Source organism: Periplaneta americana, chromosome 6 (genome assembly GCF_040183065.1).
Source record: "Periplaneta americana isolate PAMFEO1 chromosome 6, P.americana_PAMFEO1_priV1, whole genome shotgun sequence".
Lineage (NCBI taxonomy): Eukaryota > Metazoa > Arthropoda > Insecta > Blattodea > Blattidae > Periplaneta > Periplaneta americana.
The window spans coordinates 19,831,306-20,045,310 of record NC_091122.1 but is presented as its reverse complement, the minus strand read 5'-3'; the positions used below and the strand labels follow the sequence as shown (position 1 = coordinate 20,045,310).

At 34.6% G+C, this 214,005-nt stretch overlaps 1 protein-coding gene across 2 annotated transcripts; it reads right to left on the bottom strand.

Moving 5' to 3' along the window:
• Positions 1-11,863: 11,863 nt before the first annotated feature.
• DCX-EMAP (Doublecortin-domain-containing echinoderm-microtubule-associated protein) lies at positions 11,864-149,186 on the bottom strand. 2 transcript variants are annotated; one of them, XM_069827721.1, is made up of 18 exons: positions 147,933-149,186; positions 77,637-77,825; positions 66,865-66,981; positions 64,726-64,966; positions 60,332-60,470; positions 57,668-57,817; positions 56,210-56,381; positions 51,402-51,497; positions 37,443-37,580; positions 36,946-37,077; positions 35,884-36,012; positions 35,418-35,546; positions 33,765-33,914; positions 24,604-24,766; positions 23,810-23,992; positions 19,407-19,502; positions 17,285-17,399; positions 11,864-16,829 (listed from the first exon to the last, which is right to left on the bottom strand). In XM_069827721.1, the coding sequence occupies exons 1-18, from the start codon at positions 148,728-148,730 to the stop codon at positions 16,676-16,678; spliced, it is 3,291 nt and encodes a 1,096-aa protein (XP_069683822.1). In that variant the 5' UTR covers positions 148,731-149,186; the 3' UTR covers positions 11,864-16,675. The 2 variants fall into 2 exon arrangements, with proteins under 2 accessions (XP_069683822.1, XP_069683823.1); XM_069827722.1 differs by having other exon boundaries at positions 33,786-33,914; positions 147,933-149,184.
• Between the last annotated feature and the right edge of the window lie 64,819 nt (positions 149,187-214,005).

The following is a 214,005-nucleotide window of genomic DNA, read 5'->3' as shown; positions in this document are numbered from 1 at the left end:
AAAATACAGTGCATCATCATGCTTTGTTACTTTATTTTGTAAGACTTTCCCTCACAGCATGTTAATGTATATTTTATGCACAGTGTTAACTTGTACCATAGTAAAATATAAGAGAAAAGTGATAATGTATTATTTGTTCTCATTAATTCATTTAGATGGGTTTCCTAAAATTCATATTATTTTAAAGTGATATAGTCCAACTCTGAAATGGTGTCATCCACTCAGAAACCTATTTTGGTCTTCCTTAGGAACAATCTTTTTTGGAATAGAATGGGGATGTATGGGTTAGTATAAAGTTGGCTGTCGTGCTGTCAAGTTGTCTCTTGTGCTGTGTTACTACCCGGCAGCAGTATATCAGTTACTCACCTTTTTAGTATTACACTAATATGATTTTATGATTCTGAATTGGAATATATCAGTCCCCTAACTGCCCATTGTGCAACTCAAACCAAGAAATGGATTCAGAACACCTCAAAATCTGTGCTTCAGTGGCTGACCATGATAATATCTTTGAAAAATATTGGAGTGCAAGAGGTCAAATGACTTTATTGTCAAACGCTTGGCATTAGAAAACAACAACAACATGATTCTGAATTATTACTGCTTAATATTTATTTCATTTCATTAAGTCTGCACGCGTGAAATATAATAAATCTTAGAACTTGAAACTATACGTTAGTTTTAGGGAATTATGTTTTCTGTCATAGCTTTACAAAATTTCCACCCAACCTCACTTCCTTCTGACTGCCTTCTGCTAGGAAAAGAGGACCCCCACTCCTAACCGTCCCATCCTGCCAGTTTACTTGTTTTGCGCAGGAAACTATAATGAGTTTTGAGTTGGTTTATACATGTTTCCTAAGTGTAAAATTGTTGGTTTGTTTCTAATGGATATTACTCCACTCACCATCTTGCTTCCCAATATAAAGTAGTAATGCTCTCTCTCATCTTGATTTAGCTCTTTGCATTGAATGAGATGTGTTCTATCCAATTTTGAATCCATTTCACTGCAAATGGATATATGATTTACAGAGTATGTTTATAGATTAATATACATTGCTAATAGCAACAGTTTTCACATGATATTCAGTCTTCATGGGCACCAGTGGGTCCTGTGACCATCTCTCCCTGCCTGATGTTACACAGTATCAAGATCCACTGTCTGGTCCACACCTGTGGAGTAACGGTCAGCGCGTCTGGCCGCGAAACCAAGTGGCCCGGATTCGATTCCCGGTCGGGGCAAGTTACCTGATTGAGGTTTTTTCCAGGGTTTTCCCTTAACCCAATATGAGCAAATGCTGGGTAACTTTCGGTGCTGGAGCCCGGACTCATTTCACCGGCATTATCACCTTCATCTCATTCAGATGCTAAATAACCTAAGCTGTTGATAAAGAGTCGTAAAATAACCTACTAAAATAAAAAAAAAATCCACTGTCTGAGCTGATGCAGACAGCTAAGGTGACATGTCTTGCTTTTCCAGTGTTGCCAGGTGTAGGGTAAAATCTCTGTTGTAGAAATATTTTGATGCTAGTAGGGATGGAGGGATTTTTGTGTAAAATTGGCCAAATTGTAGAGTTTTTTTTTCATCATCCTGTTAATGTTTATAAAAATTGCCATATATTTTAATTCATATTTTATAGATCTAGGAATCCAAAATCTATGTTTAGCTATACTTACACAAAGCATTTATGATTACGTTACATATCAACACTTGCTCTCTTATATCAGAAAGGAACATACTCGTTGTTTCCCCATTAGGGACTACATAATTCCTGATTACATTTTTTTTTTCACTGAAGTTTCTGTCATTGCTTCATTGCAGTACATGTATCATGGGGTTGTTTGTGTAAGTTCAACTTTCCTTGTGAAGTGTGTGTGGGATTAAAGTGTAAAGTTCTATAATCATGGTAAATTTACTCGAATTTCCCTGGTGACTAATCAGGTCTATCTATTCCCAAGAAGAAAAGGGAATTGCATGATAAATTAGCTAAAAGTGAAAAAAAGTGTTGTGTCCAGACATTTCGAGGTTCCTAGATAATGGGACCAGATTTTAAAGGTTGGTTATGCAAGACTGAAAATGTTAATAATGCTAAATGTAAAGCATGCAAAAATTAATTTGTAATTGAAAGAAGTTAACTCTCAAGACATGGTTTATCAAACATTCACAAAAAGAATGCAGTGCAAATTAAAAATGTATAAAGCATAAGTAGTGCCGGTACACTATTTTCAAATGTACCTGAGCATGACTAACAGGTTAAAAAGTAAGAACTAAGATATGTTTTTGAACATAATTTTAATTTAATGGACCACTTTGTACAAATCAATAAGATTGCTCTTCCACATAGCAAAATTGTGAAGGATCTAACAAGATCTTGAAGCGATCTAGTTGGACCTGAAGGGGATCTTGAATACACAAGATAAAACATATTCTATTATTATTTGTTAATTGAAACACGGTTCATAATATTGTTTATGTTATATAAAATAATTTTTGTAGCGATTTCTTGCGTGAAGTAGGGGTATTTTATAAGAGCAGTAGGGATTTTTGATTATAGCTACTTGGCAACATTGTGCTTTTCTACAGCCATGGAGTTCATGGAGCTCGCCTGTACTACAACTTTCTTGCACACTCTCTGCCATCTCTTGTACTCCACAGCAGTGATCTTAGGCTTATTTGATTCGTCTTGGAATGCCCTTTCTCCTATTGTGCTTGTCTCCAATTTTGCATTTTCTCAGTGTTTGAATTTTGAGAAATTTTGAAAGTTCACAAATTTTTACGTCTACTTTTTTAAAGTTAATGTTTCAGTTCTGTGGTTCATTGCAAGAATCCTGTAACCCACAAAAAGTTGGACAGTGTTATTAATACGGATACAAACCTTTTATTTATCATACCTCTTATTGTGATTATTATGTAGGCATAAATATCCAAGGTGCGAATTAAGATTTCTGATGAGGGAGGGATAGAATCCTACATAGAGATATCATACACAAAATTATTATTATTATTATTATTATTATTATTATTATTATTATTATTATCATCATCATCATCATTTGATATGGCTCAATGCTTGGTTGTACTGAGTTGCTTGTCTTGCATCTTGATCATAATAATAATAATAATAATAATAATTATATCAATCAGCAGGCTTAAGATAAGATGTGTAATTCCTAAGTTATTGATTGTTGTCAGCTTGCCGGTGATAATACATCAGTATTATTTTCTTTGCTTACTTTATGCTTTTTAAAGTATATTCGTATTAAAACAATAAAATTATATTTTGTGAGGGGGAGATAGAAGTTATCCCTGGCAGGGATGTTAATATGAATTTATAAGAGGGGGATAACTTTCCAACAGGGGGGAAATTCTCCCCAAACCCCCATTAATTCACACCCTGTAAGTATCCACTTTAAAGGTAGAAGAGAGGTGACAACATACAGCATTACCATTATGTATGCTTACAATTTTCTTTAATATCGATTTTCTCAGAACTAGTTATGTGAGGGTTGCAGAGTTCTTGCGCTGATCCACAGAATTTATACCAGATTATTCATCTTAATTATGCATTTCTAATAATTAATATTACTTAAGATTTGTTATAAAAACTACTTTCTTGTGTTAAATTGAAACTTGGTTGGTAATTTACGTTAGTTGATGTTAAATTGAAACTAAACTCGTAATTTCCCTTAGTTGATGTTAAATTAAAAGTAAGTTGATCATTTACCTTAGTTTACTAGTTCTGAAGATGACTAACAGTGAAGCCGAAACTAGTCAACTGAAATAAATTACCAACTTAGTTTCAATTTAACACAAAGTTTTTATAACAAAACTTAAATAACTAGATTATTTTTTTTCGCGTTCATTTAGTTAATCTCATCATGCTCGATTGATAGACACAGCAACAGCTGGATTGGTTCAGATACCATGGAGTTGTGCCCAAAAAAATGTCTGCCAGAACTCTGTTTTCAAGGCACACTTTGCCCCACTCGTCTTGAGGATCTGACTGATTTTGTGTAGATGATTACCATTACAGGATACTTATGTCGACACAATGGTACATCTATAGTTTTGCTATGTTTATATGTTTAAAAGTTGTAAGCGATTCTATTGTAACACGTTTTTTGTACAACGTTACTGAGCTGTTGGCGACCTACATTGCTGAATACAAAGACTTAGTTCTACGTCAAAAGTCAACCAGCTTATCAGCCTAATTAGAAATCGAACTCATGCCCGAGTGCAACCCCAGATCAACAGATACTGAATGATTTTCAGAGTGTGCTCAATAATGTTTGACTAACTATATTATATTCAGTGTAAGATGTAGTATTAGTAATAGCAATATTCTTTTATTTAAGAATTCTTTCAACTGCAGAATTTATTCACCTTTGAAAGTAAAAAACTCCTGCGGGACAAAATTCTGGCACACCGGTGATGCTGATATAACCTCTGCAATTGCGAGTTTCGTTAAATAATAATTTTTTTTGTTCCGCAGGAATTTTTTTTTACATGCCAGTAAATCTATTGACATGAGCCTGTCGCATTTAAGCACACTTAAATGCCATTGACCTGGGCCAGGATCGAACCCGCAACCTCGAGCACAGCACTATACCAACTGCGCTACCAAGACCGACTTTTATTTCAACATCTTTCTCTTCGTTAGGTATGGTGGGGGGAGCTAACTTGGGAATTGAACATCATATAAAAATGTAACTACCTCCCTTCTCTTTGGATTTTCCTTATCCTCGTGTTCCCCTTGTTCTCCTTCCATTCCCCTTGTCCTCATTGTCTTCCTCTTGTTCTCGTCTTGTCCTTCTATTCTCCTTGTTCTTCTTGTATTCCCTTGTTCTCCTTGTATTCCCCTTATTCGTCTTGTATTCCCATTGTTCTCCTTATGTGCCCCTTCATCTCCTATTTCGTTTGTTATCCTTGCCTTCCCTTTAATCTCCTTGTTTTACCCTTGTCCTCCTTGCATTCCCATTCTCCTTCTATTCCTCATGTTCTTCTTGTATTTCCCTTATTTTCCTTGTGTTCCCCTTGTATTCGCGTCATTCTCTTTTATTCCTCTTCTCCTTGGCCTTCCTTATTTTCCTTGCATTCCCATTGTCTTTGTATTCCCAATGTTCTCCTTGTATTCCCTTTGTTCTTTTTGTATTCCCCTCATTCGTCTTGTATTCCCCTTGTTCTCCTGGCCTTCCCTTTAATTTCCTTGTTTTACTCTTGTCCTCCTTGCATTCCCATTATTCTCCTTCTATTTCCATTGTTCTTGTATTCCCCTTGTTTTCCTTGTGTTCCCCTTGTATTCGCTTTGTTCTCCTTATATTTATCTTTTCCCCCTTGTTCTCCTTGTCTTCCCGTTATTCTTATATTCTCAGTCATATTTCTTCCATTTTTCCATATCTGAGACTTGAATTTGTGCATGAGGACTTGGGCATCCGCCTGTATATATTATTTGTCTATTCACACCATGTGCCCCACATTGCATATGCTGAGCTCGAGGGGAGAACCAGAGGAAAATTCTTACTGATTTTACCTCATGCCGTCATACTCTTGTTTCGAGTTCTAGGAACTGTCTTTGGAGGTCACCGTCAAAGTAAAAAACAATAGTGATACCACAGTCTAGTAAGCTTTATACAGTCACGAAGCTCAATACGTAGTAAATATGCATCCGTAGATAGTTGCTAACCACTAGGATCGCTAATATCGCCTCATTACAGACAATGCGAAATAGTACTGGCACAGTCTTTTGTTCCTAGCACCCTCACAACTCAAGCTTCGTGACTGTATATACTAGACTCGTGATATGGTATTCTTGGTACGTATAGCGGTAGTTCAAAGTGTTTAAATTTGGCCGCGAATTAATAAGTGTGAATATAGGCTGCTCAGAAACTAATCTTTCAAGGATAATGTCCATTTCTGTTAGGTTATAAGTACTATCAAAATTTAATTTTTACAGCTGTGATTTACAGTAAGTTGTATTCATTTGGTGAAGTGTGTAAAATGGGGAACCTATATGGTACTAGCACAGGTACTAGTGCTATTTCCTGTATTCAGCATGGAAGAAAGAAGAAATACAACACACTAATTTCTCCCGAGGTAAGGCTTAAGTCTTTTAATTGCCTTAGAGCAATAATATTGTACGGTATGTAATTATTAAACGAACACTGATTTTTGCTACTTTGTATGGAAAGCTTGTATTGATACGATAATATAATTAAATGAAAGTGTAAAATGCAAGTTACCGATTAGTTTGAGTTTTGCTTATGTAACAATACATAGGCCTATATTGTTTTATGACGTGCGTGATATTTTCGTTAAGTATTATTTTTAGGTCGGTTATTTAACGACGCTATATCAACTATTAGGTTACTTAGCGTCGATGGAATTGGTGATAGCGAGATGAGGTCGAGGATTCGCAATGTGATTACCTGGCATTCGCCTTACAGTTGGGGAAGACGTCTGTAAAACCCAATCAGGTAATCAGCCCAAACGGGGATCGAACCCACGTCCGAGAGCAACTCCGGATCAGTAGGCAAACGCGCTACCGCCGGTGGTCATTATTAATTAATGTGAGCCTATGTTGCGAGTATCTGTACTACTTTAAATGGTTAAAACATCAAGTAGAACTTCAGATAATCTCCAGCGAACTTCAACTGATCGCGACACTTTGAACATGAATTGAGAAAATAAACACGACGACATTAAGAAATAAATAACCTGTCCGAATTAATTTTACCTGCGCCTTTGTAAAGGTTATCTCATAAATGCCTAATATTTCGCGAAGGGGCAAAGGTTATTTCTCGTAATGGAAAACACTTTAGTACAGGACTTATCTTTATCAGTAGGCCTACCACCAAATAACCACTTGCTCCTCTTCACTCTTCAAAAATAGTCTTCATTACATTTACGAGTAAACTTCAAGCAATACGAAAAATTAAGATTTCTGGATATCTTTTTGCCAAATAACTACTGTATATTCATGCTACGATACTACCTGAAAAACAATTCATTGCATCATTCATAGGCAAGAAACCGTTCGCAACATACATTCTATGTAATATAACGTAGAGTGCCTGATAGATAACGGAAAAAACAGGCCTACCAGCATACGTTAAATATTTACAATATAGGCAAGTAATTGATGTCACACATCCGTCATCAGTCTCCCCATCCTAGATCTCCACCATAATTGAGCGATACATTCCACGAAATAGCTACTAACCAAAATGTTATCTCTAAAAGGAACATTTCTTTAGATACTGGTATCTATTTTATTAGAACTATCTACCATTACTGCATATAAAGCCTGGATCATCAAGTTGCAAGTTTTATACATACATGCCAATAACTCTGCATCAGAACTGTGGAGCAACTCCAGTGTATAAAATTAATGAAGGACCTTCATCCAGAGAGAAAAGTTTTTCAGGCTATCAGGCGCTGGTCCATTGGTTGTGTGACCAAACGTTTCGTTCACTGCTGCAGTGAACATCTTCAGTGGTGTAGAGTATTGGTGCGGCTGGTTCTGCTGCATGTGTCACCACAGCAGTGAACGAAACGTTTGGTCACACACCCAACAGACCACAGACTGATAGTCCGAAAAACTTTTCTCCTATTGACGCCAGCCGTGAAAGCCTACACTCGAATATATGACCTTCGTCCGGCTTTTACTCGAAAAAAATAAGTGGTAGGCCAACTCTGTTAAATTCCGTTTTAGGAGTGGAAAAATAAAAAAATGATTGGAAATTAAACTGTATGTCTATGATTTGATGGGTGGTCAAATGTTCACATTGAGCCAGTTGTGTAAAAATAACAACCAAAAAAGATTATGTGTACTTGGTAGACATATTTGACAACTTTTCTGGTTACCATATTCAGATGAAATGACAAGCAACAGCATTGAAAATTGTGAGGCAAAAGTAAAGTGTAATGTAGCTTAAAATCTTTTGTCACAAATAATGCAAAAAATCTATCCAAAATACGTCAAATCGTAGAACATAAAAAGAATTTTGGTCCTATTTATGATATATTATATAGGTTGTTTTGCCCACATTTTAAAACTTTTGTGTAATGATTTTCAGTTGGCATACATTACAAAACATGTGGCGAGTGATAGGATAAAGTGATAATATTTTTTCTGGATGCTTTCCGGATAGAGAGCAAAATGCTTTGTTAAAATGAATGAATTAACATGCAGGGATACATACACATACACTTTCTCACAAGAAAGAGGAGGAGGTCTATGTTAGTCTAACCTATGGTAATAAGCACCATTGTACTCATTTGGTTCTGCATAGAGATTAATAATTATTAGTAAGGAAATGTACCTGTACCAGTAGATGAGGGATTTTTTTGTTTTGTTTTCAGTAATAGTGTGCTACAAAAAGACTGCATCACATTTTTTCGGTCTTGGTTGTAATTACAGAAAACTTAAAAATTGCACGGTACTAATTCTTCAGTAAGTTGAGGATTGGAAGGTATAGCAATAATATGGTTACTCACCAGTTTATAACAATTCTTGACGAATTCTAGTGTTACATGGAATGAGTATTTTATTTCCGAAACATGTAGGAATGAAAATGTTTAGACATATCTTATTTACATATGAATGATAAAATTGCATATGCCTGAAAATCTTACTTGATACATAACATCTTTACAATGACTTAATGAAATTAGACTATTGCAATTTTGCTGTCATTTTGAAAAGGTTAATTATAAGGGTAAGCGAAGATGAAATATCTCTCATTTCCAAACATTTCCTCTCTTTTCTTAAATTATATTATCTCACCATGTATTTTGTTGTTATATAACAGCTTACTAGAGATACTGTGAGATAAAATTTAAAATCTTTTATACTCATCACCAGTAACTCTTGCAAGTTAAGAAATCTCCTATATAAATTTATTTCTGGTCCACAGTAAAAACCTTACATTTAAGCATATTTTCATAGAAATTTACTTGAGTACCTTCAGGAACAAAGGATTAAAAATGTATGTGACTTTTGTTGTGTTTACCTTCTGGCATATTTTTATGTGCTGAAAAAACACCACACTCATTTTTACCAACTATTATCAGAGATAACAGTTCAGTAAGAGCGTTTCATTTCATAGACGTAGAGTTAAAGCTTTTTATTTGTGAATCTATAAATTAAAGTACGTACTTTTTTTTTGTAGACATTTATTGTTGTTAACCTTCTAACCACGAACATCTGAATAAATACTAGAACGTCATTATGTATGTACAGCAATTATGACAGTCGATTATTTGCATACTTTTTTGTTATAATATTAACCCAGTGGCATAATAATGAATTTATTAGTAGCTAATTTGGAACATAAAATATTGCAATGGAATTAATAAAAGCTTTAATTTATTTATTTTATTCCAACAGTTTACATTTTTCTACAAGTTTTTGTTTCACTGATCCTCTCTTTTAGGCTCTCAGGCTTTCCTCTTTTAGAATCTCCTCTGATACTGAATCTTCACGGGACCATTGTTGACATCATTTATTCAGCCCAGTTTAAATAAAAATTTGGAATCGCATTCGTAATATCACAAAATGAACTAAATTGCATTTATATCCCAAGTCTGAAATTATTAATAATATATTCCCTTGCTGACACAATTTTTTATAACATTGAAAAATTATGTAGAGGCTACTGCAGTTTTTTTTGCTAAGTTTTGTTTTCTTTTGTAGGCGAATTTATTTTGTAAATGTTATATTAGCTCAAGTTATTCTATGGAGCACGTCATTAGATCAGTTAGTAACATAAATGACTTAAATGTCTATTTAATATAATTCTAAAATTGTCATATATATGAAATATTCAGTTTTCTAACGTAAAAAAAAGACGTAACATAAATATCTATTCTACAACATGATTATCTTTTCCGAAGGTTTTCTCAAACTTTTCAATATAAAACACAGGTCTACCATTAAATTCTATTTTGTAAATAATACATAATACGACCTTCTTGAAACGATACATTTGGAAAATTAGTTTGTATGAATAAAATATTTTCGAGTACATGCCGTAATAAATGTCCGCGTATTATTATTATTATTATTATTATTATTATTATTATTATTAATAATAATATTATTATTATTATCATCATCATTATTGCACTGTGTTTAGACAGTCTTTTTTCATGACTATTAATGATACGTGTAATGAAAAAATGTGTGTGGTGCATTTTCATTGCTTTAAACTTATTTGTTGTATTGGATGCTAAAAATCAGTACGGTATATGGTTTCTCATCAATTATTCTTACAGCAGTTCATTACTAACTGTTTACTGAAGAAACACAACTGCAAAGCACCACGTTCCTTTGAAGTTTAGTGATCCCCCAACAGTCAGTCTGTTATAAGCTATTGTTTTTTTTTTTAATAATTTTAACGACAAAGACTTCTTTTTCGGAACTCGATTCTTCAGTTACATTCAATATACATACCAGAAAAAGTTTTATATTCAATAGAATGTAAATAGAATAAAAAACTATACTAAAATTCTTTCACTAGTTATGACAAGGAATTGTGAAATAGCATAGGTTCTTTTTAAGAAAATTTGCAATATTGAGTGCACACAATGCACCAGTATTATTGTGACCTACATGATTGTATGTACAGATACAGAAATAAAATTTGGAGCTCTCTTATTGTATATTTCGCTTACAACACACTACATGTGCAGTAAACAAGAGCCCCTTATATGCTACTTGTGGACAGTCGTGCAAAATTGTTGCCTACATACAGGTAGACTCCCATCAAGACTCATTCCAAATTTTAATTCCATATCTGTACAAAATATTTCAATCTATTAGAAATGGAAACCTGTAATCTACATTCAATCGATTGATTGGCGAATTTTGTACATCCCAACCCTTTCATGCTATTTTAAAAGATATATACAGGGTGTTTTAGTGACTTCGATACAAATTTTAGGGTTGATAGAGGTGATCAGTATGTCCGGAAATGTTCCGTTTGGTAGTTACAAGTCTTGGCTTGTGTAGTCAGTATGGCCAACCAGCTTCTAAAGTTTGGTTTGTAGCTCCCTTTTCTGCAAACTGTGAGTTCTCAAGAATATGGTACAAGCTAGCTGGAATTGTAAATGATTCTTTGCATGATAACGCCTTGCAGCTTTTCTTCCCTTTCCACTTGCTCTTCCACAATTGAAATGTATTTCAGCAAGTTACCTTAATGTGAGTCTTTCCATGATAAGAAGAAACTAAAGAGACCTAAATTATTGTATGTACATACCCAAATAAGCCTAAGATCATACAAAAAGGACAGCTACATTTAAACTGAGATGAGGTTTCAGTGCACTGTCCACGAGTTCGATGTCAGATGGCTATTTTAATGTACACTGTAAACAAGGTTCTATACCTGTTCTGCATGAACTTTATCTTTACAAACATCACCATTGCAATATCATGGTATACATAAAAGAAAATAAAAGTATTTACTTTACCATGGCCCTCCAATGTTACTTAGACTGGTTAGCACACACATAAGCTTACATTTACCAAACGGAATGATTGTGGACATAGGTTCATACATGAAAATTTTATTGTTCATATTGATTAACTCTATTACCCCTAAAGGTTTGTAACAAAGTCACTGAAAAACACTGTATTTCACATTGTCATTTGATTAAATATTACTTAAGAGGAAGGGTGTGAAGAATAAATAATCAGTGGAACATAATACGTTATAGTTCTAGCATATGAAAAGTATATGGAAATTTCAGAATATTCTCAGTTTTTGTCTAATACATCGATAGACAAAAATAATTTGGGTATCTTCGAGATAAAAAAATGAAGCAAAATTAAGATAAATTTTCAAACTGCTAGATGTCCGTGGCCTCATATGGGTAAACTTTAGATTGTTCACATTAGATTAAAAAAAATGTGACAACTGATGAAATTAAATATTGTAAAGTTGTTGTATTGTTATTGTCTAATGGCATGAGGAGCAGGTGATCTGCAATATTTTCTTTTTAGTAGAGTTCAGCAATGTTGTCACTTCCAAATCCTTTGCACATTATTCTCCACTTTAACTGAGTCTTTGCATAACATACATTTATCAGTTGGAGTATATTTTTTCTGCAGCCATGATCCACTTTCAAACTGAAGCGACCGACTTCTTCTTTCTACTTTGTGTGGAGGTTTCAATGTTACTGAAGCATCCTTCTATGCTAGTTGATCTTCAATTTGTAAATTATTATAAAGTTCACATTCTTATTTATAACTGTTGTTATATCTCTATTTTTAGTAATGTAAAATTGGTGGCATCTAATTAACCATGCATGCCATAGGTCTGTGTAAAAATGAACGCATTTATGTTAAGTTGTTCACTGCTCTCCAGATATACTGTGGGTTGTGATCTACGTTATATAAGATAACTATGCTATAACTTATGTCTACAAATTTTCTTCAGTTCATTGATTCTCACTGCAAATGGACTCTGAAAATATATGTGAGTGAAATCCAACCATATTTGCGACGTTTTTTGCTCTACTTCATGTATTACTTGTTAAGGGGTTACATGCACCTTCCACCTTTAAAAATGTATGGTACCGGTATATGTTTTATGAATTTTATTCCTCCATGCCCTTAAGCCCTATTTTGATTAAGTTTTATATGCCGAATATCTGGAAATTTCTCTTCGATCTAAAAGAAAAAAAAATATTTGCCTACATTGTGAATTTTAATTTTGCAATTTAAACCAAACTGCTATTAAAAAAATTACACTCATGGTTTTTAATATTATTTAGTAATTCATTTTTTTGTCTTAAAGGTAACATTCATATTAACAACCTTGGCTGAACAGTTAGAATATCTTCATTGCAAGAGGAAAAAAAATTCTGCATATATTAAACTTTTAATAAAATTTTCATTATTATTATTATTATTATTATTATTATTATTATTATTATTATTATTATTATTATTATTATTATTATTATTATTATTATTATTCAACTTCTGTTAAAGATAAGTTAAAGACAGCTACAGTTTGTTGATCTTACTAAGAAAAGGGGCCATGCAAAATTTCACGCAGTTATCTAAAAAATTGTGGAAGATATTATTTAAACAGTTTTTAAAAATAGAGTTTTGAGAAAATGAGCAATACAATTACATTCCTGGCTGGTATTGTGTTTACATGGCAGAACATTTTAATGTATAACTTGGTTAATTTTATTGATATTTTTAAATTTCTTTCTCAGATATAAAGCGAAAAGTTCATATTAAAGTAGGCCTACTATAAGAAAAATGAAAAATCAATTTTTTTGTCCTCGAAGGTATATGTATGAGAAAATGAGCGATACAGATTGCGTCTGGTATTCTGTTGGTATGGGAGGACATTTTATGCATAACTTGGTCAATTTTATAGATACCGTATATTAACATTTTTATCACAGATATGAAACTAAGAGGTTATATTAAATTAATTTAAGAAAAATGAAAAATCAATATTTTTTACCCTCGAAGGTGTACATGTAAGCCCTTTAATCCCACCTGCAAACCAAGCAGCCCAAAAGAATCCATTTAGAAAGGTTTTTTTTTTCTATTGGCAGTAACACTGGTTCAATGTCCAAATCCGCAGTATGAATGATACGTTAGATCTGTGGAGCGGTATATAGTCCACAACAAATATCTTCCTTATGCAAATCTGGCTTTCAGGCAGAAGCTCCCTGTGAAGCAGGCTTGAATAATTTCAAGGGAAAAATTGTTCCGGGGCCGGGTATTGATCCCGGAACCCTTCACTTAGCACACGAATGCTCTACCAACTGAGCTATCCCAGGGGTCGGTAGAGCATTCGCGCGCTAAGTGAAGGGTCCCGGGATCGATACCTAGCCCCGGAACAATTTTTCCCTTGAAATTATTTAAATATCTTCCTTGTTTATAATAATTCCATAATGATTAATCATTAAAAACTTTTAAGTGTCCGCTGTTTATCTTGAAGAAAACTTCTGTTTCTCGTGGTAGGCTATAAAGACACTATATATTGAAGGTGGGTTCTTGAAAGCCAATAGAACATTCTGTGTTAGATTTTGATATAGATTACTTTTGGAGTGATGGTTTATCCTCGTTGTATGATAGCCTATTGATTTCTTGTAAGCACAAATATCTTTGTTGCCCAATATCAACTATACGGTTTTCTTTTTAGCTTCACTTCCCTTCCGAAATGAGTAATGGTAATTTTATTGCCTTAAAAATCCATTGTCCTTGACTGGCTTTCGATCCGCGGACCTCAGGTTCAGTGACAAGCACATTAACTACTACACCATCGAAAACGGCACGAAATAATTTCACTTTATGAACGGAAATTAATGGTTACTGCGACAATTTCACAATTTCTTGTCTAGTTTTCCACAATCCAATACAATCTCTATCAAATGTGGATCTTAGCAATTCCCATTTATGATATGTTAGTGTGAAAACATAATAGTGCCTTACTACGAAGACTAATTATAATTAAACTATGTACAATATTACAATTACTGCTTAGAACTGTGTATTGTACTAACTACAAATAGAAGAAAAATTATATTAAATATATTATCATTAACTCCTAATGGTAATACATTACCATTACGTTATCGTAGAATAATCATGCCCCCATTCTGACTCAAAAATAATTGGGCATATTATGTGACAACGAATGTTCTCTTCAATATTTTATTAACTTTGATGTTTATGTAAAATGCATTGTCTAACTATCCACTACATTCCTATTAAGAAAGTTCACCACTGGTTTCCAGATGGATATGTTTATACAGTTTATACACATACACGCACATATATACACACAACTATCAAATGGCAGTTTGGTTCTTTACCGTAGATATGCAGCATATTACATACTTTTGGAAAGTGTGTTGCTTTTTAATAACATAACTGATTGTGTTTTATCTAATTTATTTATAAATCATTTTAAATATCACTCTTCGTTTCTGCAAATAATACAATCTTGACAATGAAATGCGAACATGAACTTGATAACTTTTCATATGCTGATTATATTTTATATAATTACAACTACAACTGAAGCACTTATTAAAAATCTATCTCATCTGCCAAATCGTCCTTATTTACACTTATCACAACTCATATGACAGATTGTCATAATATGTGTGTAATAATTTAAGAAACATTTAAGTTAATTTTTTTAGAGTTGATTCAACATTGTATTTTAACGTTTCTCCTGGATATAGCCTGTTAACACAGGTACTGGTATGAGCAATTACCGGTATATAACAACAGAAAATGTGACTAAACTGCAGAACTTAAAATAAGATGAACTGGTACCAAATATTTTACTTCTGCTGTACGACTACATTTTGTCCCATATGTGTACTTTTTAAAAAATATATGTTCAGTGGTACTTTTGCATCAGGTGTGGGACAAAGACATTTTAAGATGTTTTACTTTTCTCTTGACCCTTGATAACATTAATTTAACTTAATTATTGAATGTCGACCTCTGCAAGGCATGTAAATCAACTGATTCTATTAATTACAATTATTGATGAATAGCAATTTATAAATAAAACCAAAATAATTCTTTTAAAGAAAACAATTTCATTCTTAATACATACGAAGGATACTCACATTTTGAGAAGTATATTGTGATAATGGAATGAAATTAACCAATCAGAAATAGAATTAGTAATTGATGCGAACATAGTATTGCAACCAAATTTAGTTAACTAACCTTTCACATCTGTAATAACATATATTACCAGTACTGAATGTTTATATTTGCAGCTTTTAAAATGTATATCATAATGAACAAAAGGAAAACAAAAATATATATCACTGATATATAAAAAGGATACAACATAATATGATATGGATACAGAAAATGCATTTTTAATCCCAATGCAGGATGCAAGCAGCTAGTTAGTATCAAGTCGCTATCATTCTTTGGTCACTTATTCGTGAGAAGAATAACCACTGAGCTTATCTTTTTTAATATGAACGTATTTCATCCTGTAATTTCATTTGCAAGCAGTACTGGTATCTTGTAATTTTCATTTAATGCATTTAAAGTACCAGTACCCATTGTTCATTCAAATTTGGAAATATGTCATCAGCTAGAAACATAGGTTTAGGAAATCTATGTGTATAAATTTCTGAATTTTTCTATAAAAATAACAATTTAAATTTTATTTAAACTCCTCTTCTGTAATTTTAGAAGTAATATATTTAAAACAGATTATGTTGTCAAGCATTATAAATATCTGAAACATGATTACAGAATTGTAAATATTTAATAATTTAATTTCATTACATTGATGTAATCCGAAATTGTCTACCGAGATGAAATTAATTCAATTTCCACCATTAAATCATTTATTTATATTTCATCACGATTATTACTAAAACATGTTTCCATGGAAGATATCTCCATTCCTGATGCCATAAATGACGTATGGTACAAATTAGATTGGTTACAGGCAGATAAAAAAATAACTAAACCAAAAGACACTGGATTTAGTTTGAAGTTGAGTTTTAACACTACAACTTAGAATGTCTTTTTCTCATCTCACTCTACGAAAAATGATCTAAAATAAGCAACACATAACACTGTAATAAACATGTTTGTGTAGTATTCTTTGTGTGATTTTCACTTATTTTAAAACAGTTGTCTTAGAATGTTCAATCATTTTCTTAATCATCAATAACATCCCACAGAATTAATGTAGCATCAGTACCACCTACAGTGACGACATTCTTATCGTTGTACATGAAGCGAGCTGTGGCTATTTGCATGCTGTACACTTTCTCTTCATTGTACTCTGCTTTGGCGCTCAGGCATGGATACCTATATGAACAGAAATGTCAAGCATTAAGTATCTTTATATGAGTGTTGTAAGTTTCTAAACGTCATTCTTAAACATACAGTGCGCCCGTTTTATTTCCTTACTACTAAACAAGATACTTTCACTGTGTGCAGCTATGCTATAAGCTTCCGTCAGATGACCCACAAAATAGTTACAAAATAATCTGTTAGACAGTCGTTCGTCATTTCCAGTAATTGCTATATCATTAAAAACAAAAATAAAATACCAGAAGGCCTCAACTTTATTCAAAATCATTCTACACTAAGTATACTATAGTTGAGTTTCCTGGTTTAAAACATGTTGTCTCTTAGGGGTTTTTTCCCCACTTCCAGCTCATAGTCCACTACAAGTTAACGGTTTTGTTATCACTATCAATTGGGCATTATTGCAAGACAAGTTCTATTAAAATACCAGTACCATTCAAGTTCAGACTTACCGGAAAAGCCTTAAATACCCATCAGCATCTCCAATCACTAAGAGATCGTGTGCAGCTGAGCGATTTGCTGATACAATTAATGAAGCCATAGGATAGAACCTATTATTCCAGATTCCTGCACAGAAATTAATGAATTATTATGATTACTACATTATGTGAAGTATATTTTTGTTTAGACAATCATTTACCTCCAACAGTAGTAAGTTATTATTAATATAATACTGTTCACATACTAAAGAGTATTTATATTAATTAGCCCTGGACCTTCGTTATGAACAAAAACTAAAGCAGTTACCATGAAAAAGAGTAAGTTACTGATATTTGTTAAATAGTTACTCCATGTTTGTGACCAAATGATTAGCTGATTCTATTTTGTGAACTTTAAAAAGAATATATCGGACAAAAAAAATTCAATTTATAAATTTGAGTATCCGTCAATGATAAAGTACCTATTTTTGATAGGGTTGTCTGACAAAGAAATTTATGTTGATATAGTGGATACATTGAAGGATCATTGTTCTTCATATGTCACCATAAAAATTGGATTGCAGAATTTAATAGGGGAAGAACGGAGTTCAGAGATGAATACCATCTTGGAAGATCTGTTTCTGTGATCACTCTAGAAAGAATCGATGCCATGCATGACGTGATTTTGAAGTATCAATCAATTGGGATCAAACGTATGTCAGAGACTTTGAAAATTTATGAACGCATCTTTCACATTGTATATCATGATTTGGATATGAGAAATGAATCCCTAAATGTCTGAACTTTGATCGTAAATGACTCAGAGTGACAATTTCAAAGTCCCATTGTCACTATTTTGAAGAGGGTTCTTCTAACTTTTTGGATCATGTTGTAACTATGGACGAAACATGGATCCATTATTATGATACAGAAGTAAAAGAACAGTAAAAAGATTGGAAAAACTCTGGTTCTCCCCGCTGAAAGAAAAGGCAGATGAGAATGGAATCATAAAAAAAAATTGGGCAGCAGAACTTGCATCCCTATCTCCCTGGCAAAAGTCAACAGAATGTTGTCAGGCATTACAGACAAATTTATCTAATGTCGGGTAAATATGAGCTGTCGACAAGGAGGGGCTGTTATAACAGTCCCCTTACCAAAGAATAAATTTTTGTACCGTATATATTTACATGCTTGTTTTAATTTGTTTTGTCTACATATCCGAGCTTTTCTCAAGATCATAATATTCTTTTCTCTTGTCTCATCGGTTCAGACTGATGAGGTAGCAAAAAATTAATGTAGATTTCTTCCAACCAAGCATATTGTCATAAAATTAGATTTAATGATTCATTACATGGACTTTCCATTGTTAATTTGTAACATAAACAATATTGGCTAATTTTACAATACCAGTACTTATGATTACTTCCACATTACATAGGTAGATACAAGCTCATTAAGTGTTTGCAATTGAATTACTTCTGGAAGATAGTTGGTCTAGTATATAACTATTCACCACCAATGAATTTATAAGGGAATCGTTAATGAGCTTGTGTCAAAATCTCCCCTCAAATTAAGCATATTCTTAAATCTACATAGCAAATAGACAGCAATATAAAAAGGAAATAGTTGCCCGTACTAGGCCCAACTGTAAGGGCGTGAAAACTTATATGGAATGTTGCTTTAAGAAAGAACTGTGTACACTTGGAGAGAGTAGTTGAGTTACCCTCTCCCACATAATTATGCCTTGTCTGTCACGTGTTATGAGTAAAGCTCGTGCACTCAACGAACTTGTCAGCTAGTGAACACTATGTACTGAAAGTCGGGGGCTACTCAATTGTTTTAAAATATTTTATTCAAATTTCAGTTTTGCGACCTTACAGTTAATATGAGCAATAAATTTTGTTGCACGCCTATTTGTCTATCTGCTATGAAGATCAAACAATGGGTGCAGTTTAAGGGGAGATTTCAATGCGAGCTCATTAGTAATTTTCTTCTCAGAAATTAAATTAACTAATAGTCATACTTGAGCAACATTTTTTTTAAGTGTGGTCTAGTGTTATTAATTATAATACAAACTAGGTGAATAATTATGAAAATATAGAGTAGAAAAGTATAATTGTTATATGCTATTTTTATCTTTGAATAGATACAGTACCTGCTACTAGGAAACCAACAGTGGCATTGTGAGTATACCACTTAACATCTTTCATCCCAATAGGACTTTTCTCGGTCACCACATTCTTTATATCCCCTGAAAATAATGAGGTCACAGTTTAATACTAGAGTCATAATTGGTTCATTCATAATTCTGTATTTATTGAAGGCCTATTCCAAGATTATAAAATAGCTGAAGTTGTACAATGTAACTGTGTCCTGGAGCAGTATCATATAAACACTCCAGAATCAGTTAAAACATACCTACGGTACCATAGTAGTGGTATTAAAATACAGATCGTATAATTTCACAATCTCTATATTAATAATTGAGAGAGACAAATATATTTTATTATATAATTCTAAGACATTACATAATTCGTGAACTTTTTCCTAGCTTTTCCAATGCCCTCACTTCTGGTTATCATTTATAACCTTCTGGAACTGCAGTGTGAAGAATTCCATTTTTGGAACCTACAAGACGAAATTCATTGCCATTGATGGTAGATTGAAAGGCGAGGATTGAGTAAGGGGATGATTTTTGTTGTGATCGAGTAATTATTAGTGAAGTTTGCCATGAAACCCTTATATTTAGGCACAAAGTTCGTTTACGTACAGTAAATGCCTAACACGGACATAGGTTTTGCTTTATTATCCTAAAAATTATTTGTCTTTGGTTGGTTTTGAACCTATGATCACCGAGGATGACAGAAACCTGCTTTTAGAGATGTTGCTAGAATATTTTAGTGAGAAGTAGAGGAACATGCCTCACTAGAATTAGCTGCTGTTCACTTTATTTATGACCCTTACAAGATGTTGAATGGGTAGGCCTACTAAGATATTGTATTCTTGTTTCTGTATTATTATTGTTATAATTTTAATTAGTGCCTTATTAAAATGGTAGGTTGACTACTTTGCTAGATCTTTCAGGAAAGGGGGGCTTATCTATATTTCAGTCTTAGAGAATTGGTATGAAATTAATGATTAAAATGTAATTGTTCAGAATTATGAAGTCTGAAGTAAGATTTAACTATTTCTTAACATGTCAATCTCATTATCCAGTTCTGTATAGTTTTTCAAACTGAATACCTAAGTTTGTTTAAAGCATGCAGTGCAATGTGTAATTTCAGCTTACTACCGGTATATGACTGTTTGAAGCTGTAGATTTTATTATAACAAAGCCACTACCATAATATCTCAAACAGTGAAGACACGATAATCTCGATTTACTGGTAATTGAACTATTTTGTTGAAAGGAATTCAAGAAAATATCCATTCGAAATGAAATATTTATCAGTAATTTTTATTTTCAAATAAAGAGATTTACGGAATTATTGTTGGGAACTTATTAAAATTATTAATGTTTAAGATACATTTAAACTGAAAAAACAGAGTATGGTAATGCATTTTTTTTGGGCACGAGATATTTACAGCAACAAACAATTTTATTTATTTATCATATTTTGTACTACAAGTTTGATGTGTACTTGAATATAATTCTAATAGTACCGGTACTTGAAAGCAGAAAGAGAGGACTAGATTTAATTGCTTACAGTAAATAAAGATTTAAATATATTTTTTTATTAAATAAACGTTTATTTTCTGTTTTTAATTCTCAGATAATATTTAGTATTATACAGTATAATATCAATTTAGGGTTGAATAAACTGAATTCCATTACTGTTACATAATTATAATTTATTCCAGATAATAAAAATAGAAAAGGTTAATAGTAATAATTTTGTGTCAGATGTAAATGTGAAATTATTTTTGACAAAATTATAAATTAATAAAACTCATAATGAATAGTTCTATTTAAAAAAAAAAAACTTCAAAATCTCGTGTGTGTGTGCAGAAAAAGAGTTTTCCCCAATAGATCACGAATCGTTAAATAAACATTCAAACTATTTCTAAATTATTTTGTATATCACAGTAAGAAGTACACATCAATCCAAGCTGTACTTGATAGTACTAAGTTTACGATTGCTATAGCTAGTGACATCACAGGACAGTTACTATTAATATTGTTAAATTAATGATCAGCATGATTTTGAAAAATATGTCAAGTGAATTTTAAGATGAAGTTTATGTTAATTACTTATTAATTTTTATTTAACAACTCTAATAAAATTAAAAGCAAATTTTATACAAGTGTTCCCTAAATTGTGAGAGTGAGTTTATTTATTAAGAAACTTATTATAACACAAAACATACGTAAATTAAAGGCTAGATGGAACTATATCGTGTGAATCCCGCACCTGTTTCTAAGACTGATCCTAAGACTTTGTTTCTGCGGTGTGCTAAAGGAATGGAAAATAAAATGTAAATTAATGTTGAAAATATATAACAATTATAACATTTATTATAATTTTTTTGGAAATCAAATGTAGCACTGGGAAAGGGAGCTGTGTGTAATAAAACTTAGAAATATAAAAGAAGAAATGTTTGATTTGCTCATTAGAAAATTAAACATGACATAATATACATATAATTTATTTATTCTGGAATACTTTATGCACTAATTGAAATATTTTTCTTAATCATGTGACATAAGTGTTATGGTTGAAAATATTGCATCACACACAATTATTGTATGTTATCATACTTCGTGATAGCATATAAAGTCCTATACCTCTATCTGTGCTAAGATGTCAGATACAGATTTATGATATATTAAATTTGTTCAAACGCTTCTATTTAAAATCCAGAAATTTTTTCCAAAAAAATATTATTGAAGAAAATCAGAAAAATACCTAATTTAATATAGCCACAAGGAATTTGGAAAGTGATAGAAATACATACAGTATATAAAAGTAGAAAAAATAAGTGGTATTTTTTTTTATTCTTAATGGAATGATAAAGTTTCCTTTTTCTTTAAAAAATATTATATTACTATAATAGTAAATGCAAAATTAAACTTTAGGTTATTGTAAAAAAAATTGTACAGCGAATATTAATCAAATAAATTATTGAACATTAAATATTAGCCTACTGTAAATGAGATCATATTTGGGATTTGAACAATTATGTAACAGAAGAATATAACAAGTTGTTATAAGAAATCAGTACAGAGATGTATAAAATAACAAAAATGAGACGTAATTTTAAAAAAATGTTTGTCACTACCACTTCAGTTTATAAACATTATACGGATATAGAGAAGTATAAAAATTTGATATACAAAAATTATAGTATATCATTCTTTGTTCCTTATTATCACTTTGGTTTGTATGAAGCAGGTATAGAAATGTTGTGATGAATTGTGATGAAAAATTATTTTAAAATGTTTTTTATTACCATTTTAATTTATATAGAGCAGCGTCACAAAATTTAAAGTACAAAAATGATGACTGAACTGATATACACTGTCTTCTTTTCAAAAGATAATTTGTTGATAAAGTTATGTTTAAAATTAATTTGGAATATTCAATAAATTAAATTGTTTCGTATTTGTGGTTCCATGTAAAAGATCCATATTTCTTGAACTAGAAAATTTATGTATATTGTATATTTAGGTGTAAATTTAATATATTTTGTTGGATTGAATATTCGAAATGTGTTTCTGCTTCTGCCATTGTTGATGTAACTGTAGGTAACATAGAAATTAGAGAATGAAATTAAAAAGAAGATAAGAAAATATAGTGTGACAGTAATAATGGTAGAAACGTTGCTGTCATATGAACAAATTGAGTTAAACATTACGTCTTATAGCATTAATTTGTTCAATAACTGGTCATAACATTATGAAATATTTATTGGACATGCAATTCTTTCCAACTTTTGTTAAATGAGTAATAGTGTGTATGTAAATATGTGAAGGTATTTGTTCGCGATGTTCCTATGTTTGCTGATCTTCTTATTCTAATTAGATTCGCAATTAGATCTTTACTTTCAGTATGATACTTTAATATCTGCAAAAAAATTATGTGACTGATAATTAAACATTTCTGATTATATCACTTGTCTGAAAAAATATTAATATTTATGTTTTTTTTAAATGTAGATTTCAGTATCTACATAATTATAAGGTGAATATAATCATATATGTTCATAAAAGAATGTAATTAGCTCCTTAATAAGTAATCCGTTAAATTATGTTGGCTCAGAGTAAAAATTATTTTTCTATTTATTAGGATTAAGTTAACAGCAATGAGTATTTTATGAAAATTGTGTGTGTGATTTTTTTAAGTTCATTGCCAAGCCCTGTTGATGGACCCTGTATAAGCTCTGTAATGTTGGGGATATTAAGTTCTAGGACACGGTGAAATACCGGTACCCAAAAGTCTACTTCAGGAAATTAGCTTATTGTTCAAGAAATGACAAATATCTTGAGTCAGATTTAATATTTAATTGACATTACGTAAGATGGAATACTTTTCGGTGACAAAGTGTAGGCAAACTCACAAAATACTAGGTCATAATCAGCTGTAACAGTCTGCAGGTAACATCCATCTGTACTCCAGTCCAATTGGGTGAGTGGCTGTGAACCTCTGATTTTATTCCACTTTTTGTATGAGAATCCATCACGACTCACGCGAAACAGGTACACGCTGCCATTCTGAGAGCCAATTGCAATCATGTCTCCAGCTAAAAATAAAAGAAAAAGACGTTATTTGTCAATTGTCTCATCTCATCTCATCTCATCTCATCTCATCTCATCTCATCTCATCTCATCTCATCTCATCTCATCTCATCTCATCTCATCTCATCTCATCTCATCTCATCTCATCTCATCTCATCTCATCTCATCTCATCTCATCTCATCTCATCTCATCTCATCTCATCTCATCTCATCTCATCTCATCTCATCTCATCTCATCTCATCTCATCTCCTCACCTTACCCCATCCCATTCCATGGAGAACTCTGATCTTCCTCTCGTTGGGTTGCCATATGCTCAAAAATATCCAGAATGTTTCGGTTGTAAGTGCAAAAAATTGTCCTGACTAGATAGTTACAAATGCTCTAAAATAGATAGGTACCCAAGTAATTCAAATATATCTTGAAAAGTACATAAAATTTTCTTAAAAGTGTAATTTAAAAAGCATCACGCAGTAGTGAATTGAAAAATTTCCACAAATGATTACTACAGCTGTACTGCATTTAGAATGTATTGCAGGATCTTTGATTTTATTTGAAATACAGATTTTGTTGAAATCGTAAAACGATGCCATTTTCTGATCTACGAAACAACCTTACCAGGATTGTATCCCAGGCAGTTAAGTGGCGAACCACAAACTCTAATTGTGACTACAGGTGCTCCATTCTCCGCATTCAGAACCACAAGATGGCCTTCTGTACTACCAGCAGCTAACACCACTCCAAATGGATGGAAGCACAAAGAAACATTTTCGTACAGACCCTGAAACATAATACATATTCCCAAGATATAGATTTGTAATCTGCAAAGGAAACAAACTTAATAGCTATTTGATTTCTTCTAGATAATTATTAAAAAAATACAGCAGTGACATAAATGCACGTGGTGCCTTACACATTGATGAAGAATGTCATAAGCATTGTGTTGCCTCTAAAGACTTGACATAATATCGTTAGTATTTCTTTCTATGCAAGATATAGGAGGACCAAATTTGCAGAATATTGTATGAAGCAATGCAAGAAAGATGCTAATTTTCAATAGATGGGTAGAAAGCTTACTTATTAAGAATTAAAAAAATATTAGTGGAATAAAAACCGATCCATACATACATGTATACATAGATATCCATACAGATTAAAGATGCCCACATAAGCATAAATAGATGGTAATAGCTTTTCTGTACAACATATAAACCTAATTCATTTGTAGAATGAATTACTGATATACAAAATGTAACAGCAACTTTCTTATAAGCTTTGAGGAGTCGTATGACATCACCATGGCAACACAAAGAATTACATTAATGAAAACAAGATTATTTACTATGGCCTCTTAATCTAAGGAAAAGCTGTGATTTACCAATATGTGACTACATACATCAAGACTTGCAACTACCAAAGGAAACGTTTCCGGACATGGGTTCCAATATGAAAACTGTTCATATTGATCACGTTTGTAAAAATTACCTACAAGTTCATGTGACTATTGTACAGACCTTGTTTACAGATTAAATTACAATAGCCAACAGGCATCGAACTCAAGACCAGTGCACTGAAACCTCCTCTCTTTTTAAACGTAGAAAAACAGAATATCTTTAGGCATATGCGAGTTATCAATTTCCCTACATACATTATAATATGATACAGTAATTTTTATTTTTTTTAGTTTGTTGTTACCAATAGGTCTACTATGAAAGATTCACATTAAGAGAACTTATTGATATTATGGAGGAGAAAATGGTAATGGAGAAAAAGTTGCAAGGCTTTATCAGTTAAAATATCATTTATAACACCAAAGAGCTCGTCACATTTATGATAATTCATTAACATTTGCAGGAAAGAAAGGAATCTGCGATGAAATTGAGTGAAAACAACAATGAAGGCTTCAGTGTTGCTCAAACTGGTTAGCATACACATCAAAGCTTGTGACTAGACATTGGTTCTTATATTAAAATTGTTTACAATGATCATCTCTACCACCCCTTAACTTTTATAACAAACTCACTGTTACATCCTGTATATGCAGTGATTATGCTTTATATTATGCCAGTATCTGTTTACATAACTTCTACAGAAACTTATAAGACTTCAGATGAATATTGCATGAATTCCATTGAAACTCTTTACTTTGGCTATTGTTTATATTTGCTTCGAAAATTGATGAATGGAGAAATATTTTAATTTCTGAATAACGTGTTAAAATAGTTATGAAAATGTAGACTTATGGTCATGCATTTTTTTATTCAAAATGTCGGGTGAAATACTCTTCGTGATTAACGTTTGTAATATATTGCTTTATTTGTTACTGTACTCTGATGCATCTTATCTAGAATATGTCGAGATAAGAGTGCCCTGATATGTTTACTTACATATTTACAAGGACGTTGCCCATTTGTGACACAACTTATATCCACTTGATTTGTGACCAAAGATTACTGGTTTCCTTATCTATTTTATTGCCCGTAAAATTAATGTAAGAGAAGTTATTTATAACTCGAGTATCTGTTTATTTAGGAACAGAAGCATGACATTAACTATTTCGCAAATATTTATTTTTACAATTAGTACTGTACGAAGTTATTGGTCGAAATGCAAAATAAATTTTTGTTAACATTGTTGGAAAGAATGAACGAAGTTTAGTTAAACAATAATGCCTGACTGTCCAACACACCTAAATAAGCAAGAAAAACAATACCTGACTGTCCTATACACCTCCACAAGCAATAACAACAATAGCTCTGTCATACATACATAAATAAGAAAAAAACACAATATCTGACTATCCTACATATTGATGGGCTAGATCTAATACCACGTATGTGATTTATCCAAAATTTTCAGGATAGACATAAAACATATAATTTATAAATTCTATTTGAACCACTGAAAAGCACAATAATCGGTAAGAATGTATAAATAATAAACAGTTTTATGTCTGTCCTGAAAATTTTGGTAAAATCACGTACGTGTATTAAGATCTAGGCCATCAATATTATATAAATAAGCAAAAACAATACCTGACTGTCATACACAAACAAAAACAACAATACCTGACTGTTCTACACACATAAACAAACAAAAACAATAAACAATACCTGACTGTCTACACAACTAAATAAGCAAAAACAACAATATCTGACTGTCCTACACACAAACAAAAACAACAATATCTGACTGTCCTACACACATAGTCAAACAAAAACAACAATATCTGATTGTCTTATATACCTAAATAAGAAAAAACAATACCTGACTACATACCTAAATAAGCAAAACAACAATACCTGACTGTTCTACACGCTAAATACGCAAAAACGATAATATCTGTTAACCAGTTGACTCAAATTTGCACCTGTAGAATTGCATGAGAGGATAATAGGAGGAAGGATGGCTGAGGCAGGGTCATTGTAGAGTTTCTCTCTTATCTGTACAAGTAGTACATGTAAAAAGTGTACTGAAAATGGTTTACAAAGAGTGCAACATCTCATGCAAGTCTTTATCTATATCAGCAGTCAACGTTATGATATTTTGTGTAAAGTAACTATTTGTAAGATACATTTTATAGATCTTTCTACGATCTAAACATTTGTTTGATCAAATTTCGATTTGAGTTATAGTTTATAATTCAGCACTCAGTAATATCTGCTAATAAATGCGCGCATTGTATGGATTTATTTGACATCGTTTATGTAATGATAGTAGGCCTACCGGCATAAAGATGAAAATATTTTTAGTCAATTTCGCATTGATTACTATCATCGATCATTGTTGTATAAGTTTCTTAAATGTACAAAATTTTGATGGGTAAACGTGTCATTATTTTATAGGGATATTCTCCATAGAAGTTGGTTTGCAAATTTTAGCAAAATCTGTCCAATAGTACAGGAGGAAGATATATGAATGGATGTACACACAGAAGGACAGACACACATGCAGACAGAAACAGACAGACCAGTACACAGACAGAGTCAAAGACATAAGCAGACAGATATAAACTTAATATACCGGTACCTGTATACATAATAGGAAGAAAGAAATACACAGAAAAGAGCAGATAGGCAGAACCAAACATAGGAGTACACAGAAACATACAAACAGACAGGAATACATATAACGAAAGTAACATATAGATGGATACACAGGCATAAAAAAGACAGAGATATATTGAAAAACAGAAAGAGACAAAGACATATACAAACAAACAGAAACAAAGAGAGATACAAACTGAAAGAGACAAAGAGACATGTAGATAAAAATAGATGGAGAAGCATACACAAACAGATAAATGATTTAGTCAGAAACACAAACAGAAAGACATAACCAAATGAAGAAAGAGACAAATAAAAACGCACACATAGACAGACAGAAAGGTAGATAACTTAAAAAAAAAAGAAACAAAAAAAAACAAACAAACAGACAGAGACAAAGAAACAGGATGATAGCTGAAATTAGAGGAGCTGAGAGAAACAAACATATAAACTTAGAAATGTGTATGTGGGTCTAATGCCTACCCACTTCACTTCCGTGATTCGATTTCCGCGTACTGCGGATAGATGGCAGGACTGTGACCCATTTTTCAAATTCCTCACCACTTCGGCGGGACACATTATGCATGATGTGTATCTATGAAGAGTTATCTCGTGTACTATGGTGAGTTTATGTTAAGTGTTTGTGTAAGTGTAGTATAGGGAATGGGTGAGGATGATGATGAAGGTGAGGAAGGGAGAAGGGGAAAACCAGTGCTGGCAAAATAGGAAGATTGAAAGTGATACATAGAAAACAACAAACAGAAACAGACGTATGATATATGGAAGACCATTGCAAGTCCGGTACGAGGGTTAGTACTAGGACGTGTGTTTTCGTTAAAATCATTAAACAATTTTTATCTTTACCTCAGGACCTAACTTACTTTTTCTGTACCGTACTTCGTATAATGAGGAAGTAAAATAAATTTAAATTAAATTTTCATAGAAGCGAGATTTCTGACATTTGCATTCCACTGTGGCACAACATTTCATGCAGTTTATGAGAGAAGAGAGTTTCTTGGAGAAGAAAAGCTTTATCAACTGTCTTATTAGAAGTTATTTCAATGCGTGAACACAACAAAAATTAGTTATTGTAACCAGTGTGGTTGCTTCAATAGGACTGCAACAATTATCCTTATCTAAGAAACTCCCTGATTACATCTATTACACCGAATAAATGAGTCAGCTGTATTAAAATAATAGTGTTTAAGCTTTTCTGTGGCAAATCGTGAGAAGTTAAAGCAGAAGAGAATATTTCTTTCCTTTTAACTCATTGGCAGTTTGAAAAAGGAGAAATATTGTTAAATTAACTTCTTTTAACTTTGAGTGTTTACATAAAATAGTTAAATTTGGAAGAGAATTTGAAATAAGATACCTTAATTTCAAGTTATACCGTATTATACTAGGAATAATTTATAAAATGGAACTTAAGTAATTGTTAAACTACAAAATTTCACACGCAAGGGAAGATAAATAACATTTCATTCTTGGACTTGATGTTTATATTTTGATTAACCTGGAACTGCTAATGAACTCATGTGAAACCTTCCCTCAAATTGCACAGATTGTTAGATCTCCATAGCAGATAGATAAATAAAAAAAAAATAGCTATCTATACTAACTGGAAGTGTGCGAAATTAAAGCTTCAGTAAAATATTATCGAAAATTGAGTAGCGTCCGCCATTGAGTAAATAGTGCTCACTCACCTATGCTTAGATGGCGAAGCACGTTAGGTACACGAGCTTGCATTGCATGTTACGTGACTTGGTGGATTTTCACGGGGATGACAACTCAACTACTCCCTTTTAGTACGCGTCATTGTTTTTTAATGTAACATTCTTACAATTAGTACAAGTAGCTGATTATGTATATTTACCTATTTGCAGTGGAGATCAAATTGTGTGTCCAGTTTGAGGTGAAATTTCGACACGATTTCATAAACAGTTCCCTTGTATGACAATTTAACGTGCATTATTTAATTTGACAGAATATGTTATTACGTCATGAATCAAATATCATATGCCAGTGAGTTAAACTAATATTAGTCAGTTCATTCAAATGTTATAGCTTGCTTCATTACAAAGCAATAGTGATACTGAATTGAAAAGTCTGAAGATGAAAAAGAAGAAGAAGAACAAGAAAAAGTGGAAAGTGCACAGATTTTATGTACATTTTCTGGTTCCATTGTTCTAAAAATGTTATTATTAAAAAAATAATGTTATCATGACTGTTGTAATAAATTATTTCGTATTGTTGTGCTCAACATATAACAATCTCTAGTTATGTAATAAATAAGATTATTGCTTTGTTTTGTTTGAAATAAACATGGATTAAAATCTTCAGTTCTGCTGAATTGTTTCTTTTAGAACACATCATATAGTTTGGTGTAAATGGCAATTTTGCTCAGCATAAGTAGGTTTTTGGTGTAGGTAAATATTACGGATATTTGCCTGAATTAAATCGCTGTGAATAATATAGGATTCGTTTCTGTTAACCTTTTATATCTATATATTCACCTGCATACGTGATGCAACGAGAAATTAATACAGTTTATAAAGACTGAACGTAGAATATTAGAAAAAAGTCTAATCGTCTCAATTTTAGTTTATATGAGTTAATTATATGGCATTCAAATATTTTATATAGAAGGCAATACATATTACTCATTTGACATATTTGTGCCGACAGAAGTTTTTGGAACTAACCCACCTCTCTGCATGACGGAATTCGGTCGCCATAGAAACACATTGCTGGTGCCATCAGAAAATCGCACACGTATGTCAAATGTCTAGTAATTACGATATTCTATGTTGTTATTAATTACAGATCTGAACCTCCGTCTAACATTTTATTGAAAGTGATAGCATTATACCATCCAGTTGTTTGTATGCATTCTAACAAACATCTACTTCGTTTTCTTTGTAAGGGAATGTACTCTTAGTTATTTTACCTTACTGTTAAAAAGTCATTCTTTCTCACACACTATTTATTTTAGTTAGGAATGTCAATTTTCTCCTTCTCTTGTCATCAGCATTTTCTTAGAAAATCATTTACGAATGTATATGACTTTATATACATGTATTAAGATATGATTATACAGGTCACCTGATTTGTAATTTTTGTTCTACCAGATATTTTATTGTCTGCTGTTGTATTATGAGTTTCCCTTAAGCGCTTCTCTCTGTGTATGCTGGCTAAAATCGAGGCTTGTGATACTGTAACAATAAGATAAAATGGTCAAACACAATATAATTGGACTCACCCAGTCCTTATGAAAGGAGTTCATTTTCCTGTTGGGTTTGAGAGTAATTGCGAACGAGAATTTCTTTCGCTGCGATCTTGTAGTTGAAATGAATATTTCATAGGCATATTTACTACAATCGCGAATGTTTATGAATGATAGTACATATTGATTCCTCCAAGTTCTGAGAAGGTTTGTAGAGAATTTTATAGATGTCAAATGTTCTTAGTTGCCCTACTGGCCGCTGGTGTAGTTCAGACGTAAGGAGCTGCACTCTTGATCAAAGCCTTTGCTTGGACGTGAGTTCGAATCCCGTTTTAAATGATTACCTGGTCGAGTTTTTACGATGTTTCCCCAACTGTAAGGCGAATGTCAGGTAATGTCATGGCGAATCCTCGGTCTTACATTGCTAAAATGTCGTCTGTCTGTCATAATTCCACCGACGCTAGATAACCTTGAAGTTGATACGGCGTCATGAAATATCTGATCTCGTCCTACAGCGTATATATGATCCTGTTAGACTGGAAGTGGATAATAAGTACGGAAAGGTACCATGTTTCGCTCCTGGAAACCCTGTACAGTACTATGTAACATATTGTATAGAACGTTTTTAAGTAAAACTATGCACTTTATTTTTATTTTTAAGGGGACTGAATTGTGGTGCAAATTGATGAAACATTTTATTTTCTTTTATTTATATTTTAAACAAATCTCCAGTCTATCCTCTTTCGAAAAAAAAATAAAGTTTCGCAATTTGGAAGGCTCCCTGACGTCACAGCAGCCATTTTAAACGTCGCAGAATTTAAATACCTGGATTCGGTACGTCCACTTCTTCGCTATTTTCTCGCATTTAATTTTTAAAAATTCTTTGCGTACAAAATGCTTCTTGTGAAACAATAATTATTCTCAACCTATTGATTTGAAATTTGATACAGAAGTGAAAAAATGTGTACTGAATATAAATTATGACGCTTTTCTGCATAATATTATACATATGTTGTTTATTGAACTATCCGAAGGCAGGTTTGAACCTCACCAGTGACACCAATAAGGCATCACTCATGAGGCAACTAAGCCAGGAGATAATGGGATAGGGTGGCTAGTTTCTTTCCCCCAAATAAGTATAAGAACATAATTATTACTTTTTGAATTTCAGAAATAATTTCTGCAGACAAATTTCGATTTAATGAAATTAAAAGAAATCCTCAACATTAACTACCCATCTGATATTAAACGCCAGCATACATTTGGAAACTGTATCTGTGATAAACCTTAACAAAAGTATGGACTTAAAAAAATATATATTGTTTTTCAGGACATATTTTTATCGGATAACAAAAAATTAACAGAAATTATAACTCCAAAATTATTGGACCAAATTAAAAATATTTTACACGCTATTACATAAAAACAATGAATGTATGTAAGTATACATTTCAAGAAAATTGAATGAGTAATTAAGAAGTTCTAAAATTCAGTCATCCTTCCCCTTAATATAGCAATTGGTAACAATGAACAGTGATTGTCAAAGAGATCCTTTCTTGTGGCTGAAGCTGCGGGAAGTAAAGGTTCTGCTTAGCGGTAATATTCTTAATCTGGAGGTTTATTATTATAATTATTTTTATCATTATTTGTTAACTATTTTTGAAAACTATAGATTTTTGGTCTTTACATACATGTTTTGTGTTAAGTACAGGGAGTCAGTTTTATATACTGGCGAAATAAGTTTTGCGCTTTAATGAATATTTTAAATAAAAAACTCATATATGCAGCTTTTGAAAATCATTTCACCTTTATTGCGGTATTCTATGTTGAACAGGAAGAAAGGGTCAGAACTCAAGAAAGGTAGAGACAGACAGAACGTTACCTCTTACGTCTTCCGAAAAAAAAAATCTCACTCTGCCTGCAAATATGTGAATAATGCGAATGTTTTCTGATGAATGAGTTCTCCTGAATATGTCATTTAATTTATAGTATAAAATAACAGATCAGACTTTTCACTGTTCATTTGAAAGTTCGAGGTGTGTCGGTAACCAAAATAGATTTTTGTTAAGTCAGAATTATCATATTGCACTAAAATAATAGGATAATGTCATCGTATAATTAATACAATAAATTAATAACACTTTCAAAACTTATTTTATATTGTTTAAAACTATTTTATATCATGACACACGAATTCTCTATTATTTTTGCTACTTTGAAAGACTTATAGTTTGCCAGTGGTTGAGACTAAAAAAAAACTGTTTTATTTGAAGTAAAATAGTTAGGCTATATATTTTTTCTGTGAGTTATAGGTTAAAACGACTATACACTGGTTTGAGTTACAAAATGTATTTTGGAAATTGAAAAAAGTGATTAACAAAATGACCTAAGTCCCCTTCAAAAGTGTTTCAAAATTGACAAAAAGAAGATAGAAAAGGAAGTGAGAAAAGTGCCAAATGTTGGCAAAAAATTACAAAAATCGTAGCAAAAATACTCCAGGGGACTCTCACGGTTTGGTACTCGTTGCGCACCTGCACACTCCATAGGAGCTTGTTTCTTCTCCACATTGCAATATTCTTGTCATGTCCTCCCGTTGCAAATAAATCATCATCTGGATGGACAGCCAAACCCCACAAATGTCTGCTGTGCCCAAACACAACCTGCAACAAAGTATAAATAGTTAAAATAATTTTTAACATGTGTGTCGTACACTATTTTGTAGGTAGTCGCTCGTCCCATACTGGTATTAAAACAGGCGGTGGTATAGCTCAGTGGTAGAACATTCGACTGCAGTTCGAGAAGTCCCTGGTTCAAAATCGAGTGTCTCATAATTTTTATAACTACATTTAATTCTTAATTATTTTCATATAGTTATCAATAAAATAGCAATTGAAGCAATTTATTTAATTTATGTACAGCATTAGTAAAAAGTTTTGTCGCACAGATACTTCAAAAGCCCCAGAAAGGAGGCAGTGCGCATGATCAGACATACAACGAAATAAACCTAATTTTATTACTCAACTAGTCCTTCTCTTGTGAACCAGTCGCTCGTCCTCTAATCACGCGCACTGCTTCATTTCTGGGACTTATAAAGTATCTATGCGACAAAACGTTTTTCTATAAGGTATTCTACAAGCAAAACTCAGCTCGAACTCCTCGCGGCGCGCATGCTGTACCCCTCTTAGCCACCTGCAGCAGACGTGAGAGCATGCTGGGAACGGGAGAATACGTCATCTTTGCGCTAGACAGTCACGCCCGCTGGTTTCTACGCACTGAGTTTTCCTTGTTGGATGCCTATAAGACTGTACATTTCTTAATCGTAACAGTTATTTTTTAAAGTATGCCTGACATTGTTTGAACCGCTTTATTGATTGGTTGCGATTGATGCTGTGTGATATTTGTTGGGAAACAATTGACAATAGCCACGTAAACAGTTGAAAGTCAGTTTTAAAATAATTTTCGCATTAGTGTTAAAAATAGTTCGCAAGCTACAATATAATAATAGTCAATTTTTAACACGTTTACCTAGCGTTAAAAGATCTAATTTTTAGGAATGTTGTCTAAATAAAATAATGAATCCTATCTACCTCTTAGGTGCAATCTTTCTAAACGGTTACCAATTGTGTACGAAGAAGTAGGTCTATTTTCAGTCTCATCAAGTGACCTCTGAATACGTAAGAAAAATAATGTACAATATTAGCCCGTATGAACTAAATAACCGGAAAACATAAATTATAGAGGACATAAAGACAAAAAGTCAGGATATAAATTTATAACCCAATTAAATTAATTAAAAAATGAAAAGGAGCACGTCTTATTTCTGCTGGTTAGCGCGGTCTTAATGAAATTTTGATCTAAATAAAATATCAATTACAATGAACGGAGTTTCCCGCGCTTTCTGAAATCCATTGCGTGATGTCAGAAGTTCGTACGTTATAAATTCGGGGTGGATCGACCAGTATTTGAACCCGGACTCTCTGGCTTATCTAGCATTAAGCCATCATGGCGGTCGAGAACAGTTCATAAATTAAAATTATAGATTTTTAGGAAATAAATACGTCCCCGTAATTATCTGTTCACTTCTACAAGGATAATTATCCTTTATAATTTATGTCACGTGTAACGAAACATGATATGTTGATTGTTTTTTAAGTGAAACTTACTTGATTAAATCTTCTTTGCAAGGAACCTTCCATGATATTGTTTCGTGTTGTGCCGACATAAATATTGCCATCATTTCTTCCAGGTCTTTGTGGGTAAATACTTCGAACTCCACCAGCCGACTCGGGCAACTGCAAGAGCAACGCATCATAACATGTAAGTTATAAAAATATAATTTATACACTTATACCACCAAATTATATGTCCATGCTGAGGTATATTTTTAGCATCTTTTATCTTCTTTATTATTGTCTAATCACATTAATTAAAAACAATGATTAACATGTGGAATCACATCATTATTCCCTTGTCTTAATTATTTATTTACATTATTTTGTCACTATTTTGTGTAGAATTACCACGTAAGAAGTTAAACTTATCAGATTAGTTAAAAAGATGAAGAAGTGAGTTACAGAATTATCATTTACATTGTGAAACATTTTTTAGGAAATGTTGACTATAGCCAACCTTTGTTTCAGTGATCTTCTTGTAGTTCTGCAATGTATCCCAGGCAATTATCTTGCGATCCTTTTCACCTCCAGATAGCAATGTTCCCTCTGATAACATGACAAGCGCACTGATGCCCTTTGTATGAGCCTGGAATAGAGTTACATCTATTGAGGTTAATTTTGAAAGTTAAACCTGACAATGTTAAGCATTTTTAAAATGCAGTGGAATATGTTTTTCTTGAATTAATAAAAATAGTAACAAGCCTAATAATAATAATAATAATAATAATAATAATAATAATAATAATAATAATAATAGTATAATCGTAATAATAATGTGCTACTATAATTACCAATACAACTCTAATAATAATAATAATAATAATAATAATAATAATAATAATAATAATAATAATAATAATTATTATTATTATTATTATTATTATTATTATTATTATTATTATTATTATTATTATTATTATTATTATATAAACCATTCGGCATCCCATGAAACCTGCCTGCTCATCAGGGTAAGGAGAAAGTGGACTGAAGAGCTTCTGTCCCTCGCTACGCTTCTACTTGTAGCAAGCGAGCTCGCTTGCCCTCACCATGTTATTAAATACTACGGCGCACGCAAGCATTGGTTTCACGAGATAACGAATGATCTATAATAATAATAATAATAATAATAATAATAATAATAATAATAATAATAATAATAATGACAAATATACAAAAGTACAGCATTCTTATATATATATATATATATATATATATACAGTGCGTTCGTAGCTCGGTCGGACCGTTGTAACATAACCTAAATAATATAAACATGTGTTAGAAAAGTTTTAATTAGGGATGATGAAATAAACAAGAAAACTTTTAATTAAGAATGATGAAATAAAAAATAAAAATGAATAATTTTAAAAGGAACAATTATTGGAAGTACAATTTTCAAATTAGAATGTTTTGGTGGTCCGGTCGAGCTACGAACGCACTGTATATAAATCAATGGTTCTTGTTACAGTGTTGCAATACTTAATGTGTCTAAGCCATATGTGCTTCAGAAGTGATGTTTTACCTCAAACTCCATGCGTACAAAATAAGCACCATCACTGTCAACTGAATAAATAGTAATGAATCCATCGCCATCAGCTGTTACCACGTCGCCATCTTGTTCGAACTGAAGCGTCGTTACATTCGTTCTCGAAGGCTGAAATTGAAGTACGTAAAGTCAGATAGTAATAACAATGACGGTGATACCACTAGTAATAATACCAGGAATGATGTCATAGATAATGAAGTCAAGTTCTCAAAAGAAGTAGCTGATTTTGTTTTCACGTAAAAGTGACAAACCAAAATCTACACAATTTTCTGTAATAAGTATCAAAGGGAGTTAACTATACGCATTATTGTGTAAACAACACTTATGTGTAGTCAGAAAATGAGTTAAAAAATTGTTATTAAGATAGTCACACACATAAGTGTTCACTCTTTCATTGAAATTGTGGTGAATCTTTAAGAATATGCAAGAATCGGGAAAGTTTTGCAAAAATTCTATATTCATATTGTATTTACCGGCTTTATGATGTCTGTCCTCTCGAAGAAGCCGTCTTTGCGACGCGTCCAGAATGTAAGGTGCCCCTTTCCGTGTGTGATAAGCAGGTTATCATCCAAAGGATGGAACGCCGCTCCTGTGAGATCATCCTGCAGTGTCTGTAACAACAAATCATGCGTACTTTTATAATTGTTTCCCCCGTTTGGTAGCTCAATAATACGTGTCGGCTGTTAAGTCCAAACACGATTTCAAGTTGCGGAACTAGCCATGGTAAGATGGTTCATAGCCTTAAAATTGGAGAAAATCTCGGAAAAATATTTTCTTTTTAATATACCCAACAGAAGTTCGAACCCAGTCCAAGCTAAGATAGGAGCATGCGTTGCGTTAGCTTCCCCTAGATCACACTGATGACTTCCCATTACCTCTATTTTTAAATCTTAGTATCTCCTTCCCTAACATTATATGAGACTTATGGTGACACCGATATATTTAGAATAATTGAAACCTCAAGGGTTAGGTGGCTGGACACCTTTACAGAAGAAAGGAGATGGATCCAGTCCGTAAAGTTACTTTAACAAAAATAGTTGACGAAAGAAGAACTGGACGATCTAACAGATGGAAGGATAGTGTTGAATAAGTACAAGTATTTGGAGTATAAGGATGGAGAAAGAAGGCAGAAGATAAGAACGAATGGAGGCGCATTTTAAAGGCCATCGAGGTCTGCAACAGGCAGTAGCACTAATGATGATGATGAAATGACGTATTAACACCTTATGCAGTGGGTTCGTTTTAATTTTCTTTACCCGTTAAGTGAATCTTTAACTGTCCACAACTACGCCTTCGGCTTCCGTCATGCGGCCCGCAAGATAGTATCAAAAGAATCTTGGACAGTCACTCGTCATGAATTGTTGTAGGCCTATCAGAAATAAAAGTAAAATGCATTACATAACTTTATTTTAAAAAGTTCTGAACGAAATGTTGCTTCGTGTAGGATTTCCTGGATCAAAACATGTATATTCTACATTGTAACTGTGTAGATGAGATTTCAAACTAAACCGTTTCAGTTATAGAGCTGAATTTTCAAGTAGTACGTCCATGACTTTTTGTGAGGTTTATTTACGTTTGTATAAATACAGATTCTCGCATCTGGATCGATATTTTACAAAGATATTATTAAATATACAGAAAGCAGCATTATTAAAACATGTACAGTAATTCGAACATATAATCAGATAAACTATTAGCTGTCTGTAGGTAACATGAAGTAAGAGGAAAAATTACATAATAACAAATGTATAGAACAAGTTATCTGTAGTGGCCCATTATTAATCATTTTAATTATAATCTAGAAATGAAAATATTACTGTTTCAAAGTGTGTGCGGTACAAAAATAGAATCATTTAAGACGAAGACGTAAAAAAAAAAAAAAAAAAACGCAGTTTAAGTTTTATAGAGTTACGGCAGTGACGGCTTTGCTGTTTGGGTCTGAGACGAGATGAAGCTTAGGGAGACCAAGAGCAAAATGAATGAAAGAAATGTATGAATTAAGGCGTCCGAGAGACAGAAATGTCCAAAACTTGTTCGAAGAAAGAGAGAAGTGTGATAATGACGATAATGATTTTTTAATTTGTTTTATTAAATGTTTGTGGCGTTTCAAGTAGAAGTCAAGTTTCCTATGACCAGATGCGAAATAAATAGATAGATAGATAGATAGATAGATAGATAGATAGATAGATAGATAGATAGATAGATAGATAGATGGATGGATGGATGGATGGATGGATGGATGGATGGATGGATGGATGGATGGATGGATGGATGGATGGATGGATGGATGGATGGATGGATGGATGGATGGATGGATGGATGGATGGATGGATGGATGGATGGATGGGTGGGTGGGTGGGTGGGTGGGTGGGTGGATGGATGGATGGAATGTACTTAATTATCAGAAGTAAATATTTCTTACTGATTAAAATGCTGTTATATTTTTTTTGAGAGGAGAAATGGGTGTGGTATGTATTTGATAAGAATGCTTCAGTTTCATCGTCTTACACTTTATTCTCTCATTGATACATTTTTTGCTACATTTTGTCTATGTATAAACTGCTCGTATCTACTTTGATTAGTTTATCGTCTTTGTAACTGCCTTAATTATCTACATTAAAATGATATCACGTTTCGTCATTTTCGTTTTTACCAGAACAATATAAAATTTAAAAAATATTTTTTGGCTAAGTTGCCAGAATTAAATGCGAACACCTATGATAAGAAGTTTCCTGGAAAGGCACATCTTTCTTTATTCCCTACATAATTTCGTTGCTGGCGTGATGCTGTTAGAAGGTCATGACCTTGCTCAACTGTACGTATGCACGCTCTAATATGTGAATGTAAGCCTCTTTATCAATGACCGCAGCGTTAATTTGCATAATTGCTGTAGCAGATTGACGGAACTTTGAGGAAACAGGAACGCTGGTTGTTATCAGGATCTGTGTGTGGAGTTGGCGCTCCATGGCCTTCATCAATTTATCGACCCTGTAATTGACTTACCCGCTCTCGTTGAGAAGCATTTGTTCAATCCATTCTCCTTTGCTTTTAAGTCTTGAACTGTATGTAGATAATTCCTCATTAAACTACCTTATCTTATCCGATATTTCATAATTACAGTTTCATTTTATTAACTCTAGTAAATTGAAGCGGCAACTAAGGAGAAAGACGTAACTGTTGATAAAATGAATGAGGTATCGCAATGGAGACTCTTTATTAGCATAACTTTATGAAGCAACACGAGAAGGGAAGTCGAAAACACGTGCTGTGCATGTGGCCTTGAGGTGGATAAATTTCGTTGTGAACCGCAGATCAATTTGAAAAAAAAAGCATAGGAAAGCATATGAAACAGTAATATTACAGAAAACCGGAGAATCTGTGTCAGCTCTGGAAACGAGTAAGGCTAATGAATAAGAAAGAAAAGAGAAGGGCGAAAAATTGGGTATCACGAAAATGATACTTTGTCATTATGCATACATTTACGAGTTTCTGATCAATTCAGTTTTTAGGCTTTCATGGTGAATGTGATCGGAAATAGACTTTTGTGTATTCCATCTTGTCCTGAAATTTAATATTCCCACATAAGTTCTAAGACATAGTGGACTACTCGAAAGTTTATTTCTGAGGTATTTCTTACATATTCATCAAAATGGTTATCGTGGATACAATTCCTTATTAAAACATTGTTAAATTAATATATATATATATATATATATATATATATATATATATATATAGTGTGAATACCGGTATTCGCAATACTCGGTAAGTTTGAATAACTGGGTTTTTGTTATCTGGCACACTGCACCGTCGCGTCGGGAAAAAGTCCGTTAGTCTTGGAAATGCAGCAGTGTCGCTTGCTTATCTTGTTTACTATCCTACTCTGGCATCCGGTCAAAGCTCTTTATCACGTGCCTCTCGCCGTGTTAATGGGGCAACATCTCCGGCTCTTCTGTGAGGCGGGAAGTTCAATTTCTTCGCAGGCGCCAAAGCCATGTCATTGTCCTCCTCATGCTGCTGCTGCTGTATTGTATTGCATTTATTTATTTCCTGTACAATCTATTACAGATTATAGGTTTCGTCATGACTGATGATAATGATTAAAGTCCGGATTTCTAAGCAAAATGCATATTCTTTTCCACACTTTTGAAGGTAAGCAGAAAGGATATACTTCGTAAGACACACCTAGATAAGCAGTTTTAACTATGTTTGTTAGTGCTTATAAATGCTTATTTCGCAGGAAAATGTTTTCGCTTACTATTTTTAAATAAAACAGTATATTTTACCCAAAACTGTAATTTTAAAAGTACATATTTCACTTCTAGCCGTCATTTATCACTGATTTCCTTTTATTTTATTGGCTAATAAAAAATTAACTTCAGTCGAATGTGTAAGTAAGCAATGATGGAGTATGACCCAGGATGTTGTGAAATACTGCGTAGTTCTAATTAGGAGAGAACCTTGGGATTCCCCGCCAAGCTTCTGCGACTAGGCAGTATAAAGAAGTGGATCTTCTTGTTTTCAACGTGAAGAAAGTGCTTATAAAGTCACCGATTAGAATTTAAAAATTTCGTGAACTTCTTCCAAATTTGTCTTAACTCCTCAGCCAGTTTTAACTCGATGGGGTACATGGTTACAGGCTGTGTCATACTACTCGGAACAATTCAGTGAAGTGAAAGATGTTTTGAATTCCCTAAATGGAGAAGATGCAGCCAACATTGCCACAGCATTGCTAAAAACGGCATCCAAGAAAAGATTCAGTACATCCATAACCTTTTCTCCAAAATATCCGAAAATTTAAAGCAGTTGGAAGCTTGAAATAATTCCTTGGAACATTCACTTTCCCTGATAGACGAAATTTCGGTAACATTATCTTCAGAAACACATGGGGTTGAAAACATTGCGTTCGACAGACTCAGGTATTACAGAAAAATTCCGCTTACAAAACACCGTGTCAAATTTCTAAAAAGCTTTCTGGTGAAGAAACAGGTATTGAAGCGGAATTCACCGAAGAACTGTGGTGTTTTTCATATGCGCCTGTGACGTCATGTGACGTCGAAAGAACATTTTTATTGTACAAATCATTATTTCCTGACAGACGCAGAAGCTTCACACAGGAAAATCTCAGGATGACCTTCCTTGTATGATACAACAGCCTTCAATAAGATGAGAGTTCTACGAAACAAATAATTTATCATATTTCCGTGTATTCGTTTTTGCTTATTTTGGTACTTATTTTACCATTTTTCGTGCGTATTTTACTGTTTCCGTGTATTCGTTTTTGCTTATTTTCACCATTTTTCGTGCTTCTCATTTGACTGTTTGATTGTGCTTAGAAATCCGGGCTTTAATAATGATCTAACTGCCACTTTAAAAGGCTAGAATAGCCATAAAATGGCTAAGTTGGCACCAAATTAAATGGAAGTGTAGCTGGTGTCGCCTATCTTGTTTACTACTCTCTGGTATCCGGTCAAAGCTCTTTATCGCCTACCTCTCGCCGTGTTGATTCGGCAACATCTCCGGCTGTTCTGTGAGGCGGGAAGTTTCAATTTCTTCGCAGGCGCCAAAGCTGTGTTATTGTCCTTATGCTGCTGCTGCTGCTGCTGCTGCTGATGATGATGATGATGATGATGATGATGATATGTTACTGCCACTTTAAAAAGGCTAGATATAGCCATAAAATGGCTAAGTTGGCGTTACTGTTAAATAGTAATTCAGCAGTGTCATCTTGTTTACTATACTATGGCATCCGATCAAAGCTCCTTATAGCGTGCCTCTCGCCGTGTTGATGCGGCAACATCTCCGACTCTTTTGTGAAGGAGGAAGTTTCAACAACTTCGCAGGCGCCAAAGCTATGTCATTGTCTTTCTGATGACTTCTCCTGATTCATCATCATCATCATCATCATCATCATCATCATCATCATCATCATCATCATCATCATTATCATCATCATCATCATAATCATCATCATCATCATCATCATAATCATCATCATCATCATATTTTTCTTTTCCCTCCTTCTGTCTTCCTCTTCCTCCCATATTAGATCTGGTTTCCTGTTACAATTCCCTGTCAGCTTTTTACGGGAATACCTTTCTTGATTTATTTTATAGATTCTCGAGAGTTAAGAGCTCCTTCAGTGGAGCAGCGAAACCTGGAGTGAAACACGTGACCAATAGACTTGGAGCTCACATATTCAGTTTCTCCTACCCCCAATTCTCTTTGCAGGACGCGTTTTCGCTTATCTTTCAAATTTCTCCTCCTATTTCCGCTCTCTTTCAATTCGATTCAAAGTGAACATGCTCTATGTACGTACAGAGAGTTTTTTTTTACCAAAATCGAATTTTAAATATAATTTCATATAGAGCAATAATATTACTTCTCTTTATTCCATTTGCGGTTCTGGGTAAGCAATGCCCGTTCTGCGACTATAGAAATTGATCTGTCCGTCGGCGAAATGGTCTTCCTATATTTCGGGTTCCTTTCGCTTTGTAGTTTAACAATTTCCTAGGTAAGCGGTTAACTGGCATTCTCTGAACATGATCATTCTATTTAGACTGTTATTTTTTATTGTTACCATTTCTTCGATATATTACGTAAATGTATTAATTCACTCCACTCGCCGTATTTTTTTTCTGTTGCATATTCGTATTGTCCAGTTTTCGATTTCGTACGACAGCATTGACCTTGCGGAAGTCAAGAGGTTTTGATTTTGTATGTTTCCACATCGTACTGGATTTGAATGTTTATAAAGGGAGTATATAGAGTTTCGGATACCGATATTGTTGAGCTTACATGATGTCAGTCTACAGAGATGGGAAGGCAATACCCATCCGAAAATGCTATGGAATGGGCCTTATTGTAAATATTTATTACCTTTTGAATTTTGTTACAGTTCTTATAATACGTATGGTAAGGAGATGTCTCAGGGATACACCGGCGAGTAGAATACGTCATCCAGTTTCGCGAATGAAACTACAGTTGTGTTGGTTTTAGTATTTTATTTTTATTTCAGTTTACAAATGAAAGGTATGTATCTGTCAAAGAGAAGTAATTAATAAAGGGCATGAAGTACTCTTCGTAGGAAACGATATTCCGAAATTTTTCCCAACTCTGAACACATTTTGCACTATGGTTGACTCAAAGTGTATCGTACTGTCTATTATTACTTTAATATTGTAGAACTTGGTATTAGAAATCAAACGAGTGATAGCACAGGTATGTACCTGCATACTAATTTTCATTATTGTACAAGATACAGTAATGGAGGAAAAAAATGTTGAATATTTCCAAAATTTTATTGCGGTAAGCTATGCCTAACCCCTTAACTTATGTGTTATAATATGAATAGTCTTATTAGTAGTCTACTGCAATTTGTATAATTGAACTAAATAATTGGCCACAAACAAAATACAATCCTCAATCCATAATAGACTGTATTTTGCTTTTTTTTTTAGCATTTTTGATGATCTTTGCAATCAATCGAGGTATGGTTTTATGAAATTAATATGAATGCTGAAATTTACTGTTTTAATTTATGTAGTCCCGCTGCAGATTAGACGTTCCGAAGGGTGAATCCCATTAATGTATTCAGATCGCAGCTGCGTGATCGCATGTCTCGTATTGCCTTGGCCTCCTGAACGGAAACTCTCGGCTCGAGTCCGAAGACGGTTATGCGGAAAGGAAGCGATCGTTGACCTTGACGCATCGGCGGCGTCACGTGATATTCATTTCTTTTTGTTTACATAACAACAAAATTAAGCCCAATAACAGGAAGGCAATATAAATGCTAATTAGGTAGTAAAAATGCTAAATATCAATCACATATTATATTCTTTTTTCGTGGAAGGATTTGACCGCTTCTCGTATTTGAGACTGTGATGCAGATGTAGCGGTTATTATGCTAGGTCCCATTAGAGAAGGAGTAGTGACGTCATATTCCTCCGAAATGAAGGGTTTCAGAGACCGGACGATGACTCAGCTTTGATTAACTGGGCGGAATAATGCAACTGCATGGAACCTGCTGATTTGCCAACAGTTATAGTAAAGTAATGGGCTTGGAAGATGCGCCAAGCAATGCAGTCGAATTCAAGGCAATGCTAGCAGCATTTCTGCCATTTCCGCATCTTCGACGCCTTGAGGGACATGACGTCAAGAACTTATTGTAATCTCGAATGTGATATGCAATTGTCTAGGCAGCAGCTTAATCTCTTTTTCTTTAGGAGGACCCAAAATGGTCTGAAGCATTTTTTTTTTTGCTCATTATGTGCCCTATCAAGAAGGAGTTTAGCTTGAATTGAGTTCCCTGGAATAACAACTTAACGTATGTTACGTCATTTTTCCGTTTCTAGTATATCGATGATGTTGAACATCGACCTCGTATGTAAAAAAATGGAGAAAATAAATTTCACTTGATTCCTATCATAAAAGTCTTCTCGAATCTTCTGCAAACCTCTTATGTCAAGGCAGGGATACAAACTTTACAAGAAAAGATTGAAATATTTTCGTATGCCAGTTAATTTGTTCGTTATCAAGATATTAAAATGTTTTTCCGCTCTCCTGTAAAATTGAATATTTTTACATACGAGACTGCTGTTTAACACAATCGATATAATGAATCCTTAATGACACATCTGTCCCGCGCCGTGGCGTCGCGGTCTAAGGCATCCTGCCTAGGACTCGCGTTACGGAATGCGCGCTGGTTCGAGTCCTCATGGGGGAAGAAATTTTCTCATGAAATTTCGGCCAGTGTATGGGACTGGTGCCCACCCAGCATCGTGATGCACTTGGGGAGCTACGATAGGTAGCGAAATCCGGTTGCGAATGCCAGCTATAACGGCTGGGGGGATCATCGTGCTAACCATACGATACCGCCATTCTGGTTGGATGATCTTCCACCTCTGCTTCGACATGTGGGCGTGACGCCAGCAGCCAGCTGGTCGGTCTAGGCCCTTCATGGGCTGTAGCGCCACGGATTATTATTATTAATGACACATCTTCTGACAAAATATTATTGCTTTCCAACAAACACAGCGCTTTCTAGAAACATTGAATCATTCTGGGCAATGCTGTTACTATGAGATCTAAAATGTTTGATGCTCTGTATAGAAAATTCAAGATTTTGTAGTTAACGCGCCACATGGAGAACAGACTACTCAATGATTCTGTATTTTCATTAGTAAGACCATGTGTGTTTGCACACTGCCAAGCAGGCTTGCACAGTTCATTATGCAGCAGAGGGGTGGGCAAATTAGAGGTTTGTACCCTCGCGTAGTAAGAGAGCAACGCCATTGTTATTATGGAGATGGCGGCCCGGATGATGATAGATAAGAGTTTCTTTTACCGTTTACGACTTGTTCTCAGTATCCATAGCATGTTTATCTCTCCGCAGAGGAAGGCAATGCTAATACAGAACCTGGCATGCGAGACCACTATTACATAGCCAGGATACACAAGTCGGGACCTATGCATATTATTTTTTTCTGTTCGTTTTCTCGTGAGATTGTGAGGTACATTTTTGGGTCATGGAAAAAGTTATAATTGTAATTATTGAAATCGATATGCTGAACATGTCTATGGTACAGGGGGTTGGACAAGTATGGAAAGAAATTAATATAGGACAAAGGTTGGTAATACTGTACTTTGATACTAGTAATATTACGATAGTTCGTTTTGAGAATTTATTACAATTTTACTGAGCGAGAGGAAGATCGCTTTTTTTGCGTCAACTTATTAATGTGATCGTGGACAAGTTGCTGCACAAAACCGGCCCTTCTCTCGTTCAGTAAAATTGTAATAAATTCTCAAAAAGAACTATCATAATATTACTCGTATCACAGTATTAGCAAGCTTTACCCTATATGTATATTTATGTTTGTTACACACTAGTTTTGTTGTTAAAATGCTTTAAGACGGAAGATAAAAATCGTGTCGGTTTAATTTAACAGTCGTCTTTTCAGAGTAATTGGCAGAGAAACGGCTTATGATGACTGCGGACCCGGGTTCGAATCTCTACGATAGGGAATAGTATTTGTGGTGGAAGAAGTCAACGTTCCTGAGGGACTTTTTCCTTGGGTTTCTCCCGTTTCACGCCGTTATTTCATCGTCAATCTAATGTTCCTTCAAATGGTAGGTCTGTGCCGAAAATCTGAGTATGACAAGTGGTCAAAAGGCTTGGAGCTCTCATAGACAGTTCCTCTCAGCTTCATCAATTAATTAATTATTAATTCAGTCATCCACACCTGTGGAGTAACGGTTAGCGCATCTATCCGCGAAACCAGGTGGCCCGGGTTCGATTCCCGATCGGGGCAAGTAACCTGGTTGAGGTTTTTTTCCAGGGTTTTCTCTCAACCCAATATGAGCAAATGCTGGATAACTTTCAGTGTTGGACCCCGGACTCATTTCACCGGCATTATCACCTTCATCTCATTCAGATGCTAAATAACTTAAGATGTTGATAAAGCGTCGTAAAATAACCTGCTAAAATAAAATAAAAAATTCATTCAGTCTTTCATCCCTCCATCTATCCATTCATTATTCAATTTGTTAATTACTTATAGCGGATTTCACGTTAAAAAAGCATTGGTTTTATGGGCTTTACCTAATACATTGTACAAGCTATGTCTAGGTATGCGTTTCTATAGCAACTGGTCATTTGATGGAATAACCCCATATGCTCAATGCTTTTTTCTTAACGTGAAACCCTCTATAGCAAATTATTGTCGTTAATTCATACTCCAGTATTTGTAAATTCCACAGGGAAAACTCAGATGTAATGTTTAATCAAATTACTTGGCAGTGAAAAAATCGTGGATACAGCAAAATAAAGCGAGTCATTACTGCACTTATGAGCTTTTTTTCATCTCGCCTGACGGCGTGTTTAAAAATCTCTTATGCGTCCAAAAATGAGTCGCTTTGTATGCTTCTTGTATAAATAACTTTTGTATCATTCCTGATATAATTTTTATAGCGATTTTATTTTATGTCTTCGAAACGGACCAGACTGTATACTTCAAATACAGACAAGTCTGCTTTAGTTGATTTCAGTATCCTCTGTTTTCTTGTGATTAAAGAGTATAAGGTGTTAAAAGTAGGTTACAGTTGCTCTACATTTGTTCGAAGATAGTGACGTCCCTGTGTACAGACATGGACTTAATTGCTTCACGAACGTCTACGAATAATGTGGTACTTCCTCATCGCAAATGTTTTTAACATCACCTTAACGCGTTGACGATAAGCGTGTTATAAATGACTATTCACTACGAGTCCCATAGGGGCGGTCTCAGAAAAATGCACGCGATATACAGGTATACCCTTGTTAGAGAAGTGTCTTGCAACATGAGTAAAGTAAGCCGAGAAAACACACAGACTTGACGTCCCGATAAGGATTCTTGTAGCCTACTGGAATTTAACTTCAACAGAGTATGCAAATTTGTAGGTAGTAATCTTGTCTGAATGAGAATGAATCTTACAACGAGCAACAAGGCCGAAAAGCGTGATAAATTATGTTACCCAAGAGGCAACAAAAATCAGAAGATCATGTTTAGAGATTTTTGCAATCACGATAAATGCGAAATTTTCCCAAATGCTGTCAAGATAAGTAATTTTATGTTTAAAAGCATGTTAAGTATAACTGTAGTTTTTTAATACGAGATAAAATGCAAAATTGAGTACAAAATGTATGTGTTTATGCGAAGTTACATTTTAGGAAACATTTTTGTGTTTTTGTAAAAAAAAAAAAGTCAAAATCTATCTTAAGGTCCCGTCACATATAGATTCTTACATTTTTTTTCAAATAGTTTGGTCATTCCTTGTTAGCTTTTACAGAATGAATAGTAGACGAATGTGATCTGTATCATTATCTCGAATTTTCAACTAATCTGTCTGGTGCTGGTGGTAGAATAATGGCTACCTATGCGATCTCTTTATCCGTTGGCGAGAAACCATATAAAATTAAAAAACTGTGGACAGTAACCCAGCAACAACCTATTTGGAAACAGATTTAAGTTCGTAAATGGAAATGGATTGGGCATACTCTTCGTAAACCTGAAGGAACTGTGGAGAGAGAGAGGCTTTAGACTAGAACCCAAAGAACAGTGCGACCAAAAAACTCATGGCGAAGGACTGCCATAAAGGAAGCAGAGTCCATGGGGAAATTCTGGGGAGAAATAAAACATCTGGCCAAAAACCGGTTCCGATGGAAAGTGTTCTCTTCCGCCCCTTGCTCCAGTAGAAGATATAGCAATTGATTGCATGAATGAATGCGATATCTTTAGATCCAATGTTCACAATTTCACTGTAATTTAGTATTGTTCTTTTACTTATTATTTTCAAGATTTTAAACTGGAAAATCTATAAAGAGCACTATTGACACATTGACAACATTGAATTTCTACCACCAAACTTTCTGTAAAATGAGTTTCATCCCAAAATGCTACAAGATGCTAAATTCTAACATTAAAAATGCTATAAAATGCTAAATGTCATTTTAAAATTGCGAAACTGTTAATTTTAATTTGCTAAAATCAACCAACATTATCATTCAAACTAACAAATCTTTCGAGAAACTGAGCAGTAAAATTACGGAACTGGCAATTTTAAAGATTTGTAACTAGTTAGGCTAGTCGTTCTCAACTTTGAAGAAGCGGACCATAAGTTATTTGTCTCTCCAGGAATGGATCTTGTCTGTATCATTAATGTGCGTCCACGTATTTCACTCCCAAATTAAGATACAATAACCATTTTTATTAACAGACTAATCTCACTAGAGGTTTTGTTTTATCTAGAGAAAATCAAAACTCGAGTGGGATTTAATTGACTGTTACACGATTAGAAGAAATAAAGTACTCTAATACAATAAAACATTAATTGACTTACTAAAATTCTATTTCACTAATTTTAGCTTCACCAAAACGTTTGAACGGAGCCGCCATTTTCAGTTGACTGTCTATGCGGTCGCAGAGCATGTTTTATAGTACCATAAAGAATTTTCAATTTGAAATATTGTCAAACAAAGAAACAAATGGTAGGGAGATGATAAAAACAGAAGAAAGTATATAAAGATTAGAAGAAATAAAGTACTCTAATACATTAAAGTAGGTATTAATTGACTTACTAAAGTTCTATTTCACTAATGATAGCTTCACCAAAGCGTTTGAACGGAGCCGCCATTTTCAGTTTTCTATCGATACGGGAAACAAATGACAACCGCAAAGCATGTTTTATAGTACCATAAAGAATTTGCAGTTTGAAATGTTGGCAAACAAAGAAACAAGTGCTAGGGAAGTGATAAAACCAAACAAATCAAACAAATGCTAGGGAAGTGATGCAATTTTAGCGATAATCAGCTATGATTGGTTGAAACATGTTCTTTCTTACGGGTCAAAAATAGTATGACGTAGTAAAAGTGTAATAGTCATCCTTAAAATTTGTCGAGAACACCGAAGACTACTGTGAGATCACTAAAATATATCACGAGCTAAGTTTACTATCTCATGTTTTAAAATATGGAACGCTTATTTTAATTTCATCATTGTAAGCATTAAAAATTGAGTCAACAGCAATGAAATGGTGCCAAGGTGGTGGTGGAGATTTTTTGACTAGCATTATAAACATAGATTAGTGATGCAGATTAATTTTGGCCGTTGCACGGGGGGGAGATGACCAAGTCCGTGTATGAAAAATATTGCTGTGTCGTGTTCAGCATGACCCCGTTACTATGCAGGACACTGCAACACGCTTCGAGCTTCCTGTCTGCAAACAATGCGGCACGTGCTCCAGACGTCAGCCTTGACTCTCCGGCAGGTTCGCGAAATCCGATCAGTGTCTTCATTTTGTGTTTGATGAAGAATATATTAACACAGTTTTCTTGACCCTGATAATGCCTGCTCTACTATGATATTTACACAGATGATTGATTGGCTCAAGGCCAGTTAAAAATACTCTTATCGAATTTAATGTATTTAGACCAATGAAGCTACAAGAGCAACGCCAGGAGGACGACTTCTGGGTTTGTACCCATCAGAGTTAATCCACTTCTACCCGTCAGTTATATACTGTAAGTTCTCAGGGCTAACGGCTTCGAAGCTGGGTACCTGGTTCGAATGAAGTGCACTGGTAGCAATTTAAAACATGGGGGCATGAGATAGTTACTCTGCCTGCCATAAAAAATTCACTTCAATTAAACCCCCAAGGTAAAAAAAATCTACCCGTCAGTCCACACACACAAGTAAATATACAACTAAAACTTGTTTCAAGACAATTTAAAACTCAAATTATTGATTTTTAATTATTGTACAGGATTTTTTTTATGAGTAAGAGGTAGAAGATATATAGAAGATTTAAGTTGTTAAGAAATTATAATAATATGGTCACCCACTATACATGCGAAAAAGAAAAAGCACAATAGTTGAATGTATTTTTGTACTCACCGCCACTTTGCCTAGAAGGTGTCCCCACTGCCACTGCCAGACTGAAAGTATTCGCTCCCTCCCAGCATCCACAGCCAAAACATAGCTCCCACCATTCTGTGGAATAAAGAATAAATCTTGCCTTATAAATAAAAAAAAAAAAAAAAAGAGAATTGAAATCCATCATAAGGTCCCAGTGGGTAATAAAGCCCATCGAGAAATAAGGCCCAACTTTGAAATTCGCGGATCAAGGCTAAGAGGAAGAGTGACCACTCTGTAGTCATGTTGGGAAACTACAATTACATCTGCCTAATAATTTGCGCGCAGCTTATGTTAATAGTAATGGAGTAACAAGAAGAAAACCGCCGAAACATTTTTGAGGAGACAAAACTATAATACTGGAAGTAAAGTGAAATGTAATAATATATTTCAATGCTCAGATTATTGCAAAAGTTATTGCATGTTATGCTTGAGAGATATTTCATCGTTCCAAATACTGGTTCAAAACAATTTTTCCAAATCTCCATGACACAGACATACCCTCCAAATCATACTAGCTCTGTGATCGTGCAATAAGGCCCAAGCAACAAAAGGTAATTAAGGCCCGGGCCTTATTTCCCGACAACTATTAAAATTTACAAGACGATTAAATAAGTTAATTATATTGTTGAGTATGAACTTCCACATCAGATTGCAAATGTTTTAATAATAATAATAATAATAATAATAATAATAATAATAATAATAATAATAATATTTAGGGATAAAATTAAAATAGGCTATATAAATAACTTAAGTACAGATTACTAATTTCTTCGCACACATTACATTTACTCTTATGTGTTTGTGAACTGCAACCACTTGATAAAACAGTCTATAGAGCTTTCGAACACTATTGGGATGAAACATTGCTCAGATACTGGAATCTTCATCCTGAAAGGCGACTATATAAAGAGAGATTCTCAGCAATATTTACACCTGTCTGGAATAAATGCATGACCGTACAAAATGTCACCAATGGTTTCCGAGCCACTGGTATCTATCTTTTTGCGCCAGATGTTATACCAGAAACAGTCCTTGCTCCAAGTTTGGTCACTGAACGTCCACTGGATCAACAGGAGTCAGAAATACCAGCAGCAACTCATTCACAAATTACAACTGAATCATCTTTATTTGGTATATAAAATAAGGCATTTGGCACCCAGCCTTCAACACCTCAATCAACTACAATAGAAGGTAGCCAGATTGATGACAATTAGGGTGCCAGCACAAGTGGAGTACAAATAAAAAATACTGGTAAGATAACAAGCCAATTCGAAACTATTCTGAGCACACCGAAGAAAGTAGCATGCGAGAAACATGTAATCCGTCAAAAAGTATTAAATTATAAAGCAGTCACACTTACAAAGGAATTCTTTGTGAAAGTAACCAAAGAGAGCGAAGAAGACAGATATATGAAAGACAATAATAAAGGAATGGGAAATAAGAATCCAACCCCTAAAAGGGAAAACACTAAGGAGTAAAGCATTGAGAAAACGAAAACAGTTGGCTTGAAAAAGAGCAATATCTCCCAATCGAGACATGACGTTAATAAGGATTAATACTGTTTTGTCTGTGAATCAGCTGAACCATTGGATGAGACAGTGTACATCATATTCATTATGGGTCCATGAAGTTTGTGTGGGCCTCACTGTCTCTGATAAAGCTGTTCTTGTATACCATAAATGTTTGGAATAGTCAGATTTTGTCTGTGACACACTGTTTCAGATTTTCAGAAGTTTATTTTCACTATTGTTTACACATACGATTGTTCAGGTATTCCAGTTCATGTAAATGTTGCTTCTATTCATTTCACTTTATGTTATTGTGATGTTAACTCTGTTTCCTAATTTGATGAGTTAATTGAAATGTATTCTCTTTGGGCTCTATTACCCTACGGCATGGGCCATATAAACAGACTACTCGGGAAATAAGGCCCAATTGTAAAGATTTGCTAAATTTGGAATAACAGGGAAACATTTTGATATATCAGTCTGTTCTTTTTGTATTTTGTTACATAAATAAACATCTTCAGACATTACCTCATTAGTGTATTGCTAAACCAACTTCAGTAGCGGCCATAATAAAAGATCCGTTAGGTGGGCCTTAATACCCACAGGGACCTTACTATAAACTTATTGTAAGATGTGAAATATTTGTTTGGCCTAAATTATTTGGAAAATTTCGCAATTATTCTGTATTAATTGCATCAAATGTACACAGACGGGATGTTACCTGAAATATAGAGTAAAGGCTGGTTCACAATAAAACGGGAACGGAAACGACAACGAGAACGGAACTAATGTTAAAATAAATGTATTTAAATGTGAGCATTCAGAATAGTTAATTGGGAATGCTCACATTTAAATACATTTATTTTAACAGTATTTCCGTTCTCGTTCTCGTTTCCGTTCCCAGTTTATTGTGAACTAGCCTTTACACGCTATGCTTTAATTGTAAGTACTCATTCAAAGTATGTTGAAAAATTGGCGATTATCTCACAGGATAAGCTTTCTCAGTGCAAATGTAGAGCGCCATCCTTCTAGAAGATGAAGCTACTCTTGTCACTGGTTGGTTCAATAAAAAAAAAAAGATCCATAAACCTTTTCGTATGACATTGCGCAGAAACACATTACGGTTTGGTGAATTACTCTACTGCTCAGCATAAACATTTGAATTTGAATTTATTGAAATTGCAAATTACATATACATATTTAAAATGTATAATTTGCACCCAAAAGAGCAAATGTTTTTACTTCGGGCAGTTACAGTTACAGTTAGTCTATTATAACACTAAAAGGTAAGTAATATAATTTAAATTTTAAGTAAACATTAAAAAAACTATCTATACGAAGAAAGGTAAATAATGGACAATTTAAATTCAAAAAATGTTTTTATTAAGGGTACTTAATTCTGGATTTCATTTAATGGTCTGATTGTATAATCTTGATTCATAATATATGTATTATGAAGAAAGGATTTGCCCAGATTTAGTATTCCATTTCGGTTCAAGTGTTGTTGTCTAATGTGCTGCAGCTAACAATGAAGTCATTAACATTCTTGCTCTCCAATACTTTGATGTCTTAGAATCTTCCTGTCTGACAGCGAAGCAGGTGGTGTTCATATATTTCTTCATCCGGATGGTTGTATAAAATGAACTTCGGTTGAAATGAAAGAAACACATTTCGCCTAGGATTATGAAGTGTTTCTGTGTCATTTTTATACTTACGACGATTTTTATAAACAAAATTCAACAGAGTTAAATTATAAATTTATTCAATATTATGAACACAAAATTCTGAAAAAAGAAGTTAAATGTGTTGGATAATCAAGAGGTTTTGACAGAAAGATTTTAATTATTCTTTTTGAAGCAAAGACAACGAAACATTATGTGATTTGGCACTTCCTCCCGAACCAATTTTACCATGAATATAGACTCGAGTATTGCTAAATAATATTATTCTTTAAATATGAATTGGTACACAATTTCGGAGAGTGACAAATTTATAAATAATTTTACGCAGCCTGTTACATAAGTAAGCTATATGTTTATGGTATGTGTATGTGTGAATTACAGACTGTCCATCTGTTTGGGAAGCCGAAATAAGCGCGAAATGTTAGGCCTTTGGGATTTGTTAAATGACAAGAAAACTGGGAAATGTCAGGAAATTGAGGAAAATATTCGTCTGCCAAATAAAATGGACATATTTGTATTTGCCTATAACTGATACAAATGTAATTTTATGGAATTTTTAATGATTAAATCTTGGGTTGACTATAAATACTCTGTCCTGTTGGCAAGCCAGATCAGTCATATTGCGTTCACAGCTTTCCTATTCGTCCTTTATTCATGTAGTGGACATTATTTTTTTAGACTGGAGTAACGATAAAAGGCTGTGATCTCACGCACTTGGAATATTGTGAATAGAGAACAGAATTTAAATAAAGTGTCGTTACATTCTAAGAAGAAAGTTTTTTTTTGGGGGGGGGGGGATTGAAGTTTGAAAAATTATGAACTATGTTTTACATGTTGAAATTGGTGTAGAAGTTGTAATGTCGGTTATAAGAGCTCAAGTAATAAATGTACTCAATTTGTTTTATCTTAAAATTAATTTAATTGCATTAAACTTACGTTTTGAATTTTTTTTTAATATTAAATTTTTAAAGTGTATTTCGGAATTATTGTCATATCTAGAAACTTCATTTTCTATGTCATCTTTAGTCGTGTATCAGGAGAAAAATGGTTTTTGTGTTGGAAAACAGGGAAATTATAAGAAGTTTCAAAATTTGATTTTGGTGTACACCCTGGATCATCATGGTCCCAAATGCACACATTGCGTTGTGGTAATTGTTCTTGCCAATCAAATGAAATGTCGTCTTACCACTGAATATTGTATTTTCAGCAAAACCGTCCTACTCTGTCAGTCTTTCGAATTCAGTGGAGAAATTGAGTTGACATGTGCGGTCACCATCCGTCAGGTGTTGTAGTAACTGTAGTCGATACGGTTTTTTTGCGTAAACGTTTAAGCAGGGCACTCCACTGCGTCATTTGCGGATAACAAAGCTCCCTGCCGCTGCGAATCGCTGCACAGCTTCACATTCATAGTGCGACGCGGAAGTAAAAGTAATACAAAATAATTGCGAAATTGTCTAAATTATTTTGGCTAACTCTGTATATAAGATTTTTGTATAACGCTATAATTTTCTCCTTAAACATTTTCCAAGTTGATTCAGTTGAAAAGTGAGACAAGTGGCCAACCAGCTTGGAGCTCACATTTAGACCGACTCACCAGCTGCGAGAAGGCAACGGCCGACACGCCGACCTCGAACTCGCCCATGCCGAACACGTACAGTGTGAGCAGCGTCTCGGTGCTCCAGATGCGGATGTGCGCCTGCGTCTTCCGGTTCCGGCCGGCACGCTGCCCCGACGCCACCATCTCCCTCGACGGATGTAGGTCCATGCTGCGCGACAGAACAACCTCCTCACTCACACAACGGGTAAAGAGACTGTGCATGGAAGTCATGTACGTGAGTTCGAGTCCTGCCCAGACCATGGCTGTTTGTATGTTGTCAATATGAAGGGAGCTATGCCTCAGACTGACTCCAAGTGACAAAAATAGGTCAAAAACTAATATGGGGTTTCCAAAACTTTAAAATTTTATATTTGTTTTCCATGAAAATGAAAAAAAAAAAAAAAAAAGATTTTGAGCCATTTTAATGAAAGTTTGTATTTTTGTGTGTTTGTGCACTCTTAACATAAACTAAAATATTAGCTATAGCTTTACATTAATTTTTAAATATAGTGCCGGTATGGACAATGAAAATGTTAAACAATAACACGTTATAAAAAAATGTAAGAAATATCCGTAGGAGACATTTAAGCCCAAAATATATTAATTTATTCCGTTCACGTAATTATTGCAAATGTTTTAAAGTAAAAATACCGGTAATCTAAATATTCATAGATTTATGGAAAATATCAGGAAAGTGTATGATGATTACAAAATTTTCATCCAAAATTTTTGAACCTAACATTGCTCTTAACCCTTAAATTGCCAAAACTTCATTTCTCACACTAGTTTATTAAACCGTGTCGGACTGTAAAGAAAACAACTATCGTAATGTCCATATTTTATATGTTGTGAACTTTTAATATTCCTACCAATTTTTTTCTATTGTACTATTAAAATTATAGCATATAGCCTATTAACCTGTTGTATCCTTTAGGATACTTTGCGAATTTAAGGGTTAAATAGAAACAATTATTCGAAAGTATATTAAAATACAGAATAATGAGAAGAAATGTGTTATAAATATGCCAAATTACATTTAACCAGAACTGAGAGGTACTGAGATATAAAATGTTAATTTACATTTAATTTATACATCTCCCCCTTAAAATATTTTTTTTCAAGTGTTACGGTATTCCCTGCACTGCCATTCTACTGTCTGTCATTGTTTGTGCTGCGTCTTATCATTGAATTCGTAGTATAAAACATCTATCAACTGAAATATACGTAAATCAACTGCTAATACACAGCTTTCACGCTGCTTGGACGCGTGTTTTTGAGTTCAGATCCAGTCTAGGACATGCATGTTTGTCATTGTTAATTATATGGGTATTATATGTCTCAGATGTCGTTGTGAACTTTGCATAGACCAAGGAAAACTCACATTATTAATAATTTATTTAAGTTACGTTCCGAGACGGAATGACGTTTAAGAGTGAAGTAAAATACAGAACTCACCACTGGATGTCCTCCGTGTGACCGATGTAGTGCCGTTGCGCGTCTTCGTCCCTGTCGTACAGCACCGCCACCGCCCCCACGAAGTAGAGCATTTCCCCCGTCGGCAGGACCCACAGGTTCCGCTTGGAGTCCGTGCCTCTATACCCGTAACTGTAGGCCGGTCAAGGACAAAACAAACCGCATTGCGAAAAAGGGAAGTGCCTTGGAACTCTGAGTGGTGCATCGCCTAATTTGTATACAATTTATAGCACTAAAGTACAGCGAGGTAGCCAGGTTTTTATTATGGACTTTTTCTAAGAATTTCATTTTCCATTTACTGGCTGCTACAGTGACAATTTTACAATTTTAGAGCTGTAGAGGCGGTTATAAGAGAAAGTTTGAGAAAGGTGCGCAGTCTGAAAACGCTTCATCTGTGACATACAGAGTCCGAACGGGAGATTATAAACAGTAGTTATTGTGTGAAGAATTTTTTTTTCAAAATGGTGTAAGTGAGATCATAAAGTACATAGCCTACCATTTATTTCTTGAAAAGAACGTCCTTTAAGTGACTACTTAATGTGCTTCGTCATACATCCACAAAGTGTCAATAAAGTCTTCATCTTCATCCATGCGATTTAAAACTTCTTTACAAAACTCCCTGTGATTGAGAATATGACAGTATTTTAATTTATGTATCATCTGAATTTTGTACGGATGAAAAGGTAAGTTGTATAAGCAGATGGGACAGGATCATGGCACCATAAATTAAAATGGCGAAATTCACGCTTAATAGCCTCAAAACTGTCGTTATTGTGAAAGCTCTTAAATTGCAAAAGCACGTTGTGCACCGCTTCACCTTTTCATGATGACTAAATGGCATTATATCGACAATTTGTCGCCCCTCAACTGTGCTGTGAGAGATACGCATCTTAAAATCGCCCATTCCTCTGCCGGATCCTACATAACCCGTAAAATAATCTGTAGGGGTGCTGTTCATAAACATTTCGCTAGCCCGCGCTACGAGCGTGCTAAACTAGCCCCGGCTGTCGACTGGTTACTTGTACAGGATTCGTATCATATATCGCTAACACTGGTTTATGAATACGGAAAACGGTAGTTCGCTGATCATCCACCAGAAGCCCGCGCTGAGAATGTCTATGAATACGGCTCTTAGATATTAGGAAGCCAGGCAAACCCTCGTGCACATAGACATATTGGAATGCTTACGCACAAGGGAACGTTACCAGTATAGCCTATCGTTAGTAAATCCTACGATACCCGCATGGTTATATTGATGGTAAAGTAACATCTGTCGCCATCAGTATGTATATGGTTTTTCTAAATTTTTATACATTTGAGCTCTTCTCGGTAACTAATCACTGCCTTATATGATCAAAAGAGCTCTGTTTAGAACTTGTTCTTGTTTGTGTGATATGGATATCTAACAATCTATGCAATTTGAAGGGAAGTTTCGACATAAACTCATTAACACTTCCCTTGTTAGAATGATCCGTAAGTACTGAAGAAGAAACGTATTTTTAATAGTAAAATAACACGTACAGTAAGTCTAAGTCAGGATTTTGACCTCTATGTTGCTGGGAATGTGATTATTATGATTAAGATAACGTTCTTTTTAATCATTTTTATTCACCCAAAAAGTGTTGAAGGATATCGCCCTGTCGCTTCAAATTTTATTTGACCACCTTCAGTTATGGATTTCAGAGAAAAACTCATTTACTTTTTCTAGTTCCCGTTTTGGAACGTTAACTAACGAAACTTAATTAATTTATGGATGTTATAATGTATCCTCCTAGAAACACAAGTACACCTTATATTGAAACGAAGTTATTAAAAAATTCAGGAAAGATTTGAAAGTCCTCTAACTCTGTTGAGAATAAGTTTATAGAAAAAAAGTAATACAGTTTTGTTCAGTAAAGAATGGGGTTTATTCAGGCATAAACGGATTTAAAAACATTTAGATACGGTCGCCAATTTCCTGCTCTAATATTAGTAGCCTCTCTTCTACAGAACGAACAGCATTCAGAAGGAAATCTTGAAGAATATCTTCAACCTTTTCAGAAGATTCCATAATGACGACAAATTTCAGAATCCATGCCTCAATCCATTTAGAGTTCTGAATATTTCCAATGTACTGGAACAGTCTTTAGCCTACCGCTGTGGAGTAACGGTTAGCACGTCTGACCGTGAAAAGAGCAGGCCCATGTTCATGTTCTAGTTGGGATAAGTTACCTAATTGAGATTTTTCGATGGTTTCCCCCAACCCATCAAGAACAAATGCTTGGTAATTTTCAGTGCTGGACTCTGGACTCATGTCATTGACATATTTAACTTATCTTATTTAGACGCTAGATAACCATAGCAGTTGATAAAACGTCATAAAATAACAAATTAAAAAAGTCTGTACTACATTAGTAGTACCACTGAATAAGATCAGTTCTCAATTGTAGGGGCGGAGTATTATTTTCCGTAATGAATTTAAGTAAAGCACATATAAACTCACTCAAGAATAGCTTGAATTGCTGTTTATTTATTTCACTTGCCATAGCAACAATAGTGAAACAGTTGAAACATAAGTTTCTGTGAAAATAAAATAATTATAATTTTTGCTGACTTTTATATAGACCTGTATTTTTTTTCGAAGTGTTTAATTTAGTGAAAGGATACACCCAACTGATTTGTAGACGTTTCTCTGGCGGAGTGTTGTCGTGTGGTGGGTGGTGGAGAGGAGGGTAGAATGTTCTTCTCAGTCCTCGGATCGTTACCCGTATTGGCTCCTCTTTCATGACATCCATTAATGAATAATCTGAAATATAGTGAGAAAAATTGCACAATTGATCAGAAGTGCTTAGAATAGTAGAATAATAGTTGCCGTTGTCCGTGCGTAGATTGTGACCCTATATGATATGTGAAACCGTAAACACAAAGTACATGAAAGTAAGTGAAATTACGTGAAACATTGAAAAAATGAAAACCATAACAAGAAATATAAAGAAAAAAGTTTTTTTTTTGTTACGGAGGAGGGACACGAAGCCCTGCACTGCAGCATCTCATGAACGTATTATGCCTTACCACCCATATCGCAGGAATGATGTTTGAAGTCAGAACGTTCCACTCTTGTAGATATGATTAAACTTTGTGATGTCAACATTACGTCATCACTACATCACGCCGGCACCGTTTTGGGTAATGCTATTGAATGATGATGATTATTATTATTGAAATGGAGAATGATAGTGAATGTTGAAGTGAAGTGGAAAAACGCCGACAAGCTCTCAGAAAATTTGGATTCAACGGCTAGGATAGTAACCGCAAGAACATCGAGGACAACTCTACGACTCAGTATATCGGGTGCTTCGAAATTCCTAATACAAACTCCTAGGGAATTTAGAGGAACCATGTCTTGAAACGTACCATTTCCATGCTACAAGTAAAAGAAATTCAAATCAAATGTTTAAATCTCCCATTTCGGCTGGGCAAAATGAATTACTGACGTAATTCCAATTTCAACCAAAACGTGTCAAGGAAACAATAAATAAAATGTCAATTTCTTTCGCTATACTGGAGAATTACCACGGTCACTTTGAACCGTGCCGTTACGTTTACCACCAAATTTAAGTAAATACACAATGTCACCAACATAAGAACATGACGTTGGTGTGTGGCGTAGTTGGCGGGAGAAATGTTTTTTTTCTCTCTCTCTCTCTCTCTGCCTCTTTCGTTCTGAACATTACTGAGAGATAGCACCAGTGTTAGCTACAAAGTGTATTTGCGCAAATATATTACAAGTAGATTACGTGACTTATTACGTGTCTTAGATGAGAGTCTCGAGACAAAACAGTTTTGTGCTATATTTCTTTTTTTTTCTCTCTCTGTCTACCTCCTTCGTTCTGAACATTATTGACAGATAGCACCACTGTTAGCGACAATGTGTATTTGCGTAAATATTGCGAGTAAATTATGACGAGTGCCTTAGATGAGAGGCTCGGGACAGAAACAGTTTTGCTGTAGCGCATGCGCGGACCTCTCATGTAGTGGGAGCGAGATCCTTACTTGAATTTATTTTTGCGTGTACATTGCAGATTAAATGATTGAGATCTCTTCTTGCTCCGGTTACAGACCTTGCATTTACGAAGGTTAGATTAGGTTAGCTTTGGTTAGGTTAGCTTAGCTTAAACGCCATTTCATACAAGTTGAGAGGATTTGAAAGCATTTCTTTCCCCTTCTACTTTCTCTGAGTTCGTCAGCGACATTTCATACAAGTTGAGAGGATGCGAAAGCATTTATTTCACTTTACGCTGACGAACTCAGAGAAAGTAGAAGGGGAAAGAAATGCTTTCAAATCCTCTCAACATGTATGAAATGGCGTTTAGCTTAGCTTTGGTTAGGTTAGGTTAGTTTTGGTTAAGTTAGGTTAGCTTTGGTTAGGAGGTTAGGTTAGCTTTGGTTAGGTTAGCTTGATTTCATTCGTCCATGTAATAGTTAAAATTATATAATATGACAGTTTTTGATTCGTAATATTCATAAAAAATAATAGGCCTATAATGAAAGCGGTGAATAATTTCATGGTCCCTAAATTTTTTTTTTTGTAAGAGGCTAGGTATTTTTCTATAGGCCAGAAATAAAACAGCAACGCCGTCATAATTACGTACTTTACGCTTTGGCGAACATTAACCGGAAATTTACTTTCCGTCATTTTAATGGTATTCCGTGAAACACACCTTTTCTCCTGTTAATTTCCTTGTAATAACCTAGTTTATGATCTTATTACATCTTCATTTTCTTTTAATGCATTCAAAAAACCGCCGTTGTACTACATAAAACCTTGAACTTGACTAATGGAGTGAATTATTTGAGAATATAGTCGCGAATTTGACTACCACCATTTCGATTATATTTTGTTTGATACGGCTCGGTACGGACCGGTGACTAGTGGCCAGCGAGTAGAATCGACTATCGATATTGGTCTGCCGTGGCTATCATCCAGTTGTTCCATTTCTTTTTATTAATAATTTTTCTACGTAAACTTAAAAATCAGTTTTTCTCTTCTTCAAATGATTGTTAGCCCGTTTTTGCGAGTATCCACTGAGTTGTTTGTTGCATTGCATCTTGGTCCGCTATAAAAGCGACTAGATGTAGCGACCACCTACTGCGTTGCAAAAATTGTATCTACGAATCATGTTCTGATAAACTCGCTTACAAAGACTTGATGTATGTCGAATCTCTTGTACAGCAACAACTCGTGGAGGCATAATCATCCAATCACTGTGCAGGGGTCTCGTAAATACGATTCTTCATGCGATCCCATAAGAAAAATCGAGTGACTTAGGAACGGTACGTTTCCGGATTTGGATTCCTATTCAAAACGTTATCTATTGAGTCCCCTATACAAGACCCAGGAGTTGATAATAGGATTTTCGAAACAGCGTGTAGATTTTTCTTCTTTTCCTTCCAGATTAACCAGTCATTTTTATTTATTTATTTATATCATTTCAAAATTTCAAATTTCAAATGCATCGGAAAATGCTATAACATGGTCAAGTACAAATTTATATAATAATACAGAACAGAACATATAGTACAGAATAATACATCAGACTACAGAATATAATTACAACAATAGAAATAGAAATAAAATAATACAGTCAATATAAAAATAGGATACAATAATATTAACAAACAAATTTGAGGACCGAATGAGCAGCGCTCGTGTTCGGTTGTAGTTAAGATATTATATTATTAATATAAGAGGAATATAGAAAATAACACAGGAACTAAAATTAAAATTACAGCTACAATGAAATTATATAATATAAAATATTATTAATATAAGAGTAATATAGAAAATAAAATAAAATACAGTAGCAACTAAAATTAAAATTACAGCTACAATGAAATTATATAATATAATATTAACATAAAGAAGAAGATTATCATATGTGAATAAAGTCGGACAATTTATGAAAAATATATATTCCGTAATTATAGAATACAAATATTATATAGGCTGATTAATTCATACACATAGGCTATAAATTTATTTAATCAAATTGAAGATATTAACACGTTTCTAATTTTCTTGTTATATGTTAGTGGGTTACATGTTAGAAGTTCTGGGTGTAATCTAGCTAAAGAATTATACAAGCGAGGGCCAAAATTAATGCTATGTTTTAGACCGTAGATGTAAAACATTAAGGGTGCTATGCATAGACATTTCGCTAGCCCGCGCTACGAGCGTGCTAAACTAGCCCTGGCTATCGACTGATTACTTGTACAGGATTCATATCATATCATATCGCTAACACTGGTTTATGGATACAAAAAGCGTTAGTTCGCTGATCATCCACCGGAAGCCCTCGCTAAGAATGTCTATGAATATGACCCTTACGGTGCTATGCATAAACATTTCGCTAGCCGCGGTACGAGCGTGCTAAAGTAGTCCCGGCTATCGAGTGATTACTTGTACAGGATTCATATCATATCATATCATATCATATCATATCATATCATATCATATCATATCATATCATATCATATCATATCATATCATATCATATCATATCATATCGCTAACAATGGTTTATGAATACGAAAAACATTAGTTCGCTGATCATCCACCGGAAGCCCGCTCTAAGAATGTCTATGAATATGGCCCTTAGGTTCTACTAATGTTGAATTATTATTTCGTCTTGTGTCATGATTATGTGCCTGTAATATAAACTTATTATGATTTTTATGATAAATTTTAACATATATTTATAAATTTGTTCAATATTAAACACATTAAATTCAGAATAAATTAATTTAGTTGGATAATCAAAAAGTTTCTTCAAACAAATTTTAATTATTCATTTTTGTAGTAAATTTAACGGACTAAGATTAATTTTTGTACTTCCACCTCAAATAATAATTGAATAATAGACTGAAAAATGGCCAAATAAAAGTCATGCGAAGAACTTTCATAAAGACCTAATTTGAATCCATGAATCTCAAATGTAATGAATACTGCGACCAAGAAACGCGAAATTAATAACCAATAACAGATAATGATGATTGCTCACCGTTGCCGGCGCGGATGATGTCTGGCTCGCCGGCGTAGAGCACACGCGCCCGGCTCTTGGAGCGCGCGCGTCTGGACCTCGTGCCGACCTCCCGCGCGTCTTCCACCAGCTGCGTGGGGTTGTGCGTGGCGGCCCGCGACCGCGATCTTCTCACGGGCGAGCTCAGCGCACCCACGCTCGTCGCGAGGTAGAAGGTGTCCACGTCCGCGAACTCGTTCCGTAGCTGAGAGAAACTCCGCACCTGCAACACAGCGGGCCTTCGTTGGTAGTGTTTCCACTTATTAATACAATAATACTACTGAAAAAGCTTCGATATTGGCAGCAAAATGGAAGTTCATCACCGTTAGATTTCAAGTAGAAAAGTGGATATCTATTACTATTCGATTTCTGGTAGGAAAGTGTAAATCTACCACAATTCGGTTTCTACTAGGTAAGTGGATATCTATCACTATTCGATTTCTGGTAGTAAAGTGTATATCTACCACAATTCGGTTTCTACTAGGAAAGTGAATATCTTTCATATTTGATTTTTGGTAGGAATGTGGTTATCTATGACCATTCGGTTTCTACTAGGGAAGTGGATCTCTACCACAATTCGGTTTCTACTAGGAAAGTAGTTAGTAGGTTATTTTACGACGCTATATCAACATCTTAGTTTATTTAGCATCTGAATGAGATGAAGGTGATAATGTCGGTGAAATGAGTCCGGGGTCCAGCACCGATAGTTACCCAGTTGTTCATATTGGGTTGAGGGAAACTCCCGGAAAGACCTCAACCAGGTAACTAGCCCCGACCGGGATTCGAACCCGGGCCACCTGGTTTCGTGGCCAGACTCGCTAACCGTTACTCCACAGGTGCGGACGGAAAGTGGATATCTATCACATTCGATTTCTGGTAGGAAAGTGTATATCTATCACAAAGGGTCACCTTTTAGGTGAACTTACTGTACTTTTACAAGAAGGCGCACGCAATAATAATCTTAGCAGGAGCTGTGACGCTTGCGAGAACGCCTTGCATGTTGACGAGGACTTGAGGACGGCTGTTCGTGCGTCTCCTTCACGACGTCTCAGTTGCGTGCACGTTATGAGAGGTGATACAGTGTGTTCGACATGAGAAAATACGCTTTTATCGCTCGACCTTCCGCGGCGATCGATTCTTCTCCTTAACGTCATTGCCAGTTATTCCGAAAATACTTTTCAGTTATGAATTTTGGTATAATGTCCTTTTCCCTGTCCCTCAAAGTCCGAGTATTTAGAGTTCGCTTACTTGACAGTAAGACAGGAGTGTGATTTTTAGCCTTTTCCTCGACATTTGTGACCTATGCAGAGGTGTTACTTGAGTCCTTTGGTTTTTCCTGATATTGATTTCATTATCTCATACACGCAGCGTTGTCTGGCAAGACAGTTTTTCGTGAAATGAGTAGTTAATTATTGCTGAATTATTTTTATTATTATTATTATTATTATTATTATTATTATTATCATCATCATCATCATCATTCTCATCCTCATCAGCTTAGGGAAAGCAAATTACCAGAGTTTGGAGAGTTATAGAAAAAATGAGAATCATAGTTATTGGTTGTAGTAATTATTTACTGTTTACGAGTACATTTAACGCAAAAATATTTGACAGTCGAAAATAAAGAAGTAAAGTTAAAATTTACAAAATAGCAGTTAGATCAATTCTGGGATATGCAGCAGAAATCATAGCCGATACAGTGAAAACCAGATAACAACTGAGCACTTGTGAAATGAAAATTTTGAGGATATTTAAGGAAAAACATAGTTTGACAGAATATCCAATACAGAAATTACAGCGCATAGTAAAATTCATGATATCACTAAATTTATTAAAGACAGACGAAATTATTGGAATCAACATGTAGTTAGAATGGATACAGATTGGATGGTGAGAAGATCCAAAGGAGCAGACCTTTAGATGAGAAGAGAGGAAGAGGAAGACCTCCTAAAAATTGGCGGATAGTGGATGCAAATCTTGAGAGGAAGAAGCTTCGTAGGAGAAACAGAGGATGAATTTCTACATTAAAAATAAGAAGATTTACTCTTTATACTGTTTGAGATTTTCTTGAATGGACACGAATTTAAATTAATTTTTTGAACACAGTAGGCCTACACTCACCTCTTGGCCCGCCACAGTGTACATTCTCTTAGCACCATTCATCTTGAGGACCTGCCCCAAGTCTTCTAACACTTCTTCGAAAGGTTGAGATGTGCGGAGGTTGAGCAAGACCCGACACTGAAAATAATAGATAAAATATAGTATTAGCCTCAATTTAAATTACGAGCAGTTAAAGTTGCTTATGATCTCGTACCATTTTTGTCGCTATTTTAGTTCCTACATTAATTCAGATGTATCCCTAGTGGATTGAGTCCTATCTTAGATTTGGTTTCGTTTTAAATTGTGAAAGTCAAAGAACGTACCCCGAAGTGAGACAAATTACCAACAGCCTTTGTGCTCACAAAGTTAACCCATATATCAAGAAAACCGCATGCAAGACTGCATATGTTTTTTTACGTAAAAGTCTATGTTCGAGGTACAAGAGAGAAAAATTGTAACATTTTGACATGAAAAGTTTATTCTGACGTCACTCGTGGTATCATGGAAACAAGAGTAAGATGAACTAAGTGCCTCGTGGTTTCCCACGCGGTCCGTCTTACTCTATTCTCTATTTAATTTGCCTTGAGGTTTTCCACACAATAATCGTGGAAATATTGGGTATATACACATGAATATAAAATAGGACACACTACAGTGTTAAAGAAAATACTTATTGTATTTTATTACCTGAATTCGAGTTTAGACGTTTCGGGAAATCATTGGAAATTTCTGAAAGCCCCTGCTAGTTTTTTTTCCACATTTTTCTCTTCCTACCATTTTTATTTTCAATTCAGGTAACAGCTGTAATCTAACATAAGATCTAGACGTCTTTATTCGTTAGATTTCTCGGAATTGTTCTGGTAGATGGAGTTAATTTTGTTTTTTCACTTCGTAGACAAATGAGTGGATTATAATTGGAGGGTTCGTAGTACTGCCTACAGAATTGAATTTTGACTTGAACGAAAAATAGCCGGTAAATTTTGCCTGGAGTCCTGTTATTGAGGGACAAGGTTCTTTTATGTGCCATAAATCTATCACCCGGGCTTTCCAAATTTACTTTTTATTTTGAGCAGGAAGCCATGTTAACGTCTGTTGATTATGAAAAGAAAAAAAATGTCGTTAAGATATCAATAACTTTTGGCATTTAATCACTTTTACATACAGATTTTTATAGATACAAAGATATGTTAGAGGGAGCATATAACAAAAAATAATGTCTTAAATAACGTACGTCCATGTATTGTGAGTTCCTGTCACCACGGCATGGCGCGTCCTCAGATTGCGGATAGAGGAGACGGGCTCCAGATATGGAGGGTAGCTGTGAATATATTGAATAAGCAGTCGTGGACAGCCCATAAGGAGTGGTCGTCCAACTTGGGGGGTTGGGCGAAGGACTATCAACCCATCACCGTAAAAAAACAGCTTGTTACGAAACCACACAATAAGCCTCGGAATGGGACTGATTCTCTGGCACGACCACAGCAAAGGAATACTGGATTAATCTTGCACAAAATAGGGGCCGATGGCGGGCTTATGTGAGGGCGGCAATGAATCTTCGGGTTCCTTAAAAGCCATAATTAAGTAATTAAAATAACGTATGAGCCTATAGATAAAAATGCTTATTAAACCTCTCTTGGATGTGGATTAAGCAATAATTTTTTTAATGATATTCAAAATCTCCGATATTATGCATTTAGAATTAATATCAATCCATTCCATCCCGAGAATCAAATCCGAATTCGTGAATTGTTAAGCCCGAGCTCTAGCACTGGGTCAGCAGAGAGGCGTATGAAATGCTCCAATAGGAAACTTCTGGTTCATTTTGCGCTAAACCGAAAGGATTCGGCAGTGCCATTGATTTTAACATCAGTTCTGCTGTCCGGTCTCAAGGCCAGATGAGAGTCGAGATTAATGCACAGATGAAATTACAAAGTGGATATTCTGCGGCATTCTTATACATAATTCAGACGGGACTGAGAAACAATGGACTGAGGTGTAAATCTCACTGACAGCAGCGCATTTGAATACTCACGAACCCGGAGTCGTGGCTTACAGCACTCCGCTCATTTGCATTTTTAGTGATCTTGATTCTAATCGTGCTGGAAAATGTTTGTTTTACCAAAGCAGAGCTGCCGAAATTTTAACTGCCGCGGTTTCAATGCCGGAAACTTGCTGACTTAATTGGAAACCAGACTTTGACAGTAATCTTATAGTTGCATAAAAACTTAAAAAAATTAGCCTACTATCGAAATCTTATTTTCGGGGAGTTACTGACGGAATCTTGCTACCGAAGTATTAGGAGTATTATTGTAATTTCATGACCACAATCATACTTTGAAAATGTTATAGTCAGAAATAGTTATTTATGCTAGAAGGGAGATAAGTAGTAGTTACCAGTCGAGGACGAGAAAGCTCGGTCGGCAATTAAGTCCGGGAATGGTCAAATTTACTTACGTCCCGAATTGCATATAATATTTTTTCCACTTCTATTTGAATAATATTATATTTTCAAAAATTAGCTTGGATTTACATCATCTGTTAATGTCAGTGAACGCGTTTGAGTATTCTTTTGTTTTATGTAAAAAATGGTTTGTCTTTACATCTGTTAGTGAACGCGTTTCAGTATTTTTTTGTTTTATTACATTGTTTGTTGCTATAGAAGTTGTAAAACTGTTTACGCATAGAGAAGTGTGGCAGGAATTTTGAAAATTGTATTGTCAGCAGTGACAAACAAATTCAGTTGATATTGAAGAAGCATCAAGGGTCGCTTGTGAGTTTTTACTGCCGCAGAAATTAAAAAAAAAACGATATGAACATTCATACAAGATGTTTAAGGAATGGTGCAGTGTTAAGGAGACAATTATTTGTGAAACCTCTTTGTTAACATATTTCTTTGAAATGTCGAAAATAGTAAACTCACCGGCTAGTTTGTGGTGTAAATATTCTATGTTAAAGGCAATCTGTTTTATTGAGGATAATATTGATATATCAAATAATAATATTCATGTAAATGTAACCAATATTAATAGATGTGATAATATTTATTGTTTATTGTTTCTATAAATTTCAGTTGTCTGCAGAAGAATGAATGAATGTATCTTGGCATTTTTTTACTTGCCTCCCGTTGCTTATAGAAACCAAAGAAGTGACGGTAAATAGACTTCCTTCAATGTAATAAGTCTATCGCACAGTATGTTCTTGTTAACGGTAAACAGAACCAATGTTTACAGTATGTTTATATTTATGTTAAAGATAACAGAAATATAAGATACAGTCTTTCAAAGTATTATTGTGTACTAATGTTTTTAAACTTTGTTAAATATTTTATAAAAATAAGAGTGTGATAAAACATATTTTAGACAAAAGTTGTTTCTTTTTCTTGTACTCGCTAAAAATTGTGCAACCAACTGAGGTAACTACTCCAAAATTTTTAAATTAATTATTCGTATTTTTATTCATTCGAATAATGGAGAAGTTACTCTTGTCGGAGCAACTACTTTGACTGTAAGAAACTACTCGTGATTGAGCAGATGGTAAGAAATGTTTATTCATATGGAACTAAGTATTTTCTTCAATATCGCGACAAAAGAGTACTCCAGATCACATTTAACAGATTGATAATTATAATTATAATCCTAATGCACTTTCAAGACAACTTTTATCAATTTCACTGTGCTCCCATTTAGCGACTGCAAAAGAAGTCACGGTATAACAATGAGTAATAGCTTGCAACGATACTTCCATCTAGCCGTCGTCAACAAAAAAAATTATTTACGTGGAGATCCTGGTGGTTTTTCTCTTTTATATATTGCCATTTCATAACATGGGAATGGCCAATCTGATATATATGTGGTCAGGAAGACTACTTATTTACCCTAATGCATTTTATTCATTGGGCTCGGTTTTTATAAAAATCGTTTTGTGCTTCTTTTTCGCAATATGTATAATATGTATATTCCACTAATTATTTGTGAGATGTTAAATTAACTCTCCATGCATTTATTTCATGAACTAGGTAGGTACATGAATAGAATTATGCTAATTTTAAGCGCGTGACAGTGGTAATGGCTACGCAGTTGTTGATGTTACACGATTACAATTGGAGAGTCTCAGTTCTCAAGTGCAAGTCTTGGCACAGACGTTGCGTGGAAGAATTCAGAAGTACAGGAATTTCTGTTGTGGATAATTGTTGTTGGAGAAGTTCTGACTGCAACTTGGAAACTAATTAAAGAACTTCAAGTAGGAAGAGGAAATGATTCGGAGACAGTTTGGCATGGGGTTGACATTACGCAGAATGACTCAGTTATGAAATTTATAATTAAATGACACTGCTATCCACTTTATTGGCAAAGTTACAGAGTTAACGCAGCAAATGACTATCTCGCATAACTACAGAGAAAGTGTAAGTTATGTGGTGAAACAATGTCCATGTAGAGGTTATGTAAATGTGTGTTTTAGAAACTTCGAAGTTCAAATGTTTTTTTTTTTTTGCATTTATTCTTTCTGGGTGTGTTTATGTATACTTGTGAAGTTGTGAAACACAGTCACACAAAGTTTTGTGGCTTCAGTCCAAAACTAACCAGGCCACAAAGCTCTCCAGCAAATATTTCTCATACTTAAAAAAATGTTCCTTACACGATACAACTTTTGGTATTAATGTACTTAATAGAATGGGATTGACTAATCCAAGTATAATCAATTTTTTGACGTAAATATGTCTATATCGTGGGGTTACTAGAGAAATCCGGTTAACGAAATCAGGAAACGAAAATTTCAAGTTTTATGTGTAACATGTCAGGTGTCTCGTGGTTTTCTATGCGGTCCGTTTTACTCCATTCTGCATGTGCCTCCTAATCTTTTCTAATTTTTTCTCCTTACTGTTCTTAGCATATTCTTTCTAAATTATTGTGTTTCACGTCCTTTGTTGCGCTCGGAGTTATTCGGGAATTGATTTTGCGCTCTACCCTGATATCTGACGAGCGACCTACCTTCTAGGCTTCTGCGTGTAAAATCAAATTGCATTCAAAATTATAAACACTATAACGATCCATTTACTAATAACTACTCTTCTACATTCAGAATGCCGATTTCTTCGCACACGCTTAACATAATTAAGCCACACCACTTAAAAATTATTTATCTTAATAAAACGTCATATTAAGTACAGCGTGAATAAATAAACTGCAAGTTCACAAGGCAAACGACTTCAGCAACTGGGTACATGGTTGTAATGAGTGCATTTATTCTAAAAATTTACATGAAGTCATGTTAATATTAAATCTGTGGTATGACAGCCTATGTTCAACCTTCCAACTACGAATAAATAAATAAATAAATAAATAACTAAATAAATAAATAAATAAATTTTTTTATATTTAATTAATTACGTATCAGTTTTAAGCATTATCCAGGATGATTCACGAGGATTTACCGTTCCTTACGGAGCTTATTTCCGAAGACATTCTCAGTAAAAAAAGTCATATAAACATTTGTCCTAATCTCAATATTTTCAGAGCTACACTAATTTGAAGTTGCTTGTAAAATACTATTATTCTTGAGTTTTAAGGTTAAAAGAATATTACAGATAAAGAATGAACTATTCAGGAGTATTATTTCTTTAATTAGCTAGTGTTCTGAATACGATGAAAGAGTAATGGAACGAAGAAAAATTCTCTCCGGCGCCGGGATTTGAACCCGGGTTTTCAGCTCTACGTGCTGATGCTTTATCCACTAAGCCACACCGGATACAACCCCGACGCCGGTTAGAATCGTCTCAGATTAAGCTCCAACTCTTGGGTTCCCTCTAGTGGCCGCCCTCTGCACTACGTCATAGATGTCTATGAACGCAGGACCGAAGTCCACACATGTGCTGAGGTGCACTCGATATGAGTGACTAGTTGGCCGGGATCCGACGGAATAAGCGCCGTCTTAAATCACGAAGTGATTTACGCATATCATATATATTATTTTCCCGGCCAACTAGTCACTCATATCGAGTGCACCTCAGCACATGTGTGGACTTCGGTCCTGCGTTCATAGACATCTATGACGTAGTGCAGAGGGCGGCCACTAGAGGGAACTTAATCTGAGACGATTCTAACCGGCGTCGGGGTTGTATCCGGTGTGGCTTAGTGGATAAAGCATCAGCACGTAGAGCTGAAAACCCGGGTTCAAATCCCGGCGCCGGAGAGAATTTTTCTCCGTTCCATTACTCTTTCATCGTATGATGACGCAGAATATCTGCATGGAAATATCATGTGTACTTCGGTACATTAAAATAATATAGTGTTCTGAAGCTAAAAATGTGTTGTAAATTCCATAGTTTCTTCGTACAGAATTTTTTTTTTTTCCCGATTTTAACTACAAAATTACGTTTTCTTACCTATTTCTCACAACAATTGTTACAAATCACGCCGCTCTTGTAAATTCTTTAAGACTGTACATTAGGATGCATAATTAAAGTGTAAAGAATCAAGTTCCTAAAGCCGTATGATTTGTAACAATTTTTGTGATAAGTGCATAAGAATGATGTAATTTTTAGTCAAAAATTGGAAAACAAAATCTATGTGTAATATTTTTTTACCCTTAAAACTAAAGAAAAAAAAGGTATTTTACTAACAACTTCAAATTAGAGTAACTGTGAAAATATTGTGATTACGACACATGTTTATATGACAATTTTGGCTCAGAATGTCTTCGGAAATAAACTCCGTAAGTGACGGTAAATCCTCGTGAATCACCCTGTATTTGTGATATTTTGTTTGTTATTACAGAACCTATTTCAATCGTGTACATATTCACAGTGGAGCGTAAGAAACCGTTGAATGTATCGAGTCTGAGCCGTCTATCACTGCAATATTATTGTTTTAAATTGTCGATTTTGCTTTGTCGCTACTTCTTGGCAATTATTTCCCCTCTTACAAAATTCATAAGGCCATGGTTGATAAAATGAACATTTTTACAATTCCGGAAGGTTGAAAAGACTAGGTCATATTTCCAAGTACGACATTGACGAAATGATTAAAAATTCAAGATCAAATAACACAAACAAAAGCCGAGTAATTCTGTCTAATCGATTTGTACAGTTTTGCAAATAATGAGAGATAAGTTTTACTCAAGAAAATAGCAAACGATGTCAACCAATAAATATGGCAACGCATAGTAAATATGGTGGCGAATAATATTGTGTTTTTATAATAAATGGGCAATGCTGGAAATGTACAGCTTGATTCAGGGATTTTGACCCCTGAAAAATTAAGTAGATAGACTAAGAGCGAGTTACTCATCATTACTGGCGGGCTGGGTCACACAGGTCAGGCCGTGCAGTCATAACACCTAACACTTCCTTCTTATCATGTCGCGGTACACTCCGTCTTAAAACACAATATTCTTCCACACGTCCCGTACGTCTGTTGACTAAACAATATCATGACGACTTATATTTTCTTGACATGAGTGTCCCTCAGCTACGAGCATATATTATTTTCAGTCTTCCTCTTCCCCTCCTATGCACATTTGTGATTAAATAATTAAATATGTTTCTTATGACAGTTATGAAGCACACACAGCTCGCTTACTAGCCAAACAACCAAAGACAGGGGCCAACAACGTTGAATCGAGCTGTACTAATAGCTGAAATATTTTGTCTGAATTTCCTGGTTTTTATTTTGAACATATTCAAAACTAATGTCTTAAAGAGTATTTATTGATTTGCTCAAAGCACGTTAAAATCATTGTATTCCACAAAATTGAAACGTCTGTAACATCTCACCTGTAGACTGGAACTAGACACGAAGCTAAGTGTAACTGCTAACATGTTTCTATTTTTGCTTGAAAGATCGATTTTTTTACCGGCATGCACCTATGTCATTGACTGCATAACATTTAACTGACGTGAGATAATGCTAACCTTCGGTTAATCTTCGTTTGGCTTATTGCGGTTTTAATTTATTTAACATAAAACTTAAATGTCTTGTACCTAGATTTCTTTGTTTCACTCGTTCTGATAAATGGTAGTTCAAGTACTGAGTTCGTGACATGATTCCAAGGCCGCAGAGGTTTAATTTTGTTTCAATTACGAACTAAATCTTATCACGCATTATGAGTAACACCGAGACACTGTTCAGAAGGGAATTACCGTCTGTAACTCTGCAGATATAAATCTGCGTAATGTAGGGACTGTAAGATGACAAAGTCTAGATTAAAGGCAATAAAGCGTTTATGTCATTACTACGCTAGTTTGTTATTGGTGATCTTTAATTTTTCTTCCACTGTCAGGACGACACCATACCTTTTTTTTAGCTTTTTATCCAGTAAAAGGACCGTTACTTAAGATATAATCACAGCTGGGAATAGACGAAACATTTAGGGAGCACTCTACTTAGTTTCCTTTTCATAAACATGTGTCATTGAAAGTGAGTTTTTATTTCCTCCACAACTACTAGCGATATATTTTGCGGAAATAAGAATTTCTTCATCACAAATGTAGTTCAACAAAATGAAAAGAGAAAAAAAATATGCAAGCTATACAGTTATAAATAGTTATTAAGAATAACATTGATGTTTTCTTTTGATAAATTTTCTATCTGAACATTTATATATCCTGTATAATGGACACATTATCGTTCTCTAGATCACTTCTGTTCTTGAAACTCAATCTCTTCAATTATTATGAAATATTACATCTTAGAAGAGTGTATTTTTGTGTACACTGTATATACAGAGTAAACCGTAAGTAATGCTATTACTTTCAGACGGTTATTCTTTGAAATGGAAAAAGACCTTTGGGGAGGCCGAGACTTCATCATAAAAATTTATGCCAAAATAAAACTCAATCCCTTTAATTATTATGAAATATTACATCTTGGAAGAGTGTATTTTTGTATACACTATATATATATATATATATATATATATATATATATATATATACAGAGTAAGCCGTAAGTAATGCTATTACTTTCAGACGGTTATTCTTTGAAATGGAAAAAGACCTTTGGGGAGGCCGAGACTTCATCATAAAAATGTATGCCAAAATAAAACTCAATCCCTTCAATTATTATGAAATATTACATTTTGGAAGAGTGTATTTTTGTATACACTATATATATATATATATATATATATATATACAGAGTAAGCCGTAAGTAATGCTATTACTTTCAGGCGGTTATTCTTTGAAATGGAAAAAGACCTTTGGGAAGGCCGAGACTTCGTCATACAAAATTTATGTCAAAATAAAACTCAATCCCTTCAATTATTATGAAATAGTACATCTTGGAAGAGTGTATTTTTGTATACACTATATATATACAGATTAAGCCGTAAGTAATGCTATTACTTTCAGGCGGTTATTCTTTGAAATGGAAAAAGACCTTTGGGAAGGCCGAGACTTCGTCATACAAAATTTATGCCAAAATAAAACTCAATCCCTTCAATTATTATGAAATATTACATCTTGGAAGAGTGTATTTTTGTATACACTGTATATACAGAGTAAGCCGTAAGTAATGCTATTACTTTCAGACGGTTATTCTTTGAAATGGAAAAAGACCTTTGGATAGGCCGAGACTTCATCATACAAAATTTATGCCAAAATAAAACTCAATCCCTTCAATTATTATGAAATATTACATCTTGGAAGAGTGTATTTTTGTATACACTATATATACAGAGTAAACCGTAAGTAATGCTATTACTTTCAGGCGGTTATTCTTTGAAATGGAAAAAGACCTTTGGGAAGGCCGAGACTTCGTCATACAAAATTTATGTCAAAATAAAACTCAATCCCTTCAATTATTATGAAATAGTACATCTTGGAAGAGTGTATTTTTGTATACACTATATATATACAGATTAAGCCGTAAGTAATGCTATTACTTTCAGGCGGTTATTCTTTGAAATGGAAAAAGACCTTTGGGAAGGCCGAGACTTCGTCATACAAAATTTATGCCAAAATAAAACTCAATCCCTTCAATTATTATGAAATATTACATCTTGGAAGAGTGTATTTTTGTATACACTGTATATACAGAGTAAGCCGTAAGTAATGCTATTACTTTCAGACGGTTATTCTTTGAAATGGAAAAAGACCTTTGGATAGGCCGAGACTTCATCATACAAAATTTATGCCAAAATAAAACTCAATCCCTTCAATTATTATGAAATATTACATCTTGGAAGAGTGTATTTTTGTATACACTATATATACAGAGTAAACCGTAAGTAATGCTATTACTTTCAGGCGGTTATTCTTTGAAATGGAAAAGGACCATTGGGGAGGCCGAGACTTATATGGGAGGATAATATTAAAATGGATTTGAGGAAGGTGGGATATAATGATAGACACTGGATTAATCTTGCACAGGATAGGGACCGATGGCGGGCTTATGTGAGGAGTGCATTGAATCTACGGGTTCCTTAAAAGCCATTTGTAAGTAAGTAAGTAAGTTAGTAAGTTATTTTTTCAAAATATTGAATTTTTTTAACACTCTGTGTATTGTTTTGAGGAACTTAAGCATAGGCCTACAACTCGATAGCATAGTTTATAAGAACTTAAATTTATAACTAGTGATTACTTCATGTGTTCGTGGAAAATGTCCCTGAAAGTAGGTCTGGTGACCAGTGCTGTTGGTCCGGCATCACTAGAATTCCCCCGTGCGTGGGTGTGTTCTGTGATCGACATATTGCATGACATCACTCACTTACATTATTCCAAGAAATACTTTATGAGTAATCTCTTGAGAAGTCTGTTATTTGTGCCGGGTGTAAAACTGTGTAAGGGTATCACCTACCTGTACTGTGTGGTCTTGATTGTTGATGATCCTGATGACCCTCCCGGAGCTGGGTTTGCTCCCACCTCCGGGGGGCGGCGCGTCTGCGGCCTCCACTATTGAAGATTTTCTGCTCAGGGGAGGCTTCCAGCCCTGGCTTGGCATAGCAGGCCCGTACCACACGCCGTTTTTCTTGCCGTAGCTCGCTTGCTGCACAGAAACTTTGTGTTACTCCACAACAAGAAAATAATACAATTCTAAAGTACGTGACGCTCACAAACCAAACACACATGCTACGGAAATTAGTCCTGACACTCCTCGGCATGTATGGAATTAAATTTTGTTTCGTGCCATCACACTGTTTTTGTGTATAGGTACGTTTGTATCTGGAATATACCACAGTGCTGTATTTTAGCTGAGTGCTGTTTTCTTATATTTGACATAAAGGATTGCAATTAAAATAACTTGAGCGTCTAATGGAACATTTAAGTTTGTTTTTCTACAAACGTGTAGAAGGATAGCACTTCCGACAGGAGAACTGGCACTGAAATTACGTTTTCCTGCATTATGTACGGATATTTTTCGCAATCGCTTTCTCCTCACTTCCTAATAAATGCATCTACACAAGAACATTTTTATAATTAACTCTTTATTAGTAATAATATTCGAATGAAACGATTTTTACAGTTATTTACAAATTATTATTGATGGTTAATACTATAAGCAGTAACATGAGATGATGTCAGGAAGTCAAAAGGAGGATACCAATGGTCAAGGAAGTTTTTAATAGAAAAAGGAGCATCTTCTGCGGACCTCTGGAGAAAGAACTAAGGAAGAGACTAGTGAAGTGCTGTGTATGGAGTGTGGCATTGTAAGGGGCAGAAACATGGACATTACGACGAAGTGAAGAGAAAAGAATAGAAGCATTTGAAATGTGAGTATGGAGAAGAATGAAACGTGTGAAGTGGACAGACGGAATAAGAAATGAAGTTGTATTGGAAAGAGTGGGTGAAGAAAGAATGATGCTGAAACTGATGAGGAAGAGGAAAAGGAATTGGTTGTATTAGTATTAGTATTTATTTATTTAACCTGGTAGAGATAAGGCCATCAAGCCTTCTCTGTCCCTCTACCAGGGGATTACAACTATAATATGAACAATAAAATTACAATTAAAATTACAAGTGGTTGGGTCACTGGCTGAGAAGAAACTACTTACTGAAGGATGCACTGGAAAGAATGGTGAACGGGAAAAAAGTTCGGGGTAGAAGAAGATATGCGATGATAGACGACATTAAAATGTATGGATCATATGAGGAAACGAAGAGGAAGACAGAAAATAAGAACGACTGTAGAAAGTTGGGTTTGCAGTGGAAGACCTGCCCTTGAGCAGAACACTAAATGTATAAATGTTAAAGAAATAATGAGGGATGAAATCAGAAAAATACTAAAGTGCGGAGTCGAAGAAAGTCAACATAGCGATGGCTAAGAAGTGATACCTCGCATATGTAAATTTGCAGGTGAATAAAAAACTGTTTAAAAAATTAATTTTTCTCAAAAGAGAGAAACTTTTTATAAATTATGTTTCTACTCTCCGTGGCGTCGTGGTCTAAGGCAGCCTGCCTAGGACTCGCGTTACGGAATACGCGCTGGTTCGAGTCCTCATGGAGGAAGAAATTTTCTCATGAAATTTCGGCCAGTGTAAGCGACCGGCGCCCACCCAGCATCGTGATGCACTTGGGGAGCTACGATAGGTAGCGAAAATCCGGTTTCGCAAACCAGCTATAACGGCAGGGGGGATCATCGTGCTAACCACACGATACCTCCATTCTGGTTGGATGATCGTCCACCTCTGCTTCGGCATGTGGACGTGAGGTCGGTCTTGGCCCTTCAGGGCTGTAGCGCCATGGATTTGCTTTACTGTTTTACTTACTCTCCAATGTCTTTAAAAAAAAAATAAGCATTATTTAACTGTGCAGTTTTGTGAATATAATAATAATGTAGTTAAACTAAAGGACCATTTTTGTAGGTAAAAAGTATCTATTCTTTTTGAGAGTTTCGAAATGAATCACATCCAATGTGTGAATTTCTGAGAATGTTTATGTTGAAGCTTGTGCTGCACGTTTCTGCTGTGTTATTTATGTCTTCTGTGTTGTATTTAAACAATCTTGATATGAGGACCTAGCATTGCATGAGATAATAAAAGTAATAGAAGCACATGAAGGTGCATAAATAGCAATGCACAAGCGTGACTGCAGGAAACACCTCCAACATCATTTGACTAAGATCTGGTCAGCTGGTGCCAAGTTCTGATTGCACTGAAAAAATTATTCGGCACGGAAATATCGTGATCACAGAACGCCTGAAAAATGTACCATTTCATTTAGCTCAAGGACTTGGCCACGCCAAAAGATTTGATTGAATGGGTCCTATCCATTTAATAATTGCCAAACCGCAATGCAGATGTGTTCGTACAAGGATAATGACGTATAATGTGATGGTCACGTGAGAGTCTGCATTTTTCAAGAGACCTAATGATGGATGAGGTATACTTGACTTGATTATCCTTTAGTAATTTTTCTGAACGTAGTAAATGACCATAACTTTGTCTTTGTCCTCTCCATCTGAATTCATTAAAAGTGGCTAGGTTAATAACCCGGGTAAATCCACAAGATTAATTTTAAGGCGAAGGGTACATTCGTGACTGTTTATTATTTCGAATGGATACCTGGCTGGAGCAATCTTGTAGTTAGCAATTCGTAGGAAACTGCATGATAAACTATCTGGAGACATGCTCTCAGAAACAAAGCTGTAGAGAATTATGGATAAATTTCCACATTTATGTTCGACATTAATTGTTAACAATTTTATTACCATACCTTACTGGGATTATAATACTCAATGATGACACATCTTGTATTGGACTTCGAAGTAATGCAATTAGTAGAATTGACAGTTACATTCTTTCATAATTTTCTGCTCAAGAGTTCACAGTAAACCGAGCATTCTCCAAGTTTTCCTATTTTCCGCCTTCCTGTGTCTCTGCATACAATTCAGATCGTATATCTTAATGTGTAATTACTACTAAGATTTATTTAAAATCATCCGTCCTCAAGTGAGGTTGACCACTGGGATCCGGGATTACAAGCATGAAAATATAAACAATAATCATGCGAGTAATAGTAATATGCGTTACAAGAGCGGTATGTTGAAGTTTTCATGTTCGAGGAAAAGTTTGAAAAAGCGAAACGTAGTTGAGATTTTTTAATTTCCGAGAATTGAAAGAAAACATACCGCTCGTGTATCGTACATTATTTTGTGCGAAGATCGTTTATTACATACCTGAAAGAGGAATTTCTAATTAGTTGCAATGAAATCTCCATCTTGGTTTCTGTTCAATGACGGCAAACTTGCAAAACAAAAATATCTATCTTCAACATTGTTTCTTTAAAATATTTTCTGTGTTTACCATACTCCAGCAGGCCGTGATATAGGTCTGTCTTTTTTTTCCCCCAATCTATAAATGCGAACTTAAAACAAACGGTAAGGTTATGTAATGATTTATTTTTCATTTTAATATTTTAACAATATTATTTATATAACATATTGCAGTAATAACATCGGCAAGTTTAACTTGTTGATTTTTTCACGGCTTCCTTAATGTTACTTGCATCACGAATGCAGTAACTTTAGTGGACTTGTAGAGTTTACTTAATTTTTGCAAATATTTAAAAACAATAATTAACAGTGCAATTTAGGTGAAATTGCAGTGGTAAGTTTCCAATTTATAATTATTACTATATTGAACGTCTCTAAAAATATGTTAAAAGCCTAAAGCAGTAAAATCAATATGTCACTTAAGCGGTAAGAAGAGGGAAATTGTTGTGTGTGTTAGGTTGGGAATACTGAATGCGGAATTTTAGACTTTCCGCGGATTGGTTTTGTGCGGAAAGCAAGCAAATACGCACGATCTCGCACAAAATAATTATTCGCTTTGTACATTCCAACAAAAAATTTGTGTTGATATATAAATGATATAGCGTAGAATTTGAAGAGAGGTCTTCAGAATTTCCGCCACAACCTTCTGAATCTCATAAAGGAGAGTATTAAAAGATTTAAGAATTAAGATTGAAGATATTTAATTTAATCTGTACCAAATTTTTACAAGGTCAGGCAGTTGGTTGTGACGAATTTCAGCATGCTGTTCTAAAGTAAATATAGGGTTTAGAAATATCAAAATAACACAGGATAAGGCTTGAATAAAGAAAATTATTGGCATGTTATTATTTTTTTAAAGTTACACATTTCAAGCGATCCCCTCGGTATCTTACAGCTTGTTGCAATCTTATCCGGAAATTGTTCATGGTACGTTGGTTCTGACGAGTTTGGCCGCAGTGTTGCCAACTCGATTCTTACAAATCCGCTATGAAACCGTGCAGAAACCGCTAAATTGCTATATTGTCAATGTAAAATGAGACTATTTTGCCGCTGTAATTGCCAAAAATACCCGCTAAATCTCTATATTAGCAATAAAAATTTCATAAATTTTATCCGCTAAACTAACACTGAAAAACGCTAGATCTAGCGGGAAAACCGCTAAATTGGCAACACTTGGCAGAACTGTAAAATGAAATGAGAGCAGCAACAATTAAACGTGTAGGCACTGCATGAATTACCAATATACAGTGAAAAGGTGACCGTATGTGCTGGGGTCATCATTGGTCCCTACTCTTTTCAAGATGAAAATGAATTATTGCAATGAATGATGAAAAATATCGACAAATATTACAGACATTATTAAGAGACGCACTAAACAGAGATGGCATTTGATTTCAACAAGACGGAGCTGCGGCCCATACTGCCAGAGATACACTATGGTTGTTTGAGAAATCTTTTCTCCGGTCGCTTTTATCTTTCGGTTTGGCGATATCAACTAGTTGTCTCGAACCGTAGCCCTTACAGCTGCTGATTTTTTCTGTGGGATACCTCAAAGAAAGGGCTTTTGAAAACAGACCACACTGTATTAGAATCTGAAGGACAGGATACAAGTAGAATTCCCAGGTTTATTGAAGTGTGTCATGAACATTTTCCAGGTAAGATTGCAACAAACCATAAGACACAATGGGAATCACTTGAAATGTGTCATTTTAAAACAATAATATGCCACTAAATTGCGTTGTTCAAGCTCTATCTTGTGTTTATTTTATTTTATTGGGTTATTTTACGACGCTGTATCAATATCTAGGTTATTTAGCGTCTGAATGATATGAAGGTGATAATGCCAGTGAAATGAGTCCGGGTCCAGCACCGAAAGTTACCCAGCATTTGCTCGTATTGGGTTGCGGGAAAACCCCGGAAAAAACCTCAACCAGGTAACTTGCCCCGACCGGGATTCGAACCCGGGCCACCTGGTTTCGCGGCCAGACGCGCTGACCGTTACTCCACAGGTATGGAATATCTTGTGTTATTTTTATATTTATAAACCTTATGGTTACTTTATAACAGCATTCAAAAATTCGTCACAACCAACTGCCAAACCCTATTGTACATTATTTCTACATTATGTATTACAGTTTATAAGAATTTGTAATCCACCTGCTTTTCAACGGGTAATTTGTAATTATCTAAATGAGGGAGAAACCAATAGCAAATTGTTTAGAAGAGGTATAGATTGGACTTTTTCCATTGCTGGTAATAAAAAACAGACAACGTTTCTAAGATTGGCCCTGTCTCCATCTTCAGGTTAACAACAGCCCCAACAAATAACAATCTCTTCTCACGCCATTCTTTGTTTACTGTCCAATACTTTTTCTCCTTCACTTCGTAGTTTAGACTTAATCCAATCGACTTAACCATTAAAATGTACTTCACAGATTTTCTGACCGTAGCCTACCATGATCTCTTTCATCAGCTGATTTGTAGTTCAGTACTTGTTTGGAATGCGCGTATTCGTTCGTTCCACATAGGTCTTTTGTTTCCATAATTCAAAAATAAATTCTTTTCTTATGTCGTTGTTTCAGAAATGGTCTCTCAGGCACATCTCTTAACAACTCTCAAGAATTTTTTTTAACTGCACCTTTTAAATATCTAATTATAATTTACTAATCTTCTTCTTCTTTACTTCGTAGTCCGCGATTAGGCTCATACCGACTTAACCATTAAATGGACTATGTAGAGTATTTAACCATAGTTTTGATGGTATGCCATGGTCCCTTTTACCAGCGGGTGTCGGCCTGGGTGGCGCAATTGGTATAGCGGTGGCTTTCTGTGCCCGAGGTTGCGGGTTCTATCCCGGCCCAGGTGGATGGCATTTAAGTGTGCTTAAATGCGACAGGCTCATGTCAGTAGATTTACTGGTATATAAAAGAACTGCGGGACAAAATTCCGGCACACCGGCGATGATGATATAACCTCTGTAGTTGCGAGCATCGTTAAATAAAACATAACATTTAAACCAGCTGGTTTGTAGTTAAATACTTGTTCAGTAATATTTATTCTTCACTTCGTACTTTGGGCTTAAACTTGTTCCGACTTCACATCCGATCATTGTTTCCTGTTTCTATAGTTTGCCATGATCAATTTTGCCAGCTGGTTTGTAGTTCATTATTTATTTTGTTTTAGAATGCGTCTGTCATTTGTTTCACACGGATCTTCAATTTCCTCTCCTGTTGGAGAGTTGGAGAGGAGCGTGCTTTTTCTCTTTTCCAACAGGATTCTGCAACAACACATACAGACCACTATTCTATGGACGAATGGGTAACCACCTTGATCTCCCGATCTAGCCTCATTTATCTCTGGGGAACTCTAAAAGAAAAAGTGCACTAAATTAATCCATATGAATGAACTAAGTGAAAAATAGCATCTTGGAAACACTGTCTTCATTTCTCAATGGCAACTACAGGTAGCGATGTGTCATTTCTTAAAAGAAATACGCCAGATATTTGGACAATAGGACAGACAGTTTTAGCACCTTCTTTCTTTATTATGGCAAGTAAGTGATGTTTTATTGCTTATATTTAGTAACGTTTTACATTAATAGTTTTTGCGTTTTGTCCAATAATGTCTACTGCTGTGGGCATTACCGATAGCAAGTTGTCTGCATAACCGTGGTCTGCGAGCGGTTCTGTCGAGAGTCGTATCGCCGCGTTGCGGTGTTTCTACAGTGTGTTCACTCTGTATAGTTTGATTTGTTCCAGTTATAAGGAATATTTTGCAAGATTTGATTTTCAATCGAATCGAAAACCCCCTGCACTTCGTTATGAGAATAAAGAGGCAACGCTTTTAATACTAAAAGACAAGCGACGTTAGCGTTGGTTTGTGATACTATTGTGGTAGACGTATGAATTCATAGTATTATTTAAGAAGCCAGTATAATAAGTTACATCGACAAAATATTTTTCTTTTAGTTTGAACCTCATATTCGTTACTGGCTGTTTGTAGAGAGGAGTAGAGAGTCATAGAGTATAATTGGGTGAGGGGTCCCAAGCGACCAGTGGGCTGGTACACCTCATTCTCATTCATCTCATAACTCGGGGTGCACAATAGGCAACTGTCGAGCCGACGTGCTGAACGGTCGTCCCTAACCTACCCCTAGCCACTCAGTACTACTTCTACTACTTTACCTATTTTACTGAAGACATACTTTAAATACGAATCTACAAGTACTCAAAATCATGATGTGTACGTAAGTTTTGTTGCTATAAAGCGTGTCAATAAAATTCGTCTCCAATACACCCATACCGTGGTGAATAAACTTCCTTCAAAAGGACACAAGAAAAACTGTTAATTTGACTATTTCAAAAATAGTTCATTGATGTGATGTCAGGAGAGGTAAAAGACTAAAAGTAGAGCTCGATTTATTTTAATTTAACTCTTATAATTAGTTCTCCAGTTAACAAAATGTTATGATGAGTGTAAAAAAAATTCCTATAAGACCCACATAGAGATTTAACATGGTAAATCAATTATTTTTCAATATCATCTTTGCTGTATGTTTCACAGCAAATTTTGATAATGGTCTAAAAAACATCGAAATACACTAACAACTATTTCATTTTATTAATAGGTACAGAGAAATTAGTCAAATAAAATTATAAAATGTATGCTGATTTTACTTTTTCTTATGTATCAACAATGCCATTTAATTTTATGTTATTTCTGCCAGAGTCTCATGAATCTCGATGTGTGAAACTCGACATTAAATGCAACAGAAAAAAAAAACAATTGGCTGTAGAAGAGAGAAATGTAAAAGATAAAATAAAGGAAATTAAGTTATATTTTAGAATTTTAATTAATTCCTTTGATCCTATTAAGAAATTACAATAGTTGTCAATGTATTTCGATGTATTTTTAGTCCCTTAACATTTTTCCATATCAAATTTTCCTGTGGAACATACAGGGAAAGTAGTATTTACCAATAACTGATTTCTCACGTTAAATCCCTACGTGTAATAAACTGTGTTGCATACTGTACTTGTATACAGTAGTTATATAATTAAACACATTCATACATTTTCTCGAAGTTTGTTGTAGTGTTTATTAATTTATTCGTGACAATATGCCATTACAATTTTTTTTGTCATTAAGCATAACAAATATGGCGACGATTATAATCATTACTGCAGAGTAACGCTAGCGTTGGTATTGAGAAAGGTTTTAGAATTATTTTTTATTAATTTAGCCGCCACGGTGGTCTAGTGGCTAAGCGCTGTGGACCCGAGTTCGATCCCGGCGTACCCCCGAATTATAATTTGTGTTGGGCAAGCCCGTGATCTAGATAACACAGGAGTTTTCTCCGGAGCTTCTATTCCCCTGTGGTATTCCAATAAATCTCCATCATCATCTTATCTCTTCGCGGGTGTAACGTAGACCAGCCTCCTGTGGCGCACCCTGGGTAACGACTTTGTTAGTAAATTGGTGTACACATATGACTTCATATGGGAGAATGACGAAAAAGTCAACTAGGTACTCACTATTAGAAAAAATAATTTAGTTAATTTTTGGGGTGACTAATTTCCTTAAAAATAATATGCTGACTTTTCTTTAGTCTACTGCCAGGGTATATTAATGTTATGGAAGGTCTTCAAATTATAAACTCGCTAGATAGATGTCATAGCCGGACAGGCTACGGGGCGTAGACTCTGCTGTTTAAAGAATTGGTTAATTTTGTGACTAAATTATTCCGTTGCACTTGAGAATACCATGACAAAAACACTGAAATAGAAATAGTATGAAATCATCTTGAATTCACTTCTTTAATTACGAATTTCAGAATGGTATATTCTGGAATTCCGTGGCGTCGTGGTCTAAGGCATCCTGCCTAGGACTCGCATTACGGAATGCGCACTGGTTCGAGTCCTCATGGGAGAAGAAATTTTCTCATGAAATTTCGGCCAGTGTATGGGACCGGTGCCTACCCAGCATCGTAATGCACTTGGGGAGCTATGATAGGTAGCGAAATCCGGTTTCGAATGCCAGCTGTAACGGCTGAGGGGGATCATCGTGCTAACCACACGATACCTCCATTCTGGTTGGATGATCGTCCACCTCTGCTTCGGCATGTGGGCATGAGGCCAGCAGCCGGCTGGTCGGTCTAGGTCCTTCACGGGCTGTAGCGCCACGGATTATTATTATATTCTGGAATTTGTTTCAAATGCTTTCTGAAGTGCGGCATAATTTTAAATTACACAATGTGCACTTTATTTCGGTTTTATTTTGACGTTAAAATTTGTGTGAATTTATTTTTCTTTTGACTAAAAATTATAATGTAATTCTGTAATTAATTTGAAAAAAAGCTGGTTACAGTGAAGTTACTCTTTAAAATACATTTTTGAATGGTTTGTGAGCTTCACGGTTAATACAGTGCAAGAAACATGCAATCCAGAAGTACATATATTACGATTCATTATTATGATTCCATAATTCCACATGCTACGTTTAAATCTGTGACAATATTATTCCATAGGCTTGCAAGTAGGAAACCCCATATTTCGTTCTATTTAGTTTTATTTGACATATTATTATTATTATTATTATTATTATTATTATTATTATTATTATTATTATTATTATTATTATTATTATTATTATTATTGAATTTAGATGTAACATAATTGATTTCATATATTTTTACATTTATTTTGGTTATATTACATGTTTTTTACTTTATATGTAGACTAAATACAATGAATAAACACGTTAATAAACTTTAATATTTAAATAAATACAATTCATTATTGCAAATTAATTAGTTTTTCCTCTTTATAAGTTAAAGCTGAGATAATTTACAATTAAAATGACTTCATAATCCTACATGCAGATTATAATTAATTGGAACATGGTTGTGGCTATTTATTTTAATATTTAAAATTCATTCAAATTATTATAATCCGCTTAACAGAACTTAGCAACTTCATGCAAGTAATTTAATGATTGTTTCCTACTTCTGTGGACATAGCAAATGGCGGCAGTGAGTTTAAGCAAATGTCCTCGTATTCTTGATTCTTCATCAAGTGCCAGGAAAAAGTAGTCGCTCGTAAATTACATAAACTTTAGTTAAATGAATATTGAGAAATCTTCTCCTAACCTTTAATGTGATGTATAATGGAAATCTTATTTTATATCACTTGTTCTAAGTTGCTTTAGTTCTGTTAAGGTTTACATATTTATTTAAAGTAAACTCTTACTTAAAATACTGATATCAAGGAATTAAACTTGATCTGTTATTCACTCTCTCATGAAAATACATTATTATTAGAAAATCGTAGATATTGCTGGCTTAAAATATTATATTTATTACATTATATTTGAAGGGATTGGAAAAATATTGTTTAACAATTAATATTTTTGTTAAAAATCACTTCTATTAATTTATGTATTGCATAATTTTCGTACCAGAACATACAATATTTCTCAACGTTTCTTTTATTCTTTTTAATGAAAAGAATTATAACTTTTTGTAATGATTTTTAGGTAAACTGTAGTGAATTTAATGTATCAAAACATTTTTCACATTAAAGTATTGCAGATATCAGTAGCCTATTAAAATATTACTGTTAATTTTGTTTTCCTTATGTATTGGCTGATATAGAATTATTAAATGGACGTAAAAACGTTAACACAGATTATTAAAAAATAAAAAACGAAGATATTTTTGTATTTTCTGTTACGTGAACTAATTGTTATATCAGTATACTGCAGAACCATCCACAGTTTTATTTGTGTGATATTACCCCAAATAGTGTTTCGAGAATTTAACAAGACCAAAAGATATGAATATTATGATTAAATATTGATACAATTATTTTGTTAGTTCAGTAACTGTAATTATAAAGTACCTATTTATTTGCTTAAATTGCGATTTATAAACATTTAAAATTATTGCATTTTACATCATTCTCTTTATTTATTACATGTCTGTTACATTCACAGGTATTTTTAATTAAATCATAATTTAACTTTTTTTATAATTTTCATTTAATCTCAAGCCAGTAATAAAATTTGCTCCCAAAATTAACGTTCTATGCTGATAAAAACAGTATATTTTGTATCACCGCTATAATTTGCGTCCGAGATATCAGAAAGTAAGAAAAATATTATTTTATCTAACATTTGCTAATAGTCCGTTGTTATGTTGATATTTAGTAGGCCTACATAAAGTTATCCCTTAGATTCATGTTGCTAGCAGAAAGAAGTGAATATTTATATTTTTGCTGTTTTCGTTGCTCTATCCATTAGCGAAGAGTGGCTTTTGTAAACTTTTATCCACTCGTTTCCAGCTAAAGTAACGTGAATTTAAAGGTTAACTTTAATTACACTAAAATAATATTTAATATTAAATTATTGCAATATTTATTTATTACAATGATTTACTAAACGTTATATTGAATAAAATATTCTAGGCCTATGCCACACAAGAGTAGCTTTAAACAGATTTCATGCACTCGGGAAAATTATCAACCGCGACTTGTTCTTCGGGCGCTAAATATTCTACTGGTGAATAAAATCCTATTCGACTGTCTTGTTCCATAAATTACTATTGTTTAAATAAATGAATTACGTTTAAATAAAATGAAATTTATTTTGAAACAATGTAGAATCGAGCTAACGTTATTCATGAAGGATTTTAACACGGTTTTAATAATGGGCTTATTTAATATTATTTAAAAATCTATTACATGAGTTAAGTATAAATCACGACACGGCTTCGGTGGCAAGTCTTTCGCGGCTTTGTTACACACGTCTCACTACAATTAGTCTAAAATGTTTGGTATTAGGCTGTAATTTGCTTTCGTGACGTCATGAAATGTGCATATGATTTTTCTGTTTCACAAATGAAGTAGGTTTAATTGAAACTAAATCTATTTTAAAACAGTACAAAATCGATTGCATTATTTATTACGGTTGTTTCAACACCGTTTAATACATGAAACCACAAAGCCGGCTATTTTTAATATAATTTGAATGTAAGATTACCAGAATCACGTGTATTTTTCAGTGTCTATGTTGTTATAATATAAAAAGATCGTATTTTCTATAAAATATCATTCGATTATATTATGTTTAATTTTTCATCTTTATAAACTTGAAAGCGAGCAAATTTTTGGCTTGCATTTTAGAGGTGAACGTACTTTATTATTACTTTCCATTACAGGTTATTTTATAATATACGCTTCTGGAAACAAAAATAGATTACAGAAAATATTAATATAGGTATTATATTAAACGGGGTTCCAGCTTTAAGCCTGTGAAGTGGATTAACAGGTGCGGATTCTCTACCGGTGTGATGTTTCTTACGCACTGAACATATTGCATCACTTAAAAACAAACACATTACTACATAGTAAAACACTTTGAATAATACCGGGCGGTACCAACTATAAATGTGTCCGTTGTAATCCATTAAACTGTTAATACAATATATTCAAGCACCAAAAATAATTGAAGGTCCTTTATACAAAAAGTGAGTGCAACAAGTGTGTTAATTTACAACTCAGTATTTCAATTCAGATTACTTGTAATTCATTCTAATAACCTGTTCGTCATCATCATCATGATCATCATAACAGACTAAACCGTTCACAGAGCCTTCATGTTGTAGCATCGAAGGCAGTGATATTATAATAAACGGCGGACTCATGGAGACACCAACACCAACTTAAACCATTGAAAAAAAATGTAAAATGAAATACACTAGTTCCCGAGCACCGGGCGTCCGACGTTTCGAACGAAAATTCGTTGCGCGAACCACGATACTTCCGTTGCGTTAGAAAAACCACCACCGCACTCCGCCCAGATCACTTAGCACCGCGGTAACGCATAGCCGTTTAGATGGGCATGATTGAAAGGTACAGTTGCAACTAAACAAAAGTGACAAGCCCGGCGCGGGATACGAGCGAGGGAACTCATGTTGGAGGCTGGAGCCCTCGGGGTGGGGGGAGGAGGGCAGGGTTTACCTGTTTCAACGAAGGTCACACCTTACTGCGCATGCCTCAAACAAGGTTAAACTTCCAAGTGTGAACTCCGCAAAGTGAGCAAGCCAGCAAGGTCGTATGGATATCGGACCAAGATTTGATCTTACCCCCCTTACCTTTTATGTATGCAGAGCTACATTAGCTTAAGTTGCCTCATGTTGACCTTACGTGCGTATCTGGGCGCAGGGGAACGAGCAAACATGCAACTTGCGGGGTGGACTACTTAAAACAGCCCTCTGTTAATTTTTTTTCTGAGCACAAAACTTAGCCCCCCTTCTATTCTACTTATATTCGTCTCTTGATGAGCGTGACTGATAAAAAGGCATAAGTTTAAGGAAATAATGGAAATGACCTCTAATTTACTATGGACAGATGTGTCATGCGCATGAAATATTCATGTCTCTAGTTGTTTTTACGTCACTACGTTATTTACTGTCATTTAGAATCAAGGACTTAGATTGGCTGACATTCATATCGGTATTCATTAGACCAGAATGGTGATTAGGTTCCCTTAACATTCGTGGCACCTTATTTTCGGCCTGGCGCTTTGTGTCCTCTTGGATTTCCTTTGTTCATTCATTGCTATTTACGGAACGGAATTATAGGAGAATGGTTAGTGGGTTTGTACCATATACTCATAATATATCCGTTCAGGAAACTTTCAATCATGTGACCCAGTTCACACATTAAAAGATTTGGTACATTAGATATGCTACAGAAAGAGGCCATTTTCTACATTCTGACTGCATTTCCCTTACATATAATGTGAGTCTTCTTATTTTATACTCGAAGGGTGAAATCTAACTATACCCCGCCTCTGTTTACATACCCTAGTGAATTATAATGATATTCTAGTTGTCAGGTTAAATTTTCTTTTGTTTGGAATTTCGTTACTGATAAATACTACAGCTGACAGTTACTTTCTGACTGTTATATTGACAGTATCCTCTACCTTTGAAAAATCTGCCAACGTTTATGAAACGAAAATTACTAGCGAGTGTTATTTGAAATAATTAATATTTATGCTAATAAGGGAGAAAGGAAATGGCCACCCTAACCCATTCTCCTGGCTTAGTTGCCTTATGAGTGATGTCTTATTGGTATCATTTATGAGGTTCAAACCTGTGTTCGGACAGTTGACTAAAAACAACAAACAATACCAATGCTAATAAATAATACAGTAATTTATTAATGGATAAACATCATATATTTTATTTTAAAGTGATATTCGATTTTCGTTGTAGTCATTTCAGGTGGTCAAAATTAATGTTTAGTTTAGTTCTCATGAATCTTAAACTGTTTTTTTTTTTTTTTTTTTTTTTTGTCAAACCAATGAATTTCGTGTTGCAAGGAAAATATATTTTAATACTCGTATTAGATCATTCAGTCAGTCATAAATAAATAAACAAATGAATAAACGAATAAATAAATAAATAAACAAATAAATAAATAAATAATTTGTGCTGTTATTTCAGTACATACCATTTTGATTTTACCTGATTTAGTTATATCTGGTAACAGTTGGCAACATTGAAAACACGGCCATATTAGCTTCTTAGAAAATAGCTTTACGTAAACTCACCTATAATAAGGTTGAATTACGACTTTCTAGAAAATACGCTTCTGCTTACCTCGCAAGGGATTACTGCTCGAAACTGAAGTACAAAGTTTCGGCGTATGTTTCTTGAAAACAAAGTCACAATTCAGAGTTGAAGAAATAAAATTGTACATGAAAATACTCAGACATTTTAGTGAGATACCCTTTTTCACCTAAGCCTTCCTCATAATCTCGCACAATTAGAAGCAGTATATTTTTAAGTGAAACTTTTTTTAGGTAGGGTAAGAGTCTATTCTGTGAAACAAAATTCTGTACTGGACATTTCAAGAGGATTTTACGTGTTGTTGTGTACGTTGCTATGCTATTACGTAAAAATATTGTATATATTTTCTTTGTGCTTTTAATTTGCACAAATTAATGCATAACATGTGTGAGAAAGGGGCTGCCGCCGAGGAGAGTCTTCTATGCAGTGTTGTGACATTACGCAGTCGAAACAAGTGAGTGAATTAATAAATTACAGATACTCTCTCATAAGTAATGTCGATTTTGGAGTAAAATTTTAGTTGCAGTGTGTTGTGACAAGAAATTAATCTAATATTCAAAGTAAAGGCCATTAGATTCTATAGTCTTGAACCACCTTTCGCGAGGTTTTTTTTTATCCTTCGACGGTACCAGTTTCTGGTTTTTGATGTGAAAATTCGGTGATGCCCATTTCAACGGCTTTCAAATTTTGGAAATTTCTTCCATGCAGGAAGTGGGCGATGGATCGAAACAGTGATTTGAAGGCGCAATTCCATGGTTTTTCATGGTTGTTCAGTGTTATGGAATCTCACATTGTTCTGTTGCAAAAGAATTCTATTTCGATTAACTATTGCCAGATAGCTCTCTCTCAAAATTTCATCAGCGCGTCCCATCTACTTATAATAAAGATCTGCATCGACTGCACTTCCGTTTGAAACAAACTCCCAGTGAATCATACCTTCAAAATTCCACTAGGCACATGACATTACTTTGGGACCGAACAGATTTTTTTAACGGCGACTTTGGAAGACTGACGGGGATCAAGCTACTATTTTGAGGTGTCATGGTTGCGATAATAAGTATATCCTTTTTCATCACTTGTCACAATTATCCTGATAAATTTATCATTCATTGGATTAGCGATAAGCTGACGACAGATATCCACTCTGCGTTTAGCCTGTTTAGGTGTCAGTTCATGAGTACAGATCTACAACTTGTGTATGATTTTCTAAACGTCTTAATGTGGCGATGTATTGTATCTTTTGAAGCACTAAGTTCCTTTAACAACCCACGAGTACTTTTTTTTATGAATTTTCTTCTAAAATCTGCCGGTATTCTAAGTATTACATACCTTAGATCTTTCACTGGAACCATCATCATGCTACACGCTCACTAACGACACTTTCACCCTCGACTTCACATATATTTCGAGTCGCGGCAACAGATTTATAATCTTGTTTCCAGTACTGTTTTAGAAGGACTTTAATCTCAAACTTCATCGCATCCATTTTATATTTCTTGTATTAACAATTATTAAGGACGTCACATGCTTAAAATACTCAGTGATAACCATAGCGTCCTATAAATTTCATTTCCTGACAAAAAATAATAATTAAAATCTCACAAAACACTAAACATAATACCGACGTTACTTATGAGACAACCTAATAACAATGAAGTGTTATGAACTGAAACATAAGAGATAAAGCGATAGCGCTAGTCTTCTTTAATATCTCGGCATTGCAAGGAGAAGAATAATATCGTGCATGGAATGCTTCCATCCACCACAGAAATCTCGTTTTAATTTCTCAAGGACATGAATAGTACTCAGACCCCTTATTCTAGCAAAATACGTTTAAAATAATGACATCTAGAGATAAAATATTTTAGCTTCTTAGTTCGTTATGTGTGGTATTTAAAATTTATGCCAAATTAATTATTGTGATACTCTTCTGTTTTCCTTCTCAACTTCTATTTCATCATATGTTCAGAAAGTGAACATCAAGATGATAATCTTTAAGACAAAACAATCGCCAACTGAAAAATCTGTTGAGTAAATATTAAATACTGCTTAATAAATCTCAATTGCCAAAAATAAAATTGACATCTCTGCTTACACTCTAACTTTGCAGTGTTTATTTCATTGATAGTCTTCGAAAATGTTATCCAAATATTTTTTTCATTAACTATCAGAACAACACTGGGCACTGTTTTGCAGACTGTTGCACGATTAACTCCAATATCTTTCCCTACTCCAAACTGATATCCTGGGTCACCAAAACACGAAGGAAGATTGCGAGCCTCTGTTTTGAGGTTAATACTACCCCGCTGGTTTCATCAGTATACAAAAATAATACATTTATTTACATAAAAGCATATAAAATTCTAGCGTGTGTAGGAGCAAACTTGAAAATATTCAAGCAGTTACTGGAAGAACTGAGCAGAACATTGTTTTTATTCATTATCTATACTAATAATAAATCTGTAGCCGAAATTTTTCTGGTAATTTTCGATTTTCCAAAAATAATTGGTCCTATATAATTAACCACCCTGAAACCGAAAATCGCTTTTTTGAAATTTTTGTTTGTATGTCTATCTGTCTGTCTGTCTGTATGTTTGTTACCTTTTCACGCGATAATGGCTGAACGGATTTCGATGAAAATTGGAATATAAATTAAGTTCGTTGTAACTTAGATTTTAGGCTATATGGCATTCAAAATACATTATTTAAAAGGGGGGTTATAAGGGGGCCTGAATTAAATAAATCGAAATATCTCGCTTATTAATGATTTTTGTGAAAAATGTTACATAACAAAAGTTTTTTTAAAAATAATTTGCGATAAGTTTTATTGCTTGAAAAATTTTTATAGGACTGATATTTAATGAGATAAATAAGTTTTAAAATTAAAATAACTGCCATCTAAGGCCGTGTAATGAATTAAAAAACAAATTACTTCATCTATAAGGGGCCTTGGACAGCAACAATCGAAAGCTATGAAAGATAGCCTACAGAGAATGTTTCTGTGTTTGTATGAAGTAATATCGGAAGCTAAATTAACCGATTTGTATAATTAATTATTATTTCACTATTGGAAAGTGTAGTTTCTCTAGATAGACATAATGCTATAATGTTATTACAGTAACTTCTGATATAATATAATATAATATATAATATAATTTAAGTTATTTGAAGGGTTCAGAACCATAGTGGGCCAAGCGCCATTTACTGAATACGTAGAAAACAAGGGTTAAAATTAAGTTATTACCATAATTCAATGGAAGCCTATAACAAGTAAAATAAAATATACACATTAATCTAAATGATGTCAATCTTCATTAAGCTATGGTTGCATGTAATAAAAATAATAATAATAATAATAATAATAATAATAATAATAATAATAATAATAATGATTTATTTTAGCTGCCAGAGTTAAGGCCGTAAGGCCTTCTCTTCCACTCAACCAGCAAAAAGTGTATATACATATGCATGAACTTACAAAGAATCCAACAATTTGATTTAGATGAGAGTTACATGTATACAAAAGTTATTTACAAATTAAACAACAAAATACTATGAACTATTAATTAAACACTGAAATAAACTGTGTAGCAGAATTAAACTAAAATACATAGAATGTTAATATATTTCAAATAATATTAGATAATAGAAAGAGATTATTACGAGACAATTAAAATACAGCACAATCAGGATGATGTCTAAAGAAAAAAGTAACAATGTAGTCAGTGATAGTTTAAATCAGTATGATTGGAGTGAAATGCTAATAAGGTTATCTTTTAAGCTGTTCTTAAAGGTGTTTATTGTCTTGCAGCCCCTAATACTTTGTGACAAGGAATTCCATTGACGCGAGGTGGATATTGTAAAAGATGATGAATAACAAGATGTTCTATGAAGAGGTATACTTAGCGTGCCACAGATAAGTGATCTGGTATTTACGTCGTGGTTAGAGTATAGATAAGAGAAACGAGACGAAAGGTAATTTGGTGTTGAAGTGTGCAGAATTGAAACATTTTAAAGGAATTGTCATTGCACCAAATGAGTGTCTCTGGACCAAAATGATCGCATTTTAATTATTTGGATGCAATTTAAATTAAGTAACATATTAAACGATTTATCCTTCTATCAAACACGAATGTTCCCTGGATCAAATCTCCTATTTTAATTATGTAATTACTTTATATTTATTTCTAACGGGTGCAGCGGAGCGCACGGGTACGGCTAGTACTTTAAGTAAATTCTGGAAAATCTTAAGCTACTTGTTGCAATTTAGTGTTTGCTAGAAACTATTAACCATTTGTTTCTTAGCGAAGGTTTTCACTTCAACTTTATTCACTGAAAGAGAAGTATTTGCTTAAAAATTCTAGTAAAAGCAATTGCTAAGTTTTATTCACATGATCCAGTGTCGTATCTCATGCACTGTCCCTTTATCCAGCAGAGACGCAATTTAACTTCTTGTGTGAAGCAACAGCGATGTTGCGGTAGCATTGTGCGTCTGGTGAACACGTGATTGTGTTTTCACACAGCGCGGCCACTGAACTCCCCTCCTGTTCTGCTCATCGTGCTCGTCTCATCGCGTGGGGCTCAGTTCACGGCATTACCCCGTGCTCGTCTGACAAGCTGAGCTAGTGGCTCCCAACCTTTCGAGTGTCACGAACACCTTGAAATTCATACTTCATTTTGGCACAATTCAGGCCCATAAACATATTCCACTCATTAAGTATTTGTATAACGCAATAAATTGGTAGCGATTTTAAATTGTAGTATTCATCCACCGCTGTGGAATAATGGTCATCATGTCTGACCGTGAGACGAGCGGGCCCGGATTCAAATCCTGGTAGGGACAAGTTACCTGTTTGTGGTTTTCCGAGGTTTTCTCTCAGCCAATTGAAGCAGAATTGCTGGGTAACTTTCGACATTGGACCTCGGACTCATTTTGCCATAATTTATTCACATGTCATTATCATCGTTAACATAACTCGGATTAAATTCACGATGCAGCGTGCTATAAGCCTATAAGTACAAGAGCGCAGCCGTTCGGCGATAATATTGTTCACAGAACAAGAGTGATAGAAACAGTAAGCCTTAGACTGCAATGCAAGGCTCCTGGACCTACCTCCGTAAAAAGGAGAAAAAAATAGTTTTAGTGTTTTAATATATTCTGAAAATACAAAAATACGAAGATATTTTATGTTCCATTACGTTTTTCTGAGAAAAAATAAATTAGTTTTTTTTTCTTAGATTTAGGTCCTTACTATAAGGTTGTTAATGGTATTGTTGACACTACCTTGCAGCTGTTCGTTTTCAGAGAAATTTAGTTCAATTTCAGAGACTCTACAAGTTGCAAGTTTAGCTCAACATTAAATTTATTTCTGTATTTGTTCTTCAAGGTGACTAAAGCAGAAAATGCGCACTGGAAACAAGTATGTTGATGCAAATGACATTAAGTCTTTAAGTGTTGTATTGCAATTCGGGAAACATCGAGATACATGGTCGTAAATGCAACCAAGACTGCAGCTGAATCTCTGTAGGAAACACGATTTTTAAGCTCGAATCTAACTGCTTCTCTTCCCTTTGACGGACAAACTGTTTTTTTAGTCACCAAGAAGAGACTTTAACCCAATTTTTTCAATTGCAGTAAAGATAATATTCCCTTGATTTTTTATTTTAATGAATCAAGATGTTCTTTATATTTTCAACGATATTGGACAAGATTTAAACAACATTTACTGCTAGAAAATCACTTATAAGTGAGAAATTAATCGAATTCTCGATTGACAACTCAGCCAGAACAAAAGTTTAATTTCTTTGTCGTTGTTTCAGTCTTATACAGAACGGTCAACATTGTTAAAATTGGGTCCTGAAAACTGAATTTATAGAATTTAAAAAATGAATATATCAGATAGGTAGGCAAGACTTGCAAGCCAAGAAAAATCTCAGGCGATCTCATTCCTATTAAACTTTGTGTCTCAAAAGTATGAAATAAGCTAACCATATTCCAAGGATCTGAAGAAATCAGAGAATGTAAAGTTAAGTTTAATAAAAATGATTAAAAAATATTTTCGCGGATCTTTGGAAGTCCGCGGACCACAGTTTTGGAACGTTGAGCTATGCTATATTAAATTTATGTCCCTCCGAGCCGGATATCAATCCATTCGAATTTTACGCTAGCCGTCTTCAGTATTTTTACTAACGAATTGTAAGACGAAGATTTTGTATAAATTATTCACTGCCTGCGCTGGAGATATGGATTCAAATCACGACCCGTACAAATGTGCTGTAGGAAGGATGTTTCTGGTACTCTCACCTTACTCAGAAAAATTTAACGTATTTTCTATCATTAATATCGTACACGATGATATGGCGGTTGCCATGCTTAACCTTGCATCCAAGGTTCGCGGATTCATATTCTGTCGAGGGCGATGAACTTTAATAAAAAATGATGAAATTCTAAGCATGGCTTCATTCGGGAGGGAAATAAAGTTGGAAGGTCAGTTTTGGAGGTTTACGGCACGTAAAAGGATCTCTGTCCCTGACAAGAGGACTCTAGGTAAAATTTGTCGATCATTTTTCGCTCAAGTTGAACTTCGAGGCAGAAGACCATCTGCAGTTATAAGCGCAGTAAAAAGAACTTCCACGTGAAGGTATGGATTTTATCAACAGTAATCTCACTAGAGGTTTTGATTTATCTAGAGAAAATCGAAACTCGAGTGGGATTTAATTGACTATTACACGATTAGAAGAAAGTATATAAAGATTAGAAGAAATAAATTACTCCAATACAATAAAATATTGACTTACTGAAATTCTATTTCACTAATGTTAGCTTCACCAAAACGTTTGAACGGAGCCGCCATTTTCATTGACCGTCTTGCTGTAAACAAATGATGATCGCAAAGCATGTTTTATAGTACCGTAAAGAATTTGCATTTTTAAATGTTGGCAAACAAAGAAACAAATGGTAGGGAGGTGATAAAAACAGAAGAAAGTAGCCTGTAATAATGTTTTGGTAAAATTTCCTTATTATGTAATAAAAATCTTAATTTTTTAATTAATTTTTTATATTTTGTACTACTTTTTCCTCTCAGTTAATATTTTTATAACTACCATTGAATCGGGCTTTCGAGACATTATAAGGAGATAGTGGAGCTGTGTTACAAGAGACACTTGAAAACCCCAAGCCAACCATTCCAGTAAAATTCCGAGATTCCCAAGGGCAAATGAAATATCTAAATACCCCTTCAGAGTCATTGAATTTGAGATGCCAAAACAAAATTTGTAGTTCCTATACCAATTCCGCTCATTCTTTAGACTTCACTCAAAGTCTTCTCAGTGTTGCCATGGATACTTACGTACATGTATTCGTAAGTTAATTTTTTCAACAGGTTTCATCTATCAGTGTATCAATTTTGCTGTCTACTTAATTTCTCTCTTTTTTTAAATCCATTGGATTTTAATCGTACAAAATAATATTAACTAACAGAAAATGTAAACTTTTGCCACTATAAAAGTTACTTCTGTTGTACTGTAATCGGTGCAGAGTCCAGCCAATGTAAGAACTATTTTTTTGTTCTCTTCAGTGTGAAAAACTGAGCTACCTAGTTCTTTCATTGAGGTAAGGGTTTGATGATGCAGAAAAAGTGTTTAATTATTGTATTTTATTTGGTAGCGCAATCTCTTTAAATATAGACAAAACTATTAATCTCTAAGGCTTATTTTGTAAATAATTATGTAGGGGCCTAAATCTGCACCAAATGGTTTAGGAACGAAGATATTTTAGCACTGAAGTGTGTATTTAATTTTTACACACGTTGCCAAAATAAATGTCATATTTTGGCAAAATGTTCTTGTTGTGCCGATCTATAGTTATATTAGATCATTTAGGAATATTTTAAGACGTGAAACATAGTTTTAGGTGCGTAGTGTTTTTACTCACTATTAGACGTATGTGAAAAAAAAAAGTAAAGTTCCATATATGCGTATGAATGGATATTAGTAAAAAAAGAAAACGATGAAAATTTCTATAGAGTCAGAATTCATGCACGATACGTTAAAAGTAGATTATTATTATTATTATTATTATTATTATTATTATTATTATCATCATCATCATCATCATCATCTTATACTTTAATAACGAACGCTGATTCACAACTAACTGTACACGTGCTGCCCTCTCTCACTAGCTCCGATCATGAAGTTCGTTTGGAAACGGAGTCGGTAGCTGAGTACCAATATTGATCGCCGACCCTTCTTACACCACATGTAATGAGATGCAAGGTGGTTCTTATCTCGCACCTACATCTCCTCCATTCGCAAGGACTCTCACCTCCATACTACCCACATCAAAAATATCATGTATTCAGGTCATTTCGCTGTGAGCTGTAATGATACACCGCTGCTTACTAATTTCGATTTAGCAAAACGCGGCTTTTTACTTCTCACCTTAAAATAGTCTTAAGAATAACATTTTAGGTCGCCACTCCTTCAAGTCCTTCAGAAAGTGCCTTGGGAATTGCCAGAAAGATTGAAATTTAGATATATTTAACAGACTTATTACCAGATAGACTGTTATCAGTCCGAAAACTTGAACTCTAGCGGCGTTTTAAACAAAATCAACGCAGCGTCATCTAAATCTGTATTGTTACATAGTCTATACGAGATTCGGATCCAGACGGCAGTGACAATCGTCATACCAACTTTAACCCTTAAATTGACAATGTATCCTTTAGGATAGCATATAGCTATATGCTATAATTTTAATAGAACAATAGAAAAAAGAATTGGTAGGAAAATTAAAATTTCACAATACTATAATATTGCACAACATATATATAATATGGACATTGCGATAGTTGTTTTCTTTGCAGTCCGACACGGTATAATAAACTAGTGTGAGAAATGAAGTTTGCCAATTGAAGGGTTAACTGGATTTTAACAAAATACTTTATCGTATAACAACAAATATAAGCCAAAATTGTTTCATTATATTTATTAGAAACATTACCAGTGTTTTAAACAAAACAGTTCATCATATAACCCAACATTGTTTCATTATGTTAATTAGAAACTCTTCACAAAAATAAAAAGTTTATTTCGCAACATGGAAGTGAAAATGATAGTTATTACAAAATTCGAAGCTATTTCCTGAAAATGAAAATCCAGAACTTTTTTCTCCGACATTTCCACTGACTGAATAATCATGAGTCGGAGATTCTGATGCATTCCTGTGAGATTCCGTGGATGTTGACGTGAATTATCACTCATATTTTCACTAACCTATACAAAGCCTTTCATAAATAAACTAGTTCGTATGTATTGTTGTTTGGGTAGAAACGAGCGCTCAGAATATGCACCGCCGTCTATATCCGTATTCGTACGTAGTCTGTAGGAGATTCGTATGACAATTGACTGACTCTGCCTTTTATATTTACTTTTACTTCATTTTATTTCATTTTATATAATTTAGAGAGCTTTTACTAAAAACTATTGTATACACCATGTACGCAAAACCTTTAGCGCCTCGTCCAAAAACATTGAATTCGTCCGCTAAAGTCTTATTTTGCTTAGCTATTATTTCATTACATTGTACTAGCTACCCGATTTGACATTGTTGCTGTACAATTACTGTTTTCCTAAAGTTTACGTTTTTTTTTTTTTTTTTTTTTTTTTTTTTTTTTTTTTTTTTTTTTTTTTTTTTTTTTGTAATATTACCCTGCTCAGCATTTTTCCTACGCGCCATTTTGTTATGAGTATCTGGCAATATTTTGCAATCCATAAACTTTGTTCACTGCTTTCTGCTTTATTACATTTTAATCCAAAACCCAAAAACTATTTATTTTATGATAGGCTTACGTGAAATCTGATTACAGAGTCTCAAAATTCATTAAATTTTACGTATTTTGTTCGTGATACAGTGCTCCTACAAAAGACCTTTTCGGTTTCGAACACATGTAATTTATGTTCTATGAATCTGAGGTGCATGAAAATAGCACCAATGAAAAGAGAAACTCAAAAAGTTTAGTTGTGGCAATATTGTTTTCCTAGTTGGTGACACTGCCTCATAACAGCGGATATAAACAAATTTGTTCATTGTTGAAGCGAAATGGCTGCTATAGAGGACAGAAAGCTTGATTTTCATGTCAACCGGTCGGTTATTAATGTGCAAGGGATTACCGAACAAAATTTGGTGCAGATCCACCCAGTGGGCCTACAATCAGTAATTAATTTGTACACTGATTTTAAGGCAAGGTTCTTCGCAAGCGATTGCTATTTCATCCGTACCGACTACAGTTGCTGCAAGCCCTAAAACCAGAGGACAAAGTCCTACGAAGAAATTTATGCATAAATATGCAGACTTTAATTGAAAACGATGATGAATTTATTCGTTCCGTGGTGTTTTCTGACGAAGCCACTTTTCATCTTTCTGATAAGGTGAACAGACATAACTCAGAATCTAGAGTTGGAAAATCCGCGTACCTATGAGGAACTTGACTGTAGACTTGATATGTGCCCTGTTACCAAGGGGATACACATTGAACATTTTTAAGGTATGGAACTAAAGTTTTTGAGTTTTTATTTCCATCGGTGCTATTTTCATGCACCTGAGATTCATAGAACGGTAATTATATGTGTTCGAAGCTGGAAAGGTCTGTTATAGGAACCCTATATGTGTAGATGTCTCCTATAACTTAGAATTAGCAAACGATAAAAAATCCAAAACAACAATTATTTATTGCGTGCTTTTATTTGACATATTATAATGTATGAAATATTTGAGTTACAATAAAACAAATTACATCTAATTAAAGTTACTTATTTACTCTTTCAATTACATACTGGAATATATAAATCCCACAAGGGTAGCTGCCCTTCAGTAAGGGTTGCCAAAAGATACAGCATACTAAACAAATAAAAATAAACATTTGTATGATTATTATTTTCAAATGGAAGCTATCCTTGGGAAACTACGTTTATTCAATACTTATTAGTAATCAGATAAAATATAAAGAAACTTCCTCATTATGGCTATTTATTTTTATTTATTTATCAAAGCTTCCTAAAATCAGAGGCTGCCATTAGACAGAACATACAAAAGAAAAAAAAAAGAACAATCAGACAATGGAAGTTAACAGAGTAAAACCCTGTCCAGATGCAATAATTTACTTGATGTTTTACTTGCACATGCAAAACGTTGCAAGTAAGAAGGAGCATATCGAACCGTAAAACTGAGCAATTTCCAGAACTGAAAGAAGACGAACACTGGTCTTACGGCTTAATTAATGTTTTCATTTATGCATAAATCTTGAATCATGTTGAAAAAATAAATTATAAACGGTAATGTTATTTCCAACATGATAAAGGAACTGATTTTTTTACGAAACGCGTAAAACATATGAGAAAGCATAGGCCTATGCCACCTTTGTGGTCATTTATTTGTATAATTTTTATTGTTACAAATATTTAAGCAATACAAAAGAAGTAATGCAAGTATTAATTCCTTCATGTAAAAATGTGCATCAACATCAATTTAATAAGACGTATTGTAGTATTTCATTTTAATGGAAGTTTAGACCTAAAGTTTGGTACATTAATGTCTTATACAGGGTGTTTCAAAAGTTATTGTCAATAATTTGGAAATGAAAAGTACAAATTAACTCAAGCAAAAAGCTCCAATATACATTGGTCCGCAAATTATCCGTTGTCGAGATAATGCACATTTTCTGTTGAGATTCCTTGCTAAGAGCAAACGTACAGACATCCCTAACTTAATTATACCTATAGCAGGTGTTCAAAATGCTGCCCACGAATCTGAACGAAACGTTATGCTCTTCTCTGTAGTGAGCTGCGAACCCTCTCAGGCAGTTATGGATCGGATCGTTCCTTTTTTTTCCCTGAAAGGCGCGTTCAATCCGAAAGCGCAATTCCTGAAGTGTGTTGACCTCAGAAGTGTAAAAAAAAAGGCTTTTTACATGAATCCAAAAACAGAAATCTAATCGGATTTAAATCCGATGACGTAGGAGGCAACGTTACAGGTCCTCCTTTGCCTAAGGGAATATCGCATGAACGGTTAATTTAAGGACCAATGCTTATTGCAGCTCTTTTGCTTCTTTCAGTTTTTCATCTGTAAATTATTGATAATCACTTTTGAAACACCTTGTATATGAGTAATATTAGAAATTAAGAGAGATATGAGTAGTCAGTCATCAAATATAGTTAGGAGTTATGATGAAATTTATGCAGCTTATTGCTATAAAATAAATGTAACGTACACCCTATTATCTCATATAATTTCTGAAATGAGGAATTGATATTCATTTTCGTTTAAATTTTATTTCAATTGAAAAATAAATGTTATGGTCTACTATGTAGATGTTACAGCCACCGAAATTCCTTTTCTCATTTACTTCTTTTATTATTATTTACTTCTTATTATTTATTTACTTCTCTTATTTCGTAGCCATTTTGAGGAAATGTTTCGAATACTGTCAATTTAACTTAATTACAATTGAAATTAAGATATTGTTCCCCTAAATAATCGAAATTTGTGCAATTACAGTTCAGAGTATCAGTCACGAAAAGACAAATTCGAGTTTCATCATGGCGGTCATGCAAAAGAAGGCTGTTGGCCTTTTAAATGCGCAAATTCTTGCGACCGTGGGACTAATTGGCCGCGTTTGAATATTAAAACCATAAATTGCGTTGTGAACCACAGACTAATTCGAGGGGGATCGCATGACATAGGCGAGTAGCGAGCGATATGTGCAACAGTCGGGTGCGATGACGTAAGAGAGGCTCTGGCGTGCGAAACGCTGAGAGCGCAATGCGATTTTACCTGCAGGACTCGCTGCCATTAAGCAAGAGCTGGTGTGCTGTTTAATAAAAATGAGGCTTCGTTAATTTTATAATATTTATGTATTCAAAAATATTCCATTATACATTTATTTTCTAGCTTATACAAAAAATTGTGTACAGACAAAGACAAATTATCTAGTGGAACTTAAACAGCGGGAGGTTTAGATATGCCGGTCGAGGTGTACATGATTTACATTTGTTTTTATTTAATTTTTAGCATGGGACACTGCGGCATTGCAGCGTACGTTTTACTTCATTATTATGCGAAGTACGAAGAAAACATGTGTGTTGTGATGCTGCAGATAAAAACAGATTTAGAGAATTTGACGGAAATTCACGTTTTCAGCACCTCTAAAACCAAAAAGATGATTTTAGGCATTAATACTAGTCTGTCTGTGTACAGCGATTTCTACTAAACTATTGGACGGATTTTGTTCATATTCAGTATGTACAGCCAATTTATCAAGGAATGACGTAGCTACATGAATACAGACAGAGGTTTTCAAAAGTAACCCATTATTACAATTAAATTGAATGAAGGGATTTTGAACAAAAAACTCACGGACGTCAAACCTCGTATTTAGAAAGTAATATTTTTTTTTATGGAAGCAACATTTTTTTAGTATCTTACTATACATGTTATGACGTCATCGAGAACATTAAGTGACACCCTGTAGTTTTTAATATAATTTGAAAAATAATATTCTTTGTATCGCTATGCACTACTTCATTTGTTTTGCGGTTACTACAGTACCAATTACCTCTGATTGAGGTTCTGGCTGATATGTGTCAGAAGAAGAACAATTGTATATAACTGAAGTCTGATTAGTGAAATATGTTACTAGTCATGGATTTATGCAATGGAAGGGGGAAAGGAACTGGTCTATCCAACCCATTATCTTCTGACTTAGTTGCCTCATTAGTGATGTCTCATTGGTGTTACTTGTGAGGTTCAGACCTTTCTTCGGACAGTTGACTAAATAACAACAATGATAACAGTTTAATTTTTTATATATTTTGTTAGTTCCTGCGTTATAAAAACAGTTGATGAAATTATCATAAAGCAAGATGTTCTTAACAGAAAATGAGAGAATTGAGGCTCTGGTGATGGTAGAGTTTGATGACTGAAGACGTATACGACAAGAGGTATGCACAATTTTTAACGAAACTCATCCAAGTCGATTATGTATTTCTCTGAGATCAAATTCAAAGGACAGACCAACCTCATGGGCTAGTGGTCAGAGCTTCTGATTACAGTTCGTGAGTTTCCGGGTTCGATTCCCGGTTAGAACACAAGAATTTTTCCTTAAAGGGGAATGTGCCTGTGTTCGTCGATAGTTTGGAAATTAGGCTAGACTTAGGTTTAAAACCTCTCCTGGCACTTCATAATCCTATCATCATCATCATCATCATCATCATCATCATCATCATCATCATCGGGGCAGCATAACTCCGCCTTCCAGGCGTCCCAACCTCAGAAGGGGATCAAAAATGTCAAATGGCATTGGATAAAAAAAATCAAAAGACATGGATATGTCACCAGATCTTATCATCAGGATTCAATTCACTCATTTTTTGTTAAAATGTCTTGTTTTATGTTGATTTCATCAATATAACTGCTTTCATAATATGTTATATTATGTTATATTATAACATAACGATTAAAAAATATATCAATAATTCAATTTTATCGTTACTGTAGTAACCATAAACTAAATGGAGTATTGCACATCAATACAAAAAAAATGCTCTTTCAGATTATATATAAAAATAATCCTATAGGGTTTAATTAATTTTTTTCTTGATGACATCATAACTGGCGCAACATTAGTTAGAAAAAATATGGGCCTACATTTTTTTTTTCATAAAGTATTACTTTATAAATACAAGGTTCGACGTGCTTAAGCTTTTTGTCCAAAATCCTTTCATTCAACTTTAATTGTAATTATACGTTAATTTTGAGAAATTCTATATAATGTTATTTAATGAAACATTAATGGATGTTTATTTGAAACTAACAACACGCAATGGCGACTTACTTCAAATCGAAATATGTTCTTAATGAATTTCAGTATTACCGTATTTTCTCGAATATTCCGCGCATTTTTTTCCGAAATATGCAAGTAAAAAATACGGGTGCGCGGTTTATTGGCAACATTGCCCGAGTCCACACCTGTGGAGTAACCGTTAGCGCGTCTGGCCGCGAAACCAGGTGGCCCGGGTTCGATTCCCGGTCGGGGAAAGTTACCTGGTTGAGATTTTTCCCGGGGTTTTCCCACAACCCAACATGAGAAAATGCTGGGTAACTTTTAGTGTTGGATCCCGGACTCATTTCACCAGCATTATCACCTTCATGTCATTCAGACGCTAAATAACCTAGCTGTTGATAAAGCGTCGTAAAATAACCTAAAAGAAAAAACATTGCCCGATTTTCCTCCTGCGCAACTCCCAACATGGTAGCACATGCCATTATCTTTCCGCACGGATATTTCAATTGTTAATATTGTTAAATGCCGTTCGGATTAGCAGTACATGTGTGAGAATCAAGTTCAAGTGTGATAAATGTATAGTTTGTGCGTCTTATATTTTCAATTCTGAAAATGAAGGTATGAGATTGCGAACCTTTACTTGCAGCCAAAAACTTAAAATGATCAAAGATGCGGAGAAACATGGAAATAGTGTTACAGTCCGTAAATTTTATATAAGTGAAAGCTGCACCATAGACTGGAGGATCCTATTCCAGGATAAAATGTATTGTTAATCGAACTTCATTTTGTAATTGTTTTTAATCTGCCGTGATTATATTTGCTGAATGTTTTATTTTTGTAATTTCTGTTTTTTTTTCATTCAAAAGTGGGTGCGCGGTTTATTCGAGAGCGCAGGATATTCGAGAAAATACAATATATAGAAATAATCTACAACAAATAAACTATGTAGTCCGTATGAAAGTAAAAACTGAGATTTCCTCATAGAGAATAATTTGTAAAGATCATAGCTAATGTCACGAGATATTTTCCTTTTACTGATGATTTTACGAGAATGGAGCAACAATGGAATTAAGTTAGGGAAGAAGCTTTATCTACTGTAGCTTGTAGGTCTATAAATAATTAGCAGTATGGACTTATTCAATATTCAGGAGATATTGTTTTATTTATCTATTGTTGTGGCCTCAGTTACTGTTCAGTGTCGAATTAATTAATTAATAGGAAGTTGCAAGCTGAGTGATTCAACCACGACTGAATTCTGTCGTGTTTATATAATAAAAAAATAGAAATTACTAAAGATAATATAATTCAAGTTCTCTGGAAGCCATTACAAATTTTGGGAATGAAAATACATCATATTCCATCACTTGAAATCCCCGTGGGAAGGATTTTGTTACGTTACATTAATCTTGAAGGCTTTGATGATTCCATGTTTGATTTAGTGTACATATAAATTAAAAATGAAATATATTTAATGTTTACATTCAAAGCTTATGGTTGCATGTAGGGTTATGTTCTGTTCCGCACATAGTGTCGTGTTTGTTGTAAAGTGTGAGAAAATAGCTCCTCTACTGACGTGTATTGACTGAGAAAATATATTCTCTGAGGTAAAATACCTGCATTAGAATTGACCCAGAACTTGCGCAGGCAGCAATAATAGCGAATGTGGTCACCAGAACGGAAGTATTCCTGATGTTATTGCCTCTACACGAAAGAGATCCTTTATACATTTTATAGCTCAATCTAGGATATAGCGGATCCTTTCTACCCTTATTTTTAAAGGGGTTATAGATTTGGACGCCTCATGCACTGTAATAGCCATCTGCTAACATGCAAAAATATTCGTCAGCTTGTACCTATAAGATGTTGACAGACAGTTAAAGGAACCTGGGAGAGAGGAAGAGGAGTATGCAGTTTGCAGTAAACTTTACAGTGTATAGGATGAAAAGCTTGATTATTATTATCATTCTCCTGTGATGTCATATACACGTATAAAATATCAACATTGTATCCTAAATATTCCGTTATGTCCTTACTTGAATAGATTATCTCCTATTGTGGCCTGAACTGAGTTGCTATGTTACTTTCCGTTGTATTCTCATCTATGTCATGTCCTGAATTGATTCTACCTGTTATTATTATTATTATTATTATTATTATTATTATTATTATTATTATTATTATTATTATTATTATTATTATTATTATTATTATTATTGTCTTGACCTTCTATGCAGAGTGTAACAAAAAGGCATGTTAGAATTTTAGAGAAACATTCCTCACATATAGAAGATGAAAATATGTTATATGAATATGGATTCGGAAACTCTTTATTTCCTTGTTAGAACTATTTTTCTAAACTCTGATTACATTGTATGATGCGCAAGATATTCTGTTGTGTGGAATGATATCAAAGCTATCATGTACATTGCACTCCATATCAGAACACAGAAACAGAATGTAGGGTACATCACTCTCCCCCACCCCTCTACCACTACCATTTCTAATTACATTCTAACCAGACGTAAACAAGAGCGTTTGCATGTAGACTGTTCTGGTGTGGGGTTGTTGTCACAGATAGCTATGATGGTATTTCACACCAAGTAGCTTACGAATCGTACAATGTAAGCAGACTTGTAGAAATAAAGCATTAAGAAGGAATAAGATGTTCCCGGACCCATGTTCACATCAGAGCAGTGTATATTGGAGAGTACCGCATTCTTTTGATCCGACAAATGCCGACGCGGCGGCCATATTTACTCCTGCGGAGACTCCATACACCGCAAGACTTGCGTAGGAACACAGGTTTCTAGGTTATATTTCATCGTTATCTTGAATAATGCCGTGTTGTTGTGCAGTTAATCAATGTGTAATCAAGTGTCGTTGTACAAAATAAGCATTAAGTCACAAACAATGATTAATTTTCTCAACGACAATATTTTCACTGCGGGATAAAGCAAGGAGATGAACTATCATCTTTACTTCTTAACTGTGCTCTAGAATATCCCATTAGGAAAGTTCAGGATAACAGAGAGAGTCTGGAATTGAATGTGTTACAGCTTCTTGTCTATGCGGATGACATGAATATTATGTTAGGAGAAAATACACAAACTACAGTATTAGGGAAAACACGGGAATTTTACTTGAAGCAAATAAAAGTAAATCCCGAAAAGACAGTATATGATTATTTCTCGTAACCAGAATATTATACGAAATGGACATATAAAAATTAGAAATTTATCCTTCAAAGAGGTGAAAAAATTAATATGTCTTGGAGGAACAGTAACAAATATAAATGACACTCGAGAGGAAATTAAACACAGAACAAATACGGGATATGCTTGTTATTATTCGGTTGAGAAGATTTTGTCATCTGGTCTGCTATAAAAAATCTGAAAATTAGAATTTATAAAACAGTTATATTACCGGTTGTTCCGTATGGTTGTGCAACTTGGACTCTCACTTTGAGAGAGGAACAGAGGTTAAGAGTGTTTGAGAATAAGATAATTAGGAAAATATTTGGGGCTAAGAGGGATGAAGTTACAGCAGAATGAAGAAAGTTACACAACACAGAACTGCACGCATTGTATTCTTCACCTAACTTAATTAGGAATATTAAATCTAGACGTTTGAGATGAGCAGGGCATGTAGAACTTATGGGCGAATCCAGAAATAAATATAGAGCGTTAGTTGGAAAGCCGGAGGGAGAAAGACCTTTGGGAAGGCCGAGACATAGATGGGAGGATAATATTAAAATGGATTTAAGGTAGTTGGGATATGATGATAAAGACTGGATTAATCTTGCTCAGGATAGAGACAGATGGCGGGCTTATGTGAGGACGACAATGAACCTCCGTGTTCCTTAAAAGCCATAAGTAAGTATAATTACATAATATTTATAATTGAAAACATCAAAGTGGACAAAGGGGACGTTGGAAATCATTCCAAACTAGTATAATACTGCTAATAAAAACAGTTCTTGATTTTCAAAAAAGTTCTCTTAATAAAGCGAACTTCAAATATCTCTATACTAGATAGATGCACGCAGGATGCGTTAGAACATTTATTTTCTACTGTTCGTTCCTTAAATCCAATCCCGGATGCAATATAATTCAAAACTGCATTACGATTTTTCAGTTTTTTTCTAAAAAAAAAACGAAGCATGGAAATTACGCAGTTTGCGATTCTGAATAATTAGTTGAGTTTCTAGGTGCAGATGTAAGTAAACCCGAAACAGAAAGGTCTGGTGAAGATAAATGTGAGCAAAAGAAAATTGATATAGCCTAATTGTTATTTAACTTAAAATAGAAATATTGACTTGAGTGAACAACAAGCTCTTTACTATTTGTTGGGATCAGTTTTGTTCAAAGTAAAGCATAATAAGTCATATAGTATTTTTGAAAACTCTTTTTTCATCTCTAATAACTGATAACAGGGATGAATCTATAAATTTTATTAGCACATTAGTGACTCTCAAGTCGTATAAGGAAATGTCACTTGTATACCCTTGTAAATTCGTGTTTGATATACAGTAATTCTTAATCCAGAAAAATGTGAAACGTTGGTAGAAAATGAGTTGACACTAAAGGATTTCAAGTCTTTATTCATTAATACTTCAACTCACATTCTCAACTTGTTATAATATATTTGAAAAAGTCTTATCACTGTATTTTAGGAGTAGAATATATTTATTGTTAAGAAAATTGTGTTATAGCAAATACACTACAACAATTTGCTACATGTGGCAGTCGAAGTGTTGGTATGCGAATTGCAGTAGAAAATTACTGATGTTATCCCTATTGAAATGGACATAACATAAATAATGAAGTGTTATCTGTAATGAGTCATTTCACTATGACAATAATGTTTATTAATTATTGTCTCCGGTATTCAATAAACCACAACAACATGTATGATATCGGCTTTAATCACCATTGTTCTAGCATTACTGCTTACGCTTCTATGCCGAGCAAGGAGTAAATATGGCTGCCGCCGCCGAGAATGCGGTACTCTCTAATATACACTGCTCTGGTTCACATAACATATTTTTATCTTCTGCATGTAAGGAATGTTTCCCTAGACTTCTGACATAGCTTTTTTACACCCTGTATACTGTTTGCCCAACACACATAGATATCCGATCTGGGGTAGAACTATAAGGTCCCTATTCAACTTTATCCACTTAAGTAACGGCAATTGCGGCCAGTTTCTTTCACTCCTCTATAGCACTAGAATTTCTACAAAATTAGGCAATAAGATCCATTATTGTTCGCCCAACAAGTATAAGAAAACTGATGAGAGTTTTCGGCAGTTTGAAAGGACGGAGCGGGTGTTGCGAACAGGCACCAGAAAGTGATCGAGAGAGAGGAAATTCGAGTGGCGAGTGTTGATACTTTATAAAAACGACAGTGCTGTCATATGATTCAAGAACGAGTAGACGGATTTCCCGTTGTGACATTACCTGTATTAACCTTCTTCTGTGATTCATATTGTGTTCGGACCTGGACTGGCTTTCTGTATTATTTTTGCCTGTTGAGTTTTGTCCTGAGCTGAGCTTTCATGTACTTTTTATTTCTGAATTGAACTGATCTGTTCTCCGCAAATCACTGTTCGTTAACAGAAAACCACAATTTAAGTCACACAGAGTTAGTGTGCACTCAACGTTGGTTGCTTGACGGTTGTCAGCCCACTTTGAGGTCTGTGGATATAGAGGAAAAAATTGAATCGCTGTCTGGTAGAGTTTCCGGGTAGCTCAGTTGGCAGAGCGTTGGTACGTTAAACCAAAGGTTCCGGGTTCGATACCTGGCCCCGGAACAATTTTTCCCTCGAAATTATTCTGATCTGTTCTCATCTGAATTATGTGCATCCAATTTAACGTCATTTGTCTTCTCCTTTCTGAATTTCCTGATCTCAAATTCCCTTACATTGTTATATTTCCGTTTTCTGTATTTCCTTAATTTTACCTATTGTGTCTTGGACTTCATCTGGTTTGTTTTGTCCTTCATTATTGTCTACTTTAAGGTTATGGTATAAATTTTAAGTGACAATATTTTACTTTTTCCCGTTTAATGTCTCTGTACTAACTACTGGCTGCTTCCGCGCAATAGATTCCCCTTGTTTCCCGCATATTTATTGTGAATACGACCAAAGTGTAGAACTGTGACGCGAGAAAACTTTTCTGAACATCATATTCGACAAGTGTTATTTTCACTTGATATGTATCCTAACTCAATTCACCAGCAACCTCAATTGATTATACATTTTAATATAGGCTATAGGAGTTTTCAAAAGTAAAAGGTAAATTTAATTTATCATATTATTTACTTAATTTTGCACATACTATTAAATATTCTGGCACTGGTATATTGCACAAGAATTGGGATTTTTTGCATCACCACCCATTGCCATAACTTTATCGTAGATGTTGTATGTGTCCACCATTTTGTTCTTGTACAAATAACAGCCTCTCTTCAATGCTGTATACAGCAGCTCTGAGTTCGTGTTCTGGAATATCTGCCACAGTGTTTGTGATGGAGTTCAACTCATCAACTGTCGTAGGTTTGCTCAAAACAGTCTTTATTTCAGACAGCCCCACAACCAATTGTTGGGTTAAAATCTGGCGATCTTGCAGGCCAAATTACAGGAAAGTGCCTACTGATAACAGAACCATCAGAAAAATCAGAAACAAACTAACTGGTTGTCATGGTGATGCAAAAAATCCTATTTCTTGTGTAATAAACCAGTGACAGAATTTTTAAAATTGTGTACAAAGTGAAGAAAATATGAGAAATTAAATTTGTTTCTTACTTTTGGAAAACCCTATACTTCAATAATTTAATTATATTGATTTAAAAATATGCTGATATATCGCCAAAGAAATCTGAGCAGTATCTCACATGAATGCTGAAGAATGAGAAAGAACGTTTTAGAGTTGTTATGTTTTGTGAAGGATAGAAAATATATTTGGAAAGTTTTGTTAAGTGCCGCTATCTATTTTTCAATTTTCCACCATAAAACAACCATTATTATTATTATTATTATTATTATTATTATTATTATTATTATTATCATTATTATTATTATTACTATTATCACAATAATAATAAACATAATACTTTCGAGAAGAATAAAACTTTTCTTTACTATTTTTAAAACAATAAATTATTTCAATGGATACAGTAGATATTATTGAATTCAATGACGTCGTCATCTAATGCTCATTCTCCTGATTTGACAATGTGTTTATGAAACAAGCCCATATTATTGTCTGAATAGAAAGAGTTGTTGCCGTTTTACAGCGACTGGACATATCCATGTTTGAAGAGGCTTCCTTCCATGTCAGCACGGCCGCCTGTCTTCTTCTTCTTCTCCCCCTTTACTTCTCCACGGGTCAACACCTCAGTTTGACGGGTCGATCTCACGGATTGCAGGGAGATGCACGGAATCAAAACATAGAGTCTGGGTCTGGTCGTGAATTGTGCTATTAAGTAATAAAACCACTTTCCTTATATTTTGGGCAATGCGGAGGTTTCTTATGTGACTATTAGATTGCCTTAGGTATCTGATTGAGAACTCCAACAGCAGATATCTACCGATTTTCAACTCTCAGTTTATTTTGAATTTCGATATCGATGACTGTAGTAGTTTAGGATAATTAAGAAAAATAAGTAGTACAAAGAGAAATGAAAGAAAGTGAACGAAGAGGAGAGAAAAGAGCAAGAGTGGTGGAAGAGGAGATGTAGAATGGAGAGTTAACAGAAGAGAAAGGAAGTAATGGGAGAAGGAATAGAAAAAGCAACAGTAGAATGAAAAAGAGAAAGCCAGAAGATGTGGAGGAGGACAGAAAGGGAAGAAGTATTAAGAAGATAGGGAGGAAGAGGAGAATAAAGAGGAATATGAGAATTGGTAGTAAGATGTATAGGACGAAAGCAAGAAGTCTTTTAACCATGGAATACACCCCGCAGCCATTCATTTGCATGAATTTTACACAGTAATGTCATAAACAGAATGCACTGTCGCGGTTACGAACTCGTAATGTCGTACAGCTTGTAAAGTGAACCTGTAATCACATCTCTCACGCCTCCAGATAGCAGCAGTTGACATGCGATGTCTGAGTGCGATTAGCCCTTTTCTCACGCACATATAATATAGCCTACCCTTATTTTTTAAATATATTACATTATCTCGTTTATAAAATTCAGGTCAAATTATAAAATAAACATATTCGCCTGCATTGTCCTCTCTACGCTACGTCACAGACTCACTTCCAGGTAGACGCCAGGAAACCTTCTCCTGTCCTGGTTTTCGCCTTAATTGGGGTCAGTTCGCAGACTGCATAGAGTAAGGTCCACTTTGCAGCGCAGTGTGTGCGGGCAGTGCACTCTACTGCATGTGATGCAGTTTTCGAGATCGAAATAATATACAAGATAGTAAAATTGGATTTTATCCGCGAGTGGAAAATTTCCACAAGCGCATAATAGTAATATGCGTTACAAGAGCGATATGTTGAAGTTTTCATGTTCGAGGAAAAGTTTGAAAAAGCGAAACGTAGTTGAGCTTTTTTAATTTCCGAGAATTGAAAGAAAACGTACCGCTCGTGTATCGTACATTATTTTGTGCGAAGATCGTTTATTACATATCTGAAAGAGAAATTTCTAATTAGTTGCAATGAAATCTCCATCTTGGTTTCTGTTCAATGACGGAAAATTTGCAAAACAAAAATATCTATCTTCAACATTGTTGCTTTAAAATGTTTTCTGTGTTTACTATACTCCAGCAGGCAGTGATATACGTCTGTATTTTTTTTCACCCCAGTCTATGATGAGTCTGGAATCTTGTTGATTTTTTTCACAGCTTCCTTAATGTTACTTGCATCACGAATGCAGTAACTTTAGTGGAGTTGTAGAGTTTACTTAATTTTTGCAAATATTTAAAAACAATAATTAACAGTGCAATTTAGGTGAAATTGCAGTGGTAAGTTTCCAATTTATAATTATTACCATATTGAACGTCTTTAAATAGTAATATACGTTACAAGAGCGGTATGTTGACGTTTTCATGGTCGAGGAAAAGATTGAAAAAGCGAAACGTAGTTGAGCTTTTTTAATTTCCGAGAACATGAAAACAAACATACCGCTCGTGTATCGTACATTATTTTGTGCGAAGATCGTTTATTACATGCCTGAAAGACGAATTTCTAATTAGTTGCAATGAAATCTCCATCTTGGTTTCTGTTTAATGACGGCAACTTCGGAAAACCAAAATATCTTTCTTCAACATTGTTGCTATAAAATGTTTTCTGTGTTTACTATATTCCAGCAGGCCGTGATATACGTCTGTCTTTTTTCCCCCAGTCTATAAATGCGAACTTAAAACAAACGGTAAGGTTATGTAATGATTTATTTTTCATTTTAATATTTTAACAATATTATTTATATAACATATTGCAGTAATAACATCGGCATCTGGAATCTTGTTGATTTTTTCACGGCTTCCTTAATGTTACTTGTATCAGGAATGCAATAAGTTTCGTGGAGTAGTAGACTTTACTTAATGTTTGCAAATATTTAAAAACAATAATTAACAGTGCAATTTAGGTGAAATTTATAATTGTTACTATGTTAAACGTCTCTAAAAATAATATGTTAAAAGCCTAAAGCAGTAAAATGAATGTCGCGCTTAAGCGGTAAGAAGAGGGAAATTGTTATGTGTGTTACGTTGGGAATACTGAATGTGGTATTTCACACTTACCGCGTATTGGTTCTGTGCGGAAAACAAGCAAATACGCACGATCTCGCACAAAATAATATGTTAAAAGCCTAAAGCAGTAAAATCAATATGTCACTTAAGCGGGAAGAAGAGAGAAATTGTTAGGCCTATGTGTGTTAGGTTGGGAATACTAAATGTGGAATTTTAGACTTTCCGCGGATTGGTTTTGTGCGGAAACCAAGCAAATACGCACGATCTCGCACAAAATGTGTTTACTCTCATATGCTGTACATTATTTTATCCATTACTGATATCTAAATTTAATTTTAAGTCCTACAGCTTTTCTTTGTAATGTGTTGTGTGTGAAGAAGTTATAAATTAATGAATGTATGGATTCTATTTCTGAGAATATGTTGGTTGTCAAGGAGAGAGTGATTTTTTAAAAATAATTCACATGTGAATTAAAAACTTTAAATTCACTGCTATGAATAAACCCATTGTTTAGGTTACTGAGGATTGTGGAAGGACACCAGTTTATATACTAGGTGTGGATAAAAGGAATTTATATTAGTCTAGTAATATAAACAGTCAATTTTAGATAAGGGTGTAGACTATTACTATACGAGTAGACTTAGACAAGAATGGCTCATTGTGCACCCTATAAACAGGAAATCAACCCAGAAGACCGCAATATGCTACCAGCTTTCAGTGTATTCCGAATCTCACCGGTCCGGTGGCATCAATGACGTCACGTTGCAACGAAAATAAGGAACAAAACTGCTGTCATGGCGACTGTGTAAGTGGTTATCTGTGCTACGCTAGCAAAATTTTACGAAATTTCCGTACTGCCATCTCGTTCAAATAAAAGAGATCATAAACAACTTATTTCTTGAACCGGTAGTAATAACTGGTCCGTTGACATGTTCGCTCATAAGCCATTAACATATTGTTTTTACGTTGTGCTCATTACAAACAATACAGCAGAACTAAAGCAGAACACACCGCCATGACACAACAGTGCACGATGTCATTCGTCTGCTAATTCCCGCCCTATACAAGAACCAATCAGATTCACTGATGGCGGCTGATGGAGACTGCCACCACCTCTGCAAGTTGATGGCACCGGTGCGACACCGGTGGAGCATCAATGACGTCATCGGTGGAATTCGGAACACCGTGATGCCATCGGATTGCTCACCGGTGAGATTCGGAATACGCTCTTTGCGATGCTACTGGGTTTAATTTCCTGACATTGTTTAGGAGACAGCATATTTTTCCCGAGATAATGATGCCAGATTTGCCTTACAAGTAAACATTCTGATGGCGGCAGATAAAATTATATTTCTTTCATTTACCATGTTAATAATGTCAAAACAAGTGTTTATACAAATTTTGGCCACTCGACCGCAATTACAAGCCCGTCCAGAAAGTGATTTTTCCCTGGGGCCGTTTACAGAAGGAAAGCAGATTTATTGAAACAGATACAGCAATTGTTGCGCTATTTGTCAACATATCCCCACTGGAATTGAGACATTTGTCACACCATGGGATCAATTTTTGTATCCTTGTGTCGTAGAAGTCAGCCGCCTGGAATCGGAACCAGCGTTTGACAGGCGTCTGTACCTCTCTGTCGATCCCATGATGACAAATGTCTCAATTCTGGTGGGGAATGTGTTGAAAAATAGCTCAAGAATTGCTGCGTCTATTCCAATAAATTTTTCCAATGAAATTGTTTTTTTTTTTGTATACGGCCCTGACGAACTTATTTTTTTACGGCAGTCGAGTGGCCAAAATTTGTATAAGCACTTCTTTTGGCATTATTAACATGGTGAAAGAAACAAAAATTAACTTTTTTATCTGCCCCCATGTTGCTTGTTAGACGTGGGCAGTCCAGCAAAATGCGAGATGATGACTCGGCTTCCGTCCCACATTCCCTACAAGTTACGCTATCACTGAGGACCAATATTGTGCTTATTCAGATGGAAGTGTCCGGTCAAAAATTCGACAATCTTAAAATTCTTCTTTCCAAAGCTAGGAGTTGTTTAGAGATGATTCAAGTTTTAAGGAGTTTAGCGTCCACATCTGTGGAGTAACGGTTAGCGAATCTGGCCGTCAAACCAGGTGGCTCGGGTTCGACTTCCAGTCGGGCAAGTTACCTGGTAGTGGTTTTTTCAGGCGTTTTCCCTCAACCCTATATGAGCAAATGCTGGGTAAGTTTCGGTGCTGGACCCCGGATTCACTTCAGCGGCATTATCACATTCATCTCATTCAGACGCTAAATAACCTAAGATGTTGATAAAGCGTCGTAAAATAACCTACTAAAATAAAAAAAAGGAGTTTAGCCTATCTCATGGGTGGTGTAGAGCTCCTGCCTTCTAGTAAACCTTTCATCAGGTTCTCCTTTAGAGCCTCTTTGATTTGAAAAGAAGTAACAGTGAACGGCGAACTTCGCGTTAACACGATAAACTTTTTGTGGCCGCAGTTTCTAAACATACTGTACTCTTGCAAGTAAGAACGAGGTGGAAATGACACATGGAATGTCTTAAATTCCTGCCAAGAGTCTGTTTCATTGTGTATTCAATTTTCACCCCGAGGGAGGGAGGGAGGAAGGGAGGCGTATAAAACTGCAGTACTGATGCAAATTCCCTTCCCCGTTTATAACAGCAATCCACCCCTGTAGTTGAAGTATGAATTATCCGCACCCTCCTCTACTACAGGAGGAGCTGACCCCATTGTGACCTCATTTCACTTCCTTTCTCTCCCCTCGGCTGGCAGTGTTTTGGTTCAGATAATGGTCCGTCCGTCCAGCCGGGCCTTCTTGTCCTTGCGTGTCTCAGACGAGGCAAGTTATGCTAATGTGCGGAACAGCCACTCCACTGACCGCTCGCACACGCGACCCGGGGCCGGCCCCACAGCCTGTGCGCTGCCCTGCTGCACCCTTAGCATACTTTCTTCAAACACAATCACTGAGACTAGAATTTTGCTAAATTGATTTTTTCTTTCAGCCTTCTTTAGCTGAACATGGTTTAAGAGTTTCAAGATATTCAATGTGGTCAAACATTTTTTCTAGTTTTTAACTAGACTGTGTCTTTCTCCTCACTAATTATGTCACATAAAAACGCAACCCTTTTGTTCCCCTTGTGTTCTTCTTGTTATCTTGTCCTTTCATTCTCCGTGCAGTCTCTTTGTTTTCCTTGTATTCCTCTTCTCTTTTTTTTATTCTCGTTACAGTACTTTTGTTCTCTTTGTATTACCCTTGTTCACTTGTATTTCTCTTTTTATCCTACTATTCCCCTTGTTCTCCTAGTATTTTCCTTGTTCTCCTAATATTCTCCTTCTTCTAGTATTCCCTTGTTCTCCTTGTATTACTCCTGTTTTCCTTGTATTCCCCTTGTTTTTCCTGTATTCTTAACCATTCATGGACTGTCACACCACGAATTATTGTTTATGATTATAGACCGGTAAAATATGAAAAAAATTTCTAAAATATGGAATTTATTTTGGTAAAATTTGAAAATATTAAATAAATATTTCCATGCTGAAATATTTTCGTTCCTGAACTATTTGGTGCAGGTTTACATCAATATTTACAAAATATGTCTTTAAAGGTTATTAGTTTTGTCTATTTTTAATATTTTACCAAGTAAAATACGAGTACAATAAAGCTGCATAATTAAACAGTTTGGCGCCGCTACAAAATCTCTACCTGAACTTGAACTAAATAACTCAATTTTTTACATTGAAGGGAGCTTTATGTAGTTCTTACATTGATTAGACACAACTTTTATTACAATACACCAATACAGGACGAGTAACTTTTCAATATTTTCTGGCAAGAAATTACTCCTTCTGTCAGCTAATATCATTTTATACGATGGAAAACTGAGGAAGTAGCAAAAAGAGCAAAAATTAAGTAGACAGTAAAATTGACGGTTTAAACCCGTTAAAACTTTAATTTACACGTACAAAAGTAGACATAGCAACACTGAAATTATTTTCACTGAATTCGAAAGAATGAGCAAAGATGGAACAGGAACCACTAATTTCATTTTGGCATCTCGAATTCATTGACGCTAAGAGCTCAATTACTATAAAGGGGAATTTGGAGATTTCACTTGGTCTTGAGAATCGCGGAATGTCGGTGGCTTGGATTTTTCAAGTGTTCTCTGGAAAACATCTCTATTGTCTCCTTATAATGTCTGCAAAGCCCGCTTCAGTGGTAGTTATAGAAATATAAAGGAGCGGGAGAAATATCGTGCAAAATATGAAAAAAATATATGGAAATTTTTATGAAATATGGAAATTTTACAAAAATGTTACTAGGTATAAAAATTTGTTTGGATTTCATTGCATTGTACACATCGTGAAATTCCTTGTTCCCATAAGTTAGCAGAAATGATTTAGAATATGAAATGTCATATTTTTCCTGTCTCTATTTATGATATTTCATATGTCTTTGAAAGACCCTAGGGGAGCTGTAAAGATATGGCCCTATGCACAGTCGCGTTTGAGACCGTTCTTCAGGTTGTCTTGAAAAAACACCACAGAATTCGTATGCACATTCAAGTCTCTAAAATGTGCTTGAGACTGTCCTAGGATATCATCGAGACTGGACTGAGACTGCCAATGAGAGGTCTTGGGATGATGCCAGTGGGCTGTGAGAAAAGAATGACTGTTATTTTAGATGACGATTTCATCGAGTTTTTTTATTTATTTTACTGGAAATGAAGATGATATTGAACGTGAGTCACTGATGCCAAGAAGATATTTTAGAGACAGTGAAAATCCACTAGAATTTTATAATTACTGTATTAGCAGTATTACAAAAGCTACAGATTCACAAAGGACACTGTTATAAATGGCATATTTGTTCTATTACCCGTTGAAGAAGCAGGACAGGTCGTAGTCTTCCTATTCCAAGAATTCTGTAACTCTTGACTGCCCAAAGATGTTGAGCGTATTCCGAATCTCAGCGCTGAGCAATCTGATGGCATCGCGGTGTTCCGAATTTCAGCGACGCTCCACTGGTGTCGCCCCGGTTCCATCAGCTTGCAGAGGTGGTGGCAGTCTTATCAGCCGCCATTAGTGAATCTGATTGGTTCTTGTATAGGGCGGGAATTAGCAGACGAATGACATCATGCACTGTTGTGTCATGGCGGTGTGTTCTGCTGTATTGTTAGTAATGTGCACAACGTAAAAACTATGTCAATGGCTTATGAACGAACATGTCAACGGACCAGATATTACTACTGGTTCAAGAAATAAATTGTTTGTGCTCTCTTTTTCTTTGAGCGAGATGACAGTATGGAAATTTCGCAAAATCTTGCTAGAGTAGTACAATAACAACTTGTACAGCCGCCATGATAGCCATTGAACCTTCCAGCAGTTTTGTTCCTATTCCGCTGCAGCGTGACGTCATTAATGTCTACCGGTCCGGTGAGATTCGAAATACGCTGGTTATGTATCATAAGACTTTCATAATTAGGGATGACATGAAACTTTATCCCAGTGTGTTTGTTATGTCATAATAGCCTAATTAGCTTATTTAAAGTTGGCTATATTCTAATAACAACATGAAACAGTGCACGATCGTAAACAATACTAATTCTCGGACAAAGATCACGTGATGAATGACGACATGTCGAGGGTTCAGAATTACATGGTTCTATCTAGTGTTTAGTAAATTTTACGGAAGACCATTTTAAAAGTTTGGTTGTTACTATAATCAATGCAGATAAGAACCTTTTCAAACTAACTTTATCACGCAAAATAATTGAGATATCAACACATCATTTATATGGTAGATAGCTGTGAAGTAGCAGAATTCAATGCAACAAAAATCTAAATTTTGCTAAAAGTGTGAGATAGAATCTTGTCATTCTGAGCCCGCGATGTATGAAAACATTCGCCTTCAAGGCCAATATTTTCAGCGCAGTCTCAGAACTGTCTCAATACCAAGACAGCACGGAAATTGAGACCGGTCTTGACTTAATCTTGATCTTGGGGAAGACTTGAGAATAATGGCGGTGACTGTGCATGTGAGCCTATGTGCTGGGTAATAGGTTGGCACGGTTCCGAGTCTGTATGGACTCGGTTTCGTTACGACGCACTGCTACTAGCGGTGCAGAGAACATAAGCCACGCGCAAACCTAACGGGGTCCTGACTCACGCTTTGTGGTGGGCGGCTGTAATTGGAGCGACCCTTCATGAGGTTAAAGATTTTTTAAACGGGGCGCTTGTTGATCTACGTGACGTGGGAAATTTCCTTGGGCAGAATGCGGTTGTCTTCTGTTCCCCAGTATTGAGTTTCGTTGTCCACGTCAGGCATTTTAGTAAATTTATGAAGTGAAATCACTGTCGTACCTCCCTATTTGGGTTTATTGCGTGTAGGAATTACAGTTACTTGATCTAGATAGAACAACTTGAATTTTCCGTAAGAATGAGAGACAGAGAGAGCGGAAATTATATTTTTACGTATAAATTACAGAAAGGCTATGGGGATTAGCTAGGGCAACCTTTTAAAGTAGTTACTTGAATATTGTGTCTTCACTGTCTTCACTTAAAGCAAGGAATAAAGGAAAGGAAGAATAACGAAATAATCTATGTAAAGAAAGACGTATGGTATGCAGATAAAGAGGAAAGGCGTAAATATGTAAAAGGAGAGTACAGAGAAAAGAGAGAAGTTGAAAACATTTGAAAGAAGCAGTGTAAAATAGAAATGAAAAAGAAGGAAATAAATATTAGACAAGAAAATGTTGCGAAAAAGAAGAAATAAATTTTGTAGTATTAAAAAAAAAGGAAAGGAAAGAAAAGGGGGAAGGAAAGGGCGAAAATAAAGAAATGTCGAAAAATAAAGATGAGGAAAAAGAAATGTAATGAAAGAAATGAAGAAGGGAAAGAAATAAAGAAAAAAGGAAAAATGGGAAACAAAAAGGAAAATAGAAAAGGGGAAGAAGGTAAAAAGATAAAGAATAAAACAGAAGAACGCAGGTTGAAAAAGAATAGAACGAGTGCCACAAAGATGACACATACTTTTCCAGTTAACGATTTGCTTAATTTGCAATAATTAACTCCTTTAGTATTGCGAATAATATTATTACCGCCTGTATATTTTCTTGAATTAATATTCAGAGGACATTCCCAAATATTCTAGTGAGAAAGTCGCATGCGAAAAGCCAAGATCATTGTGGACGCATTATTCGATGGTACGGGGTACATTATTTTTAAGAAGGTCGACATAAGTAAGCACATGCAGTTGTACGGTTTTTTTAACGAAAAGTGAAGGCTACCAGTCAGTATCATTACCTAACTAGTTGCGTAATATAAGTATTATTATCTAACTGGTTGCGTAATGAATGTGTTTACAACATTTTTATTAGTAATGTAAAGTCCACATTACATGATCAAAGTGGATAAAATTAATTTTTGTTTTTATATTTGATAATAGATTTTATTATCGTTCTTACACAACACAGAATTCTACATGATTTTAATATTACGTTTAAGTACTGACAATGTAAATAGTGGAATTAGTGCCTACATAATTTACTTCGTCCACTTTAGCCATAAAATCTTAGACGTCAATTAATATTAATCCACTGAAATGCCATAAAAGAGCAGGAACTTCTGTATAATAAAATGCTGCTGATTTATTTACTGTGAACTTAAATATCCAGCGATGAAATACCATTTGAAAAAATATCGTTTCCGACGTTGTGGCGCCTTCAAAAACAAATTCAGCTTTTATAAATCAAAGCAGGAGAACGTTTCTGTTTTATGGCGCTATAGACAGAATATTCTTCAGTGATCGCACTCAAGGTTATCTTCAGAGTTCTCGGACAGGGTTTCCAGATGAGCAGTCCGTAAGACACGAAAGATATTCTGAGAAGTGATAGTCCTGTGACTGCAAGTAAGAAAGGCATATATCACGTTAACTCGGAGAGGACAGTAGCCTAAGGTCCAGTTGCACGAACACGGTATAAAGTCCTGTTAAAATTAATTCCACGGTTACGGGAGAAATGTGTTGTACGAATTCAGAATAGTGAATTATCCGGAGGATAGCTTCCGAATTAGCTATTCCATATTATCAGTCGCTGTTAAATTTTTATCTAGAGAATAAATCACAAAATGGCAGCAGCATTAGGTTTGAGTCTTTCTGATAGTGATGATGAATTACTATATTATATATATATATATATATATATATATATATATATATATATATATATATTGTATTTTTGAGAACATGGAAGGAAAAGAAAATAAGTCGTACACCTGATCTATGGTAAATGAGTATGACGATAAAGAATTTCTGGCGAGATTCCGACTGAAAAAGGACAACATTTTAATCGTGTTGTAATTAATCAATGATGATACGCAACACATGACAAATAGGTGAAAATACGTAGTTCACATTATCATCATTGTAAAGAAATTGTATTTTTTTAAATATATTATAATAAGGCAATATTATAATATCAGTATTAGGCCTACTTTCTGCATTAATTTAGGTATTAATCTGAGCATTAAATAAACTAACTGCAAACACCCACGTTCTTTTTGATTAAGAAGTTATGGCATCAGTTGTTTTTTTTCTATTATGTTTTTATAGTCATTCACTATCCCAACTAGCTTAAGTGTATCTTCTATTTTATAGTTTTTATTTCCAATGCCTCTTGATTTACTCATTTTTTTATAATAAACTTCGTAAACGAAATAGTGATATGTTCAGAAATAGTTTTAAAATTACTGCTATTGTGAATGCACTTTATAAACAAAACACCATCGAAAACATTGCCAACCTCTGTTTTAATTCTGCTAATTATGGAATAGATAACCTTGAAATAAACGAACGTCATACAACACGGTACTGCGTTTATGCTCTAGTTAGGCTATTTCACGTATAGTTATTCCAAGATTTATTCCGCGATCGTAATTGTTATTAAATGTAAATTATTTTCATTATGTCAGCGTTGTCTCGTGGAACAATAATTTTCTTTATTCATATTTCAACAGCTACCGCAGTCTTGAATTAAGAATCTGGAAATTTTCTCCTGTTTTTGTCTCCAGTACACATAATTAACGGGCTCCTTGGTTGTGAGCTCAGCATGGCACAATACCAGGACTTACGATAACACAGTACAATGAGTACACATCTAGTCCCGATGGACGGTCCTGAACCGTACCCGTACCACTTATTTTGTATCTTGAAACTTCATCATTTTAGTCGTAGTTGAGATATCTTAAACCTTGGAAATGTTAGGGTCTAGGACACGGTCGAATACCCAAAAATCTGCTTCGGTTGTCGACGAATATTTTGATTTGAAGTCTGGATATAAAAAAGGCTGTAAGTGCCAATATCGTTGAAAATTAACTTTTCTAAAAAAAAGAGAGTCTATTTCTCTTGCTCAGTCCATTAACAATAAGAAAAGTTATACGTCTCATTGAAATTTTATTTCAATCTTAGCTCCTCCCATAGATGTGCAAAACGTATGGTATTATGTTGTTACTCACACAAGAAAGCTCTGTTTCCTGCAGTATGTCTCTTTGGCACTTACAGCCTTTTTATGTCCAGTCTTCATTTATCGATTCTGTAACCATTACACTCTTATTACTCAATATCTGCTTATAGGTCTCTCACCTAATCGGCTACAGTTTCATCTCGAGGAAATCCTGTCGGATTTATGGTGGACAGTGTGCTAATACAACAGATCTTCTGCTTAACGCAGATATTCGCATTTCACAACTTCTCTGTTGTTCACCGTATCATCATGTCATAGCCTTGTCATCAAAGGGAATGGGAGTTTGACTCTGGATGTATTCTACCAGAATGGGGTGGAAAAAGCGGCTGTGCAACAGATTTTCAGCTTTGATTACCATTCTCGTTTTACCATTTGTTCTTTTTTTTTCATAATTGACCAAAAGGGTCTTCCATTTCATTCCGGACAGATTCTCTCGGATTTACTGTGCGATGAACAAAGCCGTTGTGTGACAGATATCGTTTTCATTTAATCGTTGCTCCATCACCGCCTTTTGATCACCTAATAATCTTACTAACAATAAATGTACAGATTTTGTACTTAAGAATAGGCATGAAATATAAAATCGTTTCTCTTCCAATGAATCTACTCTACGATATTTCAGGAGTCCCTTTTTTTAAAAATGAGATTTGCAGTTAGACTAGCCTGTTAAGTTGACGAGCCGGAGAAGTTGCCGAGGAAGCAGGCGCTTTCCAAATGCCATTAACTCATGTCTCCTTCCTGCACGTCGCCGCCACAGAAAATGTGCTTATGATAATTAATGTGTGTCGTTTCTGCATATCAGTTCATTACAATGAGCTCGCATTAAAATGTAATGAAAGTTCCTTGAAAGCTCTATAAATATACATCAGCTTATTCCTTCCACTTTCCAAGTAATTAATTTTCTACCTGAAAGAAAATTTTCGTCTTGTCAAGAAGTATCGAGAGTTCATTTGCCTCGTATGACCTTTATACAGTACCTAAATTCCATATGGCTTAAAATATTGCTCCTTGACATAAGTGAGATAGTATAGGTATTATTATTATTATTATTTTATTATTATTATTATTATTATTATTATTATTATTATTATTATTATTATTATTATTAAAATGTGTTTAAATGAAAACTTAAGAAGAGCAGTGAAATATGACACGTAATGTAGGTCTATATATTTCTTTCATTGCAACTTTAATTTATTTATTCGGCAATTCATTCAATCATTCACTAATTTACTCGATTATTAAAGATCGATTTAAGTAAACGTTCGATCATTTGTTTACTAAATAATTAACTTAATCGATAATTTCTTCATTATATCGAATAATTATTAATGAAGTTGTTGAAGTTTATTTATAATGTTGAACATTTATTTACGGTTTAAGGCTCATGGTGTTCAACATGGTACGAGATTCTTGGCTATTTGTAGCTTATTATACACGCTGAAAACTTCAAAGCTTCGGAGTCATGTAACCTTAATTACGGAGCCGCCGAAACGTAGCTCCGTAAGGATTGATGTTTCTGCATGTATGGCACAATTAAACAAAATGAATCATAATATTCATTTAAAGAACAATTAATTAGTTGGGTCTTTCATTCGTCAATTCATACTTTGATATTTTTTCACTGGATAATTAATTAACAATATATTATGTGTAAGTTTTAGTACTTAAGCAATATATGATTAACATATACCGGGTGAGTGAGTAAAAGCGATCAAATAGGAAATAATTTACCGAATATTTTGAATAGAAGACTTGGGGTCTGCGAAGCGAGATTAAGGTGATGTGAACTTAAACATGTATATCGCTATCGCTGTTTTCCATATTAATTATATTTATAATTTGATTTATTTACATGTAGTATTTGCATTTATTATTTACAATTAATATTTATGTTTATTATTTACATGAATGTAATCCATAATGTTTTGTTTGTTGATCTGTCACACGCTTTTACTGAATCACCCGGTATATTCATTGGACTACATGATTGTAGGAATCTGAGCTTTCTTTGTGGGAAATGAGAAGAGTGACAGGATAAATAATTAACTTTCAAGGAAATAACATTGATAATCTAGAATAGTACGTTGATCATTATGTCATGCTAAGTCTTTGTGACATGCTGTGCCATGCGCTATCATTCGTGTGCGTTTTTTCAGTTTATGTATTGGAGCTACAGTTAAATTCTTAAATATTATATTGAATCTGTAAAAGAGGATTGTGTATATTATTATTATTATTATTATTATTATTATTATTATTATTATTATTATTATTATTATTATTATTATTTATAATAGTTTAGAATCTGTTTTGTCAAGCCTGTGTTAAACTCGTGAAATATCGAAGATATTCACTTATAGCTTAGTATATTTCCACAGCGTATTCCAATTCCTCCAGGATAGCAGTTTTAGAGAACGCTGGCTTCAAAATTTAGAAAAAAAAAGTTACCTTTATTAACATTAAAAATTGTACTGAAAATGTTACAGTTATGTTATCTGAGTTCTTTCAAATGTAGCTTTGTTAAAAATAATTGAAATATTTGTAAATTGTAATGGTTTACACGAAATTAAATTACATTGTATTTTAATAAAGCGCAAACAATGATTTTTAAAGTAATGTACTCAGTACACTCTTTATTTTTAGTGACATGTTAGTGAAATGTAAATGATTTTCTTGTTCTGTCATATTCGTAAGATTAATCTTCCTCTTCCATACGAAATTACATACATACTTCTGCTACATAGTGACGTGTGACGTAAGTTACAACATCATAGGTAAAATATTGTCTGACAAATGAAAAGATATATTAAAAATTATAATGTAAAATAATTTATTATCTTGGAATATTTTATTGTCATGGTGATACAATTCTATGTAGTCTATATAAGAACAAATGCATCCTTTCAATACAACTATATTTGGCAATAAAATATTGATGATAAATGTTACTACAACTACTTGTGACAAGTTTACAAGCTATGGAATCCATATTTATGCCAGAGGAGTCAAAGTATATAGACAAGTCCTCTTACCTTGTCAAAGAAAAAAGTATATCCTCTTGTAGTGAAGACAGAGAAAGTTTTGCCTACTCGGGCCTAAACCAAGATTCAGAGTGCGCGTTTATCATACATCTGATGTGGTGACGTCACTAAAGTATCATCCTGGCGTTCACCAACCACATCACTCCTGCCTACGCTGTTTGACCCCATGACCTAGCATGGCGGCCCACTGTCTAGGGTTCAATTCCCCTTCCCCTGAAAACGGTCATTCAAATAGGCTTTTATGGTTTTACTACCCTCTGTGCACGAACGCCGGGAATATGCTATAAAGGATCCTATTGACATGACAGTGCGGAGGACCAGGGATTGAAGGGCCCATTTGAAGCTACCGTCACCCTAAAGGGATGCTGTTACTCGATAGGTATTATAGGACAATTGACTTAACGCAAGTGTTCTGTCATACAGTTAAGTTATTGATGACTCTGAAGAGAAGACGGTGGCTGAATTCAGTGCAAGAACAGTCAACTAAACGATTCTAGCGAGTGATGCGCGAAGATCTTTATTAGTAGGTTATTAAAGAGCGCGGTTTGTTTTTGTAAAGAAGGTAAAGTATTGCTGTGGGATAAATAAAAGACTGGTTTCAATAAGGATAAATAATTGCTTTCAGAGAAGACATGAAAATTGGCGTGAATACGACAAAAGTGCCTAAAAGAAGGAATGGAAGTGTATAGAAGAAAGAAAAATGGATTTAGAAAAGAAATAGGTTGGTTTGATTTAAGAGAAGTGAAGGTAGGTGTAAAAGCAATGAAAACGCATGGAAAAGAAGAGAAATGGTTTGGATTAGGAGGAGAGAATTAATTAGGGAAATAGGCAGTGAGTAGGTAGGACTAGAAGCAGTAGTAGGAGGAGGAGGAAGAGGAAATGCCGGATTTATGGAATAAGAGAGATATATTTACAAAGAGAAAATGTTGGGATGAAAGGGAAGAGGTTAGTTATGAAGAATCGAATAATTACGTAGAAGAAACTGTAAGGATTGCTTTGGAATTAAGGGAATGAGAAAATGTTGGGTTTAAGAGGTTAGGTACAGCTTACAGGAAGTAAAACTTTGGAAATATTCAACATTTTTTTCTTCCATTACTGTATCTAGTACAATAATGAAAATAAGTATGTGTAAAACACTGTCCTTTCGCTGTAGGCCTATGAAAAATATTTTTACTATTTTAAAAAATTATTTATTTTTTTTTTTCAAAATTCAGTTCACTGTGCAGTGATGAAGCGTTTCCCACATAACTAAAAAAAAACTATCCAACATTCTGTGATGACATTTTTTGTGTGTACTTATGCATGTCATATATACAGTATGATGCAAGATCACTTCTCTGCCTTTGATAGATTGTCTGATAAAAAATAAATTAATTTTGAAAATGGTCAGATATCAATATTTTCTTCCAACACAAAATGAAAAAAAAAATTATTTATTAAGTAATGTAATTGAAAGAGCATGATATTGTAAACATGAGTTTCAGCAATAAAATAAAAGAGAGAGAACATGAAAAAGTTAACATGTTTATGAGTTATGAGGGAAACGCTTCATCACTGCACAGTAAACTGCCACTACCTTGAATTTTGAAAGAAAAAAAAATTTAAACCGTAAAAATATTTTTTTTTCGTATAGCAGAAGGACAGTGTTTTACACATACCAATTTTCGTTATTGTACAAGACACAGTAATGGAGGGGAAAAAAATGTTGAATATTTCCAAAACTTTTACTGCTATAAGCTGTACCTAACCCCTTAAAGGAAAGTTTACTCTTGGTTAGCAGCTTATTCCGAATCTCACCGGACCGGTGGATGTTAATGACGTCACGCTGCAGTGAAATAGGAACAAAACTGCTAAAAGTTTCAGTGACTATCATGGCGACTGTACGAGTTGTTGTATGTTCTATGCTAGCAAAATTTTACGGAATTTTCATATTGTTGCCATCTCGCTCAAAGAAAAGGAAGCACGAACAATTTATTTCTTGAACCAGTAGTAATAACTGGCCCGTTGACATGTTCGTTCATAAGACATTAACTTTTTTACGTTGTGATCATTACAAACATCACAGCACAACACATAACAGTGCAAGATCTCATTCGTCTGCCAATTCCCACCCTTTACAAGAACCATCAGATTCACTGGTGGCGGCTGATGGACACAGCCATCACCTCTGCACGCTGAAATTCGGAACACTGTGATGTCATCTGATTGCTCAGTGCAGAGATTCGGAATATGCTGTAGAATAGATACCGTATTGTGGAAGGAAGAATAGGACAGAGAGAAACATTTTGGCCCCAATGCGGTAAACTGTCGAACTTCCTCAAACTTATCCTTCCTCTAATTAATCCAGTATTTTCTTTCCTCTAAACCTAACATTTCTTCCTCACTTAATCCAGTATTTTCTTTTCTCTAATACCACCCTTCCTTCTTCAATTAATCCAGTATTTTTTCTCTAATTCCACACCCTTCCTCAATCTAGAATTAGCTTTCTCTAATTCCACCCTTCCTTCTTCAATTAATCCAGTATTTTTTCTCTAATTCCACACCCTTCCTCAATTAATCTAGAATTAGCTTTCTCTAATTCCACCCTTCCTTCTTCAATTAATCCAGTATTTTCTTTCCTATAAACCAAACATTTCTTCTTCACTTAATCCAGTATTTTCTTTTCTCTAATACCATCCTTCCTTCTTCAATTAATCCAGCATTTTTTTCTCTAATTCCACACCCTTCCTCAATTAATCTAGAATTAGCTTTCTCTAATTCCACATTTCCTTCTTCAATTAATCAAGTATTTTTTCTCAATTCAACATGCTTCCTCAATTAATTTAGAATTAGCTTTCTCTAATTCCACCCTTCCTTCTTCAATTAATCAAGTATTTTTTCTCTAATTCAACACCCTTCCTCAATTAATTTAGAATTAGCTTTCTCTAATTCCACCCTTCCTTCTTCAATTAATCAAGTATTTTTCTCTAATTCAACACCCTTCCTCAATTAATCTAGAATTAGCTTTCTCTAATTCCACCCTTCCTTCTCCAGTTAATCCAGAATTTTCTTTTTTCTTATTCCACCCTTTCTTCTTTAATTAATTCAGTATTTTCTTATCTCTAATTCCACCCTTATTTCTTCACTTAATCCAGTATTTTCTTTCTCTAATGCCATTCTTTCTTCTTTACTTAATCCTGTACCTCTAGTATGGACAGGCACAGTGACGAGAAAGGGATGACTTCAGAGGAAAAGGAAGTGAAGTAGGAAGGGTGTGTTTAGAGAAAAATGAGTACTGAATTAAGTAAAGCCGGAAGGGTGGGTTTAGTAAAAAGGAAAAACTGGGTAAAGTGAAATAGGAAGATTGGATTTAGATAATGGAATAAGTGAAGATGGGTGGGTGGTATTAGAAAAAACGTTACATGAAGAAAGAAGGGCGGGTTACAGAAGATAAAATACTATATTTTGTAAAGAAGTAAAGGTAGTTTTAGAGAAAATAAAATACTGGATTAAGATTAGATATCTTACACCTTGTTTTAGGACAAACAAATCACAAAATTCTATAGAAACTAGAAATTAAACCCATTCTCGACAACATTAGACAGAGAAGTTCAAAGTATCAAGGTATGAACTTTATTAATTTAAACCATTAGGCCAGTAACTAGTCTTGCACTTAGCGTTGTTTATGCGCAGTGTGTTGTAAGAAATTTATACAGTAAGGAAGCTTCAAATTTTATTTCCGTCTCTGTACATAAATACAATATATTTATTATAAATGTCGTATTATGTTAATGTTGTAGACAATTGAAAATTTAAGGGGTTGTTGCTTAGTCAACTGTCCGAAGACAGGTTTGGACCTCATTAAGTGACATCAATAACTCATCGCTCATGAGACAACTAAGCCAAGAGATAATAGGTACGGTGGCCAGTTCATTTTCCCCTATATTGCATACATCGCTACTAATAACATATTACATTAATCAGACTTCATATGTAAACAAACAATTGAGAAGCTGGGTGCAATAACAAGGTAATGTAGGAAATCTCTTTTAAGAAAAATTAAATGGAAAATATAAAATTGTTGCTAACAAAATCTTTACAGTTGGAAATAATTAACTTTATGTTAAGAGGCTATATATTAATAAAATTTAAGATATTATATTGTATAATATTCAAGAACAACTATGTATAGAATAACAGTGATAACAGGATAACGCTCTTATTGCACGCAGTTCCTTAATTGTTCCTCCTCTGGCACATATCGTCAAGTGAGATGTACTGCCTGATAATAGATATAACTACATATCAGCCAGGAACTCAATCAGAGGTACTTACGTAATTCAAGGGTAGTGATGGGTGAAATTGCTATTTTTTATAGTTTTTTAAAATAGATACTTCATATTATGTATACTTTATTCCCTACCTATATGTAGTATTGCATATAAGTTTCATTATAATCAGATGAATTGTGTTTGAGTTATTCGGATTTCTTTAGAAATAGCATCTATCGCCTATAAAAATTTAGTTTCATGCCTGAAGCCTTTTTTCACATCTCTGATACTGTTAGAAAAGAAATAAGTACGGTATCCAGAATTTAAAATTTATATTGTATATAGAGAAAAAAATGAAAATATGTGTGTGTGCGTGCGTGCGTGTTTGCGCGCGCGACTTCAAATTTTAAATTTTTAATGCCCACTAAGTATGTTTTATTTTTTAAATTCGAAAATATTTGGTTTAACAAAGAATGCTTAACCACAGTATATGCTAGGTAGAACATGCAATAAAAATTACAAGTTCCTAGCATCAAAATTGTAAGAGTCTATATACACGAATTCATATTGAGGAATGGAATCATTGAAATACAATGTAATTGCCGCTCCGCGAAGCACTTATTCTTGCTCAACATGTAGACATAAATAAGAGGCTTCTGCTTCATTTTTTACAACAAAAAGTCGGAAATACGATATTTGATTGAGAATGACCAAAACTTCACCCGTCCCCACCGCTAAATAACAATTAGTAAAACTGTTAACATTTTCGCACAACTTAAACAATTTTCTGAAAATATGATAATAATAATAATAATAATAATAATAATAATAATAATAATAATAATAATAATAATAGTAAACAATAATAGGAACAATAGTTATTTTCTTAGGGCTTTTCGCTTTTCCCGCTCTTTGTCCCAACACCTACTTCTCTTGTCTTGCGCAAAAGACTGTCTTCGGCCATTTAGTACGCTACTTACCAGACAGGTGGCTACTCTGTCGCGGAAAATGACGGATGATATATCGAAGCGTGTGATTAAGGGTTATGGATTGGATAGAAAGAGGTCCTGGCCTTTTTGTGATTGCTATTATACCGGCATTTACCTGGAGACAGCATGAAAAGCACATGTCAGGAAGGCCAGTCCTTGTATCGAACCCGGCACCTGCCGAATATAAGATCTCGTGCTAACGTGCTCGGTTAATAATAATAATAATAATAATAATAATAATAATAATAATAATAATAATAATAATAATAATAATATAAAACTAATGCATTGAAATCAAATATATATTTTTTTAATTTTATAGAGAATTCATATAGGGCAGTAATAAATTATTATTATTACTATTATTATTATTATTATTATTATTATTATTATTATTATTATTATTATTATTATTATTATTATTATTATTATTATTCACCACTCTTGTACTCGTATGGCCGAGACAAGTCTTATTAAAAGATCTTGGAGTCCATTTCGTTATAATTGTTCAGTGTCGACACACGAAACTATTCCTTTCACTACTGATTCAACATCATCACATAATTAGTCATTATCATCATAGTAGTTTCTTATTCAGGACGAAAAGATTGAAAGTAATTAATATTATTTATTGAATATCCGAATTTATTGAATCCTACTTGACCATTAGGTATATGTTAGGGTTATAATGAAATACATGAGTAAAAATAGCCTACGCAGAACTTCCTTACAAACACGAATACAAATTATTAATAATATTAATGTTATTTTACTTAAATATTATTGTTTATAAGTTCTGGAATATTCACCAAAATTAAGCAGACGCTCTTAAAATATTTATTTTTATTTATTTATGCAAATGACAGGTACATAGATAACTTATCTTTTACCTATACACAACCTCAAAATTAAAACAATTAACTTAATACAACTTAAAATTAAATCTAATGAAGGAACTAAACAAAATCCTTAAAGAACTAAAAACTAAGAACTAAAAAGAGGCATAAGGCTTCTCGCTTCCCAGTATCTGGCACATTCAGTCAGCGATTTTAGAGCTGGGCAGCGTTGGAGATGATCCCTATTCATCGCTTCTTCAAGGTCACAAAGGGTACAGTTGGATGTTGATAAATACCGAAACGGTGGAGATGCTGCGCCAAGCAGTCATGACCAGTTGCAAGGCGGAAATGCGCGACTGCCAATCTTCTTGGTCCGTTAGGTATTGATAGAAGGCCCCTTCTCAAGCGTTTGCCATATGTTCTTTCTGCAATTTCATGGGAGTGGATGTTGTGGGCAACTTCTTCGATGTATAATTTTATTGTCTGGAAGGGTGTTGGTTTAGGAAATGTTTGTAAAATTTTAGCACCTTTTTTGCCAAGGCATCGGCCTGCTCATTGCCAAATAAGTTGCAGTGCCCGGGGACCCACTGTATTACCACGATTTTGTGTTTTGCTTGTAATAGTTATATGGCATTTTGACAGTCTTGGATTGCTGAAGACTCAGGATCCGAGGAACCTACAGATTCTATGGCTGCTTTGGAGTCTGACAGGATGACGACATCCTTGAATTTAGTTTGATGACATATCAGTTGAGCTAAGGCTACCCTGATAACTTCAATTTCACCGTCATAAGCTGACCTATGAGTGCCTACCGCTGTATAGGAGGCAAAGATATCGCTGTATACACCGGCACCAGCATTAATATCATCCTCCGATTTGGATCCATCTGTATAAACACGAAGCCAGTCAGTTTCTGGATACTTTAGGTTAATTGTTTCAAGAGCCAGGGATCTTAATATATCTACTGGTGTTTCTTTCTTACAAACATCATCTTCCAAATCTACAGAGAATAAGATGGAGTTAGAAAGTATTGGATTAAAAAATTGAGGAAGAGATTCTGGAGTATTACAAATCTGATATATTTCCCTCAATTCCATGACTCTTTGTATAAATCCTTGCTGTGTTTTCAACCTTCTTTCGACATTATATTATTATTATTATTATTATTATTATTATTATTATTATTATTATTATTATTATTATTTGGCTTATATAACTTTTTGATTACTCTTGTAGCTTATCATGTAGTTGTTAAAATTCTTAAGCGAGGCTAAAATTCACAAGAACTGTAGTTGGACTCTCTGATCATGTACTGTATAGGGTTTTTAAAAGTCAGGAAAGAATATTTTATTTTCTAAAAACTTTCTCTCTTATTTGTTTCACTATTTTTGCAATGATTGATGAAATAAGTAAACAGCAATACAACAATTCAAGCTAGGGAATTTTTTTTTGTTTGCAAATTGTTACCAGAAAATGAATTGGCCTTATTCGAATGTAATACAGATATTCCAGCGCACTGGGAAGATTCAGAGCTCTAAATGGATTGAGATATGGACCCTGCAATTTGTTGTTATTGTGAAAGCTCGTAAAAATGGATGATATTTCGCAAGATTTTCTTCTATATGCTATTCTTTCCCAAAACGAGAGACTATTAATGATAGAGGAAAAAAATAACGCCCAAATCTTAATGTTATGAATTTTGTTTATACCTTAAATATTTCGTGATTTAGGCATAACATATTATTTGAGCCGTTCAGAGCAAAAGTTGTGTAAGTCAAAATTGGGTAATGAGGTTTAAGTAAAAATTCTGTAAAATACAGCGCAAAGTAGCAATTAATATGTCCTTCTTGTTATCCACTGACTACTAATAGTTTAAATAAATTGAATATTAATTGCTACTTTGCGCTGTATTTTACAGAATGTTTACTTTAATCCTCATTACCCATTTTTGACTTACACCACTTCTGCTCTGAACGGCTCATTTAACATTGTACAAAACCACTACTTAAAGCGATGGAGACAAAGTACAAGATGAGAAACAATTATTGCACTGTCATTGTAGAAGGAAAATTAATATCCACTTTTCTTCTGGAATCAAATCTCAAATTTTCGGAATTTGTAGTCGGGAACTCTACCTCATGTGATTTAAAAACTGTGCCTATAATATTAATATTTAACATAGACACACATATATAGGGTGTAACAAAATTAGTGTATATTCCCTCATAGTCACATACTGTGACAGAAGGCTTCGTCATTATTTACTTACATCTAAACTTACGTGAAGTTAAAATTTTATATTATAATTAAGGGACTGATGTGGCAATTTAAATATACAGGAGAATATTATGATAAACATCAGATCCATGGTGTGCTCGCATCTCAGTAAGATCACAACAGCTCATATTGTTTGAATATATTGCTAGATTGTATTAATCTGCTTTTCTTCTAAATCTATGTTTTCATAGACAATTTTCGCTCCGAAAACAAATACTAGTTTTATTATCGTAACGCTTGGGTTCTATGAAAAATAATTAGGGTCTAAGTTTTCCGTATGATATGCTTTTGAATGGAAGTACACCAAGTTTGTTACACACTGTATATTTAATTTTTGTTGAAGAAGAGTCATTCTTTCTAACTTATTTATAGTATTTAGTAATCCATTCAGATATCAGAATATTCAACTTCACTATATTTTTCTTTGTCAACTTTACATAAAAAGAAATAATTGTATATTATACTCTAGAAATATTTTAGTCGACTAATACTGCAAATGATATATAGAGGAGAATATCACGATAGACGTCTGGAATAATGGAATAGCATGTCGAACTCAACACCGTTCAAGTGACCTCGATATTAAAATTGAGAGCCCTGCTGCTTTAAACTGGGTTTCGTGAACATCTTTATGGACTTGTACTTATGAATTATATATAGTGAGAGCCCGAGAATAGAGAAGGGTAGGAAGCGGATGTCTGAACGTTTAATGATATATTACGATGGTATATAACGAAAAAATACAAACAGGCTGAAGAAAAATGATGTTTGTTATTACAGAGTTGTTTTGAATAATATTCGCAGTTGATGCAATGAGATGAAGCTAAATAATACAATTTAATCATCTATTACGAAAACACTTTAAATTACAGAATCAGAATACAATTCTGTATAATCGACATTTATGTAATTATTTGATGGTTTTATAATTTAATGTGAATCAAAATTTTATTGTTTTTATCTATTAGAAGAATTCGGAATTTATTCCTGAATGTAAGGGATAAACAAAGATTTGAGAGTCTGTTTTAATATTTTAATGCCTATTTCATTATTTTCCGAGCTTAGTTTTATATTTTAGAGCCTATTGTACGAGCCCAGGTATACATTTTCAGTTCCTGAAAATCCCAGCTCTAGTTATCAAACATTACCCAAAAATAAGTTCTAAATTGCTTATGTAATCAAACTCTTGAATTTTGGAGCACTAAACTTATAATTTGATAGGAATGACTTATTATACTACCATTTTCCGTTAAAAGTGAGATATCTTTATGTGTTGTTAATGATAACGGTAGATAGTTATTATACAGAAATAAAGACTTAGCGAAATGAACCTCCGGGTTCCTTAAAAGCCGTAAGTAGGGGAGAGTCGGGTAGTATCGGACAGTGCGTTTCTTTCATCTACCACTATATGGTAGTACCTAATTGACATGGTTACGTTTCTCTATGCGACAACACAGAAACGTAACCATGTCAATCAGGTACTATCATCGTGTGGTAGATGAAAGAAACTCACTGTCCGATATTACTCGATGTCCGATACTACCCGACTCTCCCCTTAGTAAGTAAAGCCTTAGCGAAAATAATACTAAAACTTTTAGGATTCACGTTAAAATAATCTTTAGATCTGAATTATTCTAGGTTATACCTACAATAATAATAAAAAACTGCTTTAGGACAAATTGGCAAGACATGCGAACAGCTTATCACAGAAAGATAAATAATTTAATTTATTAACGTAGACAATAATATCGCTCATTTAATATATCACTGACATCTGAGATATGTCTCTACTACGAGCGCTTAATTGATCAATGGCTTCGTGCATGTGGTCGTAAAGATAAGGTGAATGTTACATATGCTACAGTGTAGAGTGTACATTTTATTGGAGATGACTATGTTCGAGATCTGAACGTTGAAAAAATATTTTGAATATCACGGCAATGTCACAGTTGAAAATGACACCAATTTCAGAATGAGTTGATAGAACTTTTTTTTTACGTGTACATTTTTCTGTTGGTGTGGAAGAAAAGAACAAATAAATAAATAAATAAATAAATAAATAAATAAATAAATAAATAAATAAATAAATAAATAAATAAATAAATAGGTTTAAGTAAGTAAATAAGAAAGCAAGTAAGAATAAATAAATAAATAGGTTTAAGTAAGTAAATAAGAAAGCAAGTAAGAATAAATAAATAAATAAATTAATTAATTAATGACTAAATAAATAAATACATAAATAATTACGTAAATAAGTAGGTTTAAGTAAGTAAATAAGAAAGCAAGTAAATATGTGATAGTAAAGATTTATTTATTTATTTATTTATTTATTTATTTATTTATTTATTTATTTATTTATTTATTTATTTATTTATTTATTTATTTATTTATTTATTTTATTGCTAGTAAGTTTGAAATGAATACAAATTAATAAATACAATGAAAGATAAACTAGCCACTCCTGAATGAGTACTGTAAGACTCGTGCTCAGGAGGGGATTCCAATACAGACAAAAAAAAATTAAAATTGAGAGTGAATACAGATTAACTAAATAAATAAACAAACAACGAAAGAAACAAATAGGCCTACACGTTGTACAGAGGAGAACCAGGCACTTATATGGAGAAACTGACTGCAGACACATCATTTTCTGTTTTTTAGCGAAGAAATAACCTCGGTTGGTATGTATGTTCATCTCTGTATGTAGGCCTGTAATTTTGAATTGTAAAGAAATGCACATGGATGAGATCGAATGCGACATTATATGTAACATATCTAATCCGGAAAGTGTCTATGTATTATTGTATGTAAATATTATTTTATTTTCCTCTGTTAATAGGTCAGTTGAATAAAAATAAGTACACTCTTTTCCTGAAAAAAAAAATTGAAAACTGAATAAGACTTAAAATTAATAACTTGAAATTCATAGTTTACAGATTATTGACTATTGATTAGGTTTTTATTCAGCAAATAATTATTTTTCCAGTAAACTCGTAAATTTTGTCGAATAAAGTTAAGCAATTAGTACTTGTAACAACCCAGTAATTACCTACACATATTTAAGGTTGCTAAAAAAAGTTAATGTCAATAGGTTAGGTTGTTTTTCCACCTGTGCGCCAAGAAAAAATACAGAACAACTGAAAGGATATATATCAGAATCTGTAGTTTAATGAAGCTGCTAAGATTTGAAAAAGAATGTGTTAAGTTTTGACGTAGAATACGTCTTTTCCCATATCGAGTATAGGCACCCGTTCCGGGATCCATGATGAGACAATAAAGACAGAATTTTTAAAATGCTTACTCTAACAAGGCTATGAGCCACACCCGAAAGCTAGTATTATTAGTAGTTAGGGCATGAACATAAGTAACTTCTGCGATCAGACCCGCAGTGACGCCATCTCCCCTCGCTACCGGCATGTGGGCGCCGAAATTACGTATAAAATTAGCCATACCGCGGAGCGTGTCTCAGTAAGATCTCGGCATCGAGAATAGCTACAGAGCTGTGCTGCCACTCTTTTGAATTGTATTTGCGAGTTCTACAATATTAAAGTGACATTAGACACGTACGATATACTTTGAGTGAACTATAGTGAAAAATTTGTTGTGAGCTGGGACTAATTTCGAATGTCGCTTCGTATTATGAAGAGAAAAAATATTGCATGCCCTACATTAATTACTTCTCTTATCATAGACCTGTTCACTCAATTTGTAAATAGAAACGAATTAAGACATTCAAACCAACACAACTGTAGTTTCATTTCCGAAACTGTGTGACGTATTCTATCCCTAATACAGCGCAGAGTATCTTTCTAACAATATTTTCCCGCATAGGTTCTAATATTGATCAGTATTTGCATATAACAGAGAGACATATTCAATTATAATTAAATAGTGTAGGATGAAATAAAGAACAATTCCATATGCAACCTAATTTGTTTATTATCTCTCATTGTTGTTTTTTTATAACTTCACATATTTCATATTACAAAAATTCACCCCTTTTTGAGAATTTGTTCTACATGTAACGAGATATGTAAGATTTGGAGTTTTGATTTTGGATACTCTTAGATATACCAGATTACAAAATGTCTTAATAAATACCGGGTGTTTCAGACCATCCGTGTCTTTTTTCTCGAAAACTATATGATAGCCTACTGGTTGTTCATAAAAAAATTGATATCCAAAACCTATGTAAAGAATCGATTGGTGGCAGTATCATTTTCTGTAACAAACCGGAAATAGGGGTACCTGTGGTCAACTTCGAAATTTCAAATGAGAACATGTGTGTGTGTTTGTGAATGATGGAGAGTGGTTAGATTACAATTTTGGGTGAAAAATGCTAAACCTAAGTTAAGTCTGTCTGCAAGGCAGTTACGGTCGAAAGACCCAGGCATTGAATTTAAGGGTAAATTCTATATGTGTAGTATGTACTCGTATGTGTAACTTTCAATACATCCTTATTCAGATTAATTTTTGTAGAGATAATTTTTACCTCTTCTTTATATTTTTGTACTTTTCATTGTCTTTTTTATTTCATGTTATTTTTTATTATTTTTTCCATTTCCTTTATTACCTTCTTTCCTATTACTGTATTATTAATGTATTCTTTTTCATTTATTATATCTTGTTTGTTCTATTGTATTTTGAATTCATTATAGCTGAACCTAGCTCCGTTGTAGCATATATATATATATATATATATATATATATATATATATATATATATACACAGCAAAGAATTATATATATATATATATATATAATTCTTTGCTGTGTATGAATAAAAAAAACATGAGCATAATGTGGAAACTCTGGTAGCTGTTCATTTGTTCATTAAGTATATCTACTACAAGTAGTACCTGGAAAGGTAATACTTGTTACTTAAAGTAAGCTGTTGTTCAGTTTAATATCAGTAAATGCTTTTACATATTATTGAAAACATTCAATATCAATTTATTTATAACTCGTAAGACTTCAGTTATTTTTATTCAATTGGCCCAACATCTAAGTTCTGGTTCACGGAATCAGTAAATATACCATTATCACAGTCCGTTGATAAGAATTCCAATATCAATTACGTGGAGCTTTTCGTGGGGCGCAGTGTAATTTCTTGTGAAAGAAAGAACGTCAAAATATCTTTTTAATTAAAGGAGACTGCTTGAACATGAAGGTAATAGGCATATTTCATTTTTTTTACCCTCAAGATATTTGCTTTGCTGATGATGTCACGTATTAGTGGAAGTGGCGCTACCTTATTACTTCCTCTTTATCAACCTACACCTTGATCTTCATGAGTCTTGCCTAGTATATTGTAGAAGCTATGTGGTTTGGTAGGCGTTTCTATGGAAATTGGTCATTTCATGGAATAGCCCCATATGCTCAATGCTTTTTTCTTAAAGTGAAATCCACTATATTATACATGAAAATTAATAGCCCCATTGAAATGTAAAAACAATTGAACATCATTGGTTTTGGTGGTATGAATATTCACACTTTACAAAACTTTATTTTCTCTTTCTTATTTTTCTTCACTGTACTAGGATTTCGCCCTGTCCCAGTTACATAAATTTGCCTGACCATCTTTTGTTCTATCGTCTAGTAATTTCTTCTTCCTCTAGATTTGCATATCATAAATTTGGAATTCTTACTTTCCTTTTTGTATTTACTGAATACGCTGTATCGAATTATTTTTCTGCTTTCCTTTTTTCATAAAGTATTTTAAGTTACCATTTTTTACCATATCTCTTATAGTATGAATGTGAAATTATTTCATGAAGTCATATTTTTGCTGTTTATAAAATTTATTTATGTTTTTGTTTCGTCTTGTCTTCCGCGTTAGCATATTTTTAAACAGAATTATTATTTTATATAATTTCATGTTATGTTTCAGTTATTATATTTCCAAACATAAGGGCATTTCCTTTCCCTTCGTATATTCAGTGTTCACATGAAGTAGGCCTATTAATGTGCAAAATGAATAAAATCGGTGACTTACTGTTGAGAGATAAAATGTCTTTCGCTTTTGGGAAAGTTTTAATGAGATTATTCTATTCAATATGAGTATATTTGTTTTTCTCTTGTGAATACCACGATAATTGTGCGTTGTAATCGAAGCTATCTGCGGTATGATGTGAACTCTCCATTAAAAGTAATTTATTTCGGCTCCCCTACTACTACTCTTACTCTTGGTCTACTCTTACAACAACAAAAATTAATTCAAGTAGGTGTCGATATCTATAGCTATGTTTTTTTTCATAAATGTGTTTATTTATTGCAATCAATAGGCTATGTATAATTTATATTTTATAAGCATCTTAATGGTTTACTCTATTCCATCAAGTTAATAGTAAGCCAATATTTAAAGGCCTATAAATTTCAATTCTGACATTTTTATTCTATTTCTTGCAAGTTCAAACTGAATTATTTCTGTTTGGAAACATAATTCAATATCCGGAACTTATGATATCATTTCTTCCTCAACGTAATAAATTAAGTAAACATGTAATAAAACTCCAGAATGAGTGGATACAAAAGTTCTCAAATCGAATCCTAGAGAATAATTTCCCCTATAGATCGTGATCTAGCAAGCAGAACTTTATATTACTTAAAATTATATAATAACACAATTTTTTCCGGTGACGACTTGACGTTTGTTTATTTCTTCAAGCAATTTAAAGCTTATGAATTGGAGGGGTATGTACAGCATGCTAGTGCAGAAAATTCTCATAGATATTATTCCTACTCGTTCATTATCTGATATTTTAATGCTTTTGATAATTTTAAAATACACTATAGACATCGTGTAAATTTCTTCTTTCAAAGAAAGTACTAGACCTACTTCATTAAATTTGAAAGGTTTATAAAAAATCTTTGAGCGCTTAATGTATTAACTAAATCAGCTTGTTTATAATTTAAACATCTACTGATTCTGCTCTTTATATTATAGTTATTTTATTTTCTTTGAATTGACACATATAGTAATTGTATCACAAAACAATGTTAATCAGCTACATATAAATCTAAAATACAATTGCAAAATATTTTTCAGAATTTTTCGAGACATAAGTTGCCTACTAGAAGTACCAGTACACATAGGCCGAATATAATATAGTATAATAATACAGCCTATGTAGCCTAATTCTTAAGTTAATTTTCACTGCATTGACTTGCTACGGATTTTTATAATTTATTGTAAATAAAATAATCCTGATCTATCATTCTAAGACAAGATACGAAATGTACCATTGTCTATTTTTGTAGAATGGAGCACATTCATATGTGGAAATCGATACCAACATTTTATTTTTGTAAAGGAAGAAGATTTGCACACAATATTTTAATGGATAAACTTTTTAGTGACGTTATTTCGAATGCCTTCTTGAGAAGTAGGTCATGATGACTGGAATAGATTTAACGGCCTTCATATTGGTTTTAGGCCAGGTTTTGTGCCTGGTAAGATAGCTTCCAATTCAAGAAGAAAAATAATATTTAATTGTTTGACCGAAATGGAATTACAAAAAGACATAAATTTATTATTGACCACCTCTGTGGTGTAGGGGTCATCATGCTGGTCTCTTACGGAGAGAATTTGGGTTCAATTCCCGGTCGGGTTGAATTTCCTGGTTGAAGTTTTTCTCTCAACCGTAAGGCATATGCCAGGAAATTCAGGCCACAGCATTCATCACCAAAATCATATACATAACAAATCAGTAATATTTCTACAGACGCCATCTAGTTCACAACAATAGAACCAGTCTCAACAATAATACACAAGCCTTCGGATTTTACCCAAAAGATTAACTCGCAATATGTCCAGAGATATTAAAGCGAGTACAAATAACAGAAAAAAATTTACTTGTTTTGTTTATGTCTTGATGTCGAAGAGCAATATAGACTTAGCCTATGTTAAGAAATACTAATAGGCTTAAGCTTAGGTCTATTTCCCATGCAGGTCTAATTGTCAGAGAAATTGAATGTTTATCGTTCTTTGCAATAACTCTTGAAATATGTTCTTATCTTCTTGATAATAGGATTCTGCTCAGACATTTGAACAGAAGAAGTTAAGTTAGCCTATATAATCGTAAATATCACATGATTGTAATATCCATCATACTTTTCGGCAACTTAGATTAAAATTATTCACCAACAAGAAGAGTTAAACAGTAAACTGTTGTTTGTACACTAATGCATATGTATGAGAGCAGTGACACATCACATGTAACAAGATGGCATGCTAACACATTTTACAGTGGGGCTCTTAAGTCATAAAACCGGGGAAAGATGCATGAGAAGATCAATACTCGATCAGAATATGTTACGAAACGTGTGATGAAACTTCTCCCTCAGTTCGGAGGGCGGATACTTTGTGATGAAATTGTTTAGTAAAGTATTAAACATCTAACTTTATTGTAGGCCTATATGCATTTTATAGCCTATAAGCAAGCAATAACTGATTTTGAGACAATAGAACGCGGACAGCAAAAACAAAAATAAATAAATAAATTTAAGAAATAAAAAATTTAACGATTACAATGATTAGGCCTATGATAATATTAGTAACAGTATCCATATTAACTGTCAAATAATGGCTTTAAAAATGTAGATAACAATAGACCTATATCTTGTTAAAATATCTAATTAACATACACTCATATGACACAATTTAAGGAAATAATGTTTTGTATAAATAAAACTTTTTCGTCAGAATTTGTCATCTTAGATACAGACCTATTTCGAAATCACCAAAAAAAAATAATAAAGAAATAAAATAACGATAATGGGATGTAGGTTGTAATCAGTGAATAAAGAAGCTTATTAAATAGTACTTAATTATTGCACTACTTGAAATAAAAAAACTATTATAAAAACTGCAACAGTATTGAAGTAAAATGTATGAAATATTAGGATATTATAGATACTTAAAAAAATATTACGTAGAATTTTTCTGATAGAGTAGAAGAAAATTCTTCACTGAATTTTCGAAAATAATACATTTCACGTGTTTGACATAACACTGGTTTCTATGAATTTCAAAACACTAAACATTTGCATGTATTTTAATGATATTTTAAAATATATTTTTCACTTTTGGCCCACATAAGTAATAAAGCTAATTCCAGTCAAAACTTGCTTGATCGGTTCAATCAATAATAATTGAAACAAAATTTACTATATGGATAATACTGTTATTGATATAGGCTAATAAGCAACAAGAATGAAATAATAAAAATTATAATCACCAAAAATGTAGTTTTCCAGCCTTGGTTAAAAATTTGTATTATTTGGCAACGGGAGCCCATTAAATAAGAACACATAATCGAAAATCAAACTAATAATAATAATAATAATAATAATAATAATAATAATACTGCCATTTTATATTATGGCGCATTGCAGTGAACTCTTGCGTTGAAATTATAAAAAAAACTGCAATTATAGGCCTACTCGTAGAGGCTTATTGTCAGTGACGAATGTTTCTTTGAGAAATGTGTCTATGATGTTTGATGAACCGCGTCTGAAGTGATGTAGGTGTGTAGGTGCTAATTACTGATAACCCTACCTTTATAAAATAATTTTATTAACTAATAGCGAGAATAATAAAAGTTATAAATAAGAACCGAATCAATACAAGAATAGAAACAAACAATTCCGAAGACACATCACTGTAACTCGTCACATAGGCACGATGTTGAAGGTTATCATTGAGGCGTGATAGAGACGCGCGTGGGGGTTGGGGGGCGCAAGACGTGCGACACATGGAGGTCACGTGTGCTGCGGGCACTCACCTTGAAGGTCTTGTACGACGATACTACATAGGAGGCGCCATCTTCGAGCTCCTCTAACCTCAACTTCCGGTCGCCGTCCATGGAAAACACATATCTGGCACCTCGGGGCAAGTCCATTCGCAGGGACAGTTTATCGAGCAGGGACTCGAGGCTGACGATGTCCCTCCCGGGCTTGAACCTGAACTCCACACCGGGGAAAAACGGGTCACCATTCTTGTAGAAGAGCACTTTGCGGGCGCGCCAGTAGGACAGATTGTTGTACTTGCTCGTGGCACCCTGGTCCATGCGGGACTTGGGCCTGGACGGGGGTGGCATTATGGAAGAGACTTCGCTGCCGCCCCCGGTGTCTCCCATAATAACCCCGGGGCTGGAGGGCCGACTAGCCGCCCCCCAGTAGCCGCCGCCACCGCCGCCCCCGCCTGTTTCCGCGGGTCGCAGATTAGCGTCGTCTTCGTCGTCGTCTTCCAGCGATTTGCGGTGCACAGATACAGAGCCACGTCGCGACGCCGCCGTGGCAGAGGATGCGCCCGCCGAGTTATTAGCGTGATGGTTCGCAATTTGCTCGCTACGTGGCGCGGAGTCGTCCGCTCCGTCGCCGTCGCCGCCGCCATCGTCGTTGGCCTGGACGGCGGTGTTGTCGTTGTCTATCTCGGCCGCCGTTGTGGATGGGTGAAGGTACGACGAGTCCTGCTCGTCGTCGTCGTCCTCGTCGTCGTAGTCGCTCTCGTCGTCGTACTGCCGCAGCCGGCTGGACGCCCTGGACGCGGGGTGGATCACCACTTGGGGAGTAGTCAACATCCTCCCTCAACTGCGTGGCAGGCACTGACGCCTGGCCGGCAAGCCGTGCCTCGCCATCCCGGCCAAAATATTGCCCGCAATTGACTCGCTACAATAAACACTCACGATACACTTCCAGGTCTTCTACCCCTTGTGTGGGTGTCGTGCGGTTCCGGCGTTGCCGAGGCTAGCGGCGTGCCCGTGTTCGATGCCGGGCTATTACTTGTTGCGCTCCGCACGCGGATGCTCTGTCGGCCTCCTCGTTGACGGGAGACGATCCCGGCTCTTCCTCTCTCTTCCCTACGGCCACTTCAAGTTAGCCGCGAGTTATCGACTGAAAGGGATTTGGCAAACGCGCGCATGAGCCCCATTGGTGGATAGCATTACGGGAGACCTCATTTACGCAGCCAATGGGGAGAGCTAACCACGCCTATTGGACAATTGCCGTCTGGAAGGGATGTTGCGACTTCTAGTCCTACTTTTATGACCACACCCTTTCGATGACTTCCGGCCTATAAGGCGCTCGTGCCGCAATCCCGTGATGACATGATTTCGAGCGGCACCTGTAACGCGAGGCGGCGCGTGGCGGACTGGCTCTCGTCGACACCCGACTCCGGCTAAAACCCCTCACGCGGGGTGTCGCGCATGTAGCCTGTGTGAAAATCTCGCTCTGACCTTGTGTTCCTGTTTTGGTCACGACTTGAGATTGACAACGTATAAAAATTTTGAAATATATGCTAATTATAGGCCTACACTAGAGACACACGCTTCACTCCTGTACACAATTTTGATTCTCATTACTCCTCTTTCGTGACAACCACTGTGAATAAAACGCTATCGATTCTAGCTACAACCCACGAATCCGATTTCGATTCCCGTTAGGAAAGTGAAAATATGTCTCTCTCTTCCATAGGAAATTCATGCGTTTCGCTTGTCTTTTTTGTTATGTATTGTTCCAAGCGATAGTTTTGCGCCATTCTGACCACAAATCCAGGAAGTTCTGCTACTTTTAATTATTCTTGTTCATGGGCACCCATCAGTGGTAGTAGGAAGGTGGGGACTGAGCTCCTGCTGGCTCTACAATATTTACTTTTTTGGTTGATGTATTTATGTAAAAATTAAATTGTGTATGTTGAAACTGCGTGTATCGCTTATTAAGAACGTTCAATCAGCATTCTGTTATTTAGCAGTTATTTTTTAGGCCTACAACAGGTAGGCCTAAATAGACTGCTCTTGGGAGGGGGAGCTTTAGAAAAGTTTTCTGAAAGCAAGAGAAAGCAACAATTTTTTTTTTGATAAATAAATAGTTATATTAGAGATGTTTCCAAAAAAATACATAGTTTAACAGTTTTATTTTATTTCGATGTTTCAAATTAATTTGAATAGTCAGAATAGTCAGATTCTGTTTTTCACTCTTTGTGAGCATAAATTTCATTTTTATAATCCACAAATTGTTATTATTTTCATATTAGGCCTATTATAAAGCCATTATTTTGATTTATTTTGATTACAGCTATTTCTTTCCTTTGTGTTCAGCTGTCACAATTGTATTGTTTCTTAATTATTTTTCAGCCACATTTTCATGAAAACTTGTGCTTGAACTCTTAATTAATTGGCTCATAATAATTATGTTCAGATGATCTAAAGTTTCTTACACAAGTTCAAGTTACTGAACATTCTTTCTGCGGAGGCCTCACCCCACTCTGGTAGCTGACATCTTCACAGCCCCCCGCCCTTCGAAAATACAAATGGACGCCGTTGCTCATATTGGTTCTTAAAAATTACAAGAAGAAAGGCGAGATTTTAAAGGGCGATAAAGATGCTTAGCGAGCATTCCTTCAGAACGTAGTGAAGCTGGGCGGATCCCACAATGTGAGTCTAGTGTTGGTTCACAGAAACGGCCAAAACAATCTAGAAGATGTGGTAGTAGACCTAATAGCGATAGTGGAGGGGTGGTATGCCTAGAAGCAATAGTAGTAGCAGTAATAGTATTAGTAGTAATTAGTAGAAAAGCAACAGTGACTGTGGTGATGATAATGCATTACTGTAATATGTGTAATTATTAATGTGTAACCTTTTACTTCCTTTTCTTTTAAAATTTGTTATGTTATAAGCAACTATTTGTATTCTTTATTGTAATAGGGGGCTTTGCCCTGTTGTAGGCAAATAAATAAACAAAATAGATATAAAAAGAAATAAATAAGCCAATAACTAAGTACATAAATATATTTGGTAATTACGAGTTTAGTTAACGATCATGTAGATTCTATCATCGTACCTTCATAACGTCATTCATTCATTCATTCATTCATTCATTCATTCATTCATTCATAGTGTTCTGCTCAAGGGCAGTTCTTTCACTGCAAACCCAGCATTCTCCAGTCTTTTCTATTTTATGTCTTCCTCTTAGTCTCCACGTATGATCCACACATCTAAATGTCGTCTCAGAACCTCTGAGACCAGTTTCGGTTTACGTTTATAATTTGGCTGGTTATTTATTTATTTACTAGAGCTTCCTCAAATTAGAGGCTGCCATTAGACAAAAGCAAAATGATAATGGTGCGTCAATTTTTTCAGTAAACTGAATTAGAGTCCATATAGGTGGTTCTGTAAAAGTTTGACTGACTCTCTAATTATGAGGAGGGCCAGTTCATTCAGAAAATATTTGTGCAGTCCTAGGTTCTTACAGAATTGAGAAGAGAAGTTAGGTATCGTTCCTCTTGCTCCAAACATCAATCCCGTAACACTTATATCGTGAAGTTGGTATTTATCTTTATAATACGGGATGGTTGGAACGTAGAATGCTCGTTTCTCCTCATGTACGTCTTCAGACTGTCCTTTATATGTTTCAAACCTGATGGTGGGGTCGATCATACCCTGAGACAGGGATTCGCTAATGGCGATTAGGCCTATGTCAATTCGTCTGTTACTGCCAGTGTCGGCAGTTCCGTGGACTTCTTCGTAGACGGTGTATTTTAGTTTTCTAAGGGCATCGGCCAGTTTAGTTCTAATTGCATGGTGCTTATGTATACGCAATGTTTCGCCATAGAATCTTACTGGAGCTTCCTTCCCATCTGAGGTCGACCTTACAGTCCGTCGTCAGCGATTTTTCGCTGAAACTTCTGCCATCTATAAAATAGCACAATGTAGAATGTGGTTATGGAAATTCAGATGGCCTTCGTGGCAGATAATCAAGGGCGAAATGTATTGGCTGCTGCTGCTGCCACTTCACCGCCCTAATTAGTGACCACGACCACCCCTTAATTACCAGCTATCTGCAATCTATAATCACCGACGTCACTTTAGCCTCCTCTTCAAACAGCGACCTTATTGAGTCCGCAGTGCTCTGTGCAGCAGTCCCCTCCTCTGGAACACCCGATTTGAATAATGTAACGATTTATTATTGGCTTATAATCAGTTACTGCATCGTAGCAGTGGATCGAAGCTAGATGCCGCATGCCCTTCGAAAAGGCCATGACCACTTCCTGCCGATTGAAACGAACTTCGTGACAGCACAGACTTGTTATTCTCTAAATTATTGTCTTTAAAGATAGATCCATTGCCATTCGTCGGCAGAAAGCAAGATGATGTGGTGCGACGTTTATTAGTTAATACATCGTATAATAGATAAAGAATCATGCAAAGTTTACGTATAGGCTCCACCATCATGAAGCTCAAAAAGGAAAGCTACCTCCTGAAACCGATTCAAAGAGATCTAACATAATGGTTTCTTTTTTGCTGATATGTAGCTCCGAAAGGTAGCAAAGTTTTTCATTTAAGTTAAGATTCAGCAGGAATAGCAGCATTACTGGTGGTGATTGTAGCAGTAGCAGCATCAGAATTTCTAGTGATGGTAACAGAAGCATTTCTGGTGATGGTAGCAGTATCAGCAGCATTTGTGATGTTGATAGCAATAATAATAATAAATAATAATAATAATAATAATAATAATAATAATAATAATAATAATAATAATAATAATAATAATAATAATAATCCTTGGCGCTACAGCTCGTGAAGGGCCTAGACCGACCACCCCGCTGCTCGCCTCATGCCCACATGCCGGAGCAGAGGTGGACGATCATCCAACCAGAATGGAGGTATCGTGTGGTTAGCACGATGATCCTCCCAGCCGTTATAGCTGGCTTTCGCAATCGGATTTCGCTACCTGTCGTAGCTCCCCAAATGCATCACGATGCTAGGTGGGCACCGGTCCCATACACTGGCCGAAATTTCATGAGAAAATTTCTTCCTCCATGAGGACTCGAACCAGCGCGCATTCCGTAACGCGAGTCCTAGGCAGGATACCTTAGACCACGACGCCACGGCGCGGGACGTTGATAGCAATAGTAGCAGCATTTGTGGTGTTGATAACAGTAGCAGCAGTACTTGTGGTAATGGTAATAGTAGTTGTAGACATTTGTGGTATTGATAACAGTAGTACCAGCACTCATAGTTTTGCTAGCAGCAGCATTTGTGATGTTGGTAGTAGCAACAGCATTGAATAAGTAATGTAAGTTATCTTATTTGGGATGTACAGATACGAGAATAAAATTTGGAGCTCCCTTATTGTATCGCTTATAACCAGGGAAAGGATTTATATGTAAATACATATTTACTTATAAAGCTAATATAATTTATATTTTGCATTATCTTTATGTTTCACAATGTGTAGGGTTGAAAAATCCTACTTTTATTTTCCATATTTTTCCATATTTTAGAGTTTAGTACATATTTTCGTTAATTTCCATATATTTTCCATATTTCATATAAAACAGTCCATATTATATTAGGTTTAACAATAAAACAAAACAAAATTCCATTAACTTTTAAAAATACATTTCAACAATAGAGATTTAAACACATGTTCAGTAATCCCTTTAACATCAGAGTTATTTGAAAATTAGCAGTCCTATCAACAATGGGAAAGTAAGTTACAAAACTGTATTAATTTAATTTAAAATTTTTAACAGACTTCAGTTGTGCAGCTCAACAGTTAAATGCCAGTCAGAGTACACATAGGTTCAGTTTTGTAAATCATACTATAAAGACGGTAAATATGCCAAAAGTACGTCATTCAGTCAATTTAAAATCAAAACTAACAAGTTACATTTCAGAATTTAAAGAAGATGGTTTATCAACTGACAATAAAATATTATTTTGTAATTTGTGTCAGTGTGCAGTATCATCTACACAAAAGTTCCTGGTGCAACAACACATTACAACTAGTAAACATCAGGCCAACAAACAACTAAATTCCAAGCAGAGACAATTGTTTTTAACACAACCAACAACATCGAATGTAAGATCTGAGTTTAACATCGACCTGTGCCGTTCTCTCATCTCTGCTGATATTCCTCTCTACAAACTAAAGAATAAGGTCTTCAGGGAATTCCTTGAAAAATATACTCAACATACAATCCCGGATGAGTCAACACTTAGGAAGACGTATGCTCCATCCATCTACGATGAGACAATACAGAAGATAAGAGATGAAATTAAAGATAGTTCAATTTGGGTTTCCATTGATGAGACTCCCGACAAAGAAGGTAGACTTGTTGGTAATGTAGTTATCGGTTTGTTAAGTGAACAATATTCTGAACGAATTCTTTTACATTGTTATGTTCTAGAAAAGTGCAATAACAAAACTATAGTTAAACTGTTCAACGAAGCTATGGGTATCCTGTGGCCAAAGGGTATTATGTACGATAATGTGTTATTCTTTATTAGCGATGCTGCCCCTTATATGGTCAAAGCTGGACAAGCATTATCTGTTGTATATCCTAAATTGACTCATTTTACTTGTGTGGCGCATGCATTTCATCGTGTGGCAGAAGTGGTCAGAGACAATTTCCCTAAAGTAGATTTGTTGATTTCATCAGTGAAAAAAGTATTTCTCAAAGCTCCCAGTAGAGTTAACGTGTTGAAAGAAATGTACCCTGAAATTCCATTGCCACCAAAGCCAATTTTAACTAGATGGGGTACATGGCTAGAAGCAGTTGAATATTATGCCGAACATATAGACTCTATTAACAATGTTCTCCTTGCATTGGACTCTGAAGATGCAGTCTCAATTGATACTGCGAAAACAGTTACCTGTGACATAAGTGTGAAGAATGACTTAGCTCACATTCAGCATACATTTTCATGCATCATAAAAACGCTCAAAAGTCTCCAAAATAGGCACCTTTCACTATCTGAAAGTTTTGAAATTATAAATAGTACTGTGGAACAACTGAATCGTGGTAGAGGTAAAGTTGCAGATGCAGTAAGAGCTAAGGTGGACACTGTACTTTCAAAAAACCCTGGATATGAAGAACTACAAAAGGTTGTTGCTGTGATGAGTGGTGAATCAACAGTGAAGATTAACTTGGACTTATCCCCAGCAGACATTGTGAAATTGAATTATGTACCAGTTACTTCTTGTGACGTCGAACGCTCTTTTAGTCAGTATAAATCTATCCTCAGAGACAATAGAAGAAGATTCACTTTTCAGCACTTGAAAGAAATGTTTGTAACCTATTGTTATGGTAACAGACAATAAAAATTGTGTTTTGTTGAAACTACATTGGAAGATAAGGTACGTCCATTATATTTTTTGTTTAGTTTGATTAAAATGTACCAATATTTAACGTACATAGTCATTTTTTTATAATTTTAAGTCCATATTTAATTCCATATTTTGGTAAAAATCCATATTTAATTCCATATTTTGGTAAAAATAACTACATATATATTTACATATTTCATATATTTTTAGTCCATATAAATCCGTTCCCTGCTTATAACACACTGCACATGTGCAGTAAACAAGAGCCCTGTATATACGCTAATTGTGGACATTCGTGCGAAATAACTGTTGCTTACATTCATGTGGACTCCTATCAGTACTCACTCCAAATTTTAATTCCGTATCTGTACAGCTATGAGAAACTTCCTTTTTAATTTCGTATGAAACTTGTAATGTCTGCTAATCTATTCCTGAATGATGTCTTCTGTTTTTCTCATGTACTAATTCAACTGCGAATTGTAATAATTTTTTTGAATTCCAGCTAATTTAAGTCATCTATCGTCGGAATATTGTACATTTTTTTATATTATCACTTTTGTCTTCTCCCTGACTTTTTAGACAATGTAAGCATTTCAGAAGGCAGTGCAAATTGTAGTGTGTGCATAGAAATCAATGGGGAACACATAACCTAAGTAACAATAAACTGAGTAATAATAATAATAATAATAATAATAATAATAATAATAATAATAATAATCAATTAACATACATTTTCTCAGCATCTAGCACATCCAAAATATTTACTTTTACGGTAGGCTATGTGACTTACATAGTCTAATAAATTGTACATTTAGCTAAATTTCCACCTTCTTGAATTTAATTGTGCGCAATAAAAATGAATAGCTGGTTCTGGTCATATTTTTAAATGAAAAAAAAAATGGCTTATTTAACGAGGCTTGCAACTGCAAAGGTTATATCAGCGTCGCCGGTGTGCCGGAATTTTATCCCGCAGGAGTTCTTTTACATGCCAGTAAATCTACTGACATGAACCTGTCGCATTTAAATACACTTAAATGCCATCGCCTCGGCCGGGATCGAACCCGCAACCTCGAGCATAGAAGGCCAGCGCTATACTAACTACGCTACCGAGGGCGACTTTCTAAATGATATTTTCATTTTTAAGAATATTGCAGGCCGTGACAATGAATGGAATATCTTAGAATTAAATTAAAATATAATGTCTTATCCAATAGTAGTATGCATTGTAATCTTTATTTTATTCATTATTTATTGTTCTGTAATAATCTTAATGAATATCGAATGAGATTTTAATTTTATTGTGATATAGCCTAGAATAATACTGTGTATATCGATCTATTATTAAATAGGGTACTTAAATGATAATTCTTAGCTCATCATTTTTTTTCTAAAATATCATTCTTCAAGTTGTATTCTTATGTAATACATTGAATATTTATTGAAAAATGTTAATTTCCTGTAATTTTTTCACATTTAAATGTTGAAATGACGATGCTGCGAAATATTGTTCAAACAGTAATTGACACCATTACTAGAGACTGAAGAATTTTAAAAGAAATTTAGAAATGAATATGTCGTTTAAGTGACATTATGGGCAAAAATTAATTTATTTGAAATTGCGTCATATCTATAGAAGGAAGAACGATTAAGCATATTGTGGAAGAAATTATAAAACATTACGATACTTTGTTAAATTAAAACTTCTCTAATTATTTAAGTGGATAACTGGAAGACACTCGCAACTGACGAGGTTATATCAGCGTTGCAAGTGTGCCGGAATTTTGTCTCGCAGGAGTTCTTTTACATGCCAGTAAATCTACTGACATGAGCCTGTCACATCACTTAGGTCAGCGCTTTACCAACTGCGCCAACCAGGCCGATCCTTGTCTGGTCCAATATTTTGAAATCAACAGCAGAAACCTTACATCCTTACACAACTTGTAAATTGGCAATAATAATAATAATAATAATAATAATAATAATAATAATAATAATAATAATAATAATAATAATAAATTATTTATTTATTTATATTAATGTGTTTAGACTTATTTCTGATTTGAATCGTACTTGAGATTAACCCAGATGAAATGTATCATCTCTACGATTTCTATAAAGTTTATACGGTTCAGTTACAAACATAAACCAATGTTGTTTTGTGGTTAGTTGGTTGCTTTTCATTTCACGAGAGAGAGTCATCTGCATCAGGTCGAAACAACAGGAGCCAGGATAGTTCATGCATATTTATTCCGTTATTGTTATTATCTGGGAGGGAGAAGCGAGTCGGAAGTGAACACGGCAGTCCATGGGCGGATTCGAAGGTCTCTATGAATTCCCGAGGTCAACAGTAGCGAATAACACCCTTCGTCTGTTTCCTTGCATTCCAAGAAAGTTACATAATTGGCACCTCTTAGACGGCACTTTATGGACGCCTCCTTGCTCTGAAATATCAAATGTACAACGTCAGATTCATTACGGAGCCATATATGGAAACTATGATTATTTAAGTGTTTCGTTAATTCGTTTTTTTACTTAGAAAAATGCTAAGTTAATTGATAGGGATTGACGAAAAACGCGTATATTTCTTAAATTTACAGTAGTTGTGCATATTTAAATATTGCTTAACAAGAATTTGTGTCACAAATTTCCATTAAATTATTCAATTCGTTCGTTTGGCTGTTCATTCTTTTATTCTCATTCCGACTCCTTTTGTATCCTCTACTGCACCCAGTTACCATTTCACTCTTCTCCACCAATTTACTACTAACTCAACTACCCACCAACAAATCAAGTCAGTCTTCCATCTGTTCGTCTGTCCGATACTTTACCCATCCATCTGTTCATCCTATTCCCTATTCTTCCTTCCGGTCCCATACTCCATCCATCTATTCATTCATCACTCATCCATCCGCTTCTCTCTCCATCCGCACATTTACACATTCGTCCATCCCTCCTTCTTCATACATCTGTCCATTTCTCATCAATCCATAGGTTCTCCGTACATCTGTCCGTTTTTAAAATCCAATAAATCAATCAGTTAACCCACAGTTCCATCATGCATTCTATTCATTCCTTGATACATCCGTCAATACCTTTATTCCTCAATACATCTGTTCGTTCTATTCATTTATACATTTATTCTTCAGTCCGTTCATCCATTAGTCCGTATCTCCATTCAATTATCTGTTAGTCTATTTAACTATCTACTTATCCGTCAGTTCGTTACCCCAATCCATTAATTAATTAATTAATTAATTAATTAATTCATTCATTCATTCATTCATCAATTCATTCATCCATCAACACGATCATCCACTCATCCGCCAATCCCTTCCTCCATCCGTCCGTTCTCCCATTTACCTGTCAGTCCATTTTTCAGTTCTTCATTCTGGTTCTCTATTAATTCGTCAGTCCCTCCATTCATGCATCAGTCTATTTCTCAAGCCTCCAGTCCGTTCCTCCATTAATCCGTCATTCCGTTCCTCTATTCGTCCGCAAGTCCATTCCTCCATCCGACAATCCGTTCCTCCATTCATCCATCAGTTCGTTCCTCCATTCGTCAGTCCATTTTTCCATTCATCCGTCATCCCGTTCCTCTATTCTTCCGCCAGTCCGTTCCTCCATCCGACAGTCATTTCCTCCATTCAATCGTCAGTCCTGTATTTCATTCATCCGCCAGTCCGTTTCTCCACTCGTCCATATGTCAATTTCTCCAGTCATTCGTCAGTCCTGTATTTCATTCTTCCGTCAGTCCGTTTTTATCAGTAATTTCGTTCCTACATTCATCCGTCAGTCCGTTCCTACATTCATCCGCCAGTCCGTTCCTCCATTCATCCATCAGTCCGTTCCTCCATTCATCTGCCAGTCCGTTCCTCCATTCATCCGTCAGTCCTTTCCTCCATTCACCTGCCAGTCCGTTCTTCCATTCATCCGTCAGTCCGTTCCTCCATTCATCTGCCAGTCCGTTCCTGCATTCATCCGTCAGTCCGTTTCTACATTCATCTGCCAGTCCGTTCCTCCATTCATTCGTCAGTCCGTTCCTCCATTCATTCGTCAGTCCGGTGTTTCATTCATCCGCCAGTCCGTTCCTCCATTCATCCGTCAGTCCGTTCTTGTATTCATTCGTCAGTCCCTTCTTGCATTCATTCATTCATTCATTCATTCATTCATTCATTCATTCATTCATTCATTCATTCATTCATTCATTCATTCATTCATCTGTCAGTGCGTTTCTCTGTCAATTCTTCTGTTCGTCCTTTCCTTCATTCAATACTTAGTCAATCGATAGGTGGATTAATTAATCAATCACTCCTGCGCGAATGCATTAATTAATTCATTCATTCATTCATTCATTTCATCCTTTTTAACTCATACATTCATTAATCTATTCTCTCATTCCTTCATTCATCCGTTCGCCAGTCCGTGCTGTCTACTGTCCGCCTGTACCTTCCTTCCTTGATCCAATCCTCTATCCCACTTTTCTTCAATTCCCCATCAACTCGTCCATCCCTCTGTTCCTCCATCCATCCTTCCGTTCTTTCCTCCATCTATCCTTCTGTCCTTTCCTCCATCCATCCTTCCGGTCTTTCCTCCATAAATCAACCCAGCCTTCGATACAGATGTCAACTCTCCCGTTCATCCTTCTTCTTCTGCTCAACCCTCATGTTTCGGAGAAATTAATTATTATATGCAGAATTATTTCTACTTTTGGTTGTGAATGTTCAAAGTCCAAACAGCTTCTAGAATAAATGATCTAGCCTCTACCTCCAGTGAAGTAGACCACATTGTACTTCAGGTAGTAGTACAATTAGCATCTCTTTTAATAAACGTATTTTTAAAGTGTGAGTGAAATAAAGCCATGTCTATATGTTACTTTAACATTACTATCACTTTTGAATGCTATTTTCGTAGCATATATATATATATATATATATATATATATATATGACCACATTATCTCTAACAGTCATTTTATATAAACCTTTGAAAAATTAGTTACGTAAACATAAACAGTAATAATAATAATCCGTGGCGCTACAGCCCATGAAGGGCTTAGACCGACCAGCCGGCTGCTGGCCTCACGCCCACATGCAGAAGCAGAGGTGGGCGATCATGCAACCAGAATGGAGGTATCGTGTGGTTAGCACGATGATCTCCCCAGCCGTTATAGCTGGTATTCGCAACCGGATTTCGCTACCTATCGTAGCTCCCCAAGTGCATCACGATGCTGGGTGGGCACCGGTCCCATACACTGGCCGAAATTTCATGAGAAAATTTCTTCCCCCATGAGGACTCGAACCAGCGCGCATTCCGTAACGCGAGTCCTAGACAGGATGCCTTAGACCACGACGCCACTGCGCGGGACAAAACATAAACAGTACAGTTTGCAAATTAAATTAATTTTACTCTTCTCATATTTTAAATATTATTTTCTTCATTTTTACCCCTTGTTACTCCTTTATTCATTTTTCCATATGATAAGCTGTTTTATGTGAATCTCTGAGTCTGTCCGTACATTAGGATGTACGTCAGCATATGTGTGCCCTTGTCGAGCGAGATAACGGAGATCGACTGTAAAGTATAATGCAAGAATGCGGTTATGTAACGTAGACAGGAATATAACTGAAAACATGAGAAACTAAATTATTTCGGAATGCACAAATTGTACAGCCCATTCGGAAACTGTGTGTCATATTCGTGAAACTATTTCATTTTGTTTCCCTGAAAAAATGTCTTGAAGCAAATTAGGACGCATTTCCTACATGACATATAGTATTGTCTTAACATTCAATAATATGTTCAAGTTATTAATTTCAAATAAAGGAAGAAAATACAACGTTCGGAAAATAATAAACTATATAAGTAATAAAATAATTTAATACTACAGAATTTTTACCAATCTGTTAGTAAACATTATGAAGTAAATTTCCAGGAAAACAAACGATTTGAGATATTTTAATATCTTTATCATTCTGTATCGCCGGATTCCTAAAAACTTTCGTTGCGTCACTAAGCCTTTCAGGTCTTGCTACAACACACGCGAGTTTGTCCCAAGAAAGAAGCCAATCAATCTCAAGCTTCGTGTGTGACTCTTTATCAAAATATGGAACTCGAGCTGTCGGGCCGAGAGTTAATTTAACTGCAGCGGTAAGAACATGAATATCACCAACAGGTTTTAATCCCATGCACCGAAAATTTGATACTATATGCAGTTTTAAAGCTTAAGCGTATTTTGTAGTTTATAGTATTGCAGCAAACTGTTTGGAAATCTTGAGAGATTCCTGATTTCCCGCTCATTCGTAAGTTCCCTCTGTTTCCTGTTACTGGCAGTACTGTTAAACCGAGAAACAAAAACCGGCTAAATCAGACATGGAAAGTAGCTGATAATGGAACTGTTATGAGCTTGTGATGAAACCTCCTCTCAAACTGCCCACACAGATCTCCACAGCAAATAGATAAATCTACGAAATTATTTTCACAAGGTGGAAGCACAAAGTCCAATATACAGAGAGTCCACCACAAAAATTACCACAACCAGAACGTCCAATCAAATAAGATCACTAGTCAAAATGTCCAATATGCAGAAATGTCCACAAATCAAAATGTTCAATGTATAGAAATGTCCACAAGTCAAAATGTTCAGTATATAGAAATGTCCACAAGTCAAAATGTTCAATGTATAGAAATGTCCATAAGTCAAAATGGTCAATATATAGAAGTATCCACAAGTCAAAATGTTCAATGTATAGAGATGTCCACAAGTCAAAATGTTCAATGTATAGAAATGTCTACAAGTCAAAATGTTCAATGTATAGAAATGTCCACAAGTCAAAATGTTCAAGGTATAGATAAGGTACAGATAAGAAGTCACTGGACAGAAATCTGTTTGCATATATGGATATTAATTTTCTTTGGACATTTTCTAATTTTGTCGAACAGGTTGTTGCAATAGAATCCCAGACTGCAGATGCATATTAAAGTTTGGATCTAGCTATTGAATAGTGGAATATTAGCAGAAAATAAGTAGAAAAACAAGTTTTTGACTGCATTATTCCCAATTTTCTGAGAGTATGATTTTATGTGTGTCAATGTGTAAAATAATAATAATAATAATAATAATAATAATAATAATATTATTATTATTATTATTATTATTAAAGGCTACTAACCCGGTCCATGATGTACAGGGCAGGCATTTTGTCATAACTGTACATACTTGGACAGTTCTCGACAGACGCGTCCACGGCGCGGGGGTGGGCACCTTTTGGTGGCTAAGTTCTGTCGAGGACCCAGTGTCTCAGGGTATATTGAGTCCCTCTGCACAGGGATACGTGCGAAGACTTCAACGGTCTCCAGGGCGGCGTGGAAGGCATTGTCGACCATCTTGGTCTGGGGAGCGGATGGAGCACCCATCCTCCAGGGGGCAAATGTGGAGGCCCTCTCCGGGGTAACATGGAGAAAGACCTCGATAAAAGAGGCAGCCCTGCATGTGGGGTTAAAACACATGCGAACATTTCTGGAGGTTCTAAGGAGGCAGCCCCTCCACCAGAATACTCAACGTAGTGTTGGTAGCTCTACTTGGGGAATTCAAATTACTCGTAATCTTCACATTAATCAGCCGGATGGATTTAAAATGTGAAGACGGAACAGGCACTAAGCCTAAACCATGAAGTGAAGATGAAGATTATTATTATTATTATTATTATTATTATTATTATTATTATTATTATTATTATTATTATTATTATTATTTCTGCATTTCGTAAGTTGAACTTCTCCAGTGTTTCGCACCGCCCGGCCTCTGCGGCAACTTCTCCGACACGTCTGCAGCGCTATGTAGTCTAAACAAGCTGTGTAAGGCGTGGAGCAATAATACAATAAATAGAAGGAAGTTAAATCTTGGCGTTTATATCCTGTTCATCGGTTGCAGTAAACTTTGGTGTTAGAATAAAGCAGATGAACGTTATTAGAAGAAGAACAATTGGATTTATTATAAAGTTATCTTGTAATATAATAATAATAATAATAATAATAATAATAATAATAATAGTAATAATAATAATAATAATAATAATAATAATAATAAATTTCTGCATTTCGTAAGTTGAACTTCTCCAGTGTTTTGCGCCGCCCGGCCTCAGCGGCAACTTCTCCGACATATCTGCAGCGCATCATAGTCTAAACAAGTTGTGTAAGGCGTGGAACAATAATACAATACCCTTCTTAAGTTTAATCGCCGGTGTTTCGCACCACCCGGCTTGCGCGGCAACTTCTCCGACATATATGCAATAGTATGTTGTCTAAATAAGTAATGTTAGGCGTGGAGCATTAATAGTTATATCCTGCGCAGTGGTTATAGTAAACTTTTGTGATAAAATAAAGCAGATGAACATTATTAGAGGAAAAAACGTCGATTATAATTGTAAAAGTAATAATTGATTCCTAGTTTTCTGCCCAATGGCAGGTCTTTCCCCAATCTTCCCTATTTTTCGCCATCCTTCTATTATCCGCACACGATCCATATATCTTACTGTCGTCTATCGTTAGATATAGTCTGCCCCGAAGTTATGTTCCGTTCACCATTCTTTCTAGTGCTCCCTTCAGTAGGCACTTAATTCTTAGCCAGTGACCCAGCCCATTTACGTTGATTTCAGCCTTTAGTAAATTGAAAGACCTCCAGTGTTTCGTACTTCCCGTCCTCCGCGGCATTGTCTTTGCAAGTCGTTAGTCATATGTACCATATTAAGAGAATTACGATTCTTCTTATTGATCAGGAAACGAATTGTGTAAGGTGTGGAGCACTACTTCTGCTGTTCCTATTACTACTACTGCTCATACCACTACTCTTGCTACTCCTACTTCTACCACTACTATTTTCACTCCTGCTACTATTCCTGTTCTTACTACTACTGCTACTACTACTACTACTGCTATTTCTATTCCTACTACTATCTATTGCTGTTATTAATGCAACTGCTGCTACTACTACAACTACTACTGCTATTTCTGTTCCTACTACTACTGCTACTACTATTACTGCTACTTCTATTCCTACTACTATTGCTGTTACTACTACTACTACTATTTCTATTTCTACTACTGGTGCTGTTACTACTAGTACTACTACTACTGCTATTTCTATTCCTACTACTATTGCTGTTACTAATGCTACTACTGCTACTACTACTACTACTATTTCTATTCCTACTACTACTGCTGCTACTACTACTACTGCTACTTCTATTCCTACTACTATTGCTGTTACTACTACTATTACTACTACTTCTATTCCTACTACTATTGCTGTTACTACTACTACTACTATTACTACTACTTCTATTCCTACTACTATTGCTGTTACTACTATTACTACTACTTCTATTCCTACTACTATTGCTGTTACTACTACTATTACTACTACTACTACTACTACTACTACTTCTATTCCTACTACTATTGCTGTTACTACTACTACTATTACTACTACTTCTATTCCTACTACTATTGCTGTTACTATTACTGCTACTACTATTACTGATATTTCTATTCCTACTACTACTACTATTACTGCTATTTCTATTCCTACTACTATTGCTGTTACTACTACTACTACTATTACTGCTACTTCTATTCCTACTACTATTGCTGTTACTACTACTACTGCTACTTCTATTCCTACTACTATTGCTGTTACTACTACTACTATTACTGCTACTTCTATTTATACTACTATTGCTGTTACTACTACTACTGCTACTTCTATTCCTACTACTATTGCTGTTACTACTACTACTACTATTACTGCTACTTCTATTCCTACTACTATTGCTGTTACTACTACTACTGCTATTTCTATTCCTACTACTATTGCTGTTACTACTACTACTATTACTACTACTACTACTACTACTACTACTGATATTTCTATTCCTACTACTATTGCTGCTACTACTACTACTACTACTGCTACTTATATTCCTACTACTATTGCTGTTACTACTACTGCTACTACTACTACTATTACTGCTACTTTTATTTATGCTACTATTGCTGTTACTATTACTGCTATTTCTATTCCTACTACTATTGCTGCTACTACTACTACTACTGCTACTTCTATTCCTACTACTATTGCTGTTACTACTACTATTACTCTACTACTATTACTACTACTACTACTATTACTGTTATTTCTATTCCTACTACTGCTGCTGTTACTAATGCTACTACTACTATTGCTACTATTCCTATTCCTACTACTACTGCTGCTAGTAATGCTGGTACTCCTACTACTAGTACTACTACTCCCAGTCCTTCTAGTACTGCTGCTGCTATAAATGCTGCTACTACTCCTATGTGGCACAAATACTATTAAAATTTATAAGATTATAAGTAAAGTTAATCGTAATAATTCTTAAGACGTTCAGTCTCCTATCAAATTTCCCGGGTGTGAAAGGCGGTCGGAGCGTTGTGCCGACCACACCACCTCAAGAAAGCATGGGGTTCTTCCTCTGACACATATCAAGCGAGATGTACTGCCTGATAATAGATATACATATCACCAGAACCTAAGAGGTAACAGAGCATACAATAAACAAAGTTTTTAGAACTGTACACTGAGATTGTTCTAATATCATTCACACGTGTGTAACATCCAACTTCTGCTTAGTCAGAGATGTAATATATAAGCTTACTTTTCTTCGGGAGCCAGTCCGCTGCTGAATGCAAAGAAAATTTTTTTCAGATCTAGCACGAATACATGACCTCTTTAACCCCAAAACCTTCGCCTAACCTAACACTTTGCTCGACTTCTCAACGTTCCTCCCCCTTCCTCACACTTCTTATATGACCAAATTTGTTATTAAAATGTGTGTGCATTTGTATTGATTCCACAGCGTGTCTGTAACTTTAGAATACGGCCTTAATTGTACCGAGAGGAAAGACATGATACCTTACTGTTGCTAAGGAATGCCGCACTCGATTATTTGACCTATTGCTTCATAAAACGTGACCACCTATAAAAAAGAAAAGTAGGTTTCCGGATCCGGAAGATATTCTCACTCCTACTAATACTAAAATAAACCTCGCCTTTGACTTGGATGGTGTTGAATGTTATTCTTTGTGTGAAAACAGTTACACTAACCTTACGAAACGTGGATATGATTTTCTCGACGGTACCTATAGCATCTTTAATACGATAATATTTTAATACTCTATAATATACTTAAAACCTATCATAGTCTACTTGTATTTAAGTTTTAGCCTCATTTCTTCACCATTAATATCATCATCATCATCATCGTCATCATCATATTCTCTTTATTCTTCCTGACAAGTTTTAGGGCATAAGGCGTGTTAGGATCTTACATAAAAATTTTCACGCAAGCGCTTTGCAGGTCTCTTGTTGTATATGTACAAATATCTTTGGGGATCCTATGTGAACTCATTCTTTATAAGTGTAATATTTTACGTTGGGCAGCAATTTAATCTTATATGAGCCAACATGATACAGATTTAGACCATTTTGTACATTTCTTTTTTCTAAAATCTCTAAAACTTTTTAATTCGAGATTATCAAAGGCTTTCTCTAAATCAATAAAACATATAAAACCTGGTTTGTTATATTCAAAGAAGTATTAATAAAATTGTTTGAAAATTAAAATAGCATTTGTGCATGAACACTCCTTCCTAAAACTTTGTTGTTCTTCATATAAGGATATAATATCAGTAAACGTATCTGCAATGATTTTTGTAGTTATTTTTAAGAGGTACCAAAATGCTCGTTTTCAAGTCCTGGAGAATCTGTTGATCAATAATAATCTACGGACACCCACAGGTGTAAGACACAAGAAAGAAGGTTTAGTCCACCTTGACGAGGTTATGTATATCTGAATACCTGTTCCCCAAAATTACATATGCTGGCATCACTCCTGCTAAAGAACAATCCAAGATGATTCATTAATCTTGTATTTTTTTCTGTGTATACAACAAAATGTTCTCAGTAGACATATATTGTTTTTAATAGTATGTGTGACACTTGAATATACAGGGTGATCCGTTTGGACATGGTTAAAATAAAAACACCGTAAAACCTTTACTACTGAACTCTATTTGTTGAAACTTTGTCCATACAACACTCAGAGATTCCTCAGAGCTCAACATGACCCCCATTGCGCACCCTGCACAACTCATAACGTTGATGCAATTCAGCCCAAGTCCTTTGTAACATGAGAGGGGTGATTTGTTGAAAAGCTTGAGCAATTTTTACTCTCAGATCGTCAATGTTCCTGAGTTTCTGTGAATAGACAATGTCCTTAACAAAACCCCACACAAAGAAGTCAGGAGGGGTTAGATCTGGGGAGTTTGGGGACCAAGCCAAGAGATAGCTGCTTCTCGTATTGGGTTTCGCCTGTAACCTCCTGCATGTTTTTTTTTTTAAACACAGAATCTGTTTCTACAAATGTTCGATACCATAACATTATGGAATCATATTTAGGTAGCCTACATTACGCACTCCATACTCACGTCGAAATTCCCTTGAACTCTTTTAACACTCTCAAATTTAGCATACCAAAAAACACATTTTGCCCGCTGTTGATTTGTAGTAGCCATTTTAATCTACGATTTTCATTTGTCCTTTCAAATTATGCATTATTGATTGCCATATATGGAAAATCCCATCTTTTAATCTTAATATAACCAGCAAGAAATTTTTCCTGCTATCATAATAGCTTTATAATAATAAATTAATATTATCCATACCCAAACGGTTCAGACTGTATATTATTTATACGAACTCGAAAAGACAAATGTACACTGCCTCGTGCTCTGGCGGGAAACTGCACCAGTTCAAGGTGAATAAATCTCGCAACTTTATCAAATAAATAATTAGAAGATGGCGTGTGGGTAGCGGCACTGCAACACGGTGTTGTGCAATATTATACAAGTCTGTTGGTATTACGTGGCGCTAAATTATACACTTGAGACGTTGTGTTAAGCTCACGGTATGAATTACCGATGACTGTAGCACGATGGAAGTCATTTTGTGTGACACATATTCTGAACTATTTATAATTACGAAACAATTGAAAGCTTTGGTTCTGCTCCAGTTTCCTACCCTCATCTCAAATCTCAACGACGGCTAAGTGTGATGCGATTCCTTGGGGTGGGGGTTGATAACTAGAGAACGGCACAATATGAAGAAAATTTTGCCAACATATGCAATTTAATTTGGCAAAAATGAAATAAATTTAATATTTCTGTGCTAAAATATCTTCGTTCCCAAACCATTTTGAGCAAGTTTACATAGTTATTTATGAAACAAACCTTTAGATATTAATAGTTCTGTCTATATTTAATATGTTATCAAAAAACATAATTCTGTGCAATTAATAAGTTTTTCACCATCATCAAATTCCTACCTGAATACAAGAAATGAGTAGCTCAATTTTTTACATTGAAGAGAGAGAAAAAAATGCTCTTATGCTGGCTGGACTGGACTGGACTCTGGTCACACAAGTAAGTAACTTTTTATATAGGCAAAAGGTCACACCTTCTGTCAGTTGATATTGAAAATTTCAATAGAAGGAGAAATTAAGAAAACAGCAAAATTGATTATAGAAGCCCGTTTAAAACATTAATTTGCACATATATAATTAGATATGTCAACATTGAAAAGACTTCCACTGCATTCGAAAGAATCAGAAAAGATGGGATAGAAACCATTTATTTTGTGTTGGTTTCTCGAATTCATTCATACTACTAGTTAATTAATTCTAAAGAAGAATTTGTAAATTTCACTTTCCCTTGGAAATACCGGAATATTGATGAAATGGGTAGCTTGGGAGTTTCAGGTTTTTCCTATAAAACATCTCTATTGTCTCCTTATAATGTCTGGAAAGCCCGTTTCAGCGGTAGTTATAGAAATATTGACGGAGGGGGGAAAATCGTGCAAAATATGAAAAATATCATTCTTTTAATTACATATGAAAAGTTTATAAAAAATATATTGAAGTAGAAATTTGTTTGGTGTTAATTGCATTGCACATATCGTGAATCGTGAAAAACCTTGTTCCCATATGTCTAGACAGAATAGTTCGTAGTATGAAAGTTCATATTCTGTCTCTACTAATAACTAATGTGTTATCTATGAAGTGTGGAAAAACTGCTTGTTAACAATTTGGGGGATGAAAGATTTGATCAAAATACATACTGAGGTAGGAAACCATGAGTCGGAAATGCGAAATTACAACGCTGTGAATGTAAGTTTCATACCATTAATCGCTGTAGAGATGACCATGAGAAACTTCTTTAGCACTAGATACTGAAAATGTGGTGTTTGATGTGGCACTGTACCACTCCTAATGATGGTTTGTAGCAAAATAAAAAGACGTGAAGTACTTATTTTACGTAAGAATTTTTGTTTCTGGCATAAAACTCTACAAAAGAAGGCCTCAACATTTGTACATTGAAATTGCAGAAAGCAACTACACATGCGGAGAAGAGACTGTCGTGTTCACTTGAAAATTCCAGAGATGTCTTTGATGATTTAGTTATTAGAGGAGAAAAATTTGCTCCGGCGTCGGGTATCGAACCCAGGTCCTTGGTCCTACGTACTAAGCGCTCTAACCACTGAGCTATGCCGAAGTTCAATCCACAGCTCCGGATCGAATCCTATAGTGTTTTTTCCCTTTGTGGCCTTACTCCGGAGCGAATTTTTCTCCTCTAATAACTATTGTCACGATAACAAATAAATTCTGTAGGATCAAAAATTAATCTTTACGTAGATTCTTCTCCCAACAGTGCATATACTGTGGAATCTCGGCCACCAAGTCACTCAATTGACTGCGTTCCTTGTACAATGGCAGTTGACTTAATATATGCCAACATATTATGTCGAACTTGGAGTAAGGCCACAAAGGGGAAAACACTAGAGGAGAGGAATTCGATCTGGTGCTGTGGATTGAACTTCGGCGTAGCTCAGTGGCTAGAGCGCTTGGTACATAGAAGGACCCAGGTTCGATCCCCGGCGTCGGAGCGAATTTTTCTTCTCTAATCCTCTAATAACAATTGTCACTATAACAAATAAATTCTGTAGGACCAAAAATTAATCTTTACGTATATTTGATGATTTATCTCAACGGCGTGAGCGATAAGATCTTCTTCAGACTTCATTGGCTCGAGAGAAACCAACTGAGGAACGTTTTTTCAAAAGCCTGTAGACGTCTGAAACTAAATTTGCCAGAAAATGTGTTTTTTATATGATCAAAAACTATTAACCCCAAATATTTTATTCTTTTGCTATCATATTGTTTATTAAAGTACTAATGCTATTACGTATTACATATTTTAAAATTTTTATTTATAAATGGAAAAGTGAAAGTACGACTTTTACTGTCTTTTTTTTTCAAAAGTCTCTAAACGCCAAGACATTAAAACATGACAAGTTTGTTAATATTTAAATCTTAAGTGTTTTCTGTTTTTTTAATCGCTTTTTCCGCTCATATTTTATTTTTAGTTTTTATTTAATTTATATTACAGTAAAATCCCTCGTAACCGGCACTTAAATAACCGGCAATACCAAAACAATGGCATTTTGGCTGTGCTAAAAAAAGTTTAATTCTGCCACATTGCCACAGTCTGGGCCGTCAGTTTTACCACATTGGGAAGTTCGCACGAACTTAACATTTTCAGTGAATATTCGATCCTAAAATTAGTGTATTATTTGTGTTGTGTGTTGTGTATTAATAAAGAAAATCCACACAATTTTTGTTTATTTAATTATCTTCGGGCCGTCAGTGTTGCCACTTTAGGAAGTTCGCACGAACTTTTGTTTTCAGTGAATATTCGAACCTAAAATTAGTGTATTATTTGTGTTGTGTAATTTGTAATAATAAAGAAAATCCACACAGCTTTTATGTTTATTTAATATTATGTTCGAACCGTCAGTGTTGCCATATCAGGAAGTTCACATGAACTTTAATTTTAGTGAATATTCGAATCTAGAATTAGTGTGTTATTTGTGTTGTGTGATGTGTTTCAATAAGAAAAATTCACACAGTTTTTATGTTTATTCAGTTATGAGCAAGTAATAGAGAAATAAGCTTCACATACAGTAGCTGCAGTTTCAGCATTTGGAACCATGAAATACTAACTTTTTTGTATATACCGATATTTATTCAATTATCCGCAAAATCTCGTATCCGGAACTAGCCTGGTCCCTCTGGTGCCGGTTAAGAGAGAAGCCTGAGAAAGACCTTCAGGAACCTTGGTTTTGTCCACCACAAAATATGACTCTGTCATCACTGTAATTCGAATTCGGATCCGCAGCTATCGTAAGCCAATTCTTTGTCAACTGAGATATAAAGATAAATGCAGCTAATGTTGCGATTTTTTATATAACACGAAAGTAATAAAAGTTTTAGTGGAAAACCGTGATGTTATCCTTCTTTCATTTCAGGTGGCCATAACTTGCGCAGTCATTTGTCAGCACTCATGACAGATCAGAAGGTTTAGCGGAGGGAGATTTCTTCGGAGACTTAAGTGATTGACTTATCATGAAGGTAAGAAGGTGCAATCAATTATACTTTATCCTGTCTTGGCGCGACCTTCCATTAGGGAGCTATGAGTTTAAATTACTGTAATCAGAGAAGCGAGCTAGCTTTTATGGTTATTGGCTTAGACATTACTAAACTTCGCAACGACTTTCAGCTTCTACGTCTTAATTTACTCCTTGGCGAGAGAATGCAGAGCACTTGAGCCATTATATATGCATTATCGATGAATAATACTTAATTGTGCTATGTAGGAAGCGAAAAAACGTTCAAGACTTCGGTTTTTGTATATATTCATTTTCTTCATAAAATCATTAAAGAGATGACAAAGAACATAATTCGAATTTTATCCAGCTAAGCCAAGCAACGTAATTACTGCATTTTTCCAGTTCCTTCTCAAATGAGATAGGAAGACATTTTATTATATTGACATTTTAAAAAGGAATCAATAATTATATTTCTCTGTTATGTGGGCGAAAATCTTTATTAAAATGTCCGTCACTGCCTTTTTACCGAAGTAATGCGGATTTCTAGTTGTAAGCACCCAATTTCCATGGTAACGAGTTTGTTTAGTTGAAAACAGTTAATGCTAATGGTAATAATTGAATTATTCATTCCCGCTGGTGCGGTGTTTTACATATTTCTAAAAAATAAATTGTTTTACTTCTGTAGATAGCGTTATAATTATGTCGGTAAGAATATGGACGAATTGTTCCGTTTTGATTCTCATGATCTAAATTCTAAGTTTCGAATAATATTTCAGAAACTGCGCATATGTTGTCACGGGAGACCTTCCGGATTCCTATTTTTCATCCGTAAACCAACTAATTCCTTGACGTTCTGTACGGAGCTTTTCAGTGGTCTTTCGTACTCACAATGATTTAAGACTTGATTTGTGTACGAGTAGTTTGACTTGACCTACGTATCATAGTTGAGTAATAAAATTATTGAACCTTGAGTACGAGATCTGTGAACAGTTAGGTCCTACAGATTAGACTTGTTATTAGTCTGACGGTTTATTCAACATGAAGGGACTACGTTGGTGTACTTTTTCGTCTGTGGATAACATTACCTGATAATATACATAATGTAATATTGTACAAAGTGGCTATAAAGAAGAAAATGAAGAGTTGACTAACAGGTAGAAAATATGAAGAGGAAGAGGAGCAAAGGAGAAGAGAAGAGATGAGCACGAAGAGAAAAATATGTGGGAAAGAAGAAAAGAAGTTAGGGAAGAAAAGAAATAGGAATATGATGCTGAAATGGAGGGAGAAGGGAGAAAAGAAGGTGAAGAAAGAAAAAAAGGAAGAAGAAAAAGATGAGGATGAAAGGAGAGAAAAGGAAGAGAAGAAAATGGAAAGAAGGGAAAAATAGGAAAGAAGATAAGGAAAAAGGAGGGAAAAAGACGAAGATGAGAATTAAAAGAATGGAAAGTGTTGGAAAGAAGATGAGAAAGAAAAAAAAGGCAAAAGAAGATGAGAATGAAAAACGATGAAAAGATAGAAAAGAAGATGAGGTACATAAGGAAGGAAATAGGAGAAAAGGATGAAAACAGAGAAAAGAAGATGAAGATAATAAAGCAAAGGGATGAGGATAAAATAAGGGAAAAAATGAAAGAAAGAAAGTGAAAAGGATGGGGATGGAAGGATGAGAACAAGCAAAAAAAAAAAGAGAAGGAAGGAAAGAAGAGAAAAGTTAAAAAGAATGTGTTCAAGTAAAAGAATGAAAAAGAAAAAGATGAGGCTGGACGGAAAAGGAAGATGAGGAAGAAGAGGGGAGAGTAAAAAGAAACTAAGGAAGAAAAGAATCAGATAAGGATGTAAGGGAGATAAAAAGGAAGAAAAGGCGAGTAATAAAAGAGGTAGAAAATAAAGAAGATATGGAAGGAAAAGAAGGAAAAATAGAAAGATAAGAATGGAAAGAAGTGAAAAGAGAAGAGGAGAAGATAAGGAATAGCTGGGGAAACGAAATTAAGGATGAAAAAGGAGCAAACATAATGAAGAAAAGGAGGGTAAAAAAGATGACGAAAATGAGAGAAAAGAAAAAGATATTGAAATGGGATGAAAAAAGAAAGGAAGATTAAGGAAGTAAAGGAGAGAAAAAAGATGAGGAAGAAAAGAAGATGTGGAATAAAGGAGGAATAAAGAAAAGTAGGAAAAAAGAAAAAGGTAGGAATGAAAATTAGGAAAAGGGAAAAATTTGCGGAAAAGTAAGGAATAAGAAAATATGCCGAAGAAAAATAGGTAAAATGAAAATTGTGGAAGATAAGTAGGGGAAAAGATGACGAGGCAAATAATGGAAAAAAGAAGTTTAAAGGATGAGAAATTGAGTGGAAAGGAGTGGCTTTGCCCATGTGTCGAGACTTCATGGCAACTCACTAAGCTTATATATAATTCATTTTCTCCATTTGAAGTGATGATAGTTTATGTCATTTATTAGTTTAATGTAGGCTAATACTGTAGTATAAACAAATGTTAAAATTGTAGAAAAACTGCAGATTTATTTTCTGCTTCATTAATATTTAACAGCTGATGAGGTAAAATTTGTATGAGCGTGTAATATAAAGTAGGCTATATGATTATTTCACTTTTGACTTTATCATACATGAATATCAGGGACTATAACTAAAGTTTAAATTAGATTTCCTTTCAAGTAAGTTGTAACTTGCACTAGTCGGCGATTTACATTTGTTGAAGTGGGGTCGTGTTTTGTTTTGCAAATATTCTCTTAGTACAATGCATGTATCACGTCCTTGCCTGCGTGTAATTTTACTGCATTGTGTTAACAGTTTAATTATTCTTCACATAGCCGATTTAATAACGTACTTCTAGATTTTTTATATAACAATTTAGAGTTGTGAATATATGGACTAGAATGTACGAAACCTACTGCTGTTTTGACAACAGTATAATATTTCAATAATAGTGGAACCGTTGCCAGGTGATAGTAAAGATCTCCTTATAAATATAAATGGGTTGCAAGACAACCTCCTTATAAATATAAATGGGTTGCAAGACAATGTGACTTGTGTAAGTGCCAGCGAGGGCAGAAAATATCAACTAAAGGTAATAATATTTGTTTTAGGCCTACTTTTTTTTCTGCTTTGTGGTCGACCGACACCTGTTTTGAGAGCGGTCCTCGTAGTAAGTAAAAATATACAGGCTACCAATTCTTTAACACATATTAATTGCTGTGTAATAGTTTTCATTCCTAATACAAGTATACAAGTGAAAGTCAATTTTGCATAATTTTAATGAATCTAACCAACAATTTAATGGAAAATAAGACCATGGCGCTGGTCGTTGATTGCAGATTATACACTTACTTTACCTGTAATTTAGACTTTAATTTGCTAAATACATTCAAACCTTTGACATTTGTGGCTGTACAAAATGTATTTTTCGATGTGTGCCCGTTACGGAGAGTAGGAGCGATCTATAATGCAACACCCCGTATATGATATTGTTTATGAAGCTGGCGTGCGCGTAAGTGTCGTTATCAGACGCTCGACCAGTCGCCAGGCGATATAAAAAATAGCACCAGCAATGAGGTCGTAGCCATTTCTGATTTAATTCGTGGTCCCCTTCTGTTTCCTAAGAAAATTTATTGACATGTTCTTTTGTTTTAATACAGTTACGAAGTGGCGTTGCATTTTATTATTAGAAACGCCGCCTCTGAATTCTTATGCCGCAGTGAATAAAGGAAACTGCAAAGTGGACTATATTTCATGTTGAATCTTTCGTACACTGATTTTAACACTTGACTATAAATAATTGATTAAATGGCGATCTTACTCGTGTTAATTATGTAAGCATGTGCAGCTTACATCTGTTTCGGTGCTGCTTGACACCATCCTCAGAGCCTAGTAGATCTCGGCGCTATCTCAACTTCGCTGCCTGTTGTGTGGGTGCGTTCGTGTGATGAAGAGTTGCGGCAAATAGTGTGTGTGTTCTGAAATTGATCTGTGTGTTGAGAATTTGATTAGGGTGTGTTTTAGTGTGTCTGTATATTTCACATCGTTCTAGTGTGTTGAGTTTTTGGTTTTTGGGTTGTATGTGTAGGATTTCCATGTCTGTATTTATGTTATTGTATGTGTGGTTGGCATTAGTTATGTGTTCGGCATATGTAGATGTATTGTGTCCTCTGGTTATTGCTTTAATGTGTTCTTTGTATCGAGTTTGGAATGATCTGCCTGTCTGTCCAATGTATAAACTGTCGCAACTATTGCATGTGAGTTTGTATACGCCTGTGTGGTTGTATTTATTTGTTTGTGTTGTTTGTGTGTTGAGATGTTCTCTGTAGTGTGTTTTCAGTTCTTTATGCTATGTTGTATTTCTGTTTTCTGAATGAGGATGCGATCTTGTGTGTGTTTTCGTTTTCGTATGTTAGTGTGATGTATTTCTTGTGTTCTTGTGTTTGTGTTGTGTTTTGTGTGTTTTTGTGTTTGTTAAGTTTTTGTTTTGTCTTCCTTATGATGTTGTCTATTATGTTTGGGTTGTAACCATTTTCTTGTGCTATGTATTTGATTGCATTCACTTCTTCATTGTAGTGTTGTTGGCTCATGGGTATGTTGAGTAATCTGTGTACCATTGTCCTGAATGCAGCATGTTTGTGTTGTGTGGGGCTATATTTGTTCGGATCAAATTTCTGCAAATTTAAACGACAAAACTAAAATTCTTTAAATAGTTTATTATCAAAATATCCTGCTCTCATAAACTGGCTGAGCATATTGGGAATTAATTCAGTAGCTTTCCCAAAATGCGCTATGAAATGTCTCATATAAAATAAGTTTTTTTCTCGAAAAGGAAGCAAAATCGAGCAAAATTTGTATTAAACTTTTTTGTTTGAAATATCTCAAAGAATACCCACTTGAAATTAATGGCATTACTTACGGTTCATCTGCATACAATGTAGACATCTAATTCCGTGTAGCAAATACCTATTTTCAGCCACTAGCCTTTACTGAGAGACCAGCAGAAATGGGTGGGGGAAACCGGGATCTGATATAACCACTCGGACTGACAGTAACAATATGTTAATGCAAATAACATTGTGTTGTATTGCAATTTCGGAAACATCGGGATACATGGTATGCATGCAACAAAAATTGCGACAGGATTGTTGTAGAAAATAGTTTTTAAGCTCGAATCAGATCTGAAGATAATTTTAACAGCTCGTCTTATTTTTTGGCACATTTTTTTCACCAAGATAGGCTTTTTCATTAAATTATTTTTTATTACACAAAGCAAATATTCTCATAATTTTAATGCTAATTAATCAATATGTTATTTTATAATTCCAACGATATAGAAAAAGAATTCATCATTTGCTGCTAGAAATCCGTTGACAATAAGAAATTAACTAAATTTTCTATTGTCAACTGGGAGAGAGCACAAGTTTAATTTCTTTGTCGCTGCTTAAATAATTAATTAATAACATCTCTACTATACCTTACATGAATTTTTTTTGGAAAGAAAAAGTTTCATGAGTTTTTTGTAGTTATATAAAGTGACTAAAGCCCAAATTTTCATAGTTAATTATTTATCTGTTATTTAGATATTTAAGGGTCTATTTGTATTTAAGGAATAAATATGGGAAATGCCTGTTATTATTCTGTTGAGAAGCTTTTATCATCCAGTCTGCTGTCAAAAAATCTTAAAGTTAGAGTTTATAAAACAGTTATATTACCGGTTGTTCTTTATGGTTGTGAAACTTGGTCTCTCACGTTGAGAGAGGAACAGAGGTTAAGGATGTTTGAGAATAAGGTGCTTAGGAAAATATTTGAGACTAAGAGAAATGAAGTTACCGGAGAATGGAGAAAGTTACACAACACAGAACTGCACGCATTGTATGCTTCACCTCACATAATTAGGAACATTAAATCCAGACGTTTGAGATGGTCAGGGCATGTAGCACGTATGGGCGAATCCAGAAATGCATATAGAGTGTTAGTTGGGAGGCCGGAGGGAAAAAGACCTTTGTGGAGGCCGAGACGTAGATGGGAAGATAATATTAAAACGGATTTGAGCAGTAGCGGCTGGTGATCAAAATCCTCGATGAGGCCAGATGCAACTAGTTTAAGTGCCTCCGATAGGAAATGTTTGTTTATGATATTAATTATTATTGTTATTATATTATTAATATCATTATTACTGTATTATTATTATTATTATTATTATTATTATTATTATTATTATTATTAGTCGTCTATTCTTATTACCATCAATGAAAAATAATAATTTCACTCACCAAATAAGCTGTTATGCTCTGAGTTTCAGTGATTGTTTCAGTGTGATGAAGCATCCCATATTATGTCTTGAAATTCCCCTTTCTTTCTTTTCTTTTTATTTTTTTTTTCCTTTGACAGCAACAAACAAGGCCAAGAGAAGTTTATTTTGCATCACATTACCACACAACCATTTATGTTGTCCATACCAGGATGCAATAGAAACTCGCGTTTTAAGATTATGTGTCAGAAAAATTATCAGCGATGTCGTAGGTATTTCGGTAGTCTCTCTCTTTATTTAAAACTTCCTTTCTTTCAATATTATTTCTTCTCGAAAAGGGACACTCTAACAATGAATTAACTGCACCAGCATTATTTCTCTCATTTGTTTCTGTTTATATTTTCCCGAAATACATAACAACATTGGCCCAGATTCACTACTGTACTACGAAGTACAATAGTAGAACACCCTCGCTTATGTCATAAACTGAGACATCAGGGGAGAGAATCTCGAGAGGGTTTCTGCCTGCCAAAGAGCTGGAATTTTGTTATTTATGGCCTAGTTAGGAAGACAAGTCACCACTGCTATTCCCACCCCACTCTACCCTTGAGGCCGGCCCATGGATGGGAGGAGTGAAACCTGACCAGGCCAGCCTAATTGTGCCTCAGCTACAACGTTTTAAGCGTAAACTCAAAGCCCGCGAAAGGACATGAAATGCATTAAGCCAAACCCGGGACGAACGATTCTGGCCTCAGGAACAAATTTTACTGCAAAACAGGTCTATATACATCACAAGCCAGACCCGACACGAGCGATCCCGGCATCAGGAACAAATTTTACTGCAAAACAGGTCTATATACATCAAAGTTTTCAAATGCTTCTACAGCGATAAATGCTTCATTCAAATAACTAATACATTATATAAAAACACAAAATTTGATTTCAGTTAACCCAAGTGACTGAAGCCCGGCCTCACTTGTCTCAGTCAATCAGCCGCCACTGGATTTGAGGGAGGTGGGATATGATGGTAGAGACTGGATTAATCTTGTACAGGATAGGGACCAATGGCGGGCTTATATGAGGGCGGCAATGAACCTCCGGGTTTCTTAAAAGCCAGGAAGTATTAGTATTTAAGGTGGCCATATATAATTTAAATTCCACAATTTGTTATTGAATATGATAGGAAATTTCTTGTAGTTTTCAAATAGGCCAAAGGTTGGTAATATTGTGATAGTTCTTTTTGAGAATTTATTACAATTTTACTGAGCGAGAGGAAGATCTGTTTTTTGCGTCAACATATTAAGGGAATGTTCGTGGACAAGATGCTTCACAAAACCGGTCCTTCTCTCGCTCAGTAAAATTGTAATGAATTCTCTAAAAGAACTATCACAATATTACTCGTATCACAATATTACCAATCTTTACCCTATGTCTTCTTCACGGGTGAATAATAATTAATGTTTCATATAAAAATAAACGATTTACTTCGGGGGGGGGGGCGTATTTTTTTGTGTTGTGCGCCTATGGATTTGTATGGGATGAGCCCAGCTTAAATAAACAGTGATACAGCATGTCCGGATGTTGACGGGGCAGGTAGATGCACCGCATTGTGATACCTGTTTTGCTGACATCCTAGCGGTCATGTGAATGGAAATGCACTGATATTTTTGCATGCGATCTACCGTAATGTAATGCCTCTAACAAATTCTTCTTTCAAAATTCAGTAATTTTTTAAAGAATAAAGATATTTCCATGACTTTTGTTTTAAATTAAGAGCAATATATGTATGCATGTAGGCTGCTCTAGTAGGCTACTGAGGAAAGAATATCCATTAAAATGTAATTTTAATAATTTCTTAAACAATTTCTCTTATCTGAAATTTGAGAAAGTCAAAAAAGGTAATTTCATTTTTGATCATTTACTCTTCATAAATTTAAAAAAAGGGCTAGGAAACATTTAGTATATATTATAGACAGATTTAGTGTAAGTTTCATGCAGTTTGATTAAAAAAATATGCCATATAGACATTCTTTAATACTATAGTGTAAATAACAAATTAAATTGTTATAAATAATTAAAACAAAACAAAGTTGTCTAGCGTCGTTGTGGTTGATAAGAGGAATATTTTAGTTTGCGAGATGAGAGCGAAATATTTGGGAAAAACATCAGAAAAATACCCAACCCTATAATCGGCGTAAGCGGGATTCGAACTCAAGTCCCAACGCAGCCTCGGGTCACGATACGCACTCGTTAGCCTAGAGTTGTGCGGATGGTCACAGGCAAGTTCCTCAAATTTCATTCTGCTGTATAATGTATATATTGGCGTCGACTGATGAACTATATAAACAAATATCAATCAATAATACAGTACGTGAAAGAATTATTTTTCGTTGCATGTAATGGTACTGCTTCCTCTCCAGCGAAGTATCCTACTGAATTGCACCACATAAACTTTATTGAAGGCTGTATTATTGCTATATTAAAGTCGTGATTTGTAAATTAGTTTAGTCACTCACTTCCTGAAATAGGAATGTGTCAAAAATTATATCAAAGCAGGGAGTAAATGACGTTATATTTTTGTATAATTATAATTAAACAGCAAATCGAAAATTAATATCGTATACTTTATTTTTCGTTTTCGTTTGTATGAACGTCACGGAAAATTATTTTAAAATATATACTTGCGTGATCTTATGTGAGATCCTTATGTTGTTACGCTGACTACGAAATGTACAAATTTGAACTTACGTCAGATTCTTACGTTCTGCTTACTACAAAGTGTACAAATCGAAAGATATAATTACATGACCTTATGCGAGGTTCTAATGTCTTGCTGATTATGAAATGCACAAATCGAAAGAAATACTGTAATTACTTGTTCTTGAGGCTCTTGTGTTGTTACATACATCTATATAAGCTTATAACATTACATACATACATTGCAATACATGCATACATACATGCGAACATACATGCGTACATACATGCATGCATGCATACATACATACATACATACATACATACATACATACATACATACATACATACATACATACATACATACATACATACATACATACAATATGCCACAACAATAGAGTTACCGTAATACTTTCAGGAAGGAAAAGTTTCATAATGTTAAGATACACCAAAACCAACACCAAAAATGTATTTCAAAATAGGCTTAAGGACTTTATTAATGGACGGTAGTATATTATGCACACTATTTAAAGGGTGTAATTGATATTTTGTTACTTGAAGTGTTGTATCAGTGAAGAAGTGTGTTGTATCAGTGAAGTGCGTTTGTATCAGTGAAGTTTTATAGTTTCTAGTGGTAGAGCAAAGTATTTGAACAGTGAAATGTTTTTTGAAGTGTTAGTGAAATCAGAATAGTATCAGTGAAATGTGTCGTAATATCAGTGCAGTGAGTGAGTTGACAGCGAAATGAGTGTAGTGCTGAAAGGTACTTGTGCGTGTATGAACATAATCATACTCGTGGGTTTTAATTCGAACTTAGGGTTAAGATACAAATTAGATTTACTTTAAATGTTATTTTAAGTGATCGTACTTCATTTAATTTAGGGTGCTCTTTATTAATTTTATTATACTATTATTACTATTATTATTATTATTATTATTATTATTATTATTATTAATAGTAGTAGTAGTATTAATTATTACTATTATTATTATTATTATTATTATTAATTGTGTTTATTATTGTCATTATTGAGTGTAATTAGTTACCACTGCCATCCCTGGTATTTACCCATTTGCAGTGTGAATACATACATACATACATACATACATACATACATACATACATACATACATACATACATGCATACATACATACACACATTCATACACATTTGGACTTTTTTTTGTCGAGAAAGAAATAGGCCTACTTAAATATCATGCTGTAAGTTGAGTGTCGTTATTTAAAATACTTTTCTATAAATTAATTGTGTTTTTAGTGTTACAATCTAATGTACAACACATTCTGTGCATGCTAAAATAATCCTTACCTGCAAGGCAAGCTGATGTGTGAAAACTTCAAAGCCACAGCGTCACGTCGTCTTTCCACTTAATACTTACAAAACATCGAGCGAAAACAGCCTGTTGAAACCGCTTACCATATCATGTAGCCTACTTTCGACACTGCAATGAAACCAGATCCGTTTGTCCAGAACTCCGTAAGTACAGTGCGTAGATTTGTTTATCGCGTGTGCGAACGACCCCCCATAAACTTAACAAAGAGTCTTGCTGTAATTAGTATGGTAAATTATGAAACGAGACCTTTCTATAAGAATTAATATTACTTGAATTTCAAATGAAAAGGCGGAATTTCCTCCTCATCTAGATAAGCGATCTTTTCCCAAAATTAACATTGCAAAATCTGAGCAGTATTAGTTCATACTTGTAGTTCATAAATTCAATGTAATGTACTTAACGTACGGTTGCAATTACGGGTGGCATTGTTCCCAGAAGCGGAGACAAAGGTATGCAAACATTGTAATGACGTTGTCATTATGTATATTGTACAGATTTACATTCACAGAGTTCCGCGAATATTTTTCTCCTATGAATTTAAAGTATAATTATGGAAGTATTTCAGTAGAAACATTAAGATACTTCTTCGACTACACGACAAACCTTGAAAAATCCTTCTTTATTTTACGTGACGGTGTGAGAATTTATGTCTGCCGAGGAAAAGTGTTGTCGGGTCACTTAAATAGGTCTATCTTATCTTACACAATTAAAATTTCATTCAAGTGGAAGGGTGGAGGCACTTCCCAGAGAAAATTAACACCGGTTTCTTATCTGCTATATTATTTATAATTCAAGAGTAATTCATTTACGTTTCTGTGGAGTCCCTCATCGTGCTTATATATTTTTCACTGTATAAATATAGTTACAGATTTTTTTAAGTAGCGAGTTATTGTTGTTAGCTTAATATGTTGCACTGATATTACATACTACGATGGAGCTTAGTAATAACTCAGTTCATTCAATAAGTCAAGCTATTCAATCAGTCGAGGTGATCAATTAATTTAACCAATCTGTCACTTAGTTTGTTGTCTATGAATCTAATCGGTTAGTGATATAAGTAAAGTCAAAACGTTCTGTTATATTAATCATTAAACAAGAAAGCCTATCGAGACAGATCTGGGTACAGTTTCTGGAAGACTTTTTTGTCATCATCATTATCATAAAAAAATCAAGGTTTTAGGCCTAATGGTCTGTTCCAGTCTCATTGCTCATCCAGAGTTCTAAGAGAGCGACATTGGCTCCATTTTCTTGTTGGTTTGTACTTCAAAATTAAATTTGGTAACCTATTCTTCGACATTTCTCCAACATGTAGTCTCCATTTATTCCTATAGGCTACTGGCGGATTTTTTAAAGGATAGGTTTGACTTTAAACTCTGATAGTAGGCCTATATCTTCGTATACAGTATTTCATAATCTTACCTTGTGTATTTTGCTGTTCTTGACATGAATTTCTTCTCTGCTGTAGTGATACTGGAGTGGTGAAATATTGTAAGAAATGAAATGTGGTTTCAATATTTGCACTCAGTAGTCATCAGGGGATTCTAACTGCATTAATTGAAACATTTATGCAGGCTACACTACTTCATATGAAGAGTTTAATTCATTGTTGTTACTGATAGCCTAGTGGTTAAAATGCTGGTCTATAAGTTTGAAGTTCGAAGGTTCGAGTCTCCACGTGTAGATAATTTGTTTTAGTTATAATTGCTTTCTACCTTTAAATTAATTGATTAATTTTCATTTAAACACTAATTGACATAGTATTTACTTTACTTAATAGCCTATTTTGTAATAAATGTAATTTCATCGAAACATTAATCCAGATAGGGGTTACTTTACTTCATATTTTTGAATTAGTTACTAAATTCATTGAATTATTAACGCACATAGGGTGTACTTTACTTTATATTTTATATTTGTAAATTAATTAATTCATTAATTTTCACTTAAATTAATGAAAATAGGATTTACTTTACTTTATATTTTTAATATTCTTTCAAACTTCAATTCTTACACATGGATTTACTTTAACATTGTATTTGCTTATTTCACGGGCAAATATAATGAAAGCTTACTGTCTTTCAACCTCAAACTTGCATACATAATCTTGTCCTTGCACACGATCTCATGTTAAAATTGTTATGTCGCCTTGACTGTGGGATTAGAAATGGCGGATTGTATAATGAAGTGCTCTAGTTTAAACAGTTACGACATACAAAACATTGCTCGTGCCACAAAGTTGGTTTCTTCCGGGAAGACAGACGTCAAGCCGACAGGAGTCGAGCACATGCATCCCGGCTGCAGCGGCGTCTCGGTCGAATTCGAATTCTGTGCTTTATTGGAGCGCAATAAAACTCAAGTGGGTTATGGCGCGGGTCAGTAGGGTCAGTGGCTGCGGCATGGCGTGTCAGGACTGACCGGGTCAAAGCAGCAATGCCTCCTTGTGCGTCTTTCCTTCCTTGAAATCGAGAGTGAACAGTACAAAGATTTAGGCTGGTTCCCGTAAATTAAATGCTGCATGTAGGCTCGTACGCACAGCCAAAACCAGGCTATTCTCAAGAATAAGTCAAGACCAGACTCAATTTTCGTATGCACAGTCGCGTACTCCGTCGTGTCTTGAAACAACCCTGAGATTGCGCTGAAAATATTCTCCTTAAAGGAGAATGTTTTCATGCATTTATGTCGTCGTCATTGCTGATCACATGAGCAGTGTGTTCGAATTAGCATTGTTTACGGTAGTACATTTTTGAGGAGCTAGATAGGAACAGAACAGACATTTTATTGTATAATTGAGTAGTTTAATATCAAGACGGACATGTATCGTCTTCATAGTTTTGATATAGAGGAATTTTTTTGTTTCACAGTGTTCTTTGTAGTATTTTAAAACAATTTATTTTTATAAATGTAGTGTTAGAGTTTGTATATAGTTTCACCATAACTGAAAAAGCATGAAAAAATGTATAAGAATCCACATTATCTAAATTTAATCTGAAGGTCAGATGTCCGCCTTTGATATTAAGCTATTCAATTCTTCTCGGGGATTGAAGAAAATGGGAGAGCTAATCATCGAAAGCTTGGAAGCAACAATCCAACTCATCTCGCCGAAAACTCAAGAAGAATTCATTATTCCATATCCAACGCCGGGAAAGCCTCTAATTCTGCAGACATTTCATCATCATCATCATCATCATCATCATCGTCATCATCATCATCATCATCATTATTATTATTATTATTATTATTATTAATGGCGGGTACTTACGTAATTCATCCATCTGAAGCCAATTATGCATACCAATTTATCGATAGAGTCGTTGCCCAAGGTGTGCCATAGGAGGCTGGTTTATACTACACGCGCGATGAGTTGAGATGATGATGGAGATTAGTTGGGATGTTACAGGAGAACTGAAGCTCCCAGATAAAACCCCTGTATTACCTGGACTATGGACTTGCCCAACACAAGTTATAAATCGGGTACACCAGGGATAGAACCTGAGTCCACATGATTATAAGTCCAGCGCTCTAGCCACTAGACCATCTTGGCAGCTTTATTATTATTATTATTATTATTATTATATTTACATATTAATTTATTCATACCATTCATCCTGTGTTGAGTAGCCTATTAATTAAGAACCAATAAGAAAACTAGGACAGGAAGACAATCTCAATAGAGCTAGAGTATACGCTGTTATTGTTGTATCTATATTCCATTAACTAATTTAATAACCGATAATGAAAATTATCAATACGTACCACAATTCGAATTATTTTCATCTGTTGATTTGTGTTACCACAGAATACAGTAAGATATTATTTAAAAACCCCTTTCTCATTGGACATTGTCAAATATTTGGTAATAAACAAGTCGATGTACTTGCTGAAAGAGCGCCTTGCTCACAATCCCACAACAAAATCATCATACACTGTGCCAAAATTTGCACAAGAACTCCTGAAAGAACGATATATAATGGAATTAGAATTCAGTACATCCCACAAATCCTAGAAGACAAAATTGCAGGCACTATCATAAGCTGTTGCAGCATGGTATCTTTACAAAACATCTCTGCTCTTCTGGGACTCTTCATTTCCCTGGCTGCATGCTCGGTGATCTTCAAGGAGACATGAATGTGGATCATTTACTACGCTTGACAGCTTTTTGTAGCTTTCATGTTCACAAAGTACTAACAAGGGAAGTACCCCAGCTCGAACGGCTAAAACCGAGTGTAAATGCGTTTAATATACAGAGCTGTGCTTGTTCTACCACCCATCAAGGTTATTTATCTGTAAAGCCCCGCAGTCGTGTACAATCAATGATTGAAGAATAACGAATCTAATGACTAGAGAAGCACAAATCGCTGAAGAAACAACACCGTGTAACAGACAGTTATGACAAGGAAATCCACAAAATACATAAATGAGGTATTATGTGGCAAGAAGCTACATGGCATTTGCTTTAAATAATATACGAGTATAGGGTATTTCAAAAATCAGTTCAAACATTAAACCGCTATAAATATTATAATATGAGATAAGGAAGAAACAAAAACATCACAGTGTTGGGCAAAGAACGGGGTTTACAAAACATTGGGAAGATTTCCGCCGTTCTCTTGTTCAACGTACCGCATTCTGTCTGCTACACCATGCACAGCATTTTGCAGATAATGTCTTGGAATATTGGCAATTTCTTGCGAGATGGCATTTTTAAGTTGCAGTAGGGTTGTTGGATGTGCGAGGAAAACTCGTTCTTTAAGGTAACCCCACAACCAAAAGTCGGCCGGATTGAAATCTGGAGATCGCGGAGGCCACATAGTTGAAAAGTTCCTCTTGATGACTTTGGTCGGAAAACGAACCTTAATTGCGCTTGTTAACTCCACCATTAATTATTTTAGTAGGTTATTTTACGACGCTTTATCAATATCTTAGGTTATTTAGCGTCTGAATAAGATGAAGGTGATAATGCCGGTGAAATGAGTCCGGGGTCCAGCACCGAAAGTTACCCAGCATTTGCTCATATTGAGTTGAAGGAAAACCCCGGAAAAAACCTCAACCAGGTAACTTGACCTAACCGGGAATCGAACCCGGGCCACCTGGTTTCCCGTACAGACGTGCTAACCGTTACTCTAAAGGTGTGGACAATAATGGAATAAAACAGACTGTTACAGTAAACGGAGAGCGCTACTACAGCATGTCACAGAACTTCGTCATCCCTAGACTGAGGAATTACGATATGGAAAACATAATCTTCATGCAAGATGGCGCTCCACCCCACATCTTTATCCCTGAAAAACAATTCATTACGCGGATGTTTGGCGATTGTTTCATCAGTAGGCACTTTCCAACAATGTGACCTCCGCGATCTCCAGATTTCAATCCGGCCGACTTTTGGTTGTGGGGTTACCTTAATGAACGAGTTTTCCTCACACATCCAACAACGCTACTGCAACTGAAAGATGCCATCTCGCAAGAAATTGTCAATATTCCAAGACATTATCTGCAAAATGCTGTGCATGGTGTAACAGACAGAATGCTGTACGTTGAACAAGAAAACGGCGGACATCTTCCTAATGTTTTGTAAACCCCGTTCTTTGCCCAACACTGTGATGTTTTTGTTTCTTCCTTATCTCATATTATAATATTTATAGCGGTTTAATGTTTGAACTGACTTTTGAAATACCCTATTCTCGTATATTATTTAAAGCAAATGCCATGTAGCTTCTTGCCACATAATACCTCATTTATGTATTTTGTGGATCTGCTTGTCATAACTGTCTGTTACACGGTGTTGTTTCTTCAGCGATTTGTGCTTCTCTAGTCATTAGATTCACTATTCTTCAATCATTGATTGTACACGACTGCGGAGTTTTACAGATAAATAACCTTGATGGGTGGTAGAACAAGCACAGCTCTGTATATTAAACGCATTTTCACTCGGTTTTAGCCGTTCGAGTTGGGGTACTTCCCTTGTAAGTAGACAATTGGATCTGCTGAGTCAGTGGTGTTTTGTTCCAATATCTTTGTCATTTGAGAAATAAATAAATATTCATCATTGCAGGATTTGGTCAGCAAAATTCCGAATGTAGTCACTCAACAAAAGCTATAAAATATTATAATGTGCAAGTTATCGTTTGGTGTGGTTATTTATATTAATCGTCCTACTTTATTTCTTTGGACAAATAAAAGTTGAGCAGAAAGTTAGAATAACGATTAATGGACAGCGTTACTTCAGCTGAATACTGCAAGGTTATGTGATAACGGGATTACAGAATCTTGATATTGAGGAGCTTATCTTCATGCAAGACATTCATCTCGCGTTCATGAAACAGTAAAATAGCTAAGCTAGAAACACCTTTGGAAAACGCGTTATAAGTTAACATATCTGAGTGTCTGCTCTCAACGATCGCGAGATAAAGATTCTGTCGATTTTTGGCTTTGGGTTTAGAGAAAAGAAAGAATTTTTTAAGTTAAAGAAGTGACGTGTGCTTAATAAATAAGGTCAATAATTCACAATTTATATGTATATAATATCACAGTAACATTTGCCTCATTGGACTGTTTTTAACGTGAAACGTTCATGCATTTGGCATTCCAGAATTGTGATTACACTTTATGCTAATACGGTGTCGTTAATTACAGTAAGCCATGGATGAATAATGAGAAAGTATTTGTCACCTTCGTAACGTCCGTTTTATATAAAAAAATGTTACTCCTTTCATTGGCACTTGGATATTGGTATTGGTATTATTTATTAATAGTTCAAAAGTACATAAACTTAATATTAAAACTGATACATTCACAAATAGTGGTAATACACAATATTTACACAATTTAATAACAAATTTTCTATCATATAACTATTCAACTTATGTTGGTTTAACTTACACTTACTTCTGGTTTTAGTGCAAGTTTTCACCCTATCGCATTTATTTTAAACATTCAAACTTGTTTACATGCTAAGTTTGAAATTCTCTTTTTTTTAATTCTATAATAAACAAGTGTATATAAATCGTCCCTGCTGCTATATTCATCTAATTATGTTTTACAACAGTCATATTTATATTCCTCATTTACATAATACTTAACTATTTCATGTAATAAATATCGCATAGAGGTTAGCAGATGCCGACAATATGTGAACAAACTGAACAGCTGAATCAGTACATTCTATGTCTATATGTAGGGCAGTGTCTAACCTCGTGCTTTCGCTTGTCAGCAAAATCCTCGACGTAACCTCAATACAGCTGTCAGCTTACTTGTTTAAACACATTATTTGTCAATCTAATTACATGATAACATTAATTCCACTTTAATCAATTCAATCGCATGCACTCATTTACATTCATTGCTATTATGTTTCTAATAAATTTATAACTTATTACCATCCTATCTAATTTAAAGAATAATATTTACCAATTTATAACGTCTTAATCTTTTGATCACTTACAAATCAGTAAAGCTATTTGCAAAAAAAAATCTTTTCCAGTGAGTTATTATTCAGCTATAATAATTTACGCCGTTATTACTTAATAAATTCATAAAAGTATTATTTTCAATTTTATTTATTAAAACTTCGACGCTAATAAATCTTATTTTTGAAATATTCTACCACTCTTACTTAGTTAATTATTCATTTTTCTAATATCAGGAAAGTTTATTCGTTGTTGCTGCCTATCTCTTAGCGAGTAAATTCGTTTAGTAACTATATCCTTATTCGAATTAGATTGTTCATATCTATTTCTATTAAAATTCCTATGTATTATTTTACCTCTGAGCAAATGTTCGTCACCTGCATCAACCTCATCATTTGATCCAGCAACGCTTCTCTTTATAGTAGACGTTTCACTTCCTCTCAAGCACCACGAACTTCCACCAGACTGTGTCACCAGAGGCACTTGGATATTGATATTATAAATTATCGCCACTATAATCTAAGTTTACTACAGTCGGTAGTCTTAAAAAAAGTGTGTTATGGCATATATTCAGAATTCTGCTTACCCTTTTACAGTGTTTCACTTTAAATAACTGAAATTGTATACTATTAAATGTACGCATTACTGGGAATTCGGGCTATTCCACGGCTATTATTATATACCTGCAAGCGCCTCGTGTCGAACAAGAGATCGCAGAGAGGGATAAAAACTGTGGAGGCTAATGACAACGATACTTAGGAAATAAGGTCGTGCTGAACAAGGACGTTTGCCCGTCCATTGTGTGAAGATCTTACACAACACTCACAAACATCAAACTTCTAACGCAGCCTATTCATTGAATAAAATGGAGTCATCTAAATTTCATTCCACCGCGTAGTTAACATTAGCTACCTTTATTTGGATTTTCATTTCCTTATTTTATTTCTTTCTCATCCGATTTATTAATAACAATATTTGTTTAATTTATTTTATATTGTTATCCATTTATGTATTATTTATTTACGTGAAACGTCCATCGGACGCGGATGTTAAGCCTGGCGGCCCTCTTGGTGATATTCGATAGGAATAGGCTACATGCTGGCACCGGGTTTCTCTTTCCTCCTTCCACATCATCATCCTCACCCATTCTCTGCACTACACTTACACATACACTCACCCTAGTACACGACATAACTCCCCAAAGATGCACATCATGCACAGTGTGGCCCTCCGAAGTGGTGTGCAACTTGATTTCAGTACTCATAATGGATTCTTCAATTTTTTTTAGTTTCACGTAATAATAATAATAATAATAATAATAATAATAATAATAATAATAATAATAATAATAATAAAATGTATTCCTAAAACAAAGATACATGTTGTTTTTATTTTAAAAAATCATTCTAGAATTCTCAGAAAGAGCGCATACTCGCACTGAGGGGGCATTACACAAAATTTTAACATAGGTATTTTATTAATTAGCAAAATATAATGTAAAAAGAAAAAAATAAGAACATAGATACTACAATAATTGAAACTTTATACTGTATTTCCTCCCTAAACAATAATTTTAATTGCTTTTATTTAAGTTAAAGTACATTAGCAAATTGAATTTTTGGAAATTTAGCTGTTATTTTTGGAAATTTAGCTGTTATTTTGTTATTTTTTTACTTGTTATTTAACGACGCTGTATCAACAACTAGGTTATTTAGTGTCAATGGGATTGGTGATAGCGAGATGGTATTTGGCGAGACAAGGGCGATGACTAGATTACTTTACATTTACCTTACGATTGGGGGAAACCTCGAAAAATGCCCCAAGCGGGAATCGAACTCCGGATCGGCAGGCAAGCGCCTCAGTCGACTGAGCTACGCCGGTGGCGTTATCTTGTTACAAAGCCTTCGGCCGAAGTTGCTACTGTGATAATAAGCTACAATGGTTTACAAAAAAAATCCAGGAAATAAGACAAATTCAGATTAATCTTTCAGTGCGAGTCAAGTTGCGAGGCGGTAGAAGATGAACTATTCAACCATATGGCTTATTCTCAGAAATTGGTGTGCATCTGAATAAACCTCACTCTTTTATGAACAAAGGTATATTACTGTTTTTTTTTCTATAAACTTACTTCTTAGCAAAGTTAGAGGACTTTCAAATCTTTTGTGACTTTTAAGTAACACTACATTTTAATTGCGTGTATATTATATGTCTCACTCAAGATAACTTACCAAAGATAGTCACGAAAAATATCAATTGGCATATCAGTTTTAAAATCAGTTCTTATGAAATTAAATGCAGTAGTTTCCAAAACTCTTACTCATAAACTTTAGTTCATATTGTATTCAACAAATGCATGAAATGACGTAAAATTACAAGAAAGACTCGTTGAAGCTACTTCGTAGTATTATTGTAGTATTACCATGGTTACAATATTCAGCTGATTTTGGTGAAACTAAAACGATCAGAATCATACAATATTTCTTTACACGCGGAATTACAGCGTTCCTTTCTGATTTTCCTGACATTTTCGATAGTGTTTTTAATATAGAATTAACTCTGTGTGTGGTGATAGATTAAGGATGAAGCGATACAGATTGGTGAGTTGTTCTCTTAACTATAATATAGTCGCGATAGAATAAATTACAAATGGATCCATGAATTATGGATGGAATGTCTATGTAAATTAATGTACTGTTATCGTGCGAATTGAAGAATAGAGTGTATGCCAAGGAACTAATAAACTTCGCCACGTGGGTGATTCCTTTTAGCAAAAAACTTCCGTTTCAATTTGTCTTTCAACTGTATGCGACGATATTGTAATGCCAATGTAAATGTACAAAGTATTTCTCACAGGAAAGTAATTTGTTTTCCCATAACGAGGCTTGAATATTTTGAATACGGTTTGAAATAACAATTTAATTTTTTTTATATTTCGTTTTGAAAGATTAGTGGTGATTAATAACCTTATATGCGCTGTGGAAATAACTATTTAGATTTTAAAAAATAAATAATTCTCTTTTGGTTTTGGATGTGCATAATTGAAGATATGTTATCTGTATATTCAGTACTAATTGTTTTCATATGTATGTATTTCCTGGGTAATATTAATCTGGTTAACAAAATGAAAAAAAAATGCAAGTCGACTTTGACTTTTCTGAGCATAGTATCAACTAGAACTCATATACCGTATTTACTCGAATCTAGTGCGCAGTTTTTTCAGCTGAATTTGATCTCCAAAATCGAGTTACATATTAGAATCGATGGCTCACTAGATTCGTATGCAAACTCACAATTTGTTACTTATTCTCCTTAGGTTATGCGTGTGCTTTGGCTCTGTTCGGGTTACCCCGTTGCTCATCTTTCCTCAACATTCCTCGCTTCGTGCGCTTCCGTATTTTTGTAAGCATTACTCTGGTAAAAACGTCACGGCAATGTTGTCAAATGGCGGGAAAAATACCGGAAAACAGAAATTTAAGATACTTGGCGTGATGGCAGTAGTTTTTTTACAACGATGGACGAATTCGGGATTTTTATAATATTGTAAACTTTTTTATTAATACTGTAGTTAAAAATCTGGAGAAACGAGCGTTGAGTGACTTCCGCCGATTTTGAAATAGACACCAACGATAACCCTTTATTCAGGCACTTTATTTTTATTGTTTTAAGAAAATTTTTTCTTTATTGGTTTGGGTTTATTATTTTGTAATATATTTTCTGCTTACTTGTTGGTAACTCGATTTTTTTTATTTATATGAGGTATTATAATATAAATTAATTACTTAAATAAAATTCTTAACATAATGGTAAATGCATTGTCATATAAAGTAATATTACCGTATATATTGTAATACTGGAAATGAAATAAAGTTCATACTTTAACCCATTATTATAAGCGGTGAAATTAAATTTTGCACCTACTTTTCAGCTCCGCATTACATTCGTCAGTAAACATATTTTATTTCAAGTCTAAACATTGAGGTGTGCATTATATTCGAGTAAATATGGTATATAATTAAATAACATTTGTAATCGTCTCATTCCTTTTGGACAAGGTTATATGAAACAGACGTGACTTGGCGCGCTAAACCTGGTACATTGCTCATTGATTGTAGTATGCTGTAGCAGACGAAATGACCGTATCCGCCGCCCACCACTCTGCGGGGACAACCACCTCGTAATTGTTACGCTGAACCCTTGATCGCGTTGACAAGAAGTTGAGTCATGTGCGGCCGAATCATTCTCTCTCTCTGTAATTTGGTTTTGCCTTCAGAAATTTTTTCCCTTCTTGAGTAAGAAATATTTTTGTAAGGGTGCGGTAATTTCCGGCTGTGACTTCAGTGACCCAACTTGACCTTGCAAAGTTTTCGTTCGCCGCCTCTGACACCGCGATGACGTGTCACGCCACTCTGCCTAATCGAACCTGACCAAGGACATCGGGAATGCATCTTACAACTCATATCTTTTAGATACGTAATAATGCTTTCTCCAATCTCTTCCTCGACCTTTCCAATGGCCTTCCGCCAACAAATATTTCAATCCGCAACTTCAGAACATTTATCATGATGGCCTCTCTTTATCATCTTCCTACCTTTATTTTTTTTTCTCTTTTTGTTCCTTTCTTTCCTGCATCCATATTTTCTTCCCCTTTAACGCTACAGCGGCTCAGTGCTAGCGCGCTGGGTTTGTAAACCACGGGACCCGGGTTCAAATCCCGATCGATCTAACCTGAATTTATAACTTGCGGTGGGCAAGCCCGTAGTCCTGGCAACATAGGGGCTTTCTCCAGAAATTCTGGTTATCCTGTGACATCCCAACAATTCTCCATAATCAATATCATCATTCATTCTCTTTTTCATACTTCACATTTTTTCCTTCTTCCCTTTTATTTGTTTTTTTTCTTTTTTCTTTATTTTGACTCTTTCCTTTTTTTCCCTTTATTTTTATTTCAACTTTTATTCTTATCATATCTTCTTTCTTTTGTTTGTGTTAATGACTTTCTTCTTCTTTTCCTCTCTTTCATTAATCTCCCATTTCATTGTTTTATAATTCGCTCTTTCCTTTGTTTCTTGTTCCAGTTTTCTCTACTTTTGGTTTCTTTGCGGCGTTCAACTTTTCTTCTGCCTTTCTTGTTATTTATTCTTTTCATTTTATAATTCTTTATATGTTAATTATATTAATTTTTCCAATTTTTATTTTTTTCTTTTCTCGTTATGCCTTCTTTGTTTATATTTCTTCATTTTCTAGTTTTTCTTTTTTCTCATCTCCATCATTTTCTCTCTTCATCAGGTTTTCTCCTTTTTGCTTAGCTCTTATTTCTGTATTTCTCCATTTCTTCGTTTTTTCTTTTCTTTGTTATATTCTTTGTTAATTCAAGCCTCCTTTCTTTTCTTCTCCCTTCTTTTTCTACTTTTTCCTTTTCTCCCTTCATATTTTTAGTCTATCTTCTCATTTTTTCTATTCGTGTTTTATTTAGTATCATCTGATTCTTTTTTATTTTTGTATTTCTTTAATCATCTTTCCTTTTTCTTCTTTTTCTGCTTCCATTTTCGTTTTTCTAAATCTTTATTTTTCTTTATTCCTTTTACATCGTTGTTATACTCCTCTCTTTCCTCTTTCTTTTCGCCTTTATTTCGATTTTAACTTTTTTTTATCTTTTTTTTTCTGCTGCCTTTGTTTCATGCTACTTAAATTCCTTCTTTTCAGTCCTGTTCTCTTAATTCTTTGTTAGTTCTTTCTTAATGTCTTTTGTCCTTTATTTCTCCTTTCATAATTCCACTACTTTTCTTTGGTTTTACTACTTTCCTTTCTTCCTTCCTCTTTACTTTTATCTCCTATCCTTTTCCCTATTCTGTTTACTCTTCTCCTTCTTCCTATCATTCTTTTTTCTCCCTTCTTCCATCTTCTTATCCGGCTTCTTTCTTGTTACGTTTCTACTATTTCGCTTATTCTCTCTCCTTTTCAAGCAATGGACTGACATGATGTCCCTACTAGTCCTTCATCTTCTCAGACTTTTGTCCCTTAAGAGTTTACCTTGTTTCCGGGACAGCCGATCATCTCAGTCCCTAATTGCAAATTTCCATCTTTCATTATCTACCATTTCATAGTGGATTTTCCTCTCCTTTTCCTCTTCAGGGACGAAGACTGTTTTGACCGTCATCCTCCTTGCATTTTTTCTACATCCATAATGTTGTAACGATTTATTTTCCAACTTCGTTATGAAGCAGTTTATTTCCACTCTGTTGCGTTTTTCATTTCTTCTTGCTTGATCTCCTCTCGTGAGTTATAATCATCTTAATTTATCTTCTACAGTTCCAATTCTATGCCTTTAATTTTTGTCATCGCTTACACTATTTGTATAATAAAATAATTCTATCGGACAAGACTGGCTGCTTATTGAACGAATCCCTCATAAGACATGAACGATGGCTCGTTTTGTTTTGCTCTGTCGCCGAAAGAATCCCATTTATGTGTATTGGATTCAGAAGAGCCCAGAATAGATTCAGAATAATCCCCGGAAATTGTTTGAAAATTCTCAGTGAATTATACCTTCATGGTCCTGCACTTTTCTGAACATGGTAATTTCTTTTACATACCGGTACTTTGTAATATAAAATTGTTATAATCAACGTACCGAAAGCTGATATAATGTAATGGCATTCTACATTTACTTTAAGTGCATTATACGCATTACGTATTCTACAAAATGTCAGGTTCTCATGAGGTTACCTAAAGGATATTATGCACATAACCGCTTCTGTTTCTTAACCTGCAGGAAAGGCTACGGCTTGTGCCAGTGTCTTGGCTCTATACACGCTACATTAACTTCATTTACTGCCTACACGGAATATGGTGCAAAGTCATGGGTTTATTGGCATAATATCCTTGTCAGCAACTGAGGGAAGTCGTACGGATCTCCTGGGTTGCGAGAAAGAGAGGCAAAGATCGAATCTCGGTACTTGCCTCATGAATAACAGTCCTCTTGCTGAAGGAAAGACGTTTTCGCTATTAGTAAAATATAGTAGAACATTTCTCGCATACGGTACAGTTTTCGTAAAAGAAGAATGATAATAATAATAATAATAATAATAATAATAATAATAATAATAATAATAATAATAATAATAATAATAATAATAATAATGGTCGGATAACTCAGTTGGTAGAGCATCTAGCTACGGACTGGAAGGTCCGGGGTTCGATTCCGGGTGATGACGGAATTTTCTCGATGCCAAACTTCCAGACGGCCCCGAGGTTCACTCAGCCTCCTATACAATTGAGTACCGTGTTCTTTCCCGGGGGTGAAAGGCGGTCGGAAAGTAGTGCCGACTACACAACCTCATTCTAGTGCTGAAGTCAAGAAAGCGTGGGGCTCTACCTCCACGCTTCCCAAGTGGCTTCATGGTATATTAAGGGGCTACTTTTACCTTTGCAATAATAATAATAATAATAATAATAATAATAATAATAATAATAATAATAATAATAATAATAATAATAATAATAATAATAATAATAATAATAGAGAAATAAGGAGTAGTAAATTAAAATCAATCTATTGTAGGCACAAATTGATCCGTGGTATTCAATAAGCCTTGCATTAGCATTTTGGAATAATGTATTAGTGTGAAATTACAATAGATTGAAAATAGAAAAGCAGTAGCAGTATGACGCAGAGGTTTTTCTATATCTAAATTCAACGTACGCCAGAAAATGACCGATAAATTTTGTCTGGAACCCTCTAGCCTCTATCGGGAATAGATTTCCTTACGAGCAGTAAATGTACTATCTCCCAGCTTTAATTTCTTTCTGAAAAAAGACATGCTAAGAATTTTATCGCCCTTCATGACCCATTGAGCTGTTCCGAATTTTAATTCCGAGTGAAAAGAAAGAGATGTCATAAGTGTTATTTATTTATTTACTTATTTATTTATTTATTATTCGTTCAGCTATTTATCGATTAATCTATTTATTTATTCGTCTTTTCATATATGTATTGTTAAATTCATTCACTCATTCATTCATTTATTTACTTATTTATTTACTTATTAATTTTTTATTTAATCAGTCATTCATCTATTCATTGATCGATTTATCTATTGATTTGCTTATTTATTTATTTTTTCATCCATTTGTAATTTCATCTATTATTTTATTTATTTACTGTTTATTTATTTATTTATTTAATTATTTATTTATTTATTTATTTATTTATTTATTTATTTATTTATTTATTTATTTATTTATTTATTTATTTATTTATTTATTTATTTATTTATTCATTAATATTTATTTATTTGATTAATGTTATAATTCAACACGAAACTTTTTCTTTATTTTTAACGAAAATGAATTCACTATGTTAGATTTTGTGTGAGATGAAAGCTATGCAATAGTAATTTAGTTAATATTAGATAGATAATATTTCATGTTCGTAATGTGCATTTCATTGGTCAGTGATATTTACATTACGTTGCAGAAATAAAATAACACATTTAATATCAATATGAAGCATGCTCGCCAATGGCTCAAGACAACTAGCATGCAAGTGAATCAGCATCCACTCCCATTGTGGTCAAGATACAAATAGGGATGTGGGTGGAATTTACGAACTTCTCTTCCATTGTGGGTTTGCCATTCATGATGATGACGATGGTGATATCAGAAATATGTGTGAGTAGCAGTAAATCATATATTGAATAGCATATTCACTACCAAAACTTTGTTTTTCTTTTTAAGTAGAAGTTGTCACGCTTGATGGATTGTATGATGTTAACTTTCCTAAGCACGGAAATTTTCGGTTAATAATTTATTCAGTCGGCCTTGCCTTTCTATCGTCTGTCGCTGTTTCTTGAAGGTAACCATTTACATGATAACAGTATTTTAATTGCAAGAAACCAAATTAGAATCCTCAGAAATGTATAATGTAATTCTGTAATTTAGCCTATAATTCCAGGAAAACTGCGAGCTTTTCACATTTAATGCAACCTCAGGCATTTTTTGCGAGTCTATTGAGCCGAATAAACGTTTACTATTGAAAGCACACGCACTGGCTACTTACTGGAGCCCTGTCGTGACTTCTCAGCGGTAATTTCATTATCTTAAATTCGGTGATTAGTTTTACAACATCATAGAGGAATTAATTTAATCTTTCTAATTGACTACAAAAGTTACTTCGCAATCATTAAAATTTACGATAAAATAATTATCGCATGTTTATTTGATGCATTTACGACATTTTTTCAACTGATAAATTTATTTACCACTAAATAATAAAAAGAGTATGCTTTCGAAAGATAGATTGTAATGTTTCAAAAGTGTTCTGTTATAAGTTGATAATCCAGAGTTTTTCCTCTTTTTTTTTTTTTTTTTGAGTTACAGAAGGAAACAGTCAAAACAAATAAACAAATTAGGAAGGACGTTCTCAGATATTGAAGTCCCGACCTCCCTTATCTCGTTGGTAGACTTTTCGGTGACGCATAATTTTATACGGTGTAACTTACAAACCAATGTCTTTAAGTTCAAATCAGAGCTGAGAGTTACGATTTCCATGTGTACCTTTTTATTAGATCTCATGATCGGGAACGGACCTTAATCGTGATTACGTGTGTTAAATCTTTAAATGAATAGTACATAGAGCTCTACTGGCTCTCAAATTTTGTTCTTTCAATCTATTCCTGACTCTGTAGTCACTAATTGTTAGGGCCTACTCCATATATCATCCTGAAGACATTTTCTATTGCAGGCAGTCCGCCGACATAGAGTATAAATATCGAAAAATCTGTCCTGGTTTCTGGTCGTTTTTACGTTTCCTCATGCACTGTCCTGACTTTCTGTATTGTTTGAAAGCTCTATTTACGACTGGCAGAAAGAAATATAGGCATTTGGTGACCTGGCGTTAAGTTCATCACTGTTCATTGAGAGTGACAGCTCTTGAAACTTCAGCTTCGTTCATATCAACTATTCTGTAATATCTTTAGAATAACATCTGATTACTATTACTCGATGGCCATTGCCTGCAATATATTTGAAAACAGTCATAGTGAAGCATAAGATCAAACTTCGGTCACTTTAATTTCTGACATCAGTGGACTCCTGTTTGTTTTTTAATGTGGTGATGGTGTGACCAAAATGTGTTTCGTTAATAAATAAGATGTTTTAGTAGGTTATTTTACGACACTTTATCAACAGCTTAGGTTATTTAGCGTCTGAATGAGATGAAGATGATAATGCCGGTGAAATGAGTCCGGGGTCCAGCACCGAAAGTTACCCAGCATTTGCTCATATTGGGTTGAGGGGAAACCCCGGAAAAAACCTCAACCAGGTAACTTTCCCCTACCGGGAATCGAACCCGGGCCATCTGGTTTCGCGGCCAGACGCACTAGCCGTTACTCCACAGGTGTGGACAAAAAGATGTTACTTCATATGATATTGCCATCACAAAATACAAGGCTTCTATTATATTTATTGACCGCTGGCGCGGCGTGTTGCTTCTCGGCCGCGGCAAGCCGCGTTCCCCCAGTGTAAATATGCCGTTGCTCGGGGCAGTGTACATTCGTTCGCGAAGATGTTAGACAGCTGACTCTAAAACAACGCATTTGTGTAAAGTATATTATAAATACGAATCAGCTCATCGTATTCGTGTGGAATTTGTTCAGGCGTTCCCTGGTCAATTACCTCCTTCTAGAACTGCAATTCATGATATTGTGAACAGATTTGAATATACTGGTTCAGTGAAAAACAAAAAACACACGCGAAAACTTACACTTCTAACAGAGGACAAATTAGACCGAATTGGCGCACATCTTGAACAGTCGTCAACAAAATCACTTCCGATATTCGTACAACAAGTGGGGGTTTCAGTGTCGTCTGCATATAAATCAACAGGAGTGTTAAAACTGGAGCCTTACAAGTGTACACGTGGCCATTGTTTACAACTAGATGATCCATTAGCACGAGTGGATTTTTGTGAATTGTTTTATTCATCAGTGACACCCACAGCTCGTGTTCTTTTCAGACGAGGCGTGGTTCCACCTGATTGGTTGTGTAAACAATAGAAACATTCGCTATTGGTGTTCAGAATATACACATCGTGTACAAGAAACTTCTCTTCAATATAGGAAAGTTGGAGTTTGGTGTGCTGTTAGCGCAAGACGAATAATCTGTCCTATTTTTACGAGTAGAACATATTTTGTCTACTCCTCATTGTTATTAAATTGAGCATTTTAATTATTGTGAGGTTAAATGTCGTATAATAGGGTAAACATTGGTAATTTCGTGGCATTGGTTATTTCGTGATACTTTTACTTTGCTCTTTTGTGAACTAACCAATGGTGTTACGAGATCCAAATTTCCGCCAAGGGATTGCATATGTTGTCCAGTTTCCAGAAACATACAGCTAAGCTTTGTGTGACTATTGTACTTGCATCAGTGAGCTTTTATGTTTGGAGAGAGCAAGTTTGCGTCGACTTCTCAGGCGTACAAATTTTGTGGATGTTTGTAATTACATTACAGGCTTATTACTAAAGGTAAGCATATGATATTTGGTACAAAGATTTATTGTATCTTCATGAAATTTTAGGAAATGTTTTTGGAATTTTATATACATCTGTAGTCGCCATATAGGCTTAGCTTTACTGATAGAAATCTCAGCTGTTTGAGGCGAAATTTTGTTGAGCATTAAGTGTTACATTTTATACTATTTTAAAAATTGTATTACAATAGGAATTTTAGAAATCTGAAAACAAGATGTGATAACAAAAAAGAAAATGGAGACGCAATGGGTTCAGTGTAGCTTCTGTTTGATTTGTTATCATGCTAAGTGTCAATGGTAAGTGCTAGATGACTTACTTGCAAGAATTGTGACAGAAGATGGAACATGGCTCCACCATTTTGGACCGGAGACAGAGGCCGACAATGGAGTGGCATCATGTAAATTCACCAAAGAAATAGAAATTCAAAAGTACACCTTCGGCAGGAAACGTTATGGCTACTGTGTTTTTCGATTCAGAAGGACTCTTACTTGTGGACATCATGCCACACGGAACCATCATTAATTCTGACGGGTATGTTGCAACTCTCAAGAAACTTCAAGTTAGACTGAGTCGTGTTCGACGACATCGGGAGAAGCAGGATGTTCTGCTATTGCACGACAATGCACAGCCATATGTCAGTCACAAGACCACAGACCAGCTCAGAACATTCGGATAGACAACACTGAAACACACGCCTTACAGTCCTGAACTGGCACCGTGCGATTACCATCTCTTTGGTAAACTGAAGGATCCCTTCGCGGAACGAGGTTAGAAGATGACTCCCTTGTGCACACTGCTAAAGAGTGGCTCAGACGTGTTGGTCCAGACTTTTACCGTGCTGATCTACCAGGCCCTCGTTCCTAGGTTACGTAAGGCAGTTGAAAGGGACGGGGATTATGTGGAAAAGTGACATTTTGTTCCTTAAGGATGCATCTACATTCTGTGAAAATAGCAAAGCTGTAGGTTAAAAATATAATTTTTAAACAAACGTTATGCATTACTTTTGGAGTTACCCTAGTAATATAGGCTATAATAAAGTCTGTAATAAAAGTGTTCATCCTTTCAGGGCAAAGAAGATCCCTTTTCAATTTCAATTTTTACTTTGATTTCATTCTTATTATGTGTTGATATGTATTTCTATGTTTTCTTGCTATGAATATTAGACGGAATTACTATGTTTGAAGTCTTGTAACAATAAATGAGAATTTCATTTGACTTTAATGAATTTTTCCACAATTCTTCTACCTCTTACGAAATTATCAATGCAATATCACGAAATTACCAAGGTTATCACGAAATATCCAACCTTTTAGCTTAAGTTGTAGAAGTGGTTTTTGGCACATATTCAAGAACGTATCCAATCTTTTATGTCTCCAGATTTGTACAGCAAGTTATCGTCTTTTAGATGAAAAAATCGGAATAAGGATATATTTACACATTTACATTTTAAATTAGTTTTCATGAAATTATTACGAAATTACCAATGTTTACCCTATAATATATCCATAGAACAAATTAAATCAGAAACATTACAGTGGTCGAACATAATCGCGTCGATCAGAATGTGTTTTCGCGATGCAACTTCTGTTTAGCCGAGGGAGGACGACATTTCCTGCATCTTCTACAATAAGGCACGATTTTATACACATTTTAAGAGCGGGGTTAACGTATGAGTGCGGCCGGCTGTGACATGCCCAGCCGCCGAGAAGGAAAACACCGCGCCAGCGGTCAGTACATAATAATAGAAGTCCTATAGCATATCTTCATACTAAAATATACAGGAAAAGGGAATTTTTTCCGTTAATTTTTTTGTCTTCTTGAAATATCATTCTAAGGATATGCATTAAGGTAAGAAGGTACTGCCTATCTCGAAAATTAATTTTATGAAGTTTGGGTGCACGTTAATAAAAAAATGTCACAGATATCCGAACAAGAGTTTGAGGAATGTTTTTACAATCTTTATTTTCAATAATACGTACTACAAATTGAAGAGTGTTATTTTTCATATAAAAAACGTAAAACTGAGAAAAAGCTATTCTGGTGCTCTTTTTTTTTTTTTTTTTTTTCAAATACTGTTCCTAAATAAATGCAAATTTTTGTCTGCATTAACCATACCCAAAAGACTAAAAATAGGAATGGATTTTGTTGTGACATTATTGGACATATTAAAAATATACAGGGTGTTTAAAAATACGGGGCATAATTTCGGTTTCCCACATGTAGACAATCAAAATAGTTATTACAACATGTGTCCGGAAATGCTTTATTTCCGAGTTATGGCCTTCGCAACATTGAAATTCACCGGAACGTTTTTCTTTCCGCAGGTCGTTGCCGTCAAAGGAGACATTAAGAGGGCACTCTGACAGTTCATTCCGAGGCGAAGGTTACATTCAGTGTTGTGTAGGCGTTAGACTGTGCGACATGTCGTCGTTTGTACCAGGAGAGGTACCCACAGGGACAATGTCCAGATCGGAAGACATTTGTACGTCTCCATTACCGTCTGTGCGAGTATGGAAAATTTAACTCTCCTGGTTTGGGAAGGGGACGACCAAGATCTACAACTCCAGAAGTACAGGAGGAGATTCTGGAGGCTGTGAACATGACTCCTTCTATCAGCACACGAAGGGTAGCGTTGCAAGTCAATGTTCCTCATACGACTGTCTGGAGACTGTTGAAAGAGTATCAATTGTATCTTTATCATTTGCAACGTGTACAGGCCCTGTCACCACCAGCAGATTACCCTGCACGAGTTAGGTTCTGCCGGTGGTTCTTGCAGCAGTGTGGCGTAAATCCGAACTTTCCTGCCTTAGTATTATTTACAGATGAAGCACAGTTCACACGAGATGGCATAACAAATTTCCACAATCAGCATGTATGGGCGTATGAAAATTCACGTGCAACTGTTCCATCTCATCACCAGGTGCGGTTCTCCCTCAACATGTGGGCCGGTATCATTGGTGATCGATTAGTTGGACCCCATGTACTTGTAAGCAGACTTACGGGGCAGGCGTACACAAACTTCCTGGAAAACACCATACCTCATGTTTTAGAAGACACTCCACTGATCAATCGTCAACACATTCACTTCTTGCATGATGGCGCTCCTGCACACTTCAGTCGTACGGCTCGCCGGTACTTGGATCGAAGGTTTCCTGATCGATGGATAGGTAGAGGTGGCCCAATTGCTTGGCCTCCACGCTCACCTGATCTGAACCCTCTACTTGTGGGGCCATTTAAAATCATTGGTTTATTCGTCTCCGGTGCCTGATTTGGAATCCCTTCGGAATCAAATTATGGTATGTTCTGAGGACATACGCAATACTCCTGGAGTTTGGGATCGTGTTCGCAGGTCAATGAGACATCGATGTAAGGTCTGTATTCAAGCAGGAGGTGGACATTTTGAACATCTTCTGTAATGACGACCTGCGGAAAGAAAAACGTTCCGGTGAATTTCAATGTTGTCAAGGCCATAACTCGGAAATGAAGCATTTCCGGACACATGTTGTAATGAACTATTTTGATTGTCTACATGTGGGAAATACATACCTGAAATATGCCCCTTATTTTTTTAAACATCCTGTATATATTAAATTTTAGCTAAAAAATTATGGTATTGAAAAGAAAATATATTTCAATACCTATTAACATTTTTCAATTTGTAGTAAGTGAGAGAGAGAGAGAAATAAATTGTCCGGCCTTAATTAAGGATGACCACGAGGATCCGGAAATTAATAGGTAATAAAAATATAATTAATTAAATATGAGTATTGTTATAAAAATAAAATGTAATAATTAAGCACCACTGATTATCAATTATAAAATAAAATCTTAGAAGAGGACTTTAAAATTATACTTATAAATAAAAGATTTTATTTAAAATTAGCATATCCTTAATTAAGGCCTTCTGAGTGGTATAAATGAAATTGTATAATCTGCAGGGAATCTTTAAGAAGTTTCGAGATGATTTTTTGAATTTCAAAAGATGATATTGATAATTGTTTTAAAAAATTATATATAAATTTTGGTAAAGAACTCCGAGCACCAAAAAATAAATCTGTCACTGACCAATTGAAGAGAGGGATATTATACTTGGCACTAAGGTAGGGAATACAAAGTTCATTCCCTGAATATCTTGTTTGAGTATCTGTAACAATTTTTTAATAACGTGCACCCAAACTTCATGAAAGTAACATTGTCTAGATAGGCAGTACTTTCTTGTCTTAAGTAATTCACATGCACATGGATAGATAACTACAGAGTGATTTATATAGAACTGACACATTTCTTTCTTTAATTATTCCGTTGGAAATTCATTCAATGACCCAATTTTAGCACCAAATTAAGCAGAATGTTCTGGAGTTTCGATTCCTTGTCACTAGATGCGCAGATGTTTATGTTTTATTCCTATTGTTGGCAGCACTGACCCAATTTTAGCACCAAATTAAGCAGAATGTTCTGGAGTTTCGATTCCTTGTCACTAGATGCGCAGGTGTTTTTGTTTTATTCCTATTGTTGGCAGCTGTTTTCGACATTTTGTGTCAACGTAAAAATGCAATACACATTAAATCAACCACTCTTCCTTGTGAAGCAATACTGGATTACGAATTCAATTACAGCTACTCAAAGGGCATACCAGAGAGAATTTAGTGTTCGCAATCCTCCCAAAAGAAACACAATACTGGGACTGGTAAACAAATTGGAAACAACTGGATCTCTGGTGAGTGAAAAGGGCAAGCATCGTTCATCTAGGCTTCCCACCTACTCAATGTGTCAGAGAGCCTAAAGCCATATAGGGTTACGGTTTTTCATCAGCTACAGGAACCAGATAAGGATAAAAGATTGAATTATTGTCGTTGGTTTCAGACGTTCATTGTGCAAAATCCTGCCATATTGTCCATCACATGGTTCACAGATGAAGCATGGTTCCATTTATCCGGTTATGTGACGACCGAATAATTTCCAGGAACCTGTGGCCACCGAGATCTCCGGATTTGACAACGCCGGACTTCTTTCTATGGGGTTACTTAAAAGACAGGTTTTACGCCACACGTCCCCAGATATTGGATGATCTGAAGCACAACATCACACAGGAGATTCAAGCTATTGACAACAGAGTCCTCCAACGAGTGGCCAGTAACATGGAACGACGTGTTGAGTTGTGCCTTATGCAGGATGGAGGACATTTTCAACATTTGCTATAGAGGTAAATAATCTCCCAAAATTCCTCTACATTTTAGGTATAATAAGTTGTCGCTAGCACAATTCGTTTTGAAACAATTAATGAAAGAAATGTGTCAGTTCTATATAAATCACTCTGTATAACAATATTTACGGCATATGCTCTTGTGCTTACATGACGGGAAGAATATAATTAAAGCCTGAATGAGAAAACATTCGTTAGAAAAGGAGATAAATGGAAAGTCCAAAAGAGAAATGAGGAAGATAGGAAAAGAAAGGAAAGTAAAATGTCTTGGAGCAGGTGGGTCACGGGTTTTCCCACGGAGCGTGAAGCAGGTCGCAGGACACTCGCCGTATCGTAATGACGCAGTGGCGCTGCTCTCGCTGGCGAGGGCGGCACGCCAACAAGTGATTTGCACGCGTCGCTCTGCTGCGCCCTGCCTGATTCATTAATAAAATCCAAGAATCTTTCTTCGATCTCCGTGAGATCACTTCGCCGCTGCCGGGCTGATCTGTGTTATTAATGCTGACGTCATGTCCTGGAAAAGAACAATAATTAGTGATAAGAAAGTATGCAAATTGATGAACTCGCTTACATAGCCGCCATTCATCTGTGCTATCATTTCCTCCCTTTCGTGCATAGAAAAACTGACTCACATACTGAATATTTGGGTGCAGTAGAAGTACGTGAGTTCTGAACGTTTAGGTAAATGGAAAGATAAGAGTGAAGCATGTGTTTTGTAACACTTGTAATTTATATAGTAATTATTACCAGATCTTTACTTCATTATCGTTATCATCTTTAAAAGATCGGACCGTCGGTGCATATTCTTGTGAGGAGCCATCGTTAAACAAGTCATATAGTGACATAATTTATGAGTGCAACAAGAACAACAATCACTAAAAGAGCAGCTTTCGACGAACACTAAAATCCATGTATGTTCACTATTATATTAGGTCGTCTCATAGGTAATGTCGGTTTTTTTATGTTTGATATTTTAATAAGATTTTCGCTAAACTGGAGAATTTGCTACGGTAGCTTTGAACCCTGCCGTTATGGTTACAACCAAATTTAACTAAATACACGATGTCGCCAACATAAGGACATGACATTGGTCTATGGCGTCGTTAGAAGGAGAATTTTTTTTCTCTCTACCTCCTTCGTTCTGAAATTACTGAGAGATAGCACCACTGTTAGCGACGAAATATATTTGCGTAAATATTGCGAGTAGATTACGTGTCTTAGATTAGGGGCTCGCGACAGAAACAGTTTTGCTGTGGCGCATGCGCGGACCTCTCATGCAGTGGCAGCGTGATCCTTACTTGAATTTATTTTCATGTTACATTCCAGATCAAATCAAGAAGATCCCTTCTTGCTCCGATTACACATCTTGCATATACGAGGTTTAGGTTTGGTTAGTTTAGGTTTTTATTAATCAAGTCCGCGCATACAAAGACAGCCAAGATGATCTCATAGGTAATGTCGGTTTTTTTATGTTTGATATTTTAATAAGATTTTAGCTAAACTGGAGAATTTGCTACGGTAGCTTTGAACCGTGCCGTTACGGTTACGACCAAATTTAACTAAATACGCGATGTCGCCAACATAAGGACATGACATTGGTTTGTGGCGTCGTTAGAAGGAGAATTTTTTTTCTCTCTTCCTCCTTCATTCTAAAATTATTGAGACATAGCACCACTGTTAGCGACAAGATATATTTGCGTAAATATTGCGAGTAGATTGCGTGTCTTAGATTAGGGGCTCGCGATAGAAACAGTTTTGCTGCGGCGCATGCGCGGACCTCTCATACAGTGGCAGCGTGATCCTTACTTGAATTTATTTTCGAGTGTACATTCCATATCAAATCAAGAAGATCCCATCTTGCTCCGGTTACACATCTTGCATATACGAAGGTTAGGTATGGTTAGTTTAGGTTTTTATTAATCAAGTCCACGCATACATAGACAGCCAAGATGATCCTATCGGTCATGGCCCTTATGATAGTTTTTGTTTGGTAATATTCATAAATAATAATATGATGAAAGTGGTGAATAATTTCATGGTCGCTAGAAGTTTTCTTCATAAAAGACGAGGATTTTCTATAGACCAAAAATAAAATTCTATAAAGAAACGCCCCCTGGAATAAGTGACGTATGAAATCAGTGCTGGGCTGTTGTCAGCCGTTGAGCGCAACACATCCATCGCGATCCTTACAATGTTATCCGGCTGTACACGCGACTAGCCGTTGTTTCATAGTGAATCTAAGCGGTCTTGATCAGCAGTCGTCTTATCGTGCATTTTCAACTGAAGGTTCGTGGTTTGTTTCACAATACCAACTTTACTTTTCCTGAAAGACAAAAAGAAAAAAAAAGTCTTTGATCACGATAACAAGTCTCGCGATTCGATCCAAGGACCTCTCACGTCATGCAAACATAATAGCAAGCAAGACAAATGTATAAAATGGTGTTTCAAGCCACGTATGTTAATAAATAAGAAATAATCAGTCTCTTGTTATAAACCTACCCTGTAAATGAACAAGCATGTGGTTTGAAAAGAAATTTAGAGAAACAAGTCAGTGGTTGGAATTATAGAAATTCTGAAATTAGGAAAAGAAGAAAGATATGAGATAGATAATCGTAAATTATTAAGGAATTGAAGGAAAAATATGGAAGGAAGATAGAAATAGAACTAATAGGAGAAAAATAATGAAAATGGGCATAATTAGAGAAAGGAAGAGAGAGTATATTAAAGAATTCAAATGGGAACGAAATATAAGATGATGACTGAAGAGAGAAATGGTGAGAAGAACATATAAATGATGATTTCTTAGAACGAAATTTTGAAAGTAAGAAATGAAGATATAATAACAATTGCGAAAGAAAAGTCCTGGAGATACGTTTGAAAGAAGCGAAAAATAATGAAAGAAAGAATAGATGAAAAATGGGAGAAGTGGATGTGTTTAAAGAAATAAAAAGGATATGAACGGAAGGAATAGAGATTTTATTAAAGGATGTAATATGGGAATAGTGAAAGAGAGAAATGGCAAAAGGAGGTAACGGATAAGGGTTTAAAGATAAGAAAATGTTTGGATAAAAAAATGGCAAAATACTGAAAAAAAGAACTAGGGAAGTGACTAAAGAAGGAAAGAGTATTTTTTAAACGAAGGAAAGGAAAAATCTTGAATGAAATTATTGGAAAAGTAAGGGAATGAAGAAAAGGTGAAACTAATGAAGGAAAGAAATTAAGAAATGTGTAGAGATAAAAAGTAATAAATTATTGAGTAGCGCTATACTTTTACTCATCTGGTATAGGCCTATATAAACCACATAGGCCTACCCAATATTTCCACGACTATTACCTGCACAAATTAATTTAAAGCTCACTTATAGAGCATTGTTCATTTAAAAGAGAGAATCTTAATATATAAATGTGAATGTGGGTATGTATGTATGTATGTATGTATGTATGTATGTATGTATGTATGTATGTATGTATGTATGTGTGTGTATGTTCTCTATATAAATCTACACGCTTTGACCCATATGTGCCAAAGTTTGCACATTTAACCTTCATAACCAGGAGAAGAACATAGGCTACATTAAAATTGTGCAAATGGAAGTTAAACTAATTAAAAATATAAAAAATAAAACTAAATACGGTCAAACATTCATGTGTAATACTAAAATGCAATCTCCTATAGTCAATTGTTTTTTATTATTGTCTGTTGTATTCAACATCGACTTTCACGAGGCCATGGAAATTTTAACACGAAATTAAATTACATTGTTGTTACAGATCATGAAGGCTAAAACTAGATAATTCATACAATAAGTATCTTTATACAGTCCAGGACCGTATTATGAATTCCTCGATGCAGTTTTGTAGATAGTGAGCAAACTGTTTTATACAACTGAATTCTAAAATTCTTTGAAACTACAAGGATTGCTACCACATAATTTACTTAATATTGAATAACCAATAGTACTATTGCGAAATATTGACCCACCAAAATTATGCACGAATAAGAATTGGTGTGAAAAACTCATACGAAACGTAATACAATTGGCAATACTAACTGCAAAAATAAAAGGAGATGTTTTTATTCCACGTATTGCTAGGATACTCATTCAATTTTAAGCAACTGCAATTTCAATGCCACTAGCATTTGTAATGGCCATATTAAAATGAAGCTCAAGGACAGTCCCTCAAAGTTGCAGACATTAACTTAAAAACTGCGTGTTTTTCACATCCTCAACTATATTTTATACAAAGAAGTGAAAAAAAAGAAAAGATTTTACACATATCAATAAGCAATTCAATGATTCTTTTGTCATGTTGCTAATGTAGTATGTGAATGTACATAAGCCCACTGAAAATAACATTGTATTAATTCTCAAAATATTTTTATTCACGTTGCAAATTTAGTATGTTAAGCGTTGTGGAAATAAAAATCTCTTAATTTCTAAAATACCGGTAGGCCTATACGTTTCTTAGAATATTAGTCTTTATGTTAAAAAATGACTTATTGCGAGTTTATATTGTATCTGTATTTTGTGTGTAAAATTAGAATTAATATAATATGTTCTGAATTGATGAGATATAGTTTCAAGTTATATTAAAAGAAACTGGATATGATATAAGCGGTCAAGAGGTAAAAAAAAAATCTTCCAATATAAATTAAATTATATATGTATATATTGATTCGATGCTGAAACTGATCAGAAAGAGGAGAAGGAATTATATTTTCGTTGGGTTTTACTTTGTTTATAGTTTGACTTTTCTATTACTTTGTTTGTATTTCTGGCGGTGTGGAAGAGAAGGCCTAATGGCCTTCACTATACCAGAATAAATAAATAACATAAATAAGTAAGTAAGTAAATAAATAAATAAAAACAAATAAATAAATAAATAAAAACAAATAAATAAATAAATAAAAACAAATAAATAAATAAATAAAAACAAATAAATAAATAAATAAATAAATTTAAAACAACAGTTTAACGTCAGGCACATGATGAAATGTTTTCTTTTCGGTGCGTGATTTACAACTGTTTTAAATTGAGTGTCCTGGCAGGCATTTGGCTAAGGAGTTCATTAATTCATGTAAGTGACGTTAAGTAAAGATTCATCTTTATGGGCGAGGAAAGCTTAGTAAAGACAATTCGTTTTGGTTGTGTATAGTTAGGTTTCCGAGATTTCCGAAAATTTAATAACCAGTTTAATTAAAAATAGAAGCAGGAAGGAAAACCCGGGCAACGCCGGGTGCTTTCAGCTAGTTTATTATAAAAGAAAGATGAATGAAACAATCAATTGGGATAAAAGGTGAGAAAGTAACTAAAATTAATGCGAGCGCACGCCCTTGCAATAGAATTTGAGGCTATGGGAAAGAATCTATGTGAGCTCTAATCCAGTAGGTCACTTGTATCACTCCGTGTGTCTTTATTCCATTGAAGGAAACTATTTTTTTAAGGATAAAGCTGAAATATGGACGTATCTAATAGGTACCACAATACTACCACATTACAGGACAAGGTAATGTCACAGAGAACTACGTGAAGATATAATTATAAGATAGCCTATGGGGATAAATTGTGGAAGGAGGAAAACGAGAAATTGCAGAAAAATAGAACAGTGATATGAAAATGAAATTATTTATGTAAGAATGGGCGAACTAATAAAAGAAAGAAATAGACTAATTATTAAAAAGAGGAGAGGAAAGTTGTCAATAAAGAACTGAATAAATAATTGAATAAAGAAATCGAGATATTACTGATTAAAATATGATAAATTGTGAAAGTAAGAAAGGGAGAAATTATGAAATGAAAAATGAGAGAAATTGGTAGAGAGAGCCATATTACAAAAATAGGGCTATTTAAGGAAGAATTGTGTGAGAGAAATTGATTAATCAGTTATTAAAGGGGCGGATGATTGAATTTTGGTGAAAATTTATTTAAAAAATACGATCTTTTATATTTTTATTTTAAGAAAATCTACAATCGTTTCTTTTGTCGAAAAAATATAAAGTTTTACAATTTGGAATTTCTCCTGACATCAGAGCAGCTATTCTAAATGAATCAGCATTTAAGTAGCTGGATTTGTTACTCCCACTTCTTCACTGTGATCTCGCATTTTAATTTTTCTAGTATTCTTTGCATGCAAGATGTTCTTTGCGAAACAGTTTTTAAACTGTAGCTTTGAAATTTGATACAGAAGTGCAAAATTATGTAATGAATAGAAATTATGTCAACTTTTCTGTAGATAATAAATAGGCTATAAGCACGTAATATATTATTTTTTTAACTCCAAAAATCATTTCTATATAGAATTTTCGATTTAATGAAATTTTAAAATTCCTCAAGAATAACTACTCGTGTGACATTAAAAAAGTCAGTACCAATTTGAAAACTATATCTTTGTCGAACCTGAAAAAAGTATGGACTTAAAAGAATGAATATTGTTTCGCAGGAAATATTTTTAATCGAATAAAAAAAAAACAAACAAAAAATTATGATGTCCCCTAAACTATTGGACCAAATTAAAAATATTTGTACACTGTCACATAAGAACATAACAAGTAATGTGGTATAAATTTCAAGAGAATTGAACGAGTAGTTTTAATTGTCATCCGTCCTCTTAGAAAATAAAAAAGAAAGGATATGTCAAAAAGAATAAGCAGGACAGAACATCGAACGATGGGCGAAAGGGATAAAATTTTATTAAATTAATGGAAAAATGATTTATGAAGGAAATTAAAAAAATGTATAGGCCTATATTAAAGAATAAATAGTGAAATTATGAGGGGAAGGAATAAATAAATAATTATTACTGATAAAAGAAGGAAATAAATTGAGAAAGGGGAGAAAAAGTTATGAAAGAACTAAAGGTGTATTGATGAAAATAATTAAAGGAAGAAAGGAAGAAACAATGATAGGATCGGAAGGAAAAAGTTGCAAGGTTCAAAATGAAATGAAGAATGGAAGGTGCGGAGAAATAACGAATAGAATACAAGGAGAAATAACTAAAAATTAGGCACAGAATTGATGAGTGAACTAAGTGATGAAAAGAACAACCGAAGGGAGATTGAAAATGTATTCAAAAGGAAGGAAAGGAAAAGAAACATCAAGCGCAAAAAAAGAAAAAAAAGTTCTAATTTCGTGCTTCAGAAAATTGTGGAATCTCTTTCCATAAATGATCATTTATAGGAAACGATCAGATACTTACGAGGAAGCTTTAATGACATACTTACTGTGTGCCGAGTGAGATGCACACAAGTTCCTGCTAAAATCTTGAATTATGGATGTGGTTCTTGTGAATTGCTGTAATCAACTTAAAGGGCAAGTTTGCATGATGCTTTGATTTCACACGTAAACTAAATATCATTTGATGTAGCGTCTGAAAGATTTACTGATACTGTAGAGTAACTTAGCTGCCAGTTAAAAAAAATCTCACCTATAAAAATACAAGTAATACTATAGTTAATACAATTCTACAATTAATCTCTTGATATTAACAATTTCATTTTGTTGTGTACCACTTTCTTGTAATACTGTCCACGCATCTACTTCATAGTGTTGCATGCGTCGCTCATTTGAAGTAATAGCGTCCTCAAGTCTTGTGGGTGTAACTTCAGAACAACTGTTATTGTATGCATGGCAAAGGGGATTATGATATTATTTTTTAATTGACATCCCGCGTTTAGTTTCTCTGCAAAATTTTTCTAATTTGTTCGTTTTGTTGTCGTGTTCTTTTATATCTTTTTCGCATTGGATATTGCTGTGTCAATTAAATTACCGTGTC

What these genes read in the sequence shown, in the direction of transcription:
- DCX-EMAP (XM_069827721.1), bottom strand. Translation starts at nt 148,730, where the DNA reads ATGTTGACTACTCCCCAAGTGGTGATCCACCCCGCGTCCAGGGCGTCC. An exon ending in ATCAAGACCACACAGTACAG is followed by an intron (nt 66,982 to 77,636) that starts GTAGGTGATACC and finishes TATTATTTTCAG; the next exon opens with TGTCGGGTCTTGCTCAACCT. An exon ending in ACACTGTGGCGGGCCAAGAG is followed by an intron (nt 64,967 to 66,864) that starts GTGAGTGTAGGC and finishes GCTGTGTTGCAG; the next exon opens with GTGCGGAGTTTCTCTCAGCT.